This window comes from Diuraphis noxia, unplaced genomic scaffold (assembly GCF_037042655.1).
Source record: "Diuraphis noxia isolate RWA-SAM2 unplaced genomic scaffold, SU_Dnox_SAM2 contig0002, whole genome shotgun sequence".
Lineage (NCBI taxonomy): Eukaryota > Metazoa > Arthropoda > Insecta > Hemiptera > Aphididae > Diuraphis > Diuraphis noxia.
Window position 1 is genome coordinate 77,884,973 of NW_028301712.1, and position 219,941 is coordinate 78,104,913.

The 219,941-nt window shown below is 28.1% G+C and overlaps 10 protein-coding genes and 1 long non-coding RNA gene across 14 annotated transcripts; 7 read left to right on the forward strand and 4 right to left on the reverse strand.

The window, feature by feature from the left end:
- Positions 1–2,515: 2,515 nt before the first annotated feature.
- Positions 2,516–24,999, reverse strand: LOC107169970 (uncharacterized). The gene is made up of 8 exons (XM_089219773.1): positions 24,791–24,999; positions 12,958–13,092; positions 11,720–11,825; positions 11,476–11,649; positions 9,450–9,566; positions 9,250–9,303; positions 9,014–9,175; positions 2,516–8,663 (listed from the first exon to the last, which is right to left on the reverse strand). The coding sequence occupies exons 2-8, from the start codon at positions 13,057–13,059 to the stop codon at positions 8,527–8,529; spliced, it is 852 nt and encodes a 283-aa protein (XP_089075899.1). The 5' UTR covers positions 13,060–13,092; positions 24,791–24,999; the 3' UTR covers positions 2,516–8,526.
- LOC149058953 (uncharacterized) lies at positions 11,990–42,638 on the forward strand. The gene is made up of 3 exons (XR_016190307.1): positions 11,990–12,081; positions 19,835–19,922; positions 42,541–42,638. It is a non-coding gene; the product is annotated as an uncharacterized LOC149058953 (long non-coding RNA).
- A 5,920-nt stretch (positions 42,639–48,558) lies between these two features.
- Positions 48,559–89,364, reverse strand: LOC107166250 (uncharacterized). The gene is made up of 17 exons (XM_015514836.2): positions 89,046–89,364; positions 58,726–60,663; positions 57,645–57,750; positions 57,264–57,355; positions 52,651–52,944; positions 52,459–52,576; positions 52,234–52,367; positions 51,389–51,490; positions 51,237–51,316; positions 50,995–51,172; positions 50,742–50,924; positions 50,481–50,652; positions 50,210–50,417; positions 49,852–50,117; positions 49,642–49,786; positions 49,366–49,570; positions 48,559–49,284 (listed from the first exon to the last, which is right to left on the reverse strand). The coding sequence occupies exons 2-17, from the start codon at positions 60,593–60,595 to the stop codon at positions 49,091–49,093; spliced, it is 4,347 nt and encodes a 1,448-aa protein (XP_015370322.2). The 5' UTR covers positions 60,596–60,663; positions 89,046–89,364; the 3' UTR covers positions 48,559–49,090.
- Positions 89,365–98,007: 8,643 nt separating this feature from the next.
- On the forward strand, positions 98,008–102,576 carry LOC149058954 (dynein axonemal intermediate chain 4-like). Its single transcript, XM_089219771.1, has 6 exons — positions 98,008–98,522; positions 99,046–99,298; positions 99,344–99,708; positions 100,715–100,955; positions 101,053–101,518; positions 102,210–102,576. The coding sequence occupies exons 1-6, from the start codon at positions 98,008–98,010 to the stop codon at positions 102,545–102,547; spliced, it is 2,178 nt and encodes a 725-aa protein (XP_089075897.1). The 3' UTR covers positions 102,548–102,576.
- Positions 102,577–106,614: 4,038 nt separating this feature from the next.
- Positions 106,615–113,259, forward strand: LOC149058955 (acyl-CoA-binding protein homolog). The gene is made up of 3 exons (XM_089219774.1): positions 106,615–106,829; positions 109,475–109,589; positions 112,984–113,259. Exons 1-3 carry the CDS (start codon positions 106,812–106,814, stop codon positions 113,118–113,120), a joined length of 270 nt encoding a protein of 89 aa, XP_089075900.1. The 5' UTR covers positions 106,615–106,811; the 3' UTR covers positions 113,121–113,259.
- A 10,351-nt stretch (positions 113,260–123,610) lies between these two features.
- Positions 123,611–124,960, forward strand: Acbp1 (Acyl-CoA binding protein 1). Of its 2 annotated transcripts, XM_015514831.2 has the most exons (3): positions 123,611–123,805; positions 124,303–124,417; positions 124,492–124,960. In XM_015514831.2, the coding sequence occupies exons 1-3, from the start codon at positions 123,803–123,805 to the stop codon at positions 124,632–124,634; spliced, it is 261 nt and encodes an 86-aa protein (XP_015370317.1). In that variant the 5' UTR covers positions 123,611–123,802; the 3' UTR covers positions 124,635–124,960. The 2 variants fall into 2 exon arrangements, with proteins under 2 accessions (XP_015370317.1, XP_015370316.1); XM_015514830.2 differs by lacking the exon at positions 123,611–123,805 and having other exon boundaries at positions 124,273–124,417.
- A 29,853-nt stretch (positions 124,961–154,813) lies between these two features.
- LOC107166249 (putative chitinase 10) lies at positions 154,814–170,742 on the forward strand. Of its 2 annotated transcripts, none has more exons than XM_015514835.2 (37): positions 154,814–154,928; positions 158,808–158,970; positions 159,293–159,384; positions 159,462–159,626; positions 159,699–159,887; positions 159,946–160,223; positions 160,295–160,600; positions 160,657–160,783; positions 160,859–160,912; positions 160,980–161,162; positions 161,228–161,357; positions 161,414–161,555; positions 161,621–161,848; positions 161,916–162,114; positions 162,498–162,607; positions 162,695–162,917; positions 163,408–163,863; positions 163,929–164,080; positions 164,154–164,358; positions 164,443–164,579; positions 164,640–165,057; positions 165,123–165,302; positions 165,365–165,576; positions 165,662–165,797; positions 165,860–166,002; positions 166,070–166,255; positions 166,317–166,442; positions 166,513–166,648; positions 167,483–167,774; positions 167,845–167,978; positions 168,074–168,285; positions 168,451–168,586; positions 168,674–168,816; positions 169,172–169,357; positions 169,445–169,638; positions 169,737–170,019; positions 170,077–170,742. In XM_015514835.2, the coding sequence occupies exons 1-37, from the start codon at positions 154,862–154,864 to the stop codon at positions 170,167–170,169; spliced, it is 6,816 nt and encodes a 2,271-aa protein (XP_015370321.2). In that variant the 5' UTR covers positions 154,814–154,861; the 3' UTR covers positions 170,170–170,742. The 2 variants fall into 2 exon arrangements, with proteins under 2 accessions (XP_015370321.2, XP_089075688.1); XM_089219562.1 differs by lacking the exon at positions 154,814–154,928 and adding an exon at positions 155,267–155,810.
- Positions 170,743–179,336: 8,594 nt separating this feature from the next.
- On the forward strand, positions 179,337–205,224 carry w (eye pigment precursor family transporter white). The gene is made up of 13 exons (XM_089221056.1): positions 179,337–179,671; positions 193,674–193,845; positions 194,381–194,619; positions 196,418–196,489; positions 196,581–196,679; positions 196,937–197,175; positions 199,462–199,645; positions 201,330–201,485; positions 201,551–201,682; positions 201,802–202,030; positions 203,597–203,702; positions 203,924–204,095; positions 204,281–205,224. Exons 1-13 carry the CDS (start codon positions 179,573–179,575, stop codon positions 204,377–204,379), a joined length of 1,998 nt encoding a protein of 665 aa, XP_089077182.1. The 5' UTR covers positions 179,337–179,572; the 3' UTR covers positions 204,380–205,224.
- LOC107166247 (F box and leucine-rich-repeat gene 4) lies at positions 203,757–210,713 on the reverse strand. The gene is made up of 12 exons (XM_089221055.1): positions 210,153–210,713; positions 208,569–208,662; positions 208,281–208,494; positions 207,988–208,207; positions 207,740–207,913; positions 207,521–207,646; positions 207,331–207,455; positions 207,151–207,260; positions 206,917–207,078; positions 206,666–206,831; positions 206,236–206,587; positions 203,757–204,089 (listed from the first exon to the last, which is right to left on the reverse strand). The coding sequence occupies exons 1-11, from the start codon at positions 210,504–210,506 to the stop codon at positions 206,245–206,247; spliced, it is 2,088 nt and encodes a 695-aa protein (XP_089077181.1). The 5' UTR covers positions 210,507–210,713; the 3' UTR covers positions 203,757–204,089; positions 206,236–206,244.
- Positions 210,714–212,915: 2,202 nt separating this feature from the next.
- LOC149058956 (translocon-associated protein subunit gamma) lies at positions 212,916–215,998 on the reverse strand. Of its 2 annotated transcripts, XM_089221057.1 has the most exons (6): positions 215,698–215,998; positions 215,483–215,610; positions 215,319–215,410; positions 214,807–214,830; positions 214,479–214,610; positions 212,916–213,329 (listed from the first exon to the last, which is right to left on the reverse strand). In XM_089221057.1, the coding sequence occupies exons 1-6, from the start codon at positions 215,834–215,836 to the stop codon at positions 213,263–213,265; spliced, it is 582 nt and encodes a 193-aa protein (XP_089077183.1). In that variant the 5' UTR covers positions 215,837–215,998; the 3' UTR covers positions 212,916–213,262. The 2 variants fall into 2 exon arrangements, with proteins under 2 accessions (XP_089077183.1, XP_089077184.1); XM_089221058.1 differs by lacking the exon at positions 214,807–214,830 and having other exon boundaries at positions 215,698–215,994.
- A 1,602-nt stretch (positions 215,999–217,600) lies between these two features.
- Positions 217,601–218,652, forward strand: tsr (Cofilin/actin-depolymerizing factor homolog tsr). Its single transcript, XM_015514834.2, has one exon. It carries the CDS (start codon positions 217,839–217,841, stop codon positions 218,283–218,285), a length of 447 nt encoding a protein of 148 aa, XP_015370320.1. The 5' UTR covers positions 217,601–217,838; the 3' UTR covers positions 218,286–218,652.
- The last annotated feature ends 1,289 nt before the right edge of the window (positions 218,653–219,941 follow it).

The window sequence follows — 219,941 nt, forward strand, 5'->3', positions numbered from 1 at the left end:
TCGGCATTGGGTTTTCAGCCGTTAATTAACAAATTTCCATTAAAAGATTTTCTTATTTTGTTGAAAATTAAAAAAAGAATAACAAAAGATATCTGGAATTTTTAATTATAGTAGAATCTCGATTATCCGAACTAATTGAGAACACACAGAGTTCGAATAGGTGAAATTTCGGAAAATAGAAGTTAAAAAATAAGCATTAATTGTAAAATTATTATGGAATTATTATTGTATATTATCGACTTGTTATTACACATTACATATTATTATGTTATTATTTATTACGGATATAAGAATATTATTAAAATCTAATAGACTTATTAGGTATGTATAATATGTATGTGTAATGTGTTATTATTAGTTTTTGACAAATTGATTAATTTTTATTTGATGAATTTGTTTTATTATTTTATGTACATGATAAATAATTTTCAAAATATTTTGATTAGTATTTATAGACATTTTTTTTTCATTTTTTTTTTTTTTATTTTAGAATTTTAACTAAAGATTTCTCATACGATGCTACAATAACAGCTTAAAAAAGTAATGATATATGGTCATTTTTTTAACATTGAAGTTTAAAATTTGAAAAAATTCATCAGAATCTCCAAAATTTGCTACTTCACAAATTATTTAATACTGTCACCTAAAAAGTCGGCTAAAAAAACATAAATACAAAAAAAAATTTATAAGTTCAAATTTAGATGAAATTATATATTGAGACAGAGAATAATTATCTTTATCTTTGTTAATTTGTTGGGATTTAAAAATATTTTTATAATTTAGGCTAACTGACTAGTCTGTCAGACCATATCCGCTCGTAATCGTTTTCCGTATTAAATTATATTATATCAATGAATTCATATTTAACACTATCCATTAGAGTAACCCACTTGTAACCTATTGTAGAGCGGTATTAATCTATTTTTATTTATATTTTATCGTTATTATTTACTACATAGATAATTATTCACAAGTATATATATCGAAAGAACAAAAATGTTTAAACATTTGTTTTAATTATATATGTTAGTGGTAATGTATATAGGTAATACGTTGTTATTTTATAGAATAACTACTATATAGTTATGCTCGTCAATATATAAACTAGGTACACAGTTTTACTAGTTAATATATAGAATACCATTTGGGTTTTCACTAATGCATAAAATTTATATTGTTTGGTAGATGACTGCAGGGACTGAATTAGATAAGTCTTTTCGTTGTGTAGAATTGTAAGTTTGTGTTTGTAATTTATGTGAATTAAATTGTAAATAAAAATCTATAGCACCTATTGTTAAAAAAAAAAAATAGAAATTTTGTATTTTGTTTCCTAAAAATACTTGCTTACATTATGTTATTTCATAATGTGTAACAATCAAATGAAATCATAATTTATAAATAGTAAATAATTTATAATTTAATAATAATAATTTTGATTACATCATAGTGATTAGAAGGAAATAATACGAACAGTAAAATATTAATAAAAATAAAAATAAATATTCAAATTTAATAAGATTTTTAAATTATACCCTAACGCAAACCTAATTGAAAGATATTTATAGGATGATGGGTGATGACGATGAGTAATAAAGTGTACCCTGTTTCTTGGGACATATGGTATGGTAGATTCAATAATAGTTTTAGATACATTAACTAAACCGTTATTGTTAATTTATAAAATATCTAGTTAGTATGTAGAATACCTAGTTGATGTATGTAGTTATGGATTCATTTAATACATTAACTGAATGTACCCGTAATTCTATAAAATAACTAGTTATTTTATTTATTTTGTGGAATTATTGAAATTCATACACAATTTACGTTTTAGAGAATAGGTTACATCACTTGTTTGATAAAATAATTTTTCAAGTAAGCATACTTTTGTATTTTTTAATGTCACAGTGTATTAATTTTGTACATAAAATATCATAATACGTTAATTATTGGAATATGCTTCCTAATCTACTTCCTAGTCTACCCAATCCACCCCATCCGCCAACACCTCCACATCCACAATTGTCATTTTCACAGCCACAATAATCGTTTGTTACAGAAACAGGCACTTTGCATGCCTAATAAAACAAATTATAATTTATTTTGTTATCAAATAGAATTATAGGAATTATTAATACTTACTTGAATGATGGCAATGGACATAATAACGATTAAATAAAACACAATTAATTTCATGTTGTACATTATGGTTTATTAAGCTTAATTGTATATACCTTTAATAGTATAATATATATGTATGTTTATATATATGGAAGAAATTCAATTTATATTTTATAGTATGATGATTTATTGCAACGAAAACCAATTACAATGAAATGGCAATATTTGGTTGTTCTGTCTTTTTATACCGATCAAAGTTAATAAACACTTGCTATAATGTCAACAAAATAAATTTACGTTTGATGGCACGTACGTATATTATATATTCAGTTGTTCAATTATTTTTGGGTGAAATATTATGGATAAAAAACTGCAGCGTACTGTAATAATAAATAATTGTATTTAAAGCAAATCTGTATGTTCACAACACAACCATTTTAATAACACAATGGTTAAATTTATTTTAATATTAAAACAAACATAAATGAGCTTTAACATATTTTTTACACATTCAGTTTTATTTCAAATCCACTATATAACTATAATCAAGACGTGTTTTTTCTAATGCGTTTGTATGGGATCCTTTTTAATTTACATTCTCTCAAAATATATTTTTTTATTATACAAACAAAACGTATTCGTGATTAAATATTGACAATAGATATAAAGACGCATCTCCATAAAGTTGGATCGGCTTTACCAATATTGATCTAGTTATTATAGGGACAGCCAATTGATTTTTATTCCTCATCTTCATCTGAATATTTTCCCCCTTGTCCATTCTTCTCAAGGGCAATTTATGGATGAATGAATTATTAGCGGCACGTTTAGCTAGCTTTCACATGAACATCGAATCTTTGGTATTTATTAATAATTATCAAAAAGTTTCATATTACACCGATTAGCAAAGCCAAATCCAGTAGGGACGCGCGTCTTTATTATACACTTTTTAACATTTTAAAATTATTTCATAAAAAAATAACTACGTTAAAATTCTTTAAAGAAAATAAAAACAATAATAAAAAATGCATAATTTTGTAATTTCCGAATTAAAACAATGGAAATGAAACATAACTTTTTAGGTTACTAATAATGCTTTAGTACAAACCGATGAACTAAAATAACATTTATTATTGAATGGAATACGATTAATAATGCTTAATTATATAATGTAAAATTTTAGTAATTACTAATTAGAATAGAATAAAAATATTATCTTACACACATTTAACAATAATAATACATAAGCAGCTACATATGTCTTGTATATTGTGGTATTTTACTAACTAATAACTAATCTATATAATATCCAGATTTATCATTATACTGGCTGTACTATTTAGATTTATAAATAAGAATGCATAATCTAACGATAAATGTTTTGAGCATGTAAACATTTTTTATACAAACTATAATTTTATAGAAGACACTATCTAGTTATAAAAAAAAATAACAAAAAACAGTTTTATTATCTTCACTTAAAATTTAATTTACAGCACATCAGAAATAAGGGTTGTATTTTATGTCATGGTTCGTATATGTTTTTTATATTGACTTATATATACACCACGAATAAGTATAGAAACCAAGTTAAATTGATTACATCTCTAATTGAATATTAATATTATTGTTATATTTTTTATTTGAGAATAATATAACCTAGTTGAGTATTATTTAGTTTCCATGACAAAAATAATGCAACCATAGGTCTCTTGTACATAAAATCTTAATTTAATTAATTGATTATTAAGTTATTGACCATATTCATAAATTCATAACTAATTGACCAAGTTTAACCCATCATTTATTTTACAATGCTTTTAACAAACACTTATTTGTTGATTTAAATTCTTTAATAGTAAAATTTAAAAATTGTGGTTTTTTATTCCAACACATTGAACTCTGTGACATCGAATATTGGTAACTAGAAATCACTGTTTTTTTTTTTTTAATTGATGGAATGAAGTTTAAAAAACTCAAGTTATAACCCTGATGTTTTGTTGATAATTTTAAATAGCTACAGGAAAATATCGAGTTCAAATTGTTGATATTACATAACTATTGAAGACGATATAATAAGTGAAAAATAATTTAAAAATTTGTAAATTATATTACATATTTCACCAAAATTATAGTTTATTTTGAAGCACATACATCTTAAATATTGAATTGAAAAATATCCACACTTTAAAATAATTGGTTATTTATTATAAACATAAATTTAAAAAATGTATAATAATATTATTGTTATATTTTATAGAAATATTTATGTAGAATAGCGAATAATGAGTCTCCCATAGAGAAGAACTAAAACAAGTTCCGCACCAAAAATAAATAGTCGTCAAAACAGTAAATGCATACCTATACATTTAATTTAAAAATGAAAAAAATAATAATATAATATATAATGTATAGATTTATGCCATAATTAGTTAAAATATAGAGTCCAATGTCCTGGGTTAACTAATTTCCACCACTAGATAATAGATACTGACTGTTTTTAACCCTTTCGGCACAATTGAATCTTCAAGGAATGATTAAAATAGAAACAAAATTTTAGAGTGTCTAGGCTTAAACAATTTCCAATAAAATTAGAAAAATTAAAAATTAAGAAGTATAGGAGTATCATTTATGGTTAAACGACTTCTCAGTAAACGATAGTATATTTATTTATTTTTCATTTTCCAATCATAAAATTTCAATATTATCAGTAAGTTAAAATGATTAAAATATTCATAGGTATATTTGCATAAAAATATTTTTGCCATTTAATGAAACTGGCAAATTAATTATTTCTAATCGATAATTGAATAGTTTTTAACGAGAAAAACAGCAGAAACATTATACATATTTAGTGTTTACAATATATAATACTCCTTCGTTTAAAAAGAAAAATATTTTAAATCCCAAAAGTATTATTTTCTTATTTATAATAATTTAATCCACTGAACAACAAATAATATATACATAATTTATAGTATAAATATTATTTTTTTTAGACTTTTTGATTTGCTATAAATGTATTATATAGGTACATAACGTTAAGCTAACTTTTAGTTAGGTCAGTGAACGAATATTATATTAATTGAATAATGCTTAAAAACATGTCGGTTAATGATGTTTAGTATAGTTTGATCATTGATCAGTATATTTTAAACTTTAAAACAACTTTTAATAGCCAATTTTGTCATTACTTCATTTTTTGTGTTTAATTCATTCATTTTAGTATTTATCGTGTACATAAATATTGAATATGTAGGTATATTATTTTCTTATATTACACTCTTACTGTTCTTTTACATAAATGTTATTATCTATCCTTTTTATAAATTAATAAATTATATTTTATTGAATGCTAAAAAGATTGCAGAGAATATTTGTTATTATTCTAGCTTTTACATGGTTTTAGAAAATTAAAATCATGCTCAATAGATGAAAATAATATAATCAAAACTATTATTAGAGTACAATGAACTATTAAAAAGAACATTTTTTTTGTGTGTTTTATGATTATTTTTATTTCTAACGCCTTAATAATAGATATATCGTACTTAAGCATTTATATTTATTTAATTTATATAAGACTTAATAAATAAAAATATCTCTCTTGGAATGAAAAATTAAATCATGTTAAATGTTCTTTTCTTTAAAATGCAAATATGTTAGTTAAGTGTAGGTACAATTTAATGAATATCACGACATAGATTTTGTTTGATTATAGGCATTTTTAGAATTGTGATAGTAGTTAAAGTCACACATTTTTTTTTTAAAACCATTGAATTTGAATTTACTTTAGCGACCTATAGATGTAGGTACTTGGTAGATATTATAAAATTGTTATCAACAGTTTTATATATTATACCAATACCCTTACACATATATGATTCAATTTAATAATATTACATTGATATATTAATCGTGTTTATATTATAGTATCGTATATACGACATACGTATTCATAATATTATAAGCATGATAATTTAAAACGGGTTGCATGCATTTATAAATGTGTAGCATTGTTTAATATTATCAACTATCTAGTAAAATTGGCATACTTTTTTAGGTATAAGTAATTAATATGAGTTTTACAATATGTCATACAATTATTTCATGTGTGAGAGTGTGACTGTTTAACGTTTTGGAACCTCAACTAAATGAATGGTGAGGGATGCAGTTAATAGTGAAAGTACTTCATGTATTTTTAACTGAAGTTATTTATATGAGTTAAGCGAGTCGAAGAAATAACTAAATTTATTTAAATGTAGTTATTAAAGACAATAAATTCTGTTTACTGCAGTAAAAATTATGGGTTATCGTGATAGGTTTATTTAATAATCATAATAAAATAACATGAAATATATTAAAACAAATGCGACAATATTAGTTGGACACATTTAATTGTTTGAAACACTGTGATTTAAAATCTTCAATATTAGTTTATCAATATTTTTACAGATTTGAGATATTTTGGGCATATCTAGGTTTATAGGTAATTATGTTTATTAATGTCAACCTACATCATCAGGAGATATTCACAATCTTATTCTAATTTTAATGTACCAAATATCTATATCTATTTTAACGTGTTACATAATACATAAATAGGATTACAGTATTAGAAGTTAATAACATTGTAAAAGAAATATAATTGAAAATTAAAATACATTTCAAATTGTGTTTGCCTTCTAAAAAGTATAGGTAGTTACCAAGCACGTAAATTTGGGTGTGCGCTGTAGATATTATTTAATGCAAATTACAATCTATAAATATTGACATTCGATAATTGATAAGCATTTTTTGAAAGAAAGAACTTAAATCAATAAACATAATGTAATTTTATTTTAAGTAAAAGTACTTAATATATAAATTTTAAAATCGAACACCTTTTAATTTTAATTCAGTTTAACATTTATGTATTTCATTTTCAGTTTAAAGTACGGTTAAATTATTAATGTTTACCAAGTTCAATTTTATATACAATTATAAAAATATTATATGTTTTTTTTATGTCTTATTCATGGTAATATTTTATTGAGTAGGTATGGGTATTTAAATTAATTTATAAGCATAGGTAATTGATTATATATTAAAAATGTTATTAAATTGTTTTTTAAATGTATTATTATTTTTCAATATTTGGTCTAAAATTAGTTTGGTGCGCACAAAGTAAAATAATAAAATATTATTTTAAACACATCTTATAAAACTTATGAAAATAATGAGTAAATTTAAATGAAAAATATACATAATTATTATTATTTCATTACAATTGAATTGCTAGGTACTAAATGGGTTTTATTTAAGTCGTATAAGTCACATTGATTAAACAAAACAAAAATTATCTTAGATATTAAGTCATTATTTTAATCTAAATATCCCACTAAACATCTAATCTAAAAGTTTTAATACCTTAAAAAACCCCATTTTTATTCAGAATTAAGCTTTAATTTTAATAATTTCATGCGCATACCCGTAAAAATAATCATTAACATGAAATAAAAATAAATATGTAAATATTGTATAATGATTATTTTTAGGTTGGTAAATTAGTTAATTTTCCTTTGACTACATAAAGACATTCTACGATTAAATATCCAAATATCCCAAACAGTAAATCATATTATATTAACTTTAACATATTTTTTTACTTTTTTAGGTTTAATTTAAATTAAGTAATTTTCGTTGTATCCCGGTATTTTATTGTCAGATTTGGAATAGGTTTATCATAGAAAATTAGCTAATGATACGATCATGTTTCGTCAGTAAATGAGTTTTTTATTTTTATCGTATTCTAACATTATAGATACTACCCATATTACAGAATAATGTAAGTAATTCTAAAGTTTAACATGAAAATGTATAATAGATAAGTATCTAGGTATATGGCTATGTAATTATTTTATGAATTAATTTTTATTTTGGTATCTATTAATATAGGTTACACTGTTATAGTCTATGTGATAACATTTTGAAAATAAAGAAACAAAATTCGTTGCCGTGTGTTTCAAAATAAGCCAAGTGCGTCAGAAATAATATTATAATTACAAACAATTTTCTCTGTTTCTATACAAATTGAATCAATACCCACCACTTACAATAATTGTATAAAACCATAAAAATGGCTTGATTAAAATTAAGTTACTTGTTGTATTATACCTATTTGACATCGTATATCAAGTTCATATTTTGAAACAGTTTATATAAATAGTCGCGATGAAATCTAAAATCTATATTTTATTTATTAGTACATTTTTTATTTAGCTTGTTTTTAACTCAGAATAATAAATTGTTTACTTTGAAAAATGTATTAATATTATTATATTCATTTCGTGGTATACTGACTGATTTCATACATTAAATTAAATAGGTACGTAAAAACGTTCAAATTTGATAAATCAATAGTTTTTAAAAATAAATTCTAGTAGAATTTTTTTCCTTTGGGCGCTTTAATTGAACTTTTAATCTCTTCTGGCATATCTGAAAACCATTCATTACTTGAATGGCAGTTTGTGCACTTGTTGGATTATCGAATGATACAAAACCTGTTACGAACAATTTTTTAAAACAACTGTGTTATTCAATATCAACTGTAAATTTAAAAAAATTCATATTCATATAACATGTTAAAAAATTTGTGAATAATTTCATGTTCAAAGTTAAGTAAATGATAATTTTGTTTTTAATATAATAAGTTATTATTATACATTTGAGCTAACAAATAAACAATTACGCATTGTTTTAAATGTTCGTTATCTGCAGGTTTAAATCTTTTTTCAAATTAAATTTTTGTTTGTTAAATCTTTCCATTTAACTTTAGTAATAATTAAACGCATGTTCAATAACTTTACTAACTGATCTACTTCATAAAATAATTGAAAAGAAATGTACTTACCGAAACATTTGCTTTGGTTTGTTTCTCTATCTATGTACACTTTTGAGCTCAGCACCTGACCAAATGGCATAAACATATGAGTGAGTTCGTTGTCACTAAATTCTTGTGGTAAATGGTATATAAACAAATTACTGCCTTCGGGTCCAAAAGTTATATTGGGTCCTGAAAAAAGTGAAGAAAAAAACGTATTAAAATCTAAAATTGTATTAAAATATGATTTAGAAAAGAAAACTTACGAGGAGTATTTGGCATCGCAGCTGAAAATTGATTGAATACCGCTTGGTAAGGGACTGTAATAATTATAAAATATTATGTAGCATTGGGTAGGTAGCGATTATAATATTAGTATACAGAATTATTTTTCGATACATCGTGCGATTGAATAATTTCCAAATAATAATGATAATAATAATAATACGATAAATAATTACTATACCTATACGTTGTAGTGTGGAAACATTATTGAACGTTGTTGGATCTCGGTTTGATGAAATTATTCTGTTTTGATGCACTGGTATTGATAATTGAAGAGACTCTGCTAATATAGCGTGATCTATTTGAAATCATATTTGCGTTATTAATTATTATTATTTTTTTTCTACAGACATATTTAATTTATTTTGTTTTATTTACGCCTCATAAATATTATATACTCTAGATAAATATATCATATGATAACCATTGATACAATCTACAAGGCGACCACTCGTGTGTGATATAAATTGGCAAAGATTGGAATTGACTAAATGAAAAAGAATTAGAGAAAACGAAATATACGGCAACATAAGTATAATTCAGAACCATCATTGCACTATAATCAAATTACATAATATCGTCTTTTGGCAGCAGAATCTGTGAGTATATTTTATTTCACTTTCAATTATTATTTTGTGTATGTCAACGAAAAGAGTGGATTTTAAATGCTTGCTTAACACGTCAGATATTCTAGATACAGAACTAATGAAAAAGTAAATCGAGAAATGTCAAAACTCAAAATGTTTAATCATCCAATAAATCGGAATTTACTCGTTTTTAGAATTGCTAGATTTATTTGTCAATCAACTTTTGTTTTAAATTATTAGTAAAAATTATAGACTCGGAGGGTGGAAGCTAAATTTTTGTTCTGACTTGGAAATAAGATTTTGTACATATCCATCTAGCATTTTATATTGTTATGACTTATGACAAGTTTACGAGTAATAACTAAATAGCTAATGTTTCTAAAAATTATAGAAGATTTATATTATATATAATCCAAATAAGTAAAATAAAATAAACTTAAAAAAAATCACAATATTTAGTTTTTGCCTTATTATTTTTTTCAAGAAAATCCAACAATGTCAAAAATAACTCCATATATAACTATTTTCAAATATAATGAATTAAGAAAAAATGGCTTAAATTGTATAAAGTATTACAATATGTGTGATATATCTCCACAATACATTGTGACATTTGAAAGACTCACCCAAAGGCAAAATATAGTGGTTTACCAAACGAATGAACTATTTTAGAATTTTCTTGTATTTATAAATCAGTTTCTACAAAACAAGATAACAAAAATTGAATAATTATAATATATTTCTTAGAATTTATCAAATTATGGTATTAACGTGTTATGATAGAATATTAAAACTCAAATGTCCAATATTTTATTATAATACCTTACAGAGCCATGCATTGATCTGATGACAATGTTGCTATGTTATTAAATAATCATAGAAATAATTAAAAACGTTTTGGAAAAATACATAGTACTAAAATTTAGACATATAGCCATAATAAAATAATATGGCAATGTAAGTATAAAATAAAATACATTTTACAGTTTTAACTGGATATTTTGTCATTTTGTGACAAATATAATTTGTGTCAGTTTTTCAAAATAAATCATTACATATTTTAGGAATACATAAATAATAAATGTATTTTAAAATGCTATCGTAAAGTGATTATCAAATATCAATATCGCCTTTAATATAATATCATAATCATACGCTCTACAGTAAAACAACGATGTAGGATGAAAGGCATATTAAATGATTAAAATACATTATGTATGAGTAATCCTATTGAACTAACCAAGCGCCAGCATAACTTTTTCGGTTTATAATGGTTTCATATATACATATTTATTTTTAAATACTAGTGCTCTAAATATTTCATAGGCTTCTATTCCTTTCATAGACTACACATTAAAACATTAAAACATAAGACATCGGTAATAATTAATTAAAAACAGCAACTTTATCTTATATCTCTATAAGCAACCTCGATTTACTATAATATGATATTACTTTTTATATGGTTATCGATCATGTTTTATACTTTTAACTTTTATTAAAAGTATTTCTTAAGAAAAGTTGATTAGGTTACTAAAAAACCAAAAGAAGGTTAAATTTTGAAAATTTGGAAATGGTTTGAAAAAAAAAAACAACGAATATATTATAATTAATATTTACTCGTGGAAAATGACTGCTGTTGCATAGATGAATTATTAAACAGGATTGGATTGGTGGTTCTAGTATTTGAATGCTGTTCTCTGGTCGATGAGTTAGGACGACTGTTAATTGAGAACATCGGCATCGTCGGTGACGGTATACTAGACAAGACATTGCGACTATCCACAATTTGAGCTGTAATGGTAATAAAAAATGGCAATCATCAGTATTATGTCATAATGAAATGTTGAACGTGAATTCTTACTGTTGATTGAGGAAACGACTGGTGTTGTAATTGTTTGAGCAGTAACCATCGAATTAATATAAGTGGATACAGACGGCGGAGGTTGGACCGTCGCTATCATTGAAGACTGTTTATAAAAAAAATTATATCGTTAAGTGATTCAATTTTATTTTCAATGTTTAACTGTCTTATGCCATAATACATTTTATCTTATATTGATAAATGATAATTATATCGAACTCTATTACTCGGGAGTTAAGATGTGGACACAACAATAATAGTACGAGTTGACTCCGTCTCAACTACAGTACCTACAGTTTTTATAATAAATCATCGTTTTTCGTATATTTCAAGGATATTGTGATTACACGACTAATGTTAAGGTATAATATTAACACAATAATAAATATTATATTTTTACTAAATAAGAGGATTTTTAAAGTATATTAAAAATAAATTAAAAATATTAAATAGTTATAAATTACTTTTTTTCCAACTTTAATTACCTTCTTGAAATTTAATTATTAAAAATAATTGTTGAAAAATTGCATTTTATGCTGTTCTTAATAATTTTTATACCAGGATTAATTATTATATTGTAATAATTTTAACCATGTAATCACACTCCATAAAATACGAAAATTGGCAACTGATTTTACAATTTTAGTCTTGATTGAAGTTATAAACTATAGATTTTATATATTCTTCTTTAAAAGTGTTTTTGATTTAGAAATTAAATTTGAAAATAGCCACCTATTTTTTATGAAAATGAAAATTTAATTTGATTTATCTAAATTTAATAACGCTTAACAAGTAACAATAAATAATTGTGTTTTAAACAATCAATTACAAAATATTTTCATACAGATATATCTGACTACAATGAATATTATTTCATACAGTAATCATTGATTTTAAACATTTTATCTTTGGCACATCGATACCTTATAATTTCATAATAAGAGTATAGAAATACTAAAAAAATATGTACATAGAAACATGTAGAATGATAAATATATGTTTATCAAGTAATAGTTATTCAAAACTTACAACCAATACTGAAATAGTATCCAACGTAAATATAAACATTAACAACTTTAACAAAAACATACTCATCCTATACACTATAAAGTATATTAACTGAGTAGTGAGAAAACAGTATAATATTGAATACCCAGGATATATATACATAGTTGTACAATGTCGAATAGAATACATTTTATTATTTTAAAAATAATTACATATTTCAAAGCGTATACCTGACAAACTTGATTATAAGTTGTTCCATAAGTTCCAAATTGATTATACACAAACGATGATGGTGTGTTCAAAACTGGAACATTATGAGCTAAATTGTGCATTTTTGCAAATTGTTATTGACTGTTCTCTGATACCTGAAATAAACTTTGTTTTACGCTTCAAATTTTCCCAAATAGATATACATATGTCATATTTGCTGTGAGTGAGTTGCGGCTCGACTTGTTTTACCGGTGTTAAAGACCGGTGAATTCCGGCCCGATTATATTTTAGATATAGGTTAGTTGCGGCCCAAGTAATTATCATTACCTATGCGCCTTACCTATAATATATAGTATTACTTATGTACCTGCCAAAATTGTCAATGCGTATTCAGTCCGAAATCAATCGTTGTTTCGTTTATATAATATATTATTCGTATTTGAATATAATGAATATAGTTCAACAATATTATTAGGTAACAAACCAATACTTTTGTTTTTTTCAAGACAAATATTAATATAAGTACGAAAATGTAAACTAGAAAATACGTAATATTATGATGTTTATATACTACATATTATAATCATATAATCATATAATATATAATATATATATATATATATATATGTATTTGTATTATATACGTTATTGTATGGCTATAATTCATACGTACCCCTCATAAACCCGGGCCGCAACTCGTACGTGATTTAGGGATTGGGTCGCAACTCACCAACACTGATTTGTTATTGATATAACTGATAATAATGTATAATATAAGTAATAACTATAACGTTTTCATTTATAAAAAATATAGTTAGTAATATAAGTACTAATAATATGTGAACATTAGTTCAGCGTTTTTTAAATATTATTGAAACGTATATAAAATTACATTAGTTGTAAAATGTACCTAATTTATATCAAATCCATAAAAATATACCAATTTTTTATTTTATTTTTTTAATTTTAACGGATATTTGAAATAAAAATTGTGTGTGTTGCTATAGCACTCTTGGATGAAGTGAAATTTCTTTACAGGGGGTATGAAAAAGTTTCATCGCGTTAAAATCTTAAGATTTAATAAAAAAGTAAAAAAATAAATTTTTCAATTGAAATTAGTTCATTACTATTACACAAAGATAAAACAAATCGATAATTATTAATTGCTACAATACAAACCTTATAAACCCTATAAGGTCCAAACAGATTATCGTTATTTTTATGTACAAACGTTAAAGTCAGATTAAAATAAACAGACAGTGACTTTTTTTCGGCCGATCACTTTGCCCAGTTCACCAACTTTGGCATATTATTTATTGTCCTAAAAGGAACACTGCGACCGGCCGGCAAAATCTAACTGTCTGATTGGAGTATTGGACCATTAGTGTTGAGTAAACCATGCCCATGACGCTTTTTGGTTGCAACAGCTAAGCCCATTAATCCGACTTACGCTATCGCGCTTAAAGAAGTTTCACTTCAAAAATTAAAAGATATGCTTTTCATAATTTTTTTGAAATATTTTTCTTTAATTAATATTAAGACACTCAGTAAGTACATTTAACATTAAATTTAAATGCACATATTATAAGTATACCTATAATTATTTTGTTTTTGCTAAAAGTTTCTTTTAAAAACAAAATATTGATTTTTAAATATATGAGTTATACAAAAAATAGCAATTTATTAAAAAAAAAAGGTTTGAATTCCCAAAGCTTTTAAACTCTATAAATACTTAAAAGTTAAAAACAAAATGGCTAATTATATATTTTAATAATTGTTGTTATATATTAACTTAAATACAACAATATAATAATATTAATTTATTATGTATAAATATAAAAATAAAAAGACTACATTTATTGGAAATTTTATTAATTTATAATAGTATAATTCCCATTGATATTATTAAAAAAAATTTTTTAGTGCGATTATCTTGGATTTTGAATGTTATAGATCTTTTTAGTATAATGTAGTTATTTTTTATTTATTACTTTATAATATATTAATACTTACATAATAAAACCTCAAATAATTTAACGAGATTACATTATTAAATGTCTAAAGATTATATAATTTATTGTAGCCTAGTAAGTATTTTGTGAAATTCAAAATGGATTTTTAGAAATTCCGTTTATAATTATTGTGGATAATTGATTATATAAGGTCATATATGCATCCATTTACCCATCTGTTATTATATTTCCATCATCACGATATATAAATATTTTTTAATAAAATCATTTATTAGTACTTCTTATACAGGAGCTGAATAACCAGCCTAATTTATAAAATAACAATAATAAAGATAATGAAATGAATAATATTCATCATTAGTTTTATTTTTATTAGATACCTATTGTATTGCTAATATTTTATCTATAAGTACCTACATGAGTGAAATATTAGTTTCTGGTGCCCTTTAATTAACATACCAATAAGTGTTGAATATACTCTAATCCCCATTTTATCTTTGTATAATATAAGTACCCACCTATACAATTATATAAATATATTTAAAACAAACATATATCTTAAATATTTTAGGTAATTTAATAACGACAAGACCCTAATTCTAAAATAATATAGGGCCTATTTACGCGTTACGCTATAAGCCTACTCCATATTAAGACTAGGTAGTGATAATTTTACACTATAATCTGTTTTGTCTACTACAGTTGATTGAAATTTGAATCCAAGATTTGAACATTAGACTCAATTAATTTCCTTTGATGACGTATACGCTTTTGAAGCAAGTGAATCTATAAACTCAAATAACAACAATTTATTGTTTACAACCGAAATCCGATTTTCTATTGGTATATTAACCTATATTAATAAATTTCGAATTCATTTTTAAAAATTTGTTTTTAAAACTGTCATAACTTGCCAATTGGTCTCTGCAGTTCGCATTTATTATAATAATGGATCTATAGTTTCTAGCCTCTGCGTATTCATATTATGAGTAACATTTTAACTGTAAATTAATGTATTTTCATTTTTGGTTTTAAATTACTTGGTTGAAATTTTAAATAATTTCTATTTACATTTCATTAAAATCTATGTAACTATATTTATATGTATGAATTATGCAATCAACACACTCTAACACAAACTATTAGAGTATTGAAATATTCTCAAATGTTCTCATCAGTATTCCTTCACATTTAAATGACTGATTTTGATCATTAATCTGCTATAATCAAAAGTTAAAACATTGTATGACTTAAGAAGTATTGCAATAAGTAGGTACTAAGTAGTAATAGTTTTATGGAAACAATTAATATACGACTAAAGGAGAACTTCTTATACGTGATACTTATATTATAATATGTACGTACCTATACGATTTTCAGTTTTAATATGTTTTTTAATAACAGTTTTAAAAATGTATATAGTACCATATACATTATACATACCTATAGTTTTTTAATATACAGGAATAAATACGGGTAAATAATAGATTTATATTTTCTAAATATACATACAGATGTATTAAAGCAATTATTAACATTAATGAATAAACTTGTATTAAAAATACGAGATTAAAAATAACTGATAGAATGTATTGTCTAAGTCTATAAAATAACCATGTCTTTTGTTCAGTGGGGTATTGCAACTGAGGAGGGACTGCGTTAGGATTACTTCCCATAGGTTATATATATATAAGAACCTATATTGTGTGCAATATCATATAACGTGTAACGTTTTTAAGTTTATATAGGTACTATTATAATTTATAGGTACTAATTTTAAATAGATATTAGAATAAGAAATCGTATTTTTATGAATTCTTTTATAATACATTTTAAGTGTGTGTATGAATAAAATTGAAATATAGCTAATAGATATAGGACAGGTAGGAACTACTTGAAAATAATTGAGTTTTGGTTGTTATTCGATTAAACACACAACATTTAATTAATTTCAACCTTATTTTCATATTTTCATTTCTATGTAAATGTTTTCATACACAAATTATATGAAAATGTAAACTAAAAACAAAATAAAATAAATATTATGAATATTTGTTAAAATTTTAAATGAATAACCGTTCAATATTCAATTTTGCAGACATAATAAAAACCAATTATACCATACTTATGAATATTATAATATACTATATTAAAATAGTCCATAGATCTTTTTCATTCGATATTTAATAAAGGTAAAATTATCATAAAAATGCTATTGTTATAATTTGATAGTTTAACAAAATGCATTATTAATAAAAAGAAAAATTCCATTCTCAAAGATTTGTCATTATTAAAAACAAAAAAAAATTCCAAGAAATATGGCACTAAACATTGTTACTCGTATACAGCCATACCTATTATTAGCAAATAATAACTGCATATTTATAATATCGGTATTAGTAAGCTTATTTTCAGAATAATTTGTGAACTCTTGATTCACAAGTGAAAAATTTGGGACAGGTATGTAGGTAGGTAGTTTATTCTTGTTTCAAATGGAAACTATAATCAGTTTATTTAGCGATTCTATAAACATATTTAATGTTAAACTTTGTGAATGTAAGGCATAACATTTTTAAAATTCTGATTTTTTTCTTACCTACTAATACAATTTTTAAATTGTACCATAAGGAGTTCTAAGGTTTAATAATAATGTAAAAATATTGAAACAACTATGTTTACCTTCAAAAATACATAAATAAATAATATACCTAGACAAAGACATTAACTATAAGGATTATATAAAAGGAAGAAAATCATATAGGTACCCCTTATTAAATCAGAACTTAACTCTTCACATAAAATGTTCTCTATTGCTTTATTTTAAAGTAATATGACCACACATAATATACACGTGTCTATTATAGGATGCTGCATTCCAAACAAAATTAAAAAATTAAAAACTCTCCAAAACGAATTCTTGAGAATGACATTAAAAATTTCTCAGATTGTGTGAAAAAGACATCACGGAAAAGGATTACCCAACCTATCAACGTGGATAACAAATCAATTTAAAAACATTCACGATAGACTATATAAAAGTGAAAACGCTTAACACAAAATGTCTTCCTAGACGACCACGAAACTGTTGGTACCAGACAGTTAATAAAAAAGATTTTTTTTCTATGTTTTATTTGTAATATTTTTACTGTAACAATGTAAAAAGATACATTTTGTGGACACGTTTTAATTTAATGAATATACTAACAAAAATCTTATCATCACTATCCTGTGCCAAGATATAAGCGAAACAAAATGAATGCTCAAACTCTCCAGGTATTTTTATTACATGTATAGCTCTTTTATTCAAACTGAACTCGGAACTTAGCTCTCATAATTTAATGATTAGCACAATATGGATATTATTACTCATTTATAGTTTTTTTAGAAATTAAATCACAAAATAAATCAATAAATCATAAATTAAAATAATATTTCAAAATGTATAACATTATTTTCAAATGATATATGTACCTATCTATACCTTATATCAATTATAGTATGTTTGGTATTACATTAATCAATCATGATTTATAATGTTATTACATAAGTTTAAAAAGAGTTAATAAATATCAGAATAAATAAATTTGTATTGAAAAAAAAAATTAAAAGTTAAGAGTTACTTCATATATTTTTTGCAAGTCAAAAATAATTAACGTACGTATTAACAGACATATCTTTCACGCAAATTGAAAGACTAAAATTTTCTCAAATCAGTCATGTATTAGATACGTTTATTACCTTCTATCTGAATAAAGTTTCCAATGTGACTTTAATCCATTCTATGCATTTCTGTAGAACAAACTTTACTATGGCAGAAAACTTTCAACATTTTAACTTATGATATCACTTGCATTTTAGTATTAAAATTATATTTATTAATTTAAGGAAAAAGTGAGTAACATGAATATTGCAATTATGATATAATAAATTGAAAATATAATTATTTTTTGAGTAATTAACGAAATGTCTGAATGTTTTCGATTTAACGACTACCTGCTCTAAAATATAATAATAAACATGTAATTTATATAGTTAATAAATGTATTGTAATATTATTGTTAACTAAAAATCATTATTATTTTTCTTCTATTTTCTACTAATTTTAATATTATTGGAAAATTGGTTATCAATAATAGGTTCATTGTTAATTCAATAAAACTGATAAAAAGCTATTCAAATGCATAAAGTTTTTTTTCTATTCTAATATGCGTTTTTCTAAAGTATATAAAAGCATTTAATTGTAAATCCAATACTTTTTATTGATTTGATTTGCAAACAAAACCCTAACCTAACCCTTTTAGTTCTCAAATTCTGCTTAGACTATAAAATAATTAAATATTTAATAATTTAGGTTTATATACCCAAATTAATAGAATAAAAAGATAAAACAATTATATTTTATGTTTTTATTTATACCAGTATTTTAGGAGTTTGCAATTTTGAATTTTAAATTCACTTAAAATACTATAAATGAAAAATTTCTTATAGATGCTTTATATAAATTTACAGTGCAAATAAAATTTTCAATTTTAAAAATTAAACATTAAACATTTGTAAGCTATGAGTTTTATTTATATTATTATCTATACGGTAAAATGTGCATAGATATTGCCGATATTGGATTCATACACGTATATTCATTATAATTTCGTGCATTTAAAATTGCCAATATATAATTCATATTAAACCAGAAAGAAATCATGAAATGTGAAATTAAAAATAACTGAAATCATAGTATACATAGTATAATACTTACTAAAGATTTAATAATGCATGGTAATATTTAGCTTAAATTATTCATATCCATATAGATAATAATATAATTAATACTACATCTGCGTGTTATATATTGGTTTAAATAAATTATTTGATTGGTTTTAAGTTTTAACTATTATTAATACAACTCAATTATCAATGATTTTAGATATTTTGGAGGATTACTTATCACCCGCCATTAATACAGTTACAAAGTTTCTTGGTTTTATAACCAATAAGCTCAAGGAAACTTAAAGGTAATAATAATAATAATAATAATAATAATAATAAAATTAATAATGATTTGAGTTGTTGTTTATTTTTTTTTCAAACGTATGTGACTTATAACAGCTATTTTTCAGATAATTTATCAGACTTGACAAATGAAATAGGTACTCCAATAATAAAACTTAAGTTGTGAAAAAATTTACATTATTTTATAGAGTAAAACGTTAAATTTTTCATGATAATAATTGTATAACCGACGTATTTAATAGTTACATTGTTTGATATGTATGAATATTTAATAATACTTAATAATATGCAATAGCATAAATTATTTTAAGGTATAAAATAATTGAAACTGGTCAAGATAAGTACTTAAAAAAAAATTATATTCAGATACGTCACATTATGTTACATTATGTCTATTGGTGCAGTAATTAAAAATGTGATTGTATAGGTAGATAAAAGCAATGTTAATAGGCAATATCACGATTCTCAATTAACAACATGATATAATACATAAATTTTATAATAGTCTTTTGTTTATTGTCATAATTATAATTGTTATCTGTATATTAAAATTTTTTGTTGTTGTCAGAATGTAAATATCAACCATATATAGACCTTTAAATGATATATATTCCTCACTTTCACGAGTGTTCAAAAAACATCAAAAGAAAAATATTAATTCGATATGTTAAGCAAAACAACAAAATGATAAAACACTATATTATATTTAAAGTATTTTTTAAATTAAGGAAAAGAGTTATTTATATAGCTTATACAAATATATATTGCAAAATTGCAAAATAATGATTTTAAAATAATTTATAGGAAAAAATTTAATTTATAAATGCACATTACATTATACCTAGTTGACATCCAGAAATGTCATTAAGACACAAATAATATTGACTTAAAAATAAAATCTTGAAGAAAAATATGAATAAATAACCAAAACTAACTATACAGTAAGTACTATAGGTACTAGATTCCCATCCCCGTTTACCCTTTCTCAAAAGGTATTCCATTAATTTGAAACATAATTGACAGACCTTTGTAGGGTACGTTTCGATATATTTTTCTCTTTGACTTTATTTCTTTAACATATTTCACCTGTAGCCTTTGACAAATATTTTAGCTAACTATACTTCAGTTTGATGTAAAAAATAAATACAATATATACACCTATACATTATAAAAAATGAAAAATGAAAACTATGACAGAAATTGCATTACATTTTACGTTATATATATTTCATGTTTATTTTTTTATCTATTTTTTCTTATTGACTGTTTTCCATTAATACGTCAGTTATGCGCACGCAAAATGATTAACTTTAAACTGATTATATTATTTTATATATAATATACAATGTATAAAGAAAAAAGAAAATGTTTTCATAATTTTGTTTGTACTTCAAATATAGTATTATTATGGTATCAGAAAACATAATTCATAAGTATAATAGATTGCAAAATACTGAATAGTAAAATTGCATTAATATTTTTTTTTTCTTAATCAAAATACATCGACAACTAGGCCATTTGTAAAAAAAAATTTTTTGGTTACATATTTAGTATTTTGAGTATTTACATTTTTTTTTAAATTTTTAACTCTATTGGTAAGTGATTATATTATATTGACATTATATTATACCTGTATTATTAATAATAACTTATTAATTGTAATGTATGTTAGAGGTATTATGAATATAGATTAAAAAACATTAAGCAATATAGGTGAATGGTAGATACATTCGATAGTATATGCGAACTGGTAACAATAATTACGATAAGGAAAATTAATACATAATATGAGAGAAATAATAATAAAAATTAATGATATAATATTTGATAATGCTTCAGGGATTTAAGCCAAATATAAGTGTAACAGATTATTTTATTATTTTTTCTTCATCCGTAATGTATCGATTGTGTTTACTGTTGAGTTCAAATGTGTTTTAACAAAATGTCAAAGGACTAAAACGTTAATTAAAATTGGATGGTTGATGTGAGAAGTGTCAAGTCAATTTTTGGTAATTTTGATATAACGCATTAAGATTTAAGGTTATAGGAAATTAAATTTAATGATGTCACTGTATACATTTATACATGAAATACTTTTACTATAGATATGTATTAATATGCACCTATATTATATTACATAGATCTTCTATACTTTATATTTTACATAAAATTATTGTAATTATTGATTACGATTATAAAATTATAGTTATTATTTTATGTCTAACATATATTTTGATTATATTATTTATTAAAGGAAATAATATTTTATTTAAATGTACCTATTATTAATACCAGAAACTAATTAATTATATGAAATATTATCTTAATATTATCTTCACAATCATTTTTGATCAGTGGGCGATGAATGTCTGAAACCCTTTGAAGCTAGTGCTGTTTACATAGTTAGACATAGGTATTATCAATATCCGTTATGTATCATGATGCCCGGGAAAGAACACCACTCAGACGTTTACTAATAAACATTATCTGTATATGATGTCTACGATATAATTAATCCGAACAGATTAAATAAACTATGTACCTACTTACTACAATATATTAGTAGATAACCAAATATTCATTAATTAATTTATGTACACCACAAACAAAATATAGTTCTGAGTAAATTTAAAACTGCTTATAAAGTTTTGAGGAAACAAATACAAATAAAAACTATAACACTGTAATAATTTATTTTAAAATAATTAATACAAACGTAAATATTGCAAAATGACGAGATGTATCAATAGGAGACTTTTCAATGTATTTTTTTGTTCATCATCTACGTTTGAAAAATGCTCTATTAGGAAAAAATCTGGAATAAATAAAACTATTCTACTACTTTTCTTAATAACTAGGAAGTACAAACTACAAGTAACAAGTAGGAAAACGGTTCATTTTGTGTAAATTATCATACTTAAACAATTCACTTAATAGCAAAATGTTCATAATACAAAAATGTTTGTTTTTAATTTTTTATTGAATTATGCTCATCTTGTTTTTATTCCTTAATCTAAAAGCTTGAAAGTGCAATAAAAACTTTCTTATAACTTTTCTAGCAGGAGTTAGTTAAAAAAATTAAAATATTCTTATTTTTTTATAAACATTCAAAGTTCAGAAGTTCGATATTCAAAATTGCAAATCCTATCGTTACAAGAAAAGTTAACGATTTTTCGTTGTAATTCAAAACATATTAATCATTGAGGATTGAGATTTGAAAATTTTCATCATAACGTTCATTATAATTTTAAATTAACAATGAAATATTCAAAACATTTAGACTAAGTTTAAGCGGTATATGCTACCAAGTACTTAAGTATCTATATTCGTACCATTCTTTGGTACACTGGTATTGTATAAACGTATATATATACGCGATATTTCTGACAAACATTCGTTTAGCCTACCCGGTTAAAAACACTATGCCTAACAATAGTCAATAATAATATAACATAACATCATAAACTATCCATATAATTTGATGTGAATTTATTCACTCCTCCGCTCATTTGTTCATTGAATTACAATTTTAGTTTTAATGCATACATTATATTGAGCTCACTAACCACTATAATTTAATGACGAGGCACATGAAACCTATTACACGACAAAGCAAAGTTCCCCAAATTTGATATGTTATTATCAATTTTAAATTGCTTACGTATTGATTACTAATTTCATGCATTTGAGTGTTTTTAATATTAAATTGATTATATTGTTGATTTTTTGCTTTGATAATGTAGATGTAAAGTTAAATATACAAAATTAACCATAATAATTATTCTAATCCAGTAACCAACTTATATCCTATATTTTAAATAAAAACCTATTTAGTTATTTTTTATATTAAATTAATCTAACAAATTGAATTTATGAAAATTGTTACTTTATAAATTGTTCAACTAGGTAATTCATTTCAAATTGTTTTGTTAAGAAAAAATTTCCAAAAATGTTATATTAAAATTTTTTTTTATTAGTTATTAAGAAAAATATAGAAATTTATCTTATGTATCAAACTATTATTTTTTTTTATCTGAACAATATTCAAAAATATTATATTTTTTTTAAACTTGACCATGATAGATTTATGGGGTAATGAAGATGTTCCAAAATAACCATCTCCTGTTTTTTATTAAATGTTCTATTACTATTACTATTTATTATATATTATATTATTGAGTTAACTTAAAAATTATCGTTCGTTTTATTTGATATAATAATATGTAGTTTTAATTAAACTTTTGTGCATAAATAATATAAAAAATCTTTTTTTTACTAAACAAAAAACATTCATACTAAATTATATATTAGAATCATTTTAAGTTCATATTTATGCATAATATATTATCAATATACATCATTATGATAATAACATATTCACTATAAATGGTAAAAATAAATTGATTTTCACAAAATGCGCATGCATATATAATTTATTATTACATTAATATGAGTTAAGTAAATTCTACAATATTATCAATTCACCGATATCACATGTTGAACTGATTACGTATTTTGTTTCATAGATGCTTATCAGTGATCAGTACGAAAAATAAATTTCCTCGTAATATAATAAAATTAAATAAACGGTCTAAAAACATATTGCGAAATACCTGTTGTTATATTATAACATTCAGTATGTATTTTGGAAATAGGAAACGGAATCAAATAAACATACAGTAATAATATTCAATAATTAATAATAATAATACAAAAATGTTTAAATAATTACAATATCACTCTAACATGCATTATTGTGTCTGAATTAGACGTCTGGTCGTCAAAAAATGTATTTCAACGAAATCGGCCGACCAATAAATTAAACGCAAATATTATTATTTGTTATTATTGTTGTTGGTATTTGAGTTACCTGTCGTATAATAGTATTCGTGTGTTTCGGTAATCGAAACAGTGTCGACGGGACGCACTTCTCTAGTTTGAATTGCGTGGATTTTTGAGCTAGTAGAAAGTGATGTAGAGAGAGAGAGAGAGAGAGAGAGAGAGAAAAGAAGTAAAAAAAATTAGAATTATGTTGTGCTGCAGGTGGTAGACAAAATCAACAAGTAGACGCGAACGCAGTTGTCGTTTCACTAGTTACGGCGCGTCCTGTCCGTTGCCGAGAGTGGCGTAGCTGGTGGCGCGTGCCAAAAACGCCTGTTGTTTCCGAAAATACTTTTTTTGTTGCATCAATGTATAAAACGCATGACTAGTTTCCATGGGGACGGAAAGCGTCTGGAACCGTTACCGGGAAAATTGGATTTTGATTCCGGAATTGCTTTTGACAGAATATTTTGTCCGACTCTCTGACATTTATTGTGTTTATATAATAATAGTAATAATAATAATAATAATAATGATATATTCACGTGAGTTTCGCAAAGGCGTTTGTAATAATAATATAAATGTTATAAGTTTGCATACGAAAACGAAAATTACAAAACAACAATATAACTAATATTATTTACTGTACATACGAACGTTCATAAAGTGAACGCAATAATATTATTATTATTGATTAATGACTATGTTTTTATTTATTGTTGTTAATTGTTATTATTATTATTTTAATTTTGCTATTTTGCCATAATATTGGATCTATTGAGTTTTGATATTTGTTACAAACACAATGTTTTTTCGATGGAAATAAAGATGTTTTTTCGTGAACAAAAAAAAGTCGGATACAATTTACACATGAAAGATAATAGGTATAAATGTTCACAACATTATGTCAGATAAATCTGAGCCACTGATTGATGAGAATAAGTTGTACTCTCCCATCGAAGTATATGTATTAAAAGTTTAAAAATTTAAATTTAAAATCAATGATCAATTATATTTAAAAAAAAAATACCAATGAAGTTGCTCTGTTGATTGGTCTTGAGTGTAACATGTCATTAATTAAACAACTATAATCGACGTGTAAAATCATTGCATAAGAAAAACAATTCTAATCAGACTTAAAAATATAGCTCTATTTTTATAAATATCTTTAAAGTTATTTAAAATGCTACAAGAAATTAATTTTTTCATCAAGATAATACGCATGAGATTAATTTATTTTTTGCAAAAAACATATCATATAATACCTATTGTATAATAATTATTTCAATATTATAGGTACAAGTTATTATTATGATATTGATATTGATTTAAAATTATTGTAGATCAATACTGACATACGATGGAATGGGGAAAAAGGTTAAAAGTTAATCCGAATATTTTGAAAATTTGATTGTGTAAATAAAAAATAAAAATAAGTATTCGTAATGCCGGAAATTCAAATGGTTAATATATTATAGTGAATAGCAAATTATTTTATTTCTATTTTTAATTAGTCTAAATTTACTACTAGTAACCGTTCTTAAAGTCTTATTATTGAAGATAAATTTTTAAACTATAAAAAGTGTCTTCAGGCACTAAAAAAAGTTGCTTATTATATTAAATAAAAAAGTTTTTGAAAATCATATCTTTGTAAAAGCAATACATTCAATATTCATGTTTCTGCTCAGCATTCAAAACTAATTTTGAACGGTGCTCGTTATCTGCAGATGAATACATATCCGTGCATTTAAAACTTTTAACGCTCACAAAAAAAAATAATATTATATAAACTTGACTCTCAATGACACTTGAGATATTTTTTTTTTTTAATTTTAACTTGAATTTAAAATAATAAATTATTTTCAATTCCCAAACATATTTTTAGAACAGTATATATATATATATATATATATATATATATATCCGTTGTGTCCGTAAGTTACCAGTACACAGTTAAGATTGTTAATAAAATACATTGTTGATTTGTATTTATTTATTTCCATGGTCATTTTACATAAATTGTACATGGAAATTATAATTTATTGCAGTGTCTTATAAAATGCGTTTACAAACTTGGAATTTTAGCACACTCACAAAGTGACGTAAATTTTTTTCACGTCACTGAGTGAGATTTCTTGACTCGTTTATTTATTTATCTATAAAAAAATAAAGAAAAATATCATATTCAGAATCTTTAATTATTACGTCTATGGCCAATTTTCGTAAAATTGGTAGTTCTCACAATAATAGTGGTGTACTATTGCAGTGTTAAATTGTTAAAATATGTTAAACGAGTAAAATAAAAACTATACAATATTGAATATTGTATAACTTCAATGCCTGATTCTCATAAAAATAAAACAAATGTTTATAAGACGATCGAGAGAATGCGCATTGAGTTGATAACAATATTTTTAATTATATAATAAACGTCGAATTATTATCTCAGAAAACAATTTATCTTTTATCATTTACTTTAATTTATTCCTTATCTCATGTTATATATGTACTTACATAGATAAAAAAACATAATTAGTAAGTCTAAATTTGCAGTCCAGGGTTATCCACACAACTCTTATCTATTTGATATGAGAAATGTGATCAATTTCCAGTTTATATCCTACGTCATCCGTAAAAAACACTACACATCAAGTTTATCGTGACAATTAAATCAAAGAGATTTTAAAAAGCTTTAAACGCTTATCCCGGTAACTGCTGAATGAACTGTAGACAAAAAAGTAAAAAATACATTCCCCAATTCGTTCAGAATTTAATATTGTGCTTGCAGACAATATAGTGATTTTTTATTCATACAATATCAGTATATCTAAGAAATGTTTTTAAGATTTTTTTAAAGTACTTTTTTTCGTTAATATAGGTTTTTTATTTTTATACCTTATCATTATTACGTACTAAACAATTAAATTACTTTCATTTTTTTTCTTAAAATTATTTGTTAAATTTAATGTATAATTTATTTGTAATTGTTAAGCTGTAATATTTTGATATTGGCAGAATTAAATAAAAAATAAATAAATGTATTATTTTATATTTAGTCAAAAAGCTAATAGAATCTTTATAATTTATAGTATTCTAACTATTCTAAATCATTAAAATGCATTATTTATATATAAAAAAATATATTTTAGAATGCATAGTAGGGAGTAATATTACCTCTTTATTTTGTAAATTATATAAAATATGTATTACTAACACAATTTCATTTTCTTATAATTATTAACCTTTTATTCAAATAACAATTTCAATTTTGTTATAAATTTTCATTTATTTATATCTGGTAAAAATTAATATTAATTTAAATAATATTTATTCAAAAAATAGAAACAATATCGTAATATAATGCAATTCATCTTGGTTATATATATATATATATATATATATATATATAAAATGATTGAAATATTAACAATATATCATTACATACCTATTCCACTGATTTTCCAGTGAGTTTTCACTATAATAAGTATACAGATTTTTAATGAATGTACCTTATGTACCTACTCGTACATCGAATACTATTTTCTATTCCGTACAAAGGAAAAATAATCTATGACGTGTTCTTAAAGTATATTATCCAGACTTGATTTCCTGTTTATAAAGTTGCTACCTACACAAGACTTTTTTATCACTCCTACTCAAAAGTGTTCACAGAAAAAAGTAACAAAAAAAAATCATTGTTTGAAACTTGCAATATATTTGTTCGCGATAAAAATAAAATAAAAACATATTAACTTCCATATTGAATAAGCAGCTTATTATTTCATTCACACACGTTATTATACATTTAACTTTCAAATGGTTTATTATTTAATATATTGATAAAAGATTTTTAAAAAACATTATTGAAGTAGCTATTATTTATTTCAATATTTTATTCAAAATCACATTCAATAAAAGTCTTAAAAAATAACGTCGACAGGTTTACGAAACTTTAATCACTATATTGTATATTTGTATTGATAACAATCATGACATCGGGTTGATGTTTTATCAGTATCAATTATGCCGTGAAAGGCTTATAATATAATGTTATACTGAATAAGTATATAACTTGATTTAAAAAAATATATTTGTCTAATTATTACTCAAAGGAAATAAAAATAAGAATTTTATAGTTTTTTCATTCGTTTCGAAGTGAAATTAAAAAAAAAAAAAAGCAGATAACAAATCTCGGTATATAATTCATACATAAACAAACTGCACTTATAAAAATACCAATGTTTTATTATAAATAACCTTAAGTACACAAAAAAGTTTTTTTATTGCATTTTTAAAAACCTTATGATTAAGTTCTGAGCCAATTTTTTAACTGGCGAAAGAAATGTTACACTAAAAACTATTCATAATGTAATTTATTTAATAACCATTTTGTTATGCATTTTTTAAACTTATTATACTATGTATTTTAAAATATTTTATTGAAACAAATATATTTTTTAAGTAATTAACATATAATTTGGTCTTATTATTAAATATATCATGTGATATATTAATAGTATATTCATAAATTAACTACAACCAATTAACTACTTTTAACAAATATTGTCAACATAAATTATATCAAATTATAGATATTTAGGATTTGGACATTTAAGACATCAAAAACACAAACAGGCACCTATTTAATTATAATTATGTATTTAAAAATTTTAAAAATTGTACAACATAATTATTTATATTATAATCGGTATACATAAACAACTTATCAGGGAAAATATAGACTACGGTTAGGTTAGACCAAACAACCAATCACTCACATCTAAAAATAATAGACAGTGTATTAAACTCTAGCATAAGATTATGCATTGGTGCTTTCAAATCTAGCCCTATAAAAAGCAAAAGAAACATAGTCCATGAAGCACCTACTGAGTTAAGAAGATCAGAAAAAACACTACTCTACGCAGCTAGTATCACTAGAAATACAGATAACCCTGCCAACAAACATGTAGTTGAAATCATCAATTAATATGCCATTGAAGATAAAATCCATCTGGGATCTATAGTCTAAGCAAAACCTTACAGCTTTTCATCATGGTCTACCAAATTGTTGATAAATATGAAACTAGCTCAAAATAAAAAATAAAATGCGAACCCAATAATATACCGTGAGCATTTAAGAAAAGTACTAAACAACTACCAAAATTGGAATATGTTCTTCGCAGATGCTTCAAAAACATAAAAAGTAATCGGCAATTGCAATTGTACACACTGATAAAACAATTAAATACAGATTGCCAAATGAATGCTCCATAGTTTCCGCTGAAGCAATAGCTATCATCAAAACAACAGAATACTCAAAAAACAAGATAGAAAGTTAACAAACAACCTGATACTCACTGACTCATTGAGCACATTACGAAGTTTAGAAAATACTACAAATCCATCAGATATTGTTAATATCATACAAGAAAAAACCAACGAATCAAAACTTTGGAAAAGAAATATCACTTTCATTTCGGTTCCGGGTCACACAAAAATAAAATTGAACGAACTGGTGGACCAAGCAGCAAAGGAAGCAGCACAACCAAACAACTATATACAACGTATAGATATTGTAACTTATGACATCAAAACTCATATTAAAAACAAATTTCAAATAAAATGACAAATACACTGGTTGATACAACTGACCAAACTCAGGGAAATAAAAAACACAATTTTAAACTGGCAAGACCCAAGTCTCAACAGGAGAGAAAAAATTATAATCAATCGTCTCCGAATAGGCCACACAAAGCTAACTTATGAGTTTCTTATGAGTTTATGACCAAAGAGGAGCCCCTTCAATGCACAGTCTATGGAGTTACCCTAACTGTAAAACATATAATAACAGAATGCTACCGATATTCCGATGAACTCAAAAAATTAACATTCTAATCAACATGAATGATGCATTAGGACCAAGCATCGAAAACATTGCAAATATGTTACCTTTCCTAAGAAAAACCTACCTAGTACCTATACAGTACAATTTAAAACTTCTGCTAACGATAACTATAATATTAATGTTAAACAGAAAAAATGAAGTGATTCTTAATCGACTCAGAATCGGTCACACGAAACTGACACACGGACATCTTATGGCAAAGACAGATCCACCCCTTTGCCCAACATGCAATACAAACTACTCCATCAAACATATCATCATCCACTGCCCAAACTTCAACGAAGCTAGAAAAGATTTCAACATCCCAGACAACCTGTACGAAGCAATTGGTCCATTTTCAAACTTTCATAGCATAATTTTATACTTTAAAAAAATAGAATTGTACAATAGCATATAATCATTTAATGTAGAAATTAACACATGTAAGCTAATAACCTATGTAGTTGATGCTTAACCAATAAAAAAAAAAATAAAATAAAAATATTAATGTTAGTGGAAATCACACAAAATTAACATCATATTAATTGTATAATTTTAGTTCTAGAAATCACTCATTATGTGGTACTAAACAAAATTAAAAATGAATTTATAAAGTTTTTTCACAATATTTAGGTTGATGAAGAGTGAAGTCAAAAATGTATTAGTTAAAATATTTTTTTGATATATTCTAACAAATACAGTATAATAAAAATTAATTTATATTAAACTCGTATTTTCTTTCAAATATAATGTAGGTAACAAAAATATTGTAATACACCCTATTCAATTACTTACCCATCTATCCTGATAAAGTTTTTTTTTTATAAATGGTAAAATAAAAACTGAATTTTATATATTCTTAGCCCAAATTAAGTTTCATTTATACTTTTGTATAGGTAAATTTATTGTATACAAAATTAACAAAGCTTTCAGTTATAGTTTTATAATTTGTCTTTTATATTGAATCAAAAATAACATTTTTTTTCTATTATAGAATATTATTTTATATTTATACGATTTTCTATTGAATAAATTAAAAATCTTTATCCCAATATTCTTCTATAATTCCATTCACATTCATATTTTTTGCTTTTTTATGGATATAAATAATTTGCTATTCATTTTACAACTTAATGTTTCTTGTGACATTTTAGTTATTCTGTAAGCCCCGAGTGGATAGTACTTACTCAATTATCGTTGATTCTCTAATAAATTGTTTTTAGTTGCAATATTGGTAATAAATTGTTTTTGAATTTTCATATAATATTATGCATTATTACTTTTGAATTTATTGGCTATTTATAACCTTTGAAAATTGAAGAACAAAACAAAAGCATGTCATCTACAATATTATACATCCTATATGATTACCTATGTACCTATTGGTCCTATTGCAATTTATAACAAACTTTGTTAACCACGCTACTACGCTAGCTGTAACAAAACACCTAGTTGGTTATTATAAAAATTATAATTAATAGTGGTAGTCATATACATTACTATAAACTACTTGTTGACAACAATTAATTTTTAACGATATACATAGATAGTAGGTACTCATAATTTATGGTATTACTTTCAAGTTATCTTATACTACCTACATGTCACCTTCATCGAGTATATTTAAAATATGTTAAATATGCAGCACAATAATTCATCAATGTTACTTATTTATTTTTGATACTTACACAGTTCTGTTAATTAAATTTTAAAGTGTATACGTAGTTTTAACAAATAAATATTGTATGCTTACATTATTGAGAAAAATTAGATCACTTAAATAAAAATAAATTAAATTCGCATATTTTTTCTGTGTAGATAAATGTATTAAATGTATTAAAGCGATTTTGTTATTTGAATTACCCATATAAAGTAAATTGCAGGTACCTAAAATATTAGAAATCAAACGTGTCTCGCACATATAAATAAATAAGTTAAACAAATAACATCTGTATAGTGTATGCAGTACCTATAATATCTAAATCTATTGCTCTATAAAACTATTTTTATCTACAGTCAATTTTATATATACTTATATTTTTTATTGCGATATTTATGAAGTAGTAATGAACAATTTACTAAAATACAAAACAATATAAAGTTTTCTTCGGTCTTATAAAACTTTTAAATTTGTGAAGGGGAAGCCGGTTTTTTTTCATAATGCTTCAGCCTTATGATTGGCTTTGTTAACAATACGGCTAGAGCCAACCATCCTTCAAAAATTCACAAATCAATAAATCAGTTGAATAGGTATACCTTGAATGTAATACATCTTCTACCGAGTAATTTGGCATAATTATTTGCATATTGATTTTTTTTCGAACTTATTTTTCAAACTTTAACTTAATTGTTGAAATCATAACTGCTATTGTTATTAATATTATTCCTCTATTAAACTCTGAGAAATGTACACTGTGAAAATACAAGTAAAGCCGTTTAAGTAAGATAAACATAATTTTTTTTTGGTAGGTATACCTACAACAATAATATTGATTTTCACGAATTATCCAACTGATAGCTTATAAATTAAATGTTATCTTTAATATATTAATGTTTGGAAATTGAAAATAAGTAGGTAATGTGTATTATTGTAATATGGACTTCACTGCATGATATGCACAATGCATATTGTTGATTTTTATTATCCGTGAATAAACTATGTATTTGAGATGGATATGCACGCATCGTACAATCTTGTTATAACTTCTGTGATTTTTTGGAATTTTTTGGGGATTTTCCCACTGTGTGGCGTCTGACATCTTGTTTTATTTTTTGTCTTGTGATTTTCAATTAACCGGAAGTCGCTATTTAATATTGATTTTTCTTTTTATTGGAATAAAAGGCTTCAACATCACAGGCCATTAGTCTAAAATGTATTTATAAGTTAATAATTTTATGGGGAGACATTTCTATAAAGGGGGATGTAAAATATGTTATGTAAAATTTTTTTTTTTAATAACATTTTGATAAACCTATATTTGTGAAAAATGTATAAATATTTTTGCAGTTCTCTTCTCCCAGTGCTTGATTCATTGATGATGGATTTCCGAGTATTTTTCTGGAGGTGTTAAATTTGGGGTATTCAAGAGTAATATATTTTATTGTCAATTGTTTGTCGCATAGTTCACAGGTCAGACAGTCTTCTTTGGTAATAAGGTATAAATACATTACACGGGAGAAAATATTGATTTTATAATGGTGAATAGATCACTTTTGAATAGTATTGAAACTTGGATATTTAAGGTATTATTACGTTTTAAAGTACCTACTTACTACAAGATGCGATTTTTGATTGTCTTTGATTTCACAATGATCTCGTATCCATCATAGATTTATTTTAATCCCTTTATTTATATTTCTGTGTATAAGATGTACTACTTGCATATTAATAACCGAAAAATTATGTAGCGCTTCTTCTTCCTGATTTTTTTTATACATCTGTTAATAATTTTTTGTCATTGTTTCTTGAACTATTTTTGTAAAAAATATTGTCTATAAATTAACGGATTAGAGGAGCATTCTACCAACGATGTGAAAAGAAATGTTGATAGTTTTTTAATATTACGATATGTATGTTCGTAAAACGCTTACCTATACGGCTATACCTATTAATTTAGTAAGCATATTTGGAAAAATACTTTTTATTAATAACGATATCACGTAAGTCAAAGTAATGAAAAATTTAGAATAATAACACAATTGTTGTCACATTACTCTTAAAGTACCTGCTTAATTTGATAATATTATGATTTTATACCCTAAGATAATATTATGATTTTCTTTAAATGTACCCATCTATACTTGATTATTATTGAAAATACAACTGGATTAGAACAGAAATAAAAAAAATCTAAATATTTAAAATTATTATGATTGGATAAGATTTATGCAGGGTATATGGACTATCATCCAATATTCAGATTTAAGTACAGCAGAAAGTTATACAGGATGTAACAGGTCTATTTGACTAATGGTGGTGGTATCACGTGGTCATGTTAAATAGTGATAAAATATAAGTATTTGTTATTGATTACTTACCTTTCAGAACACTGATTAGCAATAAATAAATTTAAATATCGACAAACTTTAAAAATTGTTAAAAAATCAATGATGTAATTAAACTAAAAGTTTTAAGCACCAAAACTGTTTTCAAACACGTATTTATAAAATATCTATCTTGGATTATAAGAAAAAAATTTTAATTATTTAACTTAAGTTGTAAAAATAAAAATAAAATATAACATATACAAATAGGCTCTAGAAATCATTACAAAAAAATAACTACTTAAAAATATTTAATAGCAAAAGAGTTATAATATAAGTCAAATAGACCTGTTACACCCTGTATATTAAATTTTGATGATAAATAAATGCAATCAATGAGTTGGAGAATATTACATGTTAACATATTATATTCAGTCCTTTTTTTTCCGTTTAAACCGACAGCAGAGGAGGATCTGTATGAACACTACTACTCCTCTGCTGCCATCGTTTATTAATGTTTAATAAAAACGATATTCAGTCCTCTGGAGCGTACAAAGAAGATACCTAGTCAGGACAGTAAATAATCTAAAAATATGTGTAATATATGAAATCGCTATCACGCACACGTATCAATTATCACCTGTATCATAAATGTATAATTATATAACGTATAAAAATTATTTTTGTTTTAAGTACCTATATATACTATATATATTATATATTTATAAAAAATAAAAAATGATGTGTGTGTATACATTTTTGGTCCACTAAGAGCTTTTGATATTTTATGCGATCTTGAATAAAAAATTGAAAACCTCTGCATTAAATCAAAAAAATACTAATGAAATATTTGTATGTATAATATAAAGAGAAAGGAAATATGGCCCTATAGGTATACGAAATGTCCAAAATATGAATGTTCATTGAAAAATATATTAAAAACTTAATTAACGGTTTAAAATGAAATAGGCTTATTTAATTTTTATTTATTTAAGTAAAATTATCTTTAGAACAGAATCCTTACTGAGGAATTTCTTTTGAAATAATAGGTTTATTAAATTACAGTAGATTAACAGATCAACTACTACATAGTAATATAGCTTTTAAGTAAGATATTTAATAAGTAATTGTTATTAATATAAAAATATTTTTAAAAAAAAATGTTAAATATCAACTATCAATTGATACTAACGCTAAGTGATAAAATTTTATTTTAAAGATATTTATTTCTATGAAGTAAAATAATGAACCTTATAACTTATAATAAAATATAGATGTAATACAGTGAATATCTATAAATATGTATAATATATATAAAAATAATTTCAAAATCATATCTAAACTGTTTAAAAATTAAAAAGTTTTAAAATAAAATATTATGTGAGTTTTACTTAATTTGTTCACAAGACAGTGTAAATGTAAATATTTAATAATATAAATAAGGTTAAAAAAAATAACATACATGTATAACTAGTTATTTAAAATTTAAATAACATCAATAATTTGCTAGGTAGGCACTCTTAAATATAGCAATGAAACTTAGTTATAAGATGTATTTTTGATATTTTATTTATTAAATATATAGGTACCTGTTATATTTTACATTTACGCTAGTGTAGCAATTATCCATCAATTTACAGTTGAATTATTACATTAATACTTGATTCCAGCATATGGGATACCTATTATTAGCTGTGAATAATATCATATGTCGTTATAATAAAAAAAATCGTAATGTTGATAAAATTAATTAAAGTAATATTTTAAATATTTATACGAATTAAAAGGTTATTTTATTATAAATGTATCAGGCTTGAATTTTTGTACGAAATTTGTGAATTATTTTCCATACCAATAAATCCGAAATCTACGGTTAGATTTGAATATAATTAATTATATGCTTAGTTGCTTTTTGATTCACAAATTATTGAAATGATACCTGATTACGATTCAGATAAAATTAAAATTAATTATGAATCTACATTATTTCATTTGAGCGGATTTTTTTTCTCGAGTACGAATTTGATAAGTGTTTAAATTAACTTTCTATTTACGATGAATAAAGGAAAATATTTATAATAACATATTTAACGGATTTCGAGTTATTTTACCAGATTACTATTTCGATGGGGTAAAACTATAAATAAATATTAAATAAATAACCATATTTTAAGTAAGTAATTTGCATGTTTATAGACTTCAGTGGTCGACGATACCATTTTAACAACACAAGCTATTATTTTTTAACTTTTCAATGAAAAGTTTTCATCAAGGATTACATCATAAATTAAAAAATCAAAAAATATATACAATAATATAATATAATATAATAATATTATATTATATTATATAATGATATAATACTCATTATTTTATTACTGCGATATTTGGTTATTCGTGTATAGAAATATGAATATAAAAAAGGTAACTTAAATATCTTAACAATATAAAGATAATTGAAAAAATATTATTTTAAACATCTACATTTTTCAATAAAAAAATTACATGTAAACTTCAACTATTGATTTTTTATAAGTCAATTTCAATTATAGAAGTAAAAATTAAAAAGTGTATAAAAATAAAAATATCAAATTACTTGGATTGTTGATACATACAATTTTTGTTTACAAATCTAACTTTATAATATTAGCACTATAGGTATATAAGAATACGTGCCTAAAGTGAATATTTACATTTTGTGAATGACAACTCTGAAATGTATTTTTAATTTTTTTTAAAGAAATATAACATTATTTTATATTAAATGAAATATAGTAATTATCGCTTCTCAGCCTGTCGACTAAGATCAAAGTGTAAAATATATGAATATATATATAGATTATAGGTGTATAAATTTTTCTTTAGTATAAATATTAAATATGTTTGAATATTATATATTAAAAATCAAAATCAAAATATAATACGGACATATTTAAGAGTTTACAAAGTTTACAAATATTTTTTTTATTTTGATAGTTTGGGAGGAATTTGTAAGTAAATTAAAAATTAACTCTTAAATATATGTCACTAAATTTGTGAAGAAAAGAGAAATTATTAATGCATTGATGTTTCAGTGATTGCGTAATAGTTATGAACGAAATACACTTGAAGTATTTGAATAGGCACTATAGGCGATGACAACTTTGATTGTATTACATAATAGTAATCTATGTGTAATTTAATTTATTTATAATTTATAATTTTGTAGGTAGGTAACCTATCTAACAAACTGAAAGTAAAATTGCACATTATATAACGTAAGGTATTGTTGTACACTCGTAACCTCAAAAACTCCTACCATTTTCAAAAATATTTTTTTTTTTTAGTAGGAAAATAGGAAGTTATAACTTAAAAATAAACATTCAATTTATTTTCAATGATAACATATGTTTTAAATATATTATTCTGAAGCAGAAGTTCACTACAGTACCTAAATAAAAATTGAGGGGGTGTATACTGGCTGCCTGCACGAGGCCACCCCTGCCACTCGCTCTACATTCCATGTAGATAAGCCGACCGATAGCCAGTACTCAGACCATCATCCATCACTCAAGTGATCACACGACAATGAATTCAATCCCACACTTTACTGAAAATAGCCCTTGTAAGGGCTCTGACAATGTTTTAAGTCATATTGACGAAAACAGCTATGAATTAATTGTTCTCCAAATAAATGTCGAAGGGCTAACAAAGGCAAAATGCGAATATTTACAAAAGCTAGCTGAAGAATATGGAGCCTCCATACTGTCGTTACAAGAAACCCATGTTGTTTCGAATACCAATATATCCAAGTTCATTATCAGTGGATTCAATCTTGCCTGCCAACACCAACACAATAAATATGGTTTACCTATTTACATCAAGTCAAATATCTTACAATTTTGCGCAGCCCCTCCTATAATTATAAGGGATACAGTCACTATAGCAGTGAACATAAATGGTTTCAACATTTATAACTCTTAAAAACCACCAAACGTAAAATGGGAAGAAAATGCACTTGTAGAAATCGCCAAGCCTGCCTTGATTACAGAGGACTTCAATAGTCACAACATCACTTGGGGCTATGATAGTAGTAATGAGGATGGAGAAGTTCTCCTAGATTGGATCTCTGCATCTGACCTCTATATACTTCAGGATCTTAAAGGCCCACATACTTTCTGGTCAGCTAGGTGGAATTCAGGTTATAACCCGGATTTGTCTATGATAACGCTCGATGATTATGGTATTCCCTTCCCAGCAGAAAGATCTATCATCGGTTCTTTTCCCAATAGCCAACACGGGGTAATTATGATCAAAATTGAGCTTAGTTTCCAACTGAATAGTTCACAGCCAATCTCTAGGTGGAACTTCCGTAAAGCTAATTGGGAACAGTTTAAGGTTTATATAGAAAAATATATAAATCGCATACACAGATGTATGAATGACTGCCACGCTTCCAAAAATTATTATTCAAAGCATCCAAAATAAATATTCCAAGAGGTTTCAGAAAAAACTACATACCTGGGTGGACTGCTGAATCTGAAGAACTATACAATGATGATTATAATACACATCAAACTGCGGAGAAAGGGAAAAAACTACTTGCCTCATTGGATGACGCCAGACGTCAGAGATGGATCGAAACGGTTGAAAATCTTGACATGAAAAGAAGTAGTCACGAGGCATGGACATTACTAAAAAGACTAGAAAAAATAGATTTAAAAACGCACAAACTAAGATCAAGCCACAGGCAATAGCCTCGAACCTAATCAAAAATTCTCGAGGAACTGTATCAAAAGAGCAAAATAGATCAGTTAAACATAAGTTACGGAACATCCTAGCTACTTCTAAACCGCATCCTATCTCCAAAGAATGCTTCAGTGTTCAGGAGTTGATAGCTGCCATTAGCGATATCAAAACAGGGAAAGCCCTAGGTAGAGATAGCATCCATCCTGAATTTTTACATAATCTTGGCCCTAAAGCGTTACAATGGCTGGCGAGCGTATACTCTGACATTTTTCAAACTGGGAAAGTCCCAAAAATCTGGAAAGAAGCCGATGTAATTGCAATCCAAAAACCAGGCAAACCAGACAACGACACAAAGAGCTATCGCCCCATTTCACTCATTTCCGTAATGTCAAAATTAATGGAAAGAATAATTTTAAAGCGCATTGAACCAATTGTTGAAAAGACTATTCCAATATTCCAAGCAGGATTCCGACCAAATAGAGGCTGTTGTGTGATCAAGTCCTTGCTATAACATCCTACCTGGAAAAAGGCTATAATATAAATACTAAAACCAGCGCTGCATTTATTGATCTTTCAGCTGCCTATGACACTGTTTGGAAACATGGCCTATTACTCAAGCTAGCAAGAATTTTACCCTGCCAATTCTTACTAAGGTACTTAGGAAACAGCCTGGGCAATATAAACATTAGAGTACTATTGGGTAATAGAGTCAGCAAGTTCTGCGTACTTAACAATGGTCTACCACAGGGGTCAGTTCTAGCTCCGACGCTCTTTAACATCTATACCCATGATGCCCCAAGTACATTATCTAATAAATTTGTATATGCTGACGATATATGCATAGCAACGCAATCCAAAGACACTGAAGTAATAGAACAAACCCTAGAAGAAGATCTTAATGTACTTGAAAATTACTTTAAAAAGTGGCGATTAAAACCAAATCCTTTGAAAACCGCAGTATCTTTGTTTCATCTTAACAACAGAGCGGCAAATCAAGAGCTCGCAGTGAACTTTTGCGGCCATCGAGTAAAACATGACAAACTCCCATTCTATTTAGGCATTACGCTAGACCGTACTTTAACTTACAAACATCACCTGGAGAAAATAGCATCCAAACTGAAAACGAGAACTGCATTAATTTCCAAACTTACCGGGACCACTTGGTGAGCCAATACTCAGGTCCTGCGAACATCAACCTTGGCCTTACTTTACTCAGTGGCTGAGTATTGTTCTCTGGTTTGGGAAGGAAGTACCCACTGTAGACTAATAGATACCGAACTATTAAAAGGTCTCCGCATTATTACAGGTACAGTCAAATCCACAAAAGTACAGTGGTTATCAGTCTTAGCCACGGTTTAAGATAGTATGGTTGCAGTACGGTGTATTACTTACGGCAAGACGTTTATGTAGCACAAATGTTCTTATGAAATCAGCTGATTTTACCTAAGACTCTGCAGCGCCATCTATCAGTTAATTTATAAAACCTTATAGTTTTATCCATGGCTTAATTTAATTTAATTTAATTTAATTTAATTTAAGCCATGGTTTTATCATAATAGGTTTTATACTATCAATATTTGAATATTTTATATAAATATATTATATTATAATTATTTGATATTCAAAAGATGCCGCTAAAAAGAAAAACATTTCCATAAATCATAATTCATATATAATATCAATGTAGGACGTAGGTACTTATAGATAGTCGTGCTATTAACTGAGCTATAAATACTGATATTAGTGAATAAAAAAAATAAGTAATAATTAATAATTATTAACTAATAACACAGTAATAATCACGGCTTTGAGTTTAGATTATCTTAGGTAATATTGTAATTCGTAATAATTAATAACTCTCATTTTTAAAAATATATTCAATATTGTTATCTATTTTGTTAACATAACAATTCAGGAAGAGGCAAAAAATTATTATAAACGATTCCACCTACGCCTTAACTCTCATCCAAACGAACTTATAAAAAATCTACCTTCATTAACCATTCCTGTTAACCCTCCTCGTCACCTTAAGCGTAAATGGTGCAGAGACCTACTTAATCCCTAACACAATAAAAAAAAAATAATAATAATATTAAAGTTAAAAAAAATAATTAAAGACGTAAGTGTCATCGGTGAGTGGCTTCTTCATTCAAAATTTCATTATATTGTCATTGTCATTAGCTCATACTCTTATTGTGCCGATTGCGTATAGATTGTGTATTTAATGTAGAAAAAAAAAAGGTTGTTAACTTAATGATTATTTGCCATTTGGTTTGTATATAAATCCCTGGGAGCGCTCTGTGATTTTAGGTATTTGGTAAGAACATTCACAACACACTTTTTCTCGTTTCGTTACGCAACCGCACTATCTTAAACCGTGGTCTTAGTCAACATCGAACCCCCACATATTCGCCGACAAAATACTGTATTGCAAATTGCGGACAAAATAAAAAATAACCCAGTATTGCCAATTCTTGAATATGGAGTTGCAATGCCAAGACTCAAGTCCAGGCGTCCCTTTATCGCGAGATTAGAAGCAATAAAGAACCATAGAAGTCTTCAGCCCGACCCGTGGAAGGAAGAATGGGAAAATGACATCCCAATTAACGGTTCTTTAGTAGATAATGTACATAGTAAACCTCCACGGTCAGACCTCTCCCGAAAACTCTGGACAAGGCTGAATCGCATACGCACAGGCCAAGGTCGGTGTAATTATTTATAACATAGGTGGAAAACCAAGACAGACCCTAAATATGACTGTGGCGCAGATAAACAAACAATGGAACACATAGTAAGTGAGTGTGCAAAGAGGAAATTTACTGGAACCTTATCTGAGATACATTCGGTTACGGACAAGGCAATTAAATGGCTAGACTCATTAGACATCGAAATCTAACGTAATCCACTACCAAAGATAACGCAATGTATATGCCACCGTACTGCACTCACATATTTACCAGTCTATTTATTTATTAGTATTTTATATTCCATGGTTTATATTTGCTATATACAGTTTTTTCTTTATATATTTATTTGTTTATTCTAATTTGCCCGTTAGCTAATAGTATTAATAGTGTAATAGTACTTTATAATTATATTGCATTCAATAAAGGTCATACGATAATAATAAAAATTGAATTTTTGACGAGTAATCAAAGCTCTATAACTAATACACTATACTGTTCGGAATTTAAATTTTATAGATCAAAATACTCTCAATAATATTCTGCTTCAAGATTATGTGGAATTTGAAATCAATTTTGTCGTTCAAAAGAGCAAAATAATGAAAAATTATATACCGATAGTAAAAAGTAAAAATATAATTGTTTTTCAAAAATGTTGAGTGTGGCTACTTAAAATTAGGCAAAAGATATGTTGACAAATGTTGATGTTTTAGGAAACAATAATGAGTATCTTACATTAAATGGAACACTCCGTATAACCAGAAGAAAAACATCATAACCAAATTCTTGAAAGAATCTCAGTGGGTAAATATATTATTAACGCTTTACTTATTTGTCACAGAAATATTTTAGTTAGCCTGGCAAATGTCTTTAATATTATAGGGAGATATAAAAAAATAATATTTTGTATATATATATATGTATTGAGCACGTTTCCAACAATGGTTAGGTAACTAATGTAATTATTAAATTGTACATCACGTGGAACTTTTGTGTACCGCACGCTAACGATTTATCCTAAAACTGCTGGCAATGGCACCCACGGGCAAGATTTCAAGGAGGGAGAACTCAAGAAAAATCAATCTTATGATAACTGAATAGTATATAGAACTGGGATTTCAACTTAAATTGGATTCCTTTAGACTTAAAAGTAGTTCTACGACGCTCATTTTGGTAGCTACATATATCTGTTTCATATTTTGTGAAATGGATACACCAATTTATATTTTGTGTTGTTTAGAATTATTGGTGTTGAAGTTGTTCTTTTTATTTTTAGTGCATTTTACACGTTGATAGACTTAAATTTTTTCATAAAATTCTCTTAAATTCATATTAACTATTTTTTTATATGTTCAAAGTCTAAACCTACCTGGGATATATTATATAGCTTCAATAATACCCATCCACTAAAATAATAGATTATAGTCACAGTACAGGGTGTCCCACAGAGATCTGACATTCTGACAAATGAAATAAGTAATAACTTTTGTTTTAATCAATATTTTTAAAAAATTTCTTTTAAATATAATTCATAGACACTTGCGCTACATTTTTAGAATACATTTTTTATTTTTTATTTTTTAATACTGAAAATAAAAAACTTAAAAACTGATAAAAATTTTTTTCGAAATATTCAATATAGCCAATTTGTAAACTGATTTTTAGAAAAATGTATATGGTAAAAACACTTATTTAAGTCAAATGGCTGATTTTTTACAATTTTTTTAAATATCAATATTTTCGTTAAGTAAATTACGATCTAGTTTATGTTAGAAACCTTGTAATTTCAAATAATAATAAAGTTTTTTAAAAATATTTTATAAGAACATTTTTAAATATAAGTGCATGTTAAAATCTAATTACTTTTTTTATCGTATTTATTTTAATAATATTTGATGTATAAACTACTATAAATTACTATAATTTAAACGAAAATATTGATATTTAAAATTTTTTTAAAAAATCAGACTTTTGACTTAAATAAGTGTTTTTACCATATAAATTTTTCTGAAAATCAAATTTACAAATTGGCTATATTGAATATTTCGAGAGAAAAAATTTATCATTTTTTATGTTTTTTATTTTCAGTATTAAAAAATAAAAAATGTATTCTAAAAATGTAGCGCAAGTGTCTATGGATTATATTTAAAAGAAATTTTTAAAAAATATTGATTAGGTAGAACAAAAGTTATTTCATTTGTTAGAATGTCAGATCTCTGTGGGACACACTCTGTATAGCCGCTAATTTTACTTTAATGTCGTAGCGATTAGAATAGAATTATGTGATAACGATTTGTACAACATTTTAGAACGGAGTACTAGAAAATTAAATTGTTCACTGGAATGCTGTAACGGGCTTATACCCCTTACACTGAACACTCCATAATAAAATCATAAAAACAAAATATTTAAGATACATTTTTCGTTGAAACATAATAACAAATATTAATAGTTGAAACTTTTTTTATATATACGAATTATTAAATTTTGTATTTGTAGAATTGTAGAACTGTAGAACAAATACATTTTTAAATCTTTCTTGTGTATCGGACACGTCTTATGCACCACATGACTTTTTTGTCATTCTCGGTCCATCACGTTTAAGGCTTTATGACATTTACTTTGTAATTACTTATTATATATAGGTATATTTGTATAAATCGATAGTACCTACTACTGGGATTTTAATTTATGTGATTACTACAAAGAATCTTAAAACAATTTTTTCTGTTTTCGTTAGAGACCTACTTTATATATACTTGGGTGTTAAATTATTGTATTAATATGTATAACTGAATTAGATAGATATAAATATAAATACAAATACATTTTCTTATAATTCAAATAAAAAAACTTAAATTATATTTTATTAATGGATTACTTTATGTTTGGTAATATTTTATAAGCCTATTTCATATTCATATTAACTGACATTTTTGAAAAAAGTTTAATTTTTAACATTATATCTTGAGTATTCAACTATTGAATGACATTATAATATTATATATCTTAATTTTATAATACGAATCACAATTTTTTCCGATAATTTAAATATATTAAAAAATAATTTCTAACTAGTAGTTAGTTATAATTAACTACCAAATGAATTCAATTAGGTATTAAAAACACGACAAATAAAAGCGTTTAAACTCTTCAAGAAAATTAGTTTTTAAGTCTGAAAGAATCGCCCTTTACATATCTATACTTACGGTAGGGCTGGCGGTATCAAAATTTAGATATTTTTTCCTGAAACATTGGTCCATATTTGTTTAATGATCCCAGTGCCTAGTAGAACAATTACAATACAGATTACTATCGTCGAATTTCAATTTAAAAACAGTGAATTATTAATAGATTTTATCGTACGAACAAAATATCATTATTACCTAGGCGAAAGGTTTTTGTTTCCTAATTTCGCTTCTGTCATGACTAGATATAGGTACATGATAATATAATATAAATATGCAATTTGTCCATTAACGATATTACGTTAAAGTTCAACGATAATAACCTGCAAAATTTTGATTGCATATTTTATATTATTAATTAATATATTATACTGATGTCATATAACATTTTATGTATGTGGGTGTGTTCACTGAATAGGTTAAATTTATATTTTAATCGATACCAAGTACCAACATTATTATCTAAATCCACACAGTCGTGAAGTATAACAATATAAATTATAAGTAAGCTATAATTTAGAGTTTAGATTGATTATACCTACATGTATAATAGATTGGTCGTGGGTGGTAAAATATTTGTTTAACACATTAATTACAAACAGTTATTACTTTATAAGTAATTATATTTGACACAGAGTCACTGGATATGGGATTATTTACTCTGTTAGGTATGATTCACGTTGGAAATAACTTATAAAATATTTATTTATAATTTTACTATTCTTAAGATTAAATAATATTAAATAATTTTAGTTTAAAGCAATATGTATACAGTATAAAATAATCGTATTGGTTTATTAAAAGAAGGCAGTTACCTATATAGTTAAATGTGATGCACAAATCAATTTTAATAAATTATTCTTAATGAATAATTCATTAAATATTATTATAAAATACATACATCATTAAATCGAATTAATTTTAATCTATTGTTACGTTAAAAAAAACGTGAGTTAAAAACAATAAACTAGGTAAGTGTCACATAAAAATAACAGACGTTCTCAATGAAAGTGGTTTATTTTTACTGTTAATGCTACTATTCAATGGTCATTATTTATCCCATTTAGTCATAGATATTAGATATCGTTTGACTGTTAATCCTTTAGAAATCCCTTCAAAATTTGAACTATAATAATCATTTTCCTGATAAAAATAAATCAACTTAGGCGATCATCGTCACGTGTGTCACGTTTTCTATTTACTCGTTCAATAAAAAAAACCGTTTATGTCAATCCAAAACGTGAGCTCGTTATATTATACAATCTTAATGCTAACCACATTAAACTTTATCTCTTTTTCGGAACTATTATGCAAAAAATTTATAAAGTGAGCAATAGTATAAAACATTTTGTTTATTTAAATGAAAAATAATACTGTTAGTAATTATACTTAATAAGTAAAATAAGTGTTTCCTAATTATATTTTTACGATTTCTATATATATGTATATAATGTTAATAGAATTGGGTTTTATGTTGGAGTCACACACTCGCACGTCGTATTTAAACCATAAAAATAAGAGCTAATTAAATAATATATAAAACACGTTCATGTTTTTTATATTTAGTTTGAAACATTTAAGTTTTATACTTCAGGCTTGAGACTTTAAAACAAATTCATCATAAGTACTTTCTGGAGTTTGCAGACAATTTAAGCGTACATCCAAAAAGATAACAATTTTTATTATTTTGTAATATTCATAATAAAATAAACCATAAATACCTTCATCTTCAGGTACTTGAAATACTCCTAAATAGCCAAATAGGTACCTATTGGCTATTACATAATCAATTTATTACGACATAATAATTTTATATAGGTATTAGGTAAACAATTTAATTTCCTTTAATTCAGTCTGATTTTAAGTTTCTGAAATATTAATTTTTTCCCGCTTTAAATGTTAAGAAAATGTTTCGACACTCGTGAATTGTGCTATATTCACAATAACATATAGTGTTATATATTAAAAACGAGCAATAATTTTACGATAAAAATGTATTATGTTACCACTGTTACCAGCCTTATGTAAATTATAATAAATTTACTATATAGGTAGTCTACAATATATTATGGATAATGCACTATCTATGATTTCATTTTATTGAATCTGTTTTATGATTTAATAAAAAAAATAGTGTGTAGGTATCGCCTGGGGGTTGGGAAACCCATGCTTCATATTTTGGAATTATTTGATCGTAATTTCACCTTTGTATAGCATGAAGAGCGGTGATAAACTCTCCCGCTTTTCTAAACTAATAAATTCTCCAGAAGGTAAACTTTCCCGGATCAAAATTATGTTTACTTGAAGGAAATATCTTAACTCTCTCGAATCAACATTATATCTACTTGAAGAAAATGTGTAAGTTCTTCGTCAAAAATTTTAAAATATTGTTAGAAATAAAGACTAACTCTTCACTGTTTCCACTCTGAAGTCGTCTGAACATAGAATCGTATTTTTTGACTCATGAACTGATTTCAAGTTTAACACTTTCATTAAAGTTACTTACTTAATAACGAGGTGACTACACTCGAAACTTACCAAACAACAACATGACTGTCGAAATTGTTGGTTTTTTCTTTTTAATTATGCAAGTACTGTTGTATTTAAATAATTTAGGGTTTGTGTTTTACTACACTCAACCCACTATATAACAGTAATATTTTATAATTTATAGTAAGAATTAAGTGTCTTTAAAATAAATTATCATCTAATAATTAACTATTACAAATTCACAATTTAACAATTTATATAAAAACAATCACTTTCCTGTATAAATAGTTCAATTGTTGTACTTTTCCATTCACCTTATCCATAATATACAAATTTACAAACACACAAATATTATTATTTTATATTTACTTAAGAGAAAAAGTGTCGTAGTGTTTTTATTATTTGGATAACACAAATACAATTTAAGTTATCAGTTTAAGAAAATTAAATTTTTTGGTTTTTTTTTTTAAATTAAAAATTAAAAATTATTAATTAGTGCTACCAATAAAATAGGTAAGTTTGTAAGATGGAGACAACACATGCAAGAGTGACGTCCTCTTAAGAATGATGACTATAGGCCAAAAACTATGTCAATAAATGGTTTTGTCTGTTATATCATAATTAATATTAAAATGGTTAGATGTCACTCAAAAATATTTTCATAATTTTGAGTTTTGAATATTTGTAATAGTCATGAACATCAAATAAGATCTAACAGATTACATTTTGATCAAATTTCCAACAATTACTAAATAGTACATGTCATAATAACTTCATAACCTTAAAGAGTATTCCCAAAACATATTCAAACCTAAAATATTAAATACACATTTAAAAATATAATATGATAAGCATAATATTATTTTCTATATACTTTATTTTGAAGTAAAAACCATAAAAAGTATAATAATTGTAAATAACAGTAACAATAATACATTAAAAAAATAAAATCATAAACAATAATTATTTACATTTATTTAATTATAATTAAATGAGCGAGGTTAAGTATTTAACCTTGTCAAGGTAAGTACAAAAAGGATAAATAGTTTTTCATAAAACAAAATAAATTAACTGGTAAATTAAACATAACATAATAACATAATTCAAAATAGTCAAATATAATGCATCTTTTTGTTTTCTACAAGTATTTGTCAACATTAATCTTACCAAGCTTAAATTAATTGTTCTATTTTATTTTATTTTTAATGCACTTAGGTATAAATAGTTTATTGGAATGAATTTCGATGTTTATTAAATATTAATAGTATATTATAACAAGTTTAAATCAAAAGCAGAACAGATTATTAACAATAAATATCAATTTTATTATAATTGCTTTACTTGTTGGGATTTTTAAAATGTAGAATTTTTTTTTTATACCATAATTTTGTTTAAATAATTTGACTAATTTTTTTTTTTTTAATTTTATCTTGTCGAGACTGCAGGTAACTTTCAGACATGGCTAACAAACGGTAACGTTGTTTAAGATTTTTTGCTCTAGCATGTTGTGAGGCTATTTCAGATGTGTAATTACCAGGAAACCAACCTTTCTCGCCATCACGAATCCGCTCCCCATGGTACCATCCTATAATAAATTAATAGTTTCAAAAATATATTTTCAGTATTCCCATTTAAAAATTGTTTTTAATTTGCAAAAAAATATTACCATCATTCATTTTAGTCAACACTTTTACGATGTCTCCACTTTGTAATGACAGTTCATCGGGTTGAACAGCAATATACGGGTGTTCTGAATACACTTGTGGACAGTCCCATTCATTGTATAATGTTTCCTCAGGATTGGAACTGATAGGAGGTGACATTGCTTCAATCCAACGTTTTTTTGAAGATTCAGAATCACAACTTAATAACTGTAAAGTTAATTAAAAATTTAAAACAAACATTTCTTAAACTTAGATTTAAAATATAAAATCTCAAATACCATTTCAATAGTCTTTGCTTCATGATTTTCTAAAATTGTTAGTTTTAAAAGATTCTTATAGGATGAGGTAATAACTGATTCAGCGGTATGTTCCATTTCTACAAAGTTTCTTGCACAGTAATCTACCACTGTATAGTTTCCGTCACTGTAAAAATATAGGTGTGAATATTTTTATTATTTTTATTATATTTATATTGTACAATGAAATACCTTTTACGTTTAGCTATGAAAAACATATCATTGAATAGGAAGAAGTAAAGTTTAGTTGGTCTTATCATTTTTCGACTAAATGTTAATTTTCCATCAGGAACAGTCAAATGCAACATAGAACCAGATCGAACTAACCAACGTGAACTAGAAGCTACTGACATAGCTTTCATTTCTTTTTTACTAGAAAATTCTAACTGTTGACTAAGTAACAACATTTCTTCATAACGTTCTAATTTTCTAGTACTTTCATTACAGTTTTGTACAATCTAAAATAAAGTAAAAATATTAAAAGTTATTGACAATAGAATAAATGTTTGTTAAAACCTAAGTTGAAGCTAATCTATATTAATATACATACTGCATTTAAAGAAGCTAAAGTCAATTCACACATTTGATATTCCAAAGAATTTTCTTTTGAGTCCATTTGTGACAAAATAGCATCAACGAGTAGAGGTAATCTAGTGATTCTTTGCATAGGTAACATTAGGAACGAATGAAGAGAGAGCGATTGGCACTTTGGGTCTGATTCCAGTCTTTGTAAAGCTTCATTGAATTTTTGATTTTCTCTAAAAAAAGTAAAGCGTTCTTAAATGTTTGCTCTAATATGTTTTTAATATAAAACATTTTACCTTAATGACTTTAAAGTACGATCTATATAAATTTGATTTGAGCAATATTTTACAAAAATATCAAAGTTTTCTTTAGAATGTGTATACAAAATTTCACTTAGTCCACTTAGCAGTATATTGTCCTGCCAACATTTTTCTAATGCTGCGAGTAATTTTTCAGAACATTTTCGTACTAAAAGTAAAAAATGTATGTATTTAAATTTACGATCTAAAATCATTTTAATGCACAATAAACGTATTGTGATAATGTGAAATAATTACCTGGATTAACATTTCCAAATAGAATCTTTTGATCGTTTTTGCTTAATATTGTATCATCATTCATAGAATGACTATTTATGAAATGTTTCTCAAGGATAGTTAAAGACTTAAAATAAGATGCTTCAGAAGTTATTAATTCAAACTTTGCTTCTTGTAACTTTCGCTCTCTTGGTGTTAACGAGTCTATTGAAATCGATAACATAAATAATATTACTATTTTTTCTTCATTGCTAATATTTATTAAATAATTTACCTATAATGCCACTATTTTTTACTTCTGGAACTTCACACCATAAAGATCTATGTTGCCCATGACCAGTCGTACAAGGTGTTATAAGCTCTAGAGCTGATGGTCTACTTGTAATTGAACTAATTTCTTCATAACCATCACAGTCTTCCATAATGTCACCAGCAAAAACACTTTTTGTCCTCTATAAAAACAATTAAAACTCAAGATTAATATTAATTGACTAATAATTTTAAAATAAAACATACTTCGGATAAATCAGCTGCATAAAACTGATACAATGGTTCATCAGCAAATCGCATGTACAAATCAGAACCATGATTGGAACCTGTAAAATTAATTTAGTTATTATATAAATATTAAATCACGCTAAAGGCGATGATTTAATTTAAAATACTACCATTCTCGGATGTTGATTCAGTGCTACTCTTGTCCAACGAATTGCCTGGCCTTCCTTTAGAATTGTAAATTGAACGAGGCAATGAACCATAAGTGGTGTTACCTAAAACGTTATACACAACACTACAACAGTTATTTACACATAATGACAGTAAAGCCAATCGATGTAACCCACAAAACTGAAATTTTTCAGGATAGTATAAAATGTCAATGATTTAGTAAAAAGTATGTAGGGAACGCTAAATTTGTTTATTAACACTGTCACCCAGAAAATTATTTTATGGTTATCACTTAAGAAAAATATGCGTGTATGTTATTGTTCATGGAAATGCAAGTGATGTAAATATGTTCAAAAAAGACTAAAATATTAATAATTTTGAAAAATGATTGAAGTTCTTTGAGACGCTTTCAGATATTTGACTTATGTTCTCCAGGCTGTTTTTGGATGCCGTATGGCAGCATTTTGAAATTTTCATCGGCCTAGTAGCAGGTGATCTACAGTTTGCATCAAAAGAAAGCCTCTCGGTTATGTTGCGAGCACGTATATTTTTGGCAAAACCAACCACGTGGTACAATATTTTAGTATTTAATTTACAATTTTTTAATCATTTTTCGTGATAATCAAAAAACAAATGTGATATCATATGCCCGTGTGGGCACGTATTCGCCGCGAAGCCCCGGACACTTATTGGAAATTAGTATTTATTATTTCTTTATAATTATCAGTTTAAATCACTATATTGTTGTTGATGTGAGTTACATCACCTAGTGATTTCCGCTGCCAAACTAAAATATCAGTCCAAATACAGCTTATGTATAAAAATAAATATAATAATATAATTTTACCAGTTGAATGCCGTTTTACTGGTGGAGGAGGTGGTGGTGAACTAGGTCTTGCTACAGCTACACTTAAACGTCTCGAATCAATAGACGATGGAGGTTTGTTTCTAACCTTAATAGGCCGAATCGTACCATTATCTCTGTAAATTAACATCTTATTATATTACATATGATGATATAATATATTAGATATGTCATACATATTATGTTATTTTAAATTTAAATACTTACATTATATGTTTATACATAGGAATATAGAAAACCGACGAAGACGGGCTATTACTATTCGCCAATGAATTGAAACTTTTGTCAATACTTTTATCTGATGTACTCTCATATGTTCTATTGTCTGCAGACCACAACATTGTTCATTGTAAATAATATAAATAATAATATTATCCAAATTTTAAAATCCTCACTCACCAAATTCACTTGTTAAATTCCCTTGACTTAATTTTCCTATCCGGTTTTTACCAAGTGATTTAAGTGATCCAAATGACCAGCCTTTTTTAAATCGTTTCCTGGCTTTATTAACCAGTGGGCCAAGTCCATAGTTTCGTTGACCACTTGGCGGGGCAGGCAAAATTCGATCTTTGCATGGATATTCAGGGACCCTTTTGACATTTTCTCCGTCATCATCAGAAGAGTTATCTGAGCTAAATGAATCGAACACATAGATATTCTCCGGTATTTCTTGTTTTACTGCATTCCCAATGTCTAATGAACAAAATTGTTTTTATAAAATATTAGGTACCTAGATGTAGAAATAAATGTTTTATATAATTTTTTATTATTATTAAAACGTTAGATTCATACCAGATTATAATTGATAAGACAATTACAATGCCGTATTACAAATTATATAAATTGTACAAGTGTAAATTTAAATAGGTAAATTGTTTTAAAATAAAATGTTTATTTATAGTACGTCAACAAACAGTTTATTAGTAGTAAGCATACAACTTACCATTATCAAAAAATAAAGATAGCTCTTGTGACTCGAATTTCCCTTCGAGGAAAACTGTTTTCAATACTACACTTAACAGTTGTTCACTTAAAAAGTCACATGGATTTTTTTTGTAGTTAATCTGTTCGGGGACATCCTTTATGAAACTAATTACGGATTGCGAAGATATAGAAACTAAAGAAAGCATCAATAAATTGAATGTGTTAAAAAGGCATGTCTTCACAAATGCGAAATTGTATGGTTAGTTAAAACACACGCTCGATTATTTACAGTTGGCTAATTGTTTCGGAAAGATTACGGCACTCATAAATATATTTTCATCTAGATAACAATATTTGTGTAACTAATGAGTATGTTCTTTCCTTTCACAAAAAAAAAAAAAAAACTAAGATCCTATTTTATTCATATAAATATTTAAAAAACTAATTATCAACAAATAAAATTCAATTATAATTTATAACTTTTTAAAATATTATCAATTACTAGTAAATAGCACTGTAGTTCAACAATCAAAAAATATTATTAGGTTATGATTATTTGTAATAATATGTTTTCTTCCCACGATACGACCTTCAAACGTGTACTATCATATTGTGTCATCCTCAAAAATATTTAATAATTATCATTAATTATTTATCATTTATCATTTTCACGTTATAACCCACTATACAGTCATAATTTTAAACAATAACTAATAATTTATAGTTCTCTTAGCTTTTAATTTGATACATATTTTTTTCCAAAATAAGTCTTAAGAGGTATTTTGTATAATGTAATTATCGTTTACTTTGAATTATTAATGCTTTTCTTAATTGAAATTATTAAATATCTGTGATGTCAGAACAAACAAAACCAAAAACATTAGCAAATAACAAACGTGTATGCTTTGATATCGCTATAGTCGACGAAAGATCACCTTAAAGATTATATTGAAACGTTGAAATAATAATTTACTGTTATACTACAATACTTTTATATGAGATGCTTTAATTTAATTTAAGATCCTTTACGTATTCGAGTCGTGTGCTTTTATAACCGCTGCGGGGGTGAGCTCAAACCTTTATCAATAAACAGTGACTTCCTGCGCCTTTGAGTTCTGGCTGGTGGTAAAGGTGGTGGCGTTTGAGAGTTACAATAATAAGAAGATGGCATGACAGATGGTTGCTCGGCAAATGGTTTCCTTATGGTACAAATCACTCATTTTTGTCACTGATCAAAATTAAATGGTTAACTTAATAACAAACGCGACGATGGATTCGTACTTTGGCAACAACGTTGCATCAAACACTGCTGTCGTTGGTGATTACACGTCTAGTACACCGCACTTTCACTTTTCGATTACCCGTGTCTTACGACGGTCGACGAGGAGACGGATAAGACGGTTCAGACCTTGGACTGTTATGGAAGTGGGAGTGTTGTCCGAGTAGGAGAAATACATGGTGTTATTCTCGAGCAGAAAAGGAATACTTTACATGGTTGGGAGGGTAAACAGGTTTTTTATTTCTCCTTTTAATTTGTTCATTTTTTTTATTCTTATTTTTATCTCGTCACAACCCACGCACACACGGACACACAACAATCAACATAATCTTCCGGGCAACGAATTACATAAACATTTGTCCAAACCCGCGCGCTGTTTAACGAATCACTATCGTGGGCATGTTCCCTATAGGCAGCGGTGGAGGTATTGCTGAACTATTATAACAGCATCGTTATAGCACACGTGGTTGTTAAATTATTAAAGTGAACAATAAAAAAAAATCCGACTGAACTATTTATGCTATGTGAATCGAATTACAACATACAACCATACTCTCCCAACGAAAAGAAATTCGTTTGTCGCAAGGCTGAACTTAAAACCTACCTATTTAATTATGATGGTCATCGCTTAACCTCACATATTTGCATTGTTTTGTGAGCTATTTGATTTTCCATTGATTCCACTACCCCTTACCATTATTTTAACTGTGTGTGTATATTGTATAGGTATTGTATTGATGTGCACTAGAGTGCAATTTAATACAGTTTTGACTTTTGAACGATTAAAATAATTAAGCAATAGCATGCAATAAATAGATTTAGCTACATCACAATACAATAAGTGAAAACTAAAAACGACTACATTTTTTTGCTATCAACCTTGTACAGGATTTAATATTTGCTAATGTTAATCATTGTACATTTAACTCTTTGATGTGTATTTTTTATTTATTTTCGAAATTGGCATAACCCTGTTTAATGTGCATATTTAACTAATAAATAAAATAAAAACAGAAGTAGGTTGTTTAATACAAATTATTCTTAACTCATTTGGTTTTGACAACCTGAGATTAAAGTGGTAAAATGACATTAAAACAGATTTTTGTAACGTATTGCAAGTCCCTCTAGATTATACAATCTGATCTTGGCCTTGGAAATAAAAGCTATGCAACATAAAACCGGTTTTTTTTTTTTGTTGAAAAAATTCTACTAAAATTTACCAACCTAGTTTGGTTAAATTATTTCAATAACAAAAATATATCTTTACTTTATAAAAATACAATTTGTATTTGTATTTTAGAATCAGAGAGAAACGATGAATGTATTTTTTACCAAGATCTGTCGTTTTTATCATATTTTATAGCAGAAAAAATGCATGAACAAACAAGTTTTATGGTGGTTTTTGACAATAAATTGAATATGGTTGGTATTTTGACTTTTGAGAGTGATAAGAACTTTTTAAAGTAATCGAAAAAAATTTACGGTGAAACGGTAATATTTATGTAACGCTATTTTTCGATTAAAATATTTTTAAAAAGCATCGTACATCGTAAGGACTTAAAACATTTTTCCATTACGTATGACAGGTGCTTACAAAAAGGGGGTTAGGTCTACCCTACCCCATTGATTGACAAAATTTCAAATAATTTTTAATGTGCAAACCACAAACCTAACCTATTTCTTTTGATAATTAGAGAGTTTATGAATTAAAGTGTTTGATTTTTTTTAATGACATAATTTTTTTTTATAATTTTAATATGCTAAAAAAATTAAGACCATCCTCCCCTCCTTATAAAAATTTCTATGTACGCCCCTGACGTACCTATGATATTACTTTCTATATTATACAATAAATTCAATACAATATGTTCAAAGTAATTAGTCTAAAATTAAGTTATTTTTATTACGAATTTATTCAACCATTCTATGTTGAGTTACAAGTTATAGTAACAATATTGTAATATTATGATATAAATACATCATTATAATCATACATAGTTATAATAAATTACGATGTTATTGATAACATTTACGTTTAAAATACCATATACGGTAATGAAAAAATAAATGATAAATATTAATTTAAATAAATTATAAAATAACCTAATAGTAATATAGGCTGACTCGGAATTATTGTTTATAGTGTATCTATTCAAATATAGAATAATAATCATCATATTACATAATTCAAATTTGACACATTATTTTTATTTTTATTTTTTAACGAAACTAGTATGATGAAACAAAAATTCAGACATGTTAATGAAGTATGTAGAAAATTTTCAAGAAAAAAAATGATATTAATATATTATATTATTTAAATTAATATTGGTGTTATAAAATAGCAATACTGTGAAAGCTACACTTTACCATGCAAGTATTTTATATAATCATTACCTCTGTAATAATTAATTATGATTAATTGAAATATGTTTTCCATATTTTTATTAATTTACAAAACGCACAAGTTATCCGTAACAAATTATTAATTACTTAATCGTATGAATTTAAAAGGTACAATTTTTACTGAATTTTTTCCATCCATCAACAAATTTGATGAATAATTTTGTTGTACATTATTGTATTCCTGACATGTCTTAATTATATTGTAAATTATTCATTTATCATACATATAATTAGCATTAGCCATAAAATAACCACTGAAATAACTAAATAACTAATACCTAATCTATATTTACGAGCATAATATGTTGCTAGTATTGTATGTTTTAAGGCGTTTTATGACGTATTAAGACGTTGTATGTTTTTATTTTGTATAAGAGGTATCTTTGATACTATAATGACTTACTTTGATCTTTATACAAAAGCCCTTGAATTAGTTTTGAAAATGGTTTTGAATTTGGTTTCTTTGTCTTTGGCTTTTGACGAAATCTATTGGAACTGAAAATACATGAGATTTATAGATACATAGTTAGATGTTTAATTTTTAGTATAATAGGTAGTACTTCTCTCGTGGCACGGAGACGGAGTATATCTAGTTTTTAAAGTACCCCTCACTGTCATTAAAATTATATATTGTGTACGTAGAATAATATTTAGATGACTTTTAATTTAAATTAAGTCCATAAGACAATATTATAAAAGTTTATAAAAAATACAAGCTATATTTAATATTTAAGTGTAATATAAATAATAATTTAAAATATATTAATGTATTTAATATACTCACGGATACGGTATTAAAATAATTTCTTCAGAGGAAGGAACATCCACCCAACCATCATCCTCGTCAAATTTACTGTTTCTGTCCACGCTGGCGCTGTCAGATGTAACACCTTTGAAACAATATAATTATCTATTAAAAAAGTGGACAAGTGCGCGACCACTCTGCCGCAGTATATTATGTATTAAGTGTATATCGTGTGATTTAGTCACATGTATATTACAGATGGATTCAATTTAAGTTCAACAATAAATCTTTGCATAATATTGACAAAAAATAAATACAAAAAATGATTCTGAGCAGTGGCAATAGGTAAGCCTATACTACTAATTACATTTTATTATGTATTTATATTCCTTTTAATGGAAATTTATTTTATTTTCAATATTAAAATAAGTTGAATTAATTTTTCTCAAAACATAGAATTTATGATACCTATCAAATATTATAACAGTATGTACTTATAAGTTATAAGTTATATTACATTATATTTTTTAAGATGATATTCTACAGTAAAATATAGTTATATCTTATGCAAAAGTTACACACGAATAATATTTTTAAATTAGAATGAAATAAATAAAATCGTTTTTCTTCATTAACACAACCAATTCCGTTAAAATTTGAACTTAAATTGTCTTTAAAGTTTAAAGGATATTTTGCTTTTATATTTTTAGAATTTAAATTCTCTAAGGGCCATTAGGTCACTCATAAAAATGTTTAGAGACGTTAGATACACTAATTTTTTTTTTCTAATTTCTATTAATGAATTTATAGAAATCTCATATCTGTTTTGATATCTTAGGTGCTGAAATTTAAAATTTGACGAATTTTTATTTCTGAAACAACTGCAATTTTTCGTGATTTCAATAAATTTGATAAAAGTTGGAATTTTAACCACTTCTACAACAAATTATGACTATGCATTCTAATATGGAAAGAATAAATGATTAGGATTTTTGTATTAAGTTCATAAATAAAAATTATTGGATCATAGAACTTAACTACGGACTAAATACCTGTATAAAAGTTACGTTACATGTTTTGAAACTTTGTAGGTATAAAGAAGAATTATTGATTTTATTACCAGATGAAGTGGATTCCGACGGCGGATTGATTCCATAAATACTGTTGTCGATTTCTACCGAATGATCAAACATCTCTTTTTTCTCATGGCGGCTGTTTTCATCGGCATCGCTATCGACCGGAATTTGCGGCGGTGACGTGTCAACTTCTGCGACAGGGACGATCGTCGGAATCGGAATTGGAGGCAACGGGGGTTGAACTGTCTCGTAGCTGGTGTCTTCGTAGGCAGTGGTGGCGGTCGTAACGACGTCGTATATGTTTTGTTCGCCACCATCAATCGTTGAATAGTGATCGTACGGACTCTCCAAAACGATGTATGGGCTCTCCAACTCAATTTTTGGCAACAGCGCTTCTGTGGTATGGGTACCAGAGTCGGATGACATTAGTCGTATGTAGCCCAGTTCTTCGTAGATGGATTCGTCACCGACTATGTAATTGTAGTTGTGTGAACAGGTTTCGGTAGTAGTGTCGGCAGTGAAAGCAGTGGTGTCCGTGCCGAAGCCAGTAGCGGTGAGGGTAGCATCAGCTAGGGACGTGATCACGGAACCAATGGGAGACGACAGTAGCTGCAACGATTGTACCTCGCCGACGGTATGTCGTTCGCCTTTACTGTAAGGAGGGGTGATTGGTGCAAGGGTAGTTGTAGTGGAGGTTGTTGTAACGGGAATAATTGTAGTGAGGGTGGTTGTAATGGGGGCGGTTGTAGAGGGAGTAGATGTATTGGGGGTAATGGAAGCGGTGGTAGTTGTCGTCAACGTGGTCGGTCGTTTCCAACCATGCAAAAAGGAACAGTTCGGTTTCAGCGGTAGCGGCGGCGGTGACCTGACCGAAGCTGTTTCTGTTGGTTGTTGCTGCTTCGAGTCTTCTCGTATTGGTGATCGCTCCGTTTCAATTGGTTGCTGCTGCTTCGAGTCTTCTCGTGGAGGCGATTGCTCCCTTTTCATTGGCTCCTGCAGGTTTTTCAGCGGAGGCATCACGTTTAAAACGCTCTCTAACTGAGCATCAGGATCTCTGGCAATCGATAAACGTTTATCCTTGTTCAACAAATGTCTGTCCCCCGTGCCAATCGTGTCCTTTTGAAGAGGTGGTCTCCGTTCATTGCGTCTAATGCTGCGAGACGTAACCACGGTTGGTTTCGGTCCCAGGACACTGGGTTTCGACGGTTTCTTACCATTTTCAAACTGCACCAAGAGCTTTTTCACTACAGACGACGAAGTGAACTGGTTGATAGTATTCCGCTGTTCGGATGTGAAATTGTTCGTGGCAGTGGGGTGGTGTAGCGTGGTGATTTGCTGTTCCACGCCAGTCAGACGATCTGCGTCCTCCATCTTTTGTTCTACGACAGCCGGCTGTTCTATGGAAATGGAATGTTCCACGGCAGTCAGATGATCAGCTGCTTTCCGTTGTTCCATGGCAGTCTTCTGTTGTATGGCAGTAGGGCGTTCCACGACAGCCGGCCGTTCCGAAACAGTCCGCTGGTTCGAGTTGGTCCGCACTACGACCATCTGGTTGATACAACGCTTCTTTTGCGAGGTCGACTCAAACTTTTCGACCGTGGCCCGTACCACGACGCCTTTTTCCCGGACCTTTGTCGTCCTGACCGAAGAGCCTTTGGCTAGCGTTTTGTTCACCTTTTTCATGATGTCCTGCATCGAGTCGCCCTGGTTGGCGTCCACCACCACCGCGTTGAACTTTGACGCCAGCTCTGCGACCATAGAGGACGGCACCGACACTCGGATCGTCTGGTAGCCCTTGAAACTCCCTGTTCGGTTGACGTGCGTCCCGGCACCGCAGCGTGACTTGAAACTCGAACGTTTTATCTTGCCGCCCCCAGTAGGCAGTACGGAGCTGGTCGTCATTTCTGTGATCATCGCGTCGGACTTCTTAAATCAAACGTAGATCCTGTTTTTGCAGCTCACGTGAACGAGGATCATTATTCCTGCGCAACAGAAGAAAATTCAATTTATTACGATTCGAAAGATTCATAAACGATACTCAATATTATACTCTAAGGCATCGCACTAACTTAGCCTATTCGAGAGGTGGGAAAGAGTAAATGTTTTGGAGGTTCAAACCATACCGATAACACATTTCATACGTCATTAACTCTTAAGAATGCATTTTTTTATTTCAACAAACAAATAATATTAAATTCTAAGACATTTATTTGCATATATTTATTTCTTAGAATATTTGTCTTGTTTAATAATTATGCAATGCTTTTTATAATCTTTAAGACTTTAATTAATTTAAGTATATACTACAGGCTACAGTAAACAACTTAATAATTTAATTACAATCACAGATACTGTGGTCATGGCCGGCGTGAATAATTTTTCGTGAAGGATGGGGGGGAGGGGGTGTCAAAGTAATAAAATGCTGACTTAAATATTTATTTCACCAACATGAGTTTAATGGGACATTTTTGTAAAAACGTTATGTACAGATTAATAGCTAATATTAAAACAATATAATATAGTAAGTTAATACAAATTTTTATTGAAATACTTTTTTCAAACTAATATTTATGACAAAAAAAAAAATTAAATTTATTCAAAAGTAACTTTCCTAGTTAACGAAAAAATCCTATTAAAATTAAAATTTGTAAGTACTTAATAAACGTATTTAAATTTATAATTCACTTCTATATAGATATATAAAAAAAAATTAAATTTTGATTCGACATTCTTTTAATGCTGCCTAATTGGTTATAAGATCTTCCAAATTTAAGTTATCCACGATATCTTTGGCTGAGTTTAAAATCATGAGGTCATTCAGTCTATTTGATGTAATTGTTGTACGAAGATGATTTTTAATAATTTCTAATTTACTAAACGAACGTTCGTTAGAGGCTGTTGTTACAGGGACTGTAAATACTAATCGAAAAAGTGAATTTGCTAAAGAAACAAGAGTTTTCAACGATTCAGAAACATTCAAAACCTTCTCTAATGTATTTTTTATGGTCCATTTTATGATGAGGTATATTAATTTGACATAATATATAGCATCATAATCAGTTATCACTTATCAATGAAGCTTCATATGAAGGTGGAAATAATCCACAAGCTTTTTCGACATCTTCAGTTGTAATATCACTTTTTATTGGTATGCTAGATATTTTAAATATTAGTTCAACTATTTTTAAACAGTCGCTTAAGTTATTAGCAAATTCATTAATTATCGTGTCCAATGCCTATTTAAATTCTTTCCTGTAAAATGTTTTTAAATTAAATATTGATTTTGTAGAAGAATCAGTTATTTTTTTTTTTTTTTGTTAACTTCGTTGTTTGTAAAACCTATTAAAATCTGCATTAGAATCAACATCAAATTTTTTAGCAAATATTACAACAATGTTTTTGGACTTATCATTTACGAAAAACTATTTTATTTTTTTTCGACGACCTCTATTTAAATCGTAATTTTGCCAATGCGATCCAATCAAATTTTCCGAGTGGTGGGGGGGGGGGGGTGTAACACCCCCCCCCCCACACACACACACACACACACTCTTTAACGCGGCCCTGGCTGTGGTTTATAAAAATTATAAATAACTAAAATATTCATATCAATAAGTGCCGACATAATTTAATCTCATGGACGATTAGAAAAAAAAAGATAGTTTAACCTATAATTTTTTTATAAAAAATTCAAACAGTTACTTGTTAAAAAATACTATATCTATATTCTATATATACATACATAATACATATGTTTTATGTAATAATATATATTATAATGTCACATTATGTATTTTGTGTAAAAACAACTAAACGGCGTATTTATTTATGTACACATCATAATTTAGGTATTCTGGAAAAATGCAGTTCTTCACTCATATTATGTTACATAACACTTTATAATTATTACACATATATTAAGGTCGATGAAAGGTTTCTTTGTTTTCGAAATAGTGGTTTATGACATGTTTACGTGTATAATATGTTTATGTCGTACCCAACCTAATATCTTACCATCCATGGGTTAAAATACACCTTTTTAAAAGTATAATATATTTAATCGAAACGTTCTATTAATATACCAAAATGTTTTTTATACAACAAAATAAAGTTGTATAAATTAAATTAATTCATTAGTTGTGAAAAATCAGAATATCACATTATAAAAAAATATTAAAACATATGCGTAATATTTACATGATGTAAATACACTGTTACTCGATGATCCCGAAAATTAAAAAAAAAAAAGGTTTTTGCCCATTATTTAGAACAGGTTTATAAGTAGTACCGTTTAGGCTTTAATATTTATAAACTTGTACGCGTGTCGCGAGGTCGTCTATTTTCGAACCGGACCTTAAAAATTGTGTTATTGCACGTCGTAGTTAAACACAAGTCATGTAGTATGTCCGTGTACGATGATAAAGCGATATTTATATTGTCGACACACCTTGACGACTGAACCAACTCTAGATGTTGTTGTTGTCGTCGTTATCGTTAACGGACTGGTGATAAAAGCATAATATGGTGCGTAGACACTGTCGCAACAACACTCATCAACTCACACACGCAAACAAGCGCCCTATAATACATTTTACGTTGTGGCGTAAGCATTATATCACTATGTTAAGGAATCCAACTCATCTGAAGAACCACATCAGATGACTTATCTTATGTTGGTCTACAACGGTAATTACTAAAAATTATACATTTTTTAAATATCAAATATTTATGATTATTTGATCATTTGTTATATTTTCTGATTTCTAATATTGAATAATATAATAGGTAGAATATCAAAGGTACCTACCTACTTATCGAGTTATCTAATTCAAAAAGCAGATAAATGGTTTTTTTTTTCAAAGTGTTTTTCATCCAAACTCTGAATTATATCAATAAATATTTAATTGTGGCTAACATAATATAATTATGATTGTGATTTAATTAATGTATTTTGCACCCGTATAAATTAGTTTTCCGTGTGACCGCGTGCATAATGCTACTGACAACGGCGACACAGAAAATGGGGTTGTATGTACGTATTATTGCTTACATAAACAGGTAATAATAAATAAATTAATATGCGCACACATACTCCAGTGGCGTAACTACTAACTAGGATTTCTAGGTACATGTTTTTAGTGGGAGGTAAGGAGTTATATAATATTATAAGTTATCAATCAAGAAATATATTTCCATTACATTGTTTTATACAATTTACTTGTATTTAAATATTATCATAATATTATGACAAACTATTATTATAACACATATTAATTACAATTTATAGGAATAGTTATAAACTAGGTCAGTAAAATAAAATAAAAAAAAATTCAATTTGAATGATCATAATAAGTACTAACAGAGTTATGGTTAGGTTAGGGAGGTGGTGGGGCTGGATTCAGAGTCCACCCCTTCGTTGTGCCACTGACACACACACACACATACCTACAAATACACACATGCGCACACGCACACACACGGCTTATATTATATATGGTTATTATTGAACCATACTCGACTTCATCTTTAGATATATATATATATATACATATAATATAGACACGTGTTCGTCGGGCGTAGGAGTGATGAGGGCGGCGCCGGTGAGATAACCTTTCGAAGGCCTCGCTATGTGCGGCAAAGACCTCAAGCCAATATTTTTGTATAATATTATGATGATGGCGACGGGAGCAGAGTCATCGAACTCTACGTGCGCGAATATCAACTCTTTATGACATTCGGTCTCCCTCCGAAAATTAAGACACACGGTCGTATCGGTACAGCATCCAAACCACCAGAGAACACAAAATATGTTTTTTTTATTTATTCATATGCTTATTTATTGCGATTCGATATCAGTCACGTCTTAAACTTCAAACTGACCTACGATGATGTAAAATTATATCTATCACAACACCTACATCGAGTCAAACACACATTTTTAACGTTTTACAGCATTTGAAACGTCACTGCAGCCGAGCTGCAGTGAAGCGTGTGACGCGTGGGTTTTAAGTTTTAACTTATATTATAGTCACTATAATATACTTCTGGGTATACATTTTGGTACACTATTTTTAAGACCAAGAGTTATATCGATTTACGTCATGTTACGTGTAATGCGTTGTAAGAAATTAAAAATCTATGTATCTTTTGTCCCGCCAGAATTACATCTTTGTATGAGAAACAAAAACTTTAAATTATGGTATAAAATTATGTAATTTAACATTAAATTAATGTCATAAAAATCATTCTTGAAAGTTGAAGTAACTGTGTAATTTTGTAAAATGTTTTTAATTGTGATTTATTAATCGCTAACTAGTGATTAATATATATAAAAAAAAAACAATGATGAATAAAAATAATCACCAAATAGTCACTAACTTTACTAATACTTAGTTATTACGCGCTTTCATCATATAAGTGAAAAAAAAACAATATAACCATTTATAATATAAATAAATAAATTATAAATAAACCTAAAGATGCTTAGTTTTTCGAATAAATGCTTGTTTTATTTGATCAGTTTATCATTCATAAATCGGGTTTAAATATTTAATGTTGATTTTTAATTATTAATATACAATGCATTTTATTCTTAAAGTTTATTAAAAGTATTATAGAAAACGAATAAATCGGATAAAACATAATATTATACATAGCTATAATAGCTATATATGACATACGGTTTTAAACCATATTTATATATTTGTATTTCCTAATTTTATATACGTTTTCATTTATCATAATTATTCATCTCGTATACTCAATATAATATTATAATATATTACTCATTATAATTAATTCATAATTGCGTGTTTTATACATATACTTATTGGCAATATGTTTTGACGCTTCGTATGCATGCATTTTGCATTATATAATAAAATATAACTCTCTCGACTTAAAATTTTTCATTACTTATAAAGTTGTAACTATTACATCTTCCTACTTTTTTATGTTCACATACATATGTATTTACCATTTATGGTTAATTTTTGCAATCCAAGTAGCTAAATAAAATATGATAAAAATGTTTACATACTATACATTTTATGTGGTATTCAATACTACAATAGTTGATTAAATAACAAATTATTATCGTCTGACCGAACGTAATACACTTTTTACATAGGAATATTAAATAATTATGTATAATAGACAACGTGCTGGTCGTGCTGCAATTTACTCCAAGTCGGCATTCAACATTCAACCATACTTAATACTATCAATTCCATAGTAAAGGTAGTTTTCAAGTATAATTATCACGGTTAAATTTTTAATTTGAAAACTTCAAATTGCAATACACATATTATAATAATGAGCTTATACGTACCTACACAGAATTCATGCAGAAAATGTTAGTCATTAGTCAGTAAGAGAATTCATCAAATTAATCAATAATAAAAAAAAAACAGTTTAAAATTGAAGGATATTGGATAGGCTAATTTTGGAATAGGTGAATAATAAACGAAATCGGTCTCGTATAATATTAATACAAAGGAACGATTATGATTTTTTTTTTTTTTATTTTACAAATGCACATACACAATCTATACATTTTGCACAATAAGCGTTAAGATAAGAGTTAAAAAATAAACATAGATTGCTTGAAGAAGAAGCCACCCATCAGTGGCACTTACTTACTTGACGTTATATTTAGGGTAATTGCGGGATATTTAATTTAAATGGTCACGACACCATTTATTTTTGAGACTACGTGGTGGATTTCCAGGAAGTGAGAAGGTATGTAGCTCTTTTATTAGTGGGTTAGGGTGATTTTCAAGTCTGTCGAAAAAATGTTTATAAAATAGTTCACTTCGGTTACAACAGGTAGAATACCTAGATCTTGGCGAAGAGTTAAGTTAGAGACGTAAAAGGGAGCGTTAGCGATTTTTTTAAGGGTAATATTTTTTGCTGTTAAAATATACAATAGGTAATTTTGGTAGCTTATTATATTTTTTACAAGGCGTGGTGGCGTGACCGAAGAAGATGCCCAGTGAAACTACTTCAAACTTGATGTGTCTGGTAGATTATTAATTTTAATTAATTAATGTATTTTAATTGTTATGATGATTATTTTGAAATTTAAAATTATATAATGATATACCTGTTCGTATGTCTGATAATTATATTGAGTACTGTTATGGTAAATTTATAAATAATAATACGAATTTTATTCATAACAAACAATATTTAAATCCATTTAGCCATTTAGCCATTTTTAAAAAAACACCATGATAAGGTATAAGTAAACATTTTAAATTAAAATGCTGCTGTTTAATTTTTAGTAAAATACTATTAAGTAATAATAGGTTCATAAAACAATTAAGTCTTCACATATAAATAATCTTACTACGTTTAAATTTAAACACAATAAAATATTGAACTTTTCAACAATAGTTTTAATGTTTGTCACGTATATTTTAAGCCATTAATAATATGGCACCGATCAATCAAATTTGGGAAAAGAAGCTTATACATTTAACATTTGATGGGTATTATACCTACTGTTGAATAGGATCTAAAGAGAACGTTCCTATAACATATTGTTATGAAATAAATTTAACCTTGAACAGTATTCTTTCTTTGTTCATTTTATTAATATTTTGTTCGTTTTCTATAAAACATTTTTATAAAGGAAATGCGAAATATAATATCAGTGTAAAAAACAGATAACTACATAGAAAGACAGATATTGATATATTTATAATGATTCTCTTCTTATACAAAACATGTTAGAGAAAACCCGATTACAAAGTTAAAAATCACTTATATTTATAACAAATATATGTATAAACAGGTATTCATTTTTTTCACGAATTTCAGTTAATTTTAACTATTATCTACATTACTTAGATAAATGATTAAACATACTTTTTAAGGTTATTAAAAAAATAGTGAATTTGCAAAATAATTTTTAAATAAAACAAATTAATTTATTAGGACTGTATCAAATGTAATGCACAATAAAACCTATAAAATGCATTAAAAATATCCCATAAAATGTAGGTACTCGAAATTCCTAAAATACCTATCAGATTTATGAAGCTATATAATTTAATATATAATAATTAAAAGTGTTTTATATTTATTTTATGAATATATAAATTTACAATACAGTATGTTATTATTTTTAATTTATGATGGATTTACCTATACAGTTAATTAAGTAAAAAAATTACAAACTCTGTAAATATCGAATAATTTAGTTTTTAGTACCCAGCCTTACTTATAAAATAATAATAAGTATAGTATATGAAAAATATCTAATTTATTTCCAACCATATCTTTAATAATTACATCAGTACAGGCTATTATCAGAGTTATTACGCGTTGGTACTTATTAGTAAGTAATAACTATCATATGCCTACTGGCCTATACCTACAATAATACTAGTATAAAATCTTTGCTCATTATACGTTACCGTTATAATTATATCGTAGATACTCGTGTACATTTTCCATGTGCATGTTTATAAATATTTTGTCTCACAATTTCTACTTTTTAATTAATAAGTTTAAGTTTTTAATTTATTATATAATCAATAAAACATTGAAACATTGAATTCATCGTTCTCGTATTGAACGTGTAGTAAAGTGGAATAAAAACATTTAACTTACACTTAAGCCAAAGTTCAATAGCGATTTAAACGGTGCTTGAACATAAACAATGTACTTTCTGCAACTTTATCGAAACATCATAAAGTCACCTAAATGGGAAGTTTCCAATGTATATTGAATATTAATTATTACATTCAATTCAGATAATTACTTATTTTGTGGTTCTACTTCCATTTTCAATATTTTTTTGTATGTGTTTAAATGTTTCATTCTACTGCGCAGTAAAATAAAAACATTTTTTAATCCATATCACATAAACTATACAATTATTATTTGCATTTTTTTTTTTTTTTTAATTATTATTAGTTAGAAAAGCCCCGGAAGCTGGGTCATTGGTTGATAACTGTTTACATAGGTATACAGTATACATTAACAAGAAAATAGAGGAAACTTTCAAGTTCTTCTTCAAAATGATGGAGAAGATCCTGACTCTCGTGGAGAGCGAAGAAAGGGCTCGCCAAACAGCAGAAGCTGCTGAGGACTACGTCAAGCACGGGCTACGAGAGTGGCTGGCTTAAATCGATCTGAGAAAAGGACCTACTTTAATGCAACGTCCAGGGCGGTAGACTTAGGTTGGTCCGAGAAGACTTTTGTGTTAAACCGAACAAAATACACATTTTAAAAATAAAAATTCTTGTGGGGAGATAAGATAGGGGGACATACCCCGTCTATCTCCATGCTACCTATCAATGTAATTGATTTATAGCTCTCATGATGCTCGTTGTCCACTCTTACCTTAACGCACGCTGTGGAAAGTTAACTTCAACCTTACTAGAGCTTACCTAAGTTATGTATACTATTGTTTTTTAATAAACGATGATAAAGTACGGGGATTAAGTCATATGAAAACAGTTTGGCTTCCATCTAGAGATGTCACATGAAAAAAAGGTACACATTAAAATTTTATGTTTTATCTAATAATGATATTATAGGTTTATTAAAAAGATGAAATTAGGTAACAGTTCTAATATACAATAGGTGTTGAGTGTATTTACCTCATTATTAGGTAAATTGTAAAGTATGAGTTTATTTGAATTCTCTGAAAAATATAATTTCATTAAAACGATTTTGAGTAGTAAAATTTTAACTACAAATGATCATAAAAAAACTGTGGATTTACACTCAACTTTTTTTATATTTTCATCAATAACATGAGGACCCTGATAAAATGTCATACTTTTGCACCAGACGTACTAACTAGATTAATTTTTCTACCAGAAAATATTTAGAAATTAAAAATCAAAGCATTTTGTCTATTATAAATAGTGTACACACTACACATACTCAAAAAATAAACACACGCACACATACATACACATTGTAAAATCGATTCTTTCGTCGCTCTCCTCAAAATCTAAAATCGAATTATGATTGTTGTGCGAGTTTTGAATATTAGGTGTTATTCTTACCTGCCTAAATTATATTACAATATGTTATAATCTATAGCCTAATTTCTTTTTTATATCTTTTCAACAGTTCATAAATACTTGTAAATACCTTTTGTGTCGACCACAGTAGGCTACATTTATGTATAAGTTACACAACCATTGTATTCCCATCTTGGATTATACATATTATAATACAAATAATTGTATTATGCACACAACACAATATAATTTCATAGAATTAAGCAGAAAGTATAAGCAGGAAGTTTTTGACAAACAAATCAATAATCATTTAGAATATTCTATTCAAGTAACCTGAAAGAAATAAACATTAGTTGAACAACATGTGGTTGGGTGTGTGTTATTATCATATAGTTTATTTTTTTATTTTTTTTTATTCCGTTTAAACAACGAATTTTGTATGTGTATAAGTTATTACTAATGGACTCTCGTGATACCTATACATACTATATAAATTCTTACGTCGTGTACATTGCATTCATTCATTATTACAGGCTAATCCTAACTCCTAAGTAGTGAAAGCTTTCTGATAATGTATTTGAGTACCTATAATATTTTGTTTAGTACCATCCTGCGGTTATTTCAATAACATTATTACGATCATCGCCGTCACTTTTATCTTAACGGAACCTTTCTCTGGACCGTTGTCATTCGAATGTATACCTAATTTGATCATAAATATAGTTATAACTAATAACATAATAATATTATACCATCAAACGTGCGTGGCACGTCACGTCCGACTATAAAACAATATTTTCGCATATCATTACATATACTTGATGGTCTTATTTCCAGTATGGTGTGCTCCGAGATCTTTCCATGTGCGTAAACACCGGAAAACCGCCGAAGCCTTTATCGTGTAGGTTAAATTTCATTGCTAAACAGCCTGTGTCGTTTAAGACACGCACCGGTAATTCTTTAGTTATCGTGTTACAGGTGTATATTCTTAAAAAAAAAAAAATACTGCTTCTATCTACAATTCTTATGGTTTCTACGCGACACTGCTCTTCATTGATTCTATTTTACTTTCCGTTGTAAATGATCCAAATGTATCGATTAAATTCACTTAAAATTTGATATTCTATCTAAAGCGGTAAATAAATAGTACCACTTATGTTTTTAAATTTAATTAAATAGCAGTACATCCACTAAAACAGTTAAAAATATATATTCTTAACAACAAACAAATCATACTCCAAAATATCTACATTATTATTGAGCTAATTCTATAAACTAATTGTACAGGTTCATAAAACTAAAATAAAAAACCAATCAATATTGTTAAAAATTAGTGCTAGTTACATGGAAATTATTTTAAATTTAATTAGTGAACGTCCATAACTTGGCTTAAAATGTTCCCTGCCAGTTGGTTAAAGAATTTGTTGAAATTAGCTTAAACGTTTTAAATACTACATTATTTTTAACATAATACAGAAAATTAATTACTAATTAAATAAAACTTCATTTTTCGTAAAATAACAAAATCAATAGAGTATTATTATTGGTTGTCCGATTTAAATTAAAAACGTATATATATATATATATATATATAATACAGTATATATTTATCATTTATTTATAGAGTGGCGTACCTTCTTGCATACAATCAGAGATTAAAATATTGTGTAGTATGACACACTTAACGTGACAAATTGTTAAGAGTGTTATGAAAAATAAAAAATAGCAGACCTAGGTACATAATTTGTACTACTATATAATTAATTATAAAGTGTTAATTGTGTTAAAATGAGGTAGGAATATATTTATAACAATGTAATAATTTAACAAATAATAATAATAATATGTATAATATTGTTTTTGAAATTGAATAATCTTTTTTGTGCTAATCATAATCAATTATTGTCTAATATACCTACTGCAATGTCCGTAGTTTCGAAACATAACACTATTGTACTCTTAACACAGTAAAACTTTGTTTAACCGTCCGCGTCACTGTCGGGGCCGGGATTTTACGGTTAATTGAGAAGACGATTACTTAACAGAAATTTTACAATCAACATGTATTTATATAATGTTATTTTATTTTGTTGTTTGTATGCATTTCTGTTTACAAAAGAACAAAATATATAATTGACTATTTCGATATATGGCGAAGATATATGGCCATATGGGAATCATTATACCATCATCCCATCTCTACACGATAACTTTAATTCATTATAAAACTTCGATTTCGCATGGAATAAGTAAATAATATAAGACTGTCTAATTATTATAGTTGGAGATAGAAATGTATACAACAATTAAAATTGTGTGCTTTAAAATATATCCAACAAAATATGACAAAATAATTAATATGCAAGAAATCATAGTAAACCATTTATACACGTCATTTATGGTGCATGATAGGAATTTTCAAAAGCTATAAAAATCAATTTATCAATCAAAACCAGTGGAGTAATAATTTTGACTTTAAAAAAAATTGAAATAAATTATTAATAATATGCAATTGATAATAATTTAAAAATATTTTTTTATTAGTTTATTCAAAAACCATGAACATTTTAACTCAAGACAACAAGAGAAAACGCAATAATATTTTTAAAGTTTAAAAACCTAAAAAAAAAATTAATTCTACTTCTATCTGTATCATTTTCATGATGTTTAGCATATTCTGCAAACTTATTTTTTATTAATCTTAAAACAAATATTCAAATGCTATTATATTAATTTTAACTATCGTGTCCTTTGGTGGAAGTAATAATAAGAACGACTTAAGACATCGATATCGGTTTAAGCCGTTTAGAATTTGTTTACAATTGCCTACAATTTGTGGCGGTTCACTCCTCCCTCGGCAATAAAAATCTCATAAAAAGTGTACAGTGTTAACATTTAGATATTTTAGTCTCTGCGAACAGTAAATAGTATATATAATGGTAGTGTTTAATGTGTGCTGTTTATTATAAAGTACTCCTTTTATAATTGAACAAACATCTCTCATGACTTAAAGACAAATGTATTGTTAATAGGAAATGAGATATGATCCTAATGGTGCCTCGATGTTTTATTTAATATATAATGTTCCCAACTAAGGTCTAAGGTAGTATAATGTTGTTATTTTCTATATTCATTATTAACACATTAAGCGATAATAGAATATAGAATTACATAAATGGAAATAGAAAAATAGTCCAAAAACGTGCATACGTAGATTATATATAGGTATTATGTTATACATTCAGTAAGTGTTATTGTATTATTTATTACTTTGCTAATGTGAGTTATTATTCAGTAGTACAAACATTGAAATTGGAAACAATGACAATTTTATTTCAACATTTCTCACACGATAATAAATAATAATTTATCATGTTCTACTAGAAATATGTTATTATTTAATTAATATTTTGACGTATATTATCACAGTAATAGTTAAAAATATAACTAAATAGGACGTATCATAGAAAAAAACATGATATCTTACAAGACATGATTACAAGAAAAAATATTTTATACCTTTGGGTTTTTATAACTACCGCAATACTAAAAAACGAGTTATCAACTTAAAAACATCATTAAAATTATAGTATAAAGATTTAAATCTATTTTTTTAGTATAAATAATGTACCTTAATATATTTAAATTCAATATTAGTAGCTTAGCTGATATCACTGAATTTATTTTAATTAACGGTAATAATGTAATTTAAATTTTTATGAATTCTAACGAATGCTATATCTATTATACATGTGCTTACTATATTATCCCTAATGGTACATTTTGGAAAAACTCATTGTTTCGTAAGCGTAATTCTCGATTCGTTATTATTTCTGAAAAAATATAATATAAAATTTATAATAAGCTATAATGATGCAGCTTAAAATATGGTTTTTTTTTGGTCCTTACATTTGAATTTTTATCACACTCAAGTACCTATATTGGCTGTATAATATTCGTGTATAAAAATTATTTTTTTTTTCATATAAAATACGTATAAACATATTTTTAAGCCGCATTTAAAATGTACCGACAGAATTTTTCAATTGCTTAAGTCTTTTCACATCTGTTCATCTACATATATGAAGCAAATTGATAAAAATGTTCTCAGCCAGAAGTAAAAGAAATACATCTTCTTTTTAACACTGTTATTTATAAAATTAAAACCCATTGTTAAAACATTTTGCAAACATACATAAAAATGTTAATTATATGGATCAATTGTTTTAATTATTCTCATGTTACCACTTATCTTTTATATTAATAACACTTATTTAAACGAATATTTCCTCTTACCATATATTATCATATGATTCAATTTACTTCCTTACTTCCGATTCTGTCGTAATACTTTATCCGCTTAATGCGTTGTGTAATTTAATTTAATTACATTAGTTTTAAATTATATTCGTCTAACATCACAAAACTATTGAACTCATATCTCTGAATGGTATTATATTAAAAATTCTATTATGGCTAATATATATTATATATTATAGTGTATATGTTACTTATATTATAATAATAAGTTTTCTATTATTTTCTAGTTCCAACAATGATTATATTTTATTTCAAAATTATATTAAAGATAAAGATGAAATTGTAAATAATCTTTTTGCAGTAATATAAAATAATGGTAAATATTTAAAATCATTCTCTTAAACTATAAGCATATATTATTGTTTATACTATTATTGTCATTTATTTTCTAAGAAATTTATTGTCATGCTTTTTTTATTTTACAGTTCTGGAAATGAAACTATTTATATTATAATTTGATTTCATAGAATCATATTTGAACATTGAACTGAACTACAAGCCGTTATATTTTTACTCGTTGTTATTTTTTTCCTCCGACAATAGATCCCCAGATTTTTAGGCTATAGGTCACATGCATTATTAGTATCAGAATTAGGCATTGTAATAGACGTTTTGATACACATTATTGTAATTCTATATTGTGTATTTGGGTGTATTAGAATTTCACTAATTTAAGAAGAAATCTCGTTAGAGAGGTAGGTAGGTGTATCGTGTATAGGACCAATCTTGGCAATAACAACTGTTGCAGTTTTCAATGAACAGAGAACACTGATTATAAAACTAGGGTAATCATAAATCATAAATCACTAAGTATATATATATATATATATATAATGTGTTATATTGGATGCTGATTCTGCCGTGGAAGCAATTTTTGGAGCATGTATAGTCAGAGGAAATTTGAAAGAAGAGAAACAAACATAATATACCAAGTCTCGTTGTCCTAGACCTTTCACTTCAGGGTCTAATGTATTTTTGCTTCACTTTATTTCACTATATGCGGTGTAAAACGATAGGGCGTGCCTTACATTTCTCACGAAGTGGTTTATTTTTCATTCTTTTATTATTATACTTATTTGATTATCGAGATAATAGGTTCGATGAGATATTTCAGATTGTAAAAGTGAAAATTAAATTGCACCGTAGTAAAATTATTATAGATTCACGTATTGTGTGATACAATAGACTAGTGTATGTATTGTTATTTGGAAAATAAATGTAAGAATGTATTATAATAGGAAGCATATAGGTAACTACTAACAAAATTGGAAAAAAATTAGTAAAAAGAAGTAGGTAGAAGGCAGTACGTGATAGGAAGGGAGATATTATAAATGCAGTAAGGACTGGCTTGTGAAAAAGATAATACTTTGACAATATAGCATTGCGATCTTTCATTAGTTTTTAACTAGCCAGTGGTGCAGCGCGAAATGTTATGGTTAACTTAATTCAATAAACACTGCCAAGTTAACTCGTGCCAAACGTATCGTTATAAGAGGCAATGAGTATCGGTATTAATAACTAGTTTTATATTCTTCTACGAAACCATTATATGTATAGCCGTATAGGTAGTAGGTACGTCATATTTATGTTGATATAGTATCATCGGTAAAAAAAAGTTTTCAATGTGTAGGTATAAGAGTATCAATTATTATTGCAAATATAAGTTAATTCTATAATTTCTTTGTATTCAAATAAATATGACATAATATTTGCGTGTACTATGCCGCCAACAATATAATAATCACTATAAATATCGAATATCCAAACAAAACTATACACCGAAATCAACAATCATAAAAAAGTTCGAGCTCAGTTAAATAAAAAAAATAATACGACGAAAAACGATAATAATAAAATATATAAGGTTGTATATTTCAATTATCAGTACGCTTTATTAATCTGAGAATAAAATATTTATTGAGTTTATTAAAATTATTGATTTATTTAAAAGTTCAGTAGTTTATAACGATAATTTTTAATAATACTTGAGTGTACTAAATTTTATATACAGATGAGTGATTCGCAAAATTTATTCAATCTCGTTTTTTCTTAAATAATTAAATTATTCAAAAGCTGGATTTAGAAATCGTCAAATATATTCAAGAATCATGCTTTCAAATTCTTCAGAATATTTTGATCTATTTTAAAAAGTGTACTGCAGGGATACAAATTTTTTTTCAAATGCGAACTCCCCTTTTCTATTTAAAATTTATTGAGAGGATAATTTTTCTGAAAATATTGACGTACCAAAAGCAAAATCCAAACTTTTTAAATTATTTAACTTTGAGTCTATAAGAACAAAAATTCCTATAATTGGAAAACATGGGGCATTGAACAGCAGTTTTATGATTAATACTAATCCATCAACATTTATGATTTGTAAAATTGGTAAAAGCATGATAAACGCTTTAGAACCAGCATTACATTTATTTTCTATTTTTTTTAAACTATATTTAAGGACTCTTATCCTTATTTCTTAGTTTAAAATTTTTAAAAATTGAGAAACTACTCGTTTTAATTTTGAATTAGATCCATCATAACTTTATAAAACATCCACTATATTATTTACAGTTAAAAAAGTAGAGGTCAAATAAAAGTTTATATTACAATAAGACACTCCTTTAAGTAGCATAAAAAATCTTAACATTTTTAAAATATTGTCTTTAAGTATACACATTTAAAAATTCAAAAAATTAGAATTTAAATTAATGTATCATAAAAAGGAAAATGCGTAGATACGCATGTTCGAAGACACACCTGTACGAGTACATGATATTATATAAACGTACGTACGGTTTGTACCAGATTTATAGTTTTAACTGTTATCAAAGTATCGATATAATTTATTTAACAAATCTGTATTTGGGGTATTAATATTATTTTCCCAAGGACAATTAATATGAACACCGTATTATTTGTTGATGTTTAAGATGACATAACTTTAATCGGAAATTCGTAAATTATTCAAATATAAGTTTAATTTTTTTGGTCGAATCATTCGCCGGCGAAAACCATGCAATTTTAGCAATTAAAAATATGGAATTTGTAAAATTATCCAATGTCCCAATTAAAACCTGAAACTTTTGCAGTTTACGAAGTAAACAGAAAAAAAACCAAAACCAAAATTCTTTCATCGAAATATTTGTTATTTGTAGTTATAATCAGTTGACCTTGTACTTTCTCTCCTCCCATCACCAAGCGACTGTATATCATTCGATAATATCACGTCATCCCGTTATATTTACTGTATGATATAGGTTTACCGCCGAGGTTCTAATTTAAGGCCCGCCAAGCGACGTACGACGCACACACACAGCACGTACCTACACATATTATTATAATATAACCACACATAACATTCTAGGCACGATTCGCACCCGGCATTTCCCCCTAGGTCAGAAGCGGTTCATGCCAAACGAGAGTTGAACCCGATAACGTATCATTATAGTGTATCTACCGAGCGGTTTAATGATTCAATTTTTTTAATACTTTTCGACAAAAAATTAAACGTTCATTACGCCAATATCCGCCGCCGATGATTCGGAAACAATTATTGCACGTAATGGTAATAGTCATACAGGCTAATGGGTAGGTAGATTGTAAGAGACAGCAGCGAAATAGAGACGGAAAAAAATAACCGGAACGTGAGTCACGACTGATGAGCGCGATGAGGAGAACGTCCCGAGGCGGTGACGTTGAACTTGAATCGCGGGGACCGGTAATGAAAACTTTTGTTTGAACTATTATATTATATGTTCCGAAAAAAATATTCCAACCGGTTGAGCGAGAAATGTCCAATGTCTTATACGTCTGAATAGCGTTCGTTTTACTCATTGAACTAGTTTTATAATATGGTTACTACACTGCAGCATTACGGTATAGTATACTATATTTTAGTGCCTGGGTACTTCTTTTTGTTGGCATGACTCATTTGCCGATAAGAATTTTGCAATGGACATTTTAGAATTTAGTTACGTTTGTCCACGAGGAAATCCGGTTGCCCGATTGCGAATGAATGAATGAATGAATGACGGCATAAATTGCGTAAAATTGAATTTACTTAACTTTGAGAAAGTCCCCTTTGGCGTTTTAAACATTTTTATTATGATTAATATCTATACGTATAAGTTAAAGTGATAACGAGATGTTTACATATATGCAGGTTTATATTGTAGCACGTCATTATATAGCTCGAACTTGCAAGAAAAGAAACTCTATTATTCACATATCGCATAATTTTAAATTTATATATAGGTACATATCTATAATATGAATATTACACAATAATCAATAACAATAATGATAATAATAGTATATGTATATATTTTTTTTATTTTCACTTATACCGATGTGTACTATGTACACGTGTTTCAACGTGTTTTAACTATATAGTAAATGTGAATCCGGAATCGTGAATGTGCACACAAATTGAATTTATAATATTATATATATATACGTACACGTCATGGGCAACAGAAAATAACTTTAAAAAACTGGTCGTTAAATAAATAATTCAGAGTACTTACAATAATAATAAATTTAAATTATTCAACAACATAGGTTGTAATAGATCAAATGCACCAGAAAAAATGATTAAAAACAATTACCTCAACAATATAAACTTACTAAAACTATGTTTTAATGATTAAAATGTACAAGTCTTGTTTTATTATTATTATTATTATTATTATAGCAATAATTGAACATGGTTTTGATAAAACAACATGGTTGTGTATTTAATACATATATATGTGTTTGTGTATTTTTTGATTCCATAGTTTAAAATTAAAAATAATAATTCTGAAATATTTCAATACCAACTACACAGTATTATAGACGTAAAATATTTAACCATGATTTGTTTAAAAATTTTTTAAACTATTAAATTGAAAATATTTTTTTAATGTCTAGTTCAAATAGTTCAATATTTTTCAAAACGTCTATATTAAAAATATTAAGTCAAACACCTACTGCAGTGAACTTACAATAATTCATAACTATAAATTTACTACGCAGAAAACTAAGATAATTTAATGATATAATTATATAAACATAAATATATAAATTTAAACATTAGCTATTGATTTTTATCTGGATTTTTACTATAGGTACGTATGAATTTCAGGGGCAATATCTGCCTTAAAAAATATATTGCGGAAAATATCCTACTCATCTGAAAATAGGCAAAGAGGAGTTGTGGTACATTTATAGATTAAAAAAGAACTATTTTCACTAAACAAAATTATTAACTTTGGACTATGGCGATGAAATAATAATAAAGAGTATAATATGGAAACTCATAGTTGTTGCGCAAGAACCAAATATTTTTTATTACCGTTTACCGATTAATAGATACCAGTTATGCGTCGTTGTTATGTTATGAGAGAGTCTTCAGAAGTAACGCACCTATACTTTACTTGTGGTTAAGTAGGACTAGCTGAATGTCATTGAAAATCCAATCTCATATTAATTTAATATTCTGCTGGTACATGTATTGCACTGGTGAAACATAAATTAAAATCCAATGATCAAATTTTCTCTTTCACTTGGCATATACCTACCATAACTACATTATATACCTAACTATTTATATTTAGTGGTCGGATTAAATTTTTATTTCCCGATGTTCAAGACTTCAGTTAAATGTAATATTATTTAGGAGAACGGTCGTGGGTCGGTTGATAAGCAGGTATTAACTATACCTATTCGGTTTATTAGTTTTAAGGAACGCATGGGAAAACTATAAAAAAAATTATGTTTTCTTCTGTGATAATACTCAGAAGCATATAATATTGGATAGTTCATTTTTACAAAACGAAAACGCACATCAATGTTGAACGAAACATAATGTTAATATGTAATACAACGCAAATAGTGCGTGTAAAATATGTATATGTAAGCTGTATTATATTATATTCGTATGCAGAATAATCCAACATACTTCGAGTAAAAGTCAATGTAAATATATATTTGTTTTTTTACTTATTGGTTTTATGCACAAATAGACTCTATATACATTGTCCTAACTTCTTCAACCCTTATTGGTTATTTTAAATGAAAAAAAAAACTATCGTTCTATATTATTTTTTTTATAGATATTAAACTTATAATACCTATGCATTATGATTAATTTTCTGTATTTTTCGTGACATAAATGATTTATGTAGTTTTTATTTATTATTTTTATAAGCAATCTCAAAAATATAAATCGACTAAAAAATGTAAAAACAAATAGGTACCTACTACCTATAACATTATTAATATAATATGTTATAATTTTCATTAGATAGGTAGTGCATGATAGCTGAATTAGCGTAAGTATTCATTTTACCTGCCCCAAAAAAATGTATGACAATTATTTTTTCTAATTGAATCTCGAGTACTTATTTAGTGGCACCTATAATATATTTAAGTGACCTTTTACACTATCCAATTATCGAAGTTTTTAAAGCACATTATTATCAATACCATGTTACATTAAAATGTTATTAGATTTATAATATGAGTATATTTTATGTAAATCACACATTGAAGAATTGTACAGTGTAAATGTGTATTTGCAATACAATTTGCTAACGAAGCAAAATATTTTAGGTCAAAGATTTATTTTTATAATATAAATATTTACTCAGAGACGCCATATTAAATAATTATTTGAATGTATGTCAAAATGAACAACAAGTTGTGATATTTTTTACAGATTGTACTATCAAGGTAGTATATTGATATGCATGTCTATTATCTATACTATATTTATTTTCAACCATATATTCATAATATATCGTCTATAATTTCAATGAAACAATTTCGTTGGTAGTAGTATTATTGATATTGTTTTTAAATATGTCACCTCATTTGACATGTTTATATAATGCCTAATAACATTCTTAAAAATGTTATTTAAATTTATTAATTATTATCAACCATGAGTGTATGCCAGACTATGACCAAAAAATGTCATGTTTATGAAACGAAAATCAAAAAAAAGAAATTCCTTCATTTATATTTTATTTTTTTACAGACTTATGAAATCTATATTGTTTTTAAATTCAAATTGTTTAAAAACTAAGATTAATTTTATTGGAATTAGTTATCAACTTATTTCTACACGGGACTTACGTCAATTGTGTTAAATTATATACATATATCATGAGTAATATTTTCAAATAATAATACATTATCACACCGGTCTTCTTCAACCAGTGGATCACGACTTACGAAGTTACGACCCAATTTCGATTCACAAAAACTTCGGAAATGGGTCGTGGTATACTTCTAATAATTAAAAAAGTATAGATACTTAAAATATATATATATATTTCATTCAAATTGTACGCATATAAAGAAGTAATCAACAACTTTATCAATCAGCTTTTTACTTTTACTCATTAAGCATAAGATGTCGCATAAAAAAATAACACTAAAATGAGACGTTTTTAGAAGGTTTTTTAAAATTTGCATTCGATTGACGAGTATCAACAAATTATCAAATGTAGCGTATTATACAGTGAAACTGTTATGAAAGTACTAAAATGATATAAACCTATATGTTATGTTAATAATACATTTTGAACTTTCACGACAACGACAAAACCGGACTATAAATGCAATCTACATCGGAAACATTGTCAATAATATATTATATTATTATTATTATTATTTTAGTCATGCTATGACGACTCTAAGTCACTGTTCATGTTATTATAGGTTAAAGTTATAAATTGCAGAAGCCGACGCTAAGGATACGATGAACACATAATATTTACAGCTAAAATACGGCGTGTGAACAACGGTTTTTTTTGTTCGTTTTAATTAGCTTCCTAAAAATATTTGCATTTCATTATTATAATATTTATCATGTATCATCAGTGATTGTTTACACGTAGGTACGCGTGCTAAGAGAAAACATAATATACCGCGATGCCTGTATTATGTAGTTAACAATTTCTAACTGATATATATATGTATATATTTTTTTTGTTAAACACAAATTGCAGTAAGTTGCACATTCGTCTCGGAACTTGTTAGTTACAAATTATAAGTACGTATTACTTCACTTTCGGGGAAAAAACATCAATAATGATGGCGGTCCATTGGTTTTTACATCCGGAACACAACGGTTTCGACCTTTCATCCACTTAGGTTGAGACAGTAATTTTTTTTTTAAATAATAGATAGGTATAGGTACAAATGTACAATTATAACATAAATATTACACTCATGAAACACTCACATATATTCAGCAATGATGCAATACTCGGATAATACCAAGTTTTCACTTAGTCAAATCGTGTCTGGCCCAAGTTTATGACCGTAGTTATCAGGAAAGTCTTTATTCCAACCATTTCCGCAATTAACACCGACAATTCAATCGATTCTATACTTACATTTAAAATGTTAACTAAAAGTACTAAATTTTCACATCTTCTAATTTTTTGTGAGGTTTAGTTATTTATATCACGTATCCATTCACACTATTCTAGTATTCTACGGGACGTCAATATTAGCATGTACATCATTAATAAAACTATTAGTACGTAATAAAATATTATAAGAATAATAATCATATAAGTGATTTGTGTATTTTTGTCAAAAATGTAATTAAACCTACCAAAAATAAATTAAATGAATATAAATAAAATATAAAATATCCTTAGAAATAGTGTCTAACTCATCATCTCTGATCAGAACCATATTTCTTATAGGTATGGTAGATATGATTTATCATTGAATTAATATTTAACACATCCATAATAGCACTCAATGATAATATATAGTCATAACTTGTAACCTATTATACATATTGCAGCAGAGTAACATCACTGTTTACGAAATTAATCTGAATAAAATATTAAAATCGTACTTATTTGTCTTATAAATATATAATATTATACTATTATGTTTTATTTATCGCATTTAGTGATGATACCTACATAATATTATAAAAATAGCTAGTGTTAGTATATAATATTATTGTTTATGTAATGTTTACTCATTAAACATTATCACACGAATATAGGTTAATTTTGAGTCTTTTTTACATTAAATTTTTAACGATAATCATCATCTTTCCTTCACCGCACAAAAATAATGTTGGTACACTTCTGAATATGGTAATCAGTTTTATAATGTAAAAAAAGGCATCAGGACTTTCGACAGCCTTAATCAAGGCATTGTAACTGTCCACAGTAATGAGTATAGGTAATGACTATGACTATATCACGAATAACGATACTAGTATTAAATTTTCAATTAAATACTAGTTGTATTTTTTTTTTCTTTATAATTGTTACTATATAATGTTATAGCATTATTTATAAATGTTACAGCCCAAAATGTTTTTTCGTATAGTTATTTTATCTTAATAACTAAACACATATTCTTTAATAGTATTGCAATATAATAAATTTTCAAAACAAAGAAACTATGTTGGTATAATATTCTTCATTTTGTATCGTCTATCAATATCACAAACAAAAATAAACATAACGTAATACATAGGTTAAGAATATTAGCAAGCACTAGGTGATTTTTTTGTTAAATCATCAATGTCATCTAAATATTTTAATAATTATAACTGAATCGACCATTTTATTAAACAATTGTTCAACATATCTATATATTTTCTTGTATTAAGTCGCCATCGAATCTTCAATAACACGTACGGCTATCACAATATCATCGGGTGGGAAACATACCATTTGAACAGAGGTTGTCATTTTGCATGTACGTGATGGTTTAACGTAATGATAAGTGATAACTTATAAAACTATATACACTATTTAATATTTGGAATTAAAAAAAAAAAAGCAAAAACAACACTGGCCCGGCGCATTTACGTGACTTACATTCAGATTTTCGTACACCATTTGGCACCATTACGAGTGTGTGCCTTGTGCCAAGTGCCAAACCACTGCAGGATTTCGAGATTTAAATACGCTTTCGGCTTTCATATTATTATTGTATGATTATAATGATGATGCGATATTATGTAATAATAAATAAATGAATCACGTGGACTAGTTTACGAATTATTGTCATTTAAAAAATATAATAGACGATCAAACAATATTTTATGTTAAATATTGATACGTTCAATGGTTAAATTAAAATGTTTAATGCGGTAATTCCCGCGGAAAAAAAACATCCCGTTTAACCACAGATGACTCAACCGCTATCGATCAGGCAAAAACGCCTAAGTTGTATGACTCATCTGACGGCCCTAAGGATGAAAGTGATTTCAATCTAACAACCCTCAGATTCCGGTATAACTCGAAGGTCAGTAACATCGAACAAATACAGTTTCAGCATTTATGGGTATAATATTATAGAAGTACGTTCTATACTAGTATTTATTTTTTTTTTTCAATCAAGAAAATAGTATAATAGAATCTATACCTATAACTAATATTGAAATTTGTTTTATTTGTTTTGACTAAGTCGATTATTTTAAAGTTAATATTTATTGACGATTAATGAATAATTTTTCGACGAATGAAATTAGGCACTAATATCTCTTGGTCTGGACAACCCGACTTTTTAATCAAAATGTTTATTACTACTATTGGTATACAAAAAAAACAGATGATATTATTGTTGTTCGTCGTATTTGGGCTTTTGTTTATTAATTTCTTGAAAACAAAATGATAACGATATGAAAAATTTATAAATATTTTTTATGAGATTAATTGTTTAGCATTTTTACTCATTGCAGGTTGTCTCGACGCTATCAATATATTTCATTGTTGCTTAAGATTCTTATCAGATTTCAAGTATGGGCGTATTAAAAACTACAGTTAATATTTCTAAAACAAAAAAAAAAAAACGCAATCAATGAACAATAGTAAAATTCAGTTATGACCTATGGGGTACTACAATTCTCAGGCCTCAGAAACAACTACCAAAATTAGTATAGATTCATTGCCGGAGGGTACCTAAAACAATCTATTTATTATATATTAAAATTGAATAGATACAAAATACGTTATAATAATAATTTTAGCTTATTAATTACTATACATTTAAATTCTAATTATAAATATACCCGTAAGTAATTAGTGTTGGATGTTGAAATTTTCTAAGTACTGTCCAATTTGCATTTATTTTATATTCTGAAAGTGTATAATTTATATTAATTTTTATGTGTCAACTATTTTTTTCAACATGGAAAATGTTTCTGATACAAAAAAATATTATCGATATCATTTGATAATCATGTGTACAGTATAAACTGAGGTAAACGTTTAAGGACAAATCGTTATCATAAGTTCAAACATTAAGTCAAAATGTGTGAACCTCAAACGCTTAAAAAAATAAATGTCAATTTATGTTCAACTTATATAAGTCACCTTATATGCAATTTTAAATTTTTTTGCAAGAATAATATGTTTATAGAAAAACAATTAAAATTTTTTTAAATATTAAAATCGTTTAAAATAGAGACTACTGATAAAAATGTTTATAAGTTTTGAATTATAACAAAATAAAAAACTTGATTTTGTCAACAACCGGTGTTAACGTGTTGTATAAATATTTCCGTAACTTTTTTCTAACTTTTTACCCATTTTAAATCGCTCCATTCAGAATTTAAAATAAAACTATAAAGGTTGAATGCATATACTCCTGATTACCATTCACTCGAACGAAATACTCGAACTATTGAACCACGAATCACCTCGAAGTGAAACGGTATTTCGACGATCCTGATTGTTGGTTTACAATATGCCGGGTCGCAACCTAGTAAAATATTTCTGTTCTATTATATTATTATTTAGCACTTACGGTGTTGGTCGACTATATTTTCGTAGCAAGCGGGCTGGTATCAATAATTAATGGAGACAAAATAATATAATATTATCCATGGGCTTCGAGACTTCCAGATCGTATCGGCATACACCATATGCTGGCGGTTACTCTTTAGAAACCGTAACCTGCACGTGACGCTGTTCAAGAGCAAAACATTAAATTAAGTACACGCGCCCATAACCGTAGATCAAGTATAATATATAATGTATTATGTGGCCATCCTGAAAACTATACACACCGAACTTAACATTGTTTGAGGGTCAACACACTCGTGTGATCGAACTCGTACAAGTCGTAAACAAGTTGGACTTAAAAATAACAGTTTTAACTCTTGACATTTATGGTTTCGTCTGTACGTCTGTTCATATATAATAAAGAATTAAATACCTACCGGCTACTCGGTGCATTTTTCTATGAATATAACACTGTTGTTATTATTATTATTATTATTATTCATTGAATTTTCGAAATGAATAACTAGACCACCAAATAATAATAATACCATAGATTTTATAGTCAGTACACGATTATTCGTGGTCGAATTTACTAAATTTACTGCGCATAAGCTTTAAATGTAAATATCGATTACAAATTACTAAAGATAAGTAATTTATTTTTTATTTTTTAACGGTTTGCGGAATATATTTATTATAAAAAATTACTTTAATCCATCAGTTTGTACGGTATAGAAATAGGTATGTACTATATTTTTATATTAGGTATTAAAATATCTAATATTCAAAAATTAACTTGATGTACATATAATTCAACATTAAAAAATAGTACCAAATATTTTTTCGACATGGCTATGCAATAACGCAATCGTTTTTAAATAGACTTTTTAGTAATTTTTTAAACATTTTTGTTTCATATTATGTCAGGTGTTAGTCATCGAATAAGAGTTATGATTTGTCAATATACCTAACGATAAAATTGACTGATAAAATGATTAACAAGAATTACTATACGTATAATTGTATTAATTTAAACTCCATTCATAATGTGATTACTATTTAATATTTAGGTAGTAATAATAATACACTTATGTACTTCCGGTACTTCTAGCATAATATTATTCACTATTTGGTAACGATATCGAGTTATCATTAACACTTATTGCTTATCACTGTCGATATTTCTTTATTCAAACAATACGACGTACCTATAACATATAAGCTACATATTATCTACTTTATTTAATATGTAAATTAAACTAGTTGAGTTAAGTATTAAAATGTACCATTGCGCATTTATAGCACACAATTATTAACGCGTAGAGTAAATGATTTAAATAATCTACATGTTCAACTTTTATCATCGATGTATCAACTTGAATAATAATTGAATAATGAATTGCCTACAAAAAATCTATAAAATTGTAAATTTTATAAAAAAAAATGTTTTTATATTTTTCAAATAATATTTAAAATTGTCAAGGTTTCTTATTTTGTCTACGCTTTACTGTCCATCAACTCATAACATTTTTGGTATAAAATGAAGGTCAAATTTTTTAATTATCATAAAAATATTATCAATTTATAGCAACCTATCGGCTATCATACAATATGCAATTCAGTTACAACGGGACGCGATTTATTAATTATTAGAGGTCTCAATACACCACAAATAGGTAACCTATATAATATATACCTAACTACATTTTATTTGAATATTAAGTAATTAATTAAAATTATCAAAATAATTGATGATATAAAATTCAATCACCATCTATTTACTACCCTATTTATTAGTTCCTTAATAATTATTGTATCACTTCATAACCGTTTTAAATAATATGTACTAATGAATGATGTATACGAATAGATAACGTAATTCGAGATATAATTAGTTTTTTTACATAACATATATATTTTAATATAGTGGGTACCTATATTGTATTTAGTTAATTAATTGATTAGACCCAATACAAACGATATCATGGTGTGTGCTTATTATATATGCTGCCGGTGTATAAAACATTTAGCTTGACGAGTATTATACTCGGAGTATATAATATAACTATATATTATATCATATACCGTCATATACCTTTTTAAATTTAAATTAAAATAGGGGTTAAAATGCTAAAAATCATAGTCCGTGTGCAACCACATAATACTCGCATCACTAAACAGATTACGAACACTTTAATTAAAAATAATTCTGGTTTGAGAAAACGAGTGCTTACAATATATTGTAATTTCAAGTAAGTGCACTGTTGTTGTAACTTGTATATTTTCAATGAGCGACAAATAATGACCGATAGATCAATGGATCTTTAAGTGTTTTTAAAAACGTGATGTCTCCTAAGCATGTGTAGTTATTCTATGTTCATTAATTATTCCTCGTTAAGTAGGTACCAGATGACACACTTGTAAATTGTTGACGATACTTGTCCAGTCATTTATCAGTCTCAACTATCTTACGAGTTAAAATATTCAGTGTTCACGAACATTTGCGATATAGGTGGGAGGAGACTATTAGATTGGAGAATAAGCCACCCAAAATCGGCGATTTGTATACTAAGGGTATCTGTGCTATTAACATTTATTAAGTAATTTATATATAATTATTTAATATAAATATCATAACATTACCAATAGGGTATCTAAAGAATATTGTGTTGAAAGATAAGTATGAATTATTGAGAATGTTGAGTAACAAAAATAAAACGTACAGGTGAATAGGTAGTTTCCTGGTAAAAAAAAACTGGTTTTTACCTTATCTATGAAAAAATTTGTGTCGAATGATTTTACGACTCGAAGTAAACAGTACAACGACGATGTCCACAGACAGTTGAGTGCAAAGCATTTGGTTGGATTAATACTGTTATATTAATATGGTATTGTTCGCATCGTGCGCAAGTGAGACGTTGATATTTCGCAAACGCCTCATGAAAAAACCCGGTACCTATCTACTACATAACAATATTTTTTTCGACGGCAGTAAAAAAAAGAAGTACAACCGCACAGTGTCCAGGCATTAAACTGGTACACGATTATTTGGCGAAAAAAATTCTACGTTTCTAATCCCAACCTCGTAGTGATACACTCGGGTACAAAATATAATTACCGGGCTATATTCTATTGTACATAATAATATTGTTGATACCTATCAATGATATCTGAAAGGTATATGGTATGCGTACAGTGATTACTGCGAACCCGTTGTCTGCCACTACGACACGACTGTTCCACGACCATGACTTGGGTACCTACTAACTACTATTTATTAACTAATATTCGTCCGCATACCTCTGGTGTATTATAGCTCGATGGCATCAATCGTCGTGTCCCCCGGTCATGACGTGTCGACGGTGTCACGGCCCATCGTAGGCAGTTCTTTGACGGTCACAAGCGGCGCGGTTTTCGATTTCACTCGCACGGTATAATGTTTTTATCGGTGGATCCGAACGATATTCAAACCAAAAATCGCGTGTTTTCGTTTTGGGCACGACGTCGCGATCCAAACGCCGAAACCGGATAGGGACGGACGCACACGCGCGACGGACCAACAACTGTTTGCCGGACGGACGCGTCGTTGAACACGTTGCGCTGAAGCAGAAGCACTGGCACTGTCGTCGACGTCGCGCGAGCACATGCGAATCCGCGCGTTCACCACAAACAACGGTTTCCCCCCACCCCCCATAAACGATCATTGGTGGGAACGGTCCGCACCGAACGCAATCAAGCCGTCGTCGATAGCTTGCTGGTATGTAATAATATTAATAACTATTAGTTACGGTCATGTACGAATTGATGGAGGGGATGGTGGATAGGGGAACACGTCCCCAGGGCCCATGTAGTGTCGTCAGCTTAACACATTTCAATCAACGGTGGCGGTCATAAATTCATAATATGTACTTTTTTTTTGTAAAAAACAATTATATTTAAGGTAAACCAAAGAAAAACAAATATTATAATAGGTATGGAAATATTAAATAGTATCTATGTACCAGTAACCGCCATTTATGGTTTTTTATCGTTACCTGCAGGGACACTATTTTCAATTGTGGTGTTTTTCTGGAATTTTCATTATTTATTTCCCGGGAAATAACCATCTGGATCATCGACGATGATAACATCAATTATAATTTCTATGAATAAAAAATATATATCTGACCCATAATAATGTCTGAAGCCTGAAACAAAAAAGCATCTCGAGGAAACAGATGAGAAGAGAAAAGGTAGGAAAATGTGAACACAATTTTAAAATTTCCGTTAATGGTGGATTTATCGGGTTTTTTGAAATTTCTAAATTTGCACATTTTTTTTTTTTACTTTTAAATTATATTTTTTACTAAAATTAATAATAATATGAAAAATGATTCTGTGTAAATTCGATTTGTCTATATTGCCTGTAGACCAGAGAGAGAAAGCAAACACTTAATTTTATTTTAACATTGCAGGCCTTCTTCATGGCTAATAACTGATATTATTCATGTCTGGCATCAGCCAAAAACTAAAATATAAAATAAACACTTTATTTAATAATTAAATAACTTAACTTTTTTATTAAAATTTGTAATAATATTCGATTCCACATAATGTTGAAAACTTAAATTTATTAACTTAATCGATTGATGTCGCGGCTATATAATATAATAGTGGTTAATGTCCAGCTAGGCAGATAAGCCTATAATATACATAATATACTGCAGTAGATATACTTTTATTGATTAATATCAAAAAGACATTCTAACACAAGAAACATGATCAAATATTAATGAACTTGTTCAAAAAATTATAAATTCGCCCGATTGTGACATTGACCTTTCTTGGACCAAGCTACTTTAAAATATTCGTGTATGGTGTACATCAGCGGTTCTCTAACTTAGTGTAGTGGCGACCTAAGATATTTACCCAATAGGAACAGAGCTATATTTTATTTTCCATTCATGCTGGCCTACAACCAAGTATCTGTCCCTGAACCCCTAAAGGTCTCAATTCAGAATTCGTCACAGCAGATTCCAATAATTATTTTCTACACGTATGTATATATAGGTATATTTTCTAAAGTAACTTAATAATTATTACTTATAGTTGATATATAAATTATATACACCAGTACATAATATAATAAATAGGTAATAATTATGAGTGAATATCAAAATACCTATACCGAATGATGATGACAGTATTATATAGTAATAATAATAACCTCGGGCAAGATAACTTTTCGGTGTAAATGTATTGACGAAGGCAAAAAATTACACGATTCCGTTCCGCGCAGTAGAGTATAACTGCAGAAATACCTACTGCGCAGTACCTACAGCTCTCTCCTACCAATACTGAATACCGTAGACCTGCGACATTGGATTAAAATTGTCTGCGAATATTATTATGTGTAGGTACAAGTCATAATTTTCGACGCTGTAGCGACAATGTACTCTGGCACAAACATTATATTAGATATATATAACCTTACCGATAGAGAGGGAGAGATGTTTACTATATCGTTAACACGACAGTCATCGAACCTACATTATCTATATATATACCATATATATTATGGTTCGCATTTCAGTGTGGTCGGTTAGGTTAGGTTAGGTAATATAGTATAGTAACCAGTAGGTAGGTACTAGGTAGCATCTAGTTTATTGCGGGTCACACTACATACTTCGTTGATCGATCAAAAAGACCACTATACAAATAATCTATAAGTATAATTTTGTATTCATCAATCACTAAACTTAAGATTGTTTATTACTTTATAATATTTTTATTATCAGTGATGTATGACATATTATGATCCATAATGTTATGTCAGTGTAACATTTCATTAAAAATAATATTATATTATTTTAATTACGTACCTATCGTGAATATAAGCCATATACGCTGATTCCATATATGAATACATTTCTTAGAAAAAAATGCCATGTTAGATAATATACAACAATACATATTTTTGAATCTAAGAATTTAGAATATCCAAAAACAGAATAGAGTCATGGTCGGATTAATGACGGATTATCAAATGGTATTTTAATTTGATTTATATTATACGTATACATACATAGTACATATATATGACATATTATTTATCATTATCTTTCAATGCTTATATGAGTGAAATGTATTAAAATATTTAGTATTTGAATAGAATGAAATATACGTATACCTATTTTATGATTATTTTGTGTTTATGACATACCGCAGGGCAGATGAAATAAGTTCTACACAATAATTAATAACATATATTATGATACAATTTTAACTTTAATTTGTTTATACAATATGAATAATATAAATTATGGTGTTTATAAAACGCATTTTTAGATCAATAAATTGGTAATATATTCATATTACATGGTATATGAAATAGAATATTTGGTACAAAATTTACCTTGGACATTTTGATAGTTTAAGTGAACCTAAATATATTATGTAGGTGCGACACAATACAACCGTACCTGTAGAGTACAGAATATGCTAAACATATAATTTAAATCAAATTAAATAGTTTCTTTGAACCATAAAACTATATGTTTTTTTAAAACTCTAATTGTTTTTATACAGTTGTTATATACACGAAAAAAATATATCAATGCGCATTGGAATTTCAAAAGTTATTAATTTTTATTATGATGTATTAATGTAGGTAGATAATGTATTATTTACCACACTACCTTCTGCTATTGTGCATTTTGCTATCATGCCCGACATATATATTTATGTATATTATAATGAATACATTATAATTCTCTCTTATTAAAAAAAAAAAAACTTCATAGTAATATTAATCACGAGTACAAAGAATATTTTAATTATTATTGATTTGTTATTTATGGAGGTGCTTTCAAAACGTCTATCTATTTATCGTTGCATTATACTATAGACTACAGTCTACATTTGTACTTTGTACATAATGTAGTAGCTGGTACCCACAGGAAAATATTCGAGACATTCTTCCGTGTACCTATAAACAATTAAGACTTAATTATTATACGTTTTAATGAAATATAAAAACAATCGCCTTTTAATTCACCGATGAGTTGAGGTACGTTTCAATGAATGGTTATAGTTAGTTTCAATTCCAAACATATTACTAAAATGAACTTCTGACATGTTCAAGGATTAGTTTAGAAACTAAAACATAAAAATATATTTCACGTAATATATAGATAACAGGTATCTAATATTATATTATTATTTTTAGCCTGCGTTGATAATTATTTAATAATCACATCGGATTGCGTTTCTTCGTGATTATGATATTATTTAATTTTTGAATAATTATTTTTATTTTGTTTATTAAAACATTGGTGTACCCCCCATACTAAGACATTAAAGTCTGTGGTACATAACTACATAATTATATTGGTGTCAGCATTTATCGTATTCTCACGATCCTGCGTGATGATATATAGGGCTCGCCCAGTTATTTTCGCTTGTTTGACATATAATATTCTGAAGGTGCAGCGAATGAGCGATTAAGTGGTGGAGACTGCAGACGCTGACTTATGTTCCGAACCACGGACTACTGACTTGTATGAGTTTTTAGGTAAATATTTAAAAAAAAAACAGTGTTAAAATCGTCTTTAATGAGGTAAAATCTAGTTTAATTAAAAGTATTTCTTAATGTAATCGAATAGGTTTATCCACAATATTATACCATCACACTTCAGTGGTAGACGGTGAAGCACATAAACTTAATCAATGCATATTGCTTATTTTTATAATAGTCATGAAGATATAACAATACATACATTGAAGGAACTAATCATTTAAATAAGTAATTATATTCAGCTTCAAATTTTAATAGAAAACAATAATTATTGCATAATTATTATGCTCCAACAAATACAATAGGTATAAAAGATGCCACACTATACATGAGCATCAAATAATATATAAATTTTTATAATTTTATTATCAATGTGATAATATGATCAATATAAACAAATAGAAGAGTGTTAAGGTGGATAATATAGGTACAGAGACAAATATGTTAAGGATGGAGATTATATTACCTACCTATTATGGTATTAAGATCGTCTCTCGAAATGACAAAGAGAACTATGAAGTACATATGATTGATTTAAAAATAAAAAATAACGATAAAACAAACAACTCAGTCTGCGGAGATAAGAATTAATCATTATAGATAGTGGGCTGGATTATTATTACGCCGCAGCAGGTTGCGCCCATATTATATAATATCATAAACTCTATACACACACTCCTGCAATATAAACTACAAATACAAGTACACTACGTACGTTGTTTAATATTTCTTTAAAAATAAACGAAGAGGCGTGGTATACACAGAAATCATAATAATATGACATAATATGATTATAATTTGTATTAGATGGATTAATTATTTGAATATTGTCAAATCTACAGGTATACTATATATTGCTATAATGCTATCGAGACGAAGTATATCATCTATGACGAAACTATAATTTAAGTGGTCGGCGAGCAGCTATCACTCCTTTAAGAAGTTATAACAATGTACAAGGGTGAGGCCTAGAATCGTCGAGAAAGATACCTATTACTCTAAACTCTAGAGTATAGAGGTTTTAGGATTCCGTCAAATAAAAAAATAAAAATATGTAGTTAATCTTCTAATGTAATAATTTGTTGTATAAAATAAAATACATTGTGTATATACAATATTTCTACATCTTACTACTTTTGTTTATGTACTTATGGCGCGTATGCTCTGCTAAATAAAACCGAAGTAGGCTATAGGATAATTTTTAGTAAATTACTAAGGGTGCCGTGAGTCTAAAAAGATTAAGACTTGGGAATCCCTGCTCTAGAGCCTGAGAAACGTGGTATTATGAATAGGCATTTAAAATGCTAAACCATATTTCTATGGCAGTGTGTCCTGTAAACATTGGTGACACAATATGCATTACTGCATTAGAAGAAGTCTTCATATTTTATTTTATTTTTATTTTTTTGAAATTATTGAAATCATTTAACAGCAGAAACACGTTGGTGGATTTAGGATGCTAATTAATAACACACCTTAGCATACCCAGACACTAAATCGATAAGTATCAAATCATAATACTCCACAGTTATTTATATTTGTTAAAATCATTATAACCATATCACCCAGTCATATGATTAAATCAATATGTCCTGCAATTATGTTTTTTTCTTTTAACAGTTACATCATTTTTTTCTGAAATTGTCTTTTGCGCATCATTAAACTAAATGGCAAAATATTTTGTTAGCCTTTTGCATGTCACACATTTTAATAACATACAATATAACAGGCGTCAGACAGTATAATGTGTCATAACAAGATATTATACAAATAACTATAATACGAGTATACTCAGGTTCAATAAAGTGTTTTCCGTTAGCCGAACAACCATTCGCAAAAAAAGTAAAAATTAAAAAATCATAAATAGATTTAGAATAGACCATACCAGAGATTCAACCACGGTTACTTGAAGTCTTGTAATGTATAGTTTCAAACATATTTTCAACGAATCTGACGTTATTTAACTAATGAAAAAATAAATAAATTCATAATATTTTCAATAAAAATACGTATGGTTATTTTTCAACGAATTCGAGCCCTGTTAATTGGTTATTTTCATATGTATAACTTATTCATGTCTTTTATGCAATTTTCTACGTCTACTGCTTATAGAGATTTGTTTTGAAACATTAAGAATAGAATTTCATTAAGAATCAAGATATCTTCAATGAAGAAAATCGAATCTTTGTTATTTTGTACACATAATTATCATTAACGTCTAATACACAATTAATAATAAATCTCCCATGCAATTCAGTTGTTATGAATTTTAATTTTTTCTTATTGACTACTACTGCATGTGATTCGAATTCGTCGACCAAAAATTATATTGAAAATGATAACCATAAATAAATAAATTGTAATTTATTAACGAATTAGTAAAACTAGATTGATTAAATTCTTGACATTCTTCAATATTTTTCATAACAATAGCGATGTGTCAACGGCCAATAAAAAAAAAGGTTGTTCGTAACAATAATGATGCACAAATGTCCTACATCGAATTTCTTTTTACCGACGATCAAATTTAACAATATTTTTATCGTCGAAAATATATATGAAATAGTGCAATACTCCGATGTGTCATTATAAAATATAATAACCATCACTGAACTTAATGTTGAACACGCGAATATTCATCACACCACGGTGTGAATCTAAAACAATATAATAGTGCAACAGTTGAGATTGTCGTGTACAATAAAATACTAATAAACAATTTGAATTACTATCATTTTGTTATAGTTCACTTTACACTCGAACGATAATAATTGACCACCAGTAACCACAGCTAAAACTGTATATTACGTCCATTTAATTAATCGGCTGTACGGCAAGAAAAAAACATTGAAAAAAATGACATTGCTTAGAAAATTTCCCTCGAAAATGTTACCACGGATAATTGACCATACGCAAATTATTTTTACCAATGACTCGAGCCTGACTTTTTAGTGGTCGGCTACCATATAGACAGATATGTACACGTGTTGAGTTCGCTCGCCTGTGTGAGGCGAATATTATTTATTATTATTACAACATTTATTGAACCAATCCGTAATATTTAAAATAGTATAATAATATTACTATATTCGTGTTTCAATCCCGAGTACCAACTAAGAAACATCGTATAACCATAAACTTATTGTCATACAATTCTGAGGGATACGTGTACTATATTATATGTTTTATTTTGATTGTATAGCAACTAAATTAATATATATATGCTATATAGTTACGTAAATAAGTTATAATTTTTATTTTTTATCTTACACTACCGTGAAAAAAACATACACAGATGATAGAAGTTGGTAAACACACACTATCAAAATATAAATGTAATCCACATTCATTACCCTTCATAAAAATACGTTTCTGTTTATATTCACACATAGAATGTTTAGTATTATATTAAAAACAGTGGTGGAGCTTGTGGTGAACCTAAGAAACAATAATATTGTGTCACTCGAATCAAATACCTGTATACCCTGTAAAATAATATCAACCGATGTTCAAAAAATAATAAAATATAATATTTGTCTTATTTAAATAACATTTATTCTTAAAACGCTATTTTTATTTTATTAAATGTAATAAGACAATTTTATTTAAGTAACATTAGGCTCAGATTTTTGAATTAACTTTAAAATACGGCAGGAGATATTAAACATTTCGATTTCAAAACACTAAAATATATTTTTTGATTATTTAAATGCAATCAAAATTTTTGACATTTGACTTTGTAAGATCGGAGTCAAACGTGATGTATAATGGCAGTATACCATTAAAAAAAAAATCGAAATCTTATTATTTTACGAAGTTTGTGCGTTTTTTTTAATACTAATTTTGTACTAAAAACGTGTCGACTCGAACTCTCTTAAATAGTTAAATGTATGTCTGTGACCTAACTTTTGTTCGCATCAAACAAAATTTTCGATGTTTAACGACTTGCGACTTGCGTCATCACATCAGTCGAATCTATCAATGATAACATCTATAAATAGCAAATACATGATAAAATAAATCGTCATAATAATAATAAAAAAAAGTTCTAGAAAACTATTGAACTAGAAGTAAACAATTTACTAAGAAAACTTGTTTTCTTTTATACCTTTGTATCCTTTTCATTATAGTGTATCAGACAGTAGTATTTAACTTATTTATAATTAACTGTTTTGTAATCTAATACAAAAACATGGTATGCAAAACGTTTATCATAATATCATAAAATGATAATGGTAATGCAACTATTAAATAATTTAAATTCAATGGTCTACGAGTTACCTTTTTTTTTTTAATAGGTTCGCGGAATCGTATTATGATAATATTATGAATAATACTACCTTTACTTTTTAGATTTTTTTATCGTTTATAGATTTGAGTTTGTGTTGTAATTTACAGACTACAAAATTTTGATATAATATATTGAGTAGGTATTGAATGATTAATTGCTACGATACTTCAAGTGTATGAGTATCTATGTAATTTATAATAACTAAGTGTATTTAATATCATTAAATAAAAATAATGTATTGGTAGGTATTGTTTATTATGACGATTTCAAACATAACATCAATCATCAATGAGCTAAACAATAATTAAGTAGTACTAAAAGAAACTTTGATCGCACCGGATAATAACTTATAAATTGTATTTGCTCACTTTTATAATTGGTATAATTAACCCTTTTAAATAGTGCATTACTGGTAGATGGATAAGAAAAAATCAAGACATAATAAACCTAGCAATGAAATGTCCCTAAAATTAGTGGTGACACCAATTAAAGTCAGTCAACGTGATTCAAATAAAAGTTCTTGGGTTGAAAATCAGCAGCTTAATCTATACGAGTTTTATCTAGGAGGCATTAATGTCACACCTCAGAAACCGACTAATATTAAATATGAAGCTATAAGTTCCAATGAAAACTCGTTGGATCAACAAATTTTATCAAAAATATGGACAACTCCTCATATGGAACAAGAACAAGAAAATCATCTCAATACTTTTCGTCACCTCAATATTAAATCCCTTGACAATTTACTTGACAATATATTTACTGAACGACAATATCAAAATGAAGAAGGTCTGAATGAAAACAAATACGATGTTGGTTCAAACATTCTCTCGCTCAAAAATAATTTCAATGATGACAATTATGAAATTGAACTTACCGAGAGTCCGACGTTTAACATTTTAAACGTACCGAGCAGTGTTATCGTAAAAGGGTAAGACTATTATAAAAATCGAGCCTTTATTGGCTGTTGATTGATCATCTGAAAATATTATACGACAATTCAATTTAATAAAGATTTCAGAAAATTTCATTGATCTATAATTATCTAGAAAGTGTTTTATTATCTCACAAAAACACAAGACTCGCTTTTCAATATTTATGCTTTAATTAAAAATATATAGAAAATTTATCAATTATAAATATTGATTATCATAATTACCTGATTGAGTTAAGTGAAATATACTATAAATACAATTATGAATCGTTTATCGTTTATCGTTTGTAAGCAATTATTGTGTGCACTAACTAAGAACTTATGTTATTATATTATGTATAATTATAACTAATGTTAATTATTAGGCATTGAAGCACTTGTCAATTGATTAAGGTAATTTATCCTAATTGCCTACTACCTATATGGTTTATAAGATTTAATTAAATTGTTCCTTAACACTTATCAATGAATGCTTATTTATGACAAAAAAAAAAATTATGATCGAATTTCGTTATTTCAGACAAGAGGATTATGAAAGATTACAAAAGTCGAAAAAAGTTTATTTAAATAACCTAGCAAAGTCGCACATTAAAATCGACAATATATCACAAACAATAAATTCTCTCATGGAACGCGAAGACACGGAATGTCAAACCTCAAATGTCAACACATGTACGGCCGGTACTCAAGTCCACAATTTCAACATAATAGACGAGATGGACGTGAAAAAAAATTTAATCTCACCACTGACAATTGCTGGAAGGTCAAGTGACGTGAAAATTCAGCATAATAACATATTTACTGAGCACAAACTGCAGACTGAAACTATGGATGACGTTGCAGCTTCAGAAGACTGCCATCTCGATACGACAATGTTTTTGGAACGGATATTGGCCCAAAACTCGTTGGATGTAAAACTATTTTGGTCGAACGAGGTAGAAATGAAAAATCCCGACGATGAATCGATTCTAGACCAAAAAGTTTTCGGTCTTACCTACTGTCTTACACTGACATTGCTTGGTGACGCAGATAAGGGCATAGCCGTCAGGTGTATGCACTGGAACGAGACTGAGAAACACTTGTTGGCTGTTGTCTACAGCAAGTTGATGTACACCGATTACACCGACAAACAATACGCATCCGTGGCCGTGTGGAGTACGAAAAACCATAATACTCCAGAAAGGTAAGAAATATGTAACGCGTATCACGTGCTTCTTTTACGAGGTTATTAAAACGATATTTTTAAACCCAGTTCTTGATCTTGAAAAAAAGTACCCGATGAAGTGTGATGAGTGATGAATTAAAAAACAATTCATTATTTTGACTTTTTCAATATTTTATCACACTTCTTATTTTATTAATAAATTACTTCTTCATTTGACAAATTTGCATGCCATACCTATTATTAATACAGTGGTCGCCGCTTATAGTGTTCGCTGGTTATAAGAATCTGCCGCTTATAGTGATCAAAAATGCCAGGAACGGAACAAACGGCTGTTATAAGTGTATTTTTCGTCGCGTACAGTGTTCAGGTTTTCGGTTATTGTGATCAGAAATATAAAATATAAATATAATTAACAATAATATCACCTCTTTTTGTGTACAGAGAAAAATGAAAACTACTACGAATGACAATTTTATTATCTTAATCTTCAACTTTAATCGAGTTAATCTTATCTAATGTCACCCACGTGATGAGCGATACTTCATAATATCGTACATTCATACATGTTTAAAACCGTTTTCGTTCTCACAAGCACCGATATTTTACACTTAATACGCAGTTTGTTTTCATCTGTCGTCCAGTGTACTGCAGTATGTATAGTATAAAAAATAAAAATATTAAAATTATTAAAAATAAAAAAAAATAATACTACATAAATATAATTTTTACGTTATTTTCTATCTGTTTTTCGAGTCACCGCTTATAGTGATTTCCGGTTATAGTGATCAAAGTACTCTTGAACGAATGTGATCACTATAAGCGGCAACCATTAAATATATATATATACGCCACACTTAAAACAAAATAAACGGGTGCTCTAAAATGTCTGTAAAATAAATCAAGGTACTTAAACTTAATCTTATACTGCTCTCAGTCGCCCTCTCTTCACATCGAGCCCCAATTATCTACCAGACAGTTTGGAATTTTCGACTTTGATTATTCTGCGTCGTTTAATCGGTTTTAGATTCTACGAGTTCAACACATCGGCTATTACGTGCATAAAGTTCTCCAACCAAACACCGAATAATCTTGCCGTTGGATTCGATTGCGGGAAAATACTAATTATCGATATCTCTGAAAAATCCCTAACAATTGTGTTTCAAACGTCCACGATGTTATCGTTAGAAACTACCAGCATTTCGGATGTTTTCTGGACCACAAACATCGAAAATAAAATACCCCATGAAGTCAGATCAGAATGTCTAGTTAGTATAATGGATAATAATAATAATTTAGTTGTGTGGGTGTATATTATAGCATTAGCCACAAGATTTCAATCGAATATTCTTGACTTGTATGTAGATGGCGTGCAATACGAGTGGTTATATTTCACGTTATTGTTTTTCACTGGGAAAGTTTCACGAAAAATTAATCACGAAACTATCTAATAGTTTGATACAAGAAGAACTGCCAGAAAATAAATTAGACAAAAATAAAACGAATAAATCGGTTTTTCACGTAACTAAATTTATCGAACTTAACCAAAATGCGGATTTAGTGGGCACTGCGGACGGCCTCGTTTACTCATTTTCATACGACGATTTGATGACTCGTCCAAAACAAATTGTTTCTCACTTCGGAATTATCAAATCGTTGGAAAAATCGCCTTTCTCTCAGGATGTATATTTGACAACTGGTTGTGACTGTAACATTAACATTTGGATTGGTGATATTTTTCTTGAACCAGTAATAACTTTAAGTGCTGGCAAACAAATTGAAAAAGCTATTTGGAGCCGGTCATGTTCGACAGTTATAGCATCTATTATTGGTAACGTAAGATATAATTAACCAAATAAATAGGATAATAGTAATATTTTAAACAGTATTATATATTATACTGGTTGATTCAATAAGTATGCTTATCCCTAATTTTTCATTTAATAATGAGCTTATTCAAATTCCGAAGTTGAAATATCAATCACTCATATAAATAATGCTATTTAGCTAATCCTAGGTATGCCAAACAATGTTATTGTTATGCATTGTATATAAATATGTAATTTGTACACTAGCTGTTTATGTATTTCTAAATATTGTTCTAACTTCTAAGTTTAAACTACTGTATTATTATAGACTTCACACCGTTGTATTCGTTTGAAAAAACTAATATTATAATAATATCCACCTTGGTTTCGAGTGCGTATTTTATATACTACGATTTGATGTATCAGTTAAGAAAAATATTGTTAACTACCACAATATCCCAGTATATAATGTGATATTGTGATTATGAAACGAATTTAAATTAACCTCACATATTATTATTTAGGACAAGAACAAGAGAATTTTTATTTAGGACATTTTTTCTAAGTGGTTAATTTGAATTCAGTCCGGTTCTTCTTTAGTCACGATGTATATAAAATGTATGAAACATATTATCTCATGAACTTTTATTGGTTAACAATGTTAACATACAATATTTAATTAATAATTATTTGGCAATATTTTGGGTCTTTCAGACAACTGTATAACAGTTTGGGACTTAAGTGTGACGAAATATGATCCGATATTTGTGCAAAAAATGCCGAACCCTAATCAAAAATGTACCGGATTAGAATTTACGTCAGATGGTAAGCATTTGTGCGTGTCTGATATTAGCGGTAAAGTCATGGTGTACGTTATGTCGAACATTTTGCCTCACGATAAAGACGAAGAAAAAAATAATTTAGTGTATTCAATCGCAAAAATCATATACGGTCAAAAATATTTGCCCAGTGTTCTGATCAAGGAACGAAAGGAGTTCGCTGAAGTATTTATTAAACTGGATTACGAGACATATGGACGTACATTTTCCTAGCTATTTTCACATTTTTATACTAAATTATTGTCTAGAACTACCATATTAAAGACTGTATACATAATATATACTATGATGCAGTATGATAATTGTATTTACATTTTGATGACACATTAATATTTTGGATATTTAAAAAAAATATGTATTATGTATAATTTATTATGTATAAAACAAATGATAATCTGTATACAAAATATAACGATTGTATTGTGTTAAATTAATGTATTTATTAAATGTAATTTTTTCACGAATTTAAATAATAATACAGAAATCCTAATATTTTAAACATACTGCAGATTTACAAACTATGACGCTGAATGGATTATTTAATATTAAAAATAAAAAATTTTTAGAAATTACAAGAAAATCGTTTTTAAAGATTTTTAAAACCAAAATTTTAATCTCTAAAGAAAACTAAAAAGTCATCAGCATTTTAAAATAAGAGCTGAAGAAATGGGTGAAGTTTTGTCAACCTAAAATGTTCTGTTTAATATTTTGTAAAAAGTTTAAAAAACATCAAACAAATATCAAACTTTTGATTACTCTATTAATTTTAAATTGATTTAATGTAGCAGTGTAAGATTTATTATAACCATTACAGAATTCTATTTCATTATAAAAAAGCAATGCTATTGACAATTATTGAAGATTTTAATCTTTTTAAAATTAAAATTTCGGATGAATCAACTCAATTCAGAACCTGCTATATACCCATAAAGCGATTAAACTATTTTTATAAGATCTAGAAATACATTTGTAAACCAATGTAGTAATGGCATTGAGAATTGTACATGATATAAATATTAATTCATAACGAATTATTTTTAAAAAAAAAAGTTCAATTGCATATCATAGCGGGTATATATAATAGTCGGAGAGGTTTTGTTTATTTTACACGGAAATGAGATATATTTAATAAGTCATATCTTTCAAAAACTTTGTGCATGCCTATATAGTACAGACAATTGATATAATACGATACTCGCCAACCTCGAATTACTGTATGAATAATATGCTAGCAATTTAAAACCAGCATTTAACAAGTTTAGTTGACTGTCATAAATCGTCTTTGATATATTACATACGGTATAACCGGCGTCGTTAAAATATTGCAAATCTTTTTCATTTTTGATGCATTGAAATATTTTATGTGATATTATATTATTTTATTTATATAAATAACCTACATTTCATACAATACCTAAATTATTTATATTGGTTTTGTCCAGGTTAATCTTCGAAACGGATATACCGCGATATTTAGACTGGATTTTCTTGGCCGAGTAGAGGGATTTTCGAGGATGATGAGTGATCAAGGCTATAGGTATAATAGTTGGCTTTAGTTTCGTCCAGTTTCCAGTGGTAAACATTTCTTACTAACTTACTGTGCTCTGAGATTTTCGATGTTTTGCATAATAATTAAAAATATCCAGAGCGTATTGACTTTTTTAAAAATATTTTTTTACATAGTTTCAAGTTGTTAAAAAACCAACGCTTTATAAGATTAAATTATATTTTAAAATATTTTTTATCTTTATCATTTTTTAAGTTTTTACTTTTTTAAATGGCAACATAGTTTTTTAATTTCATATTCCAAAGCAGAATATTTTTCTAAAAATTTTGATACATGAAAATCGAATTTAGAACGAGTAGTTTATGAGTTATATTGTTATAAGTATTTAAAGTTTAGACAAGCGGAGTAGTGGACAAACATTTTGCCGGGTAACCACGTACCACTCCACTGTGCCAATCTAAACTTTAAATACCTATAACTCATAAACTACTAGCGCTAAATTCGAAATTTTAACGTAATAATAATAAAATTTTATTTTATTTTTTTTTTTCTACTTTCCAATTTCATCAATTGTTCTTATTGTTCTTTTTGTAACAGATTGAATAAAAACATTTATAAACAAAAAAAAAAAATAATAATAATAATAATAATAATAATAATAAATAGCTTTATTAATTTATGAAATTTTAAGTATAGGTTACCATTTGAAAATCAAAAGTTGATAGTGGTTTATCTAATAAATATAAGGGTGAAAAATATCAAAAATATAAAATAAAAAATTCAAGAAGAGTGTAAATCTACAATTTTGAAAAAAAAAATTTGAAAAAAGTCAATACTTTTTAAAATAATGAGTGTTGTTTGATAAAAGAATCACCCTGTATACAACATTATTTATTATATTATCGGATATTGTTTTTTTAGTTTTAGTTTTGATATTTTATTTTTAAACGTAAAGGTTCTGATATATACCTACATTCATTTTTTCTTATACAGATAGTGGCTTATTTAAGTGGGTACACTAATTATCTTGAAAAGTATTAACTTTTTTTGAATTTTGGATTCTGAGAGGAGCTAGGAATGTATTGATTTTACCATGATGGCATGATGTGTGTTTTTTATTTTTTTGTATCTGTCATCACGTTTTGTGGCAGTAAAGGTGCTTCGATTTTTGACTTCAGTAACTCGTTTGATCTGAAAATGAATCTAGTTGGTACTTTGGGGGTGGTCAAAAGTAAAAAAGTCTTAATATTTTTCTAAATAATCGGGATAAGCAAACTAAAAATTAAGGGGAAAACGGGAAATTTTACGCACAATCAGTTTTTGACAAAATCAATTTTGGTTTTTTATGTAACTTTAAAACAAATGTCCATAGATACATGCAATTTTCACCAAATGTTTATATAAGTATATTCTATCCATCATGCAATTTTCAAGAAATTTCGACTTAAGTTGATCTATTAATAGGCATATGCAATTTTCGATCATCATTAGTTTTTTTTTAAATTCATATCGATAAAAATTTATTTGTTGGGTAGAAAAGCTTGAAAATTTAATACAAGACTCCTAACATATTGTAACAATAGCAGTTGAAAAATATTAAAAATACATCGGTACAATTTTTTTTTATAAGCATTTAAAGTTCACATTTTGACTAAATACATAAAAATTACAACAATGTTCAAATTATCTTAGATAGAAATTATAAAAGTTTTTATTTTTAAATCTAAGATTTGAAAATTTAATTCAAGATTCGTTATAAGTTTGTCTACTTTTATCAAAAATAAACAACAATTAATTAAAGATTACTATTAATACTATTGTTCTTTGAACCTTAATCATTTATCAACTTATCGATTAATTGGACTTATTGGTTTTATTTTGTTACCTTGGATTCAACGATATTAAATTTATCACTAGCTTCTGGTTTTTACAATTATTGGAGAAATAGTAAAAAACACCAATACTTTGAGGAGCTGTATCTCACAAACCAACCAACGAAAAATTAAAATGTTAACACGACAATTCACGAAAAAAATGGTTTTATTAATTCATCGTATCTTAATTATTTGTTACCATTTGAAAATCAAGAGTTGACAGTGGTTTCATTAATAAATATAAAGGTGAAAAAAACTTAAATATTATACGGGTTTAGAAAAACATAAACCTAAAAAAAAAATAATACTTTTCGAGATGATTAGTGTACCCATTTAAATGGATCGCCTTGTATTGTTTCACGTTTCACCTATGATTTAGAGATTGCTTTTACAGTTTTACTCATCAAGTATGAGTTATATCCTTATAATAAGTACCTATAGTTGGCTGCAGTTTGTACCATTTTTTTTCAACGGGTAAAATATATTTAAAATGGTTTATTTACATGGATAATATTTTCCTCAGAAATTCTTTCCATTTATAGTTTTTACAGGTATATAATAAATATAATAAGTATGTCTGCATATTATAAGTCATCGTGTCTACAATTAAAAAATACATTTAAAGTACTAAAATGTGATTAAAATAGAACATTTTTGATTATCCGGTATTAAAATTTATAAAAATTCTTTGACCAGTATTGCAGATTTTATTTTATTTTATTTATTTTACTGTAACTTTTATGAACATGTACTGTATATGATATGTATAATTAATGAGTCTTTACGCAGTTTTTATTGTATGCATTTAATATTTCGTTGTTATTTTAACATAATGCTCAGGTCATGACGTACTTACTCAAACGCTACCCACGGTTGCCGGTGCGTGTGTACTTATAGGTACCATGTACTAGTGTAGACAATAGTAAACTAAGTAGTACGGGTAAAAACAATTTCATTTCCAAACCAGTTTTCATTTCAGTCTGTAACGATCGACCGACCAGTAGATCTTAGAAGCTTGACGTAGTGCGTTTTCGTCCGTACTTCCATTCAAATATAGAGCATTATTTCTACAACAATTCAATATCACTAAATTATCATGGCCACATTACAAGAGGTAAATACCTAATTTTAACGATAAATAATACAATAACATTGCGTGTTGAAAAATAATTGTCATTTTATTAATTTTGTTGTCTAAAGTATTATTTTTAAAACCAAGTTAATAATTAACGGCACGCGTTATAATATAAAATTTTTTCGTATATAATATAATCGTTTTCCCATCGTATGCACCAACAATTAAATTATTATAATTTTTTTTAGTAATCAAAGATTTTTTTACACACCGTGAACGAGAAACGACTTAACTCTCTCTAATATTATTATTAATTATACTGCATCAAGCAATTTCACATCAATTAAATTAACTCTTCGTAAAATTCTATGTAATTCACTATGCCTTGATGATGAAGGTCCATAATATATTAATATCTCGAGTTTTTATTTATGGGTACACCACCGCTGTAACTATAAAATATTAGAACATTATAACGTATGTTTTAATGTATAGTCAGTCGACACATTATTAATATTGATATTGAAATATAATATCATTCTTGTCATCGGTGATTTGGAAAAAAAAGTTTGCTCGTTCATTTTCAATTTTCAAATTTGTAATTTAAAATAATATGTTTACCTTTTTCTAAACGACGCTTTAATAACTATAATAAAGATTTCAAATAATAATTGTACAACACGTTTAAACAATACGTCGCCATAATGTCAATTATTTTTAATACAACGTATTTAAAGTATGCAATCTTTATTAATCGGTTTTATACAATTTGAATGCATTTGTAAATGTGTGGTATAATGACATTACATTTATACTAACATTGAGGTGATAACAATCTTGTGAACATTTCGATATAAGATTGTGTGTAAGTGTGTTAACACTTGGTGGGCTGTACACTTATCGATTTCTATAAGATAATATTTTATTTTACAATCAAATGAGATTTTAATTATACGCCATATTTTATTTTTGAAGCTAACTGTTTTCAAACATTTTGTAACCACTGAAACTTTTAAATTAAAACGCTGGTGTAAACCCTACTTGTATTATACATAATGTATTCAAATTATTATATGTTTTGCATAAAACATTTTTTTTTTTACTTCAATCAATGTCAGTTACAGTTTTACCTATGACCGAATAATGCATAACAAATTAATAATATATAGTACAATGTACAACATGGAATAAATTGTAAGTTTATAATGGATAAAATTTAAACTTGAGTTTGTCGGTAGTGTAAATAACCAAACTGTTAAATAGTTACCGATTTAATTTTAATCTTTAACGTTTCATTTCGTGAAAGTCTTAGCGTTACGTTACGTCCATTTACTTGATATTATATTAAAATAACATATTTTTTACCTAGGTGTTTAGGTATTAGATACGTTGTTTCATCATAACATTCATAACCATATGCATTAGTGCATTACTAAATTTTATCACAATTGTTGTTATTTTCTCTTTGAGCAGAGAATCGTGGAAACACGCGTTTATATAACACTATATATAGGTATATGAACTGTGGACCGCAGGGTTACAAAATAGTATAGCAATAATTGTCGAAAGCCAGAAAATTACAGTAGGTACGTTTTTGAAATCCAGCAGACCGTTGACGTGTACGCATTACGCGTATACCTATAATAAATGTCCTAATACGTCATAATTTATTTGAAGAATAAAAAGACCGCGCGGAACGTTATATACAATAATTTAAATGCTACGACATGCTATAATACGCGAATCAACGTGCAAAACGTATCACAATGATTTCAAAACGATCAAATAAAACTGTTTTCGTGGACGTGAAGTATACGTCATGTAATATTATTAGGTATATGACCTTATTACCACGACTGTGCATATCTATATTGATATAGCTTCAAAATATGTTATTTGGTGTAAAGATCTTTGCCGACTAAAAGTCAAAAACCTGTCACCACAATAACTATAGACGTCTATTTTTACACGTCGATGTGCCTATATCAACGTATATACAGACATAAGACAGTAAATATTGGTGTATGTTTATAATGATATTTTCAACAATAACACAGCGGTGTACGATGGGTTCGTGAAGTCGTATACCTCCAAGTACATATTACGTCCTGTATTATATAGAGTCCCCTGCAGAGGTCAACAACTCTGAGAAATATAAAAATAATTATTTTCGGTATAATACCTATGCGTACGTATAATAAACTGTATATGATATGTAACGAAGAAACATCGCGTCTGCCTTTATAATAGTATAATATAATATGTTGTAAGTGGTGTACCTGATATACATATACGCGTATTTACAGCCTTATAACCGAGAGATTTCTTCCGCTTCCGTGTGCAGCACTTGTGTAGTATAGCAAAACGTAAACAAAACGTACATGCTGTATAATCCTATTGATCATCACATAACATAACTTTGTACGTTCACTATGTACGTTCAATAATAAAAATAATAATATTATTATATGTGTTCGTGCGTTTGAGGTAAGAAAAAAAAACGTGTTCAGGCAATAATAATATTATTATCGTTGCAGGCTGGAAGATGTATAAACCTAAATAATATATAGGTGTATGATATTATTGTTTGTTGTTATTATTAATCCAATATATTTTGGTGTTACGTATGTACGTGTGTGTACATCTCGAAATCTCGTTATGATTGTTATTTTTTTTTTTCACAGCGTTTCGAAGCGGCCACCGAAGAAGTGAAAACTCTTACGAAGAGACCGACTGACGTCGAACTGTTAGAACTGTACGCCCTCTTCAAACAAGCCACGGTCGGAGACAACGACACCAGTTAGTACAATATACTATATTTTATTATTATTATGTGTGTGTGTGTTCAATGTGAAGTTGTGTATTTGTGTATTATTTAATTTTTGTTTTATTGTTTATATATGCTCAAACGTGAAAAATAAATTACGAAGAAGTAGAGTAGAACATATTTTTAGTATCACAAATTAAAATAGTATAATGCGAATGCATATACACAGTGCAAATTAAATTAAATATGAATAATTACATGACAATAAATTTCTATCGCACGGTACAATATGGATTATTATGTACTTAAACCTATTTCAGTATTGGAGAAACGAAAAAAAAAGCGGTTAAGTCGTGGATGTCGCTCTGCTGTACAGTAGGTTACAAGTGGGTTACTGTAATAAATGTAATTAAATTTGAATCCAATGATATTATATCATTGTATACGAAAAACGATTTTGAGCGGAGACGGTTTATCTGTCTAGGATATATTATATATTATTAAAAATGTTCATGAAAATTGCATATGTCTATAAATAGTAAAACTTAAATTTTTTGAAAATTGCATGGTGGATAGAATATACTTATATAAATATTTTGTGAAAATGTCATGTGCCTATCAAAAACCAAAATCGAAAACTGATTGTGCGTATAAAATTTCTCACTTTTCCCTTAATTTTTAGATTTTATTCCGGTTATTTATAAAAAAAATTTTACTTTTGATCCCCCAAAGTACCAACTAGCTTCACTTTCTGATCGAACGAGGTACTGAAGTCGAAAATCGAAGCACTTTTACTGCCCCAAAATGACAGACACAAAAAAAAACACATCATGGTAAAATCAATACACATTCCTCGCTCCGCTCAGAATCTAAAATTATAAATGTGTGTTGTGTGAGTTGTATATTGCTTATTCAGAGAAAATTTAAATGTCTTTATAATATGTCTATATGATGGTTAAGATAGAACTGTCGTTATAGAATATGTTAAGTGCAATTACTATCGATTGAGAAAGCCGTCAAGAAGCTTGAAAATAAAATAATAACGTCAACATACCTGTTTATAGTATCTATATACTTGGCTTATAAATATTCAATGTATTCTTAAGACGTTCATAATCATAAATTATTGTTGTTTGGTTAAGCACTTGGCAACTTTGATTCGATACATTGTATGATACAGTTTCTGAATCATTCATTTAAATATTATTAATTTCAATATTATTATTTAAAATTTTCCACTGATGTAGTGATGTCTATAATATTAATTTTCCGTTTTTTTGAGCCATTACATCCAGCACTTCGTCTGTAGAGAAGATAGACACTTCCCAATGTATTGACAGAAGAGCAAGTCCCGTTAAACGCTCATTTCCAGTTTTGTTACGAAGCAATGTTTTTAAGCGTTTTAGTGTTGAAAATGAGCGTTCAACTGCTGTTGTTGAAACTGGTATAGTGTTGCAAAGATTTTCAATAAGAAATGTATGTTTGGGTAAAACTTTGCATCACATGCATCCAAAATATCCATCATTTCAGTGGGTTTTTTTTCTACATTTACCCATTTTTCACACCATAATAAAAATTCAGAACAAACCACTTTTTCCGATATACGATCTTCGTAAAATATATTTACATTTTGAAGTTTTGAAACATTTTCGTTTAAGGCAAATTTTGGCAATAAGATTTCAATTGATGATAAAACAACATTGTTTTGTTTAAAACGGTTTTCCAAATTTAAAATGAAACCGTCTATCGATGGTACAAATATCGATGTTCTATAGTATTCTTCCGGTGTGTTACAATCATAATTATCTCTGTGTTTTTGGTTTTTTATAATGCGTGGACATACAATTTCTGAATCAAAATATAGTCCAGATCCAATGGACACCCCCCCCCCCTGGATACGTGCCTGTCGGGTTCCATAAAATCCTAGCTACATCAGTGTATATTTATTGTACTATTCGAAATATTTTACTTGAATATGGAAAAATATTAAATACAATTTTAAAGGTGACTAAAAAAATAGTAAGTAGCCCGAGAGCTTTCATAAGCGTTGTTAAACTGTGCAGTGGGTAATCAGATATGCGAGGAGAAAATATTAGATATTAGGGTAATAAATTCGGAACAGTCCAACAGGGATTATTTATAAATCAATGAATTGGATATTATAATTGAAACAAAACTGTAAATTATATTTTCGGCATCATGAAAAAACAGACCTTCATAATATTTCATCTTAATTATTATAATACATTCAATAACCTTTGTTGTTTGAACCATACTAGAACAGCTTCTTCAAGGTCCTTATGCTGTGCAGTGTACAGTTGTTTTGCATTAAGTGACGTTGTTTGAAACATATTTTCCAACGTATCCCGAGTCTTCCATATGAAATTTTCGACGAAGAGGTGTCAAATTCTTTTGCGATTACGCTGTTTTTCTCTCCATTTTCTAAACGCCCGATTATTCCGATTTTTTCGTACAACGTAAACTGTCGACGTGACATGGAAAAACGTCTTTACACAACAACACAACCGACGGTATTTGAAATTTGTATTAACTTGAAAACACCAGAATTTGTAGGAATAATGTTTATTATTGATAAATAATCCATATCAACACAACTAAAGATAATGTATGTCAATGATAAGTCGACCCAAATAATAGCCAAAAGTTCTTATCTTGCAGGTACTGTTTGTAGTAACCGAAAGGTAGTAATCAAATTCGTTTTATTTTACTCGCAATAGCCAATAACTCTTAATAATCATAATCGTTGTAGACGTTTATTTTAACATCAATCATAATATGAGCTCGTGCTGGGACCTGACGTTTTGCATGTTGTGAGCAATACCTATCTCGTTCTAAGCAATGCTCGTTATAGTGATTTCAACTGTATATTGCAATATAATACTTCTCGTTTAAATATGTATAGCAAAATGCTTAATTTAAATAAAATCTATGGGGACCGCTACCAATGCACAACGTTGTTATTCATCATACTTATTATTATATAGTTATTAGTATGCATTCGTTTACGCTTTATGTGACTTTTGACATTTCACGAAACTCGTACAAACGAAAAATTAACTCGTGTTTAGTAACTAGTAAGGGTGCATATTTTTGCATGATTGGCAACCAATTAAGATTAAAATATTCTATATTCATAATTAGTAGATGTTCATATTCCGAAATGTTTTCCAACTTAAAAAAAAATGAACTCTATACAAAATCAGGTGTGCATGCTTAGAAAATAAAACACTATTATAATATAATTTGTATTCTAACTGACCATTAAAATCGAAATTAATCTAAAATAAGTAAAACGTTTTATTCTTTGTCAAATTATGTGATTTATTTATTTATGTATGTATATATACGTATATGTCATACCTTACGTCTTACACAATATATAATACATTTTTATTAATATTGTAGGTAAACCCGGCATGTTTGATTTGAAAGGCAAAAAAAAGTGGGAGTTTTGGACCAATTTAAAAGGCACTTCCAAAGAAGACTGCCAAGAAAAATATATTGCAAAAATGGAAGAGCTCGTTGCTAAATATAGGGATTGATTTCTAAAAATATACTTAGATATTTATACATTTATAATTTACCATTTATTGTAAGTTTTTGTTTTTTTTTTTTGCTTTATTTGTTCACTTGTATTCAAAAATCAATATAATTTAAATAAATAAAATGTTTTCATTTCTATATTTTCATTTTTAATATGTAATAACATCAACAGTCAATATTAAAAACTAATGATTAACAAACTTAACTTTTAAGTGGATGGGTATATCTCATTTGCGCACATTTACCTTTTTTACAACTCATTTGCGCACAAAAAAATAACTCATTTGCGCACAATTTACGAAAAATACAAACCTTTTTTCCAAGAAATGTATCCACGTATAAGGTGTACATAATCTGCGCGTACCTCCATATTTTCAATTTGGTCAACACTGATAGTGGACAATAATTATTATAGTCAAACAATATTTTCCTTCGCCCTTTAAAAGGCTTAGGACTTTCAGTATCATCATATTCTGATGTTATAGACTGGTGGGTTTAAAAATGTTGTTTTAGCTATTTATTTTAGAATAGCTTCCTTAGAAACATTATTCACAGTTTTGTCAAATTACAATAAATTACGGTACTACTCCTGTCTTATAAAGCGGCCCATACACCATCAATATTGACCATGTATTGGCTGTATTGAAGGTACTACAATTTTTTTTAACGGGTGATCATTGATATCAATAATATTGATCGTGTTGGGCAGCTTAAGACACCCTGTACACCCAAAACTGTACCTAAAAGCTGGTTTTCATTTTTTACTATTTTGTGCGCAAACGAGTTGTCGTAAATTAAAAAAATATATTAAAATGTGCGCAAACGAGTCTCCACCTTTTCTTCTTTAGAGAACACGATGCTATCCTTCATACAAAAGGTAGGTAAAGAATGATTTCATTATTAAAATTTTGAAGGATCATTTTTAAGTGAACTTTTATATTTTTTATTTTATATTACTTGTTATTTGTATTTGACTATTTATTAAGTATTAAAAATAATATAGCTATAATACTAAAATAAATTTTAAAAAAGCAGGTAAGTTGTAGATGTCGCTCTGCTGTACAGTAGGTTACAAGTGGGTTACTGTAATGGATGGAATTAAATTTGAATCCAATGATATTATATCATTGTATACGAAAAACGATTCTGAGCGAAGACGGTTTATCTGTCTAGGATATATTATAGATTATTAAAAATGTTCAAAAAAATTTTTAAATCTTAGATTTAAAAAGGAAAATTTTTATGAATTTCTAGCTTAAAATAATTTGTGAATTTCCGTGATTTTTACGGATGTTGTCAAAATTAAAATTTGAATGCTTGTAAAAAAAAATTGTGACTATGCATTTCTTTTATTTTTCAACTAACTGCTATTGTAAAAATATATTAGGAGCCTTGTATTTAATTTTCAAATCTTAGATTTAAAAAGAACATTTTTTATAAATTTCTAACTTAAAATAATTTGTGAATTTTTGTGATTCTTACGTATTTTGTCAAAATTCAAAATTTGAATGCCTATAAGAAAAAATTGTGACCATGAATTTCTTTTATTTTTCAACTGCTATTGTAACAATATGTTAAGAGCCTTGTATTAAATTTTCAAATTTTTTTACCAAACAAATAAATTTTTATCGATATTAATTTAAAAAAAACTAATAATGATCGAAAATTTCAAATACTTATGAATAGTTCAACTTGAGTCGAAAATTTTTGAAAATTGCATGGTGGATAGAATATTATTATATAAAAATTTGTTCAAATGTCATATATCTATGGTCATTTGTTTTGAAGTTACATCAAAAACCAAAATCGATTTTGTCGAAAACTGATTGTGCGCAAAATTTCCCGTTTTTTCCTTAATTTTTAGTTTGTTATTCCCGATTATTTAGAAAATTTTTTTACTTTTGAACCCCTAAAGTACCAATTAGATTCACTTTCTGATCGAACGAGGTACTGAAGTCAAAAATCGAAGCACTTTTACTGTCCCAAAACAAAAAACACACATCATGGTAAAATCAATACATTCCTCGCTACGCTCAGAATATAAAACGTTATGTTACTACTATGTACTTCAAAATTCAAATTATACATTAACATGTTTGTTAAATTTTGATTTAGAATAGTTATAATTATAATGTTTAGTATTAAATGTATACAAATTAAGTATTTAGATTAATCTATGACTTATGAGAATTCTGAACAAAAAAGTGAGTATATACATAAATATATATTATTATTATATTTTGTTTGATCATTAAACCAGTGTATTATAAATATTTATAATTGATCAATTTAATGTATAACCATTATGATCTATTTTTATAAATCTTTAAACATATAAATAGCTCTAATTCTAAGGTTTTTGGTATTTAATATGAAGAATGTTTATACTGAAACAAATGTAACTTAATATGTTCGTGAGATATTTTTTGTTATCTTATACCCAGTTCTGTATAAATAGTTGTATATAAATAAGCTCTGCAGATTCCTATATAAGGTACAATATATTTTATCGACTCATGACGTGGATGCTCGAATTTTTCTTATTATTAATATTGACAAATAATGTCTGAATGACTCATTAGTTAAGTTTTTTTATTCTCCTAGTATTTTATACTGTCTAAACACTCTAAACATGAAGTATGTGACAGTTAAACCAACTTTTACATAGTTAATAAGAAGGAACTAGAAATTCAGATTTCAGACACTTGAAATGTTATATAAACATGTTTTATTTTTTAGAAATCTTCTCCTTGCACGATCTTAGACGGCTAAACTCTCTCTCTATGGTTTCAATCCGTAGATTGGTTTGCAGCCATCTTCCATTCTTCACTCTTATCCGCCTTCCATTCCATTTTCACATATAACTCACATCCTTGGTCTTTTATTATGTGTTGAATGAATTCTAATCTTGGTCTACCCCTACGGTTTTTTCCCTTTATAGTCAATTTTAACAATCCTTCGTGTCTCATGATATGACTTATCCATTTGTTCCGTCTTCTGACTATGCTATTCCAAAGTAACTTTCCATCTGATATTCTTTCCAGTACTTTCACATTGGCTACTCTGTCCATCTAACTTATCCTTAGCATCCTTCTATAGCACCACATTTCAAACGCCTCAAGTCTTCTTTCTTTCATTGTTATTGTCCAGGCTTCACACCCGTATAGGGCGATGCTCCATACATAAAAGACTTTAATAGATTTTTTCTTGTTTTTGGACTCTTGCTTCTTGATGTAGGTAAATATAGTTTTCTTGTTGTTAAAGATAGCTAGACATATGTAACTAGAATAATTATTAAAATAATATTATAGGTTGGATCTTGGGTAAATATTTTACGATCTAATTTCTGGTAGAATATATTTTGCATCAAAACATTTTGAAGACAAAGTAGAAGTACACCTTACTTGTGTGGAATACTGGAATATTTGTATCTTTACACTAGTTTAATATATATTATATATAACTAAAAATATTAAATAAATTTTACTTGTACTTAAAATTCTAGTTTTTAGTTGTAGGTACCTATTATATATGAAAACCCCAAACCCGTTTCACACATGCATAAAATAGCCTGATTAAATCACAAACCACATGTTAATTAACTATATTTATGACCTCAAACATTTACCTACATACGTTTACGTAGTTAGGTAATAATAAAATGTTATTTTATAAATTATATACGTATGATGGTGAAAAATGGGGCATTAGCCAGGTGTTATCAACGTGTCAGTATAGAACTATAGACACTAACACAGTGACAAGGAGCTCCAGTGCTCCACTTTTCCGCTAAAATCGACCTTTCCGTTTTCCACCGTTTACCGCTGTCCACTAGTATAATAATATTATATAATATTTAAATTTTCAGCCACAATAAATGGTTTTTTTAAATTTTGGTAACCCCTATTGCTAATATAATAAATAAAGAGTATCTGATCATCATATTATTAGTTAACAGCTATTACAAAAGTGTATATATAGGTATATCAACATATTATATACATTCATATAAAATAAATAAAAATTTATTTTTTTTTACTTTATTAACTCGCAGTCACATAGACTATTAGGTGGTTATTTTTAGTAAGTTTTTCAACTGTAAGTGAGGGTATGATTGTTTGGCACACGTTTTTTTTTTGTGTGGTAAGGATTTTAGATTTGTTATTATGGGCGGCCCCTTTTCGACCAAAATGTACCCTTCCCTTTTCGGCCAAAACTTACCGTTTACTTTTCGGCCACTGTTCATTTTCGGCCAGCACAGTTTTCTTTAAAATTTACAATTTTAACAACTGAACAAATTATTACATTTGTTAAATAAAAATTAATTTTTGTGCATATTTAATTATTATTATATTTTTATTCGACTGATGTATTATATTATAAAATTTTATTTTATTATTTTTTCACAAAGTATTATGTAATATTTTTTTTTTTTTTTTTTTAATCATTTTTTTTGATACAATCATAACTCATAAGTTGTTAAAATTGTAAATTTTAAAGAAAACTGTCTTGGCCGAAAAGTAAACGTTAAGTTTTGGCCGAAAAGAAGTGACAGTGGCCGAAAAGAGTAGGGTAAATGTTGGCCGAAAAGTGACACTGGCCGAAAACGGAAGGGTACATTTTGGCCGAAAACAGTGACGCCCGTTACTTTACATATACCCGGCTGTTAAACCATCCGGGAGCTGGAGCTAGCAACCTGTACCGGGTCGTACGTACACTCAGAGCGTTCCTGAAATAATTTATTTTTCATTCACATATAAAACGTCCATATATTTTATGTGGAAATTTGATAAAATAATAAAGTAGTAGCAATAAATATTATAATATTTGTAAAATCATAACAACACTTTATCTTAAATGCGACATACTCACATGTATTGCTAACGTATTACGTAATCTTATATTTCCTATTAATGAGGTTAATGAGGAAAAGGAACAGATATTGAAAATATTATCTATGTAATATATTAATTCTTGCAATAACAGGGGTAACCAAAATCTAAAAATGAAATTTTTCGCAGCGGAAAATGGAAATATCGATTTTAATGGAAAGAACTGGTGTAAAGCTCAGTTGACAGTAAGAATGAACTATATTATTAAAGTGATATAACTGTGACTGTCCAATTAACTTGGAAGTACATTCCTTAGTCAAGTAAAATGCTATAGAACATTTTTTTTTTAATATTTCAAAATATAACATATTACTACAAGTTTGAAAAATGTTAACACTTAATTAAAATGATTGGAATTTATTTGTCTCTATTCTGTTTAATTATTTAACTCTTATGAATTACCACAATGCAAATGCACTATCAATACACCTTGGCAGTTGGCACTATTGTATAGATTTACTATAATGTTATATTAAGTATTAATTTAATTAAAAATAAACATTTTTAACTTTAGAATATACTAGGCTTTGTTGTGTAATTATTTGTCGTTGAGGGATTTATGCGCAATGCATACTTTTTAGAGTCTTCCGATAAGATTACGTTTTGTGACAGTACCTATATGTGAATCGTAGATATATTATTTAGGTAGTTTAGACTTTTAGAGAAAAGATTTTATTTGTAGTGTTGATTTCTAGTTTACTAATGGGTAGAGATTTTTCATTTTGATATTGCCTTGAGTGAATTTTTTGTTGCTTTGGATTTTCCAGGTAATAAGTGATTCGACTAGAAAACACCAAGGTACTTATTGAGTCTTATTTTTTGTTCCATTATATTGCTTAGTTTTATAATTACATTGGAATATGAGGATACACGAGGATCATCGTCTAGTATTTTTTTAAGACTGACATTATTGTAACACATTTAATTGAGTTAATATTAAGCAGAACCAGGCTGTGGCTTAAAATACTAAAACACACTAGTCCACTACCTTGGTATTGAATTAACGGTTTTAGATCTGTGTCTTCTTGTCTTCCAATTACAGTGCAATATTATATATATATATATAGTATTAAAATAACTAATAAGGTTTCAGACGTACAGTGCATCGTACTATAGTATACGTGAATCTGTTACATATTATGATGATATCATAAGTTTATAATAATTGTCATTATTAATGCGATCAATCAGATCCTATGTAGCCATGTAGGTAACGTTATTATTAGTATAAATTGTTGTCATGCACTCACTTAGCGACCCTAATTGCTGTGTTATGTAAATTATATTGGTAAGTGGTTACTCTTATTATTGTTGAAATATAAAACGTGTTTCGTCAAATATATTATGCTGTGAAACGTAATAGTACTAATAGTATAATAGTAGAAATTGTTGATTCTGCTATGCAGGAATGTTATATTTGATGCTGTCTAGTGATATAATATACGAATAAATAACGTAAATTTATAAGATTAAATATAATTAAATAGCATACACATTATATGTATTTTTATGTATAATTGTGTGGTGCACGGAATAACAAATGTGCGTGTACAACAATGCACTGTTCAGTTGAAAAGTAACTATTGTTATACAGGTTACAGGTATGTCACATGAACTGCCTATTTTAATATTATAATTATATGATACAATATTATGATTTATAAATTATGAAAAAATGTTGTTCTTTCAACCGTTGAAGTTACAGCAAATCCGCTTAACCATCACACACCATCCCTTATCGTCCATTCGATCTAACGGTTCAGCCTTAAATTTTTAACATAATTCACGTATTTGTGCGTAATACTATTTAAATACGATTAGAATTGTAAGACACGTAAATTCACAAGCAGATTTTGCAGATTTTGAATTTTTTTTTATTTATATAAAAAACATACTAATGTGGAGGTATAATTCTATTTCAAAACAACAGTATTAAAAATATAAAGTTGAATATAACACATTTTTGGATATTTCGGAAGTGTGCTTTTTATAGGATTTTGGAAATCTTTAATATAATAGTAGTCTAGGATTTTGATAATCAACCGTTTATGGCTTTTTCCCAGCCCTGTCAATATCATAATCATACAGTTATTTCCATTCACGCACAGCTTCGCAATTATTATCTGTAGCCGACTGTATGCAGTACGTATACCTACTACTTTCTCGATTTTTGACTAAACACCAATAATTGCAAATTTAATCACTCCCTATAGTAGTCATAGTAGTATAATTAAAAAAATATATACAGAAATTGATTTTCTCACCATTGTGCAATCTTTCATATTATATTGATTTTATGAATATTTATACGTTTACAAAATAATATACCATATTAATAACCAATTTTCAATATACGCATATATCGTAAAATATAGATAAAACAATACTAATATACAGCTGTACCTAATGTTTTTATTTGTTAATTATTTTTTTAATACTTTCGCATACAGCGCGTATATCTGACAAAGTGCCATATCAGCTGGTAACTATTATAGTACGTTAACATTAAATATACCTAATCCCAATATGATGATACTAACATTAATTTATAAATTAACTTATAGATGTATAGTTTACATAAAGCGATATAGCCTATAGGCTATAGGTGAGTTTAATCAATTTTTTTTATCTGTAACTTGACGTAAAAAAATGCATATTTTTTAAAAAGTAAGCGTAGGACGCAGGTAATAGGTACAATGTACACATTTTACTTATTAGTTAGGTATTTAAACAAAACAGTTTATGAAAACATTTTAATTTAAATTATAATCCAAGCCGTGGAATAAATATTATTTAATTCAGATTTAAATTTTATTATGGTTATAGGTAAAGGTATTATTGACATATTACAAAGTAGAATAAACCCGATTAATAATACTCGACGATGTGCGTATTCAATTTTAGTAATTTATTTATTTTTAAATAAGCATTTTTAATAATATTTACCAATTTACTGAAGTATACCAACGTTTTATCAACAATACTAAATTATTTAATATTTATTATTTAAATCTAGTGCAGACATTTTAATATTTGCATTTTCATATTTGTTTTATTAAGAAAACTTAACCTTTTAATAGTACCTAATGATTTTTCCTTTTAATGTTATTAATACTGAGATATAGGTAGTGTGATGCATCATCACAGTAATGAAATAAAAATTTAAAAAAACAATAACATTATAGGTTGTGATATCTCAGTTCACCGAAACCATGATTATAATATTATACAACTGTAGATAATAATATTATTTGCAATGTCCGACACTTAATTCACCGACAATCAATAAATAGATCATTTTAATAAAACTAATAAAATAATTTATTTTTTATTTATGTAAGTTCGTAAAAAAATATGTTATTTATAAAATAAATATAATGTTTTTAATAATATGATCATGTGGTTTAGACTTACCTTACTACATTTTCATTTTTTAATATTGCACGATTGACACTATCATCCACGGATTAATACTTTATAGACTTAAAGTATTCGTTTTTTCGGTCTATTCTGTGATGGATTACGGAATCTCCATTACACCGCTATAAGTGAAACTCTGACTTACACAAACGTCGTTGATCTTATTCTGTACTTATATTCTGATAAATTTCAACTGATTTTAATAAGCAGGTTTATTTTTGAAACTGCATTTAAATCAAACACATGATTTTTGATCGTATAATCAATACATTATCGATAGAATAACACCATTTTAAATACAATATATCATATTGTTTTATCAATATTCATATTGGAAGTATAAATCACTCGATCATGTATGTAAATTATAAAGGATATTAAAAATCACACCTTTTGTCAATATTATACTTATTCATCAATAATCAAAATTATTATTATAAGAGTTATGCGTGTTATACAGCCATACAGGTCATACTAAACTTTGATATTGATGTAACAGAATTCAACGGTACCCAAATACAATATTGCAATTTTAATAAAATGTATATTGACACAATTTTTTTATGTTTAAATTTAACACGTCAAGATTGTTTTAAATAAGTTAAAATTAAAATTGATGAGGTTAATTTTTTAATTATTTTTTCATGGTTGATTTCATTTTACTCAAATTCATGACGATTTTCCATATTGTAGTTTTAAATTTTTTTAGATTTTATATAAATGGTTACATAATTTTATATACCAGTAACTGTCGTAACCGCTTAAAGCTCCTTTTCAAATATTTGAATGGCGGTGACTTAGTAAAGCAATTTGTTGCGGCTATATTGTTAGTACAATATTATTAAAACATTTTCAGTTTCATAAAATAAATATTTAGTTAATGATGAAATATTAAATTAATAGTTTAAATACCTATAAATACAGGCCGTAGAATTAAAGTGATAATTGTGAAGTCTAGAGTTGATGTTGTAGATTGGATCTGACTAAAAATACTAAATGTAGATTATTATTGATAGCTCAAGACTTGGTGTAAATTGGGTCTCTGCGTAACTTGACTGAGCAGTTTCACCTAAAATTATCCTTCATGTACTAATGACATTGATTTTAAAATAAAGGTTAGGCTTTTCTACTTTTCTTTACTCATCAGTTCATCAAACTCCTTAAACAAAACGTATGTATACGCTACTGGCTTGTGGTAGGCTACGACCTACCGTCCAAAATTCAACGTATCATTCAAAATATCATTTTTTTCATAGTTAAATATTTGTATACAACATATTTTATTTAAGCTCGAATAACTAGATTTATTTAAATCATGCCATGGTCTAAAAAAAAATTGAATATGATTTAAAACTATATATTTTTACACCGGATTTCCTATTTGGCAGATAGTTATCTTGTTTGTTGATCAACATATGGTTATTTACATTATTATATAATATACTCTACTGGTACCTAAACCTAATTTCATATTTTATTCAACCAATTGTTCAGAGGTTTTTCGATTTAATTAATTTTTCCCGGAACAGTTAAACAAATGTTTTTCGAAAATATGACACGTCCAAAATGTATAATAATATGGTACTTGAATAATATTGGTGAACATGTCAAATCTTAAATCTTTCTATATACCATGGTATACATTGCACTATATGTCTATATAGAAGTAGAATCTATGATCATCAACATCTATATAGGTACCTAGTAAGTAGTATGTAATTATTAATATACGAGTAGGTATTATTATTTATTATATTTTTCGGTGTAGATGAAACTACGACAACAGGTAAATTGATGAAAGTGAACGAATCGCAAAAAATTATTGTGTAAATGATATTGAAATAATGTCAAATCGACGTGCACACGTCGTAGAACGTGGTGTGTGCAACTTACTGATGTTTAAATATTATATTATCATCCTATCCGGTCAACCATCTAATACCTAAATAATATTGTTACCAATGAGTTCAAACCAGCGTCTGCGTGTGACCTTTCTCGTTCCAATGTCAGAACACAGCGTCGCCGACCACCACTCCACAAATTTAATAACCCGTACACGTATTATACACGCAATAATATTATAATGATATTCACTCTGTATAAACGACCGTACGATGCCGCCGCCACCGCCGCCACCGATCGTACTGCGACCGTTATCAACCCGTTATCACTAAACAGTCCAAACGGCAAACACGTTCGCACTCGCGTCATCACACATTCGCTCGTTTACTCAACACTCGTTGGCCGACGTTTAAACTCTTCGCTCGTCCTCTCGCAGTCTCCACAGATTTGTACCTCGTTCGACGTTTTGCTGACGTGCACACTTTCGCGCCATCGCTCACTTCGATCCGATCTCAGAAACACGCACCATGGTAAGTACTATTTACGATAGACCGCATTAAACCATAGGTAGTAATATTCTTTTATTTTGCAACCATAATATTACTATAGTATCGATTAATGTATAATATAAAAACAACGTGTTTGTAAGGTCTTTTGTTTACAAGCGTCAATTTTTACCTGTTGATTTTCGGCTGTTGCTAAATCTCCAAAGTTTTACCATAGATTTGCCATTGTTTACATCCATGGCCGGCCCTAGGCATTTTGGACATTTTCCATAATAACATCCAAGCTTGAAATGCCGCTCCTAATTATACGTTTGAAATTTCCGTACAGTGAAAATGCACTGCATACACGGCTTGGCCAACCCCGATTACGTTTGCAAAGCGAATGATCATGCCCTCGTTTTTGAGTATGTGTACACAACCACTTGTGAAATGGTTTGTGTCAATAAGTGTGACACAACTCTAAAATCCAAGAATCATAATGTCTGACTTACGTGCACATTTATAATATGTTGTGTTTGCAGTCTTTCGAAGAAGCAGTTGATAAGGTGAAAAACTTGAAAAATACTCCCAGTGACACCAGTTTGTTGGAGCTCTATGCTTACTACAAGCAAGCAACTGTCGGTGATGTAAATACTGGTAATAAGAGGATATAATTATGTAATACAATATATTATGTGCATTGATGTAACAGTTATTTTTATTTTACATAGCTAAACCTGGGTTTTTGGACTTCAAAGCAAAGGCCAAATGGGAAGCATGGAACTCAAAAAAGGGCATAAGCAATGATGAGGCTAAAACAAAATATATTGAAATTGTCGATAAGCTTGTTGAAGAAATTGGCCTCAAAGCTTAAATCAAATGCTTGACCTTAATGATCACACAAATGCTACACACAAACACTTATTAAGTTTACTTAATCTATTTAATTTAATTATGATTACAAATTATATGTATATTATATTCATATATAATGTATATTAAGATCACCAAGCTTGTTTGGTTGCATTTTAAAGTGTGCTCCGAAGTCACACATAAAGACTATTATTGACTTAAATGATCAAATTTGTTAATTTACATCACATTAAAATTATTGTTAATTTATCAAGATAAATACTTATATTTATTATATGATCATTGTTTATTTATTTACAATAATTATAAAATTACAAACATTCTCAATGATATTGTTCTATTTTCATCATTAGTTTATACATAGAGTTGTGTCTTAAATTAAAATATTAGTTTTTATGAATTAAGTGATATTTTTTTTTATTTTTTCTAAATTGTTATGTTTTTTATTTAGGGTAGATAAATTGTTGCTCTAAAAAGAACTAAATATGGAAGCACTTATGCACTTAGAATATGTACTAAACTTTTTTTCTAGCGATTGATTTAATAATAATAGTTTAAAAAATACCCAAGATAAGAATAACAATTATATTCAAAATTTAATTTTATATTAAAAAAGTTTTTGTCTTAATAAAACAATTACTTATTGAATAAACTACAAAAATAACAGAACGCATAGTCGATCGTTAAGGAACACATTGTATTTTATAAAATATGAACATATATTATTGCCATCTTGGGTATAAGTGAATTGGTTTTATTTCTGTACCTTGGCAATTACCTAATTATAAATAAAATTAATAAATTGAAAATGAATCTAACAGGCCAATCTTAAAAGCTTCTAAAAAACATGTTCATAATAATATAATGATATAAAAATTAATTGTAATTATTTTTATTTCAAAATTAATTTTGGTAAGATTTGTTTGTAGTATTACCTAATTATACCAAATTATTTCTAATATGTATCAAACAGTATAAAATGAAAGAATATGCCCTAAAAGTAAAATAAAAAACTCAATGTAAAATAAAATTACAAAACTAGCTTATTTGATTTAGCATATTTTGTTAATTGTTTCTTACTCTGCTATTTTTGTGATTGTGTAAAACAAATTTACAAATGCTACATGTCCTCAGCCATTAACTTATATTACATTAAGTCTTATAATGAAGTTGTGGATTTGAAGGTACTCGAGAAACTTAAAACAATATGTATTTAAGAGGACCTCGACATGCATTTGATACATCCTTAGGTCTATTTTTAAATGAGATTATTCAATTTAATTTTAAATATATCCAACATTTTCTTAAAATTGTATTCATATTTTTTACTTTCAATTTTAAAAAGATAATGATTCACTCTTTGTCATGTAATAATTTGTCTTTCTTTTTGTACTATTTTTGAAATAATTTTTCTTTCTTTTTGTACAATTTTTGAAATGAATGCATTGATGTTATAGCTATAAATTAATATAACAAGAAAAATAATTATATAAACAAAAAAGAATAATTAAACATTAGTTTTTTATTAGATTTAGAAAAAAACTGTTTTTAATGATTATAGAAAATAGGTATCAAATAAACAATTATATGCATATGGCATTTGAAAATAAAAATATTTCTAAAACATTTTCATTTCCAAATGTTTTGATTAAAGTACCTACAAAATTAGAAGAAAAAAAATTATTCACAAATATAATTAAACAACTAAATTACTTATATATGTATATAGTTAACTATAAAACAAATAATTGTGTATAATACCACCTTTTTTACTCTTTTCTTTGATAAATTAACAACTGGATATTGATATTTGATATAACCTACAGTGAAAAAATAAAATAATTTACCAAAATTGAGGTTATGCATTATAAACCTTCTATGTATTCTCTTCTACATAGATTGTTTATACTTCTCATTCCCATAAAACACTGTGAAATTTATATGAAATTTTTATAAATCTAAACCCTACTTAACCATATTATGATCATCTCAGCGACAGTCAAAGGCCCAGCCCCCCTCCAAACATATCATTCCTCCTTTTTTTTTAATTCTGTAGATCCTGGATATTAAATTTTGTTTTTTAATAGATAATCAATACAATTTTTTATTACATTAAAATTATACTAATATTAGGAAAAAATTCAAATTTAGAATAAAGTTTAAAATGTTATTGTGTTGTAAAAAAATGTTTGGCTCACCCCACCAAAATATTTTCTCTCAGTCCGTGCTTGGATTATTATGCTGGAAATTAAGGGGGTTTGGTCCATTATAATATTATAACTTATTACAATATTTAAAGTAATTTTATTTATATTTTTTAGGTCAAAAACTTTTAAAAGTAATACAATAAACATATATTTTAGGATTTCTGAACTTGCAACAGAAATATGTGTGAACATTTAGCTCTATTAATTCACCAATTTATACTTTCTGTAGTAATTAATTTCCAATATTTTTAAAAGTAAGGCACCTACTAAATAATTTAGTTATTAATTAATTTTTTTTCCCCATAAGTTCTTAGACCTTAGGCATATAAATTTAATAATGAATGTTTGAGAATGTGAACCTATCCTCGAGGTTGATTTTATTTGAACTGTTACTATACCAAAACCAGGAACTAAAATCAAATACATGTAAACTCCTGTAAGTCACTAGCCCTTCTAATAACTATAATATATTTATATAATTATTATTTTTTAGATTCTTCTTCTTATATTATATTCTAACTTCTAAGTAAATATCCAGCGCTCCGTTGCTTCGTTTGTAAAAAGGAGTAACTGAATACAGTGCCATACTTAGACCTTTAATTTTTAAATGTTTTCATATTTGATGATCTGGCACTTGAACATAACAAAGCATATCGTAAGTTTTAATGGACTACTAATTTGTATTTGTCTTATTATTTATAGTTGACACGTCGCTCTACATTTTAGTTTTCTCATGATAAAAAATTCATTCTAAATGTTGGGTTAGGGTGATAGTACCCCCCCCCCCCCACGGTTAGAACGCCACTGACTGAATAGGTCACTAAGTTAAGGGAAATGGGTTTTTTACTAGTGAGAATTTATAAGAGAGGAGTGGACACGCAGTAGATATTCACTAAAAACTGGACTTGTCATTGCTATGAATTAGTTGCATTTGCATATTTTTTTTTGCTACACTGCGTATTTGTGTATAAATAAATAATATGGATTCACGATTCACCAAAATTAGTTTTGACTTCTTCGTAGTTTTTTTCATTTTTATGTTTTTTATTTTAAAAAGCTATATCTACAATGTATACATAAAGCTCAATAAGTAAATTGAATAATAATAGTAATAAAAAGATGAATTGATTGGCTTGAAGGGACAAGACCATCCATTAACAGTACCTACCTCCTGTTTACTTGGTGGGTTCTATGGAAAGAACGTTTTTTTCATAGTTTAAATACGAAATATTTTTGCATATTTTCGGGTTAGGGCATATAATTGCATGTTTTCATCGTTTCTCCATATTAATGCTTATTTTCTTAAAATTTTTTTATACCCTATGTTCAAATCATAATCAGCTATAAAACTTAATCTTCAAAATACTGTCAAGTTAGCACATTTTCACACTGCTAAATAGATACGATATTTCATTCCCAGTTGAACCATTTTCACCGACGAATATTATACCACCTCTGAAATAACATGTAACTTACATGATGTAAGCAGTATAATGTTTAAAAATATTCTTACGATCTGTGTTTTTAGTTAGGTATTACCTACAGTTGCTGCAGATATTTTTTATAGCCAAAATAACCCGCTTAATTTTTGTCTTACTTACCTAGTTATTATGTGTTAGTTTTTATTTTAAATATTTTATTCAAGAACTTACTGGTTTTATACCTTACGGTCCTTACGAATATTATATTATTAATATTCCTTTACCAGTCACGACAAGTCAAAATGTTAAAATTGTCAAATTAAAATGCTTTTACGTGATTGATGTCTTGACCATGGGCGTCCATTGGGAGAGGGGGCAAGATAGGGCACTTGCCCCCCTGGACAAGAAATAATATGAATCAACTGTACCTACCTTCCTATATATATATATATATGACCAGTGGCGTAACTATGGGGTAGCGAGGGGTAGCGGTCGTGACCCCAAACATTTTTATGGGGTGGCAAGAGTATCATTTTGTTACCCCAAAATTATTTATATAATTTAGTAAAAAAAATCCGCGTCAGTGTGTATTTACTATTTATTTATCTTTAAATAGTTATCAAGAAAAAAATACGTTATTTGTGAATTTTCGGGGTACCACACGATTGCGTACGATGTTTCTTTTTGAAAACACGATTGCGTACGTTACACGATTGCTACGATTTACTGTGCATCGTTGCTAAATTAATGTTTTTATTTTTGATCAGTAAAATTTAAATTTTGGAAAAATGACTTAAGTTATGGTACCACTTAAAATCTCAATTTTCGATAAATACCTATGTTATAATAATATAGTACACAAAATAAAATAATTAAATGTTAAAATAATATAATAAAAAATAGTTATTCAATAATAATAAAAAAAAAAATTATGGAAGTAACCCCTGTTCTATAAGTTCAAAGCAAATGGCAACAGTGCTTCAAAGCTGCAGACAAAAATCGTACGCAATCGTGTTTTACCGGAATTTTCGTGTTATAAAACTGTATAATAATAGTATAATGATAAGTATAATATAATAATAATATATAAGTATAATGATTATTTTAAAATAATTTAGGAGGAAATTATGCTTATAAGTGGTACTCATCACTCATTATGCTTATTGGAGAAGGTGAAGTATTTAAAAGTGTTCGTTACCCCAAATATTTGATGTTAGTTACGCCACTGTATATGACAATACAAATATAACATGCATATTTACATTCATATGTGAAAATAACATTAAATCTTTACTATCTTACATTTGAGACTTTTTTGAGAAACCTTAAAATTTTACTTATGGGCGCCCATGGTCTTGACATTCACTTATACCAAGATCCCCCACAAAGTGATTTATTGATTCCGCCGAAATTACCTGCTTAGGAAAAAGGTTTATACTGATTCCACCAGCTACTGTATATAAAATCTATACATATTGATTCCGCTGTCTACTGTTTATAATATCTACACATTGATTCAGCCGGACACTGTTCATCCCCCCACCACCAATTGTATGTCTATTTTAAAATGTATAAATATAACTACTTTTGATCAAATTTTATCATATTTTCATAAAATTTGGTCACATGGCTAAATATTGTTTAAAATGATAATAATTGTACCTATGTAGATATAAAATAAAAATGTTTAAATGTAACTACTTTTGATAATATTTGGACACATATCTAAATTTTATAAAATGATGGTAATTATATAATTCAAAATTATATTGTATAAATGTAACTATATTTGATCATATTTGATTACATGTTGCAAATTGAATAAAACTATAATAATTATATAATTCAAAATGAAAATGCATAATCTAATTAATATGTGAATATATTATAAAATGTATAATCTAAATTTTATAAAATGATAATAATTATATATAATTATATAGTTCAAAATAAAAATACATAAATGTTACTACTTTTGATCAAATTTGGTCACATGTCTAAATTGAATAAACTGATAGTAATAATTGTATGTAGGTATACAATTAAAATGTATAGGAATAAGTAACTACTTTTGATAATATTTGGACACGTGTTTTAAATAAGTGAACTTAAAAACTTTCTAAATTGACTAAACGTTTTAAAATACATACACAATGGGGAAAGGGGGATGAACAGTGTCCGGCGGAATCGATGTGTAGATATTATGAATAGTAGCCAGCGAGTCGATATGTAGATATTATAAACAGTAGTCGGCGAAGTCGATATAAAATCGGCGGAATCGATATAAGACCCCCCCCCCCCCACAAAGGGGTCAGAAGGACCCATGGTACTGAGGCCTGGACTTTCGATGGAAGTATCCGCATCGGCTCCCGTTCGTCCCTTTCGGCTCCCTCCTTTAATTTGAAGGTGACCGTATCGGCTCCGACCCGATGTCAGTGGTATGGACGTATCGACTCCCAATCAATAACATTTTCCTTCCCATTTACAAGCTGAGGACTGGCTACGGCGAGAAGAAATTCTCTGTAGGCATGGTTAAAAATGTTGTTGGCGTTTAAAATAAAAATTTGTGGTCTTTTAAAAAAGAGTTTAATAGACTTAAAAAATTGTGGTCTTAATTTTTTTTTTTTTTTTTTAAATAATGTTAACTTAGGTTAGGTTAGGTTAGGTGTACAGATTGTAAATTGTCTTTCTTAATAAAAAAAAAAACTTAGGTAAGGTAAAAAATTAAAAAAATTGTGGTTTTGAACTTGGATGCACTACACTTCGCAATAAAACGAGAACTAACATTAAACAATATTTTGTAATTTCATATAACTGTATATATGTGATTAACTAGCTATCAAAAAAATTGTTATCGAAACCGGACGCAATACGGCCATTCAACGGACGGCAAGGAATAACGACCCGGAGCCGATACGGGCTGCGAAATTTTAAAACATGTCACGGCGCATTTACCATCCGACTATCTTATCACATACAAGATATATGATAACAAGTTGACATTGATAACAAATTTGAATTTTGTTAATTACAGTGCTAATCAGTGGTTAAACTGAGGGGGGACGAAGGAGGACTGAGTACCCCTTCTTATTTACGGTTAGATTATGCGTCCCCTTTAATTTAAGTCTCCAAAGTCTGGGGGGACGCTAAAAAAATAAATTTATTGTGAATTTAATAATATGTTGCATGTTAATTTTAATAATTTATTAAATTATTTATGCAGCCACACACATTGATTAGATTTCGAATTTAAACGTATTTTATTTCGCTCGAATAATCTCCACGTTCTGAAGATGGTTAAGTTTAGTGCGATAAGCGATTTTTAAATAATAAATTATTGTGTAGTAGTGTCACAGAATAGATTAAATAGTGTAGTGTGTTATCCATAATAGTGTATTTTAGTATTTTCCTATTTTGAATCACATTACATAGTTTTAGTATTGGTTATGTATATTTGGAACTATACTTAAAGCTTATAATCGTTATTAATTTATTGTTGATTGAGCTATTGCCTATACCTAATTATATTAAACAAATAATTTATTCCACATACACTCTTACGTCTTGCACTCTTTTGATATATGCTATAATTGAATGTTGTTAGAAAACATAATGTTGAAGGTGAGATATGAGAATGTTGTGCAGTCTCTACATCAATATGCATATGAGTAAAATGCACACTTAAATACAGCCATACAAGGCACTATAAATATTAAAAAACAAAAATGTACTAATGTTAGTGACAAACCACCGAAATGTTGACATGTAAAATTTGTGCTAACTATTTGCAATAACTGTTATAAATAAATATTATACATATTAATTATTATGTTACGACAGGTACCTTAGAATTTAAACCTTCCATTCTTAATTGAAATTAATAGGTTAATGATAAGTATTGTAATAACTAATAATTGTAAAGGGAAAATAAAATTATTAATTAACAATAATTAGCACTGTAATTAACAAAATTCAAATTTGTTATCAATGTCAACTTGTTATCATATATCTTGTATGTGATAAGATAGTCGGATGGTAAATGCGCCGTGACATGTTTTAAAATTTCGCATACGGGCTCATTAACGTCCGGCGGGAGCCTATACGGTATCATCCCTTTCGATGGGCCCGCCGTTCATGCAAATAATTACTTCAAAATTAATTCTATATAATATATTAGAACAATTTTCGGGGCCTGGATTTAGTTCAGCACCAGGGCTAAAAATATCATGTGAGGGCCTGAACTATACTGTCCAATATAGTTACTTCCAATGTATGTCTAATGCATATCACTATCTTGCATCTATTTATTTTTCATAATACCGAACAATTCATCCCTAGTGAGCAGTTAAACCACTTTAACGCCTTAAAACATAGAAGTAACTAAGTAAGTATAATTTGCTTACCTACTAAAAAATTCCACCACTTATACATTTATTTATATAGTAAGAATTAATATCTAAATAAATGTATAATTCAACGACGAATAATAGCTACTGTTCGCTTTTAAGAAATTCAATTTAAGCATTGTTATTAGTGATAGTACCTATGTAGTAAATCATACTCGAACTGGTGTTGTTTTATCAAATAAAAAATTGTATTTTATTTTATAAATTTTTATCAAATTTGTTTATAATGGAAAAATTGTATTGGTGTTTGAACTAGCAGGCTTTAATTCGTTGGTTGATTCCTTCTTATAAATGTTTATAAAATAAAATTCATCGTAAAATAAAGTAAATTTTTAATGGACTAACATGTAATTATCGCTCAACAGTAAATAATTCAAATAAATGTTACTTACATTAGGATGACTTCTGTAGGTAAATCAGAACATCATCACAATTCCTGTTTTCCAAGAGTTATTGTTGTAGACTAGAAAACGACAATATCCTAACTATATATTATGTTGGTCATCAGAACCACTTACCTAGCTGGTGTATTTATAAAATTATGTTAACAAATTTTGTCCATTTCTGGTTCTTTCGATAAGATGACCACAGCTTAATGATTCATATGGGTGGATTTCATATGAATTTATATATCAATTATAATTGTCCATTAACCGAATCGATTTGTCATGAACTGAAGCTTTTGAATACATAATGATATCGGGTAAAATACATTCGAGTATTCCTAATATATTTATTATTTTAGGATGGTTCAACTTTCAACACAATCATTATATAATGTTAATATTATTAATTTAACTTATAAATGTCTGTTGTATCACTTTGAATTCGTTTCATATTCTCAAACATTACGATGGCCTATCTATATTGAACAAAACACAACGCTGAAATACTGTACTTATGTCTTATATACATTATTTTCCTTTTGGCAAGGTCGTGCCATAGGTTGGTCCGGTCATTAGCCGTGCAATAAAACCAGTATTTTCGACGATCCATCGCCTCAGTTACCTTATTATTATTCTCTCCTGTCAAACACTCTATATCAAAAGGGGTTTTTTTTTATTTTGATGAATTGTGACGTAATCTAAATACATTTAAAATTGTTTGCATTGTCAGACGATATCAAATATTTCTTTGAATTCCTTTTATTTGAGTCGTAATTTGAAATACATAAATTTTAATTTTATTAAAATAATAACAATTAATATGAGTTTTCTATTAATTTTACCTAATTTATATTTTTAATTCAAAAGGTGGATGTTCATACTTTTTACAACACCTATCCAATAACACATTTAAACTTAATTCATAAAAATTATTATCGTTTACCAAACATTTCAATACTCAAATGGTATAGGTATTATCGAATAAATTCAACTTTTTGTTGATTTTTGGACCTATATAGACTATTAGATAACGCACATACCATTAACTATATTTCAATAAAAACATACGCAAAAGCACTTAATTACTTCTACAATTAATCAAAATACTACAATTTACTGTATCCGATAAATTATTAAAAACTAATAAACCTAACACAAAGTCGTATTTACAACGCTATGATTTGGGGTCACTATGTGCTAGGTATAACTCACATAAATAAAATACAAGTTCTAAAATCCAAAGTCCTACGAACGTATGGGCCGGTGTATTAATTTCAAATATCTCGTGGTCATCCGAAATGATGCACTGCACATAGACTTCAAATTATGTAACAAAAATCAAAAACTACATCAAAGACTTATCGATAAGCTTCTTCAATCGCCTTTACACAATAAGCAGCTCATTAAATTTCGGGTTGAATGTCCATCCTAATAGTCGCAGACTCCAACCAGGTCGTCCCCATGATGCTTTAAATTAAACTAAATTATATTAATCATATGTAAATAATATAAATACCAAATGTTCTAATAGTGTAAATACCCTGTATTGCACTCTGTTAAGCTATATTTCCTAGTAATTTTGCAATCTAAAAATGTCAAATATTTTAAATATATATATATATGTATACCTAAATTTTGATAATTAATCCCAAGAAAACTTTAATAAAAAGAAAAAAATTTACAACAATTTGTTTTTACGATTGTATTAAATTTACATATTTTATTTAATATGTTCCTGTACGGTTAGTGTGTGCAGGTTATATTATACATTTATTCAATATATACGATATACCTATACTCTGTATAATGTGTAGAGTGTGAGTACATAAATCCAATGATTAAAATTATTAGTATTTTTCTACCAGTTACAATGTTCACATTTGAATTATATTTATCAATATAAGATTTAGCATCATTTATTAAATTTTTGCTTCCAGTTATTTTAACCAATGTATTTAAGAATCAAATTTTGTACATGAATTATAATACTTGCATTATGAAAGGAATGATAAAATTGTTACTGGAAAACATTGTGTATAATAAAATGTAAAATCACAAAATTGTTAGTGTCAATAATAAATGAACCAGTTTATGTACTCCATTAGTCCGTGTACGGCGTGTATGTACATAACTTGATGATAAAAGTTTTCTAACTGTATTTTAAAATACGACTGATGTATGAGTGTGTATAAGAATTGCGTGTTTAACATTAAATTCGGAATTAAATATTTTCATCCCTACTTATTAGATTGCTGTAGAGGGTTTTAATAAATTCTTGGTACCCGGTAGTATTAATAATAAAGGCAGCTAACATGGACCATGACCACGCAACCAATATTAGGTATAGTTTAATTAAATGAATATTTTACGTTATCATAAAATAAGTACTATTATAAAGGACATGACAAGGATGATTATGTTCTGTTAAATGTTTATGGTTTGAATAACAATGATATAATCTCAACCAATCGAATGAAAAATTAAACGTTTTTGGATTATTGATTTCTGTAATATAGCTTCGTTTCAGTGGATGGCAATTCAACCTTAACCCAAATTAAATAATTAACTAGGTTCTTTGTGTTTACGAATTCGTATATTAGTGATTTATCCGATACGTGTTTTTAATAAATATCCAAATAAGTAATTCAAGATTCAAATATAGTGTATATATGCAGTTATGCACGATACATCAGGGTCTCAATTGTTTTGATTTTAAAAAACCTTCAAATATATTATACGATTTACATTATTCATGCAGTAAACGGATAATGCGAATAAAACTTTAAAAAACGTAAATGATCAGTAGGTAGGTACTTTTGTATTTATTCGCACTATTGATTGAATTTTACCAAATTATTTAGGGTTCAGTGAAGTTTAATGTTTAAACTACTTTACTAAGTACAAATTTGCTTATGAAAAAGAATCATCCACCATAAAATATATCCTTCGTGGTTCTATACAAAACCTAACCTATTTAAAAACATCGACATAAAGTTAAGTAAAGAATGACATAACTAAGGAGTAATACCACTAATACAGTAATACCATATACATATAATATAATAGACCAGCTAGGAATGAAGTGAGATATGTGAACAGCATGTAACAAGTTTGTCATTCTGCGAGTCCCTCGTTTTTAGTCGACTCCGTTGGTCAAAAGTTTGTTATTCTAATAATCCATTGGTTTACGACGACTCCACATTTGTGAAGTTTGTCAGTGTTAGAGTCCGACGTTTTTCATAGTTTAAGTAGGTACGAGGTATAAAGAATTCCTATTTTTCGTACTCCAAAAATACGACAATTCAATAACATATCAAATGTATACTAATTTACTAATATAACTGCAGTTAAAACTCAATTAACAATGTTATTTTATTTTTTGTTTATGAAAAAAAAAAAACTTCATAAAAATTATCTAGTACGATCTATGCTAATAGGTTATTGTACTTGTATTAACAAAATCTTCACAGTTACTCCAAGAGACGAACCTATAATATATTAATTTACTTTGGTAAAAAAATAATCAAATCTGATATTTGTTATCTTGTAATAATTCTTTCGTAAAGTAAATTAAAATTAACACTTAATTTAAGTGTGTTTGAAACCATTTTAGATAACTCGTTAGATTTTATTAAAAGTAATTGCTAATTCAGATATATATCTTATTTGAGTTATTTCTATAATATGTTTTTTAGTTTGAGAAGGCAATATACATTTTTTTTTTAATTTTTAGCTATTAATTTGTGGTAAGTTATTGTTAACGCAATTACGCAACGTTCAGAATTCTAGGAGCATATAATTTCACTAATAAATCAAAAATACTGGATATTGTTGGAATTTATGCAATTTATGAATTATACGTTTATGGAAACTGTTAGATCTAATTGTAATAGGCATAATAAATTGTATTTGAGATAAATTGTGGAGTTCAATAAACCACGAAAATATACATACGTCATTGTAAATTACCTATACCTATTATATCATATTTGTTTATTATATTCTTTTTTTTTTTTTTTTTTTAATTTGCCTTTTATTAAAAAATAATTATAGCAAAGCAATTGTAAAATAATTTTGTATAAAAAAAGAAAACAGACAAAAAAGATTATATTCTTTTTTCGATGATTTTAATGTTAAAGTATTTCATTTATTTGTGTTAATCATTATAGACCACCCTTAAAGAAGAATGCTGTGTTTTATTATGCGTTTCTGCTCCAAAACGTGATGACAGTAAACAAACACAAGAACACAAGAAAAAAAAATTTAAGAATCATTGGCGGAACTCACTGAAACTTATACATCGCTCTATACTGATTTTAAAATGTAATATGAATTTTAATATAAATTTATATTTTATTATACTAATAAATCATACCATAGTTTTTTTTTCGCTACGATAAAAATATAAAATTGAAATAATTATATAGGTAGGTACTAAAAAGAGGTTTTTATTTTTCAAATTATTATATGAAACACTTTATTACACTAAATAATTAAATTATATTTTTATAATTACATTGTGTTTCCTAATTTTCTGACTTTAGATATATGAATATTATCAATTCAATCAGGTGTTGAGGTGTATTGGATTTTTGGATACAATGAAATTTGAATAATTATATAATTTGAAATCCATACAGAATATTGTTTATTAAAACCAATAAAATTTATATATTTTAAAACATAACATCTTGTATATTGTAAAATTATTATACATAATATCTAAGGAACATTGTAATATTTAAATATATTTATTTACTACCTATTACATATTAAATATACATTAAACATAATAACTAGTAATTTATTTTCTCATGGTTATAGTGAAGACCAGCATTTATTTTACTAATAAATAGGTAATCGAACTGATATATTAAGGTATAATGTCATCACCATATTGGATCTTTATAAACTTTGCAGAGAAAGTTAGATTTCTAGTCCTTAGATGAGTTAGAAGTAAAGATATAATGAATACCAATACGTCTTGTATTTATGTACATATATATTAAATAATTAAATAATACTTTCGAGTCAAATAGTTTTGAAATAGAGTAACTGAGTATTAACTTTAATCTAAATTGAAAATATTTTTTGCCTGTTTGGCAACTAAAGTAAAGTTTTTATAATCCTTTTGACAAATGCGTTTAAACATAGACGCTTAGAGACTACTTACATGATGTAAGGTACATCCACATAAATTGAAATTTCAAACCGGTTTTGTTTTATTTTAAATGAAAATAAAACATTATTAATATATAGGTATTATATTAATTGCTTTTTATAACAAACTAAATTAATTTATTTACAGTTGTTTTTAAATAAGATTATTTTAAATTTGTAATCAATATATATTATGTGCATGCATATTAGATAGTAATATTTACATTTACATTTTCAGTTATGATGGACATAAATACAAAGAAGGAAATAATATTACTAACTAATTTAAATTATATTTTTCTAGCTATGTTTTTTTTTTTGCTTAAGAAAATATAACAAAGAAAATTCAAAATGAAATGCTATATGTAAATAATTCATATGCATAATACTATAATGCAATACTATTGTCATTAAAAAAAAGTCTATCAAACTATTTAACCATACCTTTATTAGTTGGCCGGGTACCTAAATACATTTATTTTTATTTTTAAACAAAAGTATATTTACAATTTTTAATATTTATAAACAATGATTAAATTTGCTATACTAATGTAATAATATTACAACATAACATGACGCGTGGAGGGAGACCTACCAGTATGGAATCCTTCTGACTTTGGGGGAGAGAATTTTTTAATTACTTAATACAAATCAAGATTCAATATTCATGATGACTTGATGGTTAGCTGATTTGATGTGTAACAATTTTTAGCTGAGGTAGATATGGAATTTTTAAATCTCTGTATAATGAGAAGTTTGAGACGTACCATGTTTCAATTGTTATTGGCTGAAGAGAAATAGACTTAAAGATACGTTTCCATTTTTATTTTAAGAAAAACGTACTACTTAGATCTTACTTGTTCGTAATTTTTAAATAACTGAATATAATCTTACAGATTATTACTAAAATAGCTACCTTATTCCTTAATATTCTATAAAATAACGATATAAATATAGATTGTATACCTATTATATTGACTTATTGTAATAATAATTTTATAATTGGTCAATTTTATACAATATTAATATACAGACCCCTTTAGAATTTGCACATTAAAACTATTAATTTTTCATGTTTAAGATTCTAGAAGAGGATTGGATGTATTGATTTTACGATTGTGTTTGTTTTTTAGGTTTATAAACCTTTTATAATACAAAAAATGCACCAATTTTTAATTTTAGTATCGTTTCGGCAGGAAAGGAGTTATTTTGTGAGTAAACGCTATATGTAAAAATGTATAACAACGAGGAATGTCGTACTGCATAATTTTTCTAGGAAAACTAATAAAATTTATCATATGGATAATATTATATCGTCGGTATAATTGAATATTTTTATAATTATGTTTAACGCCCCCTGCAGGTGACATCTACTTAGTAGCTAAAACTAAATATATACAAAGAACACACAAGGAGTATTTTAATCCGTTCGCGAAATATTCAATTATGGTACAGTAAATACGTGCAATAAATAAGATAGGATCCGAAATAATAATAATAGCAGGTCCCATGTACTCATAGCACTTTAGTGATTGAGAGATGAAAATAAAAAAATAAAAAATGAATAAAAACCTAGTGCAATTATTTATCTGCGATAACGATGGTGTCAAAATCTGTCTATACAATAATACAGGTATAAGAAGTACTTACTATATACATTTTACCGTGTGACCCGGAGTGTGTACACTGTACAGTATATACGCATTCACTTGTATTCGCAACTTTAATGGCTTTAGTGGTATTAGTAATAAATTAATGGAATCAAAAAACCGCAAGCAATAATATTCCAAACCAGTCGTCCGGACCAAAGGCATATTTTATTGTTATTGTTGACGGGCATTCCTAATCGGTGAGTTAAGTACGGCACACGCGGTATCAAGGTCTTCGGACGCCCGTGCCAATGTTTTTACACAATTATTCGGTTTGACCGTATGAATTATTCTATTTATTAAATTATTATGTTCTTCCACAGTGTCACGACCTAGACAATCGTCTAAGGCGCGCTATACCGATTTTATATAGGTAGGTAACTATTATTATAATGTTTGCAATGTTTGCATACACGGAGCACCATTTATTACCTTGATGGAATTGTTTATCAAACACCGAACGTATATAATACGTATACAACTGCACTTCAGCAGTTCCACGCGTATCCAATAATAAAAAACAAACATAAATTAAAATTCTGCAGCTTACGTAATATTTTATTATTAGATTCAGAGTACCGAACAGAATTTATTGCGGTAAATGGGTATCATTCGATAGTAGTAATATTAATGATGACTCATTAGTCATTAGTAATGAGTAATGACCATCTAAGATCCAGTTTTAAATATTTAACCATAATATCATATAATTATATTCATTTGTGGCAATAAACATCGCGCTATTGGGATTTAAATAATTTTTTAGCTGTATTTATAATTACGAATTAACAATTAAATAAGCTAATTAAAGGTTAGATATAAAAATAAATTTACTTGTGTTCCTTTGTATGATAAAATAAGAGAGAGAAAAACGAAATTTAAAATAATAATATTGTATTAACTGTCAAACTTCACCTATAGTAAGTATTTATTCTTTACGATTATTATTTTATGGAAGAAAACCGTCGATACTTAATGGAAACTAAATGTATGATTTCTATCCGTGCCAAATTCAAGTTTCTACATTATTCAAATTGTGAAATATTGTGCTAATGGACGCATATGCGTCAAACTTAACGATAAATTTAACGGGTTCCCTTGGATGAATATAATACGATGATCGGAGTTTGGACTTGGATCTTAAGTAAATATTATTCAAAACCTAATGCGGGATTAGAAAAATTGAATAATCACTGAGTTGATTTTAAATTAAATTGAAAAAAAAAATGTTAAGTGTTTGGTATTTAATCTTGTGATTTATGGTGTATATAAATGAATATCATCAAGAACCGTACCTATATAGTAAAACAATTTTAAATATTTTTAGATCTATTGAAAATAGTAAAATACTGATATTTTACTTGTATAATATATTATACTATTATATCAAACCATTTAATCAAATGATTTATAAATGATGATTAAAATAATCAAATCACACATAATTATATATTTTTTAATATATGTATATATATAAACTTTTTTTTTTTTATTGAAGGTAAAAGTGTATTTACAATCTATACATACAGTGTATAATAAGTAAGTGTGGTGACTTAAAAAGAAAAAGAAAAAAAACATTAATTACAGAAAAGGAAGGCTCCCAGCAGTGCCACCTGACAAGAAATTAGGGTTTGAGTTTATTTATTTTATTTTTTATAATTAGGGTTTTAAATTTTTTTTTTTTTTAAATTAGGTATTGAGCAGATCCCTTGGCCATTGCCTTTTTAATCTTCTAGGAATGATTGAGGTAGAGGATAAAAACTATATATAAACTTACTAGCTGTTCCACACAGATTTTCCAATGCCAGTTTTGTTTTTTTTTTTGTTTTACCAATATTAGTTAAGTACTATAGGATCTTCAAATATGTGGATATTTAATAATATTATGTAGGTATTTATTAAGTAGTAATATTTTTGTAATACCTAAGTATTTTAAAGTATATAAATTTATTTAAATTTTTAATCTAAGATAATAATTAATTGTGAAAAAAGGTTATAATAATAGCTCAGATTTATTACTATTATTACTTATATACACTTAAGGGCATAGTTACCTCTATAAAGTTTACAAAGTTCATTTTTAAACATAAATACATAATATAATCATTGTCACTTTTTATCCATAGGTATCGATTTTTATTTTTATTCAAGTTTTAAAATTAATTTTATTTTCATAATTTATTAACACGAGCTTAATTATAACGTTACAATGTACCTATACCTAATAATTTACAAGTTACAAATTGTTACATTAATATTTTTTTTTTCCTTAGGAAGGTAATATATTATTTTTCTGTGCTAACTCGTATTTATTTTTTTCTCGCTATCTCGCCCAACGACATGTCGAACACGTTTCTCAGACTTATAACATAATGTAATGTGTATTTATACTTATGTAAATACAATTGTCTCCGTAGTTGATTTTCTTTAATACTTTTTACCAGATGCATATCAGAAATTGTTGTCTTGAAGACTTAAACGACCGAAACCCATAAATAAATGATATTTTATCGTCAACGCGGTAAACCATTTTCTATTGCAATTTTTCTTATTTAAAAAATGAACATACACGTAATATATTATGCAAATTCAAACGCATATATATTTTTTAATATTGACCGATTTTAAATATTTCTCTATCGTTCTGATCACACACAACTACTTTAGTGACTTATTTGATGAGAAGGGCGAGGCTCATTGTAAACACTAGATAACGTGATATAAACAACAATTACTGAATTATATTATTGTAATGTTATGATGTATAGCAGTTAAGTGGTCGTTGTTGGACACCGACCAACCGTCGGAAATTATAAACGTGTAATATTATGCCGTGTCGCGTAGGATCTGTTTAAATATCGTTGGATGAGTTTTCGAATACATAATAACACGGCCCAGGTTCACTGGCCAAGACCATGACAATTGAATTATCCGTCGCTTATGCATACCATTTATTTTTAATACAAATATTCGTCCGGACAAGATGAAACCAGTGATCTTTTTAATATATTATTACGCATGTTTAATAATAGGACGACGATACAACGACCTGTTATAATGGCATGGGAGGGAAATAACGAGATTCCCAAAAGTTATTGTGAGTGAATATCGCCGACATGGATGTGTCAAAAATGTAATATTTCTATTAAAAATTATGTGATAAAAAAACATGCACTGCTATAAAAAATAGTAATTTAAAATATAAGATTACCTCTAGCAAGGCCCGAATGAAAAAACTAATATCTGTAATATAAGTTACACGCCTTTGAATTAAAAATTTCTTTTACTTGGGAACCCTTTTGTCTAGGGCTTACAAAAGAAAATGTGTTATTTAATTAACACGTCGGCATAATAATAACGCATTACACACTGCAGAAGTGTAGACGATGGGAAGGAAATTAGCGATTACAAATCTACATAAAAATCAACTATATGGAATATTAACATATATGTAAGTATCCGAAATCAGAAAAAAGGAATAATTAATAATCTGTCAGGTTCAGAGTTATATACGAATAACATTTGACGTTTTAATTGATATGTAGTATATTATGTGAAATCGGAATAGTGCATTAATTAATCACTAATTGCTTAGAATTGTATAAAAGAATAAAACCTTAAGAAATATTATTTTATCAAAATGCTTGTATTTTTCTTGCATTTTTATGTTTGACATTAATCTTAGCCGTTATATACACGTATACTTGGAGAATAAAAGATATTACACCATACCCACAAGTCCATGCTACACAGATACCTATTTGGATATAATTGTAATTTTTAGTAATACATTCGATATCATAATATTATATTCACGATATAGAAAGGCTACTTTTCTTTAAATATTGATAATAAGTAATAACATAAGTTTATAGTATTATCTTTAATTATTGATTCATGACTTATGAGTTTTATGTGCATAGTAATGTTAAAAATGTGTAATGATAAAACAACTTTTTACACGACTCGTCAGTTTTCTATACATATATTTTTTTTTTTGCTTTTGCCGACTATACACAACACTGAACTGAAACAATTGGTTTAAATAATAAATTATTTATACCCTGTTTACATTTATTTTACGTTAAAGCAATTACGTGTGATTGAAAATAAATGATGTTAATTATTGGTTATCTCATAACGTGTGCTTTTAAAATACCTATCTACTACATTAAGATACCTTTACCTAATATTAAACATATTATACACACATTAATATATTTATAATTATCATTATAATTATTTCATATTCCCGTTTGATCCAAAAGTAAGTTCAAAAATTTAAATACAGTTATATAATGTAATAAACCAAACATGATAAACCACTTATACATAGTTGTTGTCAGCAGATATACAATTACAATTAAATTGCATGCATGTACTTAATAATTCAATTATTATAGAGTTCACTGTATACGAAATAAAAATCATAGTGCTCACATTCAAACCATATAGCTTTGAAATAAAGATAAACATACACGCACAACTATTAAGCAATAATAAAAGATACCTATAAGGCGCCTGTAGGCTATAAATTATAATACATAATATAACTGAATTCATTAACATTACTATTTAGGTTGAATTAAAATTTGATTTTCAATACGTGTCACGTAAATACATTGTCACCTTAATTTTGAACAGTATTGTTGCTGTTATACATTAGTAGGTAGGTAGGATCATTATTATTAAATGGATGCAATACATTCACGAGGGTATCCATTTCATGGCCACCTAGTTTTGCTCTAAAAAATCAAATCAAATCAAAATGTTTTCATTGCCTGTGTTATATAATTTTTTTAACATCCTTAGACTAAAAAATTTTTTTCAATATGTTCCTTCTTGCTTGCGTCAGAAACATATTAGTGATAGTATTAAATATAAATTCAATTATCCTTGGTTTTTATCAAAACTTTATTATTCTTAACTTAACAGTTCACTAATTCAGTCTTCGGGCATATTGAATTATATTTTAATTTATAGGTATATTGTATTTTTTATTGTAATCCAGTTAAGTATTAACTAAAATTTTTTTTTTTTTTTTATATTTGAGATAAACAATCCTAGATCTTGGTAATATACTGATCATAATAAGTCAAGAACTCCTAACGTCGTGGCAAATCATGTACTGAAATTAACATTTTATGTGTTAAAAGTATATTATTAATTTATATATTCAATTATTACTTGTATTTTGTGTTTGAAGTATGAACCATTTTTTTAATGATTGACACTTTGAATAAAAAATGTAACGTTAAGAATAAAATGTTTTTTTTGACACTCAAGCAATCTAAAACAAAAAACCGATGTCATTAGTATTATCCAACCATCGATCAGTATATTCGACAGCTTTATTACGAGAAAAATAATAAAAGGTATATATATAGGTACTACATAATCCATACAAATAGGTAGTATAAAACGTGTTATTATAATATACTTTAGTTGTTTTATTTTCAGTTTCACGGTGTTGCAGCAGGGGCAGCTGTAGTTACGTGGATCACAGAATTAATTTTTAAAGTCAGTAATATAAAAATATATTCAAGAAAAATAGCTCACGTCGAAGACACGAATAACGAAACACTCGATTAAAAATATCCTATTGCACAAAAAAGCTAAATATATCATATTACAATAATTATATTATCCGATCGTTTCCGATGTTCGAGATTAATCCGTCATCGAGATCGGTGCGGAACGATAATAACATTATTATTGTAATAACCGTTCAGCCTCTGCCGCCGCAAATGTGTGGCGCCACCGGATATAACGATATGAATACACCTAAACGTATGATTTCTTTCAACACCGAAGACGAGGCGACGGCGAACAAAGTGTAAGTATGTATACCTAGTACCTACACTGTTATGATCACATCCGAAACGGAGCTCTGCAACAGTTTGGATGACGTGACGTTTTGCCGGACGGTATACATATTGCATTGGTATAATATAATAATAATAATAATAATGTTATTTTTTGCCGACCTAATAAAGCTCAAGTCGTGAGAACCGAAACGCTGTCGCAGCCACATCACGGGATTCCGAGATCGAAGCGGCGGACACCATCATCCTTACCCGTAGCAACTGCAATTTATGTGGATATTCGTGTGCAAAAGTCGCCGCCGCTATTGTCTTTTTCCATTTGGGGCCTATTCAATTGTCATCTGGACCCGATAAACGCGTCTCGTCGCGTATGCCAACGCATAATAATAATAACAACACGGAACGTACATAATATACAGGCTGTGTGTATATATATATATATATATGTCACTGGTGCCTATATGTTACATATATTGCGAGACTCGACATTATTATTTATACATACATATTATACATATATAGGTACACGTGCTTATGCGCAATATTGATACGTCTGTCGGGTTTATGCACACAGAATAATATTATAAGAGAGCATAACCGTCATACCGTCGGCGTTTAAATTTATGACGATCAGCGAGCACACGATATATACGATACGATATTAAAATATCATATATTCACACACACTACACATACATACATACATACATACATACGTACATACATACATACATACATACATACATACATACATACATACATACATACATACATACATACATACATACAAACATACATACATACGACAATATATAGGTACATACATACGACCTACAACCGTCGTTGTCGTCGTGCCCGCGGTGGTCTCCGCGGTATGGTGGTGATTTCACGCCATCTACAAGACACTGCTTTGACACGTAATATAGATCTCTGGTCACGATCTATCTCCCAAAACTCGCGTAATATTGTTATTATTAATATTCCTATGTATTATTATAATGCCGAATATCCAGTTTTTTTTCCGGAATTCTTGCCTTCCGGCGATCGACGAAATTTAATTTGCCAATAAATATCCGTGTTTATATTGTTTAAGACTTAAACACCTATTAATATTGACGTTATGTATCATTATAAATGTATGAGTTATACGTCTATATTACCCCACAAGTGTACGATTATAATTAGATTAATTACATTTTAGTGAATATTATTTTTAACCGTACCTATTAGATTTCGTATGGGAAAAAATCCATAACTTCTAATTTGGTATACCCATTATATAGCCATATAGGTGTTTATACACACTGACGGCTATCTCACCTGTATTGGGACAACTGCTGCGTAAGAGCTATTATTTTATTTATATATACAGAATGTCCCGCGAGGATTTACCCATTGTGATATCTCACGAAATATGGGAATGCGCGGGGCGCGGACGTCACATGTTTGATAACATTATGGTGTTAAATAATTCGCAATTTTTCTCGAAACTAAAAAAAATATTAAAAATCGGGAAATTAATGAAAATAACATTTTGAAACGTCAATATCTTCATAAAAATAAACTCTACAAAATAGCTATCCTTAGTTTTTTTGGATATAATTAAATAAAAAAATATATTTTTTAACTTTTTTACCAAAACATTAAAATCAATTAAAATATGATATAATTGTAGTTCTTATCCATGTGAGTCTTATTGCAAAATTAGAATTTCGATATCACCATTATTTCGGGAGACATCGCAATGGGTAAATCCTCACGGGACACCTGTATACCATTTTTTCGATTTCAGTTAATTTTTTAAACGTCAGCAAATCTAAAATAATAGTAATTGTATATAATTATACGAAGGTATACAAAATTACTCAAATAAATTTTACAAAATAATGTTGCAATAACCAAGAAGGTAATATCAGTAATGCCAATGATTTATTGTCAAAATTTAAAGAAATTAATATATTTTAATATTGATAAACATCTTAAAATTCAGTAAATGGCAAATGCACAGTATTTATTTTTCTATTTAAAGTTTTTTTTTTTCTAACAAGCTTAGATATCGCGTAAAGTATACCACTTTAAATACTGAATAAGCTATATTTTAGATTTGTGTTATTTTTTATTTTACAGACTGCAAAAAGGGACGTCTACACATCACATACAATTGCTCACCAGGAATTTAACTTACCGGTTCGAAAAATCAACTTATTCTTATTCCAATGAATAAATCGTTATTATTTAGTGGAAAAAATTCTCTACCGATTCGTGTAATAACGCTCATGCTTATCGACGTCATATATATTCAGTATAAGACGTAAGTGATGTAAACGTGTGCACTACATATTATAGGCGTTAACGACCGGTTTCTTTTAAATGCCAGTTGATCGAAAACCAATATTTCCCTCCCTCAACTGACAACTAGCAATCGGCTAGAACATCTCAACAAACTCGAAACTGTGTAAATTAGACCTTTTATTTTTTTTTTCATATACATATACGGATTAAATACTATCCAAAGCGAAATACCATACCATTCTAAAAACACTCGTCGGGCGGATAGAGTCTCTTTTGGAGTGGTTAATTTAAAAGATATTTTTGAATATTAGTTTCGCATTACATCACTTTATTTTAATTCTTATCGTAGCCTAAAAACCATTACATCAACACTAACGCCTTTTATCGGTGTAAATTATTAACTTTTAAACATGTTCGCCAAAATGCATATCACGTATACGATGAGCACATTATGTGTATTAAAAAGTTTTATACATATACATGATATTATTCATACAATAACAACTAAGTATAAATTTAGTTTTATTTTCAATAAAATAAATTACAAATTTTAGAAAGATCACTTACAATAGTAATATTCTAGGTCAAGTAAAATTTAGTTCCTTTTCTATTTGTAATATACAAATATATATATTATAATATTTTTGATATGCCTATTACAATAAATTGGGACAAATCAAGGGTGAAATGGTTCAAATGTATATAACAAGTTAAATTGATATAAACTGTTTTAATAATTTTTTTCTGTAAATTTAACAATAATAATACTTTAAAGGGTAAAATACATAGGTATAGAAGTATTATATTATATATATTACAATCACATTTTAATTAAATATAAGTGGGAATTGTTCCATTTTTCAATATTAAAGCTTTTATTTTTTTTTTGACTGTTTTATAAGTTGTTTACTTTTAGGTACAATGTGTTTATATTATATATATATATGTGTGTGTGTGTGTGTGTGTGTGTGTGTGTGTGTGTGTGTGTGTGTGTGTGTGTGTGTGTGTGTGTGTGTGTGTGTGTGTGTGTGTGTGTGTGTGTGTGTGTGTGTGTGTGTGTGTGTGTGTGTGTGTGTGTGTGTGTGTGTGTGTGTGTGTGTGTGTGTGTGTGTGTGTGTGTGTGTGTGTGTGTGTGTGTGTGTGTGTGTGTGTGTGTGTGTGTGTGTGTGTGTGTGTGTGTGTGTGTGTGTGTGTGTGTGTGTGTGTGTGTGTGTGTGTGTGTGTGTGTGTGTGTGTGTGTGTGTGTGTGTGTGTGTGTGTGTGTGTGTGTGTGTGTGTGTGTGTGTGTGTGTGTGTGTGTGTGTGTGTGTGTGTGTGTGTGTGTGTGTGTGTGTGTGTGTGTGTGTGTGTGTGTGTGTATACCTATAAAATATTTACCTTATTTATCTGGTTGTTATTTCTATATATGGGTATATAATGAACTCTTTGATAGGTGTATTTAAAAATGCTGCAAGTTATAAATATAAACATTTCATTATTTTTTCTGTTTACGCTTTTTTTTTTACTTATATGTGAATCATTTTTCTCCGAGAGTTAACCAAATAGAGAAATAAAGAATTTAGATCGCGTCGTTTAATGTGCACAAGATCGATCTACAAGATCATTCTCCTGGAATCGTACTAACCGTAGTACCTACATAACGTCATTACAGATGCAGTCCATAAAGTATAATATACAGGCACGTCTAAACATCCTTAGGATCATCCTAATAGGATGTATATGTTACATACAATGTCCGGAATTGTACATTTCGCAATTTGTACAGTGATTTTAGTACACGTCGCGAATTGTACAATGTTGCTGTACAAAGTAACTAGATTGTACAAGTTTCATTATACAATTCGCGATGTGTACAATAATCACTGTACAAATTGCGAAATGTATCTTCATTGTTCAAAATCACAAGATTACTGCTAGTTTTAAAGTCTTAATTATTATTAACAAATAAATAGAAATACTGGATATTTTAATATAAAGTTATATAAATTACAATTTAATAATAAGTGTTATGTTGTAAAAGTATTTTCTTAACAAATATTACATATTAGTATATCATATAAAAATTTTTTTTTAAATTAATATTATTTTCAACTTCACTCATTTAACATTTTACCCGATTGTATAATACTATAATCACACTAATTTAAGTTGAAATATTGCAGCAGTTCCGATTACAATGCACTAGTCCGTATTAAAATCTGTTTAAATTATATTTATGAACGAATCAACGACAGTACTTATCGTAAAGTCGTTTAGATAAACTTTATCATTTTTATTGCATTATACCTTTACTAATATGTTAGATTCAAAATAACGTGGGAAAACAGCTCATATATGATTCACGTATTTTATTCCATATCACAATGTGTACTGTGTACACTGTATACAGTAATATGTAGTTTTATTCGATTTGTAATTTTTATAATGTTTTTAAATTTTGTGATTTGTTTGATGATTGTAGTATACTATTACGTAAAGACCAGGAGCATCTAATTATATATGATAAACTAATATGTAATAATTGCTAAGAAAATGCTTTTAAAACATACAAGTTATTTATTATTATATTGTCATTTATGTTTTTAAATTTTGTTATTTGTACAATGAAGATACATTTCGCAATTTGTACAGTGATTATTGTACACATCCCGAATTGTATAATGAAACTTGTACAATTTAGTTACTTTGTACAGCAACATTGTACAATTCGCGATGTGTACAAAAATGACTGTACAGATTGCGAAATGTACCATTCCGGACATTGTATAAAACAAATATATAATAGATATATGTAGGTACACCTAATACAATAATTCGTTTATAATACAGTAGATATTTACGAATCTTTTTATTTATTTTATTTTATTGAGTGCTTAATAGTGATTACTAGAGTTAGGATGTTGATGACCTAAAAAACACACAAAAATGCCCTAAAAAAAAATGCAAAAAAGCCCTAAAAAAAGTGCAAAAGTGCCCTAAAAACTTCAAAAAATTATCTGAAATACTAATTAAGTAAGTGAAAAAACTTATTTATAAATAATAATTTTTATTAGAGATATGGGTATAAATAAATTTCAATATTAAAAATAAATTAAAAAGTAAAATATAAATAAAAAAAAAATTATATAAAAAATATTTTCATTATTAGTGTTTGGATGTTGATGTTATAATAATATTCATATCGCATTGTTGCACTCTACAATTAATATGTCTCTGATGTTATCAAAAAAAAGAAGACGACGTCGATCAGTTAATAAATATTTGTATGATGAAAAACTTCTCTCGACATCAACGGACGCCCTAAAAGATGAAAAAATGACTTAATAATGTTGAAAATGACGTTAAAAATTCAAAAAATGCAAAAAATGCAAAATAAAATTAGAATATTTTGCATCAAGGGAGCATGGAACAAATTTTTAGCTAGGATAGCATTGTACAGAATAAAAGGAAAAAAATGCAAAAGTCATCAACATCCTAACTCTAGTGATTACATACTTTTCTCATAATTAATTTTGCCCCACGAATCTGGCAACGACAAATGAAACAAACAAACAGACCTCAACAAGCTAAACGATATTTTAGATACAGTGTAAACACTGTAAACAGCGTTACTTAAAATTGAATCTTAACTATTATTATTATTTTTTTTTTTTTTTACGGACATTGATCCACATCAAATAATAATTATTGGTCAATAATTCCAGTTATTTACTTAACAGTTTATTATTATAGTGTAACATGATTGTACACGGTAAATATATCATTATAAAATGAACATTGTAACCGGAAACATAATATGTATATTATACATAATAAATCAAAGATCAAGTTCTACTCAATAATAATAATATAAGATAGTGTTGAAATTTGGTTATTTTCGGTGCTATTGATGTAACTTGAATGCTTGGTAGTTGATGGTGGTCCACGCAAAACGTGTTTTTGTATAGTCAAATTACGATGTGTTACGTCCTCTTAATGAGTAATATTTTATTTCTAATGGTAGTGGGTGACATTATATGTGTACCTATGTCATTAAATATTAGTTTATTTGAAAATAATAAATTCAAACGTGCATATAAAAACCATTATTATTAGAGCTCCTCTAATACACGTCACACGTGTATAAACTATTTCGAAACAATAATTTTAAAATAATTGATTATGTCTACAAATTACAAGAAAATATACATATAATACGCTGATATAATTAATACCTCAAAATAGATAGCTAATATCTTAAAATTACTATAAAATGGTAAACTGGATAAAAAATCTTACTTATAACTTATAAGCCATTATTAAAAATTCACTTGATCATTATTTACATTTACTCATATAACTGAATGATACTTAGTCACTATTATAAATTATAATTACATTTCAGATCTTTTATATTATGATCAACTTTTGAATATTTAATAAAAATGTTACCTACTACGTATTTTTTGTGTAGAATACTGCTTAGATATTTATATTTTTATAGATCGTTATTAGATAACATCGAATACAAAAGCTATTACTATTTAGCGTTAAGTACTAAAATCAATCACTTTTTTAACTGATAAATTAATATTAAATAAAATATATATTTGTTGGAATTTGCAAATTGTATATATTTATGTATGTATAAAAAGATATGTCATGAAATATATTTTTATTTTATCTCATTAATAAAAGTTTATCAATGAATGTTTTATAAGTATAAATATGCGTAAATATTTTATAATATATATAGCCCAGTACAATTTATGCGTGACGGAACGATACAATTTTTACCTATTGTTTTAATTTAATATCCGTATGATGTATAAATATATTATAATTTGATTGAAATTGATATGTTATGTATATATATATTAATTTATTTTTTTATTTTTAACAACTTTTACTTTTAAAGATTTAATTGGCCTTGATAATTAGGTTCCTATTATCGAAAGAAACGCACAATTATTCCACTGTAATATTTAAAATAACTCCAGACTTATTTGTATCATGATCTTTTTTAAACATCCACATCCATCTCCTATTTGATCATAATTCTTTCAAGGTCTAGGATTTGGTCACGCTAATAATTTTGAAAAAAAGTAATGGGTGAATAGTTTCCTGAGAACTCAGATTCGACGTGTTCGATTGCGAGTAAGTACCCAATACAATTTAAACCCATGAGCCACACTCAATTTGATACACATAGAATAATGAATGAAAATATATTAGTCAGTTCATTCAGTTTATATCATATTGTACAAGTCTCGTTTAAATCTAAATAATATAAATCTAAAACGTATATAATACGGTTTTTATAATACGTGCCTAATGCCATCAACCCGATGCATAATTCCTTTCAACATTATAAGCATATTTAGACATGAAGGTATTATGCAGTATAGTGTAATGCCTAAAAAATAACGGACACTCGATAAATATTTGTGTTTCGATTGAATCGATAGAAAATATTTAAAATTGAAAAGTAAAATAATGTGACGAATAATAATATTGTAAAAAATTAAATAAATATCTCAATATTATACAAGCAATAAGTAACAATAAAACGATATTATAAATTATAATGTATTTAAGTCAGTGTTGAAATTCCTCACCTATGATCGTATAAATAAATAGGTACATTACTTTTTAATAATATCTGCCAAAATTAGCTTAGATACATACCATTTATCTGATTTGAATAGGTATGTCTATTCTATTGAATAATAAAACATTCGATTAAAGTGCCAAGATTTTTTTCATGACTTAACATCCGCAAAATCCAAATACATTTTTCATTGTTAAATATTATAATTTAACACCTACCGAATAAACTGAACAGCATATATTATAAGTCATAACTAAGAACTGTCGTCATAATGTTGTCACCAGACAAAACTTAAAGTCTTGGGGCTTAGTCTTACCATTTAAAATACACCAAAATAGTTGCTAAAATATGTATTTGCACTGAAAAATATGAATTTAAGGTGTGTGTGTGGAGATATTATAGAACACTTCATTATTTTCGAAACGTTTGAAATGGAAAAAAAAATGTTCGCACAATTATTTATTATAATATTTAAACTATATTATTATAATCACATTTAAAGCTACATAATAATAGCCTGCACGTTGTCAAATGTAATATGTTTGGTTCAAAACAAGTACATAGATATACATATATATATTTTTAATGCATAATAAATAAATTACCGACGTTGATTTTAAACATAAAAACAGATAAATGTATTATTAATATCCTTGGATTTTAATTTATGGAACATAATACATAATTGCAGCGGTTATTGATTTCATTATTATATGTACCTACAATAAAATTGATTGTATATAATTATGATTAGGCTACTTAGTGTACCTATACGATTTATGGACCGAAAGTATGATATAGAGCCTATATAGGCGATTTGTGTGACGACTGTAGTAGGTATTATAATATGTCGAATGTACCTACCAATATTGTAATAGTTTCGCGCGGTCTTCCGCGACACCAGGCAGTTAAACAAAATATTTTTTCGGAAGGAGACAATCGTTAAGCGGAATCAACGCATCGATCGTTTGGGAAAAATTAGAGCGCGTTGTGAGATTCCGCCGAAGAAGTCCCCGGGCATTGTCGGCGGTCGTCGGACTGCAAACTGATCGCGAACTGCACAGGCCCTTTCCAAAGCCTTCGCGATCAGCCGCTGAGGTTTCGGTCGTGCGCCCGCCAACCCGGCCGAGAACGTATACCCTTTCCGGACGACCTTGAACCGGTCGGTGGTCACACTCCCCTCCGGATGATCGCTCCGGCACGGGGTGGAGACGTCGCTGCCGCCGTCATCGCGGAGGATTGCCGGCATCATTCTATCGCGGTCCGCGCCGTCCACCGGACATATTATTATCATGCCTCGTTGTGTCGTCAACCGCCCAAGCAACCACGGTCGGTCAGCCATCAGCAGCACCGCCTCAGGTATAACACATCATAAGATTGAATATTAATGTATACCGTCCCATAGCGTATAGTTTCGATTAAATATAATATTATTATTAGTATAATAAAATCGTATTCGAAATATTATTAGTATAATCAATAATAATCGTCGTCGTCGTATCGTAAGGTGGTATTGTATACCGTTGATTAGTAATCTATAGTGATGACGCGACGTCATACAGGCCATACAGGCACGCGACGTGAATCCTAAAACATATTATTAATACAATTTTAGAGAAATAAATCCTATACGTTCGCTGATCGGAAAACCCGCGCGAGTGACCGCAGTGATCGACCCGTGCACGCAGGACGCGGTCGTTGTCGCCGTCGTCACGAAAACACATCACTGAACAGAGTAGGATCACAATCGTAAGGATTAATAGAAATAACGACGTTTTCGTCTCTTCAACTGTCACACCATTTCTGGAGTTTTTTTTCCTATGCAAGTATCGTTTAAAATCGATGTTTCCCGCGAAACGATCGTCGCTCGTATAATAATAATATTAATGCATTCGTTTGCCGTTTAACAATTATATAAACACGTACTACAGGATCTGTGGAGCCTCGTGTTAGACGTGCTCACTCAAGGCTCACAGCTCAAATCGTTTTGTTTACTCCCATCCAGATCGCCCGCGGTTCATCCACGGTGATGTATATTAAATATATTATTATACTATATATTGTATTTTTAATCCGTTCGGGATTTAATCCATTTCGGGAGTCAGACGAGTCAGCGACTTCGACTTAGGTAGATGCCTGACCTGTAAGATATTAATAACTATAATCTTGAGCTTTACACGACACGACCACCAGAGCCACTCGGTCAGGTCTTTCTGTCATCCGATGCTATTTTGAATAGAGGTACGTAACATAATTACTATCGATTTAAATCGCATACATATAATTTTTAAACTATTGAATATAGGTATACATAAAATTGATGTCTTGAAATTAATTTGCATGTTTCTTGTTTGTCATTTGTCGTCTTAATGTCTTCGCAGATTTTTTTCATACACACTTATATTGTTTCGTTGTTGGATAAAAATAAAATTTTGTTCAACACCTTAAATAGCAACTCGTAATGATATTATTAAATCCTTACCTCACTCTATATATAAGCTATAAAATGCAATCATAAAATATATCCTCACGTATTTATTTGCAATTATCGTCATTTGTCATCTTAGTGTCTTCAAATTTTTTTTTTACATTTTTACTGTTTCTAGATTAGTATGCTTTTTTACCCTTCATAAGAAAATTTTTCTCGTTTTTTCCACGAAGTTTAATAAGTAATCAAATTGCGTTTTTTATTAATAAAATATTATTTTGTGAAGTAATAATTCAATGTTCATTATTTGTCATCTCGCTGTCTTCATTCATATATTATTTTTAAAATGTTTATTTTATTAATACTTATTTTGTTTTGGAAGATTTCATACATACTATACGCATTCCATGTAAAAAATTAATTCACCAATTTGTACTTCGTACGTAACACTGGTTATTTATTATAACTTTAATAGTTTATGTACTATCTAATATCTTTTGCTAACGGTCAATTACCCATATTAGAATTAAACAATTTCGTGCAAAGTAAAAATTATTTTTAAAACTATAGTTACGTTTATTTGTGTAACAACTTACATTAGTTTATCATATTTTGATAACAACACAAAGAAGATTAAGGCAATGTGAGATTACATACTTTTGATGAATTTCTTATAAATGTTTAGGCGTTAAGCAGTAAATTTAACTATTAACCTATGACTTTATACTCCCTTAATATATTTAAGATTTAAATTTTTACTTATTTACAGATTTACATTTAGCATAATTATTAACTAGTTCAATATTAATATTAAATTATTAAATTTAATAATACACTTTTAATTATATATGATGTAAGTAGATTTAATATTATGTATTTAGTTAATAACTTATTTTGAGATAATTTAAAATATATATTTGTTTTCAGAAGATCAATTTTCAATTAAAATTAAAAAATGTTTTACTTTTTATAATTTCATTGTTAAATATACTTAAATGTGTTCAATTTAATTTTGTGTCTCGTCACATAAAGTATATGGTAGATTTAATTTAAATGTTTTTTTTTTGTTCGAACGGGTTCTACGATAATAGACCGGAAGTTTAAACGCACGTAGATACCTATATTGGTATAAATATATTTTTTTATTAATTTCTCACTTTATAAACTGCTTGAGTTGAAAATAAAAATAATATTATTATTGTCACCGAAATACGGGTATCGTTAAAACTTGAAAACATTATGATCGAGTTAAAAAAAAAAATACATGAATAAACAAAACACTAAAATCATCATCATAGGAATAAGAACTATTCAACGTTCAAAATTATAATATATTGAGGAGTGGTGCCCTTTTATTTGCTATGTTATATACCAAGTTATACAAGAATATAAACAAATTTTTGGTATTGTTCTTACACTATGTAGAAAGGTACGTGAAAAAATCTCTTGGGTATCTGATTGGGTTCGATTGTTTTGCGCATAGTAGCGGTGGCGGTTACTCATCTAGCTGGTGATGACGGTGGCCCGCCAGCCATTATTATTGGCGCACACTGAGCGATTGGGTATTACATCGCCCCGGGGACAAATATCAGCGGCACATCTGTAATTTAATGGTCCAGTTGTAATATTATACTATACGGGCGCGTCTCTGTGCGGTTATGTAGATTTGTCGGCACTCAAATTAAACCAACACATCGGGTCTAATACGAGATGATTACGGAAAATGCCCCCGAGTCATACGGTAGTAGCAGCATAATATTGTGTTTATCTGGTGTAGGTATAATATATTATATTATTGTAATAGTCACCGTCCGAACGTTGCGTTGCCTTGCGTGCTTTATTGCACTTGACCTCTCGCAGTAACTAACCTGTTGTCCATATGCATTAATATACGCGTCTCAGCGTTTGATACATATCGGTATATGGGACGTCTATGGACAATATCGTGTGCAGTGTAGGAAGTGTTGACAGATTACACGACAAAAAGGTATTTACCAACGGTCGTCGGCGGTAAAAACGACTTCGGTAACATTCGTAAAAAAAATTGATCGACCAGAGATACAATGATATATATATAATTGTATCTCTGGTATATGATATATACATTATAATATGATATATTTATGTATATGAAATAAACATTATTTATCGCCACGACCTTGAAATCACTTTGCGCAGTCTAGAAAAAAAAAAAATACAACTAAATCGTTATGTATTTGGAATTCGGATCGAGAATAAAATAATATATCGTGATTTTAAACTTTTGTTCTAATAAAAATAAAATTAGGTAAAACTAATTTTCATTAGCGACGATCAGGCCTAATGGTGTCTTACTTAAGTCATTAATTTGGGGTGAAAAATTTGATTACTTAATTTTAGACAGGTAGCGCGCAAAAATTACATAACATATTAAAAGTATTAAACTAATGGAATCGATTTGTAACGTAAGAGTTCGTGAGGGTCGTGAAACCACTTTTTCTAATGAAGAATCGAATAATCCTTAATTCTATGGGTCAACGTATTTACATACTCTGCACGAATATTGAACAATAAGACCGTCACTAATGTGTTATTGCTGTTTTTTTTTTTTTTTTTATAGATAAATAGTGATTTTTTATAGAATACAGACATTATTTTTTTTTTTTTTATAATTATTAGACTTTTTGAACGAAGGTCTATATAGAACATATTATTATTATATTTTGTTTGTATTACGGTAAAATTTAAAAATGATGCAACGTGATGCGTTTTGTTCATAAAACATATATGCAAGCACGTGCAATGACGTCTATTTAAATTAATATTTTCAGCCATGAGGATCATCGGTGTTTTGTTTACCGTTATCCTTTTTATCGTACAAACACGAGGTTTGACGTATATAGATAAAGATGAATCATCCGATAATCGCAACAGGGAATTCAATATTTTACCAAGCAGGGCGGCTATTGAACGAGTGCCTCATCAGTTCGAAAGGTAATGTTTATAAAACCAAATAATCAAAACTTGTTCATTATTATATATAATATCTATATTTTAATTACTCTAAAAACCAATTTCGTGACGTTATTTTAAAAGTTTCTTATGTTCAACATAATAGAAATTCAAATTGATTACTCATAATTAAAATACATAATATTATACATATTTTAATTTGATTCTAAAATGTATTTATTTAACATCTCAATTTACATATTCATATACGAATACAAATTATATTTCAGAATATAGTTCTATTTTCAACTGAAATTATAACCATTAAAATAATGCAATAAATTAATATTGTATGTGTCCTCAGATACAAAATCCACGTTCCTGTTCGTGATGCTGTTGAAAAACTACCATCAAAAAAAGATCCATCACCCTCAAAATATAGATTAGCGTCTGGAAGTAATGTTTTATTTTTAAATATAAAAATAGTTTTATAGTTTTTTGTTTTTTTTTTTTATCATAAATGAAATTTCTAGCTGCAAATGTTTTTTGTCATCTTGACTCTACACAATACCATAAAAACCAAATTCCACAAAACTTGGAAAAAATCATTTTGTCTTCATGTACCCATATATTGTTCAGTTCTGCAGACACAAATTTTGACACTATTGCTAACAATTGGTATTCCAGTCAATCAAATGGTATAAACATTGAAATGAAAATTCTGTACATATTGTTCAATTTTTATCGATTAATATTTTACTAATTTTCAGGCACGTTTGCTTCAATCGCACATTTAAAAAAGAAAAACCCTTCGACAAAAATATTATTACTAATCAACGAAATTTTACCCGAAAGTGTATTGTTTTCGAAGAGAGATTTTATCATTTCGGTCTCGGAAGTTTTGAAAACTAGTGGATTTGATGGACTAGTTTTATCTGATATTACACCAACAACTTATAGTAATAAATTTTTATAATAATTTTAAGTTTTCAGTTTTATTATTGAATACATTTTTAGACGAGTTTGGTGAAGATGAAAACACTAAAGAAGAATTTCCACTGTTGATTGAAGAATTGGCTAGTGTGCTAAAACCAAGAGGATGGTCATTATCACTAATTGTACCACCACTAGATCAAACGTCAAGACATTTTGACACTAAAAGAATTATTCTAAATTTAGATTTTATTATTCTCAAGAGTTTTGATTTTCGACAAGACGATGAAAAAATTATTGGTCATCACGCTCCACTATACAGTGCAGTAGATAGGGATCCATCATCAAAGTATCGCAATGTGGTAAATATTTTTAACATTTTGAAATTTTTTATTTATTTGAACAACATGTAATATAAATTTGAATTTTCTAGGATCATATGGTGAAGCAATGGATACATAATGGTGCAGATCCAAATCAGATTATAGTTGGTGTAGCATTATTCGGTAGAAGTTTTAGATTAGCTGACCCTAAAAATTTCCAACCGGGTTCTCGGACCAACGGTGATGGATATGCTGGTAGATGGACTAAAACGTCTGGATTCCTATCGTATTATGAAGTATGCGATCGTACAAAAAAGGACGATTGGAGACAGTATTCGGACAAATCTGGTTCCCCATTTGTTGTTAGAAAAGATCAATGGATCAGTTATGAGAACCATCATAGTTTAACAAGAAAAGTAAATTAAATTAAATGTTTAAAGTTTAATTTAATAATATAATTATTGTATTTTAGCTTGAATATATAGAAAAGTTATCATTAGGAGGCATAATGTTATGGTCATTAGATTCAGATGATTATAATGGACTTTGTGGCACTCCTTGGCCACTTGTAACCACAGTTAAGACATATATAAGTAATAGTAAGTTTGAATACTGTAAAAATATTTGTATACTTACTATCAAATTTAATTGTTTTTTTTGTAATATTTTTAAAGTTAATAAAAAAAATTCAATGGCAAACAGTCTACGAGAAACACCGTTACAATTTGGTAAGTATAATCATTATCAGACTAAAATATTTTTGATTTTAGTATGTAATAGATAATTTATTTTTAGATTTAAACAAAAGAGTGGTATGTTACTTTGCTAGCTGGTCATGGTATCGTTATGGAGAAGGAAAATTTGCTCCGGAGTATATAGACAAAGGTCTATGTACACATGTAGTTTATGCATTTGCTTCTCTAGACCCCAATGATTTAACAATAACATCGGGCAATGAATGGGAAGATTTTGAGAACAGTAATAATCGATTAATAATAAAAAATTATGTTAAGTATAAAGTTATAAATATTTTAAACTTTTAGAGTTTTACGAAAGATTGGTGTCCAATTCAAAGTCTGGAGATATCAAAGTTATGATCTCAATGGGAGGATGGACCGACTCAGCCGGTGATAAGTATTCAAAATTAATTAGCAGTGGAACTACCAGGAGAAGGTAAATTTTCAGAAACGTATGGTAAAAAAGATAAAAACTAATTTATTTTATTACAGTTTTGTAAATTCTGCTGTTGCATTTTTAAGAAAATATAATTTTAACGGTCTTCATCTAGACTGGAATTATCCTGTGTGTTGGCAAGCCGATTGCACGCAAGGTCCATCTTCGGACAAAACAAATTTTGTTAAACTAATACAAGTACTGTCGTTGCTTATATAAAATAAAATACCTAGGTCAATATTTAATCGATTTTGATGTTATAGGAACTTAAATCTGAATTCAATAAACAAGACCCACCGTTTGAATTATCAGCTGCAATCTCTGGTTACGAAGAAATTATTAAAGAAGCTTATGATTTCCCAAGTTTAAGTGAATACTTAGATTTTATGTCTATAATGACATATGATTATCATGGCTCCTGGGAAAATGTCACTGGACACGTGAGTCCGGCTTATTATAAAGACAGTGACGAATTCCCTAAGTACAATATGGTATGTTAATAGAAAAATAACATAAATTTTCATAGTTTCAATTAACAATTTTTTTTCATACATATAGGATTCCACCATTGAATTAGTACGGAAATTGGGCGCAGATCCGTCAAAGATCGTAGTTGGTCTCCCATTTTATGGTCAGACGTATACATTGTCATCGAATTCAGAACACGGGCTTGGTGACCCAGCCAAAGGATCAGGATATCCTGGTGAATATACACAGCAACCTGGAATGTTGGCGTACTACGAAATTTGTAATAGAGGTACAATCTTTTCAAATTAGACTTATACAACATTTTTTATATCACATACCATGTGATTGATTTATTTCATTGATGATACTTAAATTAAATGTTTAAATAAGGGTATATTATGTTCAATGTACAACTTATTCTTACTAAGAATTTCTTAGGCTAATTTAAAATCATATTTATGAATATTATTTTTTTAACTCAATTAATTATTAATGTTATTAATATAAAATCTTTATTAATACAAAATTTGAAATTTATAATATTATTAATTTTACTATAAATTAGTTGTATTTTTGGTAAAAAAAAACAAATGGTTATTCAGTAGTTTGTATCATATTATATATTGATATATTTATCAATATATTATTTAGTATTCTAAATGTATATTTTAGTTGCTAACGAAAAATGGCAAGTATCAAGAGATAAAAAAGGATTTGATCCATATGCGTATAGTGGAAATCAATGGGTCAGCTACGATGACGAGATATCAATTAAATTAAAGGTACCTACAACACAATTAAAATGATAAAATATTTTATCTTTTAAGTAAGAAAATTGTATAATTTTATTATAAATCATTTGATTTTAGTCCGAATATATAGTGAATCAAGAACTTGGAGGAGCTATGGTTTGGACTATTGATTTAGATGACTTTAACAATATATGCTGTAAAGGTTCTTATCCACTACTTACAAAAGTTAACGAAGTATTTAAAAGAATTCCAACTAAATCGTCAAATTTGATATGTAATAAACCAGATTATCCAAATACACCAATTTATCAAATTCCTACAACTACCGAAGAAGGGCAAGGTTTGTATTTTATATTTGAAATTAGAACGAAATAAAATATTATAGTCCCGATAGAAATCTATAATCCGTATTATGTAGCTATAAATAATAAGCTTTTCCTGTTAAAATATACCGAATGATGAATGATACAAATACGTTTTTTTAATGGTGCCACTTCAATGTCACTATCGACAGCTTCTACTATAATATTATATAATATTTAAATATTAACATACGTCATACACAATGAATAAAAATAAAAATATAATTATACTCCTATAAACTAATCATTTAAATACGTATAGTTTTAAATATTATATAGCTTAATTAATTTAAAACAATATACAGATTAATGTCAGTCTGCACAATTATTTATAAAATATCGAAAATCATGGTATGGGTTTATTATTTATTAGTAAGCAGTATATATTATATAATTTGTTTAAAATTCAATAATTTATAACTACAATTAATTCCTATTAATAATGATATATGTTATGATTACCTATAGGTTATTGGGAAGAACAATCTTCATCAACAGTATCAACAACACAACCTACTAGACCGACAACCATATCGACAACACAACAACCTACTAGACCAACAACGCAATATACAACTAAACCACAAACCCGACCTTCAACAACAACAACAACAACAACCCCTCCGACCACCTCTACTACAACCACGACTGAACCTACTATTGATGAAGTAATCGCAATTGAACAACAGACAACTCATAAACCATCTGTAAATCGTCCATGGTGGTCCGAGTACCATACTCAAAGACCAGAACAACAAGAATTGTGCAAACCAGGAACGTACCAATCTTCTAAAGATAGTTGTCAGAACTATTATCAATGTAAAAACGGACGTTATAGGAAATATGCTTGTAAAGAAGGGTTTCTGTGGAATAGAAATGCCAATAAATGCGATTCGTTAAGAAATGTTGACTGCAATGAACCCAGTGAGTTTTTAGCTTTCATAGCTATTACTAAAATATGTTAAAATAAATATTAAAATAATTTACAGCCAATTCTCAAATTTCCGAAGTAACTACAACAACAACTACGACACGAAAACCTGTCACTGCATCAAGACCTACAACAGTTCGACCAACCCCTACGTGGCGACCAACGACAACAACAGTAAGACCGATGACTACATGGAGACCAACAACAACTGTAATTCATAACATAGAAAGAATTTTAAAATTTTGATTTCCAAAATACTGATTTTGTTTTGTGTATATTAAAGACAAAAAAATATAGGAATTGCATTGAAGGCGAATATGTCGCCGCTATTGGTGACTGTACTTCATACTTTGTGTGTTCCTACGGTTATTTCGTGAGACAGTTTTGTTCAGCTGGATTAGCTTGGAACGATCAAAAGAAAATATGTGACTGGAAATACAATGTCTATTGCAACTACCAACGTTCAAATAGCATATTTACGTTCACCAGTAATAATACCAAAAATTATAATTGTATTAGTTTTATAACTACAGAATAATCATTAAGTTTTTTTTTATTTTCCGTTACTCTAGGTATGTTAGTAAAATCTCCGGTGGAATGTCAAGAAGGTGAATTCGCACCTCATCCAGGAGATTGCAATAAATATTTACAATGTTTATGGGGGAAGTTTAAAGTTAACTCATGTCCTGCTGGTCTCTATTGGAATAATGTGAGATTTAAATTAAATAATAATCATGCTTACATTTTAATAATTTTATTTTGTGTACAGAGGTTTAGGCTTTGTGACTGGCCAATGAATTCTGGGTGTATGCCTTCTCAAGAAATTAACACTTACCCGACCGAAGGGCCAGAAATTCCATCATCGCCCAGTCAACCGTCGAGTACTGTACCAATCACGAAGCCAACTACTTCGAAACCAATAATAACAAAGCCAACGACTTTGAAACCAACCACACATAAACCAGCCACTTTGAAACCAACCACACATAAGCCAACCACTTTGAAACCAACCACACAAAAGCCAACTACTTCTACAACTACTACTACAGAATCAACTACAGAAGAGAACTATATTCCATGGAAGCCAACAACTGTAGCTCCTACTACAGAAGATCCGTGGGCATGGAAACCTACCACTACAACTGCCGCAACTCTCCCAACAACCCAATCGAACTATCATTTGACGGGTAACTTAATAAGGCAAAAATTAAACCTTTTAACGCTTATGACACAATTTTATTTAACCTTGTAGGACAATATAAAGTTGTATGTTATTTCACCAACTGGGCATGGTACCGACCTTCACCAGGTAAATTTTTCCCAGAAGACACGGATCCAAATCTCTGCACTCATGTAGTATATGGTTTTGCAACTCTAGATTACACAGATCTTGTTATTAGAGTATTCGATTCGTGGGCAGACATTGATAATGGTACGCGTGAAGTTAAGGATTGATTAAATCAAAAAATGTTTAACAGCAATTCCGTTTTTTAGGTTTTTATGAACGAGTAGTGGCACTCAAACGACGTGGAGTCAAAGTATCTATTGGTTTAGGCGGATGGAATGATTCGGCGGGTGATAAATACAGTCGTTTGGTTAATAATCGTTCCAGTCGCAAAAAGTTTATTAACAATGTACTCGATTTTATGTACAAATATGGCTTTGAAGGTCTTGATGTAGATTGGGAATATCCCAAATGTTGGCAGGTAATAAATATATAATACTATTATATTATGTGTTTTTAAGTTATTTTTCTTTTTATTAATAATAACTGGAACTAATTAAATACAGACCAATTGTGACCAAGGCCCAGATTCTGACAAAAACGCATTCTCCAATTTTTTGATTGAGCTCAAACAAGCTTTTAAACCACATGGATACTTATTATCTGCTGCTGTTTCTCCTAGTAAAGTTGTAATAGATTCGGGTAAATAAATTTATTTGTTTTTTTTTTCTTAAATCATTGTATTAAACATACAATTATTTTAGGTTATGATGTGCCCATATTAAACCAATACTTAGATTGGATTGGTGTAATGACTTATGATTATCATGGACAATGGGATAAGAAAACTGGTCATGTTGCACCAATATATCATCATCCAGAAGACGACATTGAGTATTTCAACTTGGTAAGTTAAACAATATAATTTTATAGTAAAAATAAATTATCTTATATAAATAAATTATTTTTTTAAGAACTATACTATCCATTATTGGATCGAGAAGGGCGCAAGCAGTAGGAAAATTGTTCTTGGGTTTCCATTGTACGGCCAATCGTTCACTTTATCTAATCCAAAGGTGCACGGTTTAAACGCACCTTCGTCTGGCGCAGGAGAAGCAGGTCCATTCACCCGATCTGCTGGGTTCATTGCTTACTATGAAGTATGCCCTTTAAACTTTGAAGTTTTAAATAAATTGTTTATAAAATGATATTGTGATGTAGATTTGTCGTAAACTTGCCTCCGAGCAATGGACTATTGTTCAAGACCCACAAAATAGAATGGGCCCATATGCATATAAGGGTAACCAATGGGTAGGATTCGATGATGTAAAAACAGTAGCACAAAAGGTAAATGATTAATTCACAAAGATTGAATACCCAATAACGTTTTATATATAATATATATGTCTAATTTTAGGCAGAGTATGTGAAATCTATGAATTTGGGAGGCGCTATGATTTGGGCTTTAGATTTGGATGATTATCGAAACTTATGTGGCCAGGGAAATTATCCACTACTCAGCACTATCATGAAAACATTAGGTCAAAAACACGGTAAGAGTATATGAATTATTTAATATTTTGATAGTACTAGAAGTATTAGAAAACGGTATTGTATAAAAACAATTTTTTATATATTTTTTTGAGCATATTAATTGTAGCATAGTAATAAATGTGTGCATTTAATAATACTCTATAGTATTGTAAAGATTACTAAAAAAATAAATTTCAACTTCAGGTAGGATAATAATAAACTATATAAGCTACATTACTTTTTTAAACAAGTCATTATAACATTTTATAACTTCAGTAACACTATTTATTCGGAATATTCATCAATCATCTGTGCATACAATATATATGTATTTATTTAACTATATGGAGTTACGTCTTGTTATTTTTACATAATAAATAACACTTAACACGATCATACTATTATGCTCGATGAAAGTTGAAATCGCAATTCACAAAACTAATACTAAAGAAATATAGTCGGACAGTCGGTACAACAATGAACAACTTAAAAATAACATTTAATATTCAATACCATTGATAATAATTTATAAGTATTTAGAATTAAATTTAAATACTTGCTTATTAAATAATTTTAAATGAAATTTATACTATGTAAGTATAATACAAATCAACAGCATTATTTAAGTTGTTCTGAGTTTCCAATCAATATGGGTATTATATATTAATATTGTCGTCGTAGGGTTACGACAATGTCATATTTAACCGTATTTTTTACACCCGATAAAATCCGATGTCGATTTCCACGGTAGGTTCACGTCATAATAATATATAATATGTTCTTAACATTTAAAATAATACAGCGATGAAACAATGATTTTTATTATGAAAACTTTTTTCTTTGTTCATAAACAGGTCACCCGCAAACAACTCCGATGATACCTGTGACAAGTAAACCAACGACATCCGTGACCACGACATTAGCACCGCACTACAACATTTCTACCACCGAAGTGTCTACGACTACACTTTTACCGACTAGACCTACAAAACCGTCGTACACGAAGCCAACGACGACAAAGCCGACGACGACGACTACTACTACTACGACAACTACAACACAGAAACCAACGACGACCACCGAGAAACCTCCGTCTGAGGGATACTTTAAAGTCGTTTGTTATTTCACCAATTGGGCGTGGTACAGGTTCGTGATGATTATTGAAACGCTTAACAGTTGTGATATGTCCGTTGATCGATTTCGTTTGGAATTTCAGGCATAGCGGTGGAAAATATTTACCCAGCGATATCGACCCGTCGCTCTGCACACACATCATCTACGGGTTCGCAGTGTTGGACAACGAAGATTTGGTCATCAGGGCGCACGACACTTGGGCGGATTTCGACAACTGTACGTTTTCGGCCGCGACCGCGTCGTGACAGGGGCGCGGGAGGTTGCGGCGATGCGATTGATTATTATTTATTTGTTTTCACGTGCGTTTGCAGTTTTTTACCGCAAAGTGACAGCGCTCAAGAAATTCGGCGTCAAGGTGCTGTTGGCGATCGGAGGTTGGAACGATTCGGCCGGCAGCAAATACAGCGCGCTGGTCAACAACCCGTCGGCGAGACGCAAGTTTGTGGAACACGTAGTCGGCTATTTGAAGCAAAATGATTTCGACGGACTAGATTTCGATTGGGAGTATCCAAAGTGCTGGCAGGTAATGATATAAATCGACGAGGCCCATAATATAGACAATATTAGACGCATTATGGCCAGTCGTGGTTTGTCCGCAGGGTTCATAATAATATACCTAATATATTATCACTATTAACTTTTATCGTTGATGTGCACCGTAATGTCCTATTATAATAAATATGAACAGGTCGACTGCAAGAGGGGCCCGAAAAGTGACAAGGTAGGGTTCTCGAGACTATTGTTGGAACTGCGAGAAGCGTTCAACAAAGAAGGTTTCCTATTGTCGGCGGCCGTGTCGCCCAACAAAGTTGTAATAGACGCGGGTAAGTGAACAATAGCGATATCGCAAATGTGTACAATACCCACGTGACTTGTCTTGGTGTCTTATTCGTTTGTTTTCATATAATTAGGTTACGATGTGCCACTACTCTCGGCGACGTTGGACTGGATATCTGTGATGGCGTACGACTACCACGGGCAATGGGATAAAAAGACTGGGCACGTGGCGCCTATGTATTCTCACCCCGACGATTTTGACATGACCTACAACGCCGTAATTATACAATTGTCATGCATTTGATTTAGGGCTCTGCGTACCGTTACGAATATAAAAATACGACTTCTATAAAAAATATTAAACAATTCTAAATATAGTTGGTACCGAATAACGATTAATTGCATATGAAGATAATATATTTTGCAGTTTTACGCTCTTAGCCTCAAAAATTCAGAATTTCGTATTATATGCACTTTGGCCTATGATGTATAATGTTATTAAATCAAATCAAATCTTCTTAGCTATATGAAAAGTAGCGAAAAAACTATTCACCAAATATTCGAATTCATTAATTTAACAGCCCATAACACACCATATATATGCAATATATATTATAAAACTTTTTTTCCAGAACTTCACGTTGTACTATTGGGTGGATCAAGGCGCTGATCCTCGTAAACTAATAATGGGTATGCCCACTTACGGTCAGTCGTTCTCGTTGGCTTCCAGTAAAAACAACGGATTGAATGCACCGGCCTACGGTGGAGGTGAGGCTGGTGACGCGACCAGATCTCGAGGATTTTTGTCCTACTACGAAGTAAGTGCTCGGCCATAATTATGCAGATTACGAGGTGCATTACCTTCACGGGGGACTTGAGTTTTCACACGTCCGTCGGGTTTTCAGATCTGCCACAAAGTGTTGAAACGCGATTGGCAACTGGTCCAAGACCCGCTGGGCAGGATGGGCCCGTACGCCTTCAGTGGCAACCAATGGGTGTCGTTCGACGACCAGGACATGATCAGATTCAAATCCGAATTCGTCGTACGCAATGATCTCGGCGGCGCAATGATATGGGCTTTGGACTTGGACGATTTCAAGTGAGTGAAAAAGACATTTCCGTCCGGAAATAGTACGCGTGTATAGGCAACGACCAATTTGTTGGTGTATATTGTGTGACACAACGGATTGATTTTAGAAACGTCTGTGGCTGTGAAACGTATCCAATGCTGAAGACCATCAACAGAGTGCTAGGTAGGTTACCGGGTCCGGGACCAGACTGCTATTTGGACCAAGAACGAAATGACTTGGACGGGATCGTCATCGATAACAGTGACATCGGATACGAAGAGGAACAGGGCAGAGGACAGTGCACAGAACCACTTTTGAAAGGGCACGGGACGGACTGTAACAAATACGTGATTTGTGAATTTGGATCGTTGCTCGAACAGTCTTGTCCGTCCAATCTGTACTTTAACAAGGTAAAGAAAAAAAATGTTTATAATTAAGGCTCTGTTAAATCGGTGAATCACTTTCAGATGAACATGTTGTGCGATTGGCCCGAGAACGTTAACTGCACCCAAAACAAGCGTGTTTCATCTTCTCACAGACAGCTGCGACTATTACATTGACGAATCTCGAACTAGCACACATCGGTTAATTTAGGTTTACGATTTGAAATACGACGATTATTATGATATTAAACCTAAGTCTAATTTCAGTACACTATACAATTAAACTCTACGTGCTGCCCCTCCGTGACCTGTGTCCTTAGTCCGTTTCGTTATAGCAAACAATCTTAAAATACGTATTATTGTGACACGGACCAATGAGACAAGTCGCGTGTTTGTATTTAATCTAAAACCAAAATTATTGTAAATAATTATGTTGTATGAATAATTTTATTTTTATTAAAGTACAACAAAAAAATACACGATTAACGATAATCAAAATTATGAAATGTAGGTTGGTATATTATAAAAATTAAAAACTCATCTCAAATTTACACAACCTTATTTAAAACTCGTCGAGTTATTATTATTAATGTTATATTTCTGTTTTATATCAACTCTGAGTTCGAATACGATTTAACATCGGTTCTATCTTTTGGGTCCTGACGTATTGTTATAATCAAATTTATAATAATTATATTCCTTTATACAGTGATAATAATTATTGTATGTAATATAGTACTACCACCATAATGATTTGTGTGTAATTTATACCTCAATACCTCTATTCAATTTAGATATGTTTTATACTTTAAACAATATTATTTTTCTCATAAATATTAATATCATATAATTATGTCTAATATTTATTAGCACTTTTTCACAGTTCTCAAACTTAAATAGTAATTATAAATTACGATTACTACAAAACATTATGTACACCTAATAAGTAATTACTCGGAATTTATATTTATTGATAAGTGATAAGTGATAAACTGATAACTAAAAAGACTTTATACAGGTCGCATTGAACTCTGATTTTAAAAACTCTATTTCCATTGATTTTATTCAAGTAAAATTCTAAATCTAAATAATTAAAAAACTATTAGAATTTTTTAAGTGTTTTCTTTACATTATATTTAAATAGTTAATTCAAGTTCAGAACTCAATGCCACATGAATAAAGTTTTCCTCGTTCAGATAAAAAAAATTCACAAAATCTTGCTATTTTATTAAGTGAGAAGTGATCTTTCTTCCTGTAAAGTAAATTTAGATTTTTAAATTGGTTTGTTTGATTTATCCATATAGTGTATTGTACTGCACTGTGTCATATAACTAGAAATAACCTAAATTATTGTGCATTAAAAAATAGCCAGTTTCCAACAGCTTCGCAATGAAATCAAAATTGAGTATTAAAGATTTTTTGAATAAAAATGACATAGTCGTAACGTACAAATATATAACGCAATCGTTAAAGTAAAATGTTTAAATATTGCTAAGCGTTATCTTACAACTATAGCTAATAATTTTCCTTGTTTGATTATCATTATTTACTAACGGCTATGCCTGAGCAACGTTTAACATAGGCAAATTACAATACAAGAACGTTATTTTAAATGCAGTATCAATTTTTCTTAAGTGTTAAACAAATAATAATGTAATTAAACTTAATCAATTCATAATTAAATAAATATTTAAATATTTAAATACTGTAATACCAATTTTACTAAGAAATAATTTCAATGGATCATTAAATTAATCAAAATAATTATAAAAGCTACCTATAATAAGTTATCACAAAAATAATTTTAATTATGAACTGCATACGCAAACAATTTGATTGTCTATACATTTTATATGATAATATAGTTATGAATGATTTTCATTTGTAATCATTTGTATGCTATCTTTTTTGTGAACAATTTTAAATGATTAAACGCTTTTAATTTATTTATTTTATAAAATATTATCACAATCATAATAGCTTTTATTATTATAACTATTAGATACTATTCCTAAAAAAAAATTAAACTAGTTAAAAATAATTATCAGATTGCTATATAATATATTGCATTAATATATTAATTAGCCTTGTGACCCTAGTAGGTACCATCAAAATGTATATAAATTAAACTATATAAAATAATTATTTGATCTAAATAACTATATTTTGTTCGACAAGTTATATTATTAACTGCCTATTGATTTCAAAAAAACATTAACTACTTCGTTAAATTTTTTGAATGCATGCTAAATCTTGAAGTTTACCTTAAGACTAGCCAGTTGGTCGATTCCTTAATATGATCATGACATTCAAAAGTCTTTTTAGATTACATATAAATATAAATTTATATTCTTATCGAGATTGCCCATTTTGCCACTGAGATGAGGTAGGATTTTTTTTTATTATTATTATTAACTAGGTATACATTTATACGCAATTGATTAAAACATTAAAATACGTGGTTTATTGATATTTCCATTATCTTATGTTCTTATTTTAATTTTAATTTACACAATAATCGCCTAATGGCCAGGGCCATATTTAGGAATTTGGCACCAAGGGGCAACAAAAATAAAATACGCATCATTAATCATTATACAAAATACAAATTTAAATTATAAAAAAATTAGCCGCTCGGGGCAACAGTACCATGTAGCTCCCCCCTAAATACGGCCTTGCTAATGGCTATGGATTTATACTATTAACAATTACAAATAGGAACAAAGACATAATTAAAACAAAAAAGAAGGAAGAACTAAAGAAAATCAATGTAATCTCTCATCATCCAGGTCAAAGGTGCATTTTTCGATAAGTTATTCTAACATGAAGACAAATAAAAAATTCCCTGTAATCTGGTTTTATTAAGTTCCCAAATACTGAATCGTTCTAGAAGGAGTAAAGTATCTATTCAACTTTTTAGTAGTCCCCTAATAAAGAGTGTTCCAAAACTCTTAACTACTCAATACTCATTTATTCAATTGAAAAAGATTCTTCACAACGGACGCATAGTAATGGGTAACTGGATTCCTGCAAAGCTGAGAAACAAATCAAATTAATCCTCCAGGTGACGGATGCTTTGTAGAGAGCATTCATACCATACAAAAAAATTATGGTTCTCACTTAGTTCTCATTTAGTTTTTGCATTATAATACATTTATTAATACTAACTAACTATTTATCCCAACTAATGGATAATTATAAAATATATTTATTATGTTATAAATAGTATGTTTTTAAAGTTATAGCAATCATGCAAATTAATATTTTATTTATTATTACCATAGTGTTTGTCTTATCCATTCTAATTCTAAGTCATAGCCTGGATGATTTTGTTCTACCTTCTTTCGAATAGGTGCTGGTAATATTACTCAACTATTGGTTGTGTATTTTACCCTTTTTAATATTATTTTAAGGTATATATCCGTTAAAATCATTTTTATCTATATATTAAAGAAATATTAGGAATTATAATTAGATAGAACTGATTCCTAATAACAAGTACACAAATCAACTTATTCAAAATTCGTTTTTTATTTACTTAATGCATTTTATAAAAATAGTAATCAAATAATTTTCAAAACTATACTCTATTATACTCAATATATATTAGCATTGATTATAAATACTATATTACTATAATAGTATTTATAATCAATTATATTAGTTTATGTGAATTTGTTAATTATATTCAATTTATTTTTCCATCACTCATTAAAAATTAAAATAAATAAAGGAATTTAATATTATATGCATTAAACGAATAATCGTGCGTATTTCCAATTTATTTCAGTTGTTTATTCTATGGATCTTACCTATAATAAAAAATACTTAAAACAAAATAAAAATAATAATAATAATAATAATAATATGAAATAATCATACTCATCTTGATAATAATATATAGCTTAAAATACCATAATTTATATTATATTTATATACATTATATGATTTTGTTGTTTAGGTCAATGAAATTTTCTTTGCTTACTTCCGTATTTTTCAATCAATATAATTTTATACAATCATGCAAGTTACTCAATTCGGGATTTAAGTTATGTGTGTAATAGGCACATCAGTGTATTATAATAAGTTACCTATCATGAATTTATATAAATAATAATATTAATTGAAGACTATTGATTAATTTGTTGTGGGTTTTTTATTTATTTATTTTATTTCACTTACCTGACATGATTATTAATATTATGTAAATGTAATTAATATATAATTATTACTATGAATTTATAGCCGTAATAGACCGATTATGTTGGATATTATATTATATTACATATTATTATAACATAGATTAAAATAATGTCCATTAGTACGTTGGTTAATTATTATAATCTATACAAAATATGTGTAGACAAATAGTAATATATTATATTAAAATACTAATGTAGGTACTTACTGCATGTGTGGTGTGTATAATTTGTTTTAAAAAAAAAAAACTTTTGGTTTAATATCAAAATAAATAGTTCCTGTATAAATCTTTGAGATTTGCGCGATACTGGCAATTGGCTTACGGATTCCGTCGTCAATACAAATACAGATTTCAGATTGCTATTTACGATTTTCATCAATGAATACATTTTCAAAACGTTCGCCATTATAAACAAATTGGAGCGTATTGATATGTATAATTACACAGAGCTTCCAGGCTTTATAATAATGTTATACACAACAAAAAAACAATGTACATTCTTTTTTCTTTTTAATTGAAGATTAAGGCTTCGACATCGTGAATTATTTGCTACTCATTGAATTTTACATATTATATTACCTAAAAATTAAGTGTTACATTGTAGAATGTTTGGAAGAGCTTGCTCTAAATTAGTGTTGTGATTGTATTCTATACAAGACGTACATTACCCCCCCCCCAAATCTGAATTTTGAAATTTTTTGGCGCCAATTATTAGTACTCAATTTCTGTAAATTCCTAAACAGCTTTTTATAATTCCTGCTTTGATAGATTTCTCGGAAAATCGATTTTTCCCTGGTTGAAAATTTAAGAATTTTGTAAATTCAAAAAATTTGATGTCAACGTAGTATAGAAAAAAATATAAGTATTGAAGTATGACTAATAATTCAAACGATATTATAAGTTTTTTTATTTTTATAATTATTAAATCTACCTAATGAATTATCAGTGGTAGACTTACATGGACCATAATTTAATATTTATAGCCTAAAATTTCAATTCTAAAAAAATAATTGTGACTAGGTAGGCACTGATCAAATTTTATTTCTGTAAGAAAAACTTATGAGGAACCTTGCATAACATTTTCAAGCTATTTTATCCATAAAAAATCATCATCAAAACTAGACCATATTCAAATAAATTTGAATTCATTAAAATTTTGTTAAAAATATCTTAAATTAAAAAATCCAAAATTAACAATATATTATGAATAAAATCTAAATTGATAAAAAAAACATGTTGAGTTAATAATCAAAATTAAAAATATCATAAATTAAAAAATATATGTTGATAATACAAAAACGTGTTGAAAAAAAATCTAAAATGATGAAAAATAAAAAAATAAAAATATGTTGGATAAAATATCTAAAATTAAAAAAATAAAAATATTTGTTTTTAATATATATATTAATGAACTATTAAAACAAAACTTAATAGAATAAAAAAAAAACTAAATTTATAAAATTAAAGCCTTTAGCTTTGAAGTAAAAAAAATAATTCTCATGTGAAAAAAATAGAAATGATAAGAAATCAAAATTTAAAAATATGAAAATATGATATAAAAAACTAAATTGTAAAATAAACATATATTGAATACAAAATCCAAAATTAAAAACTAACTCTATAAAAAAAATATCAAAAAATCTAAAATGAAAAAATCTAAATTAATAAAAAAGAATTTGATTTTAATAAAAAAATCTAAAATTAATGAAAATCTAAATTGATAAAACGAAACCTTGTTGTAAAAAAAATCAAAATTCAAAATAAATCAAATTTTGATAAAACTAGTTTTTGTATTCAACATGGTTTTGTTGTATTAAATTAGATTTTTCTTCATATTAATTTTAAATATAGATATTTTTATTAAAATTAGAATTTAGATTTTAAATTTTTTTACTCAATATGGGTTGTGTTATAAATTTAGATTTTTCTTCATATTATTTTTTTTTAAATTTTAGATGATTTTTATTAAAATTAGAATTTTTTATAAATTTAGATTTTTTATTCACGTGAGATTTATTTTTTTCTTCAAGGCTTAATTTTATTAATTTAGTTTTTTTATTCTCGGCTTTTTTTTTATCAATTCGTTAATATATATTTAAAAAATAATGATTTTATTAAAGATTTTTTTTTAATTTTGATTTTTTATCGAACATTTTCTACTACTATCAATATATATTTTTTAATTTTTAATTTTTAATTTAGCATTATCTTTTCTAAGATTTTTTCAAATATTTTTAATTTTTGGATATATATTTTAAAAATAATGTAAGTATTTATTTTAGATTTTTTTATCTAACATGTTCTAATTATAAACATTTACTAATTTTAAAAATTAAATACACACCGAAAAATTAAATGTGATTATTAACATTTTGTAATTTTGAATGAATATATGACTTGGTTTTTGATTACAATTTTCCACTGCTAAATATTGTGAATTTACGCTCAACTTTTTTTTAATTTCTGCCTGCTACTTTACAACAATTTATATGAAACCTCGTATTACAATTCCAAGTTTTAGGAAAATTTTAAATACCTTTAAATAATTCAACACGAGCTTAAGTATTTTTTAAATGTTATGATGTGTAGAAAATACTAATCTATTATATAATATAAATTTTTAGTGATAATTGTATGTACCTATCTAAAATAGGGTTTTTAGAGTCACACCAAAATCCAAAATTGATTTTGTTGAAAACCAAATTTAAAAAAATAAATTTTTTCTTTTCCACTCGCTTTTGAAAACTTATAATTTTGACTTTCCGAATAATTCAACATCTAGCGTTATTGAAGTTGTAAATCGAAGCATTATTTCGACTACTTAGTCACAATGTCGTCGAATCGCTCCGCTCAGAATCTACGCCAAAAAACCTTTTTTTGAGTCCTAATAAATACCTATTTACAATATTTCATACTACTTATATCCAATAAGTACCATATTAGATAAACTTTTTTTTGAATCCATGTACCATGAAATATGAATGAGTTTTTACCAACAGATAATCTCAGAAATTATCCTGGACTTCGTGTTGACATTCTTAGACGACATCTATAATTTTGAATTTTAAATTTTAACAGAATACCTATGATGGTTTGAACTTTGAGTTCAATAAATACTTACAATTCAGAGTAATCAAGGAATAATAATAATTTCATTAGTTGCTGTGGACATACGTCACCATTTATATATGGCATATATATTATATGTTGTCATGAAGCATTATGATATATTAGTATATTACCATTAAATACGATAAATAATGCATTTGATATGTACATGTACACACAGGCCAAGCAATTATTTATAAGATATTTTTTTTTTTTATATACATATACTATATAATAGGTAAGTAACTTAATAATTGTGTAGGTAGGTCGTAGGTATGAGTCAACCGTACAATTGCAAACATCAATCAATGCGGTATTCATACCGTTCATTCCGCATCGGCATCATTACAGTAGCATTTACGACATTTAATTTCTAAACTAATTATTGAATTAAAGTTGTGATTCAAGGGTAATTCCAGGGAGGGTGCCCTAGCTCCCCCCAAGACCACATTTACAAAAATGTGTATTATTAAAAAAAAATTAACAAAAAAAAAAAAACACATTAGGTATAATATATCAACTATTATATACGACATGATGCACAAGTACCTATAAGTAGATAGAGCCATAGAGGTATGACACTATGTAACCTGCTGGCTGCTATCTATATTATTAAGAACCTATATATGGCTATAAATATACTAAATTAATATAAAATATATTATGGTATAATACTATGATATTATTATTTTATTATGTAGCACACATTTTTGTATGGACAACGGGAATATATTATACTAATAATAATTTTTGTTATAAGAGTTTTGTGAAACTATAACTTGCCCTCTCTCCAAACCAAGGCTCTGGAGCCGCCCCCTGTTATGATTTATTCAGCTAAATTATTAACATGGTAAATTTCAAGTACTTGAAAATAATAAATGTTGTGTTAATATATTCCCAATATTCCCATACCGTATCATAAGACCACATAAAATGAACATTTTAAGTTTTATAATCATTCGACAGCTGTGACAAACGCCGACAACTATGTATTTATTTATTCATTTATATATTTGTAATATATACCTATTAGTGCAATAATTGTATTACCTACGTTGGGTTTATACCAATTATTAATTGTTTGGCTTATAAACATTTTTTGTTAATAATACGTTTTTCAAAATTACTTTGGAAAACGATTTGTACCTCTCAGTAAAACGTACTCAGAGTAACACTCCCAGTAAGAAGACCATATTTCCTGTATAATATTATGCTGACCTCATCTTACTTATAACTTAACAAATTGTATGGTAAAAAAATTCCGTTGAACTCAATAACTTTCAATCTAAGAAAAAATTGACACACATTATTAAATGTATAAAGGTTTAAAAATATTATTTAGGGCACTTCGTAGGATTTGTTTTTGTCTATTTTAAAATTAAATTATGATCAATTTAAAATTTCACTTTCTTGTACTCCAAATAACAGATTTAAAATGATTATTTTCCCGTACTATGAGCTAATTGATGTGTTAATAAGACGGAGACAACACACAGATTATGCGACGTCCTTTTAAGTTAGTTAGGAAAAAATAAATTACTTAATAGTTGCACCAAGGTGGCAAGGTGAATATTTCAATATTTAAATTAGAGAAAAGTACCTATACCTAATACCTGATAGATATTAGAATAATTATAATCAGCATTGTATGCAATGTTTACTTTATATATTTTATTAGCGTTAACATGTTTATTATGATCAAAACTAGAAACATAGGCATAATATATTGTATTCAACAGAGTAGAATGTGATGGCAATTTTCCAGAAGTAAGTGACCCAAGTATAGGAATTCAACTAATAATCGATACCTACATGCAAGTCGAAATGAGCGTGTTAACGAGTCACCTATGATCTGTGGGTATATACATCGATGTCGTACCTCTTTTACGTGTTTTTACATTTTTACAGTCTCGACGTGTTATGTAACCGCTACAGCTAGTCGTCTTCCCCTTCTACGCCGATGATGGCAGCGTCGGCGGCGGCGGTGGGTGCCCGGCTGACGGACGTTCCCTTTCCCGTGCTTAAGATCAGTCTACGATGAACGGTCGATGATCTCTGACATAGCTTGTATTATATCTTGTATTATATTATTATTATTTATATTACATCGGTTCGTACCACGCGGAATGTGGCGCGCTCGACAGACCTAAAAAATGTTTGCTGTATGTGTTATACGATAAAGTAGAATATACACCGAACGTGTCGAAGAACAGAGAGAAAAGAAACCCCATTCCCAATTTGGCGTGCGCTTTTCGACCTTGTGTTTTCGCCATGGGCCACAAAGATGAGAAGAAACCGTTATTGGCCAACAGCAACGCCGACGATTTGCGACCAGAAAAAGAACATAATGTCACCCGGTACCGGAGTCTGGTGAGTACCTGCGAACTACACAGTTTTTAACGGTCCTCGCGACATCGATAAATGATTATCTTTTAAAAAAAGACAATAATTGTGGTTATACGTTCAATAGTGTCTAGATTCTATACGTAGATATTGTCTTCGGTGTATAATTCGACGTCAAATACACTACAACTCTCGACCCTCGTCTATTAGTTATTATGTATTTATTATTATTATTTATAAAGTTTTCCTGGCAAAGTCATCTAAACTTAGATATAATGTACAATATTTTTAGCTATTTATAAAAACGATATTAACATAATATTATGTATAGTAAATAACTCGGTTAACATATTAGTAATATACCGCGTCTATTATAAAACACCAAATCCCGTCGAAAAATGTCGGTAATTTTCCTTTGAGTACAGAACCGTTTCGGAGATTTCAATAAAACGTATAGGGCACATAAACATATTGCAGGAGAGGGGGTTAATATAAGTTAATCATGTCATTGTATGCTATAAAATCGTATCATAAATGTACATTGTACAGTATTTCTGCAGAACGTTCATAAAATTTAATACTCTAATGATCTAATGTATCTATAAATTATAATATATAGGTGGATAGTGAATACTACTTACAGTGCTGACAAATACGTGTTTCTAGTTTGCGGTGGACTCTTTCAGTACAATATTATTGTTATTTTCCTTTTTGAAAAATGTTATGTTTATAATTTATACTTGGATAGTCGGATAGGTTACAGGATACAGGGGTAACTTACTGCTAAATATTGCATACACTTCATTATCGCAATATAGAACTTAATTCGCAGTGTCTCTATATTATCGTTTGAATTTAGTGAGAAAAAAATGAATAATACACGATGAAGACGTAAACCAATATTTAATATTATATTGTAATTATTTTATTTAACGGTTAAACCCAACATAGGTAATACAATTGTACCAATAGGTATATATATATATATAATATTACAAATATATAAAAGAATAAACAAATACATAGTGGTCGCAGCTGTCGAATGATTATAGAACTTAAAATATTCATTTTCTGTGGTCTTATGAGGATTAGGTTAGATTAAGTTATTTCAATTAAATATGAAATTGGTTCAATATTCTTTAATAATATACATTATATAGGTACTACCTAGGTATAACGTTATGTTAAATATAATATTTAGCCGGCATAAATAACTTGATAAGAAATTAAACTAATGTTTAGATTTATCACATAACATAGTATATGCATTACAATTTATATGGTGCAATATTCCTAGTCCTAGTTCAATAAATATATTTTTCAATTATCCAAAATGTATTTCAAATAGAAATTTAACTTTTTGGTATAGGTAACTGTGTAAATATTAATTATGTACAAGCACATGATATGTGTGTAGCAAAACAAGTTCTTAGGTCTGGGGGAAAATATATTTTTTAAATTTAACGATAGATATTTTCATACACTTAACAATGTTGAAAAAAAAATCGAGAAATTGAAATAGATCTAATAACATCTACCATAGAGATATAAGTAAATACTCAAATTTACCATACTTCATTTATGAAATTTAAAAAAAGAGTATTTGTACGTTCTATACTTCAGATTATAAACTATATAAAGTTTACTTTTGCTTAATTTAGATGATAAGTATTCTTTTGAATCGAATTTAAATGACCTAATTATAATCATATTGTTATATTATTCATGTTCCATGCTATATGATGTTTTAAATTTTACCTAAGAGCGGCTAATCATTCAGTTTGGAAAAGAGAAGGGGTTATCTTATCCATTAACAATGATACAGAAGAATCTAATTATAGGGTCGAATATAGGAAAAAGTCATGATTGATAAATTATGATTAATTAAGTATATTACCATTTTTATATCAGTGGTAGTAAATCATTTTATTTAATTCAAGTAAGCATACACGTAAATTGCATTACCATTTGCCTCCGCAGACCGTATTTGTACGTTATTATTACATCAAAAGAAAATATTTTGCTAAAAAGCTATAATTCAAAATTTGATCTTATCAAAACATACACTGGTCGACCAAATTCAGAACCATTAACCATAATCAATAATATGTGTAGGTGCTTCTAAACTGCAGGAACCACTGTACTCAGCAAGACTTGATATAATTTACTTTGATGTTATTTAATTCCCGTTTAAATGTCAGTTAAAACACTTAAAACTGCACTTGCTGACATTCCTTCAATTGATTTTCACATAATTTAATATTATATTCAATTTGCTATTGCCGAATATATAGATAGTTTTTCTTACACTAGCATAAATTTCTAAGGCAATCAAAAAATTACTTTTTCTAAGCGTTGTTTGCAATCGATTGATAATTGTTTAATAATCTCTTTGGAACCTTTGGAACCTTATAGTGCTGAACAAGACAACATTGTTAGGCGGTAGTAATTATGTTTTTGTTTGTTTATCTATAGTTTTTTTCAGTTTCGTAGTAGAAATATGATTGTTAAGTCTCTTTAAATATATTATGATTACTATTATATAATATTATTACAGTAGTTTCTTGTTTTGCCTAAAGGTTAATAAATAATAATCGAAATTAATAATTTTTTTAAAATCTCATAATATTGTATTAGCCTAACTTAACCTTACGTCGATGCATTTATTCTTAAATTAAAAATGCGTAATGAAGTGACTAATTTACAAATGACGTGTTAAGCAATGCATTTAGTCTATCCGTTATACGAGTAATTATAATATATTATAATGAATGCAATAATATAAGTTACGACTTAAATATGCTCGTAAACAGTCTACTTACTTTTATCGTCCTATACTAATAAATAATCGAGTAAATAATATACAATATTAATAGCGCGAACGTTGTATACCTTATATTATTATAATAATTATGTGTTATAATATTATATGATACTATATAGGCATGGTCTATAAATGGATATGATAATTTTGTTGTCGTTTCTAGTTCCTGAATGTGTTGATTAAATATAATATAATTAACACACTTTTCAGTTTTCACAACTAAACAGATAATTTCACCGTTATTATAGCTCAATAGGTACCTATTGCAATAGCGTACATGATTATAATATGTTAAATGTATGATTTATCGTAATATAAACAAAAACAAATAAAAGTACTACTAAATGCAAATATCGAATATGCAATATAATTTTAACTCATACACATAACTCATATACTTTAAAAATGAATTGTTCAGTTGTCGATTCTTGCAGGCTGCAGAGTGAGCGATGGATTTTGTAGGATTGAAGTGAAATATATTAGCTAATATCCATGTACCATATTCTAAGCAAATCAATGTTATTATTCGATGTGATTATTTTTGTGGTTTTGTAACTCTTTTTATCGTAGGTTCCAATTTTCAAGTTCAAAAGAAGTTTTTGGTATCTAATCATATCTAGTCATGGTGATTGTTTGAAAGAGGTCCCCCACTCCCGTCCACAGTAAAAAATGCTTAGTTTTTTTTTCAAAATAATCAGGAATCATAAAAAATAAAATACGAAAACACTTGAATGTTAACGCAAAACTAGTTTTCGACAAAATTGACTTTTGTTTTTTTGTTGCAATTCAAAATTTAGAAAATTGTTCACTTCATTTTTATACTTGCAGCATTTTCTAGACATGGCAACATCTAATACGATATTATTCATATGCAAATAAGTTATTGTACATTTGTTCATACAGCAATTACAAATGTATTGTATAAAAATTTGAATCTCAAAATCTCAGGATTTATCAAAATCATGAAAATTTACCGGTTTTTTATTCAAAAATTAATACACTTAAATTTTTATAGCTCAACCTTGAGCATTCAATACAGTTTCATCATAAGTTATTGTCGTTAATGATTTATTGATATAGAAATCTTAAATTATCTTAGTAACTCGACTATATTTTGTAAACATTCAGTTTGTTTTTACGAAATTCGATATTTTTAACAACAAAATAATTAAAATCGTTATTTTTCAGACATTATAAAGGATGTGAACTTATCTTTTTTACATGTATTAATATCACAAAATGATTAAATTTTCAAAAAATTTATATTAGTTTTTAGCAACGTACCACAAGCAATTCACACCGTTTTACGATACATCAGTATTTCGCTCATAATAATTAATAAATGTTATTGAAAAAATTAGAACAAATGGTATTAACCGCATAACGCATGTATAAAGAAATAAATCACTAATATCAATATAAATAGGAATTTAATATTTAAATAGCATTTCATTGAATACTGTCTACGCTCAGAATCGTTTTTCAATGTATACAATGAAATTAATTATCATATCATTTTATTATAATATTTTTATTATTATTATAATTATAATTATTATTATTCATGAATAGCATCAGCAACTATGGTTATTAGCTTACAACGATATAAATATCAGTTAAATAACAATAAATACATATAATTTACTATATTGCGTTATACATATAAATATGTTTGAGAAATTAAATACTTCTATGGCTGATGTCGTCAATGGGGTGCAGAGCTTCGAAGAGGCTATCAGGAATTCCAAGACTACTTCTGGTTTCCACGTAGTTTCGACAGTGGACAATGAGGTGTTAATTCAAATTTAATATATTCATAACAGTCTACAGTGGTATATTCAATGACGAGGTACTCTCGACACATATTCTACAGTACTTTCCGATTGTTTTGAATTTAAAACCGACCAATGTGAACTGAGCTCGGTGTTTATTATTTAAAAATTGCTAATTTATTTAAATCAAAAGGTTTTTTATTTTCTAATTTCTGGAAGCCTATTTTATGTTTTCTAATATTATCGATATCAGACGCACCGCCACTTGGACAAGCGCAACGCACATCCAACTCCACGATTAGGGATAATATATTATTTATTCTTTAATCGTGTCGAAAACTTGAATTATGAGTATGATGACTGTATATGTGGGCGGAGACTTGCGTCAGATGAATGATAATTTCTGAATTTCACATTCACATTATTATTAAATAAATATGTATATTCATATTCTTTCATGTTTTTACTCTTTTCAATCTTATACATATATTATGATAATGATATGCTTAAATCGCTCGAAGAAAATGCGTGCATAGTAATCTAATACGAAGTCGACCGAGTTATGAGTTCCCATCATTTGACATTTCTGATCCAATGACAATCGATACTTTTTAAATATAGCCAAAAGCTTGATGGACATTATTTCCCTTTTGTGGTTGCGATCGTTCAAGCAAACCATTTTTATATTGAGATACAGCGTGTATTGGTTTACAAGGACCCGTAATGCTTTGCTACGGTTTCAACGATCACGTAATTTCTCATTTTTATTTATCGATCGACAAATATAGTGTGTGTTTGTATTAAAAGTGCGCAAAACTATGAACGTTATCGTTGCAGTTTTATACGCAAAGTGGGAATGTTAAAAAAATAATAATAATTTATGAGTTAATTTTGTTAAGCCATTGTTAATAGTTGTAACTTAATAGTTTTACAATGTGTGTGTGTGAGAGAGAGATACTTTGTAGTCTTATAGATTTACAATAGAAACAATGCTTCAAACTTATCATCGCGAGTGGTTTCTAATGGACATTGAATGTATCGATATTACTATAAGAGACAACACAAATTTCAATTTTTATACATAAATACATTTTCAAAATATAGAAACTAATTTTAAGCTATCTAACGACTTTTGAACTTTTTTCGCTGGATCAAAAATTTGAACAATGAATACAAAGCCCTATATTATAAATTATTCTTATATTAATTTTAAAAAGTCAAATTCGTGACACAGGAGTGATTTAAAATATTTAAAATATTATTCTGGTGATACCTATGCATGGTTAATATAGTATTAGATAAATAATACAAAATCATCTTATTTTATTCTTTTATTCTCACAGATCGACTATTATTCGAGTGTATCATAATAACTGATTAAATTGTTGTTGATTATACAAATTATGTTATATGTTGAGCGTTCAACTCGATAAAAAAAACCCGTTGGATCTTCCTTGCATCCATTTATTGGTTAGGAACTTGTTTGGTAAACGACTAAAGAATCTATTTCTATACGGACGTTGCTTTTTATTTTTCTTGCCACTCCAGCAGTGATGTACGCAGAATGGGACTTATGGGTTGAAGCCTTATTAACCTTATTATATATTATTATTTGTTTTTATATTTATCCATAATTTAATATGGTATCTTAAATCGTGTGTTTACCTAACTATTACAACCATAATCTATAATATATATATATATGACAAAGAAAGTATCTACTTTATTTTTCAAACCTTATCTTGAAACAACTTAGTGATTTTTATTTTCAAGCCCCTCCCCATAGAAAAATCTTGAGTTCACCACTGTACCCTCTAGAGTGTTAAAATATAATAATATAAAATAGAATAGGTAATAGAATAATTATTTATCGAGTTGATGCACTAAAGCATCAATAATTTGGAATTTTTTTCATTAGTGAACTTTGCGAAATCATCAAGTACTTAGTAATGAACCAGAAGTTGTTATTTAAATGGAATCTTCTTTTCTTTTTACTATAGTAATATATAATCTGTATCATTAATACAATAAGATATGTGCAAAGAGTACATTCACAGGAAAATAATTTGATAAAAGTAGCCACCTTGATGACACTTTCTATGGTTACTTAATAATTATTTTTTTTTTATCATTACAATAGACGAAATCTAAGCACTTATTTCACATGACGCAGACGTTTCTATAAAAATATAACTTATAAATTCGGTCGGTAAATTGTTGAAATCTTCAATAACATGGAAGACGACGGAACATATCCGAATATACGTTATTGTATAGCCGGAAAGTTAACGCAGGAAAAAATCGATATTAAATTATGATGTAATATTGCATTAGATTAAATTATTTCCTCTAGTTATCATCAGGCAATTATAAACTAAATTTATAGGTTTTACTTGTCTTCATCTACAGCGAAAAATGTCTGAATTATCTATTTACAAGTAATAATCTACAGTAACTACAGTACCTTAAAAGTTTGAATTTAACCACAAAAGTATTATTCATCTAAAGCCCTGGATTACACCACCTAGCTATACAAATTACAAATCTGAAATCTAACAATAATATCCAATAATAGACGTGAACCGTATCGTCGTCTGACCTATGAAAATAGAAAAATGTATGTGCTTAACTTAATTGTATCAATTTAATTAAATTTAATATATAGACATTATATATATTTATAATATGGATATTTTTTCTACCTATAAACAAAAGCGATTAATATTTCTAATATTCTTTAATACTTCTTTTGGTCCGGAAAATTAATAAATTGTTGTGCGGAAAAACATAACATAAAACAATAAAAATAACAATGCCCTGTGCTACTTTACATATATACAATATACATGTAACATATATGCCTATAAAGATACGAATTTCTCACTTTAATTAATTCTTCATTAGGTACCTATACTGTAATATACTAATATTTATGTATAATACATTTATCCATTTATATTCACAAATTCACAATACTACTATTACACATCGCATTCATACAAACTATTTCCAAAAATTGTGCAAATATTTATTTGTTACAAACAATTAAATTTGACTATTGAGTTTTTGAAATACAGAATACTGCAACGTTCAACTAAAATTAAAAATCAAGCTGATTTAATCACCTTGAAGTTCTTAAATCTTAATCCTATAATATTGATAACTGATAACTGGTTAATTACATTTTACAATAGTGTATACACATGTAGGAAAACCACGTGTGAAAAGATCAATAATTGTTTGATTACACAACCAACTGCAAGAATTCGTATATAAGTATACTCATACCTATAAGTCAATATATCTTTGACAAAAAAAAACAATCCATAGTCATATTTTATGACTTTCTTCACATGGTTGGATGAATACTACTCTAGACACAGAAAGACACGTTGTAATTAAAACAACCCTCGACAATTTCACCCAATAATTATATTTATATTTTCTAGACGAAGTAAATTTTTTTTTGAAATGCTTCAATTTTTTTAGTTTTTTTTTCTATACATACTGATAACAATATATACCTACGAGTAAGTTCGGTAAAAAGCTTAAAACTATTATACATACTTCTTCAAAAGTTGTTGATACTGGAATTAGAGTTTAGAGTATGACCAAATTTTAAAATACACATAACTCGCCTTAAATTTAAAACATAAAAAACCTATGTTACCCAATAGATAGTATTCTTACTTCTAAATTAGGTAACAGGTAAAACGTACAATTTGTTAAAATTGTTAAAATTAATAATTTTTTGCAAGACACCTTGTACGAGTATACCAATAATATTAGAAATCAAACGCTTTAACATTTTCTTATCTTTGAAGCGTCTTACTTAATTTTTAATCGGTATCAAAATCGGGTTTATTCAAATATTACGTACGTAATACATTATTTTAAGGTACAAATATACAATCATGAATAGTTTCTATGAAAATTCTAACGACTACATACAGTACCTATGTCCTATACACAATAAACGAGACAATAAAGTAAAGCATTTAAAAACGACTGCACATTTTAAACAAATATTTGAAAAAAGTATATTTTCCAAAATAAGTAGCTACAATACAATATAATAAAAACATACATTACACATTTTTACAGAACTATACATTCGTCTTTAATATTATTTGTAAGTACAGATCAATTAAATCTAACTTTAATAACTGATAATTGTTATTAAAAATAAACACACGTGAATTTTAAAAAAATCGTGAGTTAAGAATTTATACGTGTGCGTGTTACTGGCAGTTAACGAACATTTTCATAATATAAACCTTAACTTGTTCTACAAATGAATAAACATCTTTCAGTGCCTATGTAATACACTTTAATCACGAAAATTTCATACTCGAAGCTTGTGCCATAATATAAAATATTATATATTGTATCATTATATGCATTTTATAATATCTATGTATATAGGATTATAGGTAAATATATATACATTATAATATAGTACTGTAGTTGAAACTGGAAATAAATTCTTCCTCAAACCGGTTTTAGATGTACGTATGTTGTGCAAGATTTTTTTCACAGCCTTTATTTTTAATGCGATAATATTGTGTTAAACAATCTACCGCAATGTAAAATGTGAATATTCATATCGCAATAATATTTTACCGTTTAAATATTTCTATTCACAGAATAAAAAGAACGAAGTTTTCACGATACCTAGACAGTATAGACACCTATAAAACAATTTTTTTAACGATAATTAATAAAAATAATATTATATTATGGTATAAATTATAAATAATTTTACTAGGTAGTTTTATAATAATTAATAATTTTACAAACCTATACTAACCTTGGTCTGATAGCAATACCCATAAATAGTTACCTTCTAAATTATTATTATTACGGTGCATTAATCCATTAAAATTTTTTTCTAAATATTTAGATTTGATTACTTAATGGGAGCAGCAAATTTAAATATCAGAATTAAAAAAGCCGTTTTTGTTTTGTTCATATTCATTTAAAAATGTTAAGTAACATATTTTATTCAGTTGAATTAGGTTTTTTCGGCAGTCGTTTAAAATTCGTTTTATTAATATGGAAAAAAAAATATGATGTAAATTTCACTGTTAAAAAATTATTTACGTACTCAGGGCCCAGGAGTGTGGTAATTATGAGACGGATTTAGGGGATAGACCACCAAAGTATTTTTAATATTAATGTATACATACCTATTTAGTTATTAATTGAAACTTGTAGGAATTCCACATCAGTGATGTACTGACATCACGACAAAATATATTTAAATAGGATTTCCTTAATATTGAAAATAGATATGCGCACGGTAAGAAAATGAACACCCCCACCACCTGCAACATGTACAAATTCCAAATTACGTCACTATACTACGTAATAACTAATTTACAGAATATTATGTTCATGGGCACCTGTGAATACCCCTCTTTCCTACCCTCTTAGATTTTTCTCAGCAATTTTCACTGCTTAAAGTTATAGCTCAATGGTATTAATAATAGAACATTGTTACTATTTACGATATAAATCGTATCCAAATCAATATTAAATGCACAAATATTTTCTTTATTATAAAACTATGCAAAAACTAGGCAATATAGATTGTATGTATATTAGTTCATCGTGTTAGAATCCTTAAAGTTTTTATTTTTAAGCTCTAATTAGTATTACGGTTTTTAGCAAAGATTTTATAATAACCAATAAGTACTATTAATATTAAACTTATATAACTATGAACTAATATCATTAATATTATCAATGTAAATGTAAACATTTAATTGTAATTGTAAATGTAGGTATTTTTAATAGTACCTGATGCGCTGAAACATTTTTAAATAACAATAATTAAAAAAACAAGGATGTTAAGTATTGTTGAAAATTAATATATGTGTTATGTAATGAAACTATTCTCCGTTTTACAAGTGCGTATAACATCACAAATTTATGATCAGTAGATCACTTTTGAGGTAAACTAGTTTAAAAATTTAAGTGAATCAATCTATGAAACTAGATGGTAAGAAAATTATCAGGTTAACATGTGGATTTTTACGATAAAACAGTTTTTAAATGAACTGTATAATCTTTTTAATTTTCAATATATTATACACGCAAAACTTGCAAAGAAATTGAGTTATCATTGTTAACGCCCTTATGCTAACACAGATATTATGACCATCAAATTTCATAATAGGTAGATTCAATCTAATTTTTAAGTTAACGAAGCTAAACGTGATCTGCTGAATGTAAATGCGCCATGTTACGCACTTGTGAGACGAAGACAATAAATACCGTGTAGCGTCCTTTTAAAAATAGTCAAACGAGTCGAATGAATTTCAGTACAGTAATATGATTGCTAATAGATGAAAAATGTGTTGCTACCATAATAACTCCAACCCCAGCACCGCATCCCCCTTAAAAATTCTTGCAGACACCCTTATTGATTGTATTTTAATAAATTTATCATATAATTATTCACTATAAATGCCTATCGCAAATTTAATTTCTATTGTGAAAGGTGAAACGACATAAAAGATATAAATTGATTTTCACTTATCACGAAGGAAGATATTTGAAATATAACCTGATTGCTTGAATATAGTTCCTGGTAACATAACATATAGGTTTGTAATTAAAAATATATTTTTTTTAAAGTCAATACCTATACTAATCGTTACTAATGAACATTTTAAAATATCTATACAATGTATAATATATTATAATTTATAATATACACAATATTATATGTGACCACAGACCACTGACCGAAATGTAAACATTAATCTGAATGTGATTATAAATATCTTTCCAAAGACGAATCATCAGGTTCATTTAACGGTTGCGTTATGGTAATTATTTTCAGTGTTTGTTAACCGATCCGATGTTGCATAACTTCGTATGCGTTTATATATAATTATAATTATAGATACTTTAAGGTTATCATCATTACATGACGTGTATGTACCGAATTAACATGTACATCTTAATCACATCAAAACCATTAAAATCTAAAAGCAATTTAATAAAATATTAAAAATTTGGTTTATAATGATGATTATTATAATATACCTATTATAATTATTTTTCTTATACCACTTCCTTAATAATATGAACAATAACGTATGGTCCAAAATTCCAAATAATTGTCCAATCTCCGATAGCCGTCGACCGATATAATACTACATGAATTGAGGTCTGTGGACAAATTAATGTTAAATATTAATTAATAGACTAAAATCTAAGTCGAACGTTTGTCGAAAGGCTTTAAGAGGACGCCACGCAGAATTTGTTGTTTCCATCTTAGAAACGTACAACATGTAAAATTTTGTTCACCATAATATATTTTACACTGTAATTTTTAAAATTGTATAAATTGAATTGAATTTATCTCTTATAAAATTTAAAGGCAAAAATGTTACCTAGAGCATCTCAGAGGATTGTGTTGATGTTATTATTTTGAAGTAAGTTATGACTATTTTTAAACTGTTTTTGTTTTTTATACATTTTAAAACAATCATAGCTCTCTTAAAAATAATAACACCAATAAAATCCACCAAAGTTATATTCTTGCCTTTAAATCTTATAAGAGGTAAATTCACTCTAATTTTAGTAGGTATTATTATAGAGTAAAACGAACTATTGTTTGCTTAAAATTTTCCAAGTTATACGTTTGTAAGATGGAGAAAACGAAATCCCGTGTGGCCAGGGCCATATTTACGAACGTACAAAATAGACTTTTGTTCTGGGCCCAAGTGGTCAAGAGGCCCACCGGTGACTAACACTGACTATGTAATATTACACATGAGCCAATTTATATATTACATATGTATATGTATATGGTCCAATGGTCCAATCGCTTATTTTTTCCTGGACCACATATTTGGTGAATCAGGCTCTGCGTGTGGCGTCCTCTTAAGAAATATATTGGAGTGTATTGATACGCATATTCGGTACCTCGTAGTTCAATTAAGTGTTTTAATAAACGTTCAAAAAAATTTAACGTGCGCCGTGCGGTATACCAGCGATTCGTATCGACACGTAACGAATTTTCTTTTTAAATTCTTTCTTGAATATCAATTATATGTTGAACATATTAAGACAGTTGAAAAATAAATGCGTGTATTTAATAATCATCAAGTATTATTATAATGAACGAGAATTATTCAAAAAGTAATGCCCGTTAGCAATTTTGACTACAGAAAAATCGTTAAATCGTTGGTAGCAATAAAGTTGGTATTCGGTATATCATAATATAAATACTAAGTACCTAAATGTACATACGTGTAAGTGTGCTTCAGGAGTGGCTCGGGACTATGAAATTACTAATTAGTCACAATTATTATTGTATATAGGTAACCACTACACACAGCCACAAAGTTAGTACCTATATAGTATATGGTATATCATATTGTGATATAAGTACTAAATAACTATGTGTATAAGTTAGTGTATTTCGGGACTTTAGTATAAGTCCTGAGAGATATACCAGAGAATTAATCGATAATACTCGATTCGATTCCACGCTATATATGGAGATATTATTTAGGTAGGTAACGCCGGCAACGGTGTTTAGTTGCGGACAAGGTAATTAAAAACCATGCGAGTCGTGGTGACATGGAAATTGCTTGGATTACTAATTAGAGTACTCAAATTTATTATACTTAATCGACAAGTACATTGGTTGGATTTAAATCGTTACCGCGTCTTGCGAAAAATCAGTGGGTGCGTGGCTTCCCAATAAAAAAATCAAATATGCTATAATATTAATATAGTGCTAATAGTGCTATTAATAATCATTTTTCTTAAAAGCAATTTAGCCGTTTAATTTTAATGTAATGTAACACTAAATAATGAATACATAATTCTATTAGATATAAAGATTGCTTTTTAATCTAATTAATATTTAGATGAAATATATACTTGAAATATATAAAAAGAATGGTGTATCGTAATATGATGATGAAATAATATTGTATTGCTGATTTTAAATGGATATACATTATGATAAATTCCATCACAATAAAAATCGATAATAGTTTCATTTAAGTTAAAATTTTTGTTTCAACAATGTTCGAGAATCAGCCTGAATAGATTCATAGCTATCAAATATAATTTCACTACTCACAAAAATATGTGACATTTGGTAATTGATCGTTTTGAATTTCGTACAGCAGCAAAGCATTCAGTTTTATGAAGGTAGTTACAACGACCAGAACGCGTACTTCGTTTAGGGCCTCAAGCAAATATACACAAATTATTAATATTATTTAACTAATTCAAGACACGTGTCCTGAAACTATTAGAGATGTCACAGATAATAATAACCTGTCGAATTTCGTCCGCAACTAGTATGCAACCATAAGACCACGATATTTAAATTTTTTTAAGCTGAGATTATTTTTACATCTGGATAAAATATAAATTATAATAAAACTGTCTTTTTCAGGAACATTCCAACGGAACGGGTACCAGCAAGCAACAAAGCATCACATACACGTGGACTAACATTAACGTGCACACGAAAAACGGCAAAAGCAAAAACTTTTACAATACACTTACGTCATGCTGTACGGGGCGTCAGAAAAACAAGACTGAAAGAAAACAACTATTAAACAATGGTAAGTTATAACTTTATAAGTTATACATATAAAACTTCACTGAAATAATATTATCCGCATCGGGTAGGCAAGAATATAGTTATCCGTACGCTTTCGGTATTTATTTTTATGATTATGACTATAATTTAACGACACAGTTAACAGTCAATTACTGTTTTATGATAACATCGAAACGTCTTGTAACTCACGAGATACCCGCCGGCCGATACTAACCATGATAATTATAACGAATTATACTCATCGCTCTATATACATCACACCTATCTAACGATGCAGGTTTTATGGTCGGCCAGTGTCAACATATTATTACTATATCATGCGATATAAAATTGGTTCAGGGAGACATCTCTCATTATCTCTCTTTCTTTCTCTCTTTCTCTCTCTCTCTCTTTCTCTCTCTATAACAGATCACATACAACCACCAAATCCATATTATACATTTATGCTGTTATATTAATTATTTTATTTTTTTCGTTATTTATTATTATAAAATTAAATATGATATTATAGTGTATTGATGTGTATGATATTTTAGTGAGCGGTTCGGCGCGACCGGGCGAACTATTGGCTCTGATGGGATCCAGTGGCGCCGGAAAAACGACCTTGTTGAACTCGTTGACATTTAGGAGCAACAACAACGTGATTGAGTCTGGACTTAGATCCATCAACGGCATACCGGTCAACAGCAAACTATTGACGGCCGTTTCTGCGTACGTCCAACAAAACGACCTGTTCATCGGGACGCTCACCGTCCGGGAGCACTTAATATTCCAGGTTAGAATTTTCACTAGAAATTAGAAATATGGGTGTTACGCACAACATTCGGATGGAGGTATGCAATGCGAAGATACCATGAGTCCATGATAACAATAACCGATCATAAAATATGATAAAAATAACACCATTCGACAGATTTATCCATATGAACCCGACTTAAACCACAACCACATAATATGTACCCGTATTAATATGATATAGGTAACTAGGAGAATGTTCGATCACTGCAGTATACCGTGTATATTAGGTTAGGTTATGATGGTGCTTGGTTCGGTTAGGTGTACACGTGGTGGATCTTACCTGTCCGGTTTATTAACTCTCGTAATCTTGTCGTACCCATTCCGACGAGGTGGAGGTCGGCGACCGCGGCTTACCAACGCGACGATAACCAATGGCAAACGTCTATTTCTACGATTTAGCTGCTTCAGTTAGAAATCAAATTTCTGCAAACATTCCAGTATTTTAATTTAAAAAAACTACTTCCGGTTTTCCTGTAGTTTTAAATAATTAGAACACTTATTTAGCCACACAACAATTGAACACGATGAAACACGAATGTAGGTATAATAATAAAAGAGGTAGGCGTAGGGCTCTAGCTCTAGGGTTCTAAGCCTCCTTGAAATTTATTTCTTCTATGAAAAAATCTTATTTACCACCATAATCAATCCACAGGGTAGATTAATTGTTAGTCATTTTTAATAGATATAAATTAAACTGTAAAATGGCAATAACATCGATAACCATCATCATAATTTTAGTTTTTTTTTCAACTGATTAAGAACATATTTAAACGTCTACTATAATCGTCATATCATCGATTATCATCGATTATAAACACGTGTATTATGGCCTAGATACGCTCGGTAGACGGTCAATTTAAATTCTCTAACCGTAAACTAAAATACGGAATTCGAGACTAATATTATAATAGAAGGCGTCGAGATCTCTTCACCTAATACAGATCAAATTAATTATAAAATATTAATTGATAGTGAAGGGTTCTATCAACGAATAGTCTAAATTTATATAAAAAATGTTTAACAAAAAATAATAACCACGGATCTGCGATTAATATTAGGTAAAACACTTTTTTAAATTCCTGCGTACACTAATGACTCGATGGGTGAGACTATTCGTTAATAGAACCCTTCACTATCAATTAATATTGTACAATTAATTTGAGCTGTATTAGTTTAAGAGATCTCAACGCCTTCAACGCTCCTTTTGAGACTACGATATCGAAGGTTATCGGCCGATAGGTATGAGTGCGTTTATAAATGAGAAATTAGAGGATTTCGGTGGCACTATATTTTGTTATTAAATTTAGTATGATAGTTTTTTATTTTAAAACAGAAATGTCGAGATCGTGTTTACCATTCTCTCCCACTGGTCACTACACTGCACAGTGTACACTATAGTATACAGCAAAAATTTAGCAATTATAATACCAGGGCCCCCACAAGGAGGGGGATGGCAGAAGGACCCATGTTACTAGGGCCCAGACTTTCAAGGGGCCGGCGTTCATGCAAATAATCATTTCAAAACTACATCAATATATATTAGAAAAATATTCTAGGCCCAAATTTAGTTCTGCACCAGGACCAAAAATATGATAATCTAATAACTCTATACCTATACAATAACAGATAAACGGTTTTATTTTAAATAAATATCTAAAACGAAATGCATAAATACTCCTATGAATTATGATTTACTTACACGAGATTAGTTCCTATAATCGGGTTTCAACTTTGTATCACTTTGTCTAACGCCACGTTTTAAAATTGTTTGACAGGCGATGGTGAGGATGGACCGACACATTCCGTACGAAAAACGAATGGCCCGAGTCGAAGATGTCATACAAGAGGTAAGTTTCAATAATGTTTAATGTTTATATAATATGTATACAATTTACCTATACATAAAACAATTTTATTTTTTATTTTTTCCCTATTCAGTTGTCGTTAAGTAAATGTCAAAACACTATCATTGGTGTGGCTGGCAGAATAAAAGGTTTATCCGGTGGTGAGATGAAACGTTTGTCGTTTGCTTCCGAGGTAAGCCAATAATAATTATAACTATTAAAATATAACGAAGATCAACTTATTTTTTCAAATTTATTTGAGTACAATATCTAAATTATATTGTTATTATTATTATAATTATTATTATTTTTACTTCATCTGTAAATATAATACGATTATGGCATGCTGAATTTATAAATAATAAATGTATTGCCATTATAATCTCGTTATTAATATATATTTTTTCACATAATATATACCGTTTGTTTTTCGACTGCGTCCCTCATCAGGTGTTGACAGACCCTCCATTGATGTTTTGCGACGAACCGACTTCGGGACTGGACTCGTACATGGCGCAAAACGTGATAAGTGTGCTAAAGTCGATGGCGTCTAAAGGCAAGACAATCATTTGCACAATTCACCAGCCGTCATCCGAAGTTTACTCCATGTTCGACAAGATACTATTGCTGGCCAGCGGCCGAACGGCTTTCCTGGGCACTCCCAACGATGCCATCGAGTTTTTCAAAACGTAATAACCACTTCTCTAGTAATGTTTAACACGCGGGTCTATATGTCTAGAACACAGTTACAGATAACTGTGATCCAAAATAATCATTAAAAAAATATTCACTTGTACTAAATGCTTAGCCACCTCTCACTAACACGAAATGTTGAACCTTATCAAAAGGAAGACTGATCCTGCAGGAATTCAGGATAATATACTAAACAATAGACAGATTTTTAAGTACAAATATCTTCTCCCATACTGGGGGCGTGTATCGTTTCCGCCAAAATATTGAATTTTTGTTTCTACTAAAATGTAAAAAGGTTTGACCTTCGTTTTCGTTAAATAATTTTTCATTATAAAACTACTAATACCTATCTTAATTCTGTTTCTACGTTGTTATTATTTTATAGCATTCTGAAAATAATATCTCATAAAATAGTACTTACGTTTATTCTGCCCACAATGTGGTTAAAGTTCAGTGATAGTTTATGCAGAATCGCAAATAGTTATAATTTGATAATCATTCCATGCTCATTCCAAATCTAAAAAATCACATCCTGATATTAATATATTTTTGAATATTTTAATCTCAAGTGTTCAAACTAATGAAGGTACCTATTTTATATACAGATTAAACATTTCTAAATTAAATATCTAAATGCCAAAAACATAAATTACCTATTCAAAACAAAATAATTAACACATCAATTGCAATAAAAAAAGTAGATAAAATAGATATTATCTATTATATTTAATTTCTGACGAAGTAAATAGATATCAACTATATTGATTATAATATGTTTAATGATAGGATTCACTATCGCTGTTTCGGACTCGGTGATTTCGATATAAATATATTGGTCTGTATATTATATTTTAATACAAGCGATAAGCTTACATGCAACTATGCAAGAATTTATAAGTACTCGGTGTATTGAGAAATATTGTTTCCGACTCTCCGTCATTTCAACTGAACACCAAAATTTAAAAAAAAAAAATCCAAGATTAAATTATCAACCTACTAAACTAGATAATTAAAAGAATAACTTGTTTAAACTTTTATACTTGACTAATTTTCTAATTAAATTAATGCATTATGATACACACAAATGATACATGTACATATGATACACATACAAATTTAATTAATATATTTTGTACCTATAATAAATAATAATATTGTTTTTTTCCATTTAATGTGAAAATGTATTTTATACTTTTTGATCACTCTACCTATAACATTACCTGTATATGATCTGGTTTTAAATTAAATTAAGCCAAACAATTATTCATTAGAATTTCTTGATAAAACAATAATGGTAGTTACATAATAAGTCAAAAATGAAATTATGTATAGATCAGTCGTTGTCAAATTAATTTTCTCGTTATACATGATTATTCCTACTGAAAGTTACGGCATACCTCCAAGTTTCAATACACATTTCATATATCTCATTCACAAGTTCTTTAAGATCCAGAAAAAACCACCATAGACCAAACTAACATTCGAATATTTACAATAAAATACTAAATTACCAACCTATTTGTATTTGTATTTATAGTTATTTTATAAAAAAAGTTTCATACCGAGTATTAATTTTTATATTTGTTGAGAAAATATTTTTTTCAATAATTAATTTTATGGGTCCAAATAAAATGTTTAAATTTTCACGGGACAGCCTTTGGGAAACTCGGATGTATACATATACCACCCAGAGTGGCACCGTACTATTTACAGCCAGTTCAATTTGAGTGGGTAGGCAGGGACTGGGTGAGTAAATATAAGAATAATGTATTAACCAAGTTCATTGCACCTACCTATTATACCTGTTGGTTTGATATACCGTTAAAGTAAGCCCAGCCCCGAGTAAGGTTTAGCACAGCCAGATGGATGTATATACATTGTGTGTAAATCGAATCATAAATTTAAATATAATTATACCACCATTGTATACTTACTAACCACTATATCGATAACAAAATACAACCGTCAACCGGAGTCCGGTGATTGGGGAAAAAAAAAGATTTAAATAACTCTAAATTATTAACTTTAATAAGTTTAGTTAACACTACATAATATTATTCCCCCATCCCCCGTGTTAACTCTGTGTAATTATTGGAAGTATTGCTTATTAACGATTAACTTACAACGTTATTACTTACGTTATAATGTCGACTTGACTATTTATATCAACTCAAGTTTTGATTATTTTAATATTATTGTCATTAGTCGTTAGTTTGCCCACCTTTTTAGGTACACACCTAATATAGTACCTAATATTATATCCGGTCCATAATTTCGTATAGGCTCGGCGTCAGCTGCCCGAAAAACCACAACCCGGCGGACTTTTTCATTCAACTGTTGGCCATCGTCCCGTCCCAAGAGGTGTGCTCATACGAAACTATTGATACAGTTTGCGAGGCTTACGAGAGCTCAAGCTACAAGAGCGACATGATGGAACACCAAAAACAGTTGTCTATTGCCAGCAAAGTAAGTGTGTGTACAATGTACATATTGTATATTGGATAAAACTCGACTGAATAAACACCTATATACAGTATATAATTCATGGCCGTCCCCAGGGGGGGGGGGGGAAAGACGGGGCACTTGCCCCCCCCCTGGAATAATGTTATTTCTACAGCAATTGGTAAAATGCTGGTATAATAATGTTTTTAATGTTTTAATTGTAATAATAATACCTACCTAATTGTAATGTTTTAATTCATAATTGTAATAGGTAATGACAAAACATAATAATTTACTATAAATAAAATGTATAAAAACATTTTCATTTATTTTTAAAATTAATAAATCTAATTTACGCTGCCCTATGCAATAGTTAATTTTTTGTAGAGGAGGGGGTTGAATAAAATAAGGACATTAATTTTTATCTATGAACCATTGTTTGGTATATTTTGAACAATGAACATACAATTCAGCACACTATATTATATTTTATATATTATAATAATTAAATCACTTTGGTTCATTTGAAATTTGCCGCCCCCGCACTAGTGCCGCCCTAGGCGGCTACCTATTTTGCTACCACATTTAGCCGGCCCTGTACCTAACTAATATAGTAGGTATATGCAAGAGTCAAACTAATAAATTTATCAATGACTTGTTAGTTGTTATACGCAAGGGATTTTCATTTACAATTTGGGTTTCCGAAAGTTCTGAACTGAATGATTAACCAATCATGCTCACCCACATTTTTTTCCTTTAAAAATGAATTTATTCAAATTCTAATTTTTAGAATTTTCAAATATACTTAAGAAGGCCATACTTTCAAATTCTTGAGATTTTTGTACCACTTAAGGTGTGTCCTGTGGCGATACAAACTTTTGTTTTTTAAATAAAAACCCCTCAATTTGTATTGTAAATTATTTAGTGGATATTTTTTTAAGAATTTTGATGTATTGAAATCAAATTTATAATGAGTAGTTTTTGAGTTATGTAACTTTGTGTTCTAAGGATAAAAGGTCCATTGTTTAGGTTTATAAGAATATGTGGCTTATGGTGGATTTGAAATAATATTCATTAATATTAATCTATCAACATAAATAATTTTTTTAAACGACCTATGTATCATAAATACTAGTTCCAATAGTAGGTGTATTTTTACTTTCGTAAAATGATTTTTAAGGACTATTATCCTTAATACAGACATTTTAATTACTAAGAATCTACTCATTCGAATTTTTAATTAGGTACGTCAAAATTTAAAAAAAATATTTACTAAATAGTTTACAGTAAAAAGGGGAGGTTCTCATTTGACAGAAGTTTATATCTCCACACGACACTCCTTAAGTAGTACAAAAATCTCAAAAATTTGAAAATATGGTCTTTGAGTATGGATATTGCAGAAAATTCCAAAAATTAGAATTTGAATAAATTATAGGTATTAAAGGAAAAATGGGGGTAAGCATGCTTGGTGAATCACCCTGTATACATTACTATACATTACATTTGTACCGGCGCACGGCCTACCTCCACCGTGAGGTATATTTTTCAACTTACGTGCGTTCTTATAATTTATGGCAACCGTTGTTTATTGGTGTGATTATGGGTGTTTGCAGCGCAATACAATAATAGGTTAATAATCGGATTAAACATCACCCGACTCTTACTCAAACAAACTATATAAGTAACGATGGTTTTTCGCTTTTTCCAGAGCACGATGGACAGTTGGGGCTCGAACGTTCTGGAGAACGTCTCGTCGCCGTACAAAGCAACGTGGATGGAACAGTTTTCGGCGGTCTTCTGGCGGTCGTGGCTCAGTATCAAAAAAGAACCAGCCCTCACCAAAATTAGGCTCGTCCAAACCATGGTAAACCGGCAAAACCACGGCAGTGACCGACCCAATCTTATCCATAAACGTTTTCATCATTTCAGTTGGTAGCCGCTCTGATAAGTTTCATATTCTTCAACCAGCACTTGGACCAAGACGGCGTGATGAACATCAACGGAGCACTGTTCATGTGTATATCTAACATGACGTTCCAGAATGTATTGGCAGTTATCAACGTAAGTACCTACACCCAGGTGGCCTACGAGGGTAGGGGGGGGGGTATATAAATAATTACTTCAACGTGTATATTAGAAAAATGCAAGATTCGTTCAATTATTATTTCCACTACCCACAGGTATTTTGTTCCGAACTTCCGGTGTTCATGCGCGAACACCACAACGGCATGTACCGGACGGACGTGTACTTCCTGAGCAAGACCCTCGCCGAGATACCGATATTCTTGGTAATACCCATACTGTTCACATCTATCATATACTACATTGTGGGCCTAAACCCGAAGCTGATACACTTCCTCACGGCTGTCCTACTCATAACGCTAGTCAGTCTAGTCGCTGTGTCGTTCGGTAAGTGAACCACTTGAATATCTATGCAGTAAGGTATATATATATATATGGACAATATAGGCTATATATAATAGGTACATAGATAGAACTATAGAAGGTACTGTCAACAAGTCTACACTTCTGTGCCGTTCAATCAGTTTCAGTCAGTAGACGTGTAAGACCGCTTTTTAAAAGGTTTTAAATGAGCGATTTTAAAGATATTAAAGTATGCGTTATACAATTGGTTTTTATGCAGAAACGATTACGAAATTAGCGACTGGTGCAAACCAAAAACGTATTCAGTAAATACATATATACAAATGTATAAACAAATGTTCACATGAGAAAATTATAGGTAACTTGATCAGGGATATAACTTTTTCTATTCGCTCAATAACCCCTAACTACCGACATTCAGATAACATTTTTATAGACTTTTTATACAGGTCGACACTAAAGATTAAAGTTAGATTTGAAAAACGGCTGCATCCGAGTTGGGTCCCGAATTATTTTAGGTACTACACTAGTTGGGTCCCGGATTTTTATATGTACTACACTAGTTCGGTCCTGAATTATTTTAGCTACAACATAAGTTCTTGAATAGTTTTTGGTAAGTACTACACTACATTAACATTTTCCTTCCGATTTTAACAGACTTAGGACTGTCTATAATCTATTTAGACCACAGGTATGGTTAAAAATGTTTTTTACAGTTTTTTTTTTGGTTTTGTTTCTTTTCCATTAAAATATAAATTATTAGAATTTTATAAAAAATCAACTTCACAAAATGACTTTTATGTTGGTAAAAATATTAAAAATGTTAAAATAATTATATAATATAAATACAAATAAAATAATATTTTTTTGAAAAATTACATGTGTGTTGGTAAAAATGTATACGACATTAATTTTACAAAATCCAATCGATTGATTATTCCTGCAATTTTTTTAATTATATTTTATATTATATATTTTAATATTTAAAAAAAAACTTTAAAATACATTTTTAACCATACCTTTGGTCTAAATAGATCATAGATAGTCTATTAAAATGGGAATGAAAATTTAAGTATAGTGTAGTACTTACCAAAAAGTATTCAGGAACTAGTGGAATACCTAAAATAATTTGGGGCCCAACTAGTATAGTACCTGCGATTAGCCCTTAGTACTCGGGACCCAATTCGGATGCGCCGTTAAAAACTACACAATTGTAAGGATTCTAAGTCTAAATAAACGGTCTAAAATTATTCTGACAATTTTTTAAGTTAATTCAAAAGTGACCTGAAAAAAATACTCATTTCGAATAAAAGAAATAACAATAACTATTCTGCGAGATCCTATTGATCTATTGTAATATTTAAAATTGTAAATTCTCTGATCAGTTTTCCTGTAAAATGGTTTTCGGTCGTTATTGTACTTACTGGTTTTTTCCGTACAGCGCGACATTGCGCAACCATAGAAATGACCTAAACTTGGTCTTTTAATAAATATCTAGCAATTTTTTTATTTTTTGCTCCGATGCCATTAAAATTTAATTATATTAACACTGCGCTGTGCTACTATATACGATTTGTTTGGTTTTCTCAGGTTACTTCGTATCGTGCGCCAGTGGTTCCATATCGGTTGCACTTTCTGTGGGGCCCACGATCGTCATACCTTTCTTGCTGTTTGGAGGTTACTTTTTGAACGTTGGGTAAGTTTCGATGTACACAAAACACAGTGCATTTATATATTATTATCACGCACGTTTATATCACAATATCGTGTATTAAAATAAAGTTATATATAAATAAATAAATATAAAAATAATTAATGATTCTATACAACACGTTTGTATCAAATATAACAGATATTATATACCTAATAACAGTAATCGTCAAGTATAATAATATATTAAAATTGTTCTATGTCAAGATCAATACCGATCTATTTCCGGTGGCTGAGCGTCTTCTCGTGGTTCAAGTATGCCAACGAAGGGTTGCAAATCAATCAGTGGACAGACATCGACAGCATCCAGTGCAACAGAATGAATACGACTTGTCCCCGTTCTGGTCACGCTGTCTTGGAGTCAAATAGTTTTCTAGAGGTAAAAAGACAACAACGTTATTGGTTATTATTGGTTTTTGAATTAAACGTAAACATAACGGCTGCTATACTGGAATCCAATAATACAATTATTATTACAAGAAATCTTTAGCTTCAGCCATATTTTATTGTGTACCGAGTTTGAACGTATCTAATCAATTTTTGTTTTTATTTTTTTTTTTCCAGTCAAACCTCCCCATGGACATAGTTTCATTATTTTTGTTAATCATAGTCTTTCGGTTCATGGCGTACTTGTCACTCCTAGCCAGAACGACAAGAAAATAACACAAACGCAGTAATATTTTGAACGATCCTAAAAATGCATCACTGCTGCAACATACATATTAAGTGTAAACCAACACTACAGGCTATACACTACTTTGAATTTAGAGAAAAAATAAAATTATATACATTAATATATAATATACAGAATAAGATCGCTTAAGGTTGTACATATATTATTCTACATAAGATCTAAGATAGAAAACAATGTAATATAATTTAAATATATTTTAAACGAATAACTGCATAGTTAGCTGCCCAGCCATTACCGTGCATTCATCCATCAAAGACATCCCTAAAACGTCATTTGCATAATATATAAATTGGTACTTATAAAATTTAATTTTTTTTTAATATTTTACTATTTATATTTAAGTAGCAGAGTACTTTTGAGTGCCATAGCCAAATTGAATGGCTATTACAACTCAAAACCTCATGTTTTTCTTATTAGATAAATAGGTACACATAAACACATTGATATACCAAAATATATATTATTTATTTACTTTAATTTTGTATATTTAAGCTCTCTCCCAATTGAAATAAAACCCGAAATGCGGTACTGGTGATTGGTGTACTAAAATAGAGTTGGTTGTATGGTATTCAATCCGACTTTAATGCTCCTGATTATTTTAAGAGTATACATTTTATGTTTGTTTAATGATTTTATTATTATTATTATTATTATTATTATTATTATTATTATTATTACTATTACTTTTATTAATACAATATATAATAAAAAATGAATAATTTATTGATTGCATTGTTGAATTATTATACAAAATGTATAACAAATGTGTATTAGTCATATTAATTAAATGTTGTTGAGCACATTTTGTATGTAATTTTGTGTTTTTTCTTTGATATAATACATTATGAGTTATGATATATATTTTTTCTGAATTACAATATTAATGATATAGAAAAACTACACAACACAGTAAATGTATATTCATATAATATACTTAATACTTATTTCCATTTGCTCAAATTGTTCATATAATAAATATTATGTAGCTTGGCGTGGCCCTTTGGTTGTTACCAATCGCAGAATGCGAATGGAAGCAACAGCCACAGCTACTAGCTCCCGGATGGGTGACTTCCCGGATTCATAGTATTTAAAAACCTTGCCACACATACACGTGTTTGCTACCTACCGTAACAACCTACCTTACCCCTACCACAGTTCATAACCCCTACAAACAGCTAATGACCTTAGTCACCGGACTTAAGATCAATAAAAAAAAAATAAATATTAAAAAAAACAGCTATCAAAAGTTTGTCTGTTTGTATAATATTAAGTATTAGATACTATAGTAAACTGTTAGTGTGAATTTTAAACTTAAAATATGATCACTTGTCTATAAAGTATACCACTAATAAAATCCCAAATTTGACAACAAAAAAGAAATAGCTATGAAAAAACGATAACTCTACTTATAATATTAATTAATAATATTTATTTCACTGAAGTCTTTTAAAATTTTAAAAACATTAACAAATAATAATATTACTTGAGTTTGAACATAATATAGACTAAATATTATCCTATATCTATTCCTATATATTATTTTTTCATAGAATAATTAAAAACAATTACACAAATTTTGATTCTCACTATTAACAAATAATAAAAATGTATTATTTTGAACTTAAATAATATAAAAACAATTTGATTTTAAAAGCAAACATTTCACATTTTAGATTATCATATTTCATAACATAAGTTATTAAATGTTTATAAGTATTGTTAAGTACTCCACAAAACATTATTTTGAGGAACTTACAGCATTTGTTAGCATACACATACAATTAATTAAAAGGCTTAAAAAACAAAATAACAAAATATAACTTACTGTGATGATCTAGTAATGATATACATTTGAATGATCAGAATTAGTAAATTGGATGCATACATTAGGATATTTTAATCGCCAATCTTTTACATTCTCTTCTTTGATGTTTTCACAAAAATTAACATCTATTAATTTTAGGTTTTTACATTTCTGTAGGAACTTGGAGCAAGCATCAACCGTAATTGCTCTGAGGCCAACCAAATCAATTTGCTCCAGCAGTGGGCAGTAGTTAGCAAACGCTAGTAGATCATGATCGCACACACCACGTAATGATACAAGAATGATTTTTTTTAATCTTGGACAAGATTTGACTAAGTCTACGAGACTATTGCCAGGAATACTCAAAGCTAAACTAAAAACAAAGGAATGATGTTAGCTAAATCAATATTCCTGGTTGTATTGTATTTTATTTATTTAAATTTATACCAACCACCATCCGAGATCAATTTCTTCAAGATGTTTGAGAACAGTTAAATGACGTAGTCCAGTAGGAGACAGTGAATAACTTTTCCAAAAATCTACAGACACAAGTTGCTTGTTGGATATTGACAAATTATACGCAACACGGTCCATACAATCGATTTTTTTACAAGAACCTAACATAGGTAAAACAATCATTAAAATGAGAGAACACAACAGAATAAACTATATAAATAAATAAAATAAGTGTTAACTAATTACCAAGATTGATATGCTTCAAATTAGGCATACAAGTTATATAAAAAATTAAACAGTCTGTAGTGATGTTTGTTCTATAAAAATCTATACGTTCCATTTTTGGGAAACTCTGTGGTGGACATATCAACTCAAAATCAATTGAAGTGCAACTTCTTAAACTCAATTCTGAAAAACCGTAAGTTGCATATACATTTCAGTGAAAATAAAATGAGGAAAATATATTATATATTAAAATACCTTTCAGATATTTACAAAATAAGTTGATTGCAATTAATGTGGAATCATTGACAAATCCACAACAGTCTAGTCGTATGTTAGTTAAATTAGTACCACATTTCTCTATAAATCTTAATATTTAATAAACAATTAAAACATATAATTATAAATGATAAGTATTGTGTAGCATAAATGACATACAAGTTGAATGATGTGCTCAATATTCCTTTTGTAATACCACACCAGGATAAATCCAACTTTGTCATTCGGTTACAATATGGCTCTAATGAAATGAGCATTGAATAGGAAAATGAGCACCAATAAGGCTAAAAACATATTGTTATGAATTTTTTTTCCTTCAAATATGTAATTTTTAAACATTTTTACTCACTTTTAAATTTAATTCTCTGTAAAAATATCCATCTGTACAAATGTTATAGAAGCGCTTGCACACCCTCATACAAAGTCGCAATGATTTTAAATCCAAGTATGAAAATATTTGCATCAACGATTCGTTCTACACTTACATAAATACAATTTTAGGAATTGGTTAAAAATTTAATAATAATAATGTAATATAATAGGATATTAGGATAAAAAATAAGAGTACCGGCAATTTCAATGTGTAATCAATGGCAGGTACTTCACATACAGGTACTTTATGTACAGGTACTTCATGTGCAGGTACCTCATGTACAGGTACCTCATGGTCATGACACTTTGGGAGAGGATTATTATGCTTCATCATTGTGAGAAATGGATCATAACTTGTAGAAGTAGATATCTAAAAATTGCCACATTAAAGTCATTAAATGTTCGTAACAAAAAAAATTAAAAACAGGGTTAAAAACTATATACTTCCGAAACCATTGTTGGCATTTTAATTTCTGAGAATAACTCCTGGCCTCTTTTATCATTATTATCATAAACGTATCCTGAGACTGTATGAATAATCAGAGGTACTGATACAATGTCTGGCTCACCGCTGTCTGGATACTTTAAAATACCACCCATAGATACAGCATCTAACTCGGTATAATAATCCAATTGGGAATGATTAAATTCTATGCATATTTCTCTGTAGAAAAAATTAAATAATATTGATATCAATAAAATCAATATAATATAGAACACAATTATTTTTGTCTTACTTGACCATTTCCTTTATGTATTTTAATTTTGGAGAAAATAAACGAGAATGTCTTGTTCCATTACAGTTCTGGGGCAGCCCTTCCCAAAGTAATCGCCATGCAATCGTATCAGGAAGGTCAATAACTTTGCCCGATATCCGCACTACAGAGCCTGGAGTGAATGTTTCAAATATGGAGATGACCATAGGCACAACTGGTTTATCAAATGATAATACTACAACACACAGATTAATAATAAAATTAAAATATTTTAATTATTTTATTTATTTTATTTTAAGTTGATCTTACTTATATAATCTTCACTAATTATTTTTCCTGCATTTTGTGGCATGATTGGACATTTTCTAGATGGTGCAAGATCTCTCCATGGTCCATAACTCCTCTAAGTAAAAAATAACAAGAATATTTACAATCTGTATTAAATTCATACATTAGGTAATATAGTGGTTAGATAACTAGGTTGGACGCTTAATTTAAGAGTATGTCCAAGCGACACTACTTCACAATTCTAGACAGACTTTTTTAAAAAATTTTTAAACTTATTTTTTAAATGTTGAGGAGGTCTCTGGGAAAATTTCCCTTATCACGATGCGGTGTGTTATATGAAAGTGTTATAGAGGATAGGTTGGATATTAGAGGATTGCAATGGTTACACATGTTTTTATGAAATAATTTATATTATTGGGAGGAAAGTGTGTGAATATTTTAGATTTTGGGGTCTGTGTGAAAGGTAAGGTTGCTGGTGAACCCAGGGCCTTAGTAATGAGGCAAAGACAAATTGTTGGAAAAATTAAAATACTTGTATGTTGGATTTTTTTATCATTCCCCATAGTTGTGTTTCGTAGGTTTATGTAGGGCAAATTATTCAATTTTTATACATATTAGGGGTTTAGTGTTGATTGAGATTTGATTTAAGAAAGAATTTAATTTTGCGAAGTTTTAAATTAAGGAATTTTTGTTTTGTTTTTATATGATTGGCCTAAGTGAGTTTGTTGTCAAGGTAGACTCTAAGGTAACAGGTGATTTCAGTTAGAGAAATAATGTCATAATTGAGAAACAAGAGGGAGCAGAGACTTGAACAAAGGAAAAACATCATGTGAGTTGTTTTTTCGGGTTGATTTTAATTCTCCATAAATTAAACCAATTTTGAAATTCAGTAAGATGTTTTTAGAAGGCAGTAGAGACTATGTTTAGGTCAATATTATTAGAGATTATAGTTATGTCGAATGTTGCAAATGTGGTGTTATTAGATATTATTATTAGAATGTGAAATATCGGATATAAATGTATTATAAATAGTGGGAGCTAAAATACTTCCTTGAGATATGCTTGCTTTTATAAAATGAATTTGTTCGTCCTTTAAACAAACAGCAAGAACTTGATAAGAATTTTATTATTAAAAATAAGGGAACAGTTAGAAAACAAATTTTATAAAGGAGGCCTTTGTATCAGACATGGTCTAACACTTGAGCTACGTTGAGGAACACACCTGCTTATTTTCAAGTCATTGTGATATATTTTTTATATAGTTTATTCTATGAACATAAAAATAAAAATCTAAAACTCATTTAAAACAGTTGATATTAAACAGAATAATAATTCTTTGAATAGTTGAATTTCAAAAAATGAAAGGGTTACTACAATAAATTTAAATAAGTTATAGAAATAAAACATTTAAAATAACTGATCACACAAAACAGTTTGGTCCAGAATCCAGGATTGAAATTAAAGACTTCAAATTCAATAGTTAGGTAATTTAATTTGTTTGTTAGAATAACATTGTAGTAACTTATAGACTTTTATATCATAATAAGTGTGTGTTGTGGATGATAAACACAAAAGTACTAATAAATTAGATCACTGAAAACTCACCATAACATAAGACTGGGGAAAGTCTCCATAGCTTGGAAACTTGCTTGGCCTGCCAGTGACATTACTGGCTGTGTAAGATATGCTAATGTCACTGCCATATTGAGAGCTAAAGTCCACCACATCCGAAGAAAACTGGAACAAGAAGTTTTCCATCGAAGGATTCTGATTTTTGATCCTCCCGGCTTCCTTACGATCCATATTTGGACGAGTATAATCAATAAACGTCCTGCAAGACTTTCTGACTTCGGAAAAGTCAAGGTTTTCTTGTTCTTCGTTCATGACCGATTTTTTTAGCACAAACCCCAGGTAAAACGCGAACCTTAGAATTTCATCGAACACACTATTAATTCCCATGACCGTACATGGTGAACTCGGACGTCTGGCAGGTGAGATTTAAAATCGTAGAAATTCGAAATGACTAGTACATAAATTATACCTAAAAGAAAATAAACTAAAATAATTAACTATTTTGTTACGTATTTACTATTTTGTCGTATTGTGTATTTGTATTTTTCACAGTATCACACGTCCTTTGACCACAGGGGCACAGGCCACAGAAATCATTGTTCGAAATCGGTGTGATAATGCCAGCCAACGCTACCAACTCTGAGAAAATTATAGTAAGTGGTGATTCTGTCGCAACCAGTTTTTCTACATTTTGAACACTCGAACGCCCGGGGTATTGTATATTGTATTCTAGTTTCTATTTTTTTTTTTTATAGTGTTTCTGGCGTTTCTGCTACGTGGAGTGCTGGACTGCGCCACTCGTCACTTCGTCAGTCGTCGTTACTTATATTCTGGAAAAACTCGAAAGTTTTTGAACTAGTCGAATTCGGAATTAGTACATAAAATGGTCCTAAAAATTATAATGACGTAAAAAGTTTATTAAATAATAGTATAGATTACGACATAAATACATAATGTTATTGAGGTCAATCATTGTAGCAGTATAGACATAATTATGTATAACTAATCATTCTACAGAATTTGGACATAGCACTGTACATTTTTTTGGTATTTATTTTATACTAATAAGATCGGTTGCAAATTGGTTGATACTCATTAGAACGACGTAAAATATAATGTCAAAAGTTCGACGTTCGATCAGAATATTATTTCATAATTACCATTAAAATGCACGAATACGGTATAAATGTGTACAATGTACATGCGTATTAAACTGTGTACACTCAATGATTCACTACAAAAAGAACTTAACTTCACTTCTCAATCATGAATCCTTGATTTATAGACTTATAGTTGTTGTTTAAAGTTTTACTAAAATCACAATGTGTGATAAATACATATTACTGGAGAATACAAAATATTATACATATTATTTATAACGAACCATGTATCCATATTAACGTTTTCCTTTGTCCCAATCACATACAATTACCTCTATCAACTCCCTATATTGAATGTTATTAAATGAAATATTGATAAAAACTTAAAATTAATTTCATGCAATAACTAAATTTCTTTAAATATTAACTTTCACTGTATACATATTATCATGTGCTAATGTAAAATCTACTTTGAAGTATTATAGTATTAAGGCATGAAATTCAAATACCAAGGGAAAAATAATATAAATAGTTTACATAACACTAATTCATAATAATTTTTAACTCGTCTCTGTAATATTACTTTGAAACAAATTATCCTAATATTAGTGACATCATTCATTTCATTGGAAATATAAAGCTTACCTTAAACGAAACCAATTATTTGATTAATTAATAATTAGTTGTGCCCGGTTTTCAATTTCCTAAAAATATAGAATTATAGCATTGTACGACCTAAAAACTTCAAAAAAATTACATCACTTACATAAAAAAAACGTATACACATTGAAAAAGCATTAATATACAAGTTAGTACTGAGCACCAAATCCAGATCAATCCATATTCGAAATGAAACAAGTTACAATTCGTTTATCCCGGATTATTTAACATTTTGAAAACAATAATTATTTTTCATTTACATAAATATATAACTATAATTTTTAAAATACTCACAAAATATGTATTTTACAAAAAAATAAAAATAGTTAATTATCTCAAAAACAATGAAGCCGGATTGGATCCAAAATCTGAACCAATGGATTAGTTCCAAAATCCAAATCAGCGGATTGAATCTGAAATTCAGGACAACAGATTAAATCCGTGAATCTGAATAAAACAGATTGATACAAAATTCGGATTAAATTGTAATCTGTCATCCAGATTGTCGAAATAATACTCAGCACTAATACAAGTCTTAGTAATTACTAATTAAAGTTATAGATAATTTAGGATAATATATCAAACTAATGCTTCTCATAACTAGTCAGAGGTTATATAATTTTATAAAAATACATCAGATATGATAGTAGATTCCAATAACTTATTAATTCTCAATAAATAATAATCAATATCATTTTGAACATAATATTGATGTTTAGAACCATCTTGCTCTTACTTTAAAACAAATGATTTGAACTACACAATCAATTTATTATTATAAATCATGCATATTTTAGGTTGTTTAAATTATATTGAGTGTTTTATGCATAAAATTCCACATCAATATTACATAGTTTTTATTTTCCAACGATGTACATCACTGAGAAAAAAGTCCACACAATCTTTTCTACTATATATTAGTATTACATTTAATTAATTTAATTTAATTACTCTAATAGGTAGCATTATTTGGTTACTTATAAAACTAACTTTTGACATATATTAATGAGAAATCAAAAATAATATAATATAGATGTGATAATTTATCAAATTTTTTTATTTTATTTTAATACATATTGATCTTCTTAAAAATAAAAATGAACAAAGATAAACTATATTATTGTTAGCATGTACAGAGTGATTCAACTCTTGCAATATTTGCAATATTTATGCTATTTCAAGTAAATAGCATTTTCAAACAATAGTAAAAAATAATAATATATTTTAACATTTTTTTTTTTATATATTAGGATCTAATATATTATTTTTACAAATTGCGTACACAATTGTTTTTAGTCCATATACTTCTTTCAGAATAACTTCAAAAGTTCATAGAACTCACGGATTTTGAGATGTTGAAGAGGCAGGCCATGAACAATGTTTTTACTGAGTTCCAGTCGAAAACAAAGCAATTAATCCACTTGCAATTCCAACAGAAAATATGTAATTTCTATAAATATCTTAGTTAAGGTAATTTTATGTTAACAGAAAACAATAACTGTTATTCAACACTTAACTACTTAAGATAAGTTAATATATATTATGTTTTTAAACGATTCGGTTAACATTAAAAGACATTAATTTCTCTCACACACAGCAAGGTGAAAGACTGTATTAAATAAGGAAATGTGAAACATCCTAAGCAAGAAACTGTATTCAGGATAAAAAAATAAAATGGATATTTCAGTAAATATTTAAATTATTTTGTTCCAATTGAAGTTTTATCAAATACCTAAAAACAAAACAAAATAGAATTCTATTTCTATTTTATTTTGTAACAATTTAAGAACAAAAGCAAAATAATATTTTATATATTAATAAGTAATAAATATTTAATATCTATGATATATGACATCCTAAGCAAGAAACTGTATTCAGGATAAAAAAATAAAATGGATATTTCAGTAAATATTTAAATTATTTTGTTCCAATTGAAGTTTTATCAAATACCTAAAAACAAAACAAAATAGAATTCTATTTCTATTTTGTTTTGTAACAATTTAAGAGGACGTTTCACCCGCATGTGTTGTCTCCGTCTTACAAGTGCGTAACATTGCAAAAACTGTTTTGCGCGGGAAAGAACCGAGAAAGATACAGTTATAACTAAGAAACGAAATTTTCACCACATAAAAAGGAGATTTTTTTCTGTGCAATATCGTTTTTATTTTTTCGATATCACTTATACAAAAAAAATTCTTATTGTTTTATAATACATTAATTTTGCGTTTTTTAAGCACGAATAACTTTTTTTGTAGTTCTGATATCGAAAAAATAAAAACGATATTGCACAGACAAAATTCTCCTTTTTATGTGATGAAAATTTCATTTCTTAGTTATAACTGTATCATTCTCGGTTCTTTCCCGCGCGAAACAGTTTTTGCAATGTTACGCACTTGTAAGACGGAGACAACACATGCGGGTGAAACGTCCTCTTAAGAACAAAAGCAAAATAATATTTTATATATTAATAAGTAATAAATATTTAATATCTATGATATTCAATATATATATTACCGACAATTAGATACTTTTAAGGCAAATACCATTTCTAATTTAAGTATTTAGTTTCTCAAATATGAAATATATTTCAAAAGGATACGCTGTTGTTGAGAATCCCTTCAGGAGATAGAAGCTGAGCAAAACTACAATGACCAAAAATAATGCATTGTTGTAGAAAATTGAAAATGCTGTTGCTTCATAATCAGCTACATCGTTTTTTTGGAATAGAGCCCTAAAATCATACAATAAAATAATACCATTAGAAAAATCTGAATTATTTTACACTTACAAAAGACAATGTAGGTAGTATCTAATATTATATACATTTTTATTGACCTCAAAAACCAATAATAAAATCTCATATTTTTATACACTTAATTTTAATTATTTTCATTATTTAGTTAAAAGAAATCCAATAATCATCTTACTTATAATTTTTCAACGCAGCCAATCTATATTTAAAACACTTGACAAATTTAATATTATAATAGACATTTATTTATCATATTATCAAGGCAATTTCTGCAATTCGCAGGTGTAGCATTTTTAAACAAGCTGCTATATCATGTAGCAACAAAATAAATCCAGTTTAATTAATTTGCGTGAATTAAAAACCTATAGATCAATTATCAAATACTACAATTTAAAAGAAGCCCAAAACATTAAGAACATTCTAAATTATATAAAAAATATTTATTTATATAAAAATCTTAGATTAATTAGATATATAATTCCATATTAGTACAACAAATCATTTTGATGTCCAATAACTATCTATTATTTAACTCTTCAAAACTCAATGAACAATAATTTGTTATGAATCAGTTGTTTAACAAAATTATTTTTTATGATATTTATTGCAATATGAGTATTAAATAATTTTAAGAAAAAAACTAATTAAAAGCAATTTTATGAAATTAAGAAATCAAATATTATGTACTTTTCGTCCTTTTCTTTCTTGCTGATTTTTTTGTCATCAGCATATTTTCTAGTGATTTCCCTGGTTACTGCTTCTTCCCTTTTGATCGCAATCTATATAAAAAGACATAATGTAAACACAACAGATAGAATTTAAAAAAAAAACATTAAGCCCAACACACATACCTTGTGTTTTAATATGAACTTGGTATTTTTGTAGGCAAATGAAATGAGGTATGTGCTGCCCAAAGTGACAAGAATGAACCAAACAAGGGCTGGCATCATTTCAATCATATGTATTCTCCAATAAAGCCCTAATCATATAAGTAGTTTGAATTAGATGACATAATCGAATGAATAGCAAGCCACCTAGTAACTATAGGCACATTGAAAGAACTTACATATGGGCAATGCAGACACCATAAACGCGCTGCCGTAGAACAATGCTGAAGACTTGGTGGAAACATTTCTGCTAAAATCAGACAACAGTTGTTCTTCTTCTTTGGTGAACAAAGGTTCGAATTTTTCTTTTTTTACCATTTTTGAGAAATTAATTTATCTCGTACGATGATAAGTTTAATGTAATTTGAATGTACTAAAAATTAACGTTCTCTGATTCTCTGTCTCACTGACTAGTATACAACAAGAGCTGTACAAATCATTGTGAGAGGTGAAACGTGTAAGAATTTTGTGTTACAGTTATGTTTACGTATCACCGCTTGGCACTTAGGTCACCAACTATGCACAACGTGTTCGCTACCAATCAGTGTGACCGCTAAGGATTTATGAAATATTCCCTTCGAAACTTTTGCCCATCTCTTTAACGACTACGACAAAAATTGTAATTTCATAATTTCATAATAATTTCATGTCACGATCACGGACTAAAATATTATACTTATTTTGCCTGACATTACTTATATACAACCACAAAGTAGAATATTACACATTACGATGGGTATAATATGTTTAATACGATATACTTACTATTTATTTTAGGTATACCAGTATACCTTAGTTGTAGTTGTAGATAGCTATTATACAATTCATACAAATAAACAATCGTGATAGACACTCAATCTCAATGATATTATCTATTAAATGTATATCATAATTAGTATTTATCTTCAACATTACTATTTAATTCATACTAACAACTTATGAGGAAGTTTGTATGAAAATTTGAAGTTTTTCTTACGAAATATCAACAATAATTTTTAAAAAAACTTATAAAAATTGAATTTTCATAACTTATAAATGACTTGATAAGTGTTGAAAAGATATTTTGAAAATATTATAGTGTATTTAAAAAGCCATTATAAAAACTTTAATACTTCTATACTTTTTCCCTTTTTATAGGTGAAAAAAAATGTCATGAATCTGCAGTTAAATTTTCCACTTTAAAGAGTTCTACTAAAAATAAAATCGATTTTTTCGAATATTGGTTTTACGTAAAAATTTGATATTCCTTAATTTTAATTTTGTTTTCCCAGACGCTTAAGAAAACTATTGGGATTTTTTTTTCAACCGCCCAACCCAGATTCAGTTCCCCAACAGAATATATTTTCAAGTAAAAAATAAAAAGCGTTTATACTGCTCCGAAAGTTGATGACAGATATACATCAAATAAATAAATCAGTACATTCATCGCTCCTCTCCGAATCTAAATTGCCAGAAATCAGATTTTGAATAGTTGCCTTACTGAAGAAAAAATAATAAATAATCGTATTTTGTAACTATTAAAATCGTCTACCCCAAGCAGGTGGCAAATTTATTTTATCTTAATAAATAAATAAATATTTGAATAAGTACGTATCCAAGAGATAAGCGTAAAAAATTGAAATAAAGAGCTGGATGAAGGGAGAAGTCACTGAATTGCGGCAGAGCTTATAAGAATTAAATAATTCTTATTGTAATATACTAACATGTGCTCATTAACTCTGATCAAATACTATAAATTTATAGTATTTGCTAATATGTACTAAGTATATATCTAAGTGTTACTCCATGTCTGTCCCCTACGCGGCTGCACGCGCTATTCAGTTACTTGAATTTCAGTATTCATAAATTCATAATTCGTATCGGGGTTCGGCACTTCGGCAGAATAATTCCTATCACAATTCGCGATTCACCGGCATCTGATTATGGCCAGCTGACCATAATGGGCGGGATGTCGGAGCTGTGCATTAGCAGTGCGTGCACAGCCACGGTACCGTGCGGTAACGCTTCGCGTTCGGTTTCTGTTCCATGATAACGGAACATACACACTCCTTGGGGTGTGTTTAAATCGGAGTCGAGCTGAGTCATATTGTAAGAATCCAATGCCCGTAGTAGTACAACACTGTGCCGTACAGTACAACAATTTGTTAGTGTTTTCCTGCACGGACGTCGGGCGTTTTATTCATAATATTCTCTCCGGTCTTGTGTGTGAGCAAGTTAACCGAAAAAAAAACCCGCACCCCGTTCCGTTTTTCGCCCGTCGAAGCGATTAACGTTTATTGCACACACGCACAATCTAATCGAAACCGTAAATTGTTCCGACATGGCATCTGGAGTAACAGTAGCTGATGCGTGCAAAAAGGTCTACGAAGAGATCAAAAAGGACAAGAAACACAGGTACGTGGTGTTTCACATTAAGGATGAGAAGCAGATCGACATTGAAGTGATTGGTGAGCGCAACTCTACTTACGACCAGTTCCTAGAAGACCTACAAAAGGCCGGTCCGCAAGAATGCCGTTACGGTCTGTTTGACTTCGAGTACACACACCAGTGTCAGGGGACATCGGAGAGCTCAAAGAAGCAAAAGCTCTTCTTGCTTTGCTGGTGCCCGGACACAGCCAAAGTTAAGAAGAAGATGGTCTACTCGTCCAGCTACGACGCGCTCAAGAAGTCACTGGTTGGCGTACACAAGGCGTTCCAGGCCACTGACCATTCGGAAGCTTCCCAAGAAGTCATCGAGGAGAAGCTCAGGTCCACCGACAGACAGTAAAAATAATTCAACAAAAAACTTATATACAACAATACGCATATGATATTTATGTATATTTATAAAGCAAAGTTTTCGTCTTTTACGTTTTGGTATTAAATAAAATAAACAAAAAAAAATATATATATAATATTAGTACTTCCACAACGTAATCTTTATTATTACAAAACAAAACAAAAATATTTATAAATTCAAAAACATATAATACTAACATTTCAAAAAAAAAAAAATCTAATAATCATATTATACATTGTTATAAAGCGATATGTTCCCGTAGGAGCATTTATTTTATACCTATATATTATTTTAAGTATTTTAATGCATGCGTGTTTAATTTCTCATCGACAAATTATACGTATTTCAAACTTGATGCTCTCTACTTTATTTTGTTGGTTTTTTAATATTTTAATTCCATTATTTATTTCGTATCATTTTCCACGATACGCGCGTGCATGTGTGTATGATTTGAGAATAAAATATCTCATCACAAGTTCACCACGCATAAACATTATTAATTATTTTTGTGCTGTGTTGTTTCTTTCCTTTTGTGTGTCGAATTTGAACTTTGGAGTCTGGACGGTTCTGTTTCTAAAGTTTATTTTTTCTTACTCCTATTTCTTAGTCTATTATCGGCGTTTACTCATCCAACCTATGCACAACACACACATACACATATATATATATATACGGTTGGCTAATTTTATTTGGTTTTTTTCTCCGTTCTCGTCCGCTCCGCCGTCTCTTCTCGTTAGTCGGCGGGTGGAAGAGAAAGAGATAGAGTGAGAGAAAACTACCGCCGTAGTGAATTGATTGAGGATGGACGCGGCGGCTGAACAGACGCGTAGATAACGCTATGCCACTAGAACTGATACGGTGGCGGCTCCGGCAGTGGTACCAACTCAAACGGCGGTGCCGGTCCGACGGAGCCTTTAAATGGAACGACGAGACCAACCGCGCCGCCGTCGTAGTCTCAAATTAAATGTATTTCTGAATCTAAAATAAGAGCACTCTTCCCACACGCGCCGCGAACGACCGCATCGCGAGATGCGTTTCAGATGAGCGAAAACAACAACACCGTCGAAGTGGTGTATGAAATACGACAAATGGGTGTAGACTAATTTGATAATATCAACCGATCGTTGTCGCGACGATGATATCGTCGTGTGTCTAGGTCTCTAGGATAACTATTGGTTTTTATTTCCTCAGAAACAGCAACTAAAATATATTAATATTATTATATTCGGACGGGCCTACGCGGAGAAAATCTCGTTTATAAATATAAAATGCACGCGCGCAAAAGGGCCGATAAACGCGTACGCTCGTAAAGGGGGAGATAATAATAAAAATATCGTGCGCACGAAGGAGGGGACCGCCAAATGAATCATCCTCGAAACATTAATATTATGATGGTTGGTTGCTACGAAACTAAACACGGCGGCCGGCAGTTTCGGACTTCGCTCTCTGCCAGTTCGCCAATTGTGTTTTTATTTTCATCGAAACAATATTTCAGTATTTTTGGAGACGAGTGCAGCACCGGCGACACGCGTTGTGACAAAAAAAAAAAATTTAAAACAATATTAATAATGGGATAAAAAAAAAAAATGAAAAAAACCGGTGAAAGCTACTGCGGCGGCTGTCGCCTTGGATGGACCGCCGCGT

What these genes read in the sequence shown, in the direction of transcription:
- LOC107169970 (XM_089219773.1), bottom strand. Translation starts at nt 13,059, where the DNA reads ATGCACAATTTAGCTCATAATGTTCCAGTTTTGAACACACCATCATCG. An exon ending in CTTATAATCAAGTTTGTCAG is followed by an intron (nt 11,826 to 12,957) that starts GTATACGCTTTG and finishes TTTTATAAACAG; the next exon opens with TCTTCAATGATAGCGACGGT. An exon ending in AAACCAAAGCAAATGTTTCG is followed by an intron (nt 8,664 to 9,013) that starts GTAAGTACATTT and finishes TGTTCGTAACAG; the next exon opens with GTTTTGTATCATTCGATAAT.
- LOC107166250 (XM_015514836.2), bottom strand. Translation starts at nt 60,595, where the DNA reads ATGATCACAGAAATGACGACCAGCTCCGTACTGCCTACTGGGGGCGGC. An exon ending in ATGCAGCTGATTTATCCGAA is followed by an intron (nt 51,173 to 51,236) that starts GTATGTTTTATT and finishes TTGTTTTTATAG; the next exon opens with AGGACAAAAAGTGTTTTTGC. An exon ending in AAAAAATAGTGGCATTATAG is followed by an intron (nt 50,925 to 50,994) that starts GTAAATTATTTA and finishes CGATTTCAATAG; the next exon opens with ACTCGTTAACACCAAGAGAG.
- LOC149058954 (XM_089219771.1), top strand. Translation starts at nt 98,008, where the DNA reads ATGGATAAGAAAAAATCAAGACATAATAAACCTAGCAATGAAATGTCC. An exon ending in AACCATAATACTCCAGAAAG is followed by an intron (nt 99,709 to 100,714) that starts GTAAGAAATATG and finishes AATCGGTTTTAG; the next exon opens with ATTCTACGAGTTCAACACAT. An exon ending in AGTTATAGCATCTATTATTG is followed by an intron (nt 101,519 to 102,209) that starts GTAACGTAAGAT and finishes TGGGTCTTTCAG; the next exon opens with ACAACTGTATAACAGTTTGG.
- LOC149058955 (XM_089219774.1), top strand. An exon ending in GGTCGGAGACAACGACACCA is followed by an intron (nt 109,590 to 112,983) that starts GTTAGTACAATA and finishes TTAATATTGTAG; the next exon opens with GTAAACCCGGCATGTTTGAT.
- Acbp1 (XM_015514830.2), top strand. Translation starts at nt 124,288, where the DNA reads ATGTTGTGTTTGCAGTCTTTCGAAGAAGCAGTTGATAAGGTGAAAAAC. An exon ending in TGTCGGTGATGTAAATACTG is followed by an intron (nt 124,418 to 124,491) that starts GTAATAAGAGGA and finishes TATTTTACATAG; the next exon opens with CTAAACCTGGGTTTTTGGAC.
- LOC107166249 (XM_015514835.2), top strand. Translation starts at nt 154,862, where the DNA reads ATGCCTCGTTGTGTCGTCAACCGCCCAAGCAACCACGGTCGGTCAGCC. An exon ending in GTATTCCAGTCAATCAAATG is followed by an intron (nt 159,627 to 159,698) that starts GTATAAACATTG and finishes ACTAATTTTCAG; the next exon opens with GCACGTTTGCTTCAATCGCA. An exon ending in TAAAGTTGTAATAGATTCGG is followed by an intron (nt 165,798 to 165,859) that starts GTAAATAAATTT and finishes CAATTATTTTAG; the next exon opens with GTTATGATGTGCCCATATTA.
- w (XM_089221056.1), top strand. Translation starts at nt 179,573, where the DNA reads ATGGGCCACAAAGATGAGAAGAAACCGTTATTGGCCAACAGCAACGCC. An exon ending in ATGTATTGGCAGTTATCAAC is followed by an intron (nt 201,683 to 201,801) that starts GTAAGTACCTAC and finishes CACTACCCACAG; the next exon opens with GTATTTTGTTCCGAACTTCC. An exon ending in TCTAGTCGCTGTGTCGTTCG is followed by an intron (nt 202,031 to 203,596) that starts GTAAGTGAACCA and finishes TGGTTTTCTCAG; the next exon opens with GTTACTTCGTATCGTGCGCC.
- LOC107166247 (XM_089221055.1), bottom strand. Translation starts at nt 210,506, where the DNA reads ATGGGAATTAATAGTGTGTTCGATGAAATTCTAAGGTTCGCGTTTTAC. An exon ending in ACAGAGAATTAAATTTAAAA is followed by an intron (nt 207,456 to 207,520) that starts GTGAGTAAAAAT and finishes ATATGTTTTTAG; the next exon opens with CCTTATTGGTGCTCATTTTC. An exon ending in ATTTTGTAAATATCTGAAAG is followed by an intron (nt 207,079 to 207,150) that starts GTATTTTAATAT and finishes ACGGTTTTTCAG; the next exon opens with AATTGAGTTTAAGAAGTTGC.
- LOC149058956 (XM_089221057.1), bottom strand. Translation starts at nt 215,836, where the DNA reads ATGGTAAAAAAAGAAAAATTCGAACCTTTGTTCACCAAAGAAGAAGAA. An exon ending in AGTTCATATTAAAACACAAG is followed by an intron (nt 215,411 to 215,482) that starts GTATGTGTGTTG and finishes CTTTTTATATAG; the next exon opens with ATTGCGATCAAAAGGGAAGA. An exon ending in AAGAAAGAAAAGGACGAAAA is followed by an intron (nt 214,831 to 215,318) that starts GTACATAATATT and finishes TTTTAAATATAG; the next exon opens with ATTGGCTGCGTTGAAAAATT.
- tsr (XM_015514834.2), top strand. Translation starts at nt 217,839, where the DNA reads ATGGCATCTGGAGTAACAGTAGCTGATGCGTGCAAAAAGGTCTACGAA.